This window comes from Schistocerca gregaria, chromosome 3 (assembly GCF_023897955.1).
Source record: "Schistocerca gregaria isolate iqSchGreg1 chromosome 3, iqSchGreg1.2, whole genome shotgun sequence".
NCBI classification, from domain to species: Eukaryota; Metazoa; Arthropoda; class Insecta; order Orthoptera; family Acrididae; genus Schistocerca; species Schistocerca gregaria.
Genome location: NC_064922.1, coordinates 229,065,357 through 229,353,714, shown reverse-complemented (window position 1 = coordinate 229,353,714; position 288,358 = coordinate 229,065,357). Strand labels below are relative to the sequence as shown.

General features: G+C 42.9%; 1 protein-coding gene across 2 annotated transcripts; it reads right to left on the bottom strand.

Moving 5' to 3' along the window:
* Window positions 1–128,717: 128,717 nt before the first annotated feature.
* LOC126354897 (basic salivary proline-rich protein 3-like) lies at window positions 128,718–231,372 on the bottom strand. Of its 2 annotated transcripts, XM_050004955.1 has the most exons (9): window positions 231,244–231,372; window positions 219,648–219,687; window positions 199,975–200,160; window positions 196,666–196,851; window positions 175,453–175,617; window positions 172,089–172,235; window positions 163,600–163,779; window positions 138,651–138,785; window positions 128,718–129,469 (listed from the first exon to the last, which is right to left on the bottom strand). In XM_050004955.1, the coding sequence occupies exons 1-9, from the start codon at window positions 231,304–231,306 to the stop codon at window positions 129,156–129,158; spliced, it is 1,416 nt and encodes a 471-aa protein (XP_049860912.1). In that variant the 5' UTR covers window positions 231,307–231,372; the 3' UTR covers window positions 128,718–129,155. The 2 variants fall into 2 exon arrangements, with proteins under 2 accessions (XP_049860912.1, XP_049860914.1); XM_050004957.1 differs by lacking the exon at window positions 163,600–163,779.
* Between the last annotated feature and the right edge of the window lie 56,986 nt (window positions 231,373–288,358).

The following is a 288,358-nucleotide window of genomic DNA, read 5'->3' as shown; positions in this document are numbered from 1 at the left end:
AATTCCAACATTACCGATTGAGAGCGCCATGAACTTGTAAGTCATTTTCAGCCAGGTGTCCGAGTACTTTTGATCACATAATGAATATCACATCATCAACCATGGATCTTGCCCAGCTGGTGTGGCTTGTCTGCCTCAACAATACAAGATAGCCACTTAGTGGGTGCAACCAAAATGGACGGGTATCTGCGCAAATGCTAGACGAACACGTGGTTCCTGAACATGGCAGGGGCCTACTCAATAGTTGCAGGGACAACAGTCTGGGTGATTAACAGATCTGGTCATACAACATCCGCCAACATGGCATTGTAGTGCCGGTACTGCAAACTGCGGAAGGAAAGGGAGAAAACAGCTATTATCCTTGAGGAGGTAAAAGAAATTGTTCAGATAGTTAATGAAGGTGCAAATTTTATTGTGATGGGTGACTGGAATTCGGTAGCAGGGGAATGAAGAGAAGGAAAAATAGTAGGAGAATATGGAATGGAGAAAAGTAATGAAAGGGGAACCTATCTGGCAGAATTTTGCACAGAGCGTAATTTAATCATCGCTAACAATTGATTTAAGAATCACCTAAGAAGTTTGTATTCGTGGAAGAGAAGTGAGGACACTGAAAGGATTCAGATTTATTACGTAATGGCAAGACAAAACTTCTGGAACAAATTTTTAATTTTAATGTTTTTCCGGGAGCAGATGTAGACGTGACTACACTTTATTAATTACGAATGATAGATTAAAACTAAAGAAATTGTAAAATGTAGGAAATTAAGCAAATGGAATGTGGATAAGTCAAAAGAACTAGATCTGTTAAGAGTCTCAAAGGGAGCACTGGGCCAAGATTGAAGCAAGGGAAAGGAACACTGCAGATGACGAGTAGGTTGCTTTGAGAGGTGAAATAGTGAAGGCAGCAGAGGATCAAATAGGTAAAAAGACGGGACCTACTAGAAATCCTTGGATATTACAGGAAATGTTGAAAGAAAAAAGTACAAAAATGCGGCAAATGAAGCAGGCTATCACATGCCAGGGGAAGAAATTTACAATCACTGGGTTGAACATGCTGTGTGGTTTTCCAAGTGTTTGTTTCTGATATGCATCTGGCACGAGTACACTGTAAAAAATGCCATTTATTAGTAAAAAAAAATCTTGCACCACCATAGAATTGTAAATAGCTGCTTAATGCGATATTTTTTAGGCAGCAAGAGGTATATTAGGGCGTTTAGTAAGCTCGATCAGACATGCATTACTCTAGATACCAAAACTCCTATTTTGGAATGAAATTTAGTGACATATGTTTAGTGAAGTATCAGCTTCTGCGTCTTTTTAATGTCAGGCATAACTTCCAAGCAGAGTCACATCTCATCTGGGCACCTGAATAGAACAGCCGAAGTGAAAATCAGGTGGTGTAAGTCAGCTGTTAGCGTCAGAAATTACAATAGCATGGGGATCACTGTAATATGTGGATGACATCCATATAGGTTTCAGCAGAACTAAAACGTATTTTCAACAAAATAATATGCACACTTCAAATATGGAAGTCACACTGATTATCCTGGTACAAAGATCAAATAAATTTTTTCATGCATGATCCGAAATCTGGAATCATATTTATGATTTATGAGAAGCAGCCTGATATACAAAGAATTACAATTCACAGATTACTAGCATTTAGTCAGGAACACATGTAAGAGTGTGTTTTGTGAGATGGTTACCTAATTGTAAACCTTTATGCATGTCTCTCATGTTCAGAGGATCAGGTAAACAGTATGTTACTGTATCTCACGACAGTACCATTTTATGCACACAGACACATGTGCTTCTCCAGTAGTGGCAAATTGTGACCCATGTGTATTTTGCTACTGCTACAGAACAGTTAAGTTACAACCTAGTGCCACATATGTGTTTTACACCCAAAATCGTTGATAGGGAATGGTTTACATCTGTCGGCCATCAGAGAATGACAGGTTTTAGTGTACAGTATAGCCAATGTAGAAATGGTTATTGAGTAGGTTTTGCTATGGAAAAAAATGTCATGTGATGGAATGGTTTACTTCGCTTCTTGTAACTACTATGAAAAAGACGTTCTACAATAAACATTTTAAATGTTTGCCACATATTTCACAAGACGGATCTGTGACCCTAAAACTCTACACAACAGCCCAGAGTCTGAGTAACTATGTCATCAGCACACTTAAAGATTGTAGGGGGATGTTGTGTAAGGTGGATCGAATTGGGAAGCTGGAACAGGCAGTTGACTAACCTATTAAGTGCAGAAGGAGGCCTGCCCGGTCGTCTGTGCGGTCTAACGCACGGCTTTCCGGAGTGGAAGGGGCGCCTGGTCCCCGGCGGACTTGTTTCGAGGTCCAGTGAGCTGGCCATTCCGTGGATGGTGTTTAGGCGGTTTTCTATCTGCCTTGGAGAATGCGGGCTGAATCCCGTTATTCCGCCTCAGCTACACTGCTGCGCAAACAAGTTCTCCACGTAGGTGTACACCACGATTACTCTACCACGCAAACATTGGGGCTACACTCGTCTGGTGTGAGACGTTTCATGGAGGGGGAAGGGGGGGGGGTCCACTGGGGGCCGAACCGCACAATAACCCTGGGTTCCGTGTGGGGCGGCGGAGGGGGTTTGTGGACCACTGCGACGTCGTTTCTAGGTCCCCGGTTAACATACAATACAAGTACAGAAGGAGAAGAAAGAAACATGACCTCTGAGTTTATCCCTGAGCGTATTGTGCCCCATTCACATTCACTGCCTCACATAAACATTTTTGTGAGGTGAATGTGTAGTCACCCGTTTCCAGGGCGACACGTAATGTTTGTTTTGGAGTAATAGCTTGCATCAAAAAGACACTGAGGCTCATATTTTAATAAATATAAGTCGCTAAATTTCATTCGTAGGTAGTTGTTTTGGAGGTGGAGAGCATCAGTGTATGTACTAAACTGACGCAGGTTGATTGTCATAATACACACTTGTGATTACAGATATCTGATCATATATCACAATCATCAAGAACGTCGCAAATAGTTTGGGGAGTTTGTGGTGTGTATCGCTTTAAGACGCAATCCTCCACAGTATCGTCAAATATAGATATTACTGAATTAAGAATTGTTGCCACCATGAGTGTTATTTTTACACGTCTTTCGAAAAATGACAGTATGTCAAATGGACTTACGCTGTTCCCTATTAAAGAAATTACTCCTTGAGATAAAGTTAATGTGTTATGTGTATGCAAAAGAAACTATGAAATGGAAGAGAGAAGAAAAGCAAAAAATTAAAACTGGAGTACATGTTGAAAACAACTGTTATAAAGAAAATATAGAAACAGCTAATGGAGAAAGAGTAGGCCATTGTGGATGTGCAAACAATGCTTACTTATTACTTTAAACATGATGTATGGAAAAATCGGAATATTAATGGAAAATACAAGATATCAGCATTTACTGTAAACGCCAGTGGAACTTCGCCACACGTTGGTGTACTCAGAGAACTCTGTGGATCGGTGGACGTTTGCAATACTAACAGAAAAAATAATTTTTTATAAACATTTATTTACATCTGGATCCGATTAAAATGTTGATTACATTGCATCAAAATGTGATGAACTGGAAGCAACATACCTAAACGTCAAGAACTCCATGAGGCTGATCACAGATGACGTGGTTGTCTGTAAGAAAAAGATAGTAACATCGTAAGGCTGTGGCGAGTTGCAGAGGATGGATGGTTGGTAGACGGATCTGGACACAGGTAAATATAACGCACTGCATACACACTAATCACCCAAAACATTATGACCGCCAACCTACTATCGACATAAGCCCTCCAGACGATTGCAGCGTCACCTGGAGAGGAAGACTGCTAGCATCAGTGAGCGTGCTGTCCATGTGTAGAATTGGGAAAGCGAGCGATTTATCTGAGTTTGATAGGGTGCAGATTGTGATGCCCCAGAGGCTCGGTGTGAGCACTTCGGAAACTGCACGACCTGTTGGGGAATGGTGTGGTCAGTGTCTTCAACACGTGTCGAACAATGGTGAAACCACGTCCAGATGTCTTTATTAAAGATGTCGGACATCGTACACCTGGCAGAGAGATAAAACAGGACAGTCCGCCAGCTGTGGCGGAACTACTATCAGCGCACGTGTGTCTGAAAGAACAGTGCGTCGCACACTCCTAATGATGGGCCTCCGCAGCCAACGACCCAAGCATAATGTTAATACCACGAGGTCGGCAACTACGATTGAAATGGGAACGTGAACATCGACACTGGACCGTGGGGCAGTGACAGCGATCCATGGGCAGATGAATCCCGGTGATTTCTTCATCATGCCGATGGGAGAGCCCGGATCCATCGTCTTCTCGGGAGAACAGCTCCTTGACACCTGTACTGTGGGACAGAGACAAGCTTGTGGCGGCTCCATTCACGTGGGCATCTATGGGTCCAGTGGAGCTCGTGCAAGTCACCTTGGTGGCGAAGGTTGCAGACCACATACACTCCTCAGTGACGATCATCGTGGAAGAAGTAACAATGTAATCCATAGGAATAACCATCCTGCTTGACTTAAAATAGATTGACTACATATGGAAAAGAAATTCATCTACACTTATTCTATCGATTTTTTGGCGAGAATTACTCGTTACCCTCGGACCTTACACGTAGCTTTAATACGAATAGAATGATTAGCAAGTTGTCTCTCTGAAGTATAGTGTCAAAGCAAAAATACCATTTCTTCTACATGAAAATGCCAATAACACATTAAAGAGAAGTAGTAAGAGGCAATGGAACCCATAACAACATCTGTATGCATGGGGGCCCTTATAAAATCATTAAAATGCTTTTAAGACTGCCTACATATTTTTTCGTCGGCAGTCACTCACTGTGCACGTCTTCAGCTCTGCAGACTTCTTGCCACACAGAGAAATAGCAATATGTTGGACAAGGAATAAACTGTGTATATACCTACCATGGCCTGCTGCTGCCATGTGCGGTTGGAGGGCTTTAATTTTGTTATCAGGTATGGCCACTGCTGGTGAGGCATGTGAGCAGCCACTGACCGACGCTGCATCTCCTCCTTAGGCATGAGGCAGAAGCCGATCTGAGCGCCTCGTGGCAGAAGCAGTGGTGGCTCTGGTATGTAACACAGTGGCAGCTGAACATGCGCCTCCTATTGATACAGGCACGTGCGACATTGGAGACGATTACGTGGGGCTACTCCTTGTATTTTTGGTCCACTGCACTGCAGACCATGCAACATTAACTACATTATTTTAATATTACAGGTATTGGTGACTGGTGAAAACACATCACTAAAATATTGTAATATATCTGTAATTGTTAAATGTTTTTTAGTACAGGAGCCTCATGGACCTATTGTTTATATAATTTCCTGAGGTAATTGTTAAACATTAAAACGTGGGATGTTAGTCTAGTATAAGTGTACCAAGAGTGTATTCGTTTAACTAAGACAGTGTGGTAATTGTTAAACATTAAAAGTCTGGTATTCACAGCGATCTGATTTTGTCTTTGGATGACGATTTTGAAAAGTAGTTGAAACTTGATATTTGAAATACTGAGAGAAAATCAGCAAGGTTTCAGCAAAAATTGCAATAAATTGCCCCAAAACTGTAACAAATCGCCCCTAAACTGCAACAAACTGCCCCAAAGCAGTAAATACCAATGAAAGGTGGTCATACTTTGGAGTGCTTGGAGACAATGCCATTTAGCACAACACTCTGCAGCAGACTGTCAGTGCATTGGGTGGCAAATTACAGTAATTGAGATAATTCAGCCTATAAGACAGTGCCCCTATGAATTTCGTACATTCACTGTAATGTCACAGTGCCTACACAGCCAGGAGACCATTTTTGGTCATAAATTAGAGGAATTCAGGCAATAGGATAAAATCCCATCACCAAACTGACTTAAGACGAGTGATCATTTTTGGGTCGTTAATTATGGCCATTGAGTGAAGGCTAAAAGCATCTGGTCATAAATTGCACTTATGTAAACATAATACAAGAGTCCTAGTGTGTGGTTGGTTTATATTATGCTAAAACATATGGCAGGCATTTTGTTTATTTATGGGTCCCAGCCAAGGAACCTGTTTCCTTGCATCAGGTTCATAAAATTTACTTGTGTAAACGAAACTTAAGAGTGCAAGTGTGTAGTTTGTTTACATCAAGAGACTGGGATGAGTGGGCAGTTAGTTTAAATAAGGAGAACAATTGTCCCATAGTTCCATGATCCGCTCAGTTATACTACTTGTAGCCTCATATTAAAGTTAATTGTGTAAGGTAACCAGTTCAGAGAAGAAGAGAACAAAGGTGATTAAAACGGGTACTACAGAAGAATGCTGAAGATTCGATGGGTAGTTCACACAACTATCGACCAAGTATTGATTAGAATTGGGGAGAAAATAAAGTTGTGGCATAACTTGATTAAAAAGAAATTATCTGTTGATCGGACACAATCTGAGAATCAAGATATCGTCAATTTAGTGTTGGATGGAATTGCAGCGTGGAGGAAGGTGGGAATATTGTGGAGGAGGACCAAGAGGTAGTTATGTGGGGAGGATGAGGCTTGAACAGGATATAGTTACAGAGATAGCTGCTTCAAACCAGGTTTGGACTGAATACCACAACAACAACACAGTTATGTAGGAATAAAGAGAGTAGCACAAGATAGGGAAAAACAGAGGAGAGTATCAGACCAAACTAGCTGTTTGGTTACATTCACTTTTTTATTCACCCACGAGGTACTAATTCAAAATATTCTACTAGAATGATGTATGTAAGACGTTGGCTGAGCGATGGTATAGGAATTAGAAGCGAGGGAAAATAGCTTAATTTTTTTTTGGACTATCCGTTCAATGTTAAAAGTGCTCGAGTTTCCACCTAGATGCACACTCCAGGGTAGGGAGTTCCTGGACGGAGGATGCGTAAATGGTGGAGATGAGAGACAACGAGCCAGGCAATACGGGCTGCTGCTGTCGTGCCAAAAGAAGATTTGATTCAAATTGTGCTCCCTCAATGCTCCGTTGTATATTCATTCTTGACTGATTTACAGCAGGTGACAATTATTGCTGTTAGAATTGAATGATTTCATTTAGAAGCCAGTTGGAAATCAAGGAGCAGCGGCTGTACATAATTTTCCGGAAGATACGCAGAATATTTGTGTTCTGCCATTCATAATTTTTCATTCGTGTGCCTACGTGAAATATATTTTGAATTGAGTGCAGTGCAATTTTCTCTTTTTATTGTCTTGACAAGTGTTGCGCGCAGAGCGGAGAATTGTTTACTCTTCAATTGACAGGAAATACAGTCTATTTATTTAACCGCCCAGAGCGGCGAAATTTATTTGTCGTAGTACCATTAAAACGCAATCAGATCGTATATTTTAAGGCCCCAGTGTGACTTGTGTACTGAAATACTTGCAATATCGTAGTGAGCTGGTTCATCAGAACAAAAAATTGGCGAGGAACGAGTAGGACCCGCATAATGAGGGTTCCGTCGAACTTAATTATGTATATAGACAGTTCATCCATTTCGGTGATAAAGGCTTTCGACCCTTTTTGCCTATTATTGACACTGAGACTGGGAAGAAATCGGTCCCAGGGATTTCAATATTTTCTAGATTGTTTTAATTTCAATAACATAAATGTGACATAAAGTCATGCAGGTGGCAGGCGACCATTATTATGATAATCAGCAGTTCTCCATTCGGGCTGACTGGGTCGCAATAGTAAAACAGCAGGAAAGCAATGACTTTATTGCACAGACTAGTCTGAGAATGTTTGTTTTCACATACAACTTGAGACGCCATATCTACGTTCAGTAATTGCTCCTGGATATCTGATGATGGATAAACCCCGAAACGTGCCATGTGTCTAGTAATGTCATCTTTTGTCATATGTTTGAGTTTTACCATTGTAACCTGGTCAGTCTGAATGCAGAACTATTGATTGTTTTAACTTAAAGTTTGGTGTCGGATAACAAATGACAAAAGAAATATTTTTTTCCCTGTGATATAATTACAAATTAACAATTTTCGAATTTTCCTTTACTTTTACTGTGAAACCTTGCTTCTAGCGAAATTTCATGATTCTAAGTCAACGGGAAGTATCATACAGGTTTTCATGAGGGGGTTAGCGAGTATCAAAATATTTGACAAAATGGCTGTACCTTTTCATTTCACTGATGAAGAAGCTAACGTTTATTACGCCGCAAAGGTACCACATATCTCAGTATGTGACATAAATTCCAACTTCATCCGTCTACACGTTCCTGAGAAAAGGTGGTCTTAACATACAGATGAAGAAAGGACAAGAAACTTTTTCTTTGATACGGTTAGAAATTTACAGTTTTCGGATTTCTTTCCCTGTTATTATACTGTGAAACCTTGTTTCCTGCCGAATTTTATGATTCTAGGCCAACGGAAAGTACCCTATAGGTAGGTAGATATATGACATAAATGATAGTTTGAGTACATTGAATTAGAAACGCCAGTTTTCACACAGCAAAGGGGCTGTGCCTCTTGGTATGTGACACAAATTTCAACTTGATATGTCTAACCACTCAAGTGAAAAAGGGGACCTAACAGACCGACGAACAAACGGAGAGTCATAAACAGAAAGTCATATAAGAAATTTTAGAAAATACAAATTCTTGTGACATAATTACAGACTTACAGTTTTCGGAGTTTTTTCTTCGATTGTTATGGAAACTCTTCCTTTTTGAGAAACTTTGGGATTCTAGGTCAACGGGAAGTAGGCTACAGGTTTTGATGAGTGAATTTGTGAGTATTGAGATATGTGACATGAATCTTTTGATTACTTCAGTGTTTCACGTCGACAAGTGATCATAGACCTCAGTATGTGGTTCCTTACAAAAACTGTTACGGACAGGCAGAAAGACAGACAGATAAATAACAAAGTGATATCATAAGGAATCCGTTTCTACCGAATGAGGTACAGAACTCTAAAAATTGCTAACTTAGTTACAGTAAATTCTGAAAGTGATGACAGGTACTCGTGCAATTAAACTCAGTCATTCAGTACAATGGCAGAACCAACACATAAATCGAAAGACTTAATACAAGAATACATATAAATGTGGTGCACTGGATGATGCCGTCCCCAGACCCTTCTTCCAGTTTATATATTTGCCACGGTAGAACAGCCCCACAACAGTGCCTTCCCCTGATAGTATCTGTTCGATTATTATCTGCGACTCTTCATTGTAAATTAGGCTTGAAGGGGGAAGAGTGACAATAAAGTTTCCTGTTGAAGATAATCACAATCAAAGTGGCCAGCTAATCCAATATTCTGCATCTCTCACAGTACATCCGGAAAATTGATAAACAACCTAAAATAGTCCGTAAAAGATTGAAAAACGCCATTTATTGTCGACCACCGCTTTCTTGACTAATTTTCGCATAGTTACGAGCAATGCTTACAACGAACCTTCTAAAGTGCTGGTTTGGTTTCACATCCTAAGCTTTGCATCATCATCATCATTTAAGACTGATTATGCCTTTCAGCGTTCAGTCTGGAGCATAGCCCCCTTATAAAATTCCTCCATGATCCCCTATTCAGTGCTAACATTAGTGCCTCTTCTGATGTTAAACCTATTACTTCAAAATCATTCTTAACTGAATCCAGGTACCTTCTCCTTGGTCTGCCCCGACTCCTCCTACCCTCTACTGCTGAACCCATGAGTCTCTTGGGTAACCTTGCTTCTCCCATGCGTGTAACATGACCCACCATCTAAGCCTGTTCGCTCTGACTGCTACATCTATAGAGTTCATTCCCAGTTTTTCTTTGAATTCCTCATTGTGGACACCCTCCTGACATTGTTTCCATCTACTAGTACCTGCAATCATCCTAGCTACTTTCATATCCGTAACCTCAGCCTTGTTCATAAGGTAACCTGAATCCACCCAGCTTTCGCTCCCATACAACAAAGTTGGTCGAAAGATTGAACGGTGCACAGATAACTTAGTCTTGGTACTGACTTCCTTCTTGCAGAAGAGAGTAGATCGTAGCTGAGCGCTTACTGCATTAGCTTTGCTACACCTCGCTTCCAGTTCTTTCACTATGTTGCCATCCTGTGATAATATGCATCCTAAGTACTTGAAACTGTCCACCTGTTCTAACTTTGTTCCTCCTGTTTGGCACTCAATCCGTTTATATTTCTTTCCCACTGACATTACTTTCGTTTTGGAGATGCTAATCTTCATACCATAGTCCTTACATTTCTGATCTAGCTCTGAAATATTACTTTGCAAACTTTCAATCGAATCTACCATTACAACTAAGTCATCCGCATATGCAAGACTGCTTATTTTGTGTTACAATCTTTTCTGTTTCCATGTTTAAAGATTGGTGTGATTACTGCTTTTGTCCAGGCTGGTGGAACCTGTCCCGACTCCCAGGCCATTTCAATTATCCTGTGTAGCCATTTAAGACCTGACATTCCACTGTATTTGATGAGTTCCGACTTAATTTCATCCACCCCAGCTGCTTTATTGCACTGCAATCTATTGACCATTTTCTCCACTTCCTCAAATGTGATCCTATTTCCATCATCATTCCTATCCCATTCTACCTCGAAACCTGAAACATTAATGATCGTATTTTCACCTACATTGAGCAACTCTTCAAAATATTCCCTCCATTTGCCCAAGGCAACCACAGGATTCAGCAGCAGTTTTCCTGACCAAAATTCTTGCCTTTCCTTTTTTACCTCCCTTTCGAAGATTGCTAATTACATTCCACAATGGTTTTCCAGCAGGTTGACCCATAGTCTCCAACCTGTTTCCAAAGTCTTCCCAAGATTTCTTCTTGGGTGCTGCAATTATCTGTTTGGCTTTGTTTCTTTCTTCAACATAACTTTATCTGTTTATCTGATTTCTAGTATGTAGCCACTTTTGATACGCCTTCTTTTTCATTTTACAGGCTGCGTTGACTGTGTCATTCCACCAAGCTGTTTGCTTCATCCTACTTTTACACACTACTGTTCCAAGACATTCTTTAGCCACTTCTAGTACTGTGTCCCTGTACCTTGTCCATTCCTTTTCTAGTGACTGTAATTGACTACATTCAACTAACTGGTATCTTTCTGAGATCGCTGTTATGTACTTGTGCCTGATTTCCTTATCCTGAAGTTTCTCCACCCTTATCCTCCTACATATGGACCTGACCTCCTGCACTTTCGGCCTCACAATCCCAATTTCACTGCAGTTTAAATAATGATCAGTGTCATCAAAGAATCCCCTGAATACACGTGTGTCCCTCACAGCCTTCCTGAATTGCTGATCTCTTATTATATAGTCAATGACAGATCTAGTTCCCCTGCCTTCCCAAATACACCGATGAATGTTCTTGTGTTTAAAAGAAAGGTTGTGATTACTAAGCCCATACTGGCACAGAAATCCAAGAGTTGTTTCCCGTTCCTGTTGGCCTCCATATCCTCTCCAAATTTACCCATAACGTTTTCATACCCTTCTGTTCCATTTCCAATCCTGGCATTAAAATCACCCATGAGCAGAACACTGTCCTTGTCCTTTACCCTAACAACTACATCACTGAGTGCCTCATAAAAACTATCCATCTTATCTTGATCTGTCCCTTCACAATGCGAATATACTGACACAATCCTAATTTTCTTGCTAGACACAGTCAAATCTATCCACATCAGTCGTTCGTTTGCATACCTTACTCCAAATACGCTGGGTTCCATTTCTTTCCTGATGTAAAGCCCTACACCCCATTGTGCTATTCCTGCTTTGACTCCTGACAGGTAGACCTTGTATTCTCCCAACTCCTCTTCTTTCTCACCCCTTACCCGAATGTCACTAACAGCTAAAACGTCCAGCCCCATCTTACTTGCAGCCTCTGCCAGCTCTACCTTCTTCCCAGGGTAACCCCCATTGATAGCTCCCCACCTCATTACCATTTGTTTGCCAAGTCGTATCTTAGGAGTCCCTGGTTTGTCAGTTAGAGGTGGGACTCCGTCACCTCCAAAGGTCCGAGGCATTCTACTCTGATTGTTGCCAGCGTCATATTTAAAGTATCGGGGAAGCAGGTTGCTAGCCTTACTTGCCCCGAGTCCCATTGAGTTTTACCCCTGACGGTTGAGGGACTAACCGGTGGATTTGGTAGTCTTTGCCGTATGAGCACAAAGGTGACCACGACTCAGAATATGTCCGAGATGCCCAGTCTTATTCCAAAGTAACTGGTATGCCGACTGTCGGGACCACTTACTAAATAAATACTCATACGTTGCCCGTGGTTCATGAGCTAGGACATGACTACAGGAACCCACACCATAAACCACAAGCTTTGCTCAAAAAAAAAAAAAAAAAAAAAAAAAAAAAAAAAAAAGCATGACAGCATGTCGTCTGTTTCGTATGGAGCTTAGATAGTTAAATATACAGCTTTACTGGTGCCACAAGTAACTGGGTAATAGATTGTCTCCCAAGGTTTTCAGGTCAAAGTTGTACAGTCACTGGAAAATTATAGACCGAGTATTTTGAAATCAGAAACGAATGGTCGGAAATGAATATTTCAGATGGTACTACTCTTGAAGTCGCAACGGAGTGAGGCATGTGATTGTTACGTACAGGATGACCCGAAAGTCCGTTAAACATTTGGAGGTTCAACACGTCAGGGGATAATATAAGTAGAGAGGTGAAAATAATTGATAAATACATTTCAAGAGACACGTGGTTTTATTGAAACCAACAAAGGGGGCAAATGACCAATAGATCACGTTTCAGATGATACAAAGCAATAATTACAACAACTGATTTTTAGCAACGATGATATTCTTTCTTGGCCGCCATTCACTAATAGTGGCCGTAGTCGAGGGAAAATGTTTGGAACATCACTGTACAGAATATCAGTAGGTATGGTGAGAAACTGCCGTCGGATGTTGTCTCCTAGCATTCCTGATAAGAGCGTACTATCGCGGAAGACTTGGGACTTCAGGTACGCCACAACCAATAATTACACGGATTAAGGTCTGCGGACCCGGGAGACGAAGCACGGCGGACGTGGTGTCTCAGAAAACGATCCTCACCAAATGATGTGGGCAAGAGATCTTTCACACGTGTAGCAGTATGGAATGGAGCGCCATTCTGCATGAAAGTCGTACCTTCCTGCAGGTGTTTATCAGCCAAGCTTGGGATGATGTGATCCTGTTACATATCAGTCTACCTCGCACCCTTTACGTGAAACGATTCTCGTGAGGCGTCAATGGCGTGCTGTTGTCCAGTGCCATCTATTGGCCAGGTTTTTCACTCGTTTTAGGTTTCAGTAAAACCTACATCATTCCGTGAGAAATGTTAACGGACTTTGTGGTCACCCGTACTTACGTTTCACAGCTGATAGCCCTTCCACATTACCTTTGGTGGCACTGACTTGTAAATCAACACATAGTCAGTTGTAATGTGTGAAAGATCGATTCTAGCAGTCTTTAAACATCACGATTGCCGGCCGCGGTGGTCTCGCGGTTCTAGGCGCGCAGTCCGGAACCGTGCGACTGCTACGGTCGCAGGTTCGAATCCTGCCTTGGGCATGGAAGTGTGTGATGTCCTTAGGTTAGTTAGGTTTAAGTAGTTCTAAGTTCTAGGGGACTAATGACCACGGCAGTTGAGTCCCATAGTGCTCAGAGCCATTTGAACATCACGATTAATTGCTGAAGATCACTCTCGTACAGACGCTTGCCAACATACACTGAATATACTGTACAGAGCCGTGTAATGTGACGTCGGTGCCATTTGTGACGTTATATATAAAAAAAAATTATATATATTTTTATTTTTAATTTATCAGCGTGAATTTTTCCTTTGTGATAGCATGATTCTTTCTCTCAGGGATATTATCTTTTTTTATCACTTTTACTTAATTGCATGAGTAAATATGAAACGGGTTCTTGAAGGGCCGCTGTTATTCATGTACCAACTTTAGCTTTTGTATGTGCTGACTAAAATATAGTTGCTGTTAACTGATTTGCATGTAATTTTGATAATTTCTATTTACTGATTGCAAAGCAAAGCTCCGCAGAATTTCGATTGTTGTTGTGGAGAGCCAAAATAAAACTTACTGAACTCATGGAATCTATATAATTTAAAAAAATGAACTTTAACGTAAATTAATTATCTGCTGCAATTTTAAAAGGTTCTTACAACGAAATCTCTCGCATTTACATTTACTGTTATCACCTTGAAAACTAAATTAATACTTCGTCGCGTAATGGCCGACCAGAGGCTGCATTGGAAGATGAGTTCTCGTAGCGCAAATTACCGAAAAAATGCTTATTAAAAATACTTAGCCGCTGAGAGCATTTGAGGTTACAACTATTACAAAGAAATTCATTTTTGTGATAATAATAACAAATTTATTTTACCAGAAATACGAATAACTTACATAAAATATGTGTAGCCGCTCAATGGCTGCCTTCCATATAGCGAAACAAAACAAAATACGTCCTTCCTCCTCGGCCGTACAATCGCGTCTCTTTCGATCCTTTTTTATTTTCATAGACATTAAATAAAGATGCTACTCTTAAATTATCGCTGTATATCAGTTGTTTCAATAACATTAACTATATCTTTTACACTGATTATATTCATAAAATACTTTAACTGCGGTTTACAACCGATAAAAATTTCAATATTTATGTGACGTACCGTCACAGTAATCACCTAAAACAAATGAATGTACAGAAAAGAGTTTCGCTGTAGAGTTTACTGTAGTTGGAAGGAATTTAACGTGGCGAATAAAAATACGCAATAAACTGGCCAGTCCAAGCCAAGGTTTGAAAAATTCTTTCGTTCGTGCATCGGAGCTTCCGTGCCATCACGTTAAGCTGCACTCGAGGCCGCCGCTGGATTCCACATACTCTTGGCGATGTGTCATGGTGTGAAACTAGTTACGCCATCCGGATTTAATCGTGAAATTTTGTTGCCAAACCCGAATTAACTCTCTGCCCTGTTATATTGCCAAATCGGTCTAAATAAAGGTCACCAACCACGCTTTGACATGCGAGACAGTGTTAAACGTCTCCCTGTTCAGCGGTCATTAATCAAAAGCCGTGCAGCTATCCAACTACTTTCAGAAATATTCCGAGAAACGGTCACTGGTCTGAAATACGTACAACGTTAACAGTTCAATAGACTGCCCTGAACTGGACACAAGCAACTCTCACTGACAATTTCAATAACAAAACAGGAGAATAGTTGAGCGTCAACAGGGAAAGAATCACACAAAAGGTCATAATTTTTCATGGAATCAAATGAAATTATTGGTAATTATTAACTCCATCTAATTCCATTACTTATATCTGAGACCGTCTACAGTTAGCTAATGGCTCCACACACAGTTCTGAGGCCCCTTTCTGTCAAACGAGTCTATACTGCCTAATCCGTAATACTCGCCAAGAAAAACAGGAAAATGCCTAAGCAGAATTAGACGCCCGCTCACGGGAGCGCACTTTCGAATGCTTTGTCGGCTTAGCGTGTCGGAAAAGTAACGTCGTTGTGTACGAAGAATTACAGACTGCGAAATGCCAGCTAAATTCCGGCCCAGAAGGTCTTCGACTTACCACCTAAACTGCACAATGGCTGATTGCCCCCCACCCCCTCCGTCCCCCCCCCCCCCCCCACCAACCAAAACTGTTTAGCGAGCTACACACCGCCAAATTATTTAACGCTGAGGACTTCTTCATACGCCAAATCACGATAAAAAATGTAGGCAATTTCATTGGCCATTTCCTGCTCCCGATAATATAGCTTCTGCAAGATTATATCAGACAATACAGCTTCTGCAAGATTATAGAGGATTAGTATGAGCCAGCCAGAGTGGCCGTGCGGTTCTGGGCGCTACAGTCTGGAGCCGAGCCATCGCTACGGTCGCAGGTTCGAATCCTGCCTCGGGCATGGATGTTGTGATGTACTTAGGTTAGTTAGGTTTAATTAGTTCTAAGTTCTAGGCGACTAATGACCTCAGAAGTTAAGTCGCATAGTGCTCAGAGCCATTTGAACCATTTTTGATTAGTATGGGCCAGCCGCAAGTATGGGCCAGTTGTTATTTCTCGGGTTTGCCGTAAGACTACGAACGTATGCAGTGCCTGGAATAGATTTTCGAGAACTTGAATGATGTACCTGTTGAGTTTGCGTACCAATTAAAGTTTATTTGCTTATGATCATTTAAGATGGTGACTGATGTAATATTCAGCCAGGATAAGAATAAATATTGTCATAGTATACATATTTAAGTACAAATTGTTTTGTAATAACGAAATCCCGCCCACTCATGCTGCCTTTTGCTTCCACCATGCACACGGTAAGACAAGAAAAACGACATACCACGAAGGAATTATCCAGATGAGGTAGAAATCGGTAGATGTGACGCACATGTACACTCAAACAAATGAATACAAAACTTCCTGGCAGATTAAAACTGTGTGCCCGACCGAGACTCGAACTCGGGATCTTTGCCTTTCGCAGGCAAGTGCTCTATCAACTTTTTTTTCCGATGTGTTTGGTCATTGCGGACGTCGCAAGACATCCTGTTCAAGTTCAGTGGTTGTTTATTACAAAGGGCAACTGACTCTCTGACCGAACACGCTGAGCTACCGTGCCGGCGGTTCAAATGGCTCTGAGCACTATGGGACTTGACTGCTGTGGTCATCAGTCCCCCAGAACCTAGAACCACCCAAACCTAACTAACCCATGGACCTCACACACATCCATGCCCGAGGCAGGATTCGAACCTGCGACCGTAGCAGTCGCGCGGTTCCGGACTGAGCGCCTTAACAGCTAGACCATCGCGGCCGGCAACCAACTGAGCTACCGAAGCACGACTCACGCCCGGTACTCACAGCTTTACTTCTGCCAGTACCTCGTCTCCTACCTTCCAAACTTTACAGAAGCTCTCCTGCGAACCTTGCAGAACTAGCACTAGCACCGAGTTCGAGTCTCGAACCGGCACACAGTTTTAATCTGCCAGGAAGGTACATATCAGCGCACACTCCCCTGCAGAGTGAAAATCTAATTCTGGAAACATCCCCCAGGCCGTGGCTAAGCCATGTCTCCGCAATATCCTTTCTTTCAGGAGTGCTAGTTCTGCAAGGTTCGCAGGAGAGCTTCTGTAAAGTTTGGAAACGAGACGAGGTACTGGCAGAAGTAAAGCTGTGAGTACCGTGCGTGAGTCGTGCTTCGGTAGCTCAGTTGGTAGAGCACTTGCCCGCAAAGGGCAAAGGTCCCGAGTTCGAGTCTCGGTCGGGCACACAGTTTTAATCTGCCAGGAAGTTTCATATCAGCCCACACACCGCTGCAGAGTGAAAATCTCATTCTAAATGAATAAAATTTCAGAAAGATTTGCAGATTTATTCGAGAGACAAATTGTGCAAGTCTGTAACGCATCCGTTCACACCTGGCCCTTGAGCAAGCAAATATTCGGCTTAGCGTTGACAGAGTTGTAGGATGTTCTCCTGATGGATATCGTATAAAATTCTGTCCAATTGTCGGTTTAGGTCTTCAGAATCCCGAGCTGCGTGGAGGATTTGCCCATAACGCTCCAAACCTTGTCAGCTGGAGAGAGATCCGGCGACCTCGCTGGCGAAGGAAGGGTTTGTCAAGCATGAAGCAAAGAAGCAGAAACTCTCCCCAAAGGCAAGCGGGAATTATACTGCGCACATGCAAGTCCAAGATGACTTACCATGAACGGCAACAAAACGGGTCGTTGGTTATCGTCGACGCACCTCTGTGCTCTTAGGGTCCGCGAACGACCACCAAAGGGGTCTTGCTGTGATAAGCAATAGCACCCCACTCACTCCTCGTTGGACATTATGACGGGGGCGAGAATTAGCTTAGTATCTCACAGCTGTCCGGGGCGTCTCCAGGCGAGTCTTCAGCCTGGAGTAGAATTATCTTCAGTGATAAGTACCATTTCCAATTAAGTCCTGACGACCAGCAAAGACGCCGGCCGTGGTGGCCGAGCGGTTCTAGGCGCTTCACTCCGAAACCGCGCGACTGCTACGGTCGCAGGTTCGAATCCTGCCTCGGGCATGGATGTGTGTGATGTCCTTAGGTTAGTTAGGTCTAAGTAGTTCTAAGTTCTAGGGGACTGATGACCTCAAATGTTAAGTCCCATAGTACTCCGAGCCTTTTGAACCATTTTGAACCAGCAAAGACGTGTCTGGAGACCCGGTAGACAGCTGTTGCATTCCAGCCTGACTATCGCCCGCTATAGGGCCCTGTAACTAGGAGTAATGTTTTGAGGCGCTATTTCTTCTTTTAACTTTCTCGATTTTAAACAGTTAATCCTATGTGGTAAGGGTTCCAGACCGCGCAGCAGTACTCTAAAAAGGATAGACAAGTGTAGAGTAGGCAATTCTTTGGTAGATCCGTTACATCTTCTAAGTGTTTTGGAAATCAATCGCTGTCTTCGGTTTGCCGTCCCCACTTCATTTTCAATGTGTTCTTTCCAATTTCAATTGTTCGTAATTGTAATTCCTAGGTATTTAGTTTACGGCCACAAGATTAGACTGATTTATAGTGTAACCAAAGTTTAACGGATTCCTTTTAGCAATCATGTCAATGACCACACACACTTCATTATTTAAGATTGCCAATTCTCGCAACATTTAGATACCTTTTCGAAATCTTTTTGCAATTTGCTTCAATCTTCTGATGACTTTACTAGACCATAAACGACACCATTATCTGCAAACACTCTAAGACGGCTGCTCAGATAGTCTGCTAAATCGTTCATATAGATAAGAAACAGCGGATGGCGTATAACACTACCTTTGGAAAACCCAGAAACCATTACTCGATGACTTTCCGTCAGTTACTACGAACGATGACCTCTCTGACAGGAAATCACGAACCCAGTTATATACAGGGTGTCCAGAAAGGCCTACCTGATTACAAAATTAAATATCTCAGAAACAAAGATCGATAGAGGACCCGGTATGTTTATTGTGAAAGCTGTAAGAAGTTTATGCAGCAGTTTGAAATAATAGTTACAAAAGCTGCTAACAGATGGCGCTGTACGCTGTACAGCTCATATCAGCATACATAAGTGAAATAATCGTATGAAAATAATCTTTGCAAACAATCACATCACAATGTTTTCAAAATGTTCACCATTGGCACTACAGAGGTGGCGCAAACTAAGAATGAAATTCGCCATCACATTTCGTAGTGTCTCAACCGAAATGGATTCACATGCCACAGAGATCGCCGATTCAAGCTAGTCCAGCGTGGCGGGATGCTTCGGGTAGACCATGTCTTTCACTGTGACCCACAAAAATGTCACAGGGAGTCAAATCCGGCGAATATGGAGGCCAATCCATGCCTGCACCAGAAAATTTGGGATATTCCAAAGCAATGACTCGATTCCCGAAGTATCCCTCAAGAAAGCTTAACACTTGTTCGGTCCGTTGTGGTCGGGCTCCATGTTGCATAAACCATTCAGTACCTGGTCGATCCTCTAACGCTTGCTGTGTGGCGACAAACTGTTCCAAAATTGCAATTTAACGTGCACCAGTGACCGTTTCTCGAATGAGAAAAGGGCCTATAATGCCTCTGCTGCATACTGCAGCCCACACAGTAACTTTAGGAGAATAAAGGGGTTTTGCTTCACACCTATATGGCTTTTCGGAACCCCAAAATCGCCAGTTCTGCTTATTCACGTATCCATTCAGGTGGAAGTGTGCTTCATCTGTAAACCAGATGCAGCCAACATCAAATCCTTCACTATCAATCATTGTGAACATCTAATTAACAAAGGCAACCCTTTGTTGCACAGCTCGTACGGGTATGGCCTGGTACGTTTGAATTTTGAGTGGAAACATGTGTAGGCTCTTTCTCAGTATTTTCTGCATGCTGGAACACTTCAAACCAGTCTCAGATGCAATTCTACGGACGGATGATATTGGATTTCGCTGAATAATTCCAGAAACTGTTTCGACATTTTCAGGCGTAACTGCGGTTTGCTTGCGGCCAACATGCCCCACTAGATCATGTTACGCTGCCTGTGCATTGAATGGTTTTCGCATCGGGCTCCTTTTGGAACATTAAATAGTGATTGAAAACTTCGCCTTGTCGCCGTAGGTCTCTCTTCTAACCTGTAGTGCTCTAGCACCAGAAAAACGCGTTGTTCAATGGAGTACATGATTTTAATCTCTTCCTTCGGTACGCTAAACTCCTTTCACGTTTCAATAGTGGAACTGATCGCTCTGGGCTTCGGATCACTATTTATACTAGGCATTACGTATGGCGATTACAGCGCCATCTGTTAGCAGCTTTTGTAACTATTATTTCAAACTGCTGTATAAACTTCTTACAGCTATCACAATGAACATATCGTTTACTGCATTCCTCTATCGATCTTTGTTTTCGAGATATTTAATTTTGAAATCAGGGAGTCCTTTTCTGGACACCCTGTAAATGAGACGAAATTCCACAAGCGTGTAATTTCACTACAAGCTGCCAGTTTGGTACAGCGTCAAAGGCCATTTGGAAATCTAGAAATACGGAAAAAATTTGAAATCCCTTGTCGATAGCACACAACATTTCGTGTGAGTAAAGGGCAAGTTTTGTTTCACAAGATCGATGTTTTCTAAATGACTGTGTGTCACTAGATCGTTCTCTTCGAGGTAATCCATAGAGTTCGAACACAATATATGTCCCAAAATGCTGCTGCATATCGACGTTAATGATATAGGCCTGTAATTTAGTGGATTACTCCTACTACCTTTCTTGAATATTGGTGTGACCTGTTCAACTTTCCAGTCTTTGGGTACGGATCTTTCATCTAGCGAGCGGTTGCATATGACTGTTAGGTACGGAGCTAATGCATCAGCATACTCTGAAAGGAACCTTATTGGTACAAAATCTGGACCACATGATTTAAGTTGCTTCACTACTCCGAGAATCTCTACTTCTACGTTACTCATGTTGGCAGCTGTTCTTGATTCGAATTCTGGAACATTTACTTCGTCTTCTTTAGTGAAGGAATTTCGAATGACTGCGTTTAGTAACTCTGCTTTCGTAGTGCTGTTGCCGATAGTATTTCCATTGCTACCGCGCAGACAAAGCATTGACTGTGTCTTGCCGCTAGCAAAATTTACATACGACCAGAATCTCTTCGGATTTTCTGCCAGGTTTCGGGATGAAGTTTCGCTATGAATCTATTATAAGCATCTCGCTTTGATGTCCACGCTAAGTTTCGAGCTTCTGTAAAAGATCGCCGGTCTTGGACATTTGGCATGGTTTTCTACACTCCTGGAAATGGAAAAAAGAACACATTGACACCGGTGTGTCAGACCCACCATACTTGCTCCGGACACTGCGAGAGGGTTGTACGCAATGATCACACGCACGGCACAGCGGACACACCAGGAACCGCGATGTTGGCCGTCGAATGGCGCTAGCTGCGCAGCATTTGTGCACCGCCGCCGTCAGTGTCAGACAGTTTGCCGTGGCATACGGAGCTCCATCGCAGTCTTTAACACTGGTAGCATGCCGCGACAGCGTGGACGTGAAGCGTATGTGCAGTTGACGGACTTTGAGCGAGGGCGTATAGTGGGCATGCGGGAGGCCGGGTGGACGTACCGCCGAATTGCTCAACACGTGGGGCATGAGGTCTCCACAGTACATCGATGTTGTCGCCAGTGGTCGGCGGAAGGTGCACGTGCCCGTCGACCTGGGACCGGACCGCAGCGACGCACGGATGCACGCAAAGACCGTAGGATCCTACGCAGTGCCGTAGGGGACCGCACCTCCACTTCCCAGCAAATTAGGGACACTGTTGCTCCTGGGGTATCGGCGAGGACCATTCGCAACCGTCTCCATGAAGCTGGGCTACGGTTCCGCACACCGTTAGGCCGTCTTCCGCTCACGCCCCAACATCGTGCAGCCCGCCTCCAGTGGTGTCGCGACAGGTGTGAATGGAGGGACGAATGGAGACGTGTCGTCTTCAGCGATGAGAGTCGCTTCTGCCTTGGTGCCAATGATGGTCGTATACGTGTTTGGCGCCGTGCAGGTGAGCGCCACAATCGGACTGCATACGACCGATGCATACAGGGCCAACACCCGGCATCATGGTGTGGGGAGCGATCTCCTACACTGGCCGTACACCTCTGGCGATCGTCGAGGGGACACTGAATAGTGCACGGTACATCCAAACCGTCATCGAACCCATCGTTCTACCATTCCTAGACCGGCAAGGGAACTTGATGTTCCAACAGGACAATGCACGTCCGCATGTATCCCGTGCCACCCAACGTGCTCTAGAAGGTGTAAGTCAACTACCCTGGCCAGCAAGATCTCCGGATCTGTCCCCCATTGAGCATGTTTGGGACTGGATGAAGCGTCGTTTCACGCGGTCTGCACGTCCAGCACGAACGCTGGTCCAACTGAGGCGCCAGGTGGAAATGGCATGGCAAGCCGTTCCACAGGACTACATCCAGCATCTCTACGATCGTCTCGATGGGAGAATAGCAGCCTGCATTGCTACGAAAGGTGGATATACACTGTACTAGTGCCGACATTGTGCATGCTTTGTTGCCTGTGTCTATGTGCCTGTGGTTCTGTCAGTGTGATCATGTGATGTATCTGACCCCAGGAATGTGTCAATGAAGTTTCCCCTTCCTGGGACAATGAATTCACGTTGTTCTTATTTCATTTTCCAGGAGTGTATTTGTTTCTGCAACAGTGTTCCGTCCTGTTTTGTGGACGAAGGGTGATCACCTCTGTAATTTTTTATTTTATTTGGTATAAATATCTCAGTTGCTATCGAAATTGTTTCTTTGAATTAAAGCTACATCTGGCCTACACCTTCATTGCTAATTTGGAGGGAGTGGCGATTGTCTCTCAGGAAGGCGCCAAGCGATTTTTGTATCTGCTTTTTGAGTAGAAATACTTTTCGTTTAGTTTTGGAGGACTTGGGGGTTACAGTATTCAATCTAGTTACGACAAACCTGCCCTCGCTAATCTGTTTTGATTCTTGTTATTAGCTCAGGATCGTTTGTTGCTAAGAGGTCAAGTGTGTTTTCACATCCTCTTACTATTCTCGTGAGCTCGAAATAATTTTCGGAGAATGCGTTTAGCACAATTTCGGATAATTTTTTATGCGTACCACCGGGTTTAAAGATATATTTCCACCAACGTATCGACGGTAAATTATAGTCACCACCAACTATAATTGTATTAGTCGGGTACGTGTTTGAAATTAAACTCAAGTTTCCCTGAAACTGTCAGAGATTGTATCATCTGAGTTGGGAGGTCAATAATAGGAGCCAATTATTCCGGTTGTCAAGCATGACCTTTGCCCACACTAACTCACAGGAGCTCTCTGCGTCAATTTCACTACAAGTTAAACTACCTGTAACAGCAACATATACGCCACCGCTACCTGTGTTCAGCCTATCTTTCCCAACAATGATAGTTTCTTCGCAAAAATTTCGGCTGAACTTATCTCTGGCTTTAGCCAGCTTTCAGTGCCTATGACGATTTGAGGATCAGTGCTTTCTGTAAGCGCTTGGAGCTCTGGTATTTTCCCAACACAGCTACAACACTTTAAAATTGTTATCCAAGGAACGGTGGATGATATGAACAAGGGACATGTAGAAGAAAGAGACGTTTTATAGACAATGGGAGAGTTGCTGCCGTGATACACACAATCCCCTAAGAAATCTGTAAGACAATGCTCTTGTAAGAATGGTATCTGCGAAAGTAGCGTTTATAGAATTTTGCAGGCTCAGAAACTCAAGCCTTACGTTCCAGGTTTTTTTCAGGTCCTTAACGAGGATTATCCCAATAGGCGAAATGAATTATGTGTGTAGGTCATTAACAGATGTGAAGAAGAGCAACGTCTCCAAGATCTAATTCTTTGGTCGGATGAAGCGACCTTTAAACTTAACGGAACAATTAACCGCCGTAATTGCATGTACTGGGCCAGTGAAAATCTATACGCAACCGAGGAAAGGCGTGTTAATGTACCAGAAGAATCAGTCTGGTGTTGTCTGTTTTCTACAGGATTCACCGAGTCGTACTTCTTTCAAAACATTGTCATAGGTGACGCTTACTTAGAAATGTTTTGTATGATAACTCCTGGTCTTAACGACTTTTTTGTAAATGAAGATACTTTCAACAGGACCAGGTGCCAGCTCACCTTCACATCGATGTGAGGGTGTTTCTCAGTTGTGCATTGCCTGCCAGACAGATAGGACGAAGAGGCAGTATCGAGCTTCCAATTGTGCATTGCCTGCCAGACAGATAGGACGAAGAGGCAGTATCAAGCTTCCACCTCGGTCTCCCAATTTGACTTCTCTATACGCCAATCTGTGAGGTTCTCTCAAGAACACAGTTTACACTGCAAGACGACTAACACTAAAAGATCTTAAAGATCAAACTGATCAAGCGTTTGATGCTTTTCCATTGCGATAGATACTGTTGGCACGTCGCTCTGTTGTTAAGTCGTTGTCGACAGTGTGTTGCGGCAAAAGGAGGACATTTTGAACATTTACCGCCTCCAGTTGGACCGTACGGTACACCCCAGACATTCTCCTGTACTTCTATCTCCTTTAATTACAGAGATATTCAGTTTCACAGAGTGTATACATTTTTTGGGACACCCTGGATGTCTCAGAACAACCTCCACTGCAACAATCACTGTTGCTGTCCTCCCTGTCACCGAAAAGAGAGGCTGTGATAGAAGACGCATGTAAGGGGATGGAATTGGTGCTTGTCAAGTACCATTCATCATTCAGCACGGACCTCTCTTGATGCGACTTCTTCCAGCACTCTAGTGCAGTATATTACCGCTGCTGCTAGAAGCTGCTGGTACTTTGTTGACATGGCTGGCTGTCCCCGGCACTGGACCCGTATCAATGGGCTGCTATACTTCGCCACACGACAGCAGCACTTTTCCGGCCCTAATGAGGCAGAACTCCACAAGTCGCTGCACGTCGATCAGCTCCGCGCTGTTGGAGCGTTTGACTGAGCCGGGACAACACGGGAGATGATGGAGAGCGGGCCGGCACATTTTTCCGTGTTGCGATCGCGCCGGGTAATGGCGGCGATTTGTTGCTGGCGCGGCCTGGCCAGGTGCCTGATGGATGCCGGTCGCCCAGAAAAGATTGCGATCGATCAGCGCCCCGTGATTTATCGCGTCCGGCCGCGGCGTTGATGAATCATAGCTGTGCCTGGCGCGGACACCCCGCCCTGCGCCGGCGTGGCGTGCTTTGCCAACTTGCTGCCTGCCAACAACTGACGCCTCTCCTTCCGCCCGACAGGGCCGGCTTCCGGAGCGCAGAGCGGCATTTGACGGTGGTACGGCGGGCGGTAGGCTGCGCCATTGCCATTTCCAATTTCAATTGTCGAATAGGGACCTGCAGCAGCTGCCTCTGCGGACTTTCGAGGGATATTTTACACTGAGACGACAAAAAGTCATGGGATAGTCATATACCCATATGCATGTGGCGGTAGTATCGCGTACAGAAAGTATAAAAGGGCAATGCACTGGCGCAGCTGTCAATTGTACTCTGTTGATTCATGGGGAAAACGTTTCCGACGTAGTTACTCTGCTGGTCATTAAAATTGCTACACCAGGAAGATGACGTGCTACAGGCGCGAAATTTTTCCGACAGGAAGAAGATGCTGTGATATGCAAATCATTAGCTTTTCAGAGCATTCACACAAGCTTGGCGCAGGTGGCGACACCTACAAAATGCTGACACGAGAAAAGTTTCCAACCGATTTCTCGTACACAAACATCAGTTGACCGGCGTTGCCTGGTGAAACGTTGTTGTGATGCCTCGTGTAAGTTGGAGAAATGCGAACCATCACATTCCCGACTTTGATAAAGGTCGGATTGTAGCCTATCGCGATTGCGGTTTATCGTATCACGACATTGCTGCCCGCGTTCGTCGACATCCAATGACTGTTAGCAGAATATGGAATCGGTGGGTTCAGGAGGGTAATACGGAACGCCGTGCTGCATCCCAACGGCCTCATATCTCTAGCAGTCGAGATGACAGGCATTTTATCCGCATGGCTGTAACGGATGGTGCAGCCACGTCTCGATCCCTGAGTCAACAGATGGGGACGTTTGCAAGACAACAACCATCTGCACGAACAGTTCGACGACGTTTACAGCAGCATACACTATTAGCTCGGAGACCATGGCTGCGGTTGCCCTGGACGGTGCATCACTGGCTGGAGCGCCTGCAATGGTGTAATCAACGACGAACCTGGGCGCACGAATGGCAAAACGTCATTTTTTCGGATGAATTCATGTTCTGTTAACAGCATCATGATGGTCACATCCGTGTTTGGCAACATCGCGGTGAACGCATATTGGAAGCGTGTATTCGTCATCGCCATACTGGCGTATCACCCGGCGTGATGGTATGGGGTGCCATTGGTTACACGTCTCGGTCACCATTCACGGCACTTTGAACAGTGGACGTTACATTTCAGATGTGTTACGACCCGTGGCTCTACCCTTCATTCGATCCCTGCGAAACCCTACATTTCAGCAGGATAATGCATGACCACATGTTGCAGTTCCTGTAGGGGCCTTTCTGGATACAGAAAATGTTCGACTGCTGCCCTGGTCACCACATTCTCCAGATCTCTCAGCAACCGAAAACGTCTGGTCAATGGTGGCCGATCAACTTGCTCATCACAATACCCCACTCACTACTTTGATGAGCTGTGGTTTCTTGTTGAAACTGCATGAGCAGCTGTACACGCCATCCAATCTCTATTTCTCTCAATGCCCAGGCGTATCAAGGCCGTTATTACGGCCTGAGGTGATTGTTCTGCGTACCGATTTCTCAGGATCTATGCACCCAAATTGCTTGAAAATGTAATCACATGTCAGTTCTTGTATAATATATTTGTCCAATGAGTATCCATTTATCATCTGCATTTCTTCTTGGTGTAAGAATTTTAATGGCCAGTAGTGTAGTACATAGGACTGAAATTAACAGACTTTGATCGCGGAATGGTAGTTACAGCTAGAAGCAGGGGACGTTCCACTTCGGAAACCGTTAGGGAATCCAGTATTCCGAGATCCATGTGTCAAGATCGTGCCGAAAATACCAGACTTCAGGCATTACCTCTCACCACGAACAACCGCAGTGTCCCAACGACCTAGCGTAACGAGCGAGAGCACCGCCGTTTGCGTGATTTCTCAGTGATAACAGACAAGCAACACTGCTTGAAATAACCGCAAAATCGGTGTGGGACATACGACGATCGTATCCTTTAGGACAGTGCAGCGTAATCTGTCGTTAATGTACTATGGCAACAAACGATCGACGCGTGTGTTTTTTCTAACGGCACGACAGCTCCTGCAGTGCCTTTCCTTGTTTTGTAATCACAAGAATTGGACCCTAGACGACTGGAAACCGTGGCCGAGACAGACGAGTCTTGGTTTCATATGGTAAGAGCTGATGGTAGAGTTCGAGTGTGGCGCAGGCCCCACGGCGCTGTGGACTCAGTTTGTCAATAAGACACTCAGCAAGCAGGTGCTGGCTCCATAATGGTGTGGGCTGCGTTTACGTGGATTAGACGGGTTCCTTGGTCCAAACTAATCGATCATTGACTGGAAATGGCTACGTTTGGCGACATACAGACCATTTGCAACCATTGCAAAAGATTCTTGATTAGTCCTTCATTTGGATATACGAGAGAGGACTTCCAATTGGGGGGGGGGGGGTGACCATGAGGGAAAAAAATGAATAACCAACGAAGAGATAGCGTTCTACGAGTTAGGTCGTGGAATGTCACAAGTCTGAACTTGGTAGGGATTGTAGAACATCTGAAAATGGAAATGCTAAGGCTCAATCGAAACGCGAGATGGATTTCGCATGACCGATGATTTTGGAATCCATGTTGGTTGACATGGTGGACTTTCCGTTCCACATACCTCATTATGTTTGAAAACGTCTAGATACAGTGGGTGTCAGTGAAGTGAAATGGGAAGAACACAAGGATTTCTGGTCAGACGAGTACAGGGTAATATCTACAGCAGCAGAAAATGGTATAACGGAGTAAGATTCTTTATGTTCTTTATGAACAGGAAGGTAGGATAAAGAATGAGTTACTGTGAACATTTCAGTGATAGAGTTTTTCTTATCAGAATCGACAGCAGATCAACACCGGCAACAATGGTTCAGAATACATGCTGGCATCGCAAGCGGAGGCTAAATAGATAGAGAAAGTACATGAGGATACTGGACAGGTAATTCTGTATGTAAAGGAAGGTGATGATCTAATAACCAAGTATGACTGCAATGCGGTTGTAGGGGTGGGAACAGAAGAATGAGGTACGGGAGAATATGGGCTAGGTAGTATGAACGAGGGACGAGAAAGATTAATATCAGTTACTAATAGCGAATATTCTGTTCAAGAATTTCAAGAGATGGAGAGACCGGAAGATAGGGAAGATTTCAGTTACATTCATCTTCAGGCAGAGATTCCGAAATCAAATAATTGATTGTGAGGCGTACCCAGAAGCAATATATGTCAAGATCAAATTTTAGTTATGCTGGAAGGTAGGCTGAAGATTAAGAGACTAGAGAGGAAGAAACAATTTGCAAAGAAGTGGGATACGGAAGTACTAAGGAAATGAAAAACACCCTTGAAGTTCTCTGAGGCTATAGATACTGTGATAATATGTATCCCAATAATCAGTTCAGTTAAAGAAGAGCGGACATCTCTAAAAAGGGCAATCACAGAAACTGGAAAGCAAACCATAGGTGTAAGGAGGCAATTGCGAAGAAACTATGAATAACAGACGAAATACTTCAGTTGATCGACGAAAGAAAGAAGTACACAAATGTTCATGGAAATTCAGGAATGTAGAATCAGAAGTCACTTAGAAAGGAAATAAATAGAAAGTGCAGAGAAGCTAAGGCAAAATGGCATCATGAAAATGGGAAGAAGGCAGAAAAAAATGATTATTGGAAGGACAGCTATAGCCTACAGAAAAGTCAAAGTAATGTTCGGTGATATTAAAATCCAGGGCGATAACATCAACAACGCAACAGAAAGAGAGAGTAGATACGTGGAAAGAGTACAATGAAGGCCTCTATGAGGGGTAAGACTTGTGTGATGACGTAACAGAAGAAGCGACAGGTATCGGTATAGAAGATAGGGGATCCAGTATTATAATCAGAAATTAAAAGAGCATTGAAAGATATAAGATCAAATAAGGCAGAAACGATGAATAACATTCCATCAGAAGTCCTAAAAACATTGGAGAAAGTGGCAACAAAGCGAATATTCTTGTTTATGAGTAGAGTATATGAGTCTCGTGATATAACATCTGACGTTGGGGAGCCATCATCCACATAATTCCGAAGATTATAGCAGCTGACAAGTGACAAAATTATCGCACAATCAGCTTAACGGCACATATATCCGAGTTCCTGACAAGGACAATATATAGAAGAATGGGAAAAAATTAAGGATGTGTTAAATGACGATCGGTTTGGCTTTGAATAAGAAAGGCTCCAGAGAAGCAGTTATGACGTTGTGGTTGATAATAAAAGCATGACTGAAGAAAATTGGAGACGCTTTCACTGGATTTGTCGACCTGGAGAAAGCTTTCGACAATGTAAAACGGTGCAAGACGTTTGAGATTCTGTGAAAAATAGGGGCCAGCTTTAAGGAAAGGCGGGTAATGTACATTATGCACAATAGAGGGAACAGTAAGAGTAGAAGACCAAAAACGAAGTGCTCGGATTAAAAAGGGTGTAAGATAGGGATGTAGTCTTTCGCCACTATTGTCCAATCTGTACATCGAAGCGATGACGGAAATAAAAGTTCACGAATGGGATTAAAATTCATGGTGGAAGACTATCTATGATAAGATTTGTTGATGACATTGCTATCCTGTTGTGAAAGTGAAGAAGAGTTACATGATCTGCTGAATGGAATGAACAGTCTAATGAGTACAAGGTATGGACTGGGAGTAAATAAAAGAAAGACAAAAGTAATGAGAAGTAGCAGAAATGAGAACCGCAAGAAACTTAACATAACGATTGATGGTCCGAAACAGATGAAGTTAAGCAAGGAGGAGATCAAAAGCAGACTAGCACTGGCAAAAAGGGTGTTCCCGTCGAAGAGAAATATACTACTATCAAACGTAGGTAAACACGGACTGTGGGAAAAACGGAACAGAAGAGGATCGAAGCATTTAAGATATGGTGCTACGGACGAATGTTGAAAATCAGGTGGTCTGATAATGTGAGGAATGAGGAACTTCTGAGCAAAATCAGAGAAAGGGAAAAGTAGAACTGACAAGGAGAACGGACAGGATGATAGGACATTTGTTAAGACACCAGGGATTGACTTCCATGGTACTAGAGGTCATCTAAAGCAAAAAGCAGTAGCTGTTCACAGCTCGCACAAGCGAACAGAAATGAATTTAAAAGCTTATATTACAAGTTTTTAACTAAAAAATTTATCACGTCTTGTTTCATTAGCGTTTACTTTAGCAAAAGTTTCCATTTAGTCGATTCTGTTACTTGCGTTTCGTAACAATGTCCGCTTTGAACCATACTAGTCAACAGCTATCATTTCTCTTTTACTCAGTTTCAATATGGCGTCGAGCGCAATGTTTGACTTCATACAAATCAAAGGTGCCTTTCTATATAATCTCTGTTCTGTGACTCGACCAGTCATTTGTGAGCGGGCAGTGTTAAGCAGTAAACGTGATGGCATAAAGTGTCAACGTTGCTGTGTCACAAATCCCAATGAAGCAGTTTCACTAAATCTAGTGCTCAAGACGTTCCCTGCTATGTCTGAAGAAGCGAAAAGTGCAGAGATTGTTCCGGACACGGTGACACTCGAACAAAAACGACAGCGCGTGGACGTCTGCGGCAATTTGACTGGAATTCAAAATGGTGGACAATTCTTTATTAGAAGAAAACATTATTGGTACGTAGACTTGGTGTTATCTGTATGAATCTACCACAAAACTGATGTGAAAGGCCAACAGTTTGACGTCATAACCGACATTCGAGCCAGTGGAAGGCACGACTTTAACAGAATGCGAAAGAAGGTCTTCGCCGACTACTTCACGTTTTGTACGTTGTCCTCACTTAGGGGAGACATTGTGGAATACTTGAAATATTAAAATCATCGTCTCAAAGTTCCTCTATTCTTTCTAAATCAGTCCCAAAATATTTTGGACTGGTGGGATACGAGTTTCAAATTTCTTGTTAGTCCTATTTTGTATGAATCCCACAAACTTGACCAGTTCTCGAAGATCGGACGCACAAGTTATTTGTAAGCAGTATTTTTTGTAGATTGACTGCATTTTCCCTAGTATCTCTCAGTGAACCCAACGCTGATACCAGCCTTACCCACGACTGAGCCTTCGTGATCATTACTACAAAAAGTCACGGGATACCTTCTAATATGGGGTTGGACCTTCTTTTGTCCGACGTAGTACAGCAAGTCGATGTGAAAGGGACTCCCCTGCAGAAATATTGAGCCAAGCTGCTTCTGCAGCCGTCCAAAATTGTGAAACTGTTACTGGCGCAGGATTTTGTACAGGAACTAACCTCTGTATTATGTCCCATAAATGTTCGATGGAATTCATGTCACGCGATCTGGACGGCCAAATCACTTGTTCGAACTGTCCAAGATGTTCTTCAAACCAGTCGTGAACAATTGTGGCCATCCAACATGACACATAGTGCTCCATAAGAATTCCATCGTAGTTTGGGAACATGAAGCCCACGAATGTGAGAAAATCATGTTCAAGTAGCCGAACATAAACAAGACCAAGCCCTTTCCATGTAAACATAGTCCACACCATTATGGATACACCATCAGTATGCAGAGTTCCTTGTTGACAACCTTAGACCATGCCTTCGTAGGGACTGCGCCAGCTCGAATCCCATCATCAGGTCTTACCAACTGAAACCGGGACTCATCTGACTAACCACGGTTTTCCCGTCGTCCGGAGTCCAACTGATATGGTCCTGATCCCACGGGATGCGGTGCAGGTAATGTGCTGTTAGCAAAGGTGCTCCCGCCGGTCGTTTGCTGCCATAGCCCGTTAACGCCAAATTTCATCGCACTGTCCTGACGAATAGGTTTGTGGCACGTCCCTCTTTGATTTCTGCGATTATGCTTGTCTTTTAGCACCGACAACTCTGCGCAAACGCCCCTGCTCTCTGTCGTTAAGTAAAGGCTGTAGGCCACAGGGTTCTCGACAGATCCGATGCTAGATATTCTGTAGCCCAAGGCGAGAACTGAAAAATGACTTTGGTCTTCCGCGTCCCTCCACCACCATCATCAACCAGCGGCACAAAAATGCAAATCTCCCATTTTACTTTTCAATCAGCAAACTAAGGTGACCAGACGTCCGTATTTTCTGGGGAAAGTTCTCAATTTCCATGCTTTGACCTCTAAAACACAGTGAGGACTACAAATGTCCTTTATTTCTTATTTCTTGTCTTCAATTTTTGAAAATTCCCAAATAATTAAAGTAGGAAGAGTGTACTGAACATAGTAATCGAGAACTGAAGGACAAAAAAAAACAAAAAAAACAAAAAAAAGAGGGACTCAGGCAGGTATCGAGTAAAACAGAAGTAATATCCGGCGTTCCCCAAGGAAGTGTTATAGGCCCTCTATTGTTCCTGATGTATATTAACGACAAAGGAGACAACTTGAGTATACATCTTAGATTGTTTTCTAATGATGCTGTCATTTACCGTCTTGCAAAGTCATCAGATGATCAAAACGACTTGCAAAATGATTTAAATGAGTTATCTGTATGGTGCGAAAAGTGGCAATTGACCCTGAACAAGGAAAGGTGTGGAGTTATTCACATGGGTACTAAAAGAAATCAGCTAAATTTCGTTTACGCGATTAGTCACACAAATCTGAAGGCTGTAAATTCAACTAAATACTTAGGGATTACAATTACAAATAACCTAAATTGGAATGATCACATACATAATATTGAGGGTAGAGCAAACCAAAGACTGCGATTCATTGGCGGAACACTTAGAAGGTGCAACAGGTGTAATAAACAGACTGCTTACACCACGCTTGTCCGCCCTATTCTGGAGGACTGCTGTACGGTCTGAAATCCGAAATAGGGGAGATAGTGTCACAGACATGATACGTGAATTGGAGTGGCAATCATTAAAACAAAGGCATTTTTCGTTGCGACGGGATCTCCTCATGAAATTTCAATCACCAGTTTTCTCCGCCGGTTGGGAAAACATTCTGTTGGCACCCACCTACATAGGGAGAAATAATAACCACGATAAAATAAGAGAAATGAGGGCTCGCACAGAAAAATTTAAGCGCCCGTTCTTCCCGCGCACCGTTCGAGAGTGGAAAGTCGTTGGTTACGTATGGCTAATGACTGTTAGTGAATGTTTCGTATGAATGAAGAGAATAACAAAGGGGCAGATAAAAATTAGCTTTGTGTGACGAACTGTGTGTTGGAAATGACCACATCATTAAGTAAGTACTTGGTGACAATTTTTTGCGACTTTTCTATTTGAAAATACAGCTCAGTTAGTTCTAAAAGCACGTACCTCACTTAGTCGAACGTAGCCATGTATGTATAGTAAAGATCAAGCACATTAACAGTCAATAAAATGCAATATAGGGATACATGCAACACTGTCAATTTTCTTGGCTGAGTTGGACTCTATGGTCGCCCTAGGTCAGCAGACGATTTGTGGAGCTTACTGCGGTAATTGAGCAATGAGTTGGAAGGCACCATATCACCACACTACATTCTTCATAGAGTAAGCTTTCGTATTTTGCTAAAACTGGTACGCCTTCTGCCGATGCGAGGCTTACAGATTTTTCAGGGTATCCACCGGGGTAACAACTGGTGGCGGAATTCCTTTCACTATTTTGCCCATCTGAGCTTGTCCTGCCTTTTTTTATTTTCTTACCAACATCAAATTATTTAGTTTTTCCTTTTTCCTTGAAATTAATTAAATAACAAAACCAACTGCGCTACTGCTAGTTCCAAGCCGTGGACCCAATCCTACAAGAGACGATTGGAGGAGCAGGGGGGAGGAATGACAACCTCGTAAAACAATCTGGATACATCTGATTCCAGATGGCTGCACCCGAACTCCTGCCTAGGGTGACAGGTGAATCCCAGCCCACGGCGTCAGTGGCTGAAGTGGATGCTGAACTAACGATCGGAAGAGCAGAAGAGCCTAAGCGGCGGCTCTCTGAACAAGACCTGTGGCATGACGAGACATTCGAAAGCGGTGGCCTCATAACCACTAGCCCATTCTCGCTGTAAACGTTCTTAGACGATGTCGTATCACTCGCAAGTTTGCCAATTAAAAAAAAAAACGTATGGACACACTGCTAACAAACCTGCATCGAATTAGGGTAAATATTTAGTGTCTCAAACACGTTAAATCTGGCTACTTGGAATGTTGGATGTTAGATTCCTCCCTCATAAAAAAGAACAATGTAGACATCTGAAAGACAAAAATTACCATTGGTCGAAGGCAGATGTAGTTTAGAAGATTACTTGTAATTACGCCGCTGAGCGCCACAGACCACAGGTGTTCGTTCTGACATGAGCTTGCTGATAGAACGCAAGTGGAGAAACCGAATCGAATCATATAACTTAATCAAGTCGAGTTCAAACGAAAATAACCGTTTCTGGTAGAACTATTGAACAAGTGACAAATAAATAAAAAAATCATCATATAAGATGAGCTGCAATATGAAAAACCAATAATTATTATAAACAAAACACGAGAAAAAGATTCTGAAAAACCAGGAACTTCTTGCCTCTCTACATTATTATTATTATTTTACATGTGAATAAGGAAGAAAAGTGAACAAAACAAGGCTTCAAGTGATTGGGACCAGAAACAGGAAGGAATCAGAGACCACAGGGAAACTTAATCAATATCCTGTCGACTGTGAACAAGAAAAAGCGTAGTTGCGAAAATTCCCGACAATGTGGCAACCGCAGCCACTTCCAATGCGCAGTGTCCAGATACTGGTGAAAGACACTGGGATTAGTGTCGCTCCCACCTTCAACAACACAGTGAATGTAGTGACCCAGTAACCAGACGATCATATTAGTTTTCGGCTGAAGAAAAAAGGATACGTCAGGATGATTAAGAAATTCGTCTGAAAAAGCGGATTCACTCACTCAGGAGAAAAAAAACCATGTGTCGACGAGTCCAGAGCCAATTATCCCGTCCACAAGAGACCAGCCTGCGAAATAAGGTATCAATCTCATGACATTCGAACACTGATAAGCCGGACAAAGGCCTATGCGAAAAGAACAGTCGGAATAACCGGCCGGAGACAAGAAAACAAACGAGACGTAATGAAATACGGCGCTTGTGTACATGTTACGACAGTATGTCGGACCAACGATATGGACGACTTCACTTTAATATCGGGAATACCTAACCCTCCGAGCTTGCAGGGCCTGCTACCACTTCATACGGAATCGAAAGATGTGTCGTCGCCACAGAAATTTACCAGGTAATAGTTTGAGTCTGAGGGTCATCATCGCGGGAAGCGGAAATATCTGTGTAATGTAGCGCACTTTACCGAAAATTTTGTTGTCTATGTCCCGCATTTGATGAAGAAGGCTAAGGAGATGGTTTTCGTTTTCAAGAATCGCTCCCTGAACACGAATCGTAACCTATAGTTAGTTAAGCGCCTCCATTTTGATCATATTGCGATCCACTATGACCCCTAAAGTCCTCTGGCGATCGACCACCGTCACCAAAGGAATTACAATTGGTTAAAGTCCCTCTATGGCAAGAATGTAAACTGGTTCAAATGGCTCTAAGCACTTTGGAACTTAACATCTGATGTCATCAGTCCCCTAGACTTAGAACTACTTAAACCTAACTAACTTAAGGACATCACACACATCCATGCCCAAGGCAGGATTCGAACCTGTGACCGTAGCAGGCACGTGGTTCCGGACTGAAGCGCCTAGAATCGCTCGGCCACAGCGGCCGGTGGCAAGAACGTACATTTGCTATCATTAAAGTGGGTACCACCAAAGCGATAAAAAGATTCCAAGGTATCCTTCAGCCAGGAAATGTCATCAATATTTTGTCCTAAAATCATGACGTCATCGGCGTACACACAGACCGAAAATGATTCCGCCAATATAGACCAGCCACATAGTAGCAAGGCAGTGCAGCGAAGGAAGGGTTCCAAGAACAAAACAAAGAGTAACATGTAAAAGGGGCTTCCCAGGGGAGACCCCGTCGGATCGAAAACCGGTGATCGGGAGGGGAGGAAGGTGACAGTTCACAACCAGCGAAAAGATTGGCTAGAACCTGGCATGCGTCGTGAGTAAAACCCAAAGCGATTAACACACTCATTAAAAAACTGTGATGACGCGGTCAAATGCCTTGTGGAGACTGAGGAAAAGGAAGCTACCTCCCCTCCCCCCCTCCCCCCCCCCAAAAAAATAATAGTGGCCACAGCCACCGAAACGGCAGCGAAACATTGGATAGCGGAAGTCAGTATCGTGCGTCCAGGCACATAACTTTGGTGAAGGGCAATAATTCTGTCGAGCAATTTAGAGAGGCTGGTGTTCATAGATGGAAAGACAATTTTGTATTCGAAGGTGAGTAATGAGGAAGTGAGTCAAAATCAGCTCGACCTGTGGTTTACGATGAGGACCGTTAGCTTCCTTGAAAGGAGCAGGAAGTGAGACACCACTTGTCGCTTCATTGACCATCTACGTTATTGCATCACCTGTGAGAGGCCAAAGAGGAACATAATATTCCTTAGAAATACTATCTCTTCAGGTGACTAGTGTGGTGTCACCGCCAGTCACCTCACTTGCTAGGTGGTAGCCTTTAAATCGTCCGCGGTCCGTTAGTATACGTCGGACCCGCGTGTCGCCACTATCAATGATTGCAAACCGAGCGCCGGCAGGTCTAGAGAGACTTCCTAGCACTCGCCCCAGTTGTACAGCCGACTTTGCTAGCGATGGTTCACTGCCTACTTACGTTCTCATTTGCCGAGAAGATAGTTTAGCATAGCCTTCAGCTACGTCATTTGCTACGGATCTAGCAAGGCTCCATTATCTGTTACTATTGATATTGTGAACTATGTACCGTCAAGAGCGACGTTCATCATTAATGGATTAAAGTTAAGTATTCCAACAGCTACGTCCGTTGTTTCTATATTCTAATTTCCTTGTCCTGTTCCAGACCTCACGCCAGCCTGCGTGAGCTAAATCGCGTGCCTTTCGGCCTCCTCTAGTAACACGGTGTTGGCTCTCCTATCGACCACAACAACTAGCGTGGCGGAGACACGGTAGCAATATCATGTATATCATCCTTCAGTGAATGGCTCAAATAAACGGCGTTTTATTCAGGGGGAAGACGAAATCCAGTAAAGACAACAGCCGTAAGGAAAAATGCATTGGACAGGTGTAGCATACCGACAAACCCAGTAGGTGCAAGGAGCGCACCGTGTCATGGACTTCTGTACTAAAACTAAAATTGGAGACTGATAAACTTTCCACCCAATAGTATCTTTGTCGGGGATTTACGAAGTAGGTAAATGACTTCCTCTTTGTACGAAAGCGAAAGTGCCGTAGAACGACCATAGCCAGACGGGGAACAGAGAAGAACGAAAGTGGGATAACAAAAGGTGCATCCTATATCCCTACCATCATCGGAAACATCGAAATCTCGTAATGGAATTCCTTTCCTATAAAACAAGGCAGTGCTGGTTGCCATATTTAAAAAGGTCAAGCACCGAGGAACTGAAAAGTGGTCAAAGAATACTTCTTGTAAAAAAATGACGTTTGTACCAGACTCATATATAAAACGATGCAAAGTGGTGATCCTGAGTTCGACGCCAATTCTGTTCTTATTCAAAGTAAAAAAAAGTGTATGTCTATATAGACAATTGGACCGGCACAAAAACTACGAAATTACAACTCCATCATCTGATAGAGCTATGTACCAATATCCACGGCAGAATTACAAATCTGTCATCTGACGGAGCTATGTACTAATATCCACGGCAGAATTAATGAACGCAGCGGAGTGAAAAGAAATGTAAACTTTTCTCCAATCTTCCAACCGTTTTTTCTTCTTCTATGGTGCGACTCTCACAGGCTGGATATGTTATTTATTGCAGTTCGTCGGGATTGTCGCTACCTCTTGAGGTTGCGTGTGGGCAGAGAGGGCCATGCAGAAAGTCCCTTTCAGACGCAGAGGAAGAGATCTCGTCACCCCACTCGTCAACGGACAGAGTTCGCTTAAGGTGATTTGTTTAGTGACGAGGTGTCCTGCCCTTGTCAATCAATCATGTTATACAATTCATGACATTGTGGCAGGGAGGCCGCGACAGAAGGCGCAGAAGTTGTTTGGGAAGCTGATACAACAGGAGAGGTATCCGACAGAGCGGGGAAGACAAGTGGGACCCTGACACAAGATTTCTTAACATGTATTTGCGACCGGGCAACGTCGACGACGGGAGAAGCGTCAGGTGAATTATCAGTAACGAACCGATTTGGTGCAGAGGCACCCACGGCGTCCTCGACCATCAATTCAGGCCAGAGAAGAGGGTCCTTCAATGGAAGACTATTCGAAGGGTGAGCCAAGGGAAAAGGCTCGTCAGCTGCATCATCTTCTTGTGTTCTGCGGCGGTTGTTTTGAGTAACCAGAGCCGGCATCGCGGAAGTGATGGCCTGAATGTCCCTCCCTTCACCTGGCCAGCGTGGAAAATCACGAGCATTGGCCCTCAAAGTCCACCTTGACCCTCAATAACCTGGGATGGCTCAGTTGCAGGTTCCTCTGGAAGAACATCCACTAAAGTCGCTTTTTTCGCTATTTGTAAGCGGGGCTACAGACCTGTAAGTGGCGCTGAGCGGACCAGCGTTCCATTGGAATATCTCATATATCCTAACAAGCGAGCAGGATGGGCCTCAGAAAACTGTCATCTAGGAGTAGTATTAGTAGTAGCTTCATTCGTCCGTTTACAAGGATATAGGACATGTCAAAGTATTTACAAGTGTAGACCAATTTAAAATAAGCTAATTCTAGTTAGAAGCAATCATTATATTTACTCCTGGTATACAATACTTTTTCTGCAAATAACTTATTGAATAATGTAATGAAACACTGTGCACTCATATCTCAGCATCAGTCACCGCACACGCGATACACACATTGTTTCATAACACTTCACTCACTACACACACGCACACTCACACACACACACACATATATATATATATACACGAACTGGTGGTCTCTGGGCCATTTTCTGTATCGCAGCTTGCCATTTGCTATCCTGAAAAACTGAGTCAGCATCCCTCTATAATGACTGAGATGTTAAGCTCAGAAAGAGGAACAGGTGTCAGTATTGTGCTATGCATAGCTTGGGGATAAGCTTTTCTAGAAAAGAAAAAAAGAAGGAGAAAAACATAGTGCGAAGGTGTTATGTGCAAACCCCTGCTCTGTTTTATCTAAGTAATCGTTCATGTATAAAATGTATTGCATAACAGGTACTGTCTAGCAACCTTTTTAAATAAGTGTAAGTTTGCAATTTCTTTCATCTCTTTTGGTAATTTATTGTATAGTTTTATTCATTGGTAGAAAATGCTTTTTGGAGTTTTATGTTCATTTTTTTCTTGGTAGATGTAAGTTGAGTCTTGTTCAATGGTAATGGACAGAATAGTTTGTGCTGTAATTATCAATGTTATTTTTATATGTACAACTGAATAGTAAATGCATTCACACAGAGCAGTTAAAATCACCAGTGTTTTGAACAGATCTTTACAATGAGCTCGACTGCTATTTCTGGTTATTATTCTTATGGCTCTTTTCTGGAGTTTGAAAATTGTGTCCACATTTTGTGCACATGTTCCCCAAACAAGAATGCCATAGCTAAGAACTGAATGTACATATGGATAATATGTAACTAAAGGACACTTCATTTTACACACGGATGATACGATTCTAAGGGCATAACATACTGATGACATTCTGTTTGCAAGTACCTTTGTGTGTTCACACCACTTTAGCTGAGAATCAATATTCATTCCTAGAAATTTTGCATTTGTTACACAGTCTATAGAGGTGCCATCTACATTTAATTTAACATTGTCATTTTCCCTCTTCAAACTGAAATTCATGGCATTAGTTTTCTTTATGTTTGATGTCACTTTATTGCTTATTAACCAATTATAAACTTCCTTGAGAGTTTCATTTGCTTTCTCTGCAAGGAGTTCTCTTGTTTTCTCAGTGGCTACAATATTACTGTCATCAGCGAAGATAATTTTTTCACGTTGAGTAAAATTTGTTAACATCGAGTATAGATTTAAATGTGTGGATGTCGTTTCTGAAAGTATTTGTATGGAGTGTAGCTGTGTATAGAAGTGAAACGTGGAGGATAATTAGTTTAGACAACAAGAGAATAGAAGCTTTCGAAATGTGGTGCTGCAGAAGAATGCTGAAGATTAGATGGGTAGGTCACATAACTAATGAGGAGGTATTGAATATAATTGGAGAGAAGAGGAGCTTGTGGCACAACTTGACTAGAAGAAGGGATCGGTTGGTACGACATGTCCTGAGACATCAAGGGATCATCAGTTTAGTATTGGAGGGCAGCATGGAGGGTAGAAATCGTAGAGGGAGACCAAGAGATGAATACACTAAGCAGATTCAGAAGGATGTAGGCTGCAGTAGGTACTGGGAGATGAAGAAGCTTGCACAGGATAGCTGCATTAAACCAGTCTCAGGACTGAAGACCACAACAACAACAACATCACTAGTGGGAAAGTCATTGACGTATATCAGGAAAAGTATGGATCCTAATCGCTACCTGGCGGATCCCCTACATTAATGTATTTTGGTTCTGATAAGTATTTTACTAAATGTTTAGATATATTTGAAGTATGTGGTATCTCTTCTCTTTGTAACCTATGTGCTACGTACGATCGAAACCAGAAATTAGCTACCCCTCTCATTCCTAACGCTTCTGCCGGCCGGAGTGGCCGTGCGGTTCTAGGCGCTACAGTCTGGAACCGAGCAACCGCTACGGTCGCAGGTTCGAATCCTGCCTCGGACATCAATGTGTGTGATGTCCTTAGGTTAGTCAGGTTTAATTAGTTCTAATTTCTAGGCGACTGGTGACCTCAGAAGTTAAGTCGCATAGTGCTCAGAGCAATTCGAACCATTTGAACCATTCATAATGCTTCTAATTTATTTAATAGAATCTTGTAGTCGACTGTATCAGAAGCCCTAGAAAGATGCAAAAATATGCCTGTGACACACTCATCTTTGTCAAGAGCATCAAGTACAACTTTTGTGAATTCTGCTAGGACTGACTCCGAATTTTTGCAATTTCGGAACCAAACTGTGATTCGCTTAAAAGATTGTATTTATTCAGGTAATTCATTAATATATCTTTCATAATTGCTTCTACTATTTTTGAGAGTGGTGAGAACAGGGAAATTGGCTGGTGATTTTCTATGTCTTTTGCTTCATCTTTCTTAAGCAAAGGTACAACTCTTGCCTGTTTTGACTGCTCTGGATATGTCCCTGACCTGAAGGATTGATTTACGATATTTGTTAAGAGGCCTTGTATAACCTCTATGCATTGTTTTAGCACACACGTCGGTACTTCTGACTCGAGTGGAAGATCAAAAATCATAACATTTATATAGACTGCATCGGAATTCGCCAAAGAACCATGCTAGTGAAACCTTCACCATGAGTGAAGGGGACCTGAGAACCGTCGCGCAATAATACCCCATCAGCCTGAAGTGGGTCAAGAAATATAACAAAAAACACAAGTAATTCCGCGTCAATTCACGCAGTATGCACATTATCCGTAGTAACGTCAATCTCGTCCACCAACTAGTCGTGTATCTCTAAAGAACCGGGCTGCAGATGCCACGTGGATTTATCAAAACTAAATCTGGCGGTAGCTGTACGAGGCATAGCAGCGGGAAGCATGTTGGATCTCCTGGTGCAAGGAAATACTGTGTCAGGAAGGGTTTACAGAAACACCAGACGCTAGAAAACAAACAGCAATGAAAGGCACACAAGAATTCACTGCTCGGCAACAAAAGAAGACTCGCGGTGCTACTGTAGAAGCGGAACTAAGACGACCTACTCACTTGACGCTCAAAGCGGGGAATGAGCGAGTGAGCTTTGCAAGCACGACTCATATCACTTCTCATAGCTTTACTTATGCCACTAAATCTTCTTCTAACTTCCAGACTTCACAGAAGCTCTCATGTAAACTTGGGGGACTATCATTTCTGGAAGATAGGACATTGAGGAGACATGGCCTAGACACTGCGTATCAGATTATTCGTAGAATGAAATTTAATCTGCTAGGAAGTCTCATACCTGGAGGTGCTACATACCGACGCGAAAGAAAGACTGGGAAACCACAAGAAAGTTCCAGTCTTGTGTGACTAGAGGAGATGAGTTGTGTTCACTATACCTACTGTACTATTCTGTAGCAGATCTCTGTACGTATGGTTCCACGTTTCATCAAGATATATTACTCAGCAGTAATATGTCATGCCAAAGTTACTTTAGATCTAAAATTTTGCGTACTGCTGCAATTAGTAGTCAACATTGCCTTCACTTTTAAATACATTATCTGATCAAAAGCATCCAGACACATAAGTGAGTGTGTTCACACTTTGCCTTTATGATGACTTGAACTCTTCTGGGAAGGATCTCAATGATATGTTTTAATCTCTTTGAAGAAATGGCGGCCCATTCTTCATCAAGAATCGAAACCAGAAAAGATAGTGATGGTGGGTGCGGTAGTCTGAGGCGAAGTCGAAATTTTAACTCATCCAAAAGGTGTTCCACTAGGTTCAGGTTGGGACACTGAGCAGGCCAGTCCATTTCAGGAATGTAACTATCCACAAACCATTGCCTCACAGATTCTGTCTGCTTTATGACATGGTGCGCCTTCATGCTTATACAATTACTCATCGTCTCTGAACTATTCCTCTACCGTACACACTACGCAATGCTGTAAAATGTGTTCGTATCCTTTCACATATAGTATTTTCTTAAACGCAATGGAAATGAGCGTCTGGCGTCATTGGCAGGGAGGCCCCTTACGGGGCCGATCCGGCCGTCTTGGTGCTGGTCTTACATTCGCCACATTGGGCAACCTGCTCGCCGGATGGAGATCAAATGATGATGAAGACAACACAACACTCAGTCTCTGAACGGGGAAAATCCCCGACCCAGTCGGGAATCGAAGCCGGGCCCCTTAGGACGGCAGACCATAACGCTGACCATTCAGTTACCGGGGCGGAGTTAAACACAATAAAGGGACGACACACTGACCATGAAAAATACGCACTTCACTGATCGCGATGTAGATGCTGGTAGGTAATGTTCACCAAGCATTCACCAAATCCAAACCATTCCTTCGAATTGTCGCAGGGTGCAGTGTGATTCAACACTCGTCTCAAGTCGTTGCTCTCTCCACCGTCTCAAGCCTCGCTTAGCACTGACCACAGAAATATGTGGCTTTTGAGAAGCTGCTCGATCACTGTACCTCATTAACTCTCTGCGCACAGTCATCAAGCTATCTGGACTGCTGGTAGCAATTTGAAACTCACATGTGAATCCTTCCAACCATTTCATGCCATTTTTAAAAACCAATCTCCGCAATGCTCAAACGGTCGCTGTGCGCCAGTGCATGAGTTGTGCCTTGTTTAGTTGTGGTTGTCACTTCGCATTTCCACTTCAAAATCACGTTACCAACAGTCGATATCGACAACTTTAAAAGAGCTGAAAGGTACCTGATGGACCTTATAGCTTAGGCGACATTCAGTGACTAGGCCACGTTCGAACTTACTGAGCTCTCCCGACCGACGCATTCTGCTCTTACTGCTTCTGTACTGATAACACTGTACTCTTCACCTCATTTTATACTGGCGGACCCGACTCTCCTGACGTCCAGTGGTCAATCCGCATTATCTTTTTTTTAATTTTAATTTGAATAACCAACTGCCTCAATTACACCGTTTACCTAGAATTTACCTAGGTTTCAGTCGGGATAAGCCAACCTTCTTCATAATAAAAGTAGCTACCGTTTGTCTGTAGTGGACATCGTCAAGCTAAAAGTACAAATCCATAAATTATCGTCAGACTGTAAAAACTTATATGAAACTGTCGCGGCCCCACTTCGCGACCGCCTAAGTTCCAGTACAGCACTCGTGGCTGCCGCATCGCGGTCGCGAAGTGGAACCGAACCAGTTTCAGATAAGTTTTTACAATCTGACGATAATTTATGGATTTGTACTTTTAGCTTGACGATGTCCACTATGGACAAACGGAAGCCACTTTTATTCTGAAGAAGGTCGGCTTATCCCGACTGAAACCTAGGTAAATTCTAGGTAAACGGTGCAACTGAGGCTGTTGGTTATTAAAATTAAAATTAATATTTATATAGTTGCTGACAGGGCCCGCGAAATTTTGAAAATATTTAAATCCGAATTATATAGGTGTTTACAGATACTTTTAAGGTAGTGTACATAGTCCAACATAAAAGCGAAGCATCCATAAGTGGAGGAGGAAACGAAGTGAAACTACATGGGTTGAGAGGGTATATGATGTCAGTTCAGATCGAGTAAAATTTACAGAGAACTCGGCAGTACGAGACCACTTATCACTACCAGGCTGAACCACTTCTGGCTTTGATGCATGCACTGAATCGGTTGGAAAGCTGGTCAACAACGGTTGTAACAGGTTTGTAGTTATATTTTAAGGAAGGTCAGCATTGGCCATAATATTGATGTTTTGTTGATAGGAAAATCAATTTTCAATCACCTAGTGATCATCTTCAGTGCTGTGGTGTACAAATTAAACTCATAGACACTGGTATCTAGTTATCAGTAACCAAAGCTGAGAAGCGATCACAATAACTGTGTGGTTTGCTTTATACTGGCAACTGGACAGAGTCTGCGAGCGACATAGACACTATGGAAAAAGGCCGTGGCTGGAGCTACACGCGATAAGCAGAGCTGGTCCTTATCAAAGATAAAACTTAACTATTAATTGTCGTCTTGTCTAAGATAGAAACACTGTTTAGCTATTCTTTGAGCTACTGTCCCTATGTCGCTAAGTTTCATGGTCACCTCTTTCCTATTAAAATTATCTCTATGTTTATATATCTCAATGGCTACTCTATACAGCTGTGTAAAATTGTTCATCATTGTAGATAAAATTTTTTGTTTCAGGAAACTTCACTTCATGACTTCCCGACTGAAGAGCATGTCTGCTACTTCCGATTTGCCTCCTTTCACTAGTTGGCAAAGACTTCTTCATTGTCGGCCGGGGTGGCCGAGCGGTTCTAGGCGCTACAGTCTGGAACTGCGCGACTGCTACGGTGTCATGCATCTTGCCCACCAAATGGAAGACTTTTGTCATGGCGGACTCTCCCAAGGCTATCAGTAGTTCTGACGAAATGTTGTCTACTCCCGTTCGTTACTGTGTCAAATTATTCTCGCAGTATCAAATCTCCATTTCATCTTCATCTGCTTCCTCTACCACTATGCTGTTATCTCCCTCGTACTGATTGTCTACATATTTCTTCCACTTTTCGCCGGCCGGTGTGGCCGAGCGGTTCTAGGCGCTGCGGTCGCAGGTTTGAATCCTGCCTCCGGCATGGATGCGTGTGATGTCCTTAGGTTAGTTAAGTTTACGTACTAAGTTCTAGGGGACTGATGACCTCAGAAGTTAGGTCCCATAGTGCTCAGAGCCATTTGAACCATTTTTTGAACTTCTTCATTCACCAAAAGAGTGCATATGAGAGTGCCTTAGCATCAAGCAGACACTTCAGAGATCAGAATCAGCAGACATGTGCATGTGTCGACATGCATTGTTCTGTTAGAAAATGGCAACGAGATACTGACACGTGAGCGGTAACATGAGAACACAGGACGTCCGTGAGGAACCCTTGCGCTGTCAGAGTTCCCTCAATCAGCCAGAGCCGTTGCCTGAAATCATACCCGATGGTTCTCCACATCACAACGCCAGAAGTGCTGCCGCAATGTCTACATGACATTGGCAGAGCTGGACCTCTCACTAGATCGCCATCATACTTGCCAACGATGCTCATCCAGGGTAGTGTAGAACCGTGATCATCACTGAACACAATGGAACGCTATTCATCAGATGTTCGTGCTTCCCGATCACTGCATCTCTCCCAACGCAGCCATTTGTGCTGTAGTGCTAATGGTAGGCAACAATTGGGACGGTAATTTCCCAGTAAGGCTGCTGTCTGTCTGTGACCGTTTCTTGGATTCCATTGCTTGTTGTCGGGTGGCAGACACAGATGAGGTTTCAATATCCTTAGTGCGAAGTAATACGATCCTCCTTTCGCGTGGTCAGACGCAGATGGCTGGAACCTTGACAACGAGTACTGCTGTCCTCACGTTCCCTTGTGGTCCAACCTCGGACCACTGTCACATCCGGATGTAGCACAAATCTTTATATCGCGCTATTCGACCAGCTGGACAAATGGAGACTCAAAATTAGGCCCCTGTCAAACACCCTCAGCTTCTGATAACGCTGTTTCACACGAGTATGCATCATCCCCGTATCCTTCACGATGATTACTCAACATCTGACGCTATTCACGCCTTTTATATAGCCTGACAGGCCTGCAGTTAACAGTAATATACTCTGGTGGCGTTTCTGCCGGTCACAGAAGACGGTAACACTAATTATTTACATAATCACCAATTGTGTGACATGTATGAAGTTACACTGACATCCGATTATGACTTCTGGGTGCTTCTTTTCTGTCAGGCAGTGTAAATTGTTGCAAGTTTTGCACTCTTCAACTCCGTAACCCATGTTTCAGTCGAGAGATTGTTGTAAAAATATTTTTAAGTGTAACGATATAATTTTCATCGGCATTCGAAAGTTCTTGAAAAGAGTACCAGAATACAACATTGTTAATATGCAGACAGAAGTGATGAATGGAAATTTGTGTCAAGACTAGGATTTAAACCCGGGCTTCCGGCTCACTACTCCACCCTGGCGCAGTGGTTTTGCAGAACTGCACAGACTACCACGGCACGCGTTCCTCCTCAATGCAAATTTCCATTGAGATCTCAGTCCACTTGGTATTCCCCCTAAACAAGTGGGATGAAGCATAAGTGAGAATTAAGGTTTAGAAGATGTGTGTGCTATGGTAGCCAGTGCAGTTGTGCAAATCCACTGTGCCAAGTGGTTAGGGCATCTGCCTAGTAAGGAGGAGAGCTGTGTTCGAATCCCAGCCTTGGTACAATTTTTCATTCATCGCTTCAGTCTGCATATACAGGGTGAGTCACCTAACGTTACCGCTGGATATATTTCGTAAACCACATCAAATACAGACGAATCGATTCCACAGACCGAACGTGAGGAGAGGGGCTAGTGTAATTGGTTAATACAAAACATATAAAAATGCACGGAAGTATGTTTTTTAACACAAACCTACGTTTTTTTTAAATGGAACTCCGTTAGTTTTGTTAGCACATCTGAACATATAAACAAATACGTAATCAGTGCCGTTTGTTGCATTGTAAAATGTTAATTAAATCCGGAGATATTGTAACCTAAAGTTGACGCTTGAGTACCACTCCTCCGCTGTTAGATCGTGTGTATGGGAGAGTACCGAATTACCTAGGGATCCAAAGGGAACGGTGATGGACCTTACGTACAGAAGAGACTGGAACTGCCCATTACGTCCACATGCTAACACCTTTTTATTGGTCTTTTTCACTGACGCACATGTACATTACCATGAGGAGTGAGGTACACGTACGACGAGCGTTTCATAGGACGCGGAGGGCACATAAATGGCCAGCCCGTTCTCCTGATCTTACACCTCTGGACTTCTTTCTGTGGGGGTACGTTAAAGGAGAATGTGTACCGTGATGTGCCTACAACCCCAGAGGATATCAAACAACGTATTGTGGCAGCCTGCGGCGACATTACACCAGATGTACTGCGGCGTGTACGACATTCATTACGCCAGAGATTGCAATTGTGTGCAACAAATGATGGCCACTACATTGAACATCTACTGACCTGACATGTCGGGACACACTCTATTCCACTCCGTAATTGAAAACGGAAACCACGTGTGTACGTGTACCTCACCCCTTCGGCATAACAGACCTTCATGCCAATGTGACACGCGAGTTGAACAGAATAACAAAGGAGGACTTCTCTTATACACTGAAGCCCTAAAGGAATTGGTATAGGAATGCGTATTCAAATACAGAGATAGGTAAATAGGCAGAATATGGCGTATAACACTGCAACAGCATTTACGTAGCTTATGTAATCAAATACCAAATTTGTCTTATTACGTACTATGCCCCAACAGAACAAATAGTCCTGTCACAGAAAAGCCACGTATAACACCACTACAGTCTGCTACTGCTGTACCATAACCTCGGAGCTGGAGGCAGTTTGCAAAGCAGAATTATTTCGTTAAAGTAATTATGGTATAAAGCAACAGAGCAGAGTTACCCTCTGAGAGGAATTTTGTTACGTTGACCGTGTTGTACCTAACGGAGGTGGCTTATCGGAAATGAAAGTCAGAATTACGTAAATATTTGAACAGTAACAAACAAAATTTTTGCCTATCTGCACTGTTTAACGGATAAAGAAAATGGTCGCCAGCCTAATTAGGCAAGAGCATGATTAACATTCTTGATCAAGAAAATAGTTATTAGCAACTTTTACGGATAAACACAACCTGTATTTTGTCACACGCGAGTGCAATGAACTGTGACACATACATATGTTTACGTTAAGACTGAAACTAACAGCTAGAGCAGCACCAACTATTGGCAAAAATATAACAGATACCGAAACACACCATTACTTTCAGGGCTTGTTCAAACTGAATGGTCTTTATAACATTACTGTTAACATTCACTGCAGGATCTTAAATTGGACATAGGTTAAGCCTCTCTCGGTTAAATACTTTACTATTTAAAATGAGAGTTAATTGGAATCCACTAACAGGTTGCTTCTCAGTATCTTTTGAATAAAGAAATTATGGTTTTCATAAATAGTGGTCTTCCTGTAACTTGTTATCTAGCATTAGCACAATAGACAAACTGTGGATCCTGTTATACTATAAATATGTACTTCCAATACCTAAGAGAGACAACCACTTAGCAATCATGAACATATAATTTTCTACTATTGCAGTTTCCCACTTTTACTACAGTGAAACACAATGTTGACAAAATTGCAAGAAACTGACTCAACTTTTAGAATTTATTACAGGTAGCACTATGATCGTTAACTAAGCAAAACTTTATAAGTTTCAGTTTTAAGAGCTTTTAATCTTTAAGAGAAACTGCAAATTGTCTTTATTACCACAGTCTTCTACTTGCAAGTAAATGATTAAATAGGAGACATTGAAAATCCACAAAACTTTAAATTAGACTGTTTCCATCCCTGGGAGGCTTTCACAAGACTACATTTAGTACCTCCCACAATTTCATTAAACCCACGATAAATCTAAATACTCCCTTCTTACCAAAGATCAAACAACATTATGTAATGTTCTGAGGCTTTCATTTTTTCCACAAACTAGGACACTTGGTAATTATAGTTTAAATAGAGAGGGACCTGAAAGGTGTTGTGATAGGGAAAAATTCAAGGTGGGTACATAAATTCAGTTATAAGTTACCTTATATTTGAGCACAATAACACATCCAATAAGCTGATCCTTCACTGTACACTATTATAGTACTCCTTTACAGTGATTGCGCAATGTGGTGGCAACTGCATGTTGGTAGGTGGATTTGCAGGCAGAATTGCTGGACTCTGGCCCTTCTTGGTGACGATAATGAATGTCTTTTCCAGAATCGTTCCAGCTATTTATCCATCCATCCATCCGAGGCATCGGAACCAACACAACATGCAACTTTTACATGGCAGTGCACAGTTTGGTAGCTCGTCCCCAACTGACTCTCGGTTCCACCTTTTCTACCTAGGCAACCACAATTTGCGCGAGCTACACAGTTCCGTTCCCGAGGGGAACCGCTACACCTTTTACATACAAGATAACTAAGAATCCTAAGTGAGGATCAGCAGTTTACATAACAGCAACCAAACACATTAAATGAAACGGACCATTTGCACATATTGAAATTTCTATAAAAAATTATTTAAACAGAATTACAATTACATACAGTAAGTTTTGTTCCCTCTCAATGGGACAAAGAATTTAAATGACAGATACACTACATAGAATCAAACTATGACATCAAAGTTTTTACAAAGAAAGGAGTATACAATTTTGTGTTGTCTATTCATCAAACATAATTACAGAAGCTCGATGATGTAACATTAAATAAAACAAAAGGCAAAATAAATCAGTAGAGTATTAGAGCCATGGTGTTAGACATGCCCCATGTGTCGTTGAAGTTTCCTGTAAGGGATACTTCAAGGAAACATCTATAACACGTAAGTGGTGTAGGGTACAAAAAAAATTATTCCATCCGACTTCAGTTGGGACAAAAAAATACACATATTACAGACATACAGTATATACACTAAGAAATTTCAAAAATTTATCCCAAAAATATTTTCGAAATAAGACATTTACAGTAATTTTCACTTTCACACTGGTTTAAGGAAACTGATTTTCATCGTTACGCAAGACATATTTAAGCATGTTCATCTCATACACATACAGTTCAAATAACAGGTAAACAAAATAAGCTGCATGTCAGTAGAATAGGTATAGCCTTCAAATAAAATAAAAAAGTAAACACATATACAATAGCACAGAAAATTTTAACTTAATAAAACAGAAATTTGTCTCTCAATATTTTTTTAAAGGAATGTAAATTTCAGTGAGACACAAGAATACTCATGATCACAGTACATTTTGCAAGGTTCAGCGAAATGAAATATTGAAAAATTCAGTTTGCATCCACATTTGTATAAATATTTACACAAAACAACTATGAGGACCTTTTCCAACTTATTCTTTAAACACAAAAGTAACTTTTCAAGGTTTTTGTTTCAAAAATTTAAACCATAAAGCTGCTCTTCATTAAAAGCAGTCCAAAAGTTTGTTGCACATAAACACATTAACATATTCAGAAACTATCTTTAATTATCACTGCTGTCTTTTTAAAGCAGACAGTCCAAAACTTTAAGTTATTCCAGAAAACTTCATCTCGAAAACATCTACAACTATTTGAACAAGATTCGAAATACATTTTATAATACTTTATCACTGCCTTCAGTTAGAATAGTCAGTCTGTAACATATTGGTCAAAAAACCTAGCTTACTTCACTGCTTGCCTCAGCATAAGCAGTCCATGTTACTCATACTGCCCATTATTGGTTTAGCAGTCTTTATATGTAAACATTTAGACACAAAAACACAATTTAGGTTAAGAACACTAAGAGACACATTTTTAAATTAATACACTGCCCCATCCTCTAGGTTAGGCAGTTCATGATCACTCATCAACTCCTTGCCCCCACAATGGCAAGTCCTTTGGCTACTGCTCACATAGCATATTTGGTAGTCCTCAACTTCAGGACCACAGTATTTTTATTCTTTTCTCTTGTTTTGCTGCCCAAAAACATATTTTTTACCAGTTTATTTTCATCATCTCCAAGTTTTTTTCCATCATTATGTCATATTTATTTTTGTACAATTTGCATTAACGGTATAAAACATGAAACCTGAAACTTTGAAACAGTAATTAGACACTGGTAATAATGAACCCTCCTTTACACTGTGACGCCATCAGGTAACATACACATAATTAATCAAGAAAAATTTCAATGACATTTTTAGTATAATGACAATGTTAAGTTGTTATTTCAGTGTCCCAAGTTTGCGGTTTTTCTCCCCACTTTCTTACTCAGTAATATTTCTTTTATTGTCAATATTCAGTATAATTACACATTTAGGTTATCAATTATGTCAAGATGAGAGTAATAACTTTAAATCCTATTGCAAGTGCTTTCTGCCAACCCTTTATGGCATTAGACACATACATCTCACATCTACTTTGCACATATTAGTCAGGTTCATCTCCCCAGTTTCAAACACACATAAAGTTTTTCAACACTATATGTGCCCCCCTTTTTTTAAAAAAAAATACATTTAGTCATATTATGGCATTCATTTACCTTCTTTTTTTTCAGTAACCTATTCTTTTCTCATCTATGCTTTTCCCTTTACTTTTCCATTACATTTTCCCTTTACAATATGCACAATATTTACATTCATATTAGTCATTTTCCACTGTGCCCAATTTAATTATGCATTTAATTGTCTACATCTCTATCACAGGCATCTACTGTCTTACATTATTCCCACACTATTCAGTTTACTCTGATAGAGAAGACGGAAAGACGATAGTAAAAGTTCTGAATGATGAAGAGGAAGGTTGACAGCATGAAAAGAAACGGAAGTAGTGCTGGCAACGACTGAGGTGCCTAGCGCTCGTCAGACACTTGACAATACAAAGAGTGCATGTCCCCTGAGGCTGAACAACACTCATCTGATGACATGTACTTAGTGAAAACATAAGCCCTTTCTGATCTTTAAGTATATTAGAAATTAATTATTATCTTGTGAAGTTCTTCGCACATTCATAAAGTTACTACAATCATCATTATTCATAACATTTTGAGGTTTGTCACCCTACATGGCCCTATCTTAATAATTAGACTGGCAACAATATTCAATTGAAAATAAACAGCTCCTAAGCAAAGTCATACAGTACACTATAATAAATAAACAACCTCCCCCAGGTCTCAGGGTCAACAAAACAGTAATTCACTTTGAGGTAACACTCAGATACAATAATAATAAAGTCATACATTATATTAACAATATATATACATACATCCTGCCCCCAGTCTCTTTATTAACAAGGCAGTCGTTTATGGTTCATAAACAGTGACTTAAAGCTGGTGGCTTTTTATGCCTCCTATTTTCTACATCTTTCACTAACCTATTCAGATCTTGCCAACGTTTTGTTTCATCAGGTGGCTTTTTACGTTTTCGAATTTCAAAGTCTTTAGCAAAGGTACAACTCCTGTGCTGCTATTATTTTATCAGGTGGTTCTTTCTGCTCCGTAATTCACACTCATTTAAAACATTTGTTAAGGCTTTCTCCAGTATAGTATCGTCTGGAAGTTCCTGCAAATTATGCCCCTGTGTTACATTACTGAATAATTCATTCGGTTTTGGCCCAGTTCTACTTTATGTATCTTCCTTTGGAAAAATGTCACTAATTTTCTCATGCCCTCTTTCAGTAAAAGTATTATTCCTGAGAATTCATCTTCACTGGAGTCATCGCTACTCTCTTCCCCACCATCAGATTCACTTAAGTACTCGACTTTTGAACAATAGGGAAAGTTAGTATATTCATTCTTATCTGTATTCATATGCCCTTCACCATCTGAACTGTCACTGACTTCATTTTCGTCATCAGATTCGAGCAGGAAAGCAACTTTTAAACAGTGAGGCCGATTATCTCTAGATGTTTCAGCTACTTTGTTTTTTTGAATTATTTTCTACACAATGCACATAGTTTGGACACTCAGGTACTTCTGTAGTGTCACTTTGAACGATTTCAGCCTTAACTTCATACTTAGCATAATCGTCATATACTTCGATAACCTTCATTTTCCCCTTTGTTATCATTCTCAGGTAATCGTGCGAAATGCTTACTAGACCCTTCTATATTAGAACCACAAAACACCGGTCCCCCCACATCTACGTCTTTTATATCATATACATCAGTAACAGTACAAATATTTTCCTTTTCACTCGCCTTTTCTGGTTCCCTTCCATTCTTTAATGGTGCCTTTTCGCACGATTCCGATATTGAGTAATCTTTATCATATGACATATTAACTTTATCTCCATTTTTACATTCATCTATTACTGAAACCGGCAACGGAAGTGTCCGATCCCGCCTCTTCTGTTTCTCTCTACGGCAGCCATCTTGTTCTGACGTCTGCCATTTGTGTGTGCTGCCAAGTGCAATGTACGGTCCTCCAGCAAGCGCTGTCCGGAGCACATATGGCCACGTGACTTCGCACTGGTAACGCCACTATGTATCACTCCGCGCCCGTCTTCTATAGGCGCGTCTTTAACCTTCCTGTCCTGTAGTTTACGTCTTTCCTTCTCCGATTTATTATTTGACATCTTTTCTTTGGACCCAAAACCGGTTACCGCTTGAATCCGGCCCGTAACACACGCGGTTTTCAGTTTTCCATTTCGTCTCTAGTCTGGAAATTCCGCACCATGTATCCTCTGCCGCGCGTCGCATAATTTCCCCTACCTCTCGCACGACCTCTTTGAATCGTGTTTACACGAAATCTATCGTTTTCAGCCGTTCGTTTTGGTCATTGCTTTCTCGCGAATAATTGTTATTATGGGGACGAGGCTCACGATTTCTTCGCCACTGATCTTCATCCTCTACCCTATCCCAAAACGCAAAAAAACTTCTATGGGCACTCCCAACATATCGTTTAGAATCCTCAGGCAGTTTCTGCCAAAGAACCCAAACATCTCGGCTTCAGTCCTCCTAGCCTTCAGATGTATCAGCTTTCTGTACCATGATTCGCAAAACTCTTTCATGGTTTGCCTACCTCTGATATCATACAACCTGGCCATTAGAAACTCACGCACAACTAGTCTTGTTTCTGTTCTGACCAGTATTCGCCAATAAATTTTTGTTGAAAGCTTTCAAAAGACATATGGTTTGTATTCAGATCCAACCCCCATCTTTTTGCTTCTCCTGTTAATGCACTGATCACAACATTGTTTTTTTCCTGGTCAGAAAAATATTCAGGAAAATTTCTTTCGAAATTCTTTACAAAGTCAAAGGGGGGCATCCGTTATGTCTCTTTGCAGATTCGAATTTTTCTTCGCCCTCTAATATTTTACTGAAAGGCATTCTTTCAGTAAAATGTGGAGGTTCTGTTTGTATTTTTCTTTCCAAGTCATACATTTTTCCTTGGATTTGTGAAGTGTTATGTTCACACTTCTTTTCACAACTAACAGTCTGTTTAGTTATCTTTACTTGTTTCTGTTAGAGATTGTTTAATCTGTGCAAATTCCGCGTTACATTCTGTTTGGATTTCGGATTTAATACTAAATGCCTTTTCGTCTACTTCAGTACGGACTAAGGGTTCTATCTGATCTTGAATTTTAATTACTTCATTGTCAAATATTTTGTTAATGTCATCAATTTGTCCTTGTATATTAGCAACATTGCCATTGATGACAGTAATTTCGCTTTTGAGGCTTTTCATTTAATTACTCAAAATGTTTACTTTTACATCAACCTTCTCAATCTGTTTACTAAGATTCTTGCCTTGCTCTTGCATTTGTTTACTAATATCACTACCTTGTGTTGCAATTAGCTGCCTTTGTGCTGCATTTTGTTGCCCCAAAGCTGCAATCTGCGCCTTGATATTGTCATTTTCTGCTGCATTTTGATGCCTCTGTGCTGCGATTTTTGCCTTCATATTGTCATTTTGTGCAGACAGTATTCTAAGCAAGTCAGTCAGATCTAGTGTCTTTTCGCTTTTAGATTCTACTGCCTTTTTGTGTTCCACTCCTACACCCCTCACTGGTTTTGGTGATTCAAACATATCCCTCAAATCATAAGCATAGCCACTGTCTTCGACAGCATCGCTCATATTGTCTTGCTTAGCATGAGCGACGTTCATAGCTTATATCTGTTTATTGACATCGGCATGGTATCGTACGTAATTTAACTCGCGCATTCTGTTCTCGCGTGTCTAGATTTATTTCTAGTTTCCGGTCCATTTTAGTTATTATGAAATGCTGATAATTTTTTTTTTTTTTCAATTTAAACTGAACTTTCACTAACCGTTCCGTCAAATAATGTACAGGTTCGTGCCGCTGGACGTTTTATGTGCACTCTATGTGTGTAAAATACTAACTACTCTTTTCCGTCTGTAGGTGCAAACTGAACAACGTCCTGTCACGCGGCGCCACGTATAACACTGCAACAGCATTTACGTAGCTTATATAATGAAATACTAACTTTGGCTTATTACGTAATATGCCCAAACAGAACAAATAGTCCTGTCACGGAAAAGCCACGTATAACACTACCGTCTGCTACTGCTGTAACATAACCTCGAAGCTGGAGGCAGTTTGCAAAACAGAATTATTTCGTTAGAGTAATTATGGTACAAAGCAACAGAGCAGTGTTACCCTCTGAGAGGAATTTTGTTACGTTGACCGTGTTGTACCTAATGGAGGTGGCTTATCGGAAATGAAAGTCATAATTACGTAAATATTTGAACAGCAACAAACAAAATTTTTGCCTATCTTCTAACATTCTGAATGGTGTCTGTTCTGAGTCGTGTCTCCCTACCACTTTCGCGCAACGACGCTCTGAGTGTGTTTTTTTTTAGGGAATTGACTAGTTTGAACCTGGGACCTGTTGCTGGTGACGAGACGCCAGACCACACATGAGATGTTCAGAAGAGTTCAGTGAGACTAGCGATGATATAACCAAATACTTAATAATTTCAGCGTCAGCTCCACTGCACTGCCTGTAAAAGAATCTTAATACTAACTAAATTTAGTGGAAGTGATTCAAGGCTTTCCTATTTCTAGTTAGCTAGAATCTTAATACTAACTAAATTTAGTGGAAGGGGTTCAAGGATTTCCTGTTTTTAGTTAGCTGGTAAAATAACGTCGAAAAAGCAGTTATTTACCATTGGAAATTTTATTCTACTCACAAAACATTGTTTATAAATTGCACTATTGATAAAAGGAAATATTTTAATACAGGATGATAAAAACCAACTGCGTTCAACAAAAATGTGAACTAATATTCCCTGAGTGGGGTTCCAAGTTCTACAATGGATCGAAGAATCACCTATGCCATATCACATCTATAATCTAGGTTTAAATTAAGTTTCACAAAAGAGAAAACTATCAAAATGGTCTACAGTGACCCTCAATTATCTTTATTTACATATCTAACTTGTAGTAAATTACAGTGGCTGATGTGGCTTCTCAATAATTACATAACAGAAAAATCATCGCGTTTCAGATTTTTACTTCAAGTGGCAAATGTGAATACCATGAGCTTTAATTGACGATCGACACTAATATTATGCAAAACGGGGGTGTAACAGATGAGACTTCTGCAGTTCTGAGTGAAGCTTTATGCGCTGTTATGCAGCATTGCATGCGTTCATTACCTTGTCGTTGGTTAGGCAGTGTCAGGGGGCGGCGGGCGGCGCAGCTCCATACTGCTCTCTCCTAACTTCTCCTTACTACAATTTACTGAAGTTGGTTTAAAAAAACATATCTGGCTGTGTTTTCATCTGAGCAATCAGGGTCTCAATGTTAACCTTAAGCTCCGCCTATAAAAATTCTGTCTATCCAATGAGAAACGTTATACTTTTCGTGGTGGGGCAATGTTTTTAATGTTTGCAACGTAACAGAGACGCGAAAAAGTCTCACGCTAAAACTTGCAGCTGGTGTGGCCTTTTTAGTGTTTTTGTAAGATCTATACTGTTCTTCTGGAGGGCTCTATCTTTTAAGATGGGCTGGGGGTGGTCCTGGCGATTACTTTTCGTGCTGGGGCAATATTTGTAACGTTTGCAACGTAGCAGAGATGCGAAAAAGTCTCACGCTAAAAGTGGTTTGGCCCTTCTAGTGTTATCGTAAGATCTATACTGTTCTTCTGGAGGGCTCTATATTTTAACATGGGCTGAGGTGTGGTCCTGGTGGTTGGCTGGCTAGATGGGTGTCCGTACCTTATCGTAGGGCCTTCTAGGTTAACAAGGTTCTGCTCTCGGGTTCTGTTCTCGTTTCTCCCCTCGGAACTAGTCTGTTTCGCGGTGGGAAGGTATGACATGCATTTAGGCATTCTTGTGTTAGTCTGTGGTCTTCCATTTGCTCACTTGTTTCTCGTATTACTTTGGTTAATTTAATGTCACGATTTATTCAGAGCTATGTGACATACTGCTGTATTTGCTTATCATGTCAGGGTTTTCAAGGAAGGTGTTGGATTTGCCTGACAGCTTACATATCACCACCCTTCGAACTTAATTGTTGCACTGAAGTTAGGCAATGATTGGATAGTTGTTTAAATCAGTCCAAAATTTTCCTTTATCTAAATTTTGTTGCCTACTGTTCAGCCACGTTATTCTGGTTATATGCTAATTTGAACTAATAATTTATATTTTTATAATCTTCCACATTATTCTCAAAAATAAGTTTATATTGACAAGAGAAGAAATTTTTATGCTATTATTATTATTATTATTAATTTTTTAATTATTTTCTTTCTTTATTTAAGTGTGAAGTTTCTTTTTTAAGAAGTTTGTTATCGAAAGTGAGGAGTCTTTCACATCTATTTCCTTAGAAATGTTTTTTATAAATGTAGTAATTAAGTAAAATTTATTCCTAACACATTTTCTAAATGTCACGTACAAGTAAAATGTTTTTGTTTCTAGAACTCATTACAATATTGTAACACTAACTAATAAGAATTATTTCCAAGAATTGCTTTGACAAGGAAATATACATACACAAGTACTGAGATATTATCCTAACAAAAGGTTCAGATGTTAAAAAAAAAAGAGAAAACATCCAACAAGATAATTTTTTATTCTTTCTTTTTGTAAGGAGAAAATAAGTAAAATATAGTTATTCTTTTATTTTTATGAGGAGAAAATAAGTGGCATATAGTTTTAGTGTTTATTATACCCTACTTTTGTTCTTTATATACTGTCCATTTCAGAACTAATGACTTATTTTTTTCGATAGTCTATTTTTTACTTAAGTCCATAGTCAATGACTGTTATTTTGTAGTTTATTAGCTGTCTGGTGTGCTTGACTTATTTGGTTTTTCATACATTTCTTTTGCACAATTCCTACATCACACAATTTGATTTCACACATTCACACAATCCTATGAATGTTTAAGCATGAGGTTGGCGAATGTTTTCGCATGAAGGTGATGGACTTGACCGAGATGGATGTGGGCAAGTATTTGATGTACAGCTTCGTTCATCGTTCCTTGTTGGGTTTGCAATGGTGTGTTTCTGTTGTGGAGGTCCCATAATGGAATGGCGCTGTGAGTGCAGAATCTTGTGGTTTACTGGCTTTTTATGTGTGAAAGTCATCGTTATGTGTCGCTGAAAGCGGTCGTTTTTCGTTGTGATACTTCGCAGACGACTAGATTACAATAGGATAGGGATTTAGGAAGGTATGTCGTCTATTCTTTACCCATCTTCTTTCTTGGTCTCAATCTTGCGAATCTTCAACTTGTGTTCTTCCTGCTTTTTTCCTGCTTCTTACTTGATTCTTGGTTCTTTTCTGGGCAGGATATGGGAATATTAATTGATAACTAGTCGCTTTGAAGTTCTCCTCTTAGTAACAGTTTGATAAATTGTTTGGACGTGTCATTTTTACTTTGTGGAAGTTTTCTTCCGTTTCTTGCATCAATGTGCTGTTTAATAGCTGTAGTGTGACTTTTACACACATTTTTTTGCCAGTAGTAGCTTGCCCAAGCGGTCTTCTTCGTTGGGCCGTTTTTTGCTCGCTCCGCTGAGTCTGGGGGGGGGGGGGGGGGGGGGGTCATGGGGTTTACAAGCAGTGAAATTCCGGTGTTTGCTTGTCTGTCCCTTCAGCAGTAGATTTACAAGGGCCCTTTGCTGGTCTCACTGTCCTTTCCCTCTTAGCGATGCTTCTTCCTTGTAGGAATCGTGTCTTGCTAATTACGTCCTTTCCTTTCTTGATACTTCTCTGGTTTTTCCCTGGAGTTTTTTTACAATGGTTCTTACAAAAATTTTACTTATATTCATCTAACATATGTCTAGTACCTACATTGCTTTATGCCTTTTTAAAAAGCTTTACAAATTTCGGTGCCCTCTTCATGTTACAATTCTAAGATATTTCGAGTCTTAACTTCTACAAGAATCCTCAAATTCGTTTTTCATTTCTGTGTAGTGTCGTGGTGTATAGCATTTTAGTATTTCATGCTATTAGACTATCTATGCTTAATCCCTTCACCTTAGTCTATGGTACTATTGGTGTTATTTTTGTTTTTGTTTTTATTGAAACTACTTTCTTTTTCCCACCTTCCTCTCCCTTCATTCTTCTTTCTCCTTACGATCTTATCTGCAACATAATCTTGAAATATTGTGCTGATTATTTACCAGTAATAAAATTAATCTTCTAACTTTTTGATTTGGCTCACATGATGAAGTCCTAAGGTTTTGTCTGTTTTTGGGTTGATTAGTTCCACAGCATTATCATGAGTATTTCGGCTAATTATAACAGGTCCTTCGTATGCAGCGTAAAACTTATGTATTTTATGTTTCTGTTTGCTGGAGAGATGGTGTGTTTTTACAAATACTTTCTGGCCTACTGAGAATGTTCTTTTAATTGCTGTTCTATCTCCTCTTTCGTTTCTTTTAATGGCTGCCTTTCTGATGTTGGAGAGTTCTGTTGCTATGACTTGTTTGTGCTGTCTACATGGTACAATAGGAAACCGAAAATTTCTCTGGTTATGTTTCGGGGTCAATATTTTTAAGTACAGTAATTGGAGGTAGTACTGTAGTGCTTTGTGGCATTTCATTTATTACTTCTTGAAAATCTTTAAGGTATATAACCCAAGTGTTGTGTCTTCTGCCTGCATATAATCGGCATAAAGTGCCTATGTCCTTCATAGATCGTGCTGCTGGATTTACGCTAGGTTTGTACTTAGATATGTAGATGGGTTTTATTTTGTGTTGTTTTAACGTGTTCTGCCAGTGCACTGATTTGCATTGTGGTCCATTATCCGAATTTATTCGTTCCACTCGACCTACTTGTCTGAGAAAATCTTGTCTAAATGCTTTACTTATAGTAAGACCTGTTGCTCGTTTTAATGGTGTCAAGGTAACATATTTAGAAGTTAGTTCCAAAACAACAAATATGAAAATATATCCATTTTTTGTGCGTGGGATGGGGCCCCATCAAATCTGTTGCAGCTATTTGTTTTAATTTTTTAGGGATTATTGGAAACATAGGTGGTTTGGTTTGGAAAGTGACATGTTTAGCCCTCATACATTTTTTGGATTTGACTAATAGTGTTCTAATTCGTCTTTCCATATTAGGAAAAAGGCCTTTTTGTTTTATTTTTAAAAAACATTTCTTTGGTCCAAAGTGGCCATTACTTAAATGTGTATACCATATGTACTTATTAATTAGTTCATCTGGGATATAAATTAACCATTCATTCGTTGCAACATTTCGTCTAAAAAATAAAACATTGTTTTTTACGAGGTAGTGCTGTCGAATGTCTGGAAAATCCTTACTTCTACACTTGTGTTTGCTTCCTAGTATTTCGGGATCCTTGTCCTGTTCTTTGCTTATGTTTTTCAATGCTGTCATAATGTAGTTTTCGAAAGGTACTTGTTTCATATAGTACAGTGTAAACTGGTCTTATGCTGGTTCCAAACCTGTGTTATTGGATGCACCCTGTGGACATCGTGATAAAGCATCTGCTAATCCGTTCGCTGGTCCTGGTATGTGTGTAATAGTGAAGTCAAATTCTTGTAGTATTAACATCCATCTGGCTAACTTCTCATCAGTTAGTTTGGCAGATAACAGAAATTCTAATGCTTTGTGGTCAGTGTATACCTTTGTTTTTCTCCCGAATAGGAAGTATCGAAAACGTTGAGAGCCCCATACATTTGCCAATGCTTCCAGCTCCGTGACTGAATAGTTTTTCTCGCTTTTTGTGAGTACACGACTGGCAAATGCAATTGTTCTATATGATCTTAGCCCTGCCTGTTCGTATTCTTGGAATAAAACAGCTCCTACACCTGTTTTCGCTCTATCAATGGCCATACAAAAATTTTGTGTTAGATCAGGATGTGCTAAAATCGGTGCTGTTGTTAGTACGTGTTTCACTTTTAAAAATTTTTCATTGGCTTGTTGATCCCATACCCATGGCGTGTTTTTTCCAGTCAATGCACATAGGCGTGGTGTTGCGAGAGAGTCGATCCAAATACATTTTTTATACAATCCGGTGAGACCTAGAAATCCTCTGAGAGTTTTCTAATTATATGGAGTACAGAATTCTTTGATTGCCGTTAGTTTTTCTGGTACGGGCATTACCCCTTTTTCTGAAATTGTGTGTCCTAGAAATTTGACCTCTCGCCTTCCAAATTTGGATTTTGTTATATTTACTGTGACCCCATGCTCTTTCATGATCTGTAAAAACTGATTTAATGTGTCGTTGTGATGTTCCCAAGAGGGTTCTGCTATAATCACATCATCAACATAACAAGTAATTTCTTGTAAAATTTCAGGACTGAGTACAGTATTAAGTCCCCTAATAAACGCAGCTGATGATATGTTTAAACCAAATGGCTATCGTTTAAATTGGTAACATCTACCGAATACGATAAATGCTGTACATTTTCTTCATTCTGGGGCCAATTCTATTTGCCAGAAACCACTCTGTAAATCAATTAATGAAAATGTCTTAGCACATTGGAAGTTTTGTACCAATTCCTCAAATTTTTCTGGGCGATCTGTCTCAGTGATTATGATTGTGTTGATCTGTCTGGAATCAAGCACTAACCTGCTGCTCCCATCTCGTTTTTGTACAATATGGAGTGGGCTGTTATATGTGGAGGTAGCTGGTTCAATAATATCATCATCTGACATTTTAGATATCTCCTGGAATACTTTATTCCTGTAGCTTAATGGAATTGTATAGGATGGCACTCTAAATGGTTTGTGCTGTTTTACTTCAAACTTGTACTGAAAGTGTTTAATACTGCCAGTCTTAGGTAAAAATACCTTTGCTTTTTCTTGTAAATTACCCTCTAATTCTCTTTTACAGTGTTCCAAAATACCTTGAACTTCTTGCAATTTTTCGTCGATTTCTTTATGGACTTCTAACATGAGTTTAGGCGATTCCCCGTTTTGGGCATACCATTCTAATTCTTCATCCTCTTTATCTCCCATCATTCTTAATTGTTTGTTTATAACTGGTATTTCTTCTAATTGTAGCTTTTGCTCAAAGAGAAGTGTAACATTCCCGAAATGTTACGCTACCTTTCCCCATACCTATTATCGCTCGTCTCTTTTAAAAAAATCTGCACCTATAATCAAATCTACAGTTAGTTTAGGTATAATCACGAAGTTAGCTTCGATCTTTTCACCTTCCACAGCATTGTTTCTAATTGGAACTCTTACTTTAATGTTTTCAGAACTGGCAATTCCTCATTGGCATTACACTGCATGAATAAATTTTCTAAGATCACGGTCAGTTCACTTCGGCTATAAATTACAATATTGACTGGGATATGCTTTACCATGGCCTTCAAAATGGGTTGAATATGAAAGGGTTGGTTTTTTTTTTCTTGCATCAACGATTCCTCCACTGAATCATACATGAGTCTTTTCAGGACTTTCTCCTGTGAATTCGCACTTTCTGTAGGATAAGCTTCGGCTGCTGCTTCTCTCTCTTTTATTTCCTCTTCTCTATTTTTTCCTTCATTTACGCTTTCTTCAACATCCCCTACTTTTTCCTCATCCTCGTCTATCTTCTCCTTCTTCGACGCTACTTCCACATAATCGCATCTAAATGCTCTAATTATCGCTTCATAACTTTCTTCATTATATATGTCGGGTTGTGTGCCCACTAGAAACTTATTTTCAACTTCTGTCGACTACGCATTATCCTCATTGAATTCGCTTTCCCTGGTTTCCATCTCAAATAGCTCTGCAATACCCATTACTTCGTTCTTTCCTCCTACATTCGTTGTGCATGCCTCTGGTAATTCGTCTTCCTCGTCAGTATTCTCCCAATTAATTTCTTCCAAACATGATATTCTTATTTTCCTGTCTTCGTTGTCATCTGGTCCTTGCGGATTTGTTTCTTCCTTCTTCTCTTCTCGTGTTAAGGTATTTACTTCTCTGTTCACGATGCTGCAATTGTCCTGGGTCGGTGCGTCATTCTCTTTGGCATGGGCGCTTAGCTGTCAATTCGAACGTTTATCGGGGTTTGGTGGTCTTACCTCCACCTCTCCTATCTGTATTCGCTTTTCTTGTTCAGCTTGTTGATAGTGGTTTCTTTGTTGATAATTCGTCGGTTTATTGGTTCTCCAGTACCCGTTCCGGTTGTCGTTATTCCCTCTGTAATAGTTGTTGCCGTTCCTGGGTGAATTATGGTTATTGCCATATTCTCTTGGAAATCCATAACCGATTCTTTGTTGAAATCTATTGCCGTTTCTTGGTGCGAAGTTATCACGTGGTTCGTAATTATTGTTTCTTCGTACTGTGTCTTGTGGATTCCACTGCTTTTTGCTTTCGTTTTCACGTGTGTTTCGTCTTTTTCTTGCGTCATCTTCCAATGATATGAACTCTAGTTCCCTTAGAATACCTTTAAATGTTTCGACGTCATTGCCTCTGCGACGTACTAATGATTGCTGGTATTTCAATGGTAACTTCATCGCGCATAATTTAATCAACTCTCCGTCACTGTATGGTATATCTAAGCATTGATTTTTCTTTGCCATTACTTCGAAAAATTTCACGGGACTCTTCTCTCCTGAATTTTCAAAATATGGGTTCTGTAATAATTCGTACTTCACTCTGTTCTATGCTTCGCTGGACCAATACCGTGAGAGAAACTTCTCTCTGAAATCTTCGTACGATCAGCATGTCGCTGCAACATTTTGCATGGTTTCTGGGACTGTTCCTGACATGTGTGCACATATAAAGTCTAATTTGTGTGCTAGCGTCCAGTGTTCTGGTAATCCTATTCGGTATTGATCAATAAAAGTTTGTGGATGTAACGAGTTCCCTTCTCGAAAGTGTTGAAATTTTCTGACTGTGAGGAAATGATCGTTGTCGTACTTCGTCATAGTTCCATATGAAATTCGCGATTCTTCGCACTTTTGTTTCTGATCATTTCTCCCGTCATTCTTCCCGGTTGTGGTAGATCCATTGGATATTGTCCACTGTAACTTTCGCGTACCTTTGCGTAGTATCGTTGGAGTGGTACGCAATAATTTTCTTCCATCGGTTGTGAACGTGTAGCTGAATGCATTGCACTGTACTCTTCGGGACCTGGCTTTCCATTATCACGTATTGGTTCGGTATCTTGTCTGGCTAACCTTGCCGCTTCATCGCACGATCAAGACTGTCTTGAAACATACTTTTGTGGTTCTGCATGTGTTTGTGGTGCCGTTTGTTCATGAAGAATTTCGAAACGTGTTTGTTGCGGTGCAGGCTGTCTGATTTCACGTATGTTATTTTCCGCCTATGATTGGAATCGAAAATGCATGATATCTTCTTTAATTGCTTGTTTTTCCGGTGCTGTTACAGATACGGATGTGGTTGCAGACTCAGTGCTTGTTCGATCCTGTTCACTACGCTCTTCAGTGGATGGCAACAACACTGTTTGCAATTTCCGAAATTCTTGCTTCGTTTGTGCTTCTATTTTGACTATGCGGTTATCATATTTTTTCAGTGATGCTTTTGTGATACGTTTGTGTAGCACACTGTTTTCAACGATTTCATACGCTGTACCTGCTGCTTGTCTAGTAATTACGTTTATCTGTTTCTCTAGTTTCTTGACTTCTCCCTGGGTGTTGTTACGTAATGTTTTGATCTCGTCCTGAGTGTCATTACGCAATATTTGTATGTCCGCTTGTACCTTGTCAATGTCTGTTCTCAATTGATTGTGACCTGTTACTAAGTTTCCTATCACTTCTCGAGATTCTTTTGCCTCGTCTTCAATATGACTTAGGTGTAACTGAATTTTTTGTTTTGTTCTTTAATCGCACGCATTTGTCTCGTGGTTTCTGCAATTTGGTTCGTCGTTTCTGCATTCTGAATCTTAATTTGGTTCGCAATTTCTTTATTTTGTCTTGTGATGGTTTCCGTCATTAATTTTAATAATTCTGCCACATTGATGGGTCCTATTGCGTTTTCTTCCGACGTCCTACGCTCTGTGTTTTCGCCCAAGTGTTGGTTTGCAACCGATTGTATTGAAATGTGCGGTGACTCGTTTCTGCTAGAATTCCTTGTACTCTGTGGTGAGGGAGCTCTGATTACTATTACTTTGGGTTCTATGTATTCAAGACGCAAGTTAAAATCCTCATCGGCTGTCTCTCTACTTTCCTGCTCCTCTGTCGTATGCTGACCTAGGTTTTCTGTGCCTTAGCGTACATTATCCTCGTTATGGTGCGTTATCTGTCATATTTCTCGCGATACTGCATCGTCTGTTGTACTGTCCTCTATTCTCTGTCCATTTTCATGCTGGGCCTCTACCTCAATTTGGTCAAGGTCTCGATCTGCCATTGCTAATCTTTCCGAATCCCTTATTTTCTGTGTTTAAAAGCAATTCACGCGCCCTACTTCGCGCCAACATGCGCTCATACGATCTCACGCGTTTCATAAACTTTTTGTTCACGCGACTTGACACTTATTATACCCAAGACTGATATTCAATTCACTGAATTGTTGAGTCAGAACCAACTTTCAACTATGTATCCGCCACCTGTGCGCTTGCATTGGAGAGAAAACTTAATTCTAACAATATTAAAATTCATAACTTAATTATGCTATTGTCTCTGCTAGAATGTCTCACGTTCTATTGAATACTTTGTTACTATCTATCACTGTAGCTACTGTATTCGACTGTTTATAACTTTCAAAAAAAAATTTCTTACATAAATTTTTCAACAGGATATTTTCTGACCTAGTTAGGCCTGTGGTCGACCTTCAATCGTGGTATTTTACCCTCCTGGCAGGGTCGCCATTCTCTAACATTCTGCATGGTGTCTGTTTGTTCTAAGTCGTGTATCCCTACCACTTTCGCGCAACGACGCTCTGAGCGTGTTTTTTAGGGAATTGACTAGTTTGAACCTGGGACCTGTTGCTGGTAACGAGACGCCATATCACACATGACATGTAGAGTTCAGAAGAGTTCAGTGGGACTAGCAATGATATAACCAAATACTTAATTATTTCAGCATCAGCTCGACTGCACTGCCTGTAAAAGAATCTTAATACTAACTAAATTTAGTGGTAGTGGGTCAAGGCTTTCCTATTTTTAGTTAGCTAGAATCTTAATACTAACTAAATTTAGTGGAAGGGTTTCAAGGCTTTCCTATTTTTAGTTAGCTGGTAAAATAACGTCGAAAAATCAGTTACGTTTACCATTGGAAATTTTATTCTACTCACAAAACATTGTTTATAAATTTCACTATTGATGAAAGGAAATATTTTAATACAGGATGATAAAAACCAACTGTGTTCAACAAAAATGTGAACTAATATCCCCGGAGTCGGGTTCCAAGTTCTACAATGGATCGAAGGATGACCTATGCCATATCGCATCTATAATCTAGGTTTAAATTAAGTTTCACAAAAGAGAAAACTATCAAAATGGTCTACAGTGACTCTCAATTATCTTTAATTACTCATCTAACTTGTCGTAAATTACAGTGGCTGATGTGGCTTTTCAATAATGGTATAACAGAAAAATCATCGCGTTTCAGATTTTAACTTACGTAGCAAATGTGAATACCATGAGCTTTAATTGACGATCGACACTAGTACTATGCAAAACAGGGGTGTAACAGATGAGACTTCTGTAGTTCTGAGTAAAGTTTTATGCGCTCTTATGCAGCATTGCATGCGTTTATTACCTTTTCGTTGGTTAGGCAGTGTCAGGGGCGGCGGGCGGTGCAGCTCCATACAGCTCGCCGTCTCGGAAGCAACTCTGTCTTAACTTCCCCTTACTACAATTTACCGAAGTTGGTTTAGAAAAAAAACGAACTATTTGGCTGTGTTTTCAACTGACCAATCAGTTTCTCAATGTTAACCTTAAGCTCCGCCTACAAAAATTCTGTCTATCCAATGAGAAACGTTATACTTTTCGTGGTAGGGCAATGTTTTTAACGTTTGCAATTAGCAGAGACGCGAAAAAGTCTCACGCTAGAAGTGGTTTGGCCCTTCTAGTGTTATCATAAGATTTATACTGTTCTTCTAGAGGGCACTATCTTTTAACATGGGCTGGGGTGGGGGGTGTTCCTGGCGGTTGGCTGGAACCTTGGGTGTCCGTCCCTGATCGTAGGGCCTTCTATCTTAACACGGTTCTGCTCTCGGCTTCAGTTCTCGTTACTCCCCTCGGAACTGTGTCTGTCTCACGGTGGGAAGGTATGACATGCATTTAGGCATTCTTGTGTTAGTCTGTGGTATTCCATTTGATCACTAATTACTTGTATTACTTTGGTTAATTTAACGTCACGATTTACTCGGAGCTATATGACACACTGCTGTATTTGCTTATCATGTCAGGGTTTTCATGGAAGATGTTGGATTTGCCTGACACCTTACAATCTGCACTGTTTAACGGTTATGGTATCCATAAATAGTGTTCTTCCCGTAACTTGTTATCTAGCATTAGCACAATAGACAAACTGTGGATACTGTTATACTATTAATATGCACTTCCAATACATAAGGAGAGACAACCACTTAGCAATCATCGACATATAATTTTCTACTCGTACTATTGCATTTTCCCACTTTTACTACAGTGAAACACAATGTTGACAAAATTGCAAGAAACTGACTTAACTTTTAGAATTTATTACAGGTAGCACTATGATCGTTAACTAAGCAGAACTTTATAAGTTTCAGTTTTAAGAGCTTTTAATCTTTAAGAGAAACTGCAAATTGTCTTTATTACCACAGTCTTCTACTTGCAAGTAAATGATTAAATAGGAGACTTTGAAAATCCACAAAACTTTAAATTAGACTGTTTCCATTCCTGGGAGGCTTTCAGAAGACTACATTTAGTACCTCCCACAATTTCATTAAACCGTATGGTAAATCTGAATACGCCCTTCTTACCAAAGATCAAACAACATTATGTAATGTTCTGAGGCTTTCATTTTTTCCACAAACTAGGACACTCGGTAAGCATAGTTTAAATGGAGAGTAACCTGAAATGTGTTGTGATCGGGAAAAAATCAAGGTAGGTACATAAATTCAGTTATAAGTTACCTTATATTTGAGCACAATAACACATCCAATAAGCTGATCCTTCACTGTACATTATTATAGTACTCCTTTACAGTGATTGCGCAATGTGGTGGCAACTGCATGTTGGTAGGTGGATTTGCAGGCAGAATTGGTGGACTCTGGCCCTTCTTGGTGACGATAATGAATGTCTTTTCCAGAATCGTTCCAGCTATTTATCCATCCATCCATCCGAGGCATCGGAACCAACACAACATGCAACTTTTACATGGCAGTGCACAGTTTGGTAGCTCGTCCCCAACTGACTCTCGGTTCCACCTTTTCTACCTAGCCAACCACAATTTGCGCGAGCTACACAGTTCCGTTCCCGAGGGGAACCACTACACCTTTTACATACAAGATAACTAAGAATCTTAAGTGAGGATCATCAGTTTACATAACAGCAACCAAACACATTAAATGAAACGGAACATTTGCACATATTGAAATTTCTATAAAAAAATTATTTAAACAGAATTACAATTACATACAGTAAGTTTTGTTCCCTCTAAATGGGACAAAGAATTTAAATGACAGATACTCTACACAGAATAGAACCATGACATCAAAGTTTTTACGAAGAAAGGAGTATACAATTTTGTGTTGTCTATTCAATCAAACATATTTACAGAAGCTCGATGATGTAACATTAAATAAAACAAAAGGCAAAATAAATCAGTAGACTATTAGAGCCATGGTGTTACAGGCGCTGTGGTCGGCAACGCCTATGTAAGACAACAAGTGTCTGGCGCACTTGCTAGATCAGTTATTGCTGCTACAGTGACGGCATATCAAGGTTTAAGTGAGTTTGGATGTGGCGTTACAGTCGGCGCACGAGCGATGGGACACAGCAACTCCGAAGTAGCGATGAAGTGGAGACTTTCCCGTATCACCGTTTCACGAGTGTACCAAAAATATCAGGAATCCGGTGAAATATCTAATCTCCGTCAATCCTGCGGTTCGACAAAGATCGTGCAAGAACGGGACCAACGACGTCTGAAGAGAATTGTTAAACGTGACAGAAGTGCAACCCTACCGCAAATTGTCGTAGATTTCAGTGCTGGGCCGTCAACAAGCGTCAGCGTGCGAACCATTCAACGTAACATCATCGATATGGGCTTTCGACGCCAAGTTTTACGCCAGTCAATACCGACATTGGACTGTTGATGACTTGAAACATGTTGCCTGGTCGGACAAGTCTCGTTTCAAAATGTATCGAGCGGATGGACGTGTGCGGGTATGGAGACAACCTCTTGAATCCATGGACCCTGCGTGCCAGGAGGGGACTGTTCAGGCTGGTGGAGGCTCTGTAATGGTGTGGGACGTGTGCAATTGGAGTGATATGGGACACCTGATACGTCCAGAACGACTCTGACAGGTCACACGTACGTAAGCATTCTGTCTGATCACCTTCATCCATTCATGTCCATTGTGTATTCCGATGGTCTTGTGCAATTCCAGCAAGACAACGTGACACTCGACACGTCCAAAATTGCTACAAAGTGGCTCAAGGAACACTCTTCTAAACACTTCCGCTGGCCACCAAACTCCCCAGACATGAACATTATTCAGCATATCTGGGATGCCTTACAAAATGCTGTTCAGAAGAGATCTCCACCCACTCGTACTCTTAAGGATTTGTGGACAGCCCTTCAGGATTCATGGTGTCAGTTATCTCCAGCACAACTTCAGACATTCCACGTCATGTTGAGGCACTTCCGCGTGCTCGGGTTGCACTACACGACATTAGGCAATTGCACCAGTTTCTTTGACTCTTTAGTGTAGTTTCCCACAGTTATATGAACGTTCTTTGCTTTTCATTCAAGTGGGGGAGGGGGGGGGGGGAGCATAAACACTTTGAAGATGAGGAGCACGATTCAGGGTCAGTTGGTGTGAAACCTACGCCGAAGCGGCTCGTCGGTTGCCAGCTCGCTTCCAATGTTTACAGAAATACAAGTGCAAGCAGAAATATAGAGCTAATGGTCAATACATCTCATCTGTTTACCTGGTCATGCACATACATAATGACAGAAGGCCTTTAAAACTAACAACTCTTTCAATTAAATTATGAAATAAGACTTCAATAGATTCGATTTCACAATTATAAAATTAGCATTTCAAATGGCAGCAACATCTGCATGTGGAATTTAGCTAAATATGAGAAATGAATGAATTATAGTATGATAAATTCCGGTTTCTGCTTTTGGATCCTTGCAGAGTACATGCCATAGGACACTGCGAATACTTGTTGCAGATGTTTCCGTAGTCGTTCAGTAGCTCTGTTGATAACTTAAGCGGCGGAAGAGAATTCTTAAACCTTGTGAGAAGCCCAGATATTTATTTTCCTCACATACAAATGTTATTGTCGCAAAAGAGTGCGGTATACACCCCCTCTATAGCACATTACTGGTAGGAACAGGAATTCAGCAGGCAGTCTCTGACAAGCAGGAAATGATGAATCATCGAACATGGTACGCCAGAGAAAATTTCCGGTCAGTGATGTAATCACCAGAAGAAACCGTTTTTCACAGAGGCATGTCTGATCTCTTTCACGAGCTGTCTGCTCACATAACGACATATTTCTAGCAAAAACATTCTTGTGGACCGAAAATTTTCTTTTGCGTTGCAATAGTGTGCACGAATATGCCTGATCAGTGCCGGTTCTGGAGTGCTAGTGATCTGCATGACACACATGTTTCGCGCCCCAGCGAATAACGGTCCAATATAAGGCGTAATATATATTAATGCCACGGAGGCTTTCTTTACTTTGTCCTATGAAGCTGTCTAAAGAAAAAATACTCTTTTTGGTATAGTTTACGATGTCTTCTCAATAGTGTTGAAAATGTAAATTGTCAAAACTGTGAAAATATGTGATCGCATCTCCAAACTTAAAACTTCGCCTTTCTTGCATCCTTAGTTTCCAAACCAAAAATTATATTCAGGCATTCCGCACATCTCTCCAGCTAATAGTTAAAATTTTTTAATGTATCTGAAAAATATGAAGACTTGCATATTTATATGCTACTAACTCCTTAAAGAGTTCAAGGTCAGAAATAGATTTTTTCAGTTTTTCCTTTTCTTGATAACTAACAGGACAACACACAAGTTTAAGCAACTCTTTAAATTTATCATTGAGTTATTTCTCAGATTTAGCATTTTCTCTGTTGAATTTAGTGCTAGTACAGTAAATACTATGTAAAACTCAATTCTGAACAGTTATTTAGGATTTTTAATGTTGCAAGACTTCAATCAGATGTTAGCTACTTTAGATAGTGGCCTTGTTTTCTTCTTAATCTTATAATTCTTCTGAGTCCTTCCTTTGTCCGTCTACCATCCGTTCTTCTGGCTACAAATCCTGTTTCCCTCCATTACAAAGTCATTACAGTCACCATTACATATATCACTCCAGTTTGTTCCCTTATCTATTTGTACGTTTTCCTGCCTCTTCTAACAATTTTCACCATTTGTCTCTTCGTTTCTTGGTGATCAACCTTTAGTTTTTGATTCGTTTTTCTATAGAAAGTATGTACCTAACTTCCAGAAGTCATAGCTATTGTTGCACAATGATTGCAACTTTCCAGTTCAGGTTCAACAGTAGTCCCTTTTAGGGCACTTTATTTTCGCTCAAGTTTCTTTCCCTTGTTATCCAACAAGCCATTCTCTTCAACTGCCCTAAGATAAAAGCTATTTTCCGTGTATTACTGCAGTCTACATTTGTACTAAAAACAAACAACACAGTGTCATAAAAAGGAGGTAGATCATGGTTTATCAACATTTTTCTTGTCTGGAATCTGAGACAATGAGCAGAGTTGCTCAGGTTCAACAGTAGTCCCTTTTAGGGCACTTTATTTGCGCTCAAGTTTCTTTCCCTTGTTATCCAACAAGCCATTCTTTTCAACTGCCCTAAGATAAAAGCTATTTTCCGTGTATTACTGTAGTCTACATTTGTACTAAAAACAAACAACACAGTGTCATAAAAAGGAGGTAGATCATGGTTTATCAACATTTTTCTTGTCTGGACTCTGAGACAATGAGCAGAGTTGCCTACAACAGCTTTGTTGATACAGAATTAGCTTCCATGAATGGGTTTTCAGCTATAAATTTCGTACTACCCTGGTGAAGCCTAATGAAGGATTTGATAATGACTAGCATATTCGTCGCTATGCTACCGTGGATAGAATCAATGCCTTGCTTCTCAAAAGTAATAGATTTACCACAAGCCAGTGGAAATAAATATCCATCTCTATACGACTTACAAATGGTCTATTGTGATATATACACTTGTAAAACTAGCATAAGGTCGTGTGTAAATAAAATCGATTTTTTCTAGGTAGTTGATGACAGTTTTGGGGATAGTTTATATATTACAGGCAGGAGGCTGTTTGGTCTACAGCTTTTTCTTGCCTTACCTGCCTCCCATCTTCTAACTTACACCATTTACAGTACTGTTCTTGTTCTGTAAATACCTTTCCAATATACTTTTGTATTATTCTGCCTCTACCTTTATTCAATGTTACTAAGACATAGTTATATCTAGGAACCTTTCCTCTTTATACCTCGAATGGCTACATGTTCTTATTTTCGCAGTTAACCTCCTGTGTTTATTAATCTCTTCAATTCCGCTAATAGAAATATCGCAAAACTTTGACAATTTTCTCTTTGTTGTTAGTTACTGTGTCATTCACCATTTTAAATGAAATGATTTCTACACTGCATAAGTTTCTGATCGCTTTGTCTTCTTATTTTAACTGATTCAATTTTTTTTCCTTGTCAAATTTTCATTGTCCGTTCCTCATCCTCTTGAAGACATTTCGATTAGTCTAGTTTAGTCTGACAAAAAAATTCTATCAAGTTTCTTTTTTTGTTTGCTTGAAAATTACATCAACTACGTTTTGAATTTGCCCTGCTTGTACTTCCATTACATATTTTGCTCTTTGCATAAGTACCTTTGTTAAGTAATTACTCCTTTCGTCTATGTCTGTACAACATACATTTTCTAAGATCCGAACTTGATCTCTCCATTGTTAAATAAATTTTCGCAAGCCATATTTCGGAATTCCTATCTGACGAACCTATATATTTCTATTTTTGTACGCATATTTAAGCTGCATGTTATATTTTTAGTAGTTTTTCTTTATTGTGTGACAAACTATAGTCAGTTCAATTTTCTTCTTCTTCTTACTTTATTAGTACTGATTTCGTCTAGTATGGGCTCTGCTATGCACAAAATTTTAATTTTGCTGTCGCTGCAGTCGTCAAGGTAATCCAAGGGAGAAAATCTTGTGCGACACGTCTCTGCCAGTTGTAGAATTATGTTCTGTATGTCTAACTGTTTGTGTATCCTATTTTATGAAGCAGAAAATAGGGACCATCCCAGTGTTTGCCTAAACAAGCGTGGAAAACCACATGAAAACCACACTCAGGCTGGCCACAGCACTTGTCACGGTTGTTAATCTGCTGCGGTGATTCGATCCGGATCTTACTCGCCTACCAGTCCGGCAAGCCAGTGCGCTGTTCGTTAACCTACATGAACAGGTCTAGTCAGTTTCATTTTAGTTTCGTTTATTCCGTGTAATGTCAGTTTACTGTTTGTTCTCCTCTGGGTGAATGTATTAAAGTCGTTTGGACTGTTCTTCTTAGCAACGTCTACTGATGTATGTACTCTGCCGCTCCAAGTTTCCCATTGAGTGGTTAATGTTAGTGTTAAAACGCCTTTTATCATTTCCTAATTTTCTGTACCTCTTCCTGACCTGAATGTGGGGCCACTGGTGCATTCACTTTGATAATTTCTATAGAAAAAAAATCTAGAATTTAACGTAAATTTAACACAGCAGCAAGGACAACAGGTAATCTTTATCGATCAGCCCTACCTTTAATCGATAGGAGAGTATTTAAAGCGTTACAGACCGCGAATTGCTACTACCCTTCATGTAAAACCACGTTCTTCTTTTAAAAAATTGTTACAAAGTTTCGCTGCAACATTGTTCTTTGCTGGTCCGTTTAGCTTTTTTGGTTATTGTTTATAAGAAGACTACTATAAAATCGTCCACCACAAAGGCGAACATGTGGGGACAGAGTTGTTCAACAGGGCGTGTTAACCAACCAGCGAGCTTGTCAATGGCGACTTTATTCTTGATCTGTAAAACTCAGCTACTTCCTTCATTATAACTGCCTCTCATTTCTCTTCACACAGAGAGCAAGCGGCGATTCTGTGAATAGTGCTAGGGGTTACTTCCTGTAGTTTCATGGCCGTATAAAGTACCCCTCGTCCTCACTGCGGTCCAACCTTCTTTCGTTGTAATTTCTCTTGTAGATATGCATGCAATTTAACATAGGAAACCGCAATATAATGAGTTATGTGTTGGCAGTCACTGGTACCAATACACATTTCTCTATACAGTGGGGTTGAATTTGTTGTGATTTAATTTGGCTCTGTCTTAAGCTTTTACGTGAGTTGCAGCACAATTTGGTAAAAACAGTAGTGTAACAACATGCATTAGGCACATGGATTTGCCCAGTGGCTATCGCTGTATGAGTTAAAGGCAGTGTGGACGTGGTTAGGGGTCTTACAGTTTCACTGCTTGCTAGCTTCTCCATTCGGCATTGTTTACATCTTACGATAGCATGATAACCTTAAACGTTGTTTCATGAGGATATGTGCTTGTGTAAATCTACTCGCAATTGCCTCATACCAATCCAAGTGGGGAATTTGTAAGCAGGAGACCACTTTTTGCCAAATTATTGAGTACCCTTCACAAGGAGCTATTGCTGAACTGATCTGTTCAGCAGTGATTTCAAAAGGTAATTCAAACACACGAGTAGTTCTTGAATGAAACAACAGCTCTACTATTATCAGTCACTGTTTATTTGTACCCACAAGACGATTCGAATGTTTAAATCTCCATATGGAAGTTTAAACATTCGAAACGCGTTGTGGATATAAGTGAAAAGCGACTGACACAGTAAACTTGTGGTAAAGCCTAACCTAAAATGTTCGCATTCAGACGAACAGCTCTAATTTCAGATCCGGCATGCATGATAGAAACTTCCTAATGTTGCCATGGTTCGAAATAAACGTAGCCTTAGACATTAACAGAGTTGTGAAACTGGCATGACTGCACTTGTGTATACGTCTAATCGGGAAAACCACTGGCTACTGGACCTAAGTTTATTAACATGGTATGCTTATTTCGTTGCCATCTACTCGCCCCTTTCGTTTATACATGTAACAGTTAAACATCTAGTCTATAGACATTTTTGAATATTTCAAATTTAAATTGCATCCTATTATTTACGTCTTTATTTCATTGTAGCCTTTACCTAAAATTTAAATGCAGACTGCATACATTCTTACTTAGATTATCACATCTGATAAAAAATGCCGCTCGGGATTAGCCGAGCGGTCTAAGGCGCTCCAGTCACGGACTGTGCGGCTGGTCCCAGAGGAGGTTCGAGTTCTCCCTCGGGCATGGGTGTGTGTGTTTGTTCTTAGGATAGTTTAGGTTAAGTAGTGTGTAAGCTTAGGGACTCATGACCTTAGCAGTCAAGTCCCATAAGAGTTCACAGATATTTTTTTTATAAAAAAAATGCGTTACTACGGCTCACATTATTTCCCATTAGCATAGCTATTTCTGCTGTTGCCTGAGTCTACCACACTTACAGTGCCTAAGAAAATCAGTGTACGTGAAAAGACGACGTCGATTTTGATCCTATGACGGCATGTGGTACATAAGGGATAGTAGATGTTCTGATAATGGTTTTAATGTTGTCTACCAACAGACAGCCTAGTGGAATTATTCCAGAATGTCATATCTGGTCCTGCTCTTTAATACGAAAGGTTCACAGCCAAAAGGCTCAGTGTGATGCTAAGGTGTAAAGCAAGCAGGAAATCATGCCTCGGAGACGCACTCTTTTGTTTCCTACAGCCAACTGAGCCAGTCTGAAAGGTGTCAGGTCGTAGCCTTCCAAATGGTGGGATGGTCCATTCAGAGAACTGCCACACATGTTTGACGTGCTGCGTCAGTTCTGCAACGATGCTGGTATCAGTGGTCAGGTGAACATTCTCACTCCTGTAGACAGGATATTGGACATTCATGCAGCACACACGCCCGCCGGGATCGTCTTATTGTAAGGGCAGCAGTGGCAGATCGTACATCTACCACAGCACAGATAAGAGGGCTTGTGAACCCAGACTTGCTAATACGAACCAGTTGTTAGCACTCGGATTACTGGTATAAACACCTCCAGCGTCTTCCACTCACGGTACAGTATCAACGTGCGAGGTTTCACTGGTGTCGTCAAAGGATCACTTGGAATTTGGAACTACAAGCTGTGGTCCTCAGCGATAAAAGCAGATTCTGCCTGCACGCAAGTGATGGACACTTGCAAGTACGGTGTAGACATGGTGAGCTCTGTCTGGTAGAGTGTATTTGTCCATCACACACTGGACCCATCCCAGGCCTTATCATCTGGTGCGCGGTAACTTACAATTCTCGTTGATCTTGGGTGCTTCTGGAGAGGACGCTAACAGGTGCTTGGTATGTGCAGACTGTAGTTAGACCCGTAATTTTGCCGTTCTTGCAACAGGATGGTGATGTGTTGTTCTGACTGGGTAATGCATGCGCACCCACAGCCTGTGAAACTCAACGTGCTCTGCAAGACGTACAGCGAATTCCCCGGCCAACACGATCTCCGAACTTGTCCCAAATCTAGCACGTGTGGGGTGTTATAGGATGAGAAGTGGCTCACCTGACTTGTCAGCCAATAACTATTACAGAACTATGTGAACATGAACAGGACAAGCAGGTGTGGAATGACGTATACTAGGACAGTATTTGCCATCTGTACGATCGACTGGATGCCAGAGCCAGCGTCTACATTGCCGCCCTTGGAGGCTACACTACATTCTAATATATGTGTTTCAGTGTGGGTCGGTCTGGTACTAGAATCTCTTGTGCTATTGATCTGTAAATGTAATCATTTCATATACTCCATATTCACTGTCGCCACACCAGAACTTGAATGCAATGGAAAGCACACTGGACTCGCATTCGGAAGGATGACAGTACAAATCGACGTCTGACCATCCAGACTGAGATTTTCCATTATTACCCTAAATAACTCCAGCCAACGCTGGGATGTTTCCTTTGAAAGGGCACAGCCGATTTTCTTCCCCATCCTTGACACAATCCGAGCTTGTATTCGGTCTCTAATGATCTCGATATCGACGGGACGGTGAACCCCATCTTCTTGAACTGGAAACTTCTAAAAGGGTGTACTAATTATTTTCCAGCAGTGCATGTCAACCATTACTATTGCATGACAACCGTTTCCCTCCCATCAGTCACTTCTGCATACTATAAATAACTGAAATACAGTCCAGAGGCAGAGGCAGAGCAAATGGACACGGTGGCAGCCACATTAGTTGCCTGATACAGAGTAATTTAGTTTAGTTTGTGTCTTTCACGGCCGGCCGGAGTGGCCGTGTAGTTATAGGCGCTACAGTCTGGAACCGAGCGACCGCTACGGTCGCAGGTTCGAAACCTGCCTCGGACATGGATGTGTGTGATATCCTCAGGTTAGTTAGGTTTAATTAGTTACAAGTTCTAGGCGACTAATGACCTCAGAAGCTAAGTCGCATAGTGCTCAGAGCCATTTGTCTTTCACATAATTCTGCGAAAAAGTGAACTATACCTGCATAACCTACTGTGTAGTCTAGTGTTTAGCAAATTACTCTAAGTTTTCATTTTTTTCGTAAATCTTAGAACATATGCTTCTACGAAGCAAATTCCTCGTGTAATTTCCGCCTTGTCGCCACGTCGCGTCTCTGCCATTAAATATAGTGTTAGTACACAGCATACAGATCACATCAGTGCATTGGAGTTGGTGTACTTATTTCCTGCAGTAGCTTTCGGATAAGCAAAGTGTCTAGTAAAAGTATCTGTTGTTACATTCATTTTCACCAGAGAAATTAATATGTTTTAAGAGCTCAGGCTATAATGAGAACGCTGCATAGCAGATTTTAGTGTTTTTTATTGTCGTCGTTATGTTTTGGCTACATTATAAGAGAAATAATTTTTAAATAAAGTTATTACAGTTACTCGCTATTCTGTTCTGTCCTAAAGGCACTACTTTTTAATATAGTTATTCACTTTCAGATAAACTGTATCTTCAAATGATATGTAATTTATGTAAATCGTTCCTCATTGTCTGACGATGACATCATGCAGCAAAAACACGCCTCACCGCACCTATATAACACAATGCTGCCTAGCAAACAGCAACAGTTTCAGCGACTTAGGTTACTGACTGTTCTGGGCATTGTAACTTCATATAATGGGTAACGACTCTTCCATTTTAATAAGTATGAATCACTTTATCTTGAGTCATCGACTTGTTTATGTAACTAGCACGATTCCTATAATTCACAATGCTACTCTGAAGATGAAACAGCTCATTTAAAAAAAAATAACCATTGCTATCTACACTGTATTTCACTACTTTTAATAGACTACAAGCTTATCGATTATCGGAATAGATTTGCGACTGGATTCAACACTTTCTTGCAGACGGAATTAACATGTCGCCCTTAAAGGAACGAAATCGACAGATGTAAACGTAATTTCCGGAGTACTCCAAGGGAGTGTGATAGGACTTTTATTATTTACAATGCTTGTAAAGAATATAGTAGAAAACAGTGGATATTCTTTAAACTGCTCGCAGATGAAGCGGTTGTTTGTAACAAAGTATCAACGTCGGAAGACAGTATCGATTTGCAGAATGACCTGCAGAGGATTCAACAATTGTGTGAGCTCTGACAATCAACCCTGAACGTAAATAAATGTAACATATTGACGACTTTAGAAAAAGAAAGCCACTACTGTGCAACTTCACTATTGTTGAGAAATTTTTGGAAACAGAATCTGCCGTAAAATATCTCCAGAGAGACGGTAAGTGGAATGACAATACAAAAAAAAAAAATAATAATAATTTTACGAAAATCAGATGCAGACTGAGGGTCGTAGGAAGTATTGTAAGGAAACGTAAATCATTTACGAAGTAAGAGGCTCATATAGCGCTTGTGTAACCGACTCTTGAGTATTGTTATCAATAAGGGATCTTTGCCGCGTAATTGATAGAAGAGATAGACCAGATCCAGCGAAGAGCGATGCGTTTCCCCATGGGATCGTTTAGTCGGTGCGAGAACGTTACAGAGATACTCAACGAACTCCACTGGCAGACGTTACGAGAGAACCGTTGTTAGTCATGGAGAAGATTTCTACTGAAATTCAGAGAGAGCACTTTTCAGGAAAAGTCGGACAGCATACTACTTACTCCCATATACTTCTCGGATAACGACCACAACGAAAAAAATCGAGAAATATATACAGGCTTACCGACAATCGTTCCTCCCACGCGCCATTCGCTACTGGAACAGGTTAAGGGGTATCAATGGTACCAGAAGTAGCCTCCGCCAAACATCATTAGGTGGCCTGCGGAGCATGATGTAGAATTAAATGCACAGATTTACATAACTGTAATAGTAACAGTTTTGTCTGACCCATTCGCCAGGCACTCCATTCTCTCCTGTTCGAAGGTGCACCCTGTCGGTTTCTTGGGCGATGCAGAGGAGGTCGTTGTGGTGGGATCTGCCTCTTCCATTGCCTGTCAGCTCCCTGGTTGCAGGGGACGACTCCCCTATTTCGAGGGAGCATCGTTGTTGCGAATGAAGAACGCAGCCAAATGCCGGCCCATGTCACCCCTTTCCTGTTTCCTTGGATGGCAACACACACACGTACGTGGCTATTCTTCCGCTCAGTTGTTGTAGCTATGTTTGTTACAATCAAAACCTGTTTTTAGTTACAACCCGTTCTTACTAGTTAAAACTAGTTTATACTGAGCCACTTCGTCGTCACGCGTTTTGTCTAGTTAAAACTAGTTTTAACTGGTTTCGCTTTTGAGCAGCAGTAAATTCCAGTTGTAACTAAGTCTATTAGTATCAACTAGTTTTAACTAGTAAGAACGCGTTCTAACTAAAGTGGACAGAACTAATTTTCACTAAATTTATTTAGAGGCGAATATTAAAATTAAGGGCAACTACGTGTTTATTAAAATAAAAAAAAACATTTTTGTATTGTGCAATGCAATTGCAATATTGATCATACATCTAAGTCATTAATATTAACTACAGCAATATAAAAATAACCATACACTGAAGAAAGGTTTTAAGGAACATTACAGAGCCACATTAACAGTATTAGTTACGAAAGTGGAAAGAAAATAATCATACAGTAAAGGTATATTAATTACTCATACATTTGACAAAAGTTGCTACAGTCTTAATAAAAGAGAAGCGTAGAAAAAAATTTAACAATTAAATGTTGATTATTTGTTATTGCAAGACGCAACTGTCGTGACATTTTGAGTTACAAAGGTTTCCTTTTTTCGTAAAAAAAGCTCCTTTTTGAAATACATGCCTTCTTACACACACAGCGATCCTACAGCAGACACCTTGGCAGCAGTTCTTAATGATACCTTTGCCTCTGGTACGACTTCGAGCAGCAAGGATTTCTCTTTGGATACGTCGAATTCGCATTTGGAAGAGAACTTTAAATTAGGTTGTTTGAAAGGTGATTAGGTACTTAATACATATTATAAAATACATTACTACGTCCATTTTGTGCAGATGTTGAATTCGCAAGGTCGTTTCTCAGTCTTTCGTCGCAGCCTCCTGTAGTGCAGTGGAAGCGGATTGACTGATAAAGGTGTCGCGTTATCCAAGCCATTCTTGAAATGACGTCGATAGCTTTCTCTAGGATCTGCCAATTCGTCTAGCATTACATCAGGTCTTCCGTGACGATTCAGTTGCTGCTGTGTCAAAGATTTTGGCATACAGCGTACGTCTTGCAGTATCGATAGCATCTTCGTTGACCGAACGCGGCGCGCAGTGTGTTGCCAAATCCAAGCGGAGGACGGCAGTTTTAAATCTCCCACCAGCGCGCTGCCAGGCCGCTGTCTCGAATGAGGGACGCCACCCATACAGGTTACCTGAGGACGCCAAATTCACATGGACTCACTACCTGCGATTCTGGCCGGCGCCTCCTTTAAGCAGTCACACCTGAGCTTCGAGAATGGCTTTATCAGTCAATCTCCTTCCTCTGCACAGCAGGAGGCTGCGACGAAAGACCGAGAGGTGACGCTGTGAATTCAACATCTGCAGTAATGAGCAGACAACAGCCGATGCGCGGTGAACATAACTACAACGCAGCGAGGAAGCGCAGCCGTGTGCCTGTTTCTTGACACCCAAGGAAACTGGGACTCGGCTGACGTGGGCCAGCATGTGGCTGCATTATTCATTGGCAACAACGATGCTCCTACAGAATACGGGAGTTGTGCCCTGCAACTAGGGAGCCGATAGGCAATGGAAGAGGCTAATCCCACCACAACGACCTCTACAGCGTCCAAGAAACCAGCAGGTTGGGCCTTCAATTTGGGGAGGATGGAGTCCCTGTCGAATGGGGCAGACAAAACTGTTACCATTACCGTTATGTCAATGTGTAGATCTAATTCTACATCATACTCAGCAGGCCACCTAATTGCGTATGGCGGAGCATACTTCTGGTACCACTAACTGATCCACTGATCCCCCTACCCTGTTCCAGTAGCGAATGGCTCATGAGAAGAATGATTGTTAGTAAGCCTAAGTGTTGGCTTTTTCTTCTAGAAATTATTCGTTGTGGTCATTACGCAAGAAGTAAGTAATATGTTGTCCGACATTTTCCGGAAAGTACTCCCTCGGAGTTTCAATAGAAATCCTCTCCCTGATGTACAATGCCTCAATTGTAACGTCTGCTAGAGGAGTTTGTTGATTGTCTCTGTAACGCTCTCGCGCCGACTAAACGATCCCACGATGAAACGTGTTGGTCTCTGTGGGATCTTCTCTATCTCTTGTATCAGTTATACATAGTATAGATCCCAGACTGACGAACAACTGATGTCCTACTGAAGAACCGGGCGAATAAGGGCTTTATAAGATTCTTTCTTCGTAGATGGTTTACATTTCCTTAAAATTCTTCCTACGAATCTGGCATCTGCTTTTCGTACAATTTGTTTTATGTGGTCATTCCACTTAACGTCGCTCTGGAGGTGTTTTAGGTAGATACTGTTTCCAGCAGTTTCTCATCATCATTCTATCTGTACAGTAGTGGCTTTCTTTTCCTAGCTGTGCTCAATATATTACATTTCTTCACGTTGAAGGTTAACTGTCAGAGCTTGCACTATCCTTGAATCCTCTGCGGGTCATTCTGAAAATCGATACTATCTCCTGTCGTTGCTACTTTGTTATAGACATTCGCATCATCTGAGACTGCGTAAGTCTTTGAACTAATATCAACACTACTACAAAAGACTGTAGCGAGGAAATTACATTGGCATAGCACAACCCCGCTAAGCATTTCTAAGTTTCAGTTACTTATCTGATTGTTCCAGCATTCGAGACTATTTGTTTCTATCAAGAAGATTACTCTCTTTATACAGGTCGGTGATAAACAATTCGAGCAAAAGTGTAGGGTAGGAAGACAGCATCGAACACAGTACTTTGAGTATAGGATCTGGGGGTCGCACTCGCATATTTTCGGTGCTGCAGGAATGTAATTGAAATCTCACATACGGAGGACTTTACTCAAAATGTAATGTAATTAACAGGTAACATATAAGTAAACAAAATGTTTGGACTAATCAATCGTCGCGAAGAGACTACTTATCGTACTTAGCTCATGCACCATACAGTAGTTCTTTAGAGCACTAAACACTCATGTGTCTATTTTCATGTTTGAATATGTCCTAAAAAGGTCAAAGTAGATGATAAATGAATATACTCTTGTACACAGGCTTGGCACCCTTTAATTAACGTAAGAACATCTTAGAAAACGTCCAAACTGACCCCCATTTCTCCTCTGTTATAGCACCGTAAATAATCAACTGCGACAGCTAGTTCCTATACATAAATTCCTTAGTTTGATGCTGTCTTTCTGTCCTACACTTTTGGCAAATTGTTTTTCCGCACCCTGCAAATGTCTCAACACCAAAAAGGTCCTTACACCACTTCATTGTTATTTATATCTCAATTATTAAGTGTAGATATTGTAAATACACTTGCTAATGTGTTATCCTTTTGTATATGTTTGATTGCCTTTATTGGCCACATCAGTTACCGACCCATCACATTCCCAGATAGTATGTTGTGGGCTTCCTTCTTCACCACAGACACATTCGGAGGTTTCTCCTCGTCCAATTCTATGCCACCAGGTGCCGTAAGACCCAAGATCTTTCCAGTCGTGTGTCAAGTCCATTTAGGGATTCAGGTTCCTTATTCTTAGCCTCTCTCTCATGCTTGGGAGGAAACACAGATGTGTCTCTCTGATTGAGCAGTGTTCCTCGTGTCTGCCTGATGTGAAATATCTCAGTGTGAAATTGCTGGTTGCTGTGGCCCGCATTCCTATTAAATTCTTCACTTCATGATGTCCTTATTTCTTGACTAACGCATCGCCGATTTATCTTCGTACCTGCAGATCAAATGGACATACTGCAGGTTTTACTTGCGACGCCTCAACTGACACAGTACCGAATGCTCCCACTGAAAGAGGAAGTATACCACTTTGCACCCTGTTAACTACCAGTGCCTTTATTATGAGCAGAAGTCTATACAAAGCACAAGAACAGTATCCCATCATCGTAACTACCATAACGTTGTAATTATTATTGTTTTAATTGGTAGATTTTAATCATAAGTGGCTACGCCAATAATTCCTTTCATTAAATTCCTGCTTCATTCTTTCAACATGTGCACTCTAATTCTGTCGCTAAACAAAAGCACGCATAGACATCTGGTGACGGATTTTCTGTTTATTGACCTGTTGATTAATTTCATGGGCAGCTCTTTTGAAAGATTTCCTTTTTTATCACACTGATGTGATTTCCTAAGTCTATATCTAAGGACCCCTTCCGGTCCTAGACTTGTAAGACCTTATCTAACATAAAAACATTCGTGTTACTGCGTCCAAGTGAGAAAGCCAAAAGTCCGCAGTCACCTCTTAATGTTGTTGTGGTCTTCAGTCCTGAGACTGTTTTGATTCAGCTTTCCATGCTACTCTATCTTGTGCAAGCCTCTTCATCTCCCAGTATCTACTGCAGCCTACATCCTTCTCAATCTGCTTAGTGTATTCATCTCTTGGTCTCCCTCTACGATTTTTAACCTCCACACTGCCCTCCAGTACTAAACTGGTGATCCCATGATGCCTTAGAACATGTCATACCAAACAATTCCTTCTTCTAGTCAAGTTTTGCCACAAGTTCCTCTTCTCTCCAGTTCTATTCAATACCTCTTCATTAGTTATGTGATAAACCCATCTAATCTTAAGCATTCTTCTGTAGCACCACATTTCGAAAGCTTCTATTCTCTTCTTGTCCAAACTATTTATCGTCCATGTTTCACTTCCATACATGGCTACACTCCATACAAATACTTTCAGAAACGACTTCCTGACACTTTAATCAATACTGGATGTTAACAAATTTCTCTTCATCAGAAGCGCTTTCCTTGCCATTGCCAGTATACATTTTATATCCTGTCTACTTCGACCATCGTCAGTTATTTTGCTCCCCAAATAGCAAAACTCCTTTACTACTTTAAGTGTCTCATTTCCTAATCTAATTCCCTCAGCATCACCCGACTTTATTCGACTACATTCCATTATCCTCGTTTTGCTTTTGTTGATGCCAATCTTATACCCTCCTTTCAAGACTTGTCCGTTCCGTTCAACTGCTCTTCCAAGTCCTTCACTGTCTCTGACAGAATTGCAATGTCGTCGGCGAACCTCAAGTTTTTATTTCTTCTCCATGGATTTTAATACCTACTCCCAACTTTTCTTTCGTTTCCTTTACTGCTTGCTCAATATACAGATTGAATAGCAACGGGGAGAGGCTACAACCCTGTCTCACTCCCTTCCCAACCACTGCTACCCTTTCATACCCCTCTACTCTTATAACTGCCATCTGCTTTCTGTACAAATTGTAAATAGCCTTTCGCTCCCTATATTTTACCCCTGCCACCTTTGGAATTTGAAAGAGAGCATTCCAGTCAACATGTCAAAAGCTTTCTCTAAGTCTGCAAATGCTAGAAACGTAGGTTTGCCTTTCCTTAATCTTTCTTCTAAAATAAGTCGTAGGGTCAGTATTGCCTCACGTGTTCCAACATTTCTACGGAATCCAAACTAATATTTCCCCAGGGTCAGCTTCTACCAGTTTTTCCATTCGTCTGTAAAGAATTCGCGTTAGTATTTTGCAGCTGTGACTTATTAAACTAATAGTTCGGTAATTTTCACATCTGTCAACACCTGTTTTCTTTGGGATTGGAATTATTATATTCTTCTTGAAGTCTGAGGGAATTTCTTCTGTCTCATACATCTTGCTGACCAGATGGTAGAGTTTTGTCAGGACTGGCTCTCCCAAGGGTGTCAGTAGTGCTAATGGAATGTTGTCTACTCCCGGGGCCTTGTTTCGACTCAGGTCTTTCAGTGGTCTGTCAAACTCTTAACGCAGTATCATATCTCCCATTTCATCTTCATCTACCTCCTTTTCCATTTCCATAAAATTGCCCTCAAGAACATTGCCCCTGCATAGACCGTCTATATACTCCTTCCACCTTTCTGCTATCCCTTCTTTGTTTAAAACTGTGTTTCCATCTGAGTTCTTGATATTCATGTAAGTGGTTCTCTTTTCTCCTAAGGTCTCTTTAATTTTCCTGTAGGCAGTATCTATCTTACCCCTAGTGAGATAAGCCTCTACATCCTTACATTTGTCCTCTAGCCGTCCCAGCTTAGCTATTTTGCACTTCCTGTCGATCTCATTTTTGAGATGTTTGTATTCCTTTTTGCCTGCTTCACTTGCTGCATTTTTGCATTTTCTCCTTTCATCAATTAAATTCAGTATCTCTTCTATTACCCAAGGATTTCTATTAGCCCTCGTCTTTTTACCTACTTGATCCTCTGCTGCCTTCACTGTTTCATCCCTCAAAGCTACCCATTCTTCTTCTACTCTATTTCTTTCCCCAATTCCTGTCAATTGTTCCCTTATGCTCTCCCTGAAACTCTGTACAACCTCTGGTTCTTTCAGTTTATCCAGGTCCCATTTCCTTAAATTCCCACTTTTTTGCAGTATCTTAATATGCAACGGATATGGCGTGCGCGTCCTCCTCGGAGTAACTGTAATCGATCGCCGGACATCCGTCTGGACAACCGTCGTCGCGCCGTCGTCTAGAATCCCCAAGAACCGTAGTAGAGGCAGTGAATGATGAGCAGCCCTCCCATGTCGTGGTGCACAGCTAGTGACTGAACTTCCTAAAAATAAAAATAAACCTCCTCCTATGTCAGAAGATCACGTGTTAATGGAAATTGAATCCTGATAACAATGTCACTAGTGTGGTAGTTCCCCTACTCTATCTCAAAGAAAGAAATGTCCTTGATCCCAAGCGATAATGTTCGGAATAAAATTTAGATCTCTCAACATAATTACGCTTGGGAGAACGCCCACTTCGAAGGGTCTTGACTAAAAATCTCCTGGAAGAACTACTTTTAACATTACAAAATACGTTATTGGGAGACTAATGTACTGAATGGAAAAAATATCAACACCAAAATATAATTAATGTATAGTAATGTAATTTCGGGACAACGGCATTGCCAGTGGATACACCGGTTTCCGCCAGATCACCGAAGTTAAGCGCTGTCGGGCGCGCCGGTACTTGGATGGGTGACCATCTTGGCCGCCATGTGCTGTTGACATTTTTCGGGGTTCACTCAGCCTCGTTGAAGCCAAATGTTGAGCTACTCGACCTAATAGTAGCGGCTCCGGTCAAAGAAAACCATCGTAACGACCGGGAGAGTTGTGTGCTGACCACACGCCCCTCCTATCCGCGTCCTCACCTGAGGATGACACGGCGGTCGGATGGTCTCGATGAGCCATTTGTGGCCTGATGACGGAGTGAATTAATGTAATTTCGGGAATACATTTGTCTACATAATAAACTGAAGTGATTAACATTGCAAATGTGAAATCCCGGTACGTTGATAACCGATGTAGTCAGCAAAAAGTTGAATGCAAGCATGCAAACGTGCATACATTGTGTTGTACAGATGCCAGATGTCAGTTTGTGGGATGGAGTTCCGTACCTGTTGCTCTTAGTCGGTCAGTACAGGGTCGGTTAATGCTGGTTGTGGATTACACTGGAGCTGACGTCCGATGAAGTCCCATATGTGCTCGATTGGAGACAAATCTGGTGATCTAGAGGGCGACATAAAAAACTCTACGCCGAACCCGATGATCTTCCCTGTCGGTAGTGCAACCTGGCGGTCCGGAACTCGGTTTTCTTGCGACCATACATTCTCGTGACCACCGCTGCCAGGAATCATGTACAGTGACTCCATTCCTGCCAAATATTTCTGAAATATTGTAGAAGGAAAATTAAGCTTCTCGTAGTCCTGTTACACGACCTCGTTCTAACTCTGTGAGGTGTCGATAGTGGTATCTTTGTCGACTTAAAGTCATTCATGACCGACGTGAGCTCACCGCGTCCGTTTCCAAAGATAACTAACGCTCACGACCGTTACAATGTGTATTTAAAGACAACGTGATTTTCATCCTCGTAGTTGCGCTACTAGCGCCACTATTGTGCGACTGGCGCGAAATTTGAATGTACATCGTCTTTCAAATGTAGAAACACGCCTACCAACTTTCATTTACGTCGCACAACTCATTGGTGTGATTTTTTCCCGTCGGTATAAGTATCTCACGCCACCGATGCGCAAAACATCTTCACAAACAAATGAACTAAAAGCTGAAATTGCAAAGAATATAAAGAACTCACCTAGCTCGTAAGGATTCATTGTGAGTTTTCGCTTCAAAATTTTATATCACGCTAAAGAAAGCGTAAGCACATTTTTCACATCACATCCTCCACACTTCGTAAACTATACACCTACTTAGCCTTGTTGTTTTCTCTAACATTCTGAATACAAAGCAGTAAAATTAACGGTTCTACGCAGGCGCAGCCAAAGTTCTCCAGCCCAGTTTGAAAGCAAAACAAGGACCGATTATTATTTATTTATTTTTACTATACAGTCTCGTATTTCTTTCTTCAGAACATAACTGCTCGTTGTGTAGGTTGCCACATCGTATTTTGTGCCCGTTCTTCACGGCCTCCGCCACATACACATTTGTTTTCTTGGTCTCAGTATCTGTTATGCGATGCTGAGTAACGGTTCAGATATTTGTCAGATAGTGAGATCAAACATATAGTAACAAACAGATGAATGAAAGTAATTTCACCGCTTGATCACATTTTTCAATCTTTGGTTTTGAATTCGCATTTCAGGGCGAGTAATTTTGAATTAGAATTTCGGGGCGCGTAAAGAAGCGGATAGAACTAGTTTGTTACAATATGTGGTTCTTCAAGCTCAATGAATAATTTAACTCCTTAGCGTCACTGACGCAATACTTGAAGGGCTATAGTAGCTATAACCTTCTAGGTTACTTCAGGAGTTTCCTTATACAAGAATCATCACGTCGTCCAATTACACCATTACTTCTCTGACCGCTTCGTTGTCCTGCAGCCTTCATAGTATTGGGTTAGGTAGCCCGTTCCACTAGCCGTGCTCAATTAAATAATACACTGAGGTGACAAAGTTCATGGGATGCCTTTAACATTGTGTCGGACCTCCTTTTCCCGGCGTAATGCAACCGTGGTCTAGGGGTATTAGTAATCCAAACATCCTCGGTCCAGGGTTCGAATCCCGCCACTGCTTCAAATTTTGATTAGTAATCAGCATTGGCGGGCGAAGGCTTCCGGCATGTGAAATCACCCTCGATCTACCAACAAACTTGTCAAAGAAGGGCGGAGGAGCGGACAGAGGATCTGGGCACTCTCTAGGGGTGGGAAACTGCCCCTAAAGGCGGAAGAATCAGCAGTGATCAACGGCATTAGGATGCAGAAGACAATGGAAACCACTGCAATGAAGACGGTAACGTGTATCCACAGGACCTGTGGCCTGTAATTCTAAAGTGTCATGATGATCTCTCCATTGGCAAAAGATTCCAGAACAGTCCCCCATTCGCATCACCGGGAGGGGACTGACAAGGGGGAGGTGACCATGAGAAGAAGACTGCGTAATCAACAGAAGGATAACGTTCTACGAATCGGGAAGTGGAATGTCAGAAGCTTGCACGTGGTAGGGAAACAAGAAAATCTGAGAAGGGAAATACAAAGTCTCAATCTAGATACAGTAGGGTTCAGTGAAATGGACTGGACAGAAGACAAGGATTACTGGTCAGATGAGTATAGGGCAACATCAACAGCAGCAGAAAATAATATAATGGAAGTAGCATTCGTTATGAGTAGGAAGGTAGGGCAGTGAGTCTGTTACTGCGAACAGTTCAGTGATAGGGTTGTTCTTACCAGAATCGACAGCTAACGAACACCAACAACGATCTTTCAGGTATGTGTGCCGACGTCGCAAGCTGAAGAGATAGAGAAAGTATGTAAGTGTATAGAAAGGGTAATATAGTACGTAAAGGGAGACGAAAAACTAATAGTAATGGGAGACTGGGATGCAGTTGTAGCAGAAGGAGCTGAAAGAAGGCTTACTGGAGAATACGGGCTTGGGACAAGAAATAAGAGAGGGAAAATACTAACTAAGTTCTGTAACAAGTTTCAGCTAGTAATAACGAATACCATCTTCACGAATCACAAGAGGAGGATGTATACTTGGAAAAGGCCGGATGATACGGGAAGATTACAGTTAGATTACATCACAGTCAGACAGATGTTCCGAAATCAGATACTGAATTGTACGACGCAGCCAGCAGCAGATATAGACTCAGATCAAAATATAGTAGTGATGAAGAGTAGGCTGAAGTTTAAGACATTAGTCAATAAGAATCAATACGCAAGGACGTGGGACACACAAGCACTGAGAAACGGCGAGATACGCCTAAAGTTCTCTAAGGCTATAGATACAGCAGTAAGGAATAGCTCAGATGGCAGTACAGTCTATGAGGAATGGACGTCTCTAAAAAGGGGCATGACAGAAGTTGAAAAGAAAAAGACAGGTACGAAGAAGGTACTGGGAAGAAACCACGGGTAACAGAATAAATACTTCAGTTGATCGAGTAAAGGAGGAAGTACAAGAATGTTTCAGGAAACTCAGGAAGACAGAAATACAAGTCTCTGAGAAATGAAATAAAAAGGAAGTGCTGGGCAGCTAAGACGAGATGGCTGCATGAAAAATGTGAAGAAATCGAAAAAGAAATGATTGTCGGAAGGACAGATTCAGCATACAGAAAAGTCAAAACAACTTTAAGTGACATTAACAGTAAGGATGATAACATGAAGAGTGCAACGGTAATGCCACTGCTAAATGCACAGGAGAGAATGGGTAGGTGAGAAGAATACATTGAAAGCCTCTATGAGGGGGAAAATTTGTATGATCTGATAGAAGAGGAAGAGTAACGCTTTAGAAGAGATAGGGAATCAAGTATTAGAGTCAGAATTTAAAAGAACTTTGGATTACTTAAAATCAAATAAGGTAGAAGGGATAGATAACATTCACTCAGAATTTCTAAAATCGTTAGGGGAAGTGGCTACAAAAGGACTATTCACGTTGGTGTGTAGAATGTATGAGTGGAACATTACTGAAGCCTGATGACAATACACGTTGTAGAATATATGAGTCCGGCGACGTACCGTCTGACTTTCGGAAAAATATCATCCACATAATTTCGAAGACTGAAAGAGCTGACAACTGAGAATTATCGCACAATCAGCTTAACAGCTCATACATCCAAGTTGCTGACAAGAATAATATAGAGAAGAATGGAAAAGAAAATTGAGGATGTGTTACATGACGATCAGTTTAGCTTCAGAAAAGGTAAAGGCACGAGAATGACAATTCTGACGTTGCGGTTGATAATGCAAACAAGGCCAAAGAAAAATCAGGACATGTTCATATGATTTCTCAACCTGGAAAACGCCTTCGACAATATAAAATTCTGAGAAAACTAGGGGTAAAATGTAGGGAGAGAGGGAATAATAAGAGTAGACGACCAAGAACGAATTGGTCCGATTAAAAAGGGTATAAGACAGGGTTATAGTCTTTCCCACATACTGTTCAATCTGTACATCGAAGAAGCAACGATGGAAATAAAAGAAAGGTTCAGGAGCGGAATTAAGATTCAAGGTGTAATCAATGATATGATTCGCTGATGACATTGCTATCCTGAGTGAAAGTGAAGAAGAATTACATGTTCTGCTGAGTGGAATGAACAATCTTATGAGTACATGATATGGATTGAGAGGAAATCGAAGAAAGACAAAAGGATTGAAAAGTTGCGGAAATGAGAATAGCGAGAAACTTAACATCAGGACTGATGGTCACGAAGTAGATGAAGTTACGGAATTCAGCTACGTATGACGGACGAACCAAGGAGGAGATCAGAAGCAGACTAGCGATGGCAAAAAGGGCATTCCTAGCCAAGAGAAGTCTACTAATATCAAACGTAGGCGTTAATCTGAGGAAGAAATTTCTGAGAAAGTACACCTGGAGTACAGCATTGCATGGTAGTGAAAAACGGACTGTGGGAAAGCCGGAACAGAAGAGAATCGAAGAATTTGATACGTGGTGCTACAAACGAATGTTGAAAATTTGATGGACTGGTCAGGCAAGGAATGAGGAGGTTCTAGATGGAATCGAAGAGGTAAGGAATATGTGGAAAACACTGATAAGGAGAAGGGACAGGATGACAGGACATTTGTTAAGACGCGAGGGAATGACTTCCATGGTACTAGAGGGAACTGTAGAGGGCGAAAACTGTAGAGGAAGACGGAGAGTGGGATATATGCAGCAAATAATTGAGGGCGAAGTTTGCAAGTGCTGCTCTGACCTGAAGACGTTGACACAAGAGAGGAATACGTGGTGGGCGGCATAACGGCATCAAACCAGTCAGAAGACCTTTGACTCAAAAAATAATAATAAAAAAGCATGACGTGGCATGGACTCAACAAGTCGTTGAGTGTGAACTGCAGAAATATTGAGACATGTTGCCTCTATAGCCGTCCATATTTCAGAAAGTGTTGACGGTGCAGGGACTGACCTCTCGATTATGTCCCACAGATGTTCGATGGGATTCATGTCGGGCGATCTGGGTAGCCAAACCATTCGGTCAAATTTTCCAGAATGTTCTTCAAACTAATTACGAACAATTTCGGCCCAGTGAATTGTTATCCATAAAAATTCCGTCCTTGTTTAGGAACATGACATCCATGAATGACCACAAATGGTCTGTAAGTTGCCAAAAGTTCAGAGGACCCAGTCCATTCCATGTAAACACAGCCCACACCATTATGGAGCCACCACCAGCTTGCACACAATGCCTTGTTGACAACGTGGGCCCATGGCTTTTGGGGGTGGAGAGGGTGTCCGCGCCACACTCGAAGTCTAACATGAGATTTACCCAACTGAAATCAGGACTCATCTGAGCAATCCATGGTTTACCGGTCGACTAGGATGCAACAGATATGGTCACGAGGCCAGGAGAGGCGCTGCATGCGATGTTCGCACTATGCTAACGGATACTTTCCACATTGATTTCTGCGGCTGTTTTTCGCAGTGTTGCTTGTCTTTTAGCACTGACAACTCTACCCAGTTCCTGTCGGTCGTTATTCAAAGGCCATCGGTCACTCCGTTGTCCGTGGTGAGTGGTATTTTCGGCTCGCTCTTGACACTGTGGATCTCAGAACATGGAATTTCCCAACGATTTCCGAAATGGTATGTCCCATGTGTCTAGCTCCAACTACAATACCGCTTTCTACGTCTGTGGACGTAGTCAAGGTCGGAAACCTCTTCGCTTGAATTACCTGAGTACAAATAACAGCTCCGCCAGCACACTGCCCTTTTTATCTTGTGTATGCGATACCCCATCTCTATATTGTGCAGATCACTGTCCCATGACTTACGTCATCTCAGTGTATTGTCATCAGGCGTCAGCAAGGTATATCGGTACACAGATGTGAAATTTGTTTTGCATGAATGAAACGAGCACGCCGATGTCGTCATTTCCGGGAGGAAAGGCTACGCGCAGCTGTTGAGTGTGGGGGAGCTCCCACATGGCGGGTGTTAGCGGGTAGCTGCTGGGGCGCCGTGTTATGATTGCATTAGCAGTTTCCGCGTGAACTGCACATCGCACGCCGCCGTTCTCACGGCTGTCGGCAGCAGGGGTACGCCCTGTCCGCGAAGCCTCGCACCGCACACCACTGTGAGGAAGGCAACTCGCGGGACACGAGCATCAACGACAGAGGTCGTGGGGATCATGGCCACCCTTCCAGAGAACTTCTCAAGAAAAGCATTTATATTTTTGCGTATATTAATTTCCGGATTTATCGACTAACAATCGGCGACTAAGGTACGAGGGTAATCCCGAAAGTAAGGTCTCCTATTTTTTCATAAGTACATAGACCTGTTTATTTCTACAGTGGTTTACATCAGTTTACAGCTTGAACATTTAGCTATTTTTCGACATAATCACCATTTTTGTCTACGCATTTTTGTAGACGCTGTGGCAGTTTTTGTATGCCCATGGCATACTAGCTCGCCGCCATGCTGTTCAGAAAGTTATGAACCTCTTCTTTCATCTCGTCGTCGGAGCTGAATCACTTTCTGGCCAAATGTTCTTTTTTTTATTTTTATTTTTTTTTAACCTAGGAAACAGGTGATAGTTACTGGGCGCCAAGTCAGGACTATAGGGTGGGTGGGTGATTATGTTCCACTGAAACTGTTGCAGGGGAGCAACAGATGGCCGACCGATGTGGGGGCGAGCGTTGTCATGGAGAATGTGTACGCCCTTGCTCAACATTTCTCCGGTTCTGAATTGCCCGTTTTAGTTTTTTCAGAGTCTCACAGTACCTGTTTGCGTTAACTGTGGTCCCAGTGGGCATAAAGTCGACCAACAATACCCCTTTCCGATCCCAAAAACGGTTGTCATGACTTTACCGGCAGACTGTTTGTTTGAATTTCCGCTGCTTTGGCGAAGAAGGATGCCGCCACTGGCGTGATTGTTACATGGTCTCAGGTGCAAAGTGGTATGCCCACGTTTCGCCACCCATGACAGTTGAGTCCAGGAAGTTGTCCTGTTCGGCTGCAAGGCGGTGAAGAAATGCGCGGGAAGAATCAACTAGTTGCAGCATGTGGTCGTCAGTCAGCATGCGTGGCACTCATCTTGTGCACACATTCCGGTAGTTGAATGTTTCAGTTAAAATTATGTGAGCGCTGCTTCGGGAAACCTCAGGAACCAAAGTGCAGAGATCATCCAGAGTGATCCGCCGATCTTCACGCATGCTTTGCTCAACACTGTCTCTGACAAACTGAAGGTCTCCCGCTCCTTTGATCGTCGTGAATTTCGGTCCGACCAGCTGCAAACTCTCTACACCACTTACGAACATTTTTTAAATCCATGCGCGACTCAACATACAATTCCCTGAATTGGCGATAGATTTCAATCAGCGCAGTGCCCTTTGCGTTCAAAAACAGAATAAATGCGCGCGATTCGCATTTGGCGTTAACATCCAACAGGAGCTTCATTTTCAACGGCTGCCAAGCAAAGACTGAGCGCCTCAGTGCGGCGTGCGCATGTTTACAAACAGAGCGTGAACCAATCTTCATAACAGTGTGACCATCTGACACACAAACAGAGTTCTGTACTTATAAAAAAGTAGGAGACCTTACTTTTGGGATTACCCTGGTACATGCATCACCGCAGTATGTTGCCGAGGTATGTTGCTATTATGACTACTCCTGTACCCATCGGAAGGTCACCTTGTTATTGTTTGTAAACGCACTAGACATAAGCACTATCTATGGATAGAACACCTCACTCGATTGGATTACAGCATTGCAGTCGAAAGTAAAGCATCAGTAGGTACTCTTTAGGGATGTCTGTGGAACAGGGTGTGAGAAACCCCCACTCGTACTAAACCTCCAGAAATGTCTCAGTTTAGTCAGTGAATCCGTAGATGATGGCGTAAGGGGTGTACGCTATAACTGATGACGCTTTCCCACCCAGGTCTGGCGATAATTAAGCCAGTGCCACCTTTAATTGACTTAGTGAGCCGCCGCAGTAGGAATTCTTCGTACCTGTTATGTGGAGACGCTCTCGTAGTTTTATGTCCCCTTGGAGACCCGTAGCAGTGCTGTTGGATTCTGAAAGTGCAGTGCTACTGCCTATGTATTACGCAATGTAGCTGGAAGAAGAGTTCTTTTTAATAATTTTTGCACAGGATGCGATGATGGAGCGTTTATTTAAGAAACACCATAAAATAGACTTGTTCACACTGATTATAAGCTAACTATTAACGGTATGAGAGCATGGTCCATCGCTTGACTAAATCGAAAGGCATTGTATCGAGGACTGCCGACTATGGCGCACGGTCTGCAACTGGACGGTACAGTCGATATCGTTCATATAAGTTAGTATGTCTTAGGTTATGCCAAAGCTATTCATTTGTTTCTTAATATCAACATTTCCTGGCACTGTAAAATGACTGAAAGATAATATTTATGACCCATAGACTCCTCCTAATCACTGAATGGCAAAAGGGCAAATATTAATAGCAATTACTTGATTCGCGCCAGAAAAAATGAACTATCCCTATGTGTCTCTCGAGGCCTACGAGAAAGACAGACCGCGGCGCGTACGTCACAAACGTAGTCCTGCACTCCCTCTCTCGCTCAAATCAGCAGACAAACTACTTTTCTACACCTGTTAACTCGTAAATAGTTGTGTCCGTACAGACGAAAACTGAATCTTCTACTGGAATCCGCTATTACGGAATCTTTCTGTTACTATTCCTATAAGATGGGAAGTCCATGGTTCTACTTATAATTTGTTACGGCTGTACTGGCGTGCAATAAAATAAAATCGTGCTAAAATGATTATCAGTTGCATAAGGCAACTGTTAAGTAGAAGAGACTAAATGCTATAAACACGCCGTTACACCATTTATATCGAGTACCGATCTTAAATTAAATTTTGTTGTAGTACTGTTAATCAGTAAGACTACATAATAGCAGATTCCAGTGGAAGATGCAATTCTTGTTAGTACTTACACTCCCAGCTGCAAGTTAACAGGTTTAGAAACGCATTTTGTCTGCTGAGCTGAGCGAGCGAGTTCAGGACTACTTTCGTGACGTACGCGCCGCGGCCTGTCTTTCTCGTGGGCCTCGGTATCTCTTTGCTGACGTCACGAGCGATTTATGCATCGGCATCTCATCCCACTGGCTCGGAAAGCGCCAGACGTACAACCGCCTCTACTAGGCAGCGTGGGAACCTACCACTCGCTTCATACTGCAGCACTGATACATTCACTTCAGTCAAATAGAAAAACTGGAAATAAAGTAAAATAGGCTCTTATTTGCAAACAAAGGGTACATTACAAGGAGAGTGTGAACATCCATCACGTCGTGAAGGACATTCACGACCCATGATCGACTCTGCATTATCGCGTTACATACAGAAGGTTTGTCAGCCACGGAAGCTGCTCGATGTGTAAGAGTGATGTGTAGATATGGAATCAGTTGGAGATGACAAGTAGTGCTGAGTAACACAAAGGCCGTCCATGTTAGGCATGTACACAGTCTGAACGATATCTACGACTATTGAGTCAAAGGATCTGTGGGTTGAGTGCTCCAGAAATGTATTCAGGCTCAAAGGATGTTCAAATGACTCTGAGCACTATGGGACTTAAGATCTATGGTCATCAGTCCCCTATAACTTAGAACGACTTAAACCTAACTAACCTAAGGACATCACACAACACCCAGTCACCACGAGGCAGTGAAAATCGCTGACTCCGCCGGGAATCGAACCCGGGAACCCGGGCGCGGGAAGCGAGAACGCTACCGCATGAATACGAGCTGCGGACAAGGTTAAAAGAGGCTAGAGGACGTCATGTGTCGTATCAAACTGTTTGGAGACGATTGCTTGATGCGCATCTCCATTCGTGTCAACCGTGGAGAGCACCACATCGTACTCCACGATTACAATGATCTCCGTTACAGATGGGCAAGAAAAAATGCAGAACTGATGCCCTAGGATTGGCGTCAGATTGTGTATAAGAACGAAGTTCAGAGCTGTTTGTACCCCAATACTCGCAGACAACGTGTATGGAGACAACATGGTAATGTCGAACACTTCCAGCACTGTGTCCCACATGTGCAACAAGGTGGTGGAATGTTGTTCTAGGATGGGACTGCATGGAGCCCCAGTATACGTCCTGTGGTAGTTGGGGGATATCTCGCTGCTCTGTGCTATAGTGACGAGGTTCTGCAACCAGGAGTGGCACATTTTGGTGACGACTTCATCTCGACTGATAACTCACGTGCTCATAGTGCTGTTTCCACGAACATGTTCCCTCATCAAGCTAGGATCATCAGAATCATCAGGAGAGCTGGTTTTAGACGCATACAATGACCACGTACTCTGCGCGACATTAGGTAGATTCGCTACTGAAGGGCGAGAAAACTTGTACCATTGTTCTCATTGGTGATAAGACACGACAATTTTAAGCTAGCGTCCAAGGAAGATGAAGATCCGCCATGTTCGGACTTTGCACAGAAGAGCTTTGAAAGAATGCTCTTGGGAAAGAGACGATTTTTTACTTACACATTTTTTTGGTGACTGGGACACATTACAAATGAATATGTACACATGACTCAAAAACAATGTTTGATTCCTGCGTCATGAATTTCGAAATAGAGGCATGATGCAAAACTTTTGGTCGTGTGTGTAGCATGAAAGTTAAGAGTCTCGAAAATGGCAAGGCATTTTAGAAATTTCAAGCAATGTTTAACTCAGGAAGTTGTCTGCCCACGTAAATCGGCCAGCGGCCCGAGCGCCTGCAGTGAACATCCGAGCCAGGAATAGGGCGCCTTTCATAGGCTGTTATAAACCTCAAATCCAATACAGTGCTTGAGTCGTCAGACAGAAATATAAAATCAAAGTAAGTTGAGATAGGTGGGAGAGAAAAGAAAAGACTTTTCACTGAGGAGGGGAAAAAAACGGAACGACTCGCAACGCGAACGTTAATGGAAACAACTGAAATTAACGGCAATCTCCACATTTTAACTCTCACATGTCCATCGCCTGCAGACTTCTGTTCGCAATCACTGTCCCAAGAGAAAAATTGACAATGTTGGGCCCTGGGCGCATACGTCGATTTTGTATTGTGTGAATTACGGCGTTGCCAAAGTTGTGAGATTTCGCTGCTATTACACGTCTTAAAGTAACTGCATGTCATCACTTGTACATCTCAAATTTCCGGCGAATTCTTTTAAAATGCTGTATTTCTTCTAATTGCAATTTCTTGGAAATTATGCTAAAGCAATGTTCTAAGCGCTGATATACACAAATATTATTATTGTATCAAAATCTGTTATATAGTTTATTGTAATTAAATAATTTACTACTATACCAAAATATTTTATATTTTTACTGACATTATTAGTACCGTCCTCAGCATATGTGGAACGTTACAAGTGGATGTGTCGCTAAGTCATATTTAGGTGAAGGGGGGTGGGGGGGGAGGGGGAGGAGAGATAGTGACAAACTTTATCCAAGAGAACCGAATATGGGATCCATACGTGCTTTGTGACACATGGATATTGCAAGGTGATTGATGCGAACCGACACTTCTTGTCTCGCTTCATGTTTAAAGGTACGTAATTAATGCTGACCGTTCGTACAGTGTATTTTAAGAGAAAACACAAGTATGTCAAGAAGTAGGCCACTCTGAGCGAAAATGTTTTTAAAATGTTTTCTCTGCTCCCTGTCGTTTCTTAGATGCAGTTATTTGTAAATGTCACAAACGGGTGGGGCTCACGCGAAAGTAGTTCCAAAGATCTTAACTGTACCATGGTTTGGGACCACAGTCATGTGACACTTTTTGAATGAAAGTTCCGCCATTTGACTTTATAGATTGTTCTGTCGCTAATCCTGATTTTGGCCTTTGGCTCTGTGCTACAGTACCACAGTAAAACAAGGGGTGCCAGTACTGTCACCATGCGGGAGTTGTTATTAAAATTCAGATTTCTTGAAGCGATATTTTGATGGTTTCCTGAGAGTTTTAAACATTGTTTCTAAATTTACTATTTGTTACAAAACAGAACCTACAATAACGTGCACATTTGAACTACAACATACCGGTACTGAATAAGGTAAAAATCTTAAAATCTTTTAACTTACAGCTTATGTAACTATCCAAACCTTTCAAACTATTCCGTTGTATATGCCTCCTCCCTCTCTCTTTCCTTGTTGTTGCTCTCCAAAAAAAGTGTCTCTTCACGAAGAAGTCGAGACTCCACGTACTTTGAAGGATGAAAACGAGTTAGTGGTGGGCTACTCCACATCAGAAAAAAAATAAAGAAGTAGTTTTTGTTAACAAAGAGGCATTGCTGTCATAATGGTCAGATTCATCTTCACTATGTGACACTGGAACTTTCTTGATGATAGTTGTCAATGGAAAATAATTTGTTGGATACTTTGCTTTGTTTTCACAATTTCCAACTAAATGCTTTAATCATATAGTGTTTGTTCAAAATTTCTATCGTTCCACACCTCAAAATCTGCGGTTTCGATTTTTTTTTCTGCATAGGTACAGGTGCTGAATACTGGTGCGTATCGTCAAAAACCAAGCAAATAAACAGGCAATAGAGGTGTACGAAACTGTGCTATCAAAAATGGATACTTCCGCAAACCAGCGCAAAATTATTCCATAATTATCAGTGCCTAGAGAATAAAAGAATCAAAAACGTGCTAGCAAACGGCATTTTCTGATGTACATGAAAAAGTAATGAGAAATTTCCTTCACTTATGATGTTTTAATTCAATAGGGAGAAACGAGTCTGGTGAAGAAAATAAAAGAAGCAGAAATTTTTTGTAGATGTAACGAAGGAACAAAAATACTCTCAGAAATCTTTCAAGGTGCTTTTCGCTTGTATTGGCAAAGCATCATCATCAGTTATATGTACAAGCCCGCACACGCTTTTATCATAAATATATCTCTGCGAGAAGCTACTCTTGTATCACCACAATAAAATAAAAACAGTAAATAGTAGAGGGAGTAAGAATGAGAACAGTGTCGTATTTAAGTTTACAAAACACTGAGAAGTTTTATTAATCTTTTCATAACTACGAGGGTCGTTCAGTAAGTAATCAACCACATTTTTTACTCAGAACATATTTATTGTTAAAAAGACAGAATTTGGTGACAATACACGTCAATATGTGTCGTCCAAGCCCTATTTTTCTACGTAGTCTCCATAACGTTCTATGGCCATAGGCCAACGTTGTGGAAGAGCATGTATTCCCTGCTGGTAAAAGCTCTTGTCCTGTAGGCGTAACTATGTTTCCACTGCATGACTGACACTCTCGTCATCTGTGTGTTCCTCGTAGAGAATCTTTAAGCGGTCCTAACAGTTGGAAGTCCGAGGGTGCCAGGTCTGGACTGTAGGGTGGATGAGGCAATGACGTCCAACCCAATTTGGCGATGTGTTTCCGGGTTCTCAGACTTGTGTTTGAGCGTGTATTGTCGTGTTGGAGCAAGATTTCTGCTGGATTCTTGTCCGATCGAACCCGTCGGAAAGAGTTCTTGAGTTTATTCAGAGGCCTCAAGTATGCCTCTGAATTGAAAGTTGACCCTTTTGGCATCACATCCACGAGAATGACTCCATCACAATCCCAGAAGACTGTCACCATGACTTTTTCAACAGAGGGGGTTTTCTCGAATTTCTTCTTTTGTGGTGAATGAGGAAGATGCCACTCCATGGACTGCGTTTTTGTTTCCGGTGCAAAGCGGTGCACCCAGCTTGCGTCCCCCGTAACAATCTGTGACAGGAAGGCCTCTTCATCGGTCTCAAAACGCTCCAACAATTCAGATGAAATGGCCTTTCTTTGAATCTTGTGGTCTGCTGTGAGCATTCGTAGAACCCATCGTGTGCACCTATTTGAATATCCGAGAGTCTCAATCATTGCAGACGCACTTCCAATGCTGACCGACAACTATAGAGCCAATTGCCGAGTTGCGATGCGACAGTCGGCACTGATAATAGTATTCGCACGATTCAGTATATCTGGAGCAATGGCTGTGACAGGACATCCCGAGCGTGGCTCATCAAGGAACTCTGTTTCTGCATTTCCTGAGGCTGCATCTTTCTTTAGCCGTCTCCCTACTATAACTGCAGCATCGCCATAAACTGCATACAAACGTTTATGGATGTTCGCCACGGTTTCTTTTTCTGCACACGGGAATTCAATAGCAGTACGCTGCCTATAACGGGAATCGTATGTAGACTCCATTTTGATGCTGTACTGCGGCTCTGCCATCTGCCAGAACGATTCGAAACTTCGCCGGCACACAGAACAAACATCAAATGTGAAACACCATCAAGGACGTTTGTCTATATTAACAACCTTTTTAAAAAATGGGGGGGGGGGGTATTACTTATTGAAAGGCCCTCGAAAATTTAGCTGCCAAATCTTTCACAAAAAAATGACAAACACAAATCAGCAAAGGGATGATGTTTGATTAGCAAAGCATACATCCGGGTGGAAGCTATGCAGACTCCCCTGAATTAATCCCTTTTTCAACGCAGTCTGACTGTTTACATGAATCCTCCGGCAGGCCCAACTCTATTCAAATGGGATCAACTACGACCAAGTATATCACTAACTATGGCTCACCTGAGAACAGGGAGCTTCGAATATCATTTAACATCCCGACGCCGGTGGAGCAGTACTTTACCCTTTCAGGCGGCAATAGGAAACGGCGCGATGTGGGTGAAGAGCGGTAGCTGCAGCAGCTGTAATGTTCTGATGTCTCCACGAAAATATGCAGACAGCACGGTCTTGCGTCCTGATTATCAGAACGTAGGGGAACTTCCCTATCAGAGCCCTGAAATCCTTGCACATTTCAGTGTGATGTGCACTAGTTTGCTGGTCTCGCCAAACTAATTTGACTCACAGGCGCGACTGTGCATGCTAGAATTGTCAAACGTCAGACGGCCGACTCAGTACGAATAAATTCACCCTCATGACACACGATATGTCCGAGATAATACGCAGCTCCAGTGTCGGTACAGTTGGATACTGCTACAGGGTCTTAGTCTGCCACAAGATGCAGACCACAAGTCTCACCCACCAGAAAAAGAGCTGAGGTTCTCCACCAGGGGTGGATTGAAGACGAAGTCCTAGAGCCGGCCGATGAGTGATTCTAGGCGCTTCAGTCTGGAACCACGCTGCTGCTACGGTCGCACGTCCGAATCCTGCCTCAGGCATCGATGTATGTGATGTCCTTAGGTTAGTTAGGTTTAAGTAATTCTAAGTCTAGGGGACTGATGACCTCAGATGTTAATTACCATAGTTCTTAAAGTCATTTGAATCATTTGAAGTCCTCGAGAAATGGTACAGGACCCGAATTAGCAAACTGAAACTGGCCCCATACTCACAAATCAGTCGAACTATCCTCTACTTGTTGAATCTCTCCTCTTGACTGTTCTGTTGGCCTGATAGCCAATCCACTGGTGTTCCTACGCTGGGGGATCAATCCCTGCTTTGCATATCTTGAGAGGAGCCAATCAGTGACTCCAAATCTCTCCTGGCGGAAAAAAAGATTTTAGACTAGGGAGGCGCCTTGCTCATTGTAATCACGGCCACGTTTTGGCAAAAACCGTCTACCTACATGGAACCACAATCCTTCATTTATGGAGTGATTTAATCTTTCTGGGTCAACCATTCCCAGTTAGTGAAAGAAGGCTTAGCTTCCAAAACAGTTGTGCCCCTGATGTATATGTTTTTACCACTCAATAGAAGAACCTGGAGACTTCCTGGCATTGGGGTCGATTACTGTCCTACCTCCACTAGACATTTATGACAGCTGCATTGAAAGGGAACAGTACTGCCTGACAAAGAAAAGATGTACAACAACATACTTTGTTGTTCTTGTCAGAACAGAGTTTTTTTTTGGAATTACACCTTCTTATTTAATACATTGAAGCCGGGTACCAATGTAGGAAAGAAGGGCAATTTGTATTTTTAATTATTCAGATCTGCAATTCCTTAAAATAGATCTCTGAATCCAGTTTGGTAATGTTTGTGAATTGAATGAACGGTTGGTCGTCTACTGACCACAGATAGTGAAGGTAGATTCTATAATCACCTTTGAGACTGTTCTCTGGTCACCTTTGGCCGAACCAAAGAAAGGAAGTATACCAGACCACCAGAGGTCCTGGAATGTGGCTGGTCAATACGGTGGCAACGTCCTCCCCCACTTCTGTGGAAGCGCAGGATGACCGGATGAACGGCCATGTTTCAGCACTCTGTTGTTGGTTCCTGAGATGTGAAGACGTGTTCTATGTGCGCGCCAGAAAAACTAATTTAAATGAAGTTGGTATGCATGTGAAATATTTAGGAGTAGATGAACGAATAATTTCTCTTCTCAGAAACTTTTGGTGGGAGGTTCATATAAATTGTTTGGAAAAAGATAGGCAGGAAAAAAAATCATGAGAAACATAGGATTCTTTGGAAGTGACAAAGCGACCACGTGTTGTAATTATAAGACGAAATACTATCGTGTATTAAGATGAAATACTTGCGTGTGTAAATCTAAGTTGAAGAAAGTTAAGATTTCCGTGTGCAGAACCTGAATTAGAGACAAGCACTTCCACGTGGTGAGTACAGTGTGAGTTTCAACCTGACTATGAGACAGTAAAGAAGAGTTAGAAATGCTTGTCCTAGCGTTCAGTTGAGGATCCGTGTGTGAGATAAATAAGATACCAAAACTTCCATTATGACATACATTCGTGTGACGACAGTCTGATATTCAGATACTCTGTGAGTGAATTAAGATGAGACAGCCATCTACCCGGCAACTCCATGTGGGTTGCATTGCACAGGGAGATGTGCATAAATCATCCAGAGTTTGTGGTAGGAAAATTATTACGTGGGTTAGTGAAGTGTGAATCTGGGGTGACTGTTGTTTGATGTGGGAAAGCACAACGAGTAGAAAACCAAACATTTTGTTTTTAGAGATGTGTTTTATACTGTCAGTGTGATTTATTATGTGTATTTAATCTGTGTGATTTGCATGAGACAGTAGCGAATTTAGTAGGTCAAGCATGATTTTTCCTACTACAGCACGAAAGTCATTAAATTCGTTATGTTGCTAATGAATGACATTACTAGATGGTGGGATAGAATGTAGTAGCAAAAGATTCCTTACCAATCCAGAAAGTGCACAGTAGCAATAGACAGAAACATTACGAGACCGCAGAATAGTAAAATGCTTATGTCATATCATACCCATTGGGTGGAGAATCACTTGTTTAACTACTATTCTTAAGTGTAATGCTAGGAATTTTTTCAACATTAGCGTGAAAGAATTTATTGTAATAAAAGAGGAGATATATGAGACAAATAGTGGTCTTGATTTCTGAGTTGTAGGTAGCGATTTTGTTGAGGTATTTCAATATAACCTACATTTTCTTGCTGGGATGTCTAAGCTTTGGATAAAATGCATACCACAGGAAGGAAGTGTCCTTGCCAGGTTGGAGTGAGTCCATCAGAAACGTGCACTAGCTTCTAGTCAGATGCGTTATCCACCCCGTTGCATTAAAAAGTAAGGACGAGAATAAATCATAGCTTAACTGATAGGCACTGGGGCTCATATTTCAAGCATAGTTGCAGTGGGTATTATTATCATGAAAATATTGCTGATGCACTCACTTGGCAGGCCACTCATCTAGTAGGCCTGATTACTAGATGCCACAGAATGGGGTAGGAACCTCTCACCATCACAGCATCTAACATGACAATGCACCAAGTTTTTTGACCTTCCCACCATTTGGAGGAAACTTCAGTTTACAGTACTCTCTTAAATGGCTTTCTCCACTGACTTTCAGCTTTCTGGCCATGTTTCATGATGTACTGGCGCCTGGCCCAGGTAAAATGTTTTGTGAATCAGTGCCCTTCTGTCCAATCTTCCCTCTGCAGGTAAGAACCACTGAACACTGTTTCTCAGAATCATTCACATCGCCAGGTCGTTATGCTCAGCCTTTATAGTCTCCAATTCACCTCGTTCCCTGACGTCAGTCACCTCCACTATGGTCCCCTGAGTACAAGCTCTCTACAGATTACTCATGCAATTACAAGAACATTCTGCCCACAATTTACTCATGTAGAAAAATTAATTAACCACACATAGGAAATGTGGTACTGGAGAACACCGGGATCATGTCGTGAAATTTGAATATTAATCTGACTGATGATGTCGTTTAAGTGAGAGAACCGCGTACCACGTTCTAACGTGTGAATCTGGGTTCTTTCGGTTTATTCCCTCAAACCACCTTCCACTTCTTTACGAGGTGGCTTACTTAGAATTTGCAGCCACTCTTCATTACTCGATAGCCGGCTGCTGGAAACACTCTTGACTTCTTCTCCGTCGAATAACGCTAGATACATGAATTATTAGACACTTTCCACATATGAAATAAGTATACAAACTTTGCTTTTCGGCAATTAACGATGTATTTGACTTTCATACACAATAAAACTCTCAATTTCAACATAATACACTCCTGGAAATGGAAAAAAGAACACATTGACACCGGTGTGTCAGACCCACCATACTTGCTCCGGACACTGCGAGAGGGCTGTACAAGCAATGATCACACGCACGGCACAGCGGACACACGAGGAACAGCGGTGTTGGCCGTCGAATGGCGCTAGCTGCGCAGCATTTGTGCACCGCCGCCGTCAGTGTCAGCCAGTTTGCCGTGGCATACGGAGCTCCATCGCAGTCTTTAACACTGGTAGCATGCCGCGACAGCGTGGACGTGAACCGTACGTGCAGTTGACGGACTTTGAGCGAGGGCGTATAGTGGGCATGCGGGAGGCCGGGTGGACGTACCGCCGAATTGCTCAACACGTGGGGCGTGAGGTCTCCACAGTACATCGATGTTGTCGCCAGTGGTCGGCGGAAGGTGCACGTGCCCGTCGACCTGGGACCGGACCGCAGTGACGCACGGATGCATGCCAAGACCGTAGGATCCTACGCAGTGCCGTAGGGGACCGCACCGCCACTTCCCAGCAAATTAGGGACACTGTTGCTCCTGGGGTATCGGCGAGGAACATTCGCAACCGTCTCCATAAAGCTTGGGTACGGTCCCGCACACCTTTAGGCCGTCTTCCGCTCACGCCCCAACATCGTGCAACCCGCCTCCAGTGGTGTCGCGACAGGCGTGAATGGAGGGACGAATGGAGACGTGTCGTCTTCAGCGATGAGAGTCGCTTCTGCCTTGGTGCCAATGATGGTCGTATGCGTGTTTGGCGCCGTGCAGGTGAGCGTCACAATCAAGACTGCAGACGACCGAGGCACACAGGGCCAACACCCGGCATCATGGTGTGGGGAGCGATCTCCTACACTGGCCGTACACCTCTGGTGATCGTCGAGGGGACACTGAATAGTGCACGGTACATCCAAACCGTCATCGAACCCATCGTTCTACCATTCCTAGACCGGCAAGGGAACTTGCTGTTCCAACAGGACAATGCACGTCCGCATGTATCCCGTGCCACCCAACGTGCTCTAGAAGGTGTAAGTCAACTACCCTGGCCAGCAAGATCTCCGGATCTGTCCCCCATTGAGCATGTTTGGGACTGGATGAAGCGTCGTCTCACGCGGTCTGCACGTCCAGCACGAACGCTGGTCCAACTGAGGCGCCAGGTGGAAATGGCATGGCAAGCCGTTCCACAGGACTACATCCAGCATCTCTACGATCGTCTCCATGGGAGAATAGCAGCTTGCATTGCTGCGAAAGGTGGATATACACTGTACTAGTGCCGACATTGTGCATGCTCTGTTGCCTGTGTGTATGTGCCTGTGGTTCTGTCAGTGTGATCATGTGATGTATCTGACCCCAGGAATGTGTCAATAAAGGTTCCCCTTCCTGGGACAATGAATTCACGGTGTTCTTATTTCAATTTCCAGGAGTGTATATAACTTCCGGTAAGTCCCTCGTACAGTCGAACGTCGTAAACAAATTAAATAACAGTTAAAAGAAAGTTGGCTTTGATACCATAATTTTTCTTGACATAAATCAGAAAATAAGTCTTGCCTATAGCAGGGTTACGTCAACATTCTTCAAGAGCTCTTTTTCTTTGTTTTAATAGCTACAGTCAATGACCCAATATGCACAGAGCTGCATATAAACTCCATGGTAAGGAACCTCCATGAGTAATGAAGCTTACACACTCACTAAAACATCTATGGATTGCCCTACAGGTATTTGTCGGTGCCGTTCGTCCGCCGCGTCTATTTTCTTCCCGCGACTGATTTTATAGCTGCACACACAAACATGCGACGCACAGTGGGTAGGAATGTACCATCCCTCACTCGTATCCAGAATATCGTTTGTTCGAGACAGTAGAAGGCTGAGTGGTTCTAGAATTTACACAGAAGTTCTCGAATCTCTACAACCTCTTATACTATAATCATTATGAGAAGATGATAACTTTCATCCCTTTGGTTTTTATGGACTCAGTGACAGTTTAGCTTAGGGATGGCATTTTCAAGATATTACGTGTAGTGTTCCTTGTTCCACATTCTCATCACAGCTGCTTCTTCTTTATGTTATCGAAACAGGTAATCGAATTACTCTGTCCTCATTCACTTGTCTCAATGTTTTCACGGCTTCATAAGTCTTATTTTTCAGTTTGTGCACAAGATTGCCTTGCACAGTTTGGTTTTATGATCTGAAACTGAATTATTTGCAGCTTTGTGGATGTTCGCTTTTCGCAATCGCTGTTATGTTTCTTTATTCATTTGTGTTCCTAAGTGTTAGAGCCAATGAAAACAATCTAAAGAAAACCTATTTTTAAGTCTATAATACTAAAAATAATTTTACTTGAACGTAATGGCATCAGCATATGTGATGCTAAAGAAGTAAATCGCTTATGGTGAATGAGCTTTACAGTTTGCAGTACATTTAAGACAGAAAAAAGGAAATAGCTACAACAAGCTACTAAAGGGGAGAGCCACCCGAATAGCTCCTTCTGCTCTTTATTTATGACATTGAAGTTGCATTCAATGCATGATTATTATTCCTAATTACGTGCTAGACTCAAGCCATAGTTACATAAACGCAAATAAAACCCGTTGACCTATACTTTAGATAATTCGACTCCCATTCTATATGGTGCCAGTTGGCACTGCTATGTGTAGGAAGTGTAAGCTCCCCAAGTAGGCGTACTAGTCAGCCGAAGGAACACATCAGCCATGCAAGCGTATCCTTCCTGTCAGTGGTCGAATGGAGACGTGGCAACATTGTACTACGCACTTGGGAACATTGGGACCATTGACATATATCATGGAGTGATTCAGAATTATCCTGCGAAACTCATTCGAAATTTTCTTGTCATTTCCGATAAATGATCTGAATAATTTTCACTTAATTGTAATAATCACCAATTTATGATTTGATACCAGGATGGTCATTCCGCACAGAATCTTATATTTTTTTGCTATGAGTTATCTTTGTTATCACTTACTATGGCAATGACAGAATACTGTTGAGTATACAAGGTTGCTAGCTATGTGGTAATGTGGCTGCTTTGTGAAACATTAGCTCTTGGTTCTAATCTCACTGGTGACCTAGACAATTTGTCAGTCTTTTATGTCTGCTCTTTCCGATCTACAAACTCCCAGATCGAAAATCAGTAAGGAAATCTTAACTTCTCCATCTTAAGTCTTCTTGCAACCTTGATTAAGAATCGACTAGATCTAAAAGTGAAAAATTTAAGAAATTATGAGATTGCACCCATCCTAAAACTTATTTTCTTCTGCTAATACTGGCATAACCTTTAGTTTTTTATAAATGCATGTGTGGCACTGAATTATTACTTAACTGAATTTCTTTTGGGATTATTCTCACTGCCATTTTTAAATATTTTTTGTGATCATTCAGAAAAGTTTCTCGGGTAAAACATAGTACCTTACGTAGATACAGGCCATGTAACTGTTAAAACTACGTAATATCTTATTAATGCAAGAATTTTGGGCAGGGTTGTATGGGATACTATTTGTTTTATTCGTGTTGACTTTTGCTGTAAGGTTATCATGGTAAGTTGTAATTCATTTGTACCAAATCAGAGCTTATTTTGATATCACTTCTTAGTGGTTTATCGAATGTAAGAAAAAAAAGGTAAATTAATCATCAATAATGTACTGTCTCACATTAAGTAAAACAATCTGATGACGCTCAGGCAGTTTATATAGAAAGCTACTGGTTCAGAGCTAAAGATGTAAATCCAAGAGTAATATGCATTTTCGTCCGAAAAGAAATTTTCTTGATGGCTGTTGGATAAAGAGCAAAAACGTTTGACATTCAAGGGCCAATATTATAAGAATAAGCGCTATTGATATGGCTTTTCAGCCAAGGTCCTGGATAGGTTCTTTTATGACTTCAGCAAAGTACAGATGGCAGATAGCGTACAATAACAATCCTTGATGCAGTTTCCTTCTTATGTGGCAATTGCTATTGTTAGCAGCAAATGCGCTTGGGATGCAATTAAACAGCACCTTCTTTATGCCACCAGACGCACAACATTACATTTTGTGGACTCACACTGGCCTCTCCTTCAGATATTTTTTTATTAGGACCAACTAATATTTTCTTTTTATGGAGCTACCAGGACTTTCCTCAAATTCTTATCTGGTCATCCTGGTTTAAAATTTTCCATTATTCTCTTAGGTCGATTAAGGGAAATGCTAGAATATTTCCTTTTAAAGACACGTTCGATTTCTTTCCCGACCCTCCGCTTCGTCTGCAACGACAACGTCGCTTTCTTTTCCCGCAAGGTTGCCCACTGAACACAAATGTCCCACATAAAAGGTTAAATGGCCTTAGGTAATCAGCTAATCGCAATTGCCAATAATCAGTTGGAAAACAGTGGTAGACCTAAAAACAGCCTTCATCAAAGCTTGTTGGTCTTTTAGAAATGTGGCAAATAGTTCACGCCGAAACGATCCTCCTCGAAAAACGAAAAACATGTTCTGACACGATTTCTTTGATGCCATAAATCCTTACCCGTCGCCAATGATTGCAACTGCCTACGCTACCTGCAACCCTCTGTTAAAGCCAAAGAGAACGAAATACACAAATTTTATTTTTTGGGATTCCGTGCTTAATCTATAAAACCGGAACGCTTATAACATCACATTTTTGTCCGTCTTTCTGTCTATCTGTTTGTCCATCTGTGAAGTATCCTTTATCTCTTGAAAAATTTGGTCTATCAAATTCCAATTTATGTGGCATACTAAGGTCAATGGTCCATTGGCGGAGTAAAAATTTTAAGCTTCTCAGTCCATGCAATCGAAAGATACGGCCATTTATGTCAAATATTTTCATAAACGAAAACTCACTCATGAAAACCTTTAGGGTACTTTCCGATGACGTAGAATCCTGAAATTTGACAAGAAGCAAATTTTAACAGTAAAGGAAAAAATCCAAAAACTGTAAATGTGTAGTTATACCACACTACAGTGTTTTGTCATTTGTTATTGGATCGTCTGTCTGTCCCTATGGCTCTTAAGACTCCAGTTTTCGGGAACGATTAGACATGTCAAATTAAAAATTGTGTCATATTCTGAGGATTATAGCTCCATGGTGGAATAAAAATTTTAAGCTTCTCAGTCAATCAGTGCCAAGATAAGGCCATTTATGTAAAATATTTTTAAGACGCAAACAACTCATTAAAACCTTGACGTAGGATCGTGAAATTTGGGAAGAACGGTACAGGTAAAGGAAGAGAAACAGAAATGATACCACACGAAATAAATTTCTTTTGTCATTTGTTTAAAACGTTGTCGAAAATCTTGCAATTCCTGGGACCAATTTCTTGCCAGTATCAATGTTGATAACAGGCGAAAATCGATGAGATTCTCGATTCTCGGAATGGATGAATTGTCTATATACACTATTGGCCATTAACACTGCTACAACAAGAAGAAATGCAGACGATAAACGGATATTCATTAGACAAGTATATTATACTAGAACTGACATGTGATTACATTTTCGCTTAATTTGCGTGCATAGATCCTGAGAAATCAGTGCCCAGAACCACCACCTCTGGCCGTAATAACGGCCTTGATACGCCTGGGCATTGAATCAAACAGAGTTTGGATGGCGTGTACAGGCACAACTAACCATGCACCTTCAACACGATACCACAGTTCATCAAAAGCAGTGACTGGCGTATTGTGACGAGCCAGTTGCTCGGTCACCATTGACCAGACGTTTTCAAGTGGTGAGAGGTCTGGAGAATGTGCTGGCCAGGGCAGCAGTCGAAAATTTTCTGTATCCAGAAAGGTCCGTACAGGAATTGCAACAAGCGGTCGTGCATTATCCTGCTGAAATGAAATGTAGGGTTTCTCAGGTATCGAATGAAAGGTAGAGCCACTGGTCGTAACACATCTGAAATGTAACGTCCACTGTTCAAAGTGCCGTCAATGCGAACAAGAGGTGACCGAGACGTGTAACCACCCCATACCATCACTCTGGGCGATACGTCAGTATGGCGACGACGAATACACGCTTCCAATGTGCGTTCACCACGAGGTCGCCAAACACGGATGCGACCATAATGATTCTGTGAATAGAACCTGGATTCATCCAAAAAAAAATGACGTATTGCCACTCCAGCACCCAAGTTCGTTGTTGAGTACATCGTTGCAGGCTCTCCTGTCAGTGATGCAGCGTCAAGGGTAACCGCAGCCATGGTCTCCGAGCTGATAGTCCATACTGCTGCAAACGTCGTCGAACTGTTCGTGCAGATGGTTGTTGTCTTGCAAACGTCCCCATCGATTCAGAGAACGAGACATGGCTGCACGATCCGTTACAGTCATGCGGATAAGATGCCTGTCATCTCGGCTGCTAGTGATACGAGGCCGTTGGAATTCAGCACGGCGTTCCGCATTAGCCTCCTGAACTCACCGAGTCCATATTCTGCTAACAGTCATTGGATCTCGACCAACGCGAGCAGCAATGTCGCGATACGATAAACCGCAAACGCAACAGGCTACAATCCGACCTTTATCAAAGTCGGAAACGTGCTGGTACACATTTCGCCTCCTTACAGGAGGTATCACAACAACGTTTCACCAGGCAACGCCGGCCAACTGCTATTTGTGTATGAGAAATCGGTTGGAGTCTTTCCTCATGTCAGCACGTTGTAGGTGTCGCCACCGGCGCCAACCTCGTGTGAATACTCTGAAAAGCTAATCATTTGCATATCACAGCATCTTCTTCCTGCCGGTTGAATTTCGCATCTGTAGCACGTCATCTTCGTGGTGTAGCAATTTTAATGGCCAGTAGTGTATGACAACACCAAAGCAGTTCACATGGAAAGCAGCACTTCCTGCAGAAATTCGTGCATCCTACCGTGCTGTCAGCTCGCGCAGATGGCCGTTATCTATTTCTGTGATTACAAATTCAGGTCGAAAGTACGCACTTAGTAGCCAGGGCAGCTGTTGAAAAGCGATACAGATAAACAAGGCAACTGATGATCTGGAAAGGCTGTAATCCACTCCCCGGGCGCTAGCCATTTGTGTATTACACCAGCCTGATAGAATCGTTCGTAACTTGGTATTCTTAAAGTTTGGATTCGATTCTCAGTTTAGAAAACTATTTTTAACGAGCACGAACACAACCTCTTTGTCTCTAGCACTGGCAATTAAACGACATGTGGCTGTGCTGTGGTTCCAGATCCACCTGTGGAGAGCGGGTGTAAGTTGGACCATGACAGAGGTGAAAGTCGCGACAAGCAGTGTAAGGTAACGGCGCACTTACTTTTTAACGTGCTAGAACCTGAGGTGTTGTAAACCTGGGCTTTCAATCAGATCTCTTCTTTCATAGTATTTGACCCCTTCATGATGATACAATTCCATCGTTTCGTCAAGACCTCCACGAAAGGCACTCGTCTGGTTTCGAATCCTGGTCAGGCGCAAAAATTTTGACCTTGAAACTTCCAGATGTAGCGTGTGGAAACCAAACTACGGTTGAAAATGAAATGCGTTTTTTAACTTCTCTTGATGAGTTGTCAGCAATAGCGATTGTTGCACGTTTTGACTCCCAGTCAGACACAGAACTTTCAACATGTCATGTCAGTTTCAAACAAGCCACTCCGAGCTACTGGCGAAAAAAAAAAAATCCATAGCTATCATCTGGTCGTGTGTAGTCAGTGATATTGCGGTGCTCGATTTCCAGTTGACACACAACTTTAAGTCACGCTACTCCCAGTTTAGTCATGTGCACATCTCGGTACTGGCAAAATAAACCTATATTTAATGTCTATTTGTGGCTAGAGAACGACAGAGATAGGCTCCGGTTTTGAATTTTGGCGAGGCAAAACTTCTCGTCTCTTCATTTCAGTTTCGGTCATTTTCACTGCTGACGAAAAAAATCGATTAAAAAAATGGTATGGTTAGTAAGCTATCCTATTAAATGCTGGGTTCGAATTCGTGTCAAACACAGATTTTACGTTTAAACAACTGACACATTCCAATATGTGGATAAAAACATGTTTCAGTTCTTTCGTGGTCAGTTAACTCAGAAAGTAATTGGTTGACAGGACTCCCAGGACCTGGTCCAATACAAAAATTTTCGTCCTGTAATAGCAAGGTGAAAACTACTTTTTGAAACGTCATTTATTGCGATAAATTGGAGTTTAAAAGCCCTAAAACTGTGTCATCTCTAATAAGGTGTTACCTGATATTTACGTTACGTCTTATTAATTTGCGTCTGATGTTCAAATACACTTCTGGAAATTGAAATAAGAACACCGTGAATTCATTGTCCCAGGAAGGGGAAACTTTATTGACACATTCCTGGGGTCAGATACATCACATGATCACACTGACAGAACCACAGGCACATAGACACAGGCAACAGACCATGCACAATGTCGCCACTAGTACAGTGTATATCCACCTTTCGCAGCAATGCAGGCTGCTATTCTCCCATGGAGACGATCGTAGAGATGCTGGATGAAGTCCTGTGGAACGGCTTGCCATGCCATTTCCACCTGGCGCCTCAGTTGGACCAGCGTTCGCGCTGGACGTGCAGACCGCGTGAGACGACGCTTCATCCAGTCCCAAACAAGCTCAATGGGGGACAGATCCGGAGATCTTGCTCGCCAGGGTAGTTGACTTACACCTTCTAGAGCACGTTGGGTGGCACGGGATACATGCGGACGTGCATTGTCCTGTTGGAACAGCAAGTTCCCTTGCCGGTCTAGGAATGGTAGAACGATGGGTTCGATGACGGTTTGGATGTACCGTGCACTATTCAGTGTCCCCTCGACGATCACCAGAGGTGTACGGCCAGTGTAGGAGATCGCTCCCCACACCATGATGCCGGGTGCTGGCCCTGTGTGCCTCGGTCGTATGCAGTCCTGATTGTGGCGCTCACCTGCACAGCGCCAAACACGCATACGACCATCATTGGCACCAAGGCAGAAGCGACTCTCATCGCTGAAGACGACACGTCTCCATTCGTCCCTCCATTCATGCCTGTCGCGACACCACTGGAGGCGGGCTGCACGATGTTGGGGCGTGAGCGGAAGACGGCCTAACGGTGTGCGGGACCGTAGCCCAGCTTCATGGAGACGGTTGCGAATGGTCCTCGCCTATACCCCAGGAGCAACAGTGTCCCTAATTTGCTGGGAAGTGGCGGTGCGGTCCCCTACGGCACTGCGTAGTATCCTACGGTCTTGGCGTGCATCCGTGCGTCGCTGCGGTCCGGTCCCAGGACGACGGGCACGTGCACCTTCCGCCGACCACTGGCGACAACATCGATGTACTGTGAAGACCTCACGCCCCACGTGTTGAGCAATTCGGTGGTACGTCCACCCGGCCTCCCGCATGCCCACTATACGCCCTCGCTCAAAGTCCGTCAACTGCACATACGGTTCACGTCCACGCTGTCGCGGCATGCTACCAGTGTTAAAGACTGCGATGGAGCTCCCTATGCCACGGCAAACTGACTGACACTGACGGCGGTGGTGCACAAATGCTGCGCAGCTAGCGCCATTCGACGGCCAACAGCGCGGTTCCTGGTGTGTCCGCTGTGCCGTGGGTGTGATCATTGCTTGTACAGCCCTCTCGCAGTGTCCGGAGCAAATATGGTGGGTCTGACACACCGGTGTCAATGTGTTTTCTTTTTTCCATTTCCAGGAGTGTATGTGTGAAATCTTATGGGACTTAACTGCTAAGGTCATCAGTGTCTAAGCTTACACACTACTTAACCTAAATTATCTTAATGACAAACAGACACACCCATGCCCGAGGGAGGACTCGAACCTCCACCGGGACCAGCCGCACAGTCCATTACTGCAGAGCCCAGACCGTTCGGATAATCCCGCGCGGCAATTTGCACCTGAATTGATTGCCATGCAGAGCAGTGTTCTCTAGTCGATTCTTGTAGTAACCGTTTAGTATAAACAAATGACTGTACCAAAAAGAGATCAGCGGACCTGTAAGAATGTTAGATTTTGTGGTTAGCATACAAATCAGGCGGAACGCAACCCAGGTCATTCGGAAACATTTGAGCATTATAGCACATACATATACAGTGGGGTCGAATTATCTGTTTTGGAATTATATTTACTGTATCCACTCTAAATGTGAGTAAAGGTATGTCGGGATTAGAGAACCCACGTGACACACCAGTTCACCATCTGTTCTTAGGTTTTTGTTTCGCTGGTCGACAAAATGGCTCTGAGCACTATGAGACTTAACTTCTAAGGTCATCAGTCCCCCAGAACTTAGAACTACTTAAACCTAACTAACCTAATGACATCACACACACCCATGCCTGAGGCAGGATTCGAACCTGCTACCGTAGCGGTCGCGCGGTTCCCGACTGTTGCGCCTAGAACCTCTCGGCCACCAGGGCCGGCTCGCTGGTCGACAGGTTGACCTGTGGTATCCAGTTAAGTAAGTAAGGTCTTTCTCTGGTTTCAGGACTTCAGAAATTGAAATTAAGATGGCATCTCCCCATGAACTTGATTATAGTCCTGTTTCTGAGATTCGGTTGACCAGAGGGGGTTGAACACCTGCACTGATTTAAGTCGATAACTTAGAAATGTATACAGATAAATACAATGAATTATTCGTCCATCAGCGAGATGACTACATTTGCAAGGAGTTGATGAAAATCTTTATCACAACTCAAATGACATGTTCCTCTGATTTTTTTTTTTTTTTTTTTTTTTTTTTTTTTTTTTTTTTTTTTACAGTTGACAGCTTCTTTAACCCTTCCCTTCAATTCCCCTCTCACGCTGTTCAATAAAACGAAACCTCCTCTCATTTTTTACTCCATCCATACCTTTCACCTCCTTTTCAAAGCTTACAACGGCGCTATGGCATTTCCCGTACTCTCCTCCGTGCTCACGTTCTACTGAACGCTCTTCCACACCACCGCAGTTTTACGTTCGCAGCACAACGCACACACCGCCGTTGCTTTTGAAAATTATGTGTCCCGCTGTAATTCTAATGAGGGGAAAATATTGCGCCGAAAATTTCGTCTCGATTTCTGGCTCTTCAAACAAAGCGAGCAGATCCCGTGTTTTCCCACAGCGCATGCCGCCGCCAATGCAGACAGATTTCCAATTCGTTACAAGCTCTGCTTTTTGCTCTCATTACATTCGCGTCCGACTGTTACATGCCTCTCTTGTCATCAACCGGGCTTTCAGAGAAATAAATCACCCGTTACTGTTATGGATATGAAGAGTTTTTCCATTTGTCAAAAAAATATTAAGTGCTGCACGGTTGTGGTTTCTGAAGCCGCGAACCTGGCGATCACTGCATCGAAAATCGTGAGAGAACTATTGGCAGGAAAGGCAGTACCCATGCTGCATACGTTTTAAACGCCGATGGCGGCTTCGAATGTAAATAATTTATACACATGTAGGAGGAGACAAAGGAGTCGCAAACGCATTGAGCTTACGGACGTGTCGGTGCGATAAGACCAAATATAATTACAAACGCGAGAAATGAAAATCCATTTTATGGCAATCTAACAACTCCATCTGTTACGTATTTCAAGTGGAAGAGTATTATGAATTTTATGACGCGAGTCCGTGCATGGAATGCCAATTCGTAAATTATTCGGGCACACCACTGCAACGGTACATAAAGTAAAGCAAAAATGACGCAATGAAAATCAACACGCTCCTCGTTCGAGTGACGGCAGGAATAATCGTTACGCTAATTTTACATATGAAAGAGCTGTATAAACAGTCACTGTTGCCGTGCACCGTAAGGGGATTGAGAAAGATCTTCTTTTACATTGGACAAGAAACCTACATTCCACCATACTCTTTAAAAATAATTTGCTCATAGAACACTGTAAATATAAACTCCACAAAATAATTGTGAATTGTTGTTTAAGCGTGTTTGTTAAGTGTCTTAATGGAAAGGTTGATCACCAATAGAACTACAGCAGGTAATCATATTTCCAGAAATACTAAACGGAAAAGTTTGCAAAATGTTCCTTACATGTCCCAACACATTCAATGATTTTATTTCTTTTGCACTATTACTACTAGCCCTGTTACTACTACTACTAAAATGGTTCAAATGGCTCTGAGCACTATGGGACGTAACTGCTGTGGTCATCAGTCCCCTAGACTCAGAACTACTTAAACCGAACTAGCCTAAAGACATCACACAAACCATGCCCGAGGCAGGATTCGAACGGTTCCAGTTTGTAGCGCCTAGAACCCCTCGGCCACTCAGGCTGGCACTACTACTACTACTACTACTACTACTACTTTTAATAATAATAATTATCATAATAATAACAATAAATTAAAATTCTACTTACCTATTATTTATATTACTTTGTGTTAACGACATAGAGGAGCGAATACTATCAAGGCGACGTATATTTTTTTTGCATTTAGAATGTTGATTACTCACATATCGAATTTCATCCACTACATTTCCACAAAGTTCTACGTTGGAGGATGTCCTTGAGTGGTGTAAATGTCTGAAAGCCGTTTCGTGTAGTGATCTACTTGCAAATTTTTGCCTGTTTGTCAATTTTATTCGTTTAATCTCAGGTACTTTACAATTTATTTAACTCGTTTCCAGCCTCAACATTCCAAAGTCTGTATCACCTTCTGAAATTAGTTTAAGTCACCACCTTGAAATGTATTTTGCTGTCTATTTAGCCTAACGATTACACTCACCGGCATGGCACACAATAACAACTCAAGCTGTATTCCATCATTTCGGTTTCTGAAGCAGTAGTATCTCAAAGTATACATATTTTATGCCGCCCAGTAGTAACCTTTCTAGAACGGCACATGAGGAGCACCCGGTTTACCCATAATCATTTCACCAGCAGCAAAACACTGTAATTAATAATATATCAACGTAAATTCATGTAGCGTTAGTAAACTTCTCTCATTCTTGTATATCATACGATGAGATGGTATTTCAAACACTATAATACACTATCATAGAAAGCCAAATATAACTTTATCTACTAGTGTTTCTTCGTGTCCATTTTAAATGTCATCCATTTTATAACGGTCAGATCCTTTTGTTAATTGTAAGAGTTTAGAGGAATGTTATTGAGGCTGTTTAGCGTGTATCTGATTGCAGTTTGTTCGTAACACTGTGGGTGGTTTGAGATTATAATTATCACTGTGTCTGTTGATGTAGCAATTCCGTATATTTCAAAGGTGTAGTTGTGACAGTCTTTTCTTACACTTTTGTTTAGAAAGTTGGGTGTGTTTTCTTGTTCCTCTCCTGCTGTAATAGATGTGTTTGAGTATATGTGCTAACACACAAACAAATATTGTACTTTCTTCAAGAGTAGCGCCGCTGATTGTTGCCAGGTACATTTTAGACGATATGAAATCCATGACACACATCAAAAAATATTTCAGATAAAAAAGAGTTAACTTATGAGATTACTTTTAATGATAATAATGTCGTACAATTATTCCCTACAGTTTCTAGCAGATTTTTAAAAAAATCTATCGTTCGCTATCCAGTTTGTGTTTAAAATTTGTCTAGAGTGCATGTTATCTGAAATAAATTGCACGAACGATTTCTTAGTAAGGTGTTTGTGCATCAGTTACGGAAATGACTTATCGATTACTGTACTCCCAAAGTATCACATACAATGTGGTAATTTATCACTAGTTAGTATTTGAAAATGTGTGTTTGAATATCTAATGAGATTGTGACAAAATATCTACATGATGCAGCTATTGTAAACTCTCTTTAAATAGATGACACGTACTCTGTAAATAGTGCAGATGTTGTTGTATTGGGCTAACCTATTAATGAATCATTATAGATATCAAGCATGCAGTTCGGCTGATTGGTCGTAGTATACATAAGGAGGGGAAGTGATGCAACCATACCCGCTCAGTTGTATGTAAGAGCAAATCCAGGTTTCAGATCGTCGACAGTTGACGAGGTAATTGTAATCTATTTACGAAAGAAGAATCTGTATGCGAAACATTCGCACATAATGCACAAGGAAACTCAAAATGGATGACATCCGTATCTGGTTGTACTAACAGTGACATAGAATGTAAGAAGGCCTTGCGAAAGGTTTATTTGACTCACGGAGAGCATAGCTGGAATACTGATCAAACTGGGATCACAGAGGAACGTAGACATCGAACGAGAAAATATCACATACGTCAAACAATTGGGAATTGCACAATCTAGATTCAATGTCTGCCAACGGTCTTGCCGCAGAGGTAACACCGGTTCCCGTCAGATCTCCGAAGTTAAGCGCTGTCGTGCTGGGCTGGCATTTGGATGCGCGGCCATCCGGTCTGCCAAGCGGAATTGGCAAGCGGGGTGCACTCAGTCCTTGTGAGGAGCTAGTTGACTGAGAAGTATCGGCTCCGGTCTCGTAAACCTACAAACGGTCGGGAGAGCGGTGTGCTGACCACATGACCCTCCATATCCGCATCCAGTGACGCCTGAGGCTGAGGATGATACGGCGGCCGACTGGTCCTCTTGGGCCATCATAGTCTGTTAGGGAGTAGTTTAGCTTTTTGGATTCGATGTGTGCGCTACGTGAAGTGCCTGTCCGATTCTGTAGTCGATCGACTGGACAGTGGTATCGATGTGTCTGAAGAGGGAGCTATGCAGTGTGTTTCAGGAGGGACATTGGACTTTTTAGAAGGTGGTAGTCTAGATTTATTCGAATAAAACATTCCATGTAACATGTGTCCAATACTTTGTTTGCAGAGACAGAATTTAACTCAAACAAATACACTAGAAAAGTGTTAAGCAAAGGTAAATGATTAAGTGCAAACTTTATTTTCATAAACTGCACCTCCGACTTCAATTCACTTTCGAATTCTCTTGACAACACAAAGTGTAGCTCCTCAGAGGTCGTCGTACTGTTATTTCCTGAGGGCAGCACTATTCGTAAATCAGAACGTTTAATTCATCTCCTTTTTTTACTTTCTTTTTTTTTTAGATTTCGCTTTTCAAACACCCCCGCAAATAAAAGTCCAAACTCGTACCGTTTGCAAACCTTGGCAACCAAGAGATGTAACAACTTCTACCGATTTAAGTTCAAGGGAATGTTAGGTTTCGTAGATGTGCCACATGACGTACAGATAACTCGTCGTGCTGGAAGAACATGTAATTTCTAAGACTTTCCCGGAGATTTGTTGACATCTCGTAAAATCGGGTGTACTGCCGGTGGTCCGCTTCTTCCCAACACTGGTTTCGACGTCGTAACTCGGCGTCTTCATCAGGTGTTCCCTGAGACTGAGGGAACACCTGATGAATAGTCTCAAGGAACGCCTGATGAAGACGCCGAGTTACGACGTCGAAACCAGTGTTGGGAAGACGCGGACCACCGGCAGTACACCCGATTTCACGAGCTGGAAGAACATACTCACCGTTTTAGCCAAAGGAACCTTTCCCGATAATAATGGAAGCTCGTTTTTAAGACAGTCTAGATAACGATGCCCTGTAAGACGATGTGGTAACGCGATAGTCCAGGTCAACTGATTGTATATCATACTATACCACAGACTTACAAGGAAGCGATCTTGAAAACTTGCCTAGACAATGAGATGTGGGTTTTTGTCCAACCATTAATGTGAGTTATGGGTGAAAGTGGCTTCGCCACTAAACAGCACTGATTTTCAATTAACCAGTGACAACATTCCTATATTATATGAGGTTTCGGGATTGCAGCCGGACCATTTTGTCTTCTTCCTACAATATTTCGACTGGCAGCCGTTCAGGCGTCTTCAGGTGAGTATCCGCCTGTGCAGACTGCTAGTTCACGGTATCTGCTTTATGGAGACGCATGCGCATTGGCAGCCGTCACAGGAGCGTTCTCTATCGAAATCAGCGCCCTCTGCATATACTGTTCCATCTGTGCCGATCGGGCGCATGAGTAAAGCTGAAACTACATGTTTGTCAGAAAGCGTGCTCGCGGCGCTAAAAAGACACGTCAGATAAGGAGCTGTTCAAGTCCAGGGCGTTCCTTCCATATGTCGGCAACCTTTCGTCTAAAGTAGGCAGGATCCTAAGGAAACATAAGTAATCTTCCGAACACCGGCGAAAATTAGTGCTCATCTTGGTTCAGTAAAGGACGATCTGGGACTGCGGAAGGCCGGAATTAACTAAATATCTTGCCAGTGTGGCAAAGTTTACATACGTCATAAGATACGCACAGTCCATGAAAGGTGCGTTGAACATGAGCGCCACACTCGCATTTCGCAGCCTATTAAGTCGGCCGTAGCTGAGCATTATACTACCACAGGACACTCTATGGATTATTCTGCCACAGAAATCTTTACCCCGGCAAGAGCCTTTTGGGATTCAGTAATTAAACCATATGTAGAAATACGTCTAGCACAAGATCTTACAAATCGTGACGCCGGCTTTCAACTGGACAAGGATTTCGACCCGGTGATCTCTTTAATTTCTTCTCAGAGAAGACATTTTATTCATAATAGCAAATTTAGCTACGTCAGTCGTATGCGCCTCCGTGCTAGTTTTTGATGTAAAGCTGATGCCGTTTACTAGCAGTCTCCAGTTTCACATACTCACCTGAAGATGCCTGAACGGCCGCCAGCCGAAATACACTCCTGGAAATTGAAATAAGAACACCGTGAATTCATTGTTCCAGGAAGGGAAACTTTATTGACACATTCCTGGGGTCAGATACATCACATGATCACACTGACAGAACCACAGGCACATAGACAGAGCATGCACAATGTCGCCACTAGTACAGTGTATATCCACCTTTCGCAGCAATGCAGGCTGCTATACTCCCATGGAGACGATCGTAGAGATGCTGGATGTGGTCCTGTGGAACGGCTTGCCATGCCATTTCCACCTGGCGCCTCAGTTGGACCAGCGTTCGTGCTGGACGTGCAGACCGCGTGAGACGACACTTCATCCAGTCCCAAACATGCTCAATGGGGGACAGATCCGGAGAGCTTGCTGGCCAGGGTAGTTGACTTACACCTTCTAGAGCACGTTGGGTGGCACGGGATACATGCGGATGTGCATTGTCCTGTTGGAACAGCAAGTTCCCTTACCGGTCTAGGAATGGTAGAACGATGGGTTCGATGACGGTTTGGATGTACCGTGCACTATTCAGTGTCCCCTCGACGATCACCAGAGGTGTACGGCCAGTGTAGGAGATCGCTCCCCACACCATGATGCCGGGTGTTGGCCCTGTGTGCCTTGGTCGTATACAGTCCTGATTGTGGTGCTCACCTGCACGGCGCCATACACGCATACGACCATCATTGGCACCAAGGCAGAAGCGACTCTCATCGCTGAAGACGACACGTCTCCATTCGTCCCTCCATTCATGCCTGTCGCGAAACCACTGGAGGCGTGCTGCACGATGTTGGGGCGTGAGCGGAAGACAGCATAACGGTGTGCGGGACCGTAGCCCAGCTTCATGGAGACGGTTGCGAATGGTCTCTGCCGATACCCCAGGAGCAACAGTGTCCCTAATTTGCTGGGAAGTGGCGGTGCGGTCCCCTACGGCACTGCGTAGGATCCTACGGTCTTGGCGTTCATCCGTGCATCACTGCTGTCCGGTCCCAGGTCGACGGGCACATGCACCTTCCACCGACCACTGGCGACAACATCGATGTACTGTGGAGACCTCACGCCCCACGTGTTGAGCAATTCGGCGGTACGTCCACCCGGCCTCCCGCATGCCCACTATACGCCCTCGCTCAAAGTCCGTCATCTGCACATACGGTTCACGTCCACGCTGTCGCGGCATGCTACCAGTGTTAAAGACTGCGATGGAGCTCCGTATGCCACGGCAAACTGGCTGACACTGACGGCGGCGGTGCACAAATGCTGCGCAGCTAGCGCCATTCGACGGCCAACACCGGGGTTCCTGGTATGTCCGTTGTGCCGTGCGTGTCATCATTGCTTGTACAGCCCTCTCAAAATGTCCGGAGCAAGTATGGTGGGTCTGACACACCGGTGTCAATGTGTTCTTTTTTCCATTTCCAGGAGTGTATTATGGCTAGAAGTCAACATGATCCGGCTGCAATCTCGAAACCTCGTAGAATATTCGTAACACCGGTGTAAACTTCAAGAATCACGATAAAATTCCTATCGTGTACATTAATCTCCTTTCCAAAGGTGTTAAATCTGCAATAAATGATAAGCATAAAGTGTAGAAATTATGCGGGTGAGTTTTGAAGGAGTACATTCTACCAGTTAAATGTCTTCTCCCTCATCCACAATCTTTTCTCTTTCGGATATCATATGATTGCTGGACTTTTTTGCATCTCACAAGCAGTTTAGCGAAAACACGAGTAAACGGTCTTGAATTTGGTATTTGTTGTTAGGATATTATCTACCATATTCCTCACAAGCAGCAGTAAAATTTTGTTAATTATATGGCAAATTAGTGCCAATTAAATTGTAATATTGTGCAAAACGTAGCAAGCCCTGCTGCTGCGAGCCTATTACAAGATGTCTCGGTTGAAAATTACTGCGTCGCAATCCATCCGGAGCCAGTATGTTCGTTTGCTACTGGCTGAGTGAAGCCGTACCTCATAAGAAAGCGAGGATTTTCCTAATCCCTGATTGTCCAAAAGGTATGAGGCAGCAGCTCCACTGCCATTGTTAAAAGTTGGGTGCGAGTTGTTGTCGAGAACAGACACGTATGTGACGGACGTACCTAATCAGTTTCATTCGCGAGTGTAAGGTTTCGTTAATATGTAGTGCACATACACCGCTTCACTGCTCAGAATGTTTATGAGTAAGTGTTGTTAAGCTTTATTGGATTTGTGTGGCAGCGATTTAGACGAGTGGCAGATTCTGTTTTGACATGGTAACGGGGCTGTGGCAACACTTACATCCCAGAATTAAGAGGTGAGTAATGTTTTGTCAGGTGGAATTATTCGAGTCGTCAAGAATGTAATGTAATACAATAAGAATGACTGATCAGATATTAGAAAGGGACCTTTGGCCCTGCACTTAGCAGGATAATTAAGTCTGTAGGTTAAAAAAAATGAAGAGTGGAAACGGAAAAAGTTGTGTCAAATCCGACAATTTGTCACGAGGGTTACATAAAAGTCAATGTACATTACACGTAACTGATATCTATCCTCACAGAGTTGTGCTGCGGTAAACCTAAGTACCTATAAGAACGTTTTTAGAAGTTGATTCTTTTCAAGAAGAAAACAGCAGTCAGCACTGTTAATAATACTATTCACTTAACACGTAGTGCCATTAGCGGCTTCGAACTGACAGATTCATCTTCATCTTCAGACGCGTGTTTACGTTTATATTACATTTATTGTTGTTCACATTAGTTGCTGGGAAAGAAACAGCCAACAAAAGCAAATGTGGTGTAAACGTGAATAGCCGTCTGAAGATGAACGTATTGGTTCGAAACCGGTAACGGCACTATTTGTTAAAGGAAATACTGTTACTAACTACGGCAGATTTTTTTCACATATATCAACTTATATTATCAACACAGACACACTCTCAGAAATCTCAGTTTTTGACCAAAAAACCAGGAAGTATTTTTCCCCAAATGAAACTCAAAGGTTCCAGAGACATTTATCATGTATACAGGGTGGTCAATTGATCGTGGCCGGGCCAAATATCTCACTAAATAAGCGTCAAACGATAAAACTACAAAGAACGCATCTTGTCTAGCTTGAAGGGGAAAACCAGATGGCGCTATGGTTGGCCCGCTAGTTGGCGCTGCCACGGATATCAACAGCGGTTTTCTTTTTTTTTATCATAGGAATTGCTATTTTTATTACATAGTCCGGTAAAGAAATATGAATGTTTTAGTTGGACCACTTTTTTCGCTTTGTGATACATGGCGCTGTAATATTCACAAACATATGGCCCACACTTTTAGATGATCAGTTGGTAATAGGTAGGTTTTTTAAATTAAAATGCAGAACGTAGGCACGTTTGAACATTTTATTTCGGTTGTTCCAATGTGATACATGTAACTTTGTGAACGTATCATTTCTGAGAACGCATGCTGTTACAGCGTTATTACCTGTAAATACCACATTAATGCAATAAATGCTCTAAATTATGTCCATAAACCTCAATGCATTTGGCAATACGTGTAATGAGATTCCTCTCAACAGCGAGTAGTTCGCATTCCGTAATGTTCGCATATGCACTGACAATGCTCTGACGCCTGTTATCAGGCGTTGTCGGTGGATCATGATAGCAAATATCCTTCAATTTTCACCACAGAAACAAATCCGGGGACGTCAGATCCGTTGAACGTGCGGGCCATGGTATGGTGCTTCCACGACCAGTCCACCTGTCATGAAATATGCTATTTAATATCTTTTCAACCGCAAGCCAGCTGTGTGTCGGACATCCATCATGTCGGACGTACATAGCCATTCTGTCATGCAGTGAAACATCTTGTAGTAACATCGGTAGAACATTGCGGAGGAAATCAGCATACATCGCACCATTTAGATTGCCAACTATAAAATGGGGGCCAATTATCCTTCCTCCCATGATGCCGCACCATACATTAACCCGCCAAGGTCGCTGATGTTCCACTTGTCGCAGCCATCGTGGATTTTCCGTTGCCCAATCGTGCATATTATGCCGGTTTACGTTACCGCTCTTGGTGAATGACGCTTCGTCGCTAAATGGTACGCGTGCAATACATGTGTCATCGTACCGTAATTTCTATTGTGCCCAGTGGCAGAATTGTACACGACGTTCAAAGTCGTCCCCATTCAATTCTTGGTGCATAGAAATATGGTACGGGTGCAATCGATGCTGATGTAGCATTCTCAACACCGACGTTTATGAGATTCCCGATTCTCGCGCAATTTGTCTGCTATTGATGTGCGGATTAGCCACGACAGCAGCTAAAACACCTACTTGGGCATCATCATTTGTTGCAGGTCGTGGTTGACGTTTCACATGTGGCTGAACACTTCCTGTTTCCTTAAATAACGTAAATATATGACGAACGGTCCGGACACTTGGATGATGTCGTCCAGGATACCGAGCAGCATACATAGCACACGCCCGTTGGGCATTTTGATCACAATAGCCATACATCAACACGATATCGACCCTTTCCGCAATTGATAAAAGGTCCATTTTAACACGGGTAATGTATCACGAAGCAAATACCGTCCGCACTGGCGGAATGTTAGATGATACCACGTACTTATACGTTAGTGACTATTACAGCGCCATCTGCCACAAAGCGAAAAAAGTGGTCCAACTAAAAGATTCATATTTCTCTTCGTACTACAGGAATATGTAATAAAAATGAGGGTTCCTATTTTTAAAAACGCTGTTGATATCCGGTTGACCTATGGCAGCACCATCTAGGGGGCCAACCATAGCGCCATCTGGTTTCCCTCTTCAAGCTAGACAAGTTTCGTTCTTTGTAGTTTTTTCTTTCGATGCTTATTTCGTGAGATATTTGGTCCGGTCATGATCAATGCACCATCCTGTATATGCAGACTGAATTAGCGGATGAAAATTTGTACTAAAACTGGGATTTAAAGCCATATCTCAGGAACCATATAGTTTCGTTTGATTAAGACGCCCATGTCTGGGGTTTAGACAAGTCTTCCCGTTTCGTTCCCTGGTGAGATGCTATTTCAGTAGAGTTGGTGACACTCTGCGATGCTGTTGGAGCTTAGGAGGAATACCAAGTGGGCTGAGGAGCGTAAGTGAATTTGGGCTGAGGAGGGAGGCATGTTAGGGTAGTCGAGGCAGTTGTGAAAAGCCGCTATGCCGGGGTGACGGTATGCCAAGTGAGCAGGAGACCCAGGTTGAGATCTCGGGACTGGTACAAATATTCATTCCTCATTTTAATCTGCAGATATGTATCAAGTCTGCTTTTGCTCCAAGTGACATAAGTACTGAGGCACTACGTTTTATTTGACATAATGCATGCACAGAAATACAGCATTAGGTTTGTACCTATAGACAACAAAAACCACATGTCAAATATTTTAAATTATGAAACTCCACAGAAAAACACAGCTTGACACATAGACGATGCGTCATGTACTAAACTCATTTTCACAGATTTTCTGCATGGCTTGGCACCTAGGGTCAAGTTCAGGGACATGCAACAGAGTACCGAGAACACAACAGCTCTGAAAATACGTTTCGTGATAAAAACGGCGCTTCCAATGTTTTCGTTGCCCACCCTTCAAATGAATGAATAATTAGGAAATTGCAGCACGATCACGACGCTGATAGAAAATAAAAGTAATAAACAACAAAGAATTTTGGAGTTCAGTGCATGTGGGATGGTTTATTTGGCAAGTGTGTACACATCATTGGCGGCGGTCAGCCCCTGTTCCTGCCGCGGCGCCTGGAGTACCTCTCCACCGTCTCTGTGTCGGTGTCCGTGGTGGTGGAGTTGGTGCCGGAGTCTGACGGGGGGCGGCGGCGGCCGCAGCCCCTGGGGGGCGGGCCCCTGCCGTGGGGGCCGCCCATCGGAGGCGGTCGGCCGCGCCGGGGAGGACCGCGGGAGCTGGAGTCGTCTTCGTCCTCGTCGTCTTCGTCGTCGTCGTCGTCGTCGTCAGCGCTGTCCTCGCTGCTGCTGCTGTCCGAAGTCGAGTCCCGCCGCTGTCGCATCGCGTGCGCTGCGTCTTCGTCCTCTGCAACCAACGTAAAGGCGTCCGTGACGTCACAGGTACATACGCCCTTCTCATCTCACTAGGGAAGGAGACTACCCATTAATGACAAGCAAAAAAAATAGTGCAAATGGTTCTGAGCACTATGGGACTTAACAGCTGTGGTCATCAGTCCCCTAGAACTTAGAACTACTTCAACCTAACTAACCTAACGACATCACACACGTCCATGACCGAGGCAGGATTCGAACCTGCGACCGTAGCAGTCGCGCGGTTTCGGACTGAGAGCCTAGAACCGCTTGGTCACCACGGCCGGCCAATGACAAGCAATACGAAGGAGGGAAGGAAAACGACACTCTTTAAATTTCTTATTAAAGTCGTTGATCACAATATCAATTCTTCAGACGATGACCGGTTTCAGTCCGTAATGACCACCCTCAGATCTTTTTTACACCATGTCCTAAAGTGATAAGGCCATAATGGCATCGTCAAAACATATAAATATAATCAGCACAACATTTATATGTTCTGACGATGCCAGTATGGCCTTATTACCTGAGGACATGGTGTAAAAAAGATCTGAGGAGGTCATTACGGACTGAAACCGGTCATCGTCTAAAGAACTGATATTGTGATCAAAGACTGGAATAAAAAACATTTGACAGTATTGGATCACTGTTTGTATACGCGGGCATGTCGCAGTTGGTGAAACGACACTCTTTATTTAATACAGTGTCTTACTTAACAATTCGTCAAAACATACACTCCTGGAAATGGAAAAAAGAACACATTGACACCGGTGTCTCAGACCCACCATACTTGCTCCGGACACTGCGAGAGGGCTGTACAAGAAATGATCACACGCACGACACAGCGGACACACCAGGAACCGCGGTGTTGGCCGTCGAATGGCGCTAGCTGCGCATCATTTGTGCACCGCCGCCGTCAGTGTAGCCAGTTTGCCGTGGCATACGGAGCTCCATCGCAGTCTTTAACACTGGTAGCATGCCGCGACAGCGTGGACGTGAACCGTATGTGCAGTTGACGGACTTTGAGCGAGGGCGTATAGTGGGCATGCGGGAGGCCTGGTGGACGTACCGCCGAATTGCTCAACACGTGGGCCGTGAGGTCTCCACAGTACATCGATGTTGTCGCCAGTGGTCGGCGGAAGGTGCACGTGCCCGTCGACCAGGGACCGGACAGCAGCAAAGCACGGATGCACGCCAAGACCGTAGGATCCTACGCAGTGCCGTAGGGGACCGCACCGCCACTTCCCAGCAAATTAGGGACATTGTTGCTCCTGGGGTATCGGCGAGGACCATTCGCAACCGTCTCTATGAAGCTGGGCTACGGTCCCTCACACCGTTAGGCCGTCTTCCGCTCACGCCCCAACATCGTGCAGCCCGCCTTCAGTGGTGTCGCGACAGGCGTGAATGGAGGGACGAATGGAGACGTGTCGTCTTCAGCGATGAGAGTCGCTTCTGCCTTGGTGCCAATGATGGTCGTATGCGTGGTTGGCGCCGTGCAGGTGAGCGCCACAATCAGGACTGCATACGACCAAGGCACACAGGGCCAACACCCGGCATCATGGTGTGGGGAGCGATCTCCTACACTGGCCGTACACCTCTGGTGATCTTCGAGGGGACACTGAATAGTGCACGGTACATCCAAACCGTCATCGAACCCATCGTTCTACCATTCCTAGGCCGGCAAGGGAACTTGCTGTTCCAACAGGACAATGCACGTCCGCATGTATCCCGTGCCACCCAACGTGCCCTAGAAGGTGTAAGTCAACTACCCTGGCCAGCAAGATCTCCGGATCTGTCCCCCATTGAGCATGTTTGGGACTGGATGAAGCGTCGTCTCACGCGGTGTGCACGTCCAGCACGAACGCTGGTCCAACTGAGGCGCCAGGTGGAAATGGCATGGCAAGCCGTTCCACAGGACTACATCCAGCATCTCTACGATCGTCTCCATGGGAGAATAGCAGCCTGCATTGCTGCGAAAGGTGGATATACACTGTACTAGTGCCGACATTGTGCATGCTCTGTTGCCTGTGTCTATGTGCCTGTGGTTCTGTCAGTGTGATCATGTGATGTATCTGACCCCAGGAATGTGTCAAAGTTTCCCCTTCCTGGGACAATGAATTCACGGTGTTCTTATTTCAATTTCCAGGGGTGTATAAATATAATCAGCACAGCATTTATATGTTCTGACGATGCCAGTATGGCCTTATTACTTTAGGACATGGTGTAAAAAAGATCTGAGGATGGTCATTACGGACTGAAACCGGTAATCGTCTAAAGAACTGATATTGTGATCAAAGACTGGAATAAAAAACATTTGACAGTATTGGATCACTGTTTGTATACGCGGCCATGTCGCAGTTGGTGAAACGACACCCTTTATTTAATACAGTGTCTTACTTAACAATTCCACAGCGCGCGTTAGCCTCGCGATCAGAGGCGCCTTGTCACGGTTCGCTCGGCTCCCACCCGTCAGAGGTTCGAGTCTCCCCTCGGGCATGGGTGTGTGTGTGTGTCGTTCTTGTCGTAAGTTAGTTTAACTTAGATTATGTAGTGTGTAAGCCTAGGAACCGATGATTTTAGCAGTTTGGTCCCATAGGAACGTACCACAAATTTCCAAATAGTTAACAATTTCATTCAAAAAATTTTGCCGTTAGGAAGATACCAGTCGACGGTTTCCTCGATTAACAGAGAGAAACCTGACTCCGGGATCGCTAGGTCTGTGCTGAAGTGCTCGACTTCAGATTTTTCGGATACTGGTGGTGGAAGAAAATTGCGTCGTCAATAATTTCACAGAACATTTCTCGTGGAGACAATCAGCGGTCTATCTAAAATACTTTAAGAATGGATTAAAAAGAATGTTGACCAGAACGAGGTGTCTGTTTGAATGGTAAATGGTTTCAGCCAGAGACTGACCATCTTCAGACCATTTATTCATTGATGGGAAGTAGTGTTGGTGAACGGTGTAGGTGATGTCGTTCCACGAGCGTAAGCGAGTAGTTGACGTTCGTGGATCCACGAACGTCAGCTTTTCGCTGACGTTCGTGGAGCCACAACACCTACTCCGTTCACCGACACCACTTGCCATCAATGAATAAATGGTCTGAAGGTGGCCAATTTGTGAACGAAACCGTTTACCATTCAAACAAATATCTCGTTCCGGTCAAGACTGTTTTTCAATCTATTCCGTGTTTATACGAAGACAGTAACTCGAAAGGACAGTTTCTGTAGATGACCGTGCAGCTTTTCCCTGGAATAAATGATGACTAACTGACAACCTGAGCTGCCGACAGGTGTTGTTGATATACCTCGATGTGGACAGCTGAAAATGTGTGCCCCTCCCGGGACACGAACCCGGGATCTCCTGCTTACATGGCAGACGCTCTATCCATCTGAGCCACCGAGGACACAGATGAATAGCGCGACTGCAGGGACTTTTCCCTTGCACGCTTCCCGTGAAACTCACATTACCAACTGTCCACAATTCTACATATGTATTGTACCTTTGCCCACCCACTCATTACTCGCGCACGCTTTGGCGATTCCCGTAAGAGGCAACGATCATCTTGTAGACACCTGTTGAAGGAGTCATGCCTTCTGCTTCACAGTATATTTACTCCCTCATAAAGGTTCTTGTATACAATCCATTACAGTTCAAAAGAAACAACGACATGCATAATTACAATACCAGAAGAAAAAAGACAAATATTACTCCACATTAAGCCTCTAAAAATGGTTCAAATGGCTCTGAGCACTATGGGACTTAACATCTATGGTCACCAGTCCCTTAGAACTTAGAACTACGTAAACCTAACTAACCTAAGGACATCACGCAACACCCAGTCATCACGAGACAGAGTAAATCGCTGACCCCGCCGGGAATCGAACCCGGGAACCCGGGCGCGGGTAGCGAGAACGCTACCGCACGACCACGAGATGCGGGCACGACAGCCTCGCCTGCCTTTTATTCCTTATTGTTCTTTCATCCTTTGTCCCTCTCAACGCACAGGGCAGGCTGGCAACGGTGAAAAATGCCGCTCTTGAGCCAGAAGCGTTTATGTCAAGGCTTTTCGGAAAGTAAGGTCCTATCGATCGCGAAGTGAAACCCACTGCGAAAATCAAAAACGTGTTATTTGCAAAAGTTAGCTACACCTTCCAGCTACCCTCTACATAGTTTAAGATCCGATTTAGACAACTATCATAGCGTTGTACCAAATTTCCAATGCCTCGTCATAGAAAGCAGCCGGCTGTGCTTTCAGCCAGTTCTCTACAATGGTGTACAGCTCGTTGTCCGTGCCAAAATGTTTTCCTCATAGCCATCGGGTCATGTGAGTAGAGATTAAACTCGGGGAGGGGGGGGGGGGACGAATTATGCGCTGTATTGTGGATAATCAAACACTTCCCGCAGAAAAAGCTGTAGGAACGTCTTCATTGCCCCTGCAGAGTGAGGCCGGAATTGGCACAAAGAAGGAAACGCATGACAAGTACGTTATATGGGCTGCATGACATCAGGTGAAATCTCTCACCAGGCTCTTATAGTTTGCGAAAGACACTATTTTCTAGGCATCTGAACGTGATCACGGAGCGCTCAGAACTGAAAAGAGCGACTTTATGTGATCTATAGGCACACTAGAGACACTGCCCAACACATCTGTGCAAAGCTTCACAGGATTTTCACTATGGTTTCTATGTCGCGCTGGGTCGTACCTTTCTTTCCGAATAGCTTTCATATTACGAAACAGATAAAATGTTTACATAGTTACTTAAAATTATTAATGTGTTGACTGAATATTGACACCTTTAAAAAATAGTTTTAAAAGTGTGAAACTCTTCAGTGCACTACAACAAAGAAGAACTTCTTCTTTTTCCTGGGCTTATTATGGATTGGGCACTGCTATTAGTAGAGGTTGGCCATATGTGCAATCAGTCGCCACTGCTTCCATGATTTCAGAGGATCTTGAAGATAGACGGTTATTATTTGGACAAAGTTCAAAACCATGGTACAATATGCATCAAATGAGTATGTGCCAAGCAAGATCGTAAGAGAGGGAAGAAAGCCACCATGGTACAACAACCGAGTTAGAAAGCTGGTACGGAAGCAAAGGGAACTTCATGTAAACATAAACATAGCCAAAGCCCTGCAGACAAGCAAAAATTACACGAAGCGAAATGTAGTGTGAAGAGTGCTATGCGAGAGGCGTTCAATGAATTCGAAAGTAAAGTCTATGTACTGACTTGGCAGAAAATCATAAGAAATTTTGGTCTTATGTCACTAGCGGTAGGTGGATCAAAACAAAATATCCAGCAACTCTGTGACCTAAATGGTACTGAAACAGAGCATGACAGACTAAAGGCCGAAATACTAAATGTCTTTTTCCAAAGCTGTTTCACAGAGGAAGACTGCACTGTAGTTCCTTCTCTAGATTGTCACCCACATGACAAAATGGAAATGGTAGGTATCGGAATAGATGACAGACGTATAGAAAAACAATTCAAATCACTCAAAAGAGGAAAGGTCGCTGGACCTGATGGGATACCAGTTCGATTTTACACAGAGTACGCGAAGGAACTTGCCCCCCTTCTTGCAGCGGTGTATCGTAGGTCTCTACAAGAGTGTAGCGTTCCAAAAGATCGGAAAAGGGCACAGGTCATCCCCGTTTTCAAGAAGGGACGTCAAACAGACTTGCCGAACGTGTTTCGAAAGAGACGATCGTGTGAAACCCAGGTCGCGCTATTCGTCCACGAGACTCAAAGGGCCATAGAGACGGGTTCCCAGGTTGATGCCGTGTTTCTTAACTTCCGCAAGGCGTTTGATACAGTTCCCCACAGTCATTTAATAAACAAAGTAAGACCACATGGACTATTAGAGAAATTGTGTGATTGGATTGAAGAGTTCCTAGATAACACAACGCAGCAAGTGGTTGTCAATGGAGAGAAGTCTTCCGAAGTAAGAGTGATTTCAGGTGTGCCGCAGGGGAGTGTCGTAGGACCGTTGCTATTCACAATATATATAAATGACCTTGTGGATATCATCGGAAGTTCACTGAGGCTATTTTCGGACTATGCTGTAGTATATCGAGAGGTTGTAACAATGTAAAATGGTACTGAAATGCAGGAGGATCTGCAACGAATTGACGCATGGTGCAGGGAATGGCAATTGAATCTCATTGGTGACAAGCGTAATGTGCTTCGAATACGTAGAAAGAAATATTCTTTGTCATTTAACTACAATGTAGCAGGTCAGCAACTGGAAGCAGTTAATTCCATAAATTATCTGGGAGTTGGCATTAGGAGTGATTTAAAATGGAATGACCATATAAAATTAATCGTCGGTAAAGCAGATGCCAGACTGAGTTTCATTGGAAGAATTCTAAGGAAATGCAGTCCGAAAAGAAAGGAAGTAGGTTACAGTACACTTGTACGCCACTGCTTGAATACTGCTTAGCAGTGTGGGATCCGTATCAGATAGGGTTGATAGAAGAGATAGAGAAGATCCAACGGAGAGCAGCGCGCTTCCTTACAGGATCATTTATCAATCGCGAAAACGTTACGGAGATGATAGATAAACTCCAGTGGAAGACTCTGCAAGAGAAACGCTCAGTAGCTCTGTACGGGCTTTTGTTGAAATTTCGAGAACATGCCTTCACCGAGGATTCAAGCAGTATATTGCTCCCTCCTACGTATATCTCGCGAAGAGACCATGAGGATAAAATCAGAGAGATCAGAGCCCACACAGAGGCATACTGACAATCTTTCTGTCACGAACAATACGAGACTGGAAGAGAAGAGAGAACCGATAGAGTTACCAAGGTACCCTCCGTCACACACCGCCAGATGGCTTGCGGAGTATGGACGTAGATGTAGATTATCCTTGATAGCTTCTAGATTCAGCTTTAGGTAAAGAATACAAAGATATTCTTCAGCCTCGTAAGTATCGTCCTGTAGGGATCACGAAAACGATATTATACTAACAAAGCAGGTCCAGAAGCATTTAAGCAGTAAGTCTTCCAGCACTCCATGCAGTACTGGAAGAGGAACGAGCTATAACATGTGGTACCATGCTATGTACTCCGCCGCGCACTTCAGTGGTTTCCACAGCCCACATACAGATACTGCGGTCCAATAAGCGCCGTAAAATGCAGCCACAGTTACATTATGTGTCGAAAATTGTTTCCAGGTGCCTCAACACATGCGTGTACGCGCCGTAGAATGTTATTCCTCATACGCTCACATCGGCCACGCTGCACCCGGACAGTGTCAATGGCTGAATGAATACGCTGCTCCAGTGTCTCCACATCTGCAATGGGCTCTGCATCCACGATGCTTTTGGGATGACCCTTTAAATAAAAGTCGCACGTGTTGAGATCCTGTGAACGAGCAGCCCATTCAACTGGACCCCCTCGCCAAATCCATCGGCCAGGGGAGACACGATTGAGATGCGTCTGGACGTTAACGGCGAAGTGGGGTGGAGCACCATCATACAGCACTCACATAACCTATAGAATCATCAATGGCACTTCTTCCAGTAGAGTAGGCAAGAAACGCTGATAGTTCCGGCCTCTTAGGCGACGTGGAAGGAAGTCTGGCCCCAAAACACGGTCGCCAGTTATCCTGGCCCACACATTCCTGCTGCACAGTTGCTAATAATAAGCTGTCACCATACCATGTGTTCTGCGTACTACCCAACATTTGAAGATACCACTCGGAGTAAATATGGCCACAGCTGTGAATAGGATTGATGACACAAACCCCGGAATCGTGGTTGCCTGGTGAAGAAAACAGTGACAAAACTGCTCCCGATGTGGAAAGTCTATCGCTAGTAAGCTCTGCACACGCTGCAAGTGATAAAGGCAGTAAAAACTGTCATGGAGAATGATCCACACCGTCGTCTAACATACCCTGCACTGGCGGGCCAACTGCCTGGATCTGACATGGCGGTCCCCTTCCACTGTGCTAATCATATATTCCTCCATGTCGGGTGTCCGATCATTTCGGGTACGTCTTTCACAGCTTCCTGTTCCCTGAAACGACCCTGTCTCAGACAAACTGCGAAAGACTGTCACAAACACTGAATGCTCTGGTTGTTGTCGGCGGTGATAGACATCCTCATATGACGTTGCTGCGATTTACCTTTCCGTAATTAAACACCATGTCGGCAAGCTCTCGATTCGAATATGGAACCTTTGTGTACAGCGCTATATCACATTCACTACCAGTTGAGTCAGCAAGAGAAGTGAATTTGACACAGTGTTACCAATTACTAACGGCAGGAGAGAGGGGTAGGGCATGCATATGAGGAACAGTACCACCTTTAGGAGGAAACCATGCATACAGTAACTGTGGCTCCATGATGCAGCGCTTACTAGACCGCAGTTCCTGTAACGAAGTATGAATAAATGATCTCCAGCATGGAAGCCATGCATCTCAGGACATAAGTTCATAAGACCTTTTTTGTTGCGTATCCTGTCATCGATCAATTCCTAGACATGGCACTCGGTGGAAAAAAAATATGACACTTACAGTGAAATCCAGCTGTAACCTTACTATTAATATAATGCCCTTCTATCCTTTGACTTAATAAGAAACATTCGTATAGTAACCTTCTACAGACATGGATAGATAAATGAAAAAATAAATTAAATAAATAAAAACCATAATCGGATTTCATGCCACCAGTCGGGCTGAGCTCATCGCGCACTTTGACGGTCGTTTTCTCATAAACGGTAGAGTATCTACGGATAAACCGTGATGCAAGTTCGCTAATTTTGGCTTCTCTTTCAATGTATGACGTTTCTGGTAAACCAGGTTATGGACTTGTCGTGTTCTCGTCGTGAGACAAGAAAGTCGATCGTGTAAAATGGGATTTAGAAATAACCACGAACGTTGGTCAACGGTTGACGCAAGGAGTTGAAAGTTAAATGTTACTTTCAGTCGCTATTGTGACTTTTAGTTGCGACTTGTCACTGAAATCACAGTCAGACTCGATAGCGTGACACAAGGTTCTTTGAAAGAAGTGCCAAGTTGGTCCAGCAGATTGCACATGGATTAGTTGCTCCTTGCTTCTTGTGACTTCTAGTTGTGACTGAGAACACCAGATACAGTAATTTTGTTACTGTGAAAACTGTGAGTTGTAACTGATATGTGATTTCTTGAGAGGCGGTGCTGGTGGTGGGACTGACCTGCTGGGCGGTGCAGCTGGCCGCCGCCCCTGCCGGGTGGAGGCCCCTTGGGAGGTCTCGAGTGGTTGCTGGCCCGTCTCTCCCTCGCCAGCACTTCGCTCTGCTCCGGCTGTTCCCAGTCCTCGGCCTCTGCTCCTGCGAGATACACACCACACTACGAATTACAATTTCTTCATTGTTGAATACCTAGTACTCACTAAATCATTGTGACTGGAGTCGTAAAACTACTGCAGGCTACTGGCGACTATAGGAAGTATGATTAGAGGACAGTAGCTTTCCCAGTAGCCTTCCTCAGTTCAGATAGTAACCGCGTTACCTGTACGTTCGGCGTGTTGCATATCTATCGGGCGTTAGCTCATTTCGATCGCTTTATTTGCATGTTTGCATGTGTGATCAGTGTCTTCCTAATTCCCCCTAGAAATCGGAAGCGGTGACCGACTAGACAGTGGTTGAGGATACATAAAGGGCGGCGTAATATCCAGAACATTTTTGTTCTACATAGATATATTTATGTTTGTTACTTAAAAATAAACAGTAGTTACAGCAAAATTGAAATTGCCATTGTTTGATTAAGGTTTTATTCGAAAATTTTTGATCTGTAATGTAAAATACAGAGATGTTGTAGCAAAAATGAAAATAAGCAATTCAGATTTATCAAAAATGATAGAAAATGTAATTTTTGGAGGAAAGAGGTGAAATTAAAAAAAAAAAACAAATGCAAATAAGAACCCTATAAAATACTGGAACTGCAATACTTGTATGAAACACGTTTCTGTTATTCCTACATAATTTTTGCACTGCCTTTGCTTATAATAAAGAACCTCCCATTGAATGCAAAAAATTACAATAATTATATATATATATATATATATATATATATATATATATATATATATATATCTTTTTATGTTTATACTTATAAACTGTACTTGCATCAAAAGTAATTGCTTTGGTTACATAAAAGTGCAGAAGTTATGCGATCAGCTAATTTTTTATTACTCACAAAATGCAATTTGTATTTTGTAAGGTTGTAAAATACGCAATGGACTGAGACGGAGAGATGTGAGGTTTGTAACAGGACATCCTCCTCTAGCATTACTTCTGCTCAAATTAACTGTCGATACCAGTATTGGTTCAAATGGCTCTGAGCACTATGGGACTTAACATCTGAGGTCATCAGTCCCCAAGAACTTAGAACTAGTTAAACCTAACTAACCTAAGAACATCTCACACATTCATGCCCGAGGCAGGATTCGAACATGCGACCGTAGTGGTCGCGCGGATCCAGACTGTAGCGCCTAGAACGATATTATTTTTCGAGTTTTGGACAGGTCAATATTATCTCAACTGCTGTTAGGAAAACTTTCATGTGATTTTATACACATTATGTTATATTTCAAGCTAAAATTTATGAAAAGGAATTACTTTATTTTCGATTTATAGTCGATAAATATTATTTTAAACGAACAGTTAAATTTGTTTTTTCGTTTTTTAGAGAAATTTGAAAATATGAAATATTGAGCACTTAAAATTTCTATTATTAATTACGCAGTACAGTACTGGCTACTATATTTATTTATGGAGTCATTTATGAAATAACAATCGAAAGTAATAGTGTAATAGAAACTAACAGAAATTCATTTGTCACGAAAAATTGTAAATCCTTTGGGATATTGTTATTTCCGCTGAGTGAGAGAGTAATAAGCATGCGTCTATCGATATTGGATGTATTCATGTATTCTGTTCTAGCAATGTAATTTCGGCTTTGTTAATGTGAAAAGTCAAGAGACTATATGCTATACTAAAATTTGACAAAAAATATTTACATAACAACAAAAATTCGGCAACAAAATCTTCAAATTTATTTTGATCAGTCCATGAGGACCTAAAATGTCACATTTTCAGCTTCAATAATCAGACTCCTAGACAAGAACGGGAGCCAAAATCGCATGAAAAGCAGCGTGAACTAGAAAGTTTATTGTAATTTTCGCTCCTCTCAAATTTTTCATAGAAGACTTTGCCTATCGTGGACAACAGCTGCAAGTAGGAACAAGGGGGTAGATTACAGGTAGCAATTACGTGAACAAACAAACAAAAAGCAAAGAAAAGTCATCGGCCCATTGATTGTCTCAGCTAAATTTATTGGTGTTTCATCCCCTACCAATGCTACCATTGTTACCGGTAATGTTACAGTTCACTACGCCATTCATGAACTGTACCAAAACTACGAAACAGTGGTTTTGATAGAGCGCACCTCTAATCGTGACACATGCCGTATGTAGCCTGTTCTTCAGTATGGGGGTAGACACCTGAGCATTTAGATACGTCAAGTATCAGTTCCTCATAGCAGCGGGTAATGATCAGTACTATTCTCGTCAGGAGAAAGAAAACTGGCATTCTACGGATCGGAGTGTGGAATGTCAGATCCCTTAATCGGGCAGGTAGGTTAGAAAATTTAAAAAGGGAAATGGATAGGTTAAAGATAGATATAGTGAGAATTAGTGACGTTCGGTGGCAGGAGGAACAACACTTTTCGTCAGGTGAATACAGGGTTATAAATTCTAAATCAAATAGGGGTAATGGAGGAGTAGGCTAAATAATGAATAAAAAATAGGAGTGTGGGTAAGCTACTACAAACAGCATAGTGAAAGCATTATTGTGGCCAAAACAGACATGAAGCCTATGCCTACTACAGCAATACTAGCTTTGCAGATGACGAAGAAATTGAAGAAATGTATGATGAGAGAAAAGAAATTATTCAGGTAGTGAAGGGAGACGAAAATTTAATACTCATGGGTGACTGGAATTCGGTAGTAGGAAAAGGGAGAGAAGGAAACGTAGTAGGTGAATATGGATTGGGGCTAAGAAATGAAAGAGGAAGCCGCCTGGTAGAATTTCGCACAGAACACAACTTAATCATAGCTAACACTTGGTTTAAGAATCATGGAAGAAGGTTGTAAACATGGAAGAACCCTGGAGGTACTAGAAGGTTTCAGATAGATTATATAATGGTAAGACAGAGATTTAGGAACCAGATTTTAAATTGTAAGACATTTCCAGGGGCAGATGTGGACTCTGACCACAATCTATTGGTTATGAACTGTAGATTAAAACTGAAGAATCTGCAAAAAGGTTTGAATTTAAGGAGATCGGACCTGGATAAACTGAGGTTGTACAGAGTTTCAGGGAGAATATAAGGGAACAATTGACAGCAATGAGGAAAAGAAATACAGTAGAAGAAGACTGGGTAGCTTTGCGGAATTAAATAGTGAAGGCAGCAGAGGATCAAGTAGGTAAAAATACGATGGCTAGTAGAAATCTTTGGGTAAGAGAAGAGACACTGAATCTAATTGATGAAAGGAGAAAATACAAAAATGCAGTAAGTCAAGCATGTAAAAAAGAATACAAACGTCTCAAAAATGAGATAGACAGGAATTGCAAAGTGGCTAAGCAGGGATGGCTTATATAATGAGTGGTAAGATAGGTACTGCCTACAGGAAAATTAAAGAGACCTTTGGAGAAAAGAGAACCACTTGCATGAATATCAAGAGCTCAGATGGAAACCCAGTTCTAAGCAAAGAAGGGAAAGCAGAAAGGTGGAAGGAGTATGTAGAGGATCTATAAAGGGGCTATGTTCTTGAGGACAATATTATGGAAATGGAAGAGGAGATAGATGATGATGAAATGGAAGATACGATATTGCGTGAAGAGTTTGACAGAGCACTGAAAGACCTGAGTCGAAACAAGGCCCTGGGAGTAGACAACATTCCATTAGAACTACTGACAGCCTTGGGAGAGCCAGTCATGACAAAACTCTTCCACCTGGTGTGCAAGTTGTATGAGGCAGGCGAAATTTCCTCAGACTTCAAGAAGAATATAATAATTCCAATCCCCAAGCAGACGTTAAAAGATGTGAAAATTACCGAACAATCAGTTTAATAAGTCTCGGATGCAAAATACTAACGCGAATTCTTTACAGACGAATGGAAAAACTGGTAGAAGCCGACCTCACGGAAGATCAATTTGGATTCCGTAGAAATGTTGGAACACGTGAGGCAATAATGTCTCTACGACTTATCTTAGAAGCTAGATTAAGAAAAGTCAAACCCACGTTTCCCGCATTTTTAGATTTAGAGAAAGCTTTTGACAATGTTGACTAGAATACTCTCTTTCAAATTCTGAAGGTGGAAGGGGTAAAATACAGGGAGCGAAAGGCTATTTACAATTTGTACAGAAACCAGATGGCAGTTATAAGAGTCGAGGGACATGAAAGGGAAGCAGTGGTTGGGAAGGGAGTGAGACAGGGTTGTAGCCTCTCCCCGATGCTATTCATTCTGTATATTGAACAAGCAGTAAAGGAAGCAACAGAAAAGTTCGCAGTAGGTATTAAAATCCATGGAGCAGAAATAAAAACTTTAAGGTTCGCCGATGACATTGTAATTCTGTCAGAGACAGCAAAGGACTTGGAAGAGCAGTCGAACGGAATATGACAGTGTCTTGAAAGGAGAGTATAAGATGAACATCAACAAAAGCAAAACGAGGATAATGGAATGTAGTCGAATTAAGTCGGGTGATGCTGAGGGAATTAGATTAGGAAATGAGACACCTAAAGTTGTAAAGGAGTTTTGCTATTTGGGGAGCAAAATAACTGATGATGGTCGAAGTAGAGAGAATATAAAATGTAGACTGGCAATGGCAAGGAAAGCGTTTCTGAAGAAGAGAAATTTGTTGACATCGAGTATTGAGTTAAGAGTCAGGAAGTCGTTTCTGAAAGTATTTGTAGGGATTGTAGCCATGTATGGAAGTGAAACATGGACGATAAATAGTTTAGACAAGAAGAGAATAGAAGTTTTCGAAATGAGGTGCTACAGAAGAATGCTGAAGATTAGATGGGTGGATCACATAACTAATGAGGAGGTATTGTGTAGAATTGGGGAGAAGAGGAGTTTGTGGCACAACTTGTCTAGAAGAAGGGATCGGTTGGTAGGACATGTTCAAGGGATGACAAATTCAGCACGATGGCAGCGTGGAGTGTAAAAATCGTAGTGGGAGACCAAGAGATGAATACACTGAGCAGTTTCAGAAGGATGTAGGGTGCAGTAGGTAGTGGGATATGAAGAAGCATGCACAGGATAGAGTAGCATGGAGAGCTGCATCAAACCAGTCTCAGGACTGAAGACCACAACAACAACAACAACATCTATTCTTCATACAAAGGGTGTTTAAAGAACAAATGTCTCATGTTCCTATAGGATATAGTATCGATCAATACTAGAAGACGAATTCCTATAATGGTATATCCGGAAACCAGTACCTGTTGAGATCTGGGTCAATCTATCCTCTCATTCGCATGTGTGTTATGCATAAGGAGACACTATACTCAGTGCCGCAAGTGGTCACCACGCGTCCAGACACATCCTCCAGCCCTTCGTCACATTGAATAACGCACTCTTTCAAATACATCTGGCTGCATTCAGACTGCGTCACATGCGTTGGACGCACGATCCTGTAACGTCTGCACATTGTTGCTGTGTTGGGCAAACGTCAATACCCTTAAATGTACCCCTAGCCAGAAATCCAACTGATTTAGGTACGGCGAATGAGTACACCATGGCACCGGATCTCCTCGATCAAACCATCCCCCATGAAATGTTGCGGCGCAGTACTGCCGAATGATTCACAGAAAATTAGGTAGTTCGTTGTGATGCACAACATTGTCTATCTGAATGGGTAATATTCTCTAAAAGCGCTCGTAATTCATCACAAAGATATCGCTGATGCACAGAACCTGTTAATCTGTTTGGTAAAGTGTATAGTCATCTGAGTCAATAGCCGGAAATTCCTGCCCATACAGTTTCACTGATGTCACCACCATGACTGCACGAGGATTTGCATCTGCTAACATGTAAGTATTGTGGGAACTTACAACTCCATCACATATGAATTCTGGATTATCTGTAAATAAAATGCAGGCTGTGAAATGCGGATCTTCAACGGCCCATAATTGAGCAGGTATTGGTGTCTAGACATATCATTATAGAAAGTGTCTTTAGCACCAAATGGTTCAAATGGCTGTAAGCACTATGGGACGTAACATCTGAGGTCATCAGTCACCTGGACCTAGGACTAATTAAACCTAACTAACCTAAGGACATCACACACATCCATGTCCAAGGCAGTATTCGAACGTGCGACCGTAGCAGTCGCGCGGTTCCGGACTAAAGCGCCTAGAACCGCTCGACCGCTGCGGCCTGCTCTAGCTCACCCCTTAAATTTTGACGCTGACGTATCTCATTCGGTGTTGCTAGGACAGGGGTGGCAATGTCTGTGCGCCGTGAATGCTATCAGGTCCACGGAAAGAAGTTGCCCTTGCCATCCGTCAAACTCGACCTCGCTGCCTGAAAGACGATCTCAGGGCAGTTCTTGGGTTTTAGATAGTCAACGCCATGTAGCGCTAGTGCATGACGTTTTCAGACATGAGTCCCTGACCTCCATTTCTCTACGAGTGCACACTCTACAGTACATCGAATTTTGTCGGAATCATTTTGTTACACCCTGTAGACTACACAGCACACAGAGATGGTAGCAAACAGAATGTCATACTGCAAATATGCCGTTTGAGTCTTCTCGTTAGATTCTAACAGCCAATGTATTTCAGTGTCTTTCCTATGTCTTCTAGCCTGTTCTGATCTACACTCAGTTCTAGGTAAGGAATGCTTTCTGGGGAATAAATTTAGAAATTATAAATGTAGTTTTTAAATTTGCAAAAAAAGGATCATAAGAATAACAGTCAAAAATAGTTGCCGGGTTCATTGTAAAGATGTGTTCAGCACAATGGGAAATTTAATTACACCACCCAACTACAGTTACCAATCACTTACGTACAAAGAGAAAGAAAAAAAAAGATTGATAATGCATGTAACAACAGTTCTATTCAAGATCGTGGAACACAGTATTTTCTATCAAGGAATGAAATTGTACAATATATTTCCTAAAGAGGTTAAAGAAATTACTCAGACAAGTTCACTTTAAAATGACAATTAAAAAGGATATGTCAATCAATACAGTTTCATAAAAAATGTAAATGATAAAAAAATCACCTGTATCATTGCACAACACACCAGCACGCCTATGCACTATTGCTTATTTCAAGCAAATTTTAATCCAAATCTCTGCAATGAATAATACTATTTACTAACATTCTATCCTCTTTTTGATCTCGTTAACTCTGTTGCCGACTGTTTTCCAAACATGCAAATGGTAAGCTGCGCTACGCAAAATGGAAACCAAACATCACTGACGTGGTCCTGACGTCAGCTGAAGGTGCTGCACTTGACTAATGTTGAGAAATAACAGAAAAGTTTAGCGTTTGCTTTTTACATTGAGATATAATTTATTTGCAACAATATAGAACAAAAACAAAGGAGCTTTGATCTCCAGGGTTAAATCCTATGGGATTTCACTGTTGTTAACAAATTGCCACAGCATTCCGGAGGATGGAAGCAATAGTCACCATTCGGTCATCTTGATTTACGTCTTTCCTGGTGTTGCTAACTTACTTCAGAAAAATGCTAGCAAGGTTCTCAATATAAGACCACTGCTAAGTGTTCCATCCCTCTCAAAACAAACTTGTAAATACGTAAAAGCTTCTATAAATGAATTGCAATTTTTGCTGTTAATCTTTCATCTGACGGCATGGCCGTGCGGGATTACCCGAGCGGTCTGAGGCGCTGCAGTCATGGAGGAGGAGGAGATTAGTTTTTAACGTCCCGTCGACAACGAGGTCATTAGAGACGGAGCACAAGCTCGGATTATGGAAGGAAATCGGCCGTGCCCGTTCTAAGGAACCACCCCGGCATTTGCCTGAAGCGATTTAGGGAAATCACGGAAAACCTAAATCAGGATGGCCGAACGCGGGATTGAACCGTCTTCCTCCCGAATTCGAGTCCACTGAGCTAACCACTGCGCCTCCTCGCTCGGTGGTGCTGCAGTCATGGACTGTGCAGCTGGTCCCGGCGGAGGTTCGAGTCCTCCTTCGGGCATTCGGGCATGGGTGTGTGTATTTGTCCTTAGGATAATTTAGGTTAAGAAGTGTATAAGCTTAGGGACTGATTACCTTTGCAGTTAAGTCCCATAAGATTTCACTCACATTTGAACATTTTGATCTAACGGCATGTCCAACAGTACTACAAAAGTGATCTACTGCTACTATACTACTGTTACTACCGCCAGCACTATATCCATTGATGCTGCTACAAGACAGAAATGAGTGTCACACACAATGCGAAGTGCAGTAAAATGACGACTACGAGATTTCCAACTTGTCCAGTCTCATAACTGAGAAGCTTTACTCTCTACAAGCAGCTCGATATCCGTTATTCCCGAATAGTGAATACGGTGTTTAATTTATAACTGGCCTCCACAACGTGGCACCTGTATTGGTTCGTGATCAAGGGGAGTAACTCTTTGGACACACAATCAGTCTAAGGTAGGAGCAAAAATAGGCCGGAGTCGCACTTACAATTCCGCACTAAGAATTTCCTTGCGGCTGCGCTGGTACGTGTTCGCTGAAAGTTACGTTATTGTCTTTTCACAAAAAGTTGTTACGAAGTGAGTTATGATTTTTAAGGTAAGATAGTATACTCTATATTTCACATAAAGACCTTTGCATGAGTATTTTATGTACACAGAGTGTACTAGAAATGACTTTCAGCCATCCATCTCTAAGTAATTTCGACTTGTAACGAACGTCAAAGACCGACTACTATAACAGCAACGTAATATAGCTTTATCGCCATTCTGCGCTTCGACGCTTCTAGCTGAAAAGCATACCTCGTCTCGACCTTCGAGCTCGAACGGTCTCAGCCAAATTTATACGAGCACGGATTTTAACGTTACTCCATTTGTTACTCCATGCGTCAGCAAAACATCATAAAAAAAGGTCTCAAATAGACTAGCCGATATCATATTTAACATGATAAGCCTTCATGCTAAAAATAAATGTATATAGTTTTACAGTCTTCCCGCCTCCATTGCTGTATCACTGTAACCTGACACCGTTGTTTAACTTGTTCACATCGTAAATTGAACCAATGCAGAATGTGTCTAAATTTACCACCATATTCACGGACATTCCGTTCGCTAGCACGTAACTCGTTATCGGTTTTCGTGATCTACTGAAATTTATTGGCTCGTTCGCTGCTGTTCGTACACATTAATACTAACAACTGTTACGTAAGCAACCCGCCGTATACGTATCTCAGCTATATGTTAGAACACTGGCAGCGTTCTGACCCGTAGCTCCTGTATAGACACGACGGGATGGTAGACAGTTATACAGATCGACTGTGATTGAAACTGGTCGTATCGTAATAAATGCGAAATTGAGACGAAACAATAAATGACAAATACATTTATTAAAATAATGAATCCTTACAAAACTTTGGGTGCTGAATTCGATACTGAAATACGTTTATGATTACCGAACTCAGTTTTCATGAGACTTCCTTCCCTCTTTACTAGTTATCGAAGTCTTTGAAAAGCTTCATGTTGGTAATTCGTCTGTGGCTTAACATAAATTATGCAGGTATGTTTGTCGAAAATAAACGCAACACTTACATGAAACTACCACACGTAACCCTCACTTCACATTCCTACCTCCAGGAAATGAAGGTTGAAACGTTTGGCTTTCTGTAGGACATACGTCTGAGTGAACGATGCAATGCGCCATTGGCCTAAGCTACGATAACAGATTTCTATAAAAAGGGTGTTGAATGCTATATCTGGTGTAGGGGAAGCGACTCTGATTAGTAATCAAAACGTCATCGGTATCTCGTTGTAAAGCTGCCACCGCTTAAATTTTGATTAATAATCAGCATTGGCGGCCGAAGACTTCCGGCATAAGAAGTCACCCTCATCCTGCCAACGGCCTTGGCGAAGAGAGCGGAGGAGCGGACAGCTGTTCAGGGCACTCTGTTGTCCTTGGGATGGGAAACTGCCCCCAAGGGCGGAAGCATCAGCAATGATCAACGGCATGAGGATGCAGAAAGCAACGGAAACCACTGCGTTAAAGACACATAACGTGTATCCGCAGGACATGTGGCCTCTAATTGAAAAGTGTCATGATGATCTCTCCAGTGGCAAAAGATTCCGGAGTAGTCCCCCATTCGGATTCCCGGGAACGGACTGCCACGGGAGATGTGACCACGAGAAAAAGACTCTGAATAACCACCGAAAGGATAACGTTCGACGAGTCTGGGCGTGATGTCATAGTTTGAACACGGTAGGGAAGGCAGACAATCTGGAAAGGGAAATTCTAGGGCTCAGTCGAGATATAGTAGGGGTCAGTGAAGGGAAATGGAAAGAAGACAAGGATTTGTGATTACAAGGAGTACAGGTAATATCAACAGCAGCAGAAAATGTATCAATGCCCTTCGTCAAATATGAGGAGTCTAGGAATCCTACCTGCTTGGATCACTAGGCAACAACTCAAGGAAATCATATTAATGAGTTTTATTACAAAAAAGTAAATGACAAAACGTAACTTTGAATGTTACACAGATGTGACGCAAGCAAAGGGCGACAAGCAAAGTAATCCATGTTCTTCAGTACAAACAATCCTAATACAAGCGCAGTAACAAGCTTTGGCGCTTCTATTCAAGTCGCTGGTCTTGAGGCTGCTGTTCTACTGGTGCGCGACCATTCGGGAATGGCGCTTTGGCGCTTATGTCTCCTTCATATAGAGGCCGCTGCTGTCGCTTCGTCTTCCTGGACATGGGTCGATCAGCGTGCGATTGGCTGCCGTCTTCTCTATCATTCCCGACTGGCGTGCGGGGGCTTGACTTTACGCCGTAACAAACGGGAGTAGGACTCGTAATGAATAGGAAGGTAGGGCAGAGGATGCGTTACTGTGAACAGTTCAGTGATAGGGTGGTTCTTATCAGGATCGACAAAAAACCAGCACCGACAACGATAGTGAGCCATGCACGGCTCGTGTTCATGCCATTAATTCATTGTCATCTTCTATTACCGTACTGCCGCCTCGTTTTCTTATTCCATATACTGGCGTCACCAACTTCCTACCTTACTTGCCCGTGAGTGGCAGCAGCAGCGCGTATCGATAAGTGCACTGTCGTACCATCGCTGGAGCGACCGACAGTATTTCCGGGTCGTCTTGTGTCTGGCAGTCAGTTGGAGACGTACCAGCAGTGCAGTCGGCACGCAGCAGCAGTGAAGTCGGGGACGGAGCGCCGGTGAGGCGCCGACAGCCAGTGCTCGCCGACCGCTGGAGACACACATGAACAGTCCGACGGAGGCAGATTGGAGCGGGACGACCGTTGGTTGGTCGTTCGGTTGGTCGTCTCATCGGCCGACGTATATTTGGTCCTTTCACCGTTTCCAGGCCTGGGTAGTTGGTCGGTTGGCGTGGAACGTGTCTGGTTGGGCCCGCTGGCGGCGTCCACGCCCAGTAGGAGTGTGAGGGGTTGTTCCCATTTGCTAAGAGGTCCATGGCTCACCGATCCCGGACACGAAAGTTGAGTCTTTACTTAATCTACCATCCAGCCACAATTGTTTACATTGTGTCGTTAGAATTCCCGCGAGCAACGACTGCAGAGTAGCGCAGTGGAAGTGTGCTGGGCCCGTAACCCAGAGGTCCATTTATCGTAACCACGCTCTGCTACCAGTGATATCCCCTGCTATACCCGCAAGACAGGACAGGTAGTTTAATATGTGGAAAGGGGCCAAAATGAGTGAAGTTCAGTTATACATGGCGATTTCGCGAACTGAAGATGAAGAGAGTTAGTTAGTTAGTTAGTTACGTGTTCCATTGATCAATAGCACGGAAAAACCGTTATGATGTGGAACGTGTCAAATGCACAAGAAATGCGCACAGGAAACAAGTGGTTTTTTTTCATGTATGAGGATATTGACGGGGTAACGCAATGTAAAGGGAGATGAAAATCTAATAATGAGGGGGCACTGGAATGCAGTTGTTGGAGAATGAGTAGCAGGAAAAATTACTGGAGAATATGGGCTAGGGTCAAGGAACGAGAGAGGAGGAAGACCAATTGAGTTCTGTAATAAATTTAAGCTAGTTTCTGTTCTGTAACAAGTTGCAGCTAGTAACAGCGAATACTCTGTTCAAGAATCACAAGAGGACGGAGTATACTTGGAAAAGGATGGGTGATATTGGAAGATTTCAGTTAGATTACATAATAGTCAGACAAAGTTTCCGATATCAGATACTGGATTCTAAGGTGTACCCAGGAGCAGACATAGATTCAGGTTACAGTGTAGTAGTGATGAAGAGTGGGTTGAAGTTTAAGATATTAGTCAGGAATAATCCACTTGAATTTCTCTAAGGCTATAAATGTGGCAATAGGGAATAGCTCAGTAGACGGCACAGTTGAAGAGGAATGGACATCTTTGTAAAGGGCAATCACAGAAGCTGGAAAGTAAAACGTAGTTACAAAGAAGATAACTGCGAAGAAATCATGGCTAACAGAAAACATACTTCAGCTGATCGATGAAAGAAGACAGTAGAAAAGTGTTCAACGAAATGCAGGAATACAGAAATACAAGTCGCTGAGGAATGAAATAAATAGGAAGTGCAGGGGAGCATTACAAACAGTATTGTAAGGTGCTTAAAAATGTTATCAGCGAGTCAAAAAGTATGTGGTATGCAAATAGAATAGCTAATTCACAGGGTAAAATTAAAGCCATAGGTCAGTTGTGAAGGAAGTGTCTGGTCATCAGCACAAGGTTGATGATATAAAGTCAGTTCGCAGTAATAATATTTCTGTTACTGATAAATCAGATATATGTACAGTATTTAACAACCATTTTCTGAGCATTGCTGGTGAATTAATTAAAAATTTAGTTTCTACAGGAAATCATATAAATTTCTTAGCCAATGCCTTTCCGAGATTCACGTCCGAAATACTCCTCTGTGATACAGACAAGAGGGAGATTGAGTCAATAATCAAATCACTGAAGAATAAGGACTCTCATGGTTATGATGGCGCGTCTAGCAGAATATTAAAGTACTATGCTGCACATGTTAGCCCTGTATTTAGCCATATTTGTAATTTTTCCATTAGGAATGGTCAGTTTCCTGAGCGATTAAAATACTCAGTAGTAAAGCCGCTTTATAAAAATGGTGAAAGGGATTATGTAGATGATTTTAGACCTATTTCTATACCATCAGTGATTGCAAAAGTTACTGAAAAGGCTTTGTATGTAAGGTTAATTGATTATTTTATATCACACGATTTGCTATCAATGTACAGTACGGCTTTAGAAGTCGTTTGACAACTGAAAATGCTATATTCTCTTTTCTCTGTCAGGTACTGGATGGGCTAAACAAAAAGTTTCGAACGCTTGGCGTATTTTTTGATTTAACAAAGTGTCGATCTCACAATATTGCTCCAGAAGTTGGACAATTACGGAATAAGGGGAGTAGCTCACAATTGGTTCACCTCTTACTTGAACAACAGGCAGCAAAAGGTCATTATTCACAATGTTGATAACGGCTGTGATGTGGGATCTGAGTGGGGTACTGTCAAGTGGGGGGGGGGGGGGGGGGGGTGCCCCAGGGATCAGTGTTGGGGCCGCTCCTGTTCCTTATTTATATAAATGATATGCCCTCTAGTATTATGGGTAACTCTAAAATATTTCTGTTTGCTGATGACACTATCTTGGTAGTAAAGGATGTTGTGTGCAACATTGACTCGGTTTCAAGTAGTGCAGTGCATGACCTCAGTTCATGGCTTGTAGAGAATAAACTAACGTTAAATCACAGTACGACTCAGTTTTTACAGTTTCTAACACACAATTCAACAAAACCTGACGTTTTAATCTCACAAAACGGGCATATGATTAGTGAAACTGAACAGTTCAGATTCCTACGTGTTCAGATAGATAGTAAGCTGTCGTGGAAAGCCCACGTTCAGGATCTTGTTCAAAGACTTCATACTGCCATTTTCACTATTCGAACGGTATCGAAAGTGAGTGATATTTCGACACGTAAATTAGTCTACTTTGCTTATTTTCATTCACTTATGTCGTATGGTGTTATGTTTTGGGGTAACTCTACCCATTCTAGAAGGATATTTTTTGCTCAGAAACGGGCGGTTCGGGCAATAAGTGGTGTGAGTTCACGAACCTCTTGTCGACCTCTGTTCACGAGTCTGGGTATTTTGACAGTGGCCTCTCAATATGTATATTCCTTATTGTCGTTTCTTGTTACCAATATTAGTTTATTTCCAACAATAAGCAACTTTCACTAGGTTAATACTCGGCAGAAATCAAACCTCCATTTGGATCGGACTTCCTTAACTCTTGTGCAAAAAGGTGTGCAGTATACTGCTGCATCCATTTTCAATAAGCTGCCACTCGAATTAAAAAATCTTAGCAGTAATCCACGCGCTTTCAAATCGAAACTGAAGAGTTTCCTCATGGGTCACTCATTCTATTCTGTCGAGAAGTTCCTTTTAAAAATTAAGCTGATTCTCATTGTGTTGCTGATAGCGTTTGCTTAAACTTATGGACTGATTTTCTTTCAGGTTCATGAACATTTATTTTTATCTGTTATTACTTTTATATTGTAAGTTCTTGTACTGACACGTTCCATGACCTTGGAGATTTGCTCCTCAATTTGGTCGTACGGAACTTGACATGTAAATAAAATTAAAAAAAATGGTAGCGAAACCTGTACTGTAGGAAAACCGTAACAGAAGAGAATCTAAGCATTTGAGATGCGGTGCTGCAGACGAGTGGTGAAAATTAGATGGACTGATACGGTTACGAATGAGGAGGTTCTGTGTGGAATCGGAGAGAAAAGGAATATGTGGTAAAGACTGAGAAGAAAAGGGCAGGATGATAGGACATCTGTTAAGACATCAGCGAATGACTTCCATGATACTAGAGGGAGCTGTAGAGAGAAGCCGGCCGAAGTGGCCGAGCGGTTCTAGGCACTGCAGTCTGGAACCGTGCGACCGCTACGGTCGCAGGTTCGAATCCTGCCTCGGGCATGGATGTGTGTGGTGTCTTTAGGTTAGTTAGGTTTAAGTAGTTCCAAGTTCTAGGGGACTGATGAACTCAGAAGTTAAGTCCCATAGTGCTCAGAGCCATTTGAACCATTTTTGTAGACAGAGATTGGAAGACATGCAACAAATAATTGATGGCGTAGGTTGGAAGTGCTACTCTGAGATGAAGATGTCGGCACAGGAGAGGAATTCATGGCCAGTCGCATCAGATCAGTCAGAAGGCTGATCACTAAAAAAACAGGTCTGAACAGTGCAATGCACGTTCCCTATTCTAAACATGAAATAGTGGTTGTTATGTTTGGCCACAGCGCACAATGAGAATAACAGATTAGATACGAAGGCTATATTTGTTTTCTTTTGTGAGTCACGTAAGCATGCGAAAACGGTGGGATGATTAAGGGATTCCGAAATAAAAGTAAAGACTAAGTACAACATATTTTTTTTATTTTTCTCCTCTGAATGAACGGAACTCACATAAAAATTGAGAGATATCAAAGCTGTCCAAGAACTCAATGGAAATTAGAGAGCCGGCCGCGGTGGCCGTGCGGTTATGGCGCTGCAGTCCGGAACCGCGGGATTGCTACGGTCGCAGGTTCGAATCCTGCCTCGGACATGGGTGTGTGATGTCCTTAGGTTAGTTAGGTTAGAGTAGTTCTAAGTTCTAGGGGACTTATGACCTAAGATGTTGAGTCCCATAGTGCTCAGAGCCATTTGAACCATTTGAAATTTGAGAAATTTACGATTACCCTGTGAGGAGGGGAGGGGGAGGAGGATTAGGGGGGGGGGGGTTCCAAATTTTATGGAAGACTACACACAGAAAACGAAACAAAATTTGCACATCGGTGAAGCTCGCAAATTCAACGAGACGATAACCGGTAAAATTTTTCAACTAGATAAAATAAGTTGCTGGCAGAAAAATCAGACTGCAAGCTGCTTAGAATGTATATTGTGGTACGGAAATTGTGACACGCTTCTTCGAAATCTGCTAGCAAGGGCCGATCACCACTAGACTTCGACCGGAAGACGAAATCCCACGAAATTTAGTTTAGAAGGCTGAACTGCACACTTCAAAAAAAAAAAAAAAAAAAAGTGGAAAGGGTGACTCTACGTTGTTACCAATGCGAAGAACAAGGATATCGCTAACTTCACATAAAAACAGGGGAACGCAGCAGAAGCTTCCCACATTAGATATACAAAACGCACCTTAACAAACAATATGTTAGTACCGTCATGTAGCATTGTCCCACCAATTGATCGGCCTCTTGGCGCCAACTAACTGCAGTGGTGGGGGCGACTGATTCAGTTGGATACCCCAAAAATTTGGAGCAAAAGCAATCAACTTTCACACGCTATATGGGCTTCCATGGTACTAGAGGGAGCTGCAGAAGGTAAACACTGTAGAGGTGTAGAGGAATACGGAGAGATGAATACATCCAGCAAATTGATGACGTAGGTTGCAAGTTCTAATCTGAGATGAAGAGGTTAGCGCAGGAGAGGAATTCGTGGCGGGCCGCATCAAACCAGTCAGAAGACAGATGACCAAAAAAAAAAAGGCGGCGTACATCACGCTGTCTTCTGATGTCCGTACAGGAATGGCTAAATATCACGCTCAAATAGTCTCTGGGCGCAGCGGTGGCGGCTTGGCGGTCCTTGCCGACAGCTAGTGCCGGTGCCGTCTGTCTGAAGAAAAAACTCAGACCGGACCGCTGCTCCAGTTCTGTGAAAAGTGCTCAGCTCCCTGGGGACGCTCATCACTCGTGCTGAGACTGGCCACATTCCAGCGACAAGCATGAGCTTGAGGCCACCCCGGTAGCCCCTTCCCAGCGAGAACATAACGCTGAACATTCCTCCCTAGCAAACATGCCCATTTCTCTCAATATGTTAACAGCAAAATAGTGGCATAAAATGAAAAGAATATTGCATAACTATATGTGACAGTCGTGTCAGAAGGTGATTTGTCAGCACTTCTGACGAGTCATCTCAGGACACGTAGAATGGAGTTGTGTTTCTTGCCACTTGCATATCAGCACTGACGGTTCAGACAATTATTGGAAATGATTGCTTGTGATCCTAAATTCGTGGAGATTTGCGGTTTGGTTTTGCGTTAATTCAGAAGGATAAATGCTTCGTACATCCGATCATAGTGCAAATTTCGCGGAGAATGGACCCTGAAATCAAATAATAGGGAACTTAATCTTGTTGTTAAGTTGTACTGCGAACTTTATTTTGGGTGTAAGCTTGGCGACCAGCACTGCGTGTGCTGTCCATTATGTTACATACTCATGATGGGCAGGTTAAAAAGATCACATCACAGGTCCATTCCTGTTCTCTTGGTTTGGTGGGAACCAGCGGACCACACTGCGGAATGCAAGATTTATGTGACAAAAATGTACAGCATCGCCTCGAAATCAAGGAAAACTCTGCCGTATCCTAATTTACTGTCCGCTATAGGGTCTTATGTCACAGTGAAGACTTGTCGAAGGGTCTTATGTCACAGTGAAGACTTGTCGATACCAGTAGCTGGTAACAATGTGACAGTGGATGAAGAAGAATACAGTGACTAACGCGCAAAAGACAGCGAAGAAAACAAAAATGTCGACCCTAGATTTCCAGTCCACTGTGAATCAAATGAGTCATACTTTTTGCCTCAGATTTATCTCAATGTTCTTGTTTATGGTTCAAATTCGTCGGTGCAACAGGCTGAGCTTTTAGCTTCATGATTAAAAAGATGGAATCTTCTTCATTGCAGTACCAAAATTTCATCATTAAAAAAATTGGAATCCTCTTCCTTGCCGTACCAAAGTGAGTGTCATGCTTTTTTGCTCAACATTTCTGAAAGGAAGGCGATTCGAGACACCATTTTAGTGTAAATGAGTAGCAATTCTTAACAGATTCCAGTCAACTTAGTCTGAAATTTTCCTCCTTTCCGAGTCTTTATCCAGTTTATCTGAAGGAGCCACTTGGAAACTTTAAACTGCTACTCACACTTATCCGGTATGAGACACGCAAGAGGCGTACATCTGTATATATGGGTGTAACAGCAAATTTCTCTGCTTGCAGCTCGGTTGCGCGAGGTACTGCTGAGTTCTATTAGGAATGGGACAGCAGTGAACAGTGGTTGTCAGGGATCGATGAATCAAAAATAAAGGAAGGAATATTTGCCTGACCAAAACTTGGATTTCTGATGAACATTTCCTTGATTTTATAATTGCATGGGCTTCCGCGGCCAGAGACAGTCGACATAAAAGTTTTCTGGGTATGGTACAGTCATAATGTACACTATAAAAATACTGCTGCTGGAAAAAAAACCAACGTTTCGACCACGGTTGCAGCGAACTTCTGCAGGGTCTACCATCAACTGTGGCCGAAACATTGGTTTCTTTCTCCAGCAGCCATAGTTTTATACATTATCACGCGGTACCACACCCAGAAAACTTTTATATCGATTTCCTTGATTTGTTGATTGATGTAAGGCCTGTGTGTCGTTGACAAGTGTTTACAAGAGATTTGTACACAGCCATAGGGCCACTATTTGACGCAGTACTGCACAAGAACTACAGAGATCATAGCACCTTACGGCATGCAACGTGTCATTTCTTGAATAATCATTTGTACTTCTTTCCGAGTTACATTGGCTCCACAAATGGCGAACGTAAAGACCTGTTCCACCATACATTTCTGACATGGAAAAGCGTTGTCAAGGCAGCGTTTTCTGTCTGCCGCTGGTCCTTACAAGGCAATGTTCCTGAGGCAAAGTACCGCAGGAAACATGGTGGACCTCCATAAAGTGAGTTATACACGTCGTCCCACTCTAAGACCATCGCGCAGTAAGAGCGGCGCATTGTAAGACGAGAGTAAATGTTCCAGGTTTCCAGCAGACGCAGCTATGCTGCGGTATGAATAACAGGTGCATCACAGCTTGAGGGTAAGTTGCAGGGCAACCGGAAATGTATTCCAAAGATGAATTACGCGCCACAGAACGATTCTTGTGAGCATATGTCTACGATTGTTCTCAGATTCATAACGAAATTCCGGCGGTATATGGACCAAATGCAACGTTTCGCAGAGTCAGAGTGAAATGGTGCCAGCTATTAGACCAAGACCGCAGAGACATTTTTGATGCTGACCCGACATAGTGTTCAGATCTTGCATAATGGTATTTCAGTCTTTTCTGTAAACTGAAAGAACATCTGGGAGAAAATGAAGGGGACGTTCACACAGCAGTTCTCAAAAATGGTTCAAATGGCTCTGAGCACTATGGGACTTAACGTCGGAGGTGATCAGTCCCCTAGAACTTAGAACTACTTAAACCTAACCAACATAAGGACATCACACACATCCATTCCAGAGGCAAGATTCGAACCTGAGACCGTAGCGGTCGCGCGGTTCCAGACTGTAGCTCCTAGAACCGCTCGGCCACCTCGGCCGGTCACAACAGTTCTCGAATCACTCCGTCACAAAGTAGTGGATTTCTGTCAACGAGAAATTGAACGATTGGTAGTATTTTACAACCATTGTTTACAGAGAAAAGGTGACCAGATTCAAAAATAGTGTCATGTGTCTGTCTCACTTTATTATTAGGTATTATCCTTGCTTTTCTATACTCTTGCATTGCCCGTTTCATCGATTCAGTATGTATTGGCTGATTTCTTTACGTTTGCATTTAGAAGGCTTCTTGCGAAATAGTGGCTTTTTGCGACATATGTACAGTTTGGTCCCAGTGCCCCTATCACTGTAATTTTATGCAACCCACTGGCCTTCAAAAAGCACGCGCGATACTTTCATATGCTCTCATTTGCTACAAGCGAGTCCTGCAGAAAAAATTAAGAGTGTCGTTTTGTAGGAAATTTAATTTAGTGGAATTTTGTACTGGGATACGTTTCCGGAGGAGGTCGCGGTTTTCGAGTTATTCAGGAAAAATGTACAAGAGTGATCTTCAAATGGACATCAACCCCACACTCAACCCTCACCAATTAGGATTTCTAGCACGTTGTTCGTGGCGTTCCCCCCTACCACAGTGCAAAGATTTCCGTCTACACCAACTAATCCCGCTATTCCACCTTTTTTGGTCTCTGTTGACAGGGCTCTTATGCTATCAGCATCGTCGCTTATTCCATTACGTTATTAGTTTAAACGTGCCTGTGAAGTTAAATATAGAAATCGATTTCTGTAATCGTTTCGCTAAAATCAATTACATTGATTGTCCGATCCGAACTTAAATGTTACAAGCACAGCAATATCGCGAGCAGAAGGCCTGGCGGAACAACGATGTGATTGTTTATTTTATGCTGTTAAAATTCACAAAATTGTTAAGTAAAAGGTACAATAATGACAGTTTCACAATACGTAAGTGCTCGAGTAAGCCGGCGGCGTGTCATGACCGGTCGAATGTGGGAAATAATCTGTGACGTCGCAAATTTTATGCAAGGGTAGGAGGGAGTGCCGTGGGCAATATACTAGAACTCCTGTGGGCTCTGTGAGAGTGTAGGTGCGTTTGAAGGGCACGTTTGTGCGGTTTTCTTGAACAACTCAAAAACTACGGCCTTTGCAGAAAATCTACCCCAGCACAAAATTTAACTAAATTAAATTTCCTATAATAAGGTTCTGTTCATTTTTTCTGTGAGACGAATAGTTTGCGCGTAGTAAGTGAGAGAATATGAAAATCTCGCACTTGGATTTTGAAGACCAGATATAACATTGCGGACTGCATAAAGCAACATCGGTGGGGGAGCTGAATGACTATGCATAATACGTAGTGCTACTTGTAAGTACCTCCGAGGATTCGGAAGACGACTCCACAAAAGCAACTGGATATATAGAAAACGAACACATATCAATAAATAGAGCATCTGTACTAGTTTTTAATTCAAATCACAGTTCCTAAATAGTGTCAGCCTTGTGAAATAGCAAACGTCAGTACATGCATACAATTCATTGAAGCTGCTGATATGAAGTGCTTGGGAAGACGCAACAGAAGACTGTCTTGGAAATCTGTTCAATGGTTTGCCTACCAGGAGGTGTGGACTAATTTGATGTGACAATACAGAGTGCATAATGTATGTCTACACGTTCTGACGCGCCTGACCCTTAGTGTAAATACACCACCGAGCCTATTAAGAATATAAATTTGGAGAAACGGCGATCCAATATACAAAATATGAGATAATCTATAAGTATTAACGAAGTGTTTGCGAAAAATAAATAGGACACATTTGTCTCAATGTAACCATAATGAATGCATGTAGAGTACAGCGTCATGTTTACGCTGATGAGCTGATGAGAACAATGAGACAGAGTAAGGAGGAGGCGAAACGAGGATCAGTAAACAGTCTACTCCTCTGTAATAGGACCAAGAGCGAGTTTGGCTACACCATGCGTCTAGCAACACTAACCCATGGCAAAGGTGCATGGACGTCATGTGACCAGATGCAATCCTGTGGCCGACCAAGCTGTAGTGATTAAACGTTCTAGCATCATCATCAGTTGAGCTACACTCCTGGAAATGCAAAAAAGAACACATTGACTCCGGTGTGTGAGACCCACCATACTTACTCCGGACACTGCGAGAGGGCTGTACAAGCAATGATCACTCGCACGGCACAGCGGACACACCAGGAACCGCGGTGTTGGCCGTCTAATGGCGCTAGCTGCGCAGCATTTGTGCACCGCCGCCGTCAGTGTCAGCCAGTTTGCCGTGGCATACGGAGCTCCATCGCAGTCTTTAACACTGGTAGCATGCCGCGACAGCGTGGACGTGAACCGTATGTGCAGTTGACGGACTTTGAGCGAGGGCGTATAGTGGGCATGCGGGAGGCCGGATGGACGTACCGCCGAATTGCTCAACACGTGGGGCGTGAGGTCTCCACAGTACATCGATGTTGCCGCCAGTGGTCGGCGGAAGGTGCACGTGCCCGTCGACCTGGGACCGGACCGCAGCGACGCACGGATGCACGCCAAGACCGTAGGATCCTACGCAGTGCCGTATGGGACCGCACCGCCACTTCCCAGCAAATTAGGGACACTGTTGCTCCTGGGGTATCGGCGAGGACCATTCGCAACCGTCTCCATGAAGCTGGGCTACGGTCCCGCACACCGTTAGGCCGTCTTCCGCTCACGCCCCAACATCGTGCAGCCCGCCTCCAGTGGTGTCGCGACAGGCGTGAATGGAGGGACGAATGGAGACGTGTCGTCTTCAGCGATGAGAGTCGCTTCTGCCTTGGTGCCAATGATAGACGTATGCGTGTTTGGCGCCGTGCAGGTGAGCGCCACAATCAGGACTGCATACGACCGAGGCACACAGGGCCAACACCCGGCATCATGGTGTGGGGAGCGATCTCCTACACTGGCCGTACACCACTGGTGATCGTCGAGGGGACACTGAATAGTGCACGGTACATCCAAACCGTCATCGAACCCATCGTTCTACCATTCCTAGACCGGCAAGGGAACTTGCTGTTCCAACAGGACAATGCACGTCCGCATGTATCCCGTGGCACCCAACGTGCTCTAGAAGGTGTAAGTCAACTACCCTGGCCAGTAAGATCTCCGGATCTGTCCCCCATTGAGAATGTTTAGGACTGGATGAAGCGTCGTCTCACGCGGTCTGCACGTCCAGCACGAACGCTGGTCCAACTGAGGCGCCAGGTGGAAATGGCATGGCAAGCCGTTCCACAGGACTACATCCAGCATCTCTACGATCGTCTCCATGGGAGAATAGCAGCCTGCATTGCTGCGAAAGGTGGATATACACTGTACTAGTGCCGACATTGTGCATGCTCTGTTGCCTGTGTGTATGTGCCTGTGGTTCTGTCAGTGTGATCATGTGATGTATCTGACCCCAGGAATGTGTCAATAAAGTTTCCCCTTCCTGGGACAATGAATTCACGGTGTTCTTATTTCAATTTCCAGGAGTGTATTTACACTGAGGGGCCAAAGGAACTGCTAGGCATGCCTAATATCGTGTAGGGACCCGGCGAGCTCGCAGAAGTGCCGTGGACTCGACTAATGTCTGAAGTAGTGCTGGAGAGAATTGACACCAGGAATCCTGCAGGGCTGTCCATAAATCCGTAAGGGTACGAGCCGGTGGAGACCTCTTCTGAACAGCACGTTGGAAAGCATTCCAGACATGTTCAATAATATTCATGTCGGGGGAGTTCGGTGCCCAGCGGAAGTGTTTAAGCTCAGAAGAATGTTCCTGGAGCCACTCTGTAGCAGTTCTAGATTTGTGGGGTGTCATACTGTCCTGCTGGAATTTCCCAAGTCTGTCGGAATGCACAGAGGACATGAATGGTTGCAGGTGGTCAAACAGGATGCTTACGTACATGTCACCTGTCAGTCGTATCTAGACGTATCAGGGGTCTCATATCACTTTCACTGCACACACCTCACACAATTACATAGCCTCCACCAGCTTGAACTGTCCCCTGTTGACATTCAGGGCCCATGGATTCATGAGATTTTCTCCGTACCCGTACACGTCCATCCACTCGATACAATTTGAAACGAGACTCGTCCGCCAAGGCACTATGTTTCCAGTCATCAACAGACCAATTTTGGGTATACGAGGGGGCCTTCGGCTCTGAAACGCCTTTCGATGATGTTTCGTTGAATAGTTCGCACGCTGACACTTGTAGATGGCCCAGCAATGAATTTTGCAGAAGTTTGGGGATGGGTCGCACTTTCATCCCTTTGAACGATTCTCTTCAGTCGTCGTTAGTCAAGTTTTTGCAGGATCGTTTTTCGGTCGCAGCGATGTCGGAGATTTGATGTTTTACCAGATTCCTGATATTTACGGTACTCTCGTGAAATCGTCATATGGGAGAGTCCCCACTTCATCGTTACCTCGAAAATGCAGTTTTCCATCTCTCGGGCGCCGACTATAACACCACATTCAAACTTACATACATCTTGATAACCTGCGATTGTGGCAGCAGTAACCGATCTAAGAACTGCTACAGACACTTCTTGTCATATATAGGCGTTGTCGACTGTAGCGCCGTATTCTGCTTGTTTACATAACTCTGTATTCTCTGTATTTGAATACTTATACCTATACCAGTTTCTTTGCTGCTTCAGTGTATTAACGCCTCGAGCAACATGGTACTCGTGTGTGTTACGTACCGTAGCTACAGAAGAATTTTACTACTGTGCTTTTATTTTGTTAAACACGATTTTCAGTATGGGCAGGTAGCAGCTATCCTCGACGAATCACAAACCTACCTACAGACAAATATATCCTTTCTCCATGCTTGCTAAACGCTTCAGAGTGCATCTACACTTCAAGGAATGTGATGTCATTCTCTCAGATTATTTTGTGGTAACGATGTGCTAAAACAAGGTAGCTCTTACACTAGCAGCAACTTACACTTTTAGCTGAGTGGCCTGGTCCTACACTGAAACTTAGCACTGAATATAGTGTGTGTACAGGCTCCCAAAAACAGCCTAACCATTCAGCCATCCTGTTCACTGAGGGTGTCAACCCATACCCACACCCCTGTGTTTGGCAGATGAGTTCACAGTAGGGCCTGTATTTTGGATGTGTCAGTTCCATCATTAAGTGCCTACCTGCTCACTTGATAGCCCACACTCCACCCATATAAGCACTCTCCAGCATATACACACAGTCGGATGGGCTGTGGCTAAGGTTGGCGAGCAACTCACTCAACCCTTGGTGGACCCTACCTGCCTCTACTGACAGAGTGTGGACTGGCAGGTGGTTGTCATGGTAAGTAGGTAGGTGCCAGTGGAACTGACGCACCCAAACCATAGACCTGACAGCATGCCCATCAGCCACACACAGGCAAGTGGATTGAGACTAACCCCCTTAATGGCAGGTTGGTGGACCAGTCATCCTGTGTGTGGAGGCCTGTTCCTTAGCTTTTTCCCAGTTTTCTTCGACCCACCTGGTGCCTGTTGGTCGAGCTGCCTGCGGCCTCTGCTGGGTGGGGGTCCCTTGGGACGTCCTGAATGGTTGCCAGGTGGAGGCCCCTTGGGAGGTCGTGAGTGGTTGCTGGCCCGCTTCTCCCTCAGTACTGCCACTGTCTGCCATGTGTTTTTCCACTGGCCATCATCATCCACAGCCTCTGTGCATAACAGGTACCATGCACCACTGTAGAACTTTAGTGTGTCTTTCAACAAAATTGTAACATAACAACAACATAGGTCTAGCACAGCTACTGCCAGCACAAGCTGTAACTATAACAGTTTATTTAGCATACAATGAAGAAAATTCTAGATGACTACTTAGAACAAATATATTTCTACACAGATACACACCATACCCCATGGGTTTATAACCCTATGTCTGGAATCCAATCAAAAGGAACTGTAGGCAACTTGTGGAGGTAATTCATTGTCACTATGAATGGTTTGAAGGACATTCAAATATTACATGATGTACAGTTTACTTCTCTTTGACGTAGTCACATTGAGTAGGAAACTTCAGTCCCTATTGTTGTGGTAATGCTCCTCATCTGCCCTGGTCCTGTTTAGATTCAACATGCACCAATGTGGGGGATAGATGAAACCTCCTCACCGCTCTCAGGGAGTTTTCTCCCGCCATTGATTGTTGCATGTTTAAATATCTTCGGTAGACTGACTTTTGTGCGGCATAATAGTTTTTAACCAGTCGGAAAGACAAATAATGCCTTTCAATTTTCCATGCGAAAACTCCTAAGGCTTTCTACGTAAAATAAACGTTATTAACACTGTATGCCTTTGCCCTGGAAGAATTTGACAGGTTCCGTTAATGAAGAGCTTTCTGAGGAAACTGTAAATGCGCATGCAGTGGTGGTTCGAAAGCTGGCGGTGGAAGACAAAATCTTGCTTGATAATCCTCAACATAGTCCTCCGATTTGTCTAATTTTATCACGCTATTTCGCAAAGCAACACATATGCCGGCTGATCTATGTTTAGCCGCGCGGTCTCAGGCGCCTTGCCACGGTCCGCACCCCTTCCCCAGACGGATCTTCGAGTCCTCCCTCACGCATAGGTGTGTGTGTTGTCCATAGCGTAAGTTAGTTTAAGTTAAATTAAGTAGTGTGTAATCCTAGGGACCGATGACCTCAGCAGTTGGGTCCCATAGCAATTTACCACAAATTTCTAAATTTTTTGATCTATGTTTAATCTCAGTTACTTGTAATGAGGCACTCGAAATTCTGAAAGCATTGTAATACCTGATGAGCCACGGCTTTCTTGTAACAACCCCGTCTGGAAGTCGCTGAGCACCTCTGTAACGGCCACGCTCTGGACCAAACGGTAGCGCAACAAATGGGGCAATTCTTTTTTTCCCTTTTTTCACTCTTCTCTTTAAATTCGCTATTGCTATTTGACGAAAGCCCTAGACAGAGACAACGACTCAAGAATACTATACGCGAGTATTTTGTTAGTGAATCTATTTACGAACGTTAAATTAAATTTATTTTAAGTTGAGGATCAGATACCGAGTTTTGCAAAAAGCGATGCTCATTAGTAGCACAATCTATCGGTTTACGTGTTCCGGTTTTCCTATTGTATAATTTTGCACTGCGTTCCTTACACAAATCAGTGAAGACATAACAGCAAATTATTACATAACAGTGGGAGACTTCGGTAAGCATCCACATCTACATCTATACAGATATTCCGCAAGTTACCGCACGGATGGTGGTGGAGGGTCACCGTACGGCGCGTGGCTGAGGGTACCTTGTACCACTACTAGTCATTTCCTTTCCAGTTCCACTCACAAATAGAGTGAAGGGAAAGCGACTGACTAAATGCTTCTCTATGAACCCTAATTTCTCGAAGCTTATCTTTGTGGTCATTACGCGCAGTGTATTTTGGCGGCAGCAGAATCGCCCGGCAGTCACCTTCAAATGTCGGTTCTCTAAACGTTCGCTACAGAGTTTCACGAAAAGAACGTCATCTTCGTTCCAGGGATTCCCATTCGAGTTCCCGAAGTATCTCCGCAACACTTACTTGTTGCTCGAACCTACCGGTAACAAATCTGGCAGCCGGCTGTGAATTGCTTCGCCCTGTCCGCCAAATAATTTATGTACCTAGAGAACAACAGCAGTCCTATCAAACTTCTCTGGGGCACTCCTGAAGATGTCCTTGTTTCCCGTCGAGTACAACATACTGGGATCTATTACATAAGAAGTCTTTTAGCCACTCATATATCTGTGAACGAATTTCATAATCTTGTACCTTCGTTAACAGCCTGCAATGGGGCACCGTGTCCAATTCTTTCCGAAAATCTAGAAATATGAAATCTGCCTGTTGCCCTTCATCCATAGTTCCCAGTATATCATGTCAGAAAAGGGCAAGCCGAGTTTCGCACGAGGGATGATTTCGCGGACATGAGCTGCTTAACTTCAAGGAAGTTTATTATTTCTGAGAATGTGTTCAAGGATTCTGCAACAAACAGAAGTTAGGAGTATTGGTCTGTAGTTTTGCGGGTCCCTTCTTTTACCCTTCTTATATAGTGGAGACATCTGCGCTTTTTCCAGTCGCTTAGGTCTTTGTGTCGGACGAGAGATTCACGAGAAATGTAGGCTGGGTAATGGGCTAATGCCGTAGAGTGCTCTTCTCATTGGGACTCCATCCGGACCTGGTGATATATTTGCTTTCAAATCTTTCAGTAGTTTCTTTACTCCAGGGATGCTTACTGCTATGTCGTCCATACGAGAGTCTGTTCGATGGTCAAATGACATTATGTTTGTACAGTTCTCATTAGTGAACGATGTCTTGAACGTGAAATTTAAAACTTCGGCTTTCTTTTTGTTATCTTCAACTGCCAAACCAGGCTGGTCAACAAGAGACTGAATGGAAGCCTTAGACCCAATTATCGAGTTTACATGCGACCAGTCTTGGAAACTACACATCCTGTAATGTGATTTTTGTTCAGTGTTTCGTATAGATAAATACGCAATGTTTGTTAACAGCTGCCTTGGGTAATCACTGTGGCACTGTTCGTAAAAATAATGAAAAAGAAGTATCATACAGCGACAACACAGTTTTATTTAGTATGACTGTTTACTATCGGATAAATAAACTTTATACAAGAATACAATGGCAGCCAGGCACATTTCCTTGTGCCTTTCTGTTAGCTCTTATGTGTTTTGCTTTCTCTATGTTTTAATTTCTTGATTATCTCTCTCCCCTCCTAATATGTTTTAGTGCACGTAAGAGTGCATCTGAGATAGAGTGACTGTTTGGTCATTTCGGATGCATACATGTGCAACAACTTTAGTTCATCTCTACATACGTTTGTTTTAATAACTGTAAGGGCGCTGATGACATCCCCGTTGGGCGACCATTAGATCCAATCACACGCACAAACACAATATTGTTGGAGTGTTCGTGGAAGACAGAATTCATTTCACAGTCCAGATGATACGCATCCCACGTATTAAGTAGGTTCAGTGTTACGTTATTGACTATAATAATTACACAAAAGTCTACACGTCGTACATCATCAGCTGCTTTCGACCGTGGTGGATATTATCAAAGTCATTAGTATGTGCAGATGTACCAGGAATGCGCACCTAATGTCAAACTTCAAATGCATCTGCATGAAAATATATGAGAAGTCATCACATATTGTGAGATTAATTTAGTCCAGACACTACACTCCCGAAGTCAGTCAATGAAAACGAACTTACAGATGTTAGGTGGCACTGGAATAACAAAACATTGGCTACAATTACCAACATTTTACAGGATATGAATCCCATTTGAAAGAAGTTATTAGGTGCATAATATCAGGAAAAATGTTTGGCATATGAAGGTGCATATTCTCTAACATGTGTAGGGTCTTTTAAGTCTATAAAAAAATGTTCTCAAAGAAACTCGTGTTGTAAAAGATAGGAACTTAATCTTAAGGACTTTCCTAGATTAAAGGTGAACAGCTGAGAAGGCCGAAGAAAAAAACGCGAGCGATGAAGGTGTAATTACAAGAAAACCAGATTCGTACTAATTTGCCGGTGACAAGAATGATGGCTTTTACTTTTAAATGGGAAACAATGGTTAGCGTAATTAGACGCTTTCTAGAAAGATGGAACTGAAGCAATCTACATTAGCGAACAAAAAAAAAATTTGGATTTGGATGATACACAGACTCACAGATCAACCATTGTAATGGCACTAGCGCATTAACTGAGGTTTTAAATAGATACCCACCCAAGCCATTCCGCAAGCTCTCTTCTAGCTTATAAGGCGGTATAAATAAGAAACCCATTACAAATCATCCAGAGATATGCTTAAACTACACTCCTGGAAATTGAAATAAGAACACCGTGAATTCATTGTCCCAGGAAGGGGAAACTTTATTGACACATTCCTGGTGTCAGATACATCACATGATCACAGTGACAGAACCACAGGCACATAGACACAGGCAACAGAGCATGCACAATGTCGGCACTAGTACAGTGTATATCCACCTTTCGCAGCAATGCAGGCTGCTATTCTCCCATGGAGACGATCGTAGAGATGCTGGATGTAGTCCTGTGGAACGGCTTGCCATGCCATTTCCACCTGGCGCCTCAGTTGGACCAGCGTTCGTGCTGGACGTGCAGACCGCGTGAGATGACGCTTCATCCAGTCCCAAACATGCTCAATGGGGGACAGATCCGGAGATCTTGCTGGCCAGGGTAGTTGACTTACACCTTCTAGAGCACGTTGAGTGGCACGGGATACATGTGGACGTGCATTGTCCTGTTGGAACAGCAAGTTCCCTTGCCGGTCTAGGAATGGTAGAACGATGGCTTCGATGACGGTTTGGATGTACCGTGCACTATTCAGTGTCCCCTCGACGATCACCAGAGGTGTACGGCCAGTGTAGGAGATCGCTCCCCACACCAAGATGTCGGGTGTGGGCCCTGTGTGCCTCGGTCGTATGCAGTCCTGATTGTGGCGCTCACCTGCATGGCGCCAAACACGCATACGACCATCATTGGCACCAAGGCAGAAGCGACTCTCATCGCTGAAGACGACACGTCTCCATTCGTCCCTCCATTCACGCCTGTCGCGACACCACTGGAGGCGGGCTGCACGATGTTGGGGCGTGAGCGGAAGACGGCCTAACGGTGTGAGGGACCGTAGCCCAGCTTCATGGAGACGGTTGCGAATGGTCCTCGCCGATACCCCAGGAGCAACAGTGTCCCTTATTTGCTGGGAAGTGGCGGTGCGGTCCCCTACGGCACTGCGTAGGATCCTCGGTCTTGGCGTGCATCCGTGCGTCGCTGCGGTCCGGTCCCAGGTCGACGGGCACGTGCACCTTCCGCCGACCACTGGCGACAACATCGATGTACTGTGGAGACCTCACGCCCCACGTGTTGAGCAATTCGGCGGTACGTCCACCCGGCCTCCCGCATGCCCACTATACGCCCTCGCTCAAAGTCCGTCAACTGCACATACGGTTCACGTCCACGCTGTCGCGGCATGCTACCAGTGTTAAAGACTGCGATGGAGCTCCGTATGCCACGGCAAACTGGCTGACACTGATGGCGGCGGTGCACAAATGCTGCGCAGCTAGCGCCATTCGACGGCCAACACCGCGGTTCCTGGTGTGTCCGCTGTGCCGTGCGTGTGATCATTGCTTGTACAGCCCTCTCGCAGTGTCCGGAGCAAGTATGGTGGGTCTGACACACCGGTGTCAATGTGCTCTTTTTTCCATTTCCAGGAGTGTATTTTGAAGTAAGAACACGTCATCAATACACACATTCGTTAATATTCGTCGTATTTCTGATGTTCTTAATAAGTTCATGCCCAACAAGATCACTCTTGCGGTAACACTGAAATCTTAGAACCAATTTTTTAACAATTGTCTTAACAACACGGCACAATGCGTGAGCTTGACTCGCTGGTGTTACGGAATTCGGCGCACATGGACTTAAAGCGACCAGTTATGTGGCACGGGTTGGTCGGCTGACGTGTTGCTCGGCAGTAACATACTAATAGAATACGTCTTCTTCAGTCTTTCATCGAATTCTTCTCCTCTCCGAACCTCTTCATCTCTGAAACCTACGTCCTCTATTTTCTGGATGTATGCCAGCCTCTGTCCACAGATTTTCCCCTCTATAGCGCTCTCTAGTAAATGGAAATTATTCGCTGATCTCTTAACAGATGTCCTATCACCCTGTCTCTTCTCCTTCTTGTGTTTTCCGTATGTCCCTTTCCTCGTAGATTCTGCAGTGAACCTCCTCACGCCTTATCTTATCAGTCCACCTGATTTTCAGCATTCGTCTGTAGCACCACATCTGAAAGACTTCGATTCTCTTCTGTTCCGGTTTTACTACAGTCCATGTCTCCATAACATACAATGTTGTCCTCCAGACTTAACGTCTCAGAAATTTCTTCCTCTATTTAAGACCTAGCAGTTTTCTCTTGGCCAGAAATGCCCTTCTTTGCCAATTTGTCAATGCTAGTCTGCTTCTGATGTCTTCCTTGCTCCGTCCATCATGGGTTATCGCTGTTGCCATTTCTGCCACTTCTCATCACTTTCGTCTTCCTTCGATATACTCTCGGTCCTTATTGTGTACTCGTCAGATTGTTTATTTCATTCAGCAGATCCTGTAATTCTTCTTCACATTCACGGAGAATAGCAATGTCATCAGCGACTCGTATTTATGGATGTCCATCTTACTACATGGACGAGGGACTTCAGCTGATGGTATATATGAGGAAAAGTACCACCACAGCTCTGTACTGAGAATGTCTTTATTCTATCACGCAACTAGTTTCGGCTGCACATTATCGCCATCTTGAGGCCCTATCGTTGCCAAAAGAGTACTTGATTTCCATGGCGCATTTGCTGTGGAATCTTTAATACTAGTACACGCTGGTTAGCTTTCATCCGCAGTCTATACTCGACTCCTGATGAAAGCTAGCAAACGTGTGCTAGTAACACGAATCCCACAGTAAATGCGTCAAGGAAATAAAATACATTTTTAGCAGTGGTGGGGCCTGAGGATGGCTGCAATGTGAAGCCGAAACTAACCGTGCGATAGAATAAAGACGATGACTTTTAAAAGTGAGTACGTAACACTACTACCGCTCAGTAAATACGTAGTATACCCTGCTGCCACGGAACGCAATCTTCAGGATGTTGAGTCTTTCCCGGAATATATTCTTTGAAACATGACTCTTCTAATGAACAAGTGCTTACATTTTAGAGCATATGTTTAGTGGACTTCTTTTTCTTGTTTTGGTCCATACCACCACTTCCCGAAATATGGAAATCAAAGACCATGCAGTAGAAGAGTTTTGTTTCACAATATCGAAGATAAGGAATTGCTCAAAATGACTTAGAAGTTCGTGGCGCCCTCCATCGGTAATGCTGGAATTCAATAAGGTGTTGGCCACACTTATCCTTGATGACAGCTTCCACTCTTGCAGGCATACGTTCAGTCAGGTGCTTGAAGGTTTCTTGGGGAATGGCAGCCCATTCTTTAAGGAGTGCTGCGATGAGGAGAGGTATCGATGTCGGTAGGTGAGGTCTGGCGTCCCAAAACATCTCAAAAGTATTCTGTACGATTCAGGTCAGGACTCTGTGCAAACCAGCCCATTACAGGGATGTTATTGTCGTGTAAGCACTTCGCCACAGGCCGTGCATCATGAACAGGTGTTCGGTCGTGTTGAAAGATGCAATCGCCATCCCCGAATTGCTCTACAACAGTCGGAAGCAAGAAGGTGCTTAAAACATCAATGTACGCCTGTGCTGTGATAGTGCCACGCAAAACAACAAGGGGTGTAAGACCCCTCCATGAGAAAACACGACCACACCATAACACCACCGCCTCCGAATGTTTCTGTTGGCACTACACACGCTGGCAGATGATGTTCACTGGGCCTTTGTCGTACCCACACCCTGTCGTCGGATTGCCACATTTTGTACCGTGGCTCATTTGGCATTTACTGGCGTGACGTGTGGCTTATAAGCAGCCGCTCGACCAGGAAATCCAAATTTTCCCGCCTGTCATAGTGCTTGTAGTGGATCCTGATGCAGTTTGGAATTCGTGAATTCCTGTGTGATGGTCTAGACAGATGTCTGCCTATTACACGCTACGACCCTCTTCAACTGTCGGCGGTCTCTGTCAGTCAACACACGAGGTCGGCCTGTACGGTTTTGAGCTGCACCTGTCCACGCACTTTAACTTCACTATCGCATGGGAAACAGTGTACCTAGGGATTTCGTGTACAGACATATGACGCAAGTGACACCCAATCACCTGACCACGTTTGAAGTCCGTGACTTCCGCGGAGCACCCGATTCTCCTCTCTCACGATGTCTAATGACTACTGAGGTCACTGACATGGATTACGTATGTTTTTTTTGGGGGGGGGGGGGGGGTGTTCGGATACTTTTGATCACAGTGGATAGATGTCTAGTGTACGTAGCGTTGCGTCCTACCTAGCTCCTCCTGCTCCAGTTGCCTGCGGCCCCTAGCGGGTGGAGGTCCTCTGGGAGGACCTGAATGGTTGCTGGCGCGCCGCTCCCTCTCTAAGGCTGTTGGCTGCTGTGCATCGTCCCACCAGCCGACTCCACCATCTGCAGCAGCTGCAGGAAACATATTCCAGGCGTCATTGTAACATCTCAGCGTCTAAATAACTTCTGCATAACATGTTATCAGCTAATTGAAAAGGCATAATAAATAACAGGAATTTAAATCCAGGGAGAAGAAATGAACACTTTAATATTTGTAGCTCCTCAGAAAGGAATTTAGGCTCCGGGTGAGAAGCGAAAACGTTAAGAGTTGTAATTCGACAAAGACCGAAAGGTCGTGGAAGTTCAGTTGAACGAAATAGACCGTACCTCGCAAAGAGGTATTAAGCTGAGCACGCATAAAAGTTAAGCAAGGGTAATTGAATTCAATGAAATTACGTCAGAATATTCTAAAGGAAGTAGAGTTTGAAATGATGCACAAGAAGTAGTAGCGGGCAGAAAAATATCTGACGATGTGCGTGGAGCGTTTGTGGAAAAGAAAAGTGTTAAAAATTCCTTTCTGAAAGTATTTGTCTGGAATGCAGCTATGTACGGAAGACAAACGTGGACGATAAACAGTTGAGACCAAGAGAAAACTGAAGCTTTCGTCATGTGGTGCTACTGGAGAATGCCAGAGATTAGACGTGTAGATCAGATAGCTAATGAATCGAACTGGGGAGAAAAGAAATGTGTTGCACAATTTCTAAAAGAAGAGATCGGATGATAGGATAAATCCTGAGGCATCTCTAAGTCGTTAATTTGGTACTGGAAGTAACTGTGGGACACATACCAGTAAGGAATTACAGAAAGACTGGGAGAACATACCCACTTGTTGTAATGAATCGGAGCTGTCCTTAAATGTGGACAAACGTAAGATAATGCCTATTACAAAGAGAAAAAACATGACAGTATCAGATTACAAGATTAGCGGTAAACATTTTGACCATGTGATGTCATGTAAGTAGTTAGGGGTACTTCTAAGATGTGATATTAAACGTAAAATCAGTATTAGGGAAGACGAACTAAAGATTTAGATTTATTGCGAGGGTTCTGGGTAAGTGAGACGTATCCGTACAGAAACTACGTACAGGACACTAAAGCGACCAGCTCTAGAGTACTGTTCCAGTCTTTGTAATCCTTATAAAGTAGACATCAGAACAGACATATGGTCATAATGCGTAAGTATAGGTCACAACGAACTTTAACAAAAATGCGCGGGTACCTAAATGAGTTATCTCTGGAACAAAGACGACCTAGGTGTAGCGAAACACTGTAGGGTAAATTTATGGAACCTGTGATCGAAGAAGACTATGCGATCATTCTTCTGCTATCGTATGTCACACATAAGTATAGTGCGGAAAGGGTAACACATATTCCTATGCTTGGTCCAGAACGTCTTTCCCCGTCACCCTCCCAAGTCCCGCAATCAGGCATCCACCGACATAAAACACATGCTACATGCCACTCAAAAAAGTGCAGAGTTTATGACACTCCCACCGGTATCCCTCGCAGTCTACGTAGAATCATCACTTCATTCTTCTGTGTGAATACCTTAACCAAAATCAATAAACCAGCTTTTCGTTTTTTACCCAACGGGACTTACCCCCATTCTTTTAATTGCACATTCATTTTTAGCGGCATTTGAAAATCAAAATCACTCATTTGGCTGAAAAGCGGGAAATTGCAACTGCTGACAGCCCAACATCCGTCGTTGTGCGGGAGGAGGCCGAATTGACAAACAATAAAAAAAAGTCCATCTAGTGTGCCCCTTCGAAAAGATAGGTGCGATGTAACAACAGGGCATATCGAGCTCTCTGTGTTTTTACCTTCACTTGAAAGAGAAGGGCCACAGTGGTCTTAGACCTACTCATCATCATCCATCATAAGCCCCGACAGATCATCTCTGTTTGAGATTGCCTGCCTAACCTACCATCCTCAAAATAATTTTTATTTTTGTACAGATTCAGAACTATGTTTTCTTTATGTCTAAAAATAAAACCACAGAAATTATTATAGCTGTTACGGTCGTCTGTAGAAGGTAAAAATGTATTTCATGAAGTACCATCGTGTTCGCAGACAAAAATTTCCACAAAGTGTTTCACAAGTGCTGTGAAATTTTGAAGGTGTCACAGGGACAATAAACTGGATTCTTCTCCCCTACGGTTTACTCGCACATTGGTATGATCTATGAGCACATCCCATTTCAGTAGTCCGCAGCTCGTGGTCGTGCGGTAGCGTTCTCGCTTCCCATGCCCGGGTTCCCGGGTTCCATTCCCGGCGGGGTCAGGGATTTTCTCTGCCTCGTGATGACTGAGTGTTGTGTGATGTCGTTAGGTTAGTTAGGTTTAAGTAGTTCTAAGTTCTAGGGCACTGATGACCATAGATGTTAAGTCCCATAGTGCTCAGAGCCGTTTTTTGAACCATTTCAGTAAGAGCAATTTTTAAGCAATATGAAACTGTCAAGTAAATTCCGTTTCTCTTTACTGAACAATCTTCCTTACAGTTTAATTCAATGGGCCACGTGCCTCTGCTGCCCAATCAAATAAAGCCTTCTTTTCTGAATAATAAACAGTTTTAATTCATTTTTGTCGTCCCGGAACAGATTTCCAAGTCAGATTGAATAAAATAGCCACCACATTTGTAGTGTGCTGCTTTCTGAAACGGTTCGTCACACTCACAGCACATTGATGTTAACAAACTGAAAGAAGAGTTAATAGTGAAGAATACTACGGATAAAACAGTCAGTTAAGTAATGAGCGTATGCCATTGGTGGCCGGGAGACCCCTCGCGAGGTCTTTCTTTAACGCCACTACGGCGACTTTCCAGTGAATGAAGATGAAAGACACACAACTCCCAGTCATCTCGTGGCTGAGAAAATACCTGACCACGCCAGGAATCGAACCCGGGACCCCGTGCGCGAGAAGCGAGAACGCTACCGCAAGACCACGAGCCGCTCACGTCACGTAAGCAATGAAATAAAAACAGTGTAACGTAATTTAAGATGGTATGGCGTTCAGTAGAAAAGCTTTATCAAAGAACGATATATGCTTTTGAGAAACGTCCAGATTCGAGTATGAGAGAGAGGGCTGTTGGAAATAGAAGATAAAAATGCGTTATGCAGTTTGATTACAATCTGTCAGCCGAGATGTAATTTTTTTTATTTTTTCCTTGATTTGTAGGAACGCTATGTATTCCCTGACTGTCGCAACGCGGCTAACAATGCCTTGGTGCACCTGCTGCTGGTACGCCTCTCACATCCGCAGCCTCCGTATATCAAGTCGCAGGCACTCACCACTCTCGAGGTCTCCAGTAGCCCTGCGCCCTCGTTTGGGGGGCGGGCCTCTTCGTGGCGCCGAATGGTTGCTGGAACGACGGTTCCTGCCACCTGCCATCTCCAGGACGTGAGGTGACGCCGCTGCCTCGTCATCACCACTGCTGCGCTTCTCTCTGGCAGAACCTATATATCATCAAAATTCACAGTAAGTTTCAGATTCTATAGAACTGGAACTCAGTGAGGGACTGTCTCACTTATGTCCTTAACAAGTCATTATTTACGGTCGTTTTGATATACTCTGCATACGAAAGTTGGTTACTTCTGTTAAGCTGTCGCGAAGTAGCTGCATCCAGTCCACCTTTTGTGGCGATGTACTGAATGTTTATTTAGTTCCATATAGGTTATTTATGTTACGGCAGCGACAAATGGGACACAACTTTCAAAAGAACGACTCTCTTTCTCTCTCTCTGCCTTATCACGCGTATATATATATATATATATATATATATATATATATATATATATATATATATATATATATATATATATATATATGTGTGTGTGTGTGTGTGTGTGTGTGTGTGTGCTATTTATACAGAATTATGTGTACAGAAAGTACGAAAACATGTGCCCAAACATTGGTCTTTAAAACAAGAATCCTCCTTATCACCTTGTGCAATCCACAGTTTGCCAGCCAACTTGTTTTAAAGTCTGCGATATGATAACACTATGAGTTGAATTTAAGGTTGGTTCACGTCAGACAAACGTTCTTGACAGCTTTATGTTGTATGTGAGTAAAGTTTTGGATACGATCCCCATCAGCTCAGTAAATACACAATTTAAGTAAATAATTTACACGGTAATTTTATTTACCCTACTGGCCATTAAAATTGCTACACCAAGAAGAAATGCAAATAATAAACGGGTATTCATTGGACAAATACATTATACTAGAACTGAGATTACATTTTCACGCAATTTAGGGGCATAGATCCTGACAAATCAAAACCCAGAAAAACCACCTCTGGCCGTAATAACGGCCTTGAAACGCCTGGGCATTGAGACAAACAGAGATTGGATGGCTTGTACAGGTACAGCTGCAAATGCAGCTTCAAAACGATACCACAGTTCATCAAGATAGTGACTGGCGTATTGTGACGAGCCAGGTGCACGGCCACCATGGACCAGACGTTTTCAGTAGGTGAGAGATCTGGAGAATGTGCTGGCCAGGGCAGCAGTCGAAAATTTTCTGTATCCACAAAGGCCCGTACAGGACCTCTACATGCGGCCGTGCATTATCCTGCTGAAATGTAGGGTTTCACAGGGATCGAATGAAGGGTACTACCACGGGTCGTAACAGATCTCAAATGTAACGTCCACTTTTCAAAGTTCCGTCAATGCGAACAACAGGTGACCGAGACGTGTAACCAAAGGCACCCCATACCATCACGCCGGATGATACGCCAGTATGGCGATGACGAATACAGTCTTCCAATGTGCGTTCACCGCGATGTCGCCAAACACGGATGCGACCATCATGATGCTGTAAACAGAACCTGGATTCATCCGAAAAAATGACGTTTTGCCATTGTTCGTTGAGTCACCATCGCAAGCGCTTCTGTCTGTGATGCAGCGTCAAGGGTAACCGATGATATGGTCTCCGAGTTGATAGTCCATGCTGCTGCAAATTTCGTCGAACTGTTCGTGCAGATGGTTATTGTCTTACAAACGTCCCCATCTGTTGACTCAGTGATCGAGACGTGGCTGCACGATCCGTTACAGCCATGCGGATAAGATGCCTGTCATCTCGATTGATAGTGATACGAGGCCGTTGTGATCCAGCACGGAGTTCCGTGTTGCCCTCCTGAATCCACCGATTCCATATTCTGCTAATAGTCATTGGATCTCGACCAACGCGAGCAGCAATGTCGGGATACGATAAACTGCAATCGCCATACGCTGCGATCCGACCTTTATCAAAGTCGGAAACGTGATGTTACACATTTCTCCTCCTTACGCGAGGCATCATAACAACGTTTTACCAGGCAACGCCGGTCAACTGCTGTTTGTGTATGAGAAATCGATTGGAAACTTTCTTCATGTCAGCACATTATAGGTGTCGCCACCGCCGCCAATCTTGTGTAAATGCTCCGAAAAGCTAATCATATGCATGCGTTTCGCGTCTGTAGCACGTCATCTTCGTGGTGTAACAATTTAAATGCCCAGTAGTGTAATACCACATAAATGGCTCTGAGCACTATGGAACTTAACATCTTAGGTCATCAGTCCCCTAGAACGTAGATCTACTTAAACCTAACTAACCTAAGAACATCACACAACACCCAGCCATCACGAGTCAGAGAAAATCCCTGACCCCGCCGGTAATCGAACCCGGGAACCCGGGCGTGGGAAGCGAGAACGCTACCGCACGACCACGAGATGCGGGCTAATACCACATAAGGGTTGACCGTTATTAAACTTAAACGTACTCTCCATATTCGAAACTTATACACCTATAATGAATACAAAGCACATTACAATTACAGTCACATCGTTAGTATTGATTTGAAAACTTTTGCATTGGTATACAACTGGTGAAATACGTTCGCTTTTTTGTTAACAACACATGATTAATATCCCTGATCCATACAAATTTGAACACTTTTATACGTGACAGCACAGAAGGTAGACATGGCTCTTTAGGAGAGCGATCGTAAAAAAGAAAATGATTTCTTTTTGGTTCCTGTAGTGAACAGATTTATTGATTTTTATGGTTTAATATGGGGTATTGCGGTAGAAAACAGGTTAATCGTACTCTTACTGGTATTTTAATGTAACATGTGTTTTATTATACATGAATGCATACCCTGCAGCATTACCACACTGCAAAAGAGTGAAACAACAGGGAAATAAACTACGATAAAAATGTGCCAACAGTGAAAACTAAAAATCACATTCACCAGGGGCTTTTCCTTTTTATTGACAGAGCATCACCAGTAGTTTGACGTCACGCTTAATATCGACGACCGCAGGAACTGCTATCGACTTTCATTACCGTTTAATACGGGCCTCTCACAAGACTTCATGTACACGTATTATAGATTTATAGAAACACGTCATTCTTGGAATGATTTCTTATAATTATTGCTATAATTAAACGTCACATAGAGATTTATCGACGGTTAGCCCGTTCATATGCGAGTGCTCTTCAGATGTGAAGTGTTATCGTCATTAATTTACAAATTAAGTATGAAACACGACAGTATTATAATTTGCATCATGTCGTTCAAAGGTAACATCGAACATTTTTCAAAAATCCGTCACCTTTATCTTTAAATGTCAGGAGAAAAGAGAACCACTTGTATGAATATCAAGAGCTCAGATGGAAACCCAGTTCTAAGCAAAGAAGGGAAAGCAGGAAGGTGGAAGGAGTATGTAGAGGGTCTATACAAAGGCGATATTCCTGAGGACAACATTATGGAGATGGAAGAGGATGGAGATGAAGATAAAATGGGCGATATGATACTGCGTGAAGAGTTTGACAGAGTACTGAAAGACCTAAGTCGAAACAAAGCACCGGAAGTAGACAACATTCCATCAGAACTACTGATAGCCTTGGGAGAGCCAGCCCTGACAAAACTCTACCATCTGGTGAGCAAGATGTATAAGACAGGCGAAATGCCCTCAGACTTCAAAAAGAATATAACAGTTCCAATCCCGAAGAACGCAAGTGTTGACAGATGTGAAAATTACCGAACTATCAGTTTAATAAGCCACGGCTGCAAAATACTAACGCGAATTCTTTACAGACGAATGGAAAAACTGGTAGAAGTCGACCTCGGGGAAGATCGGTTTGGATTCCGTAGAAATGTTGGAACACGTGAGGCAATACTGACCCTACGTCTTATCTTAGAAAATAGATTAAGGAAAAGGCAAACCTACGTTTCTAGCATTTGTAGACTTAGAGAAAGCTTTTGACAATGTTGACTGGAATACTCTGTTTCAAATTCTGAAGGGGGCAGGGGTAAAACACAGGGATCGAAAGGCTATTTACAATTTGTGCAGAAACCAGATGGCAGTTATAAGTGCCGAGGGACACGAAATGGAAGCAGTGGTTGGGAAGGGAGTGAGACAGGAATGTAGCCTCTCCCCGATGTTATTCAATCTGTATATTGAGCAAGGAACCAAAATAAAAATATGGAGTAGGAATTAAAATCCATGGAGAAGAAACTAAAACTTTGAGGTTCGCCGATGACATTGTAATTCTGTCAGAGACAGCAAAGGCCCTGCAAGAGCAGCTGAATGGAATGGACCATGTCTTGAAAGGAGGATATAAGATGAACATCAACAAAAGCAAATCGAAGATAATGGAAAGTAGTCGAAATAAGTCGGGTGATGCTGAGGGAATTAGATTAGGAAATGATACACTTAAAGCAGTAAAGGAGTTTTGCTATTTGGGGAGCAAAATAACTGATGATGGTCGAAGTAAAGAGGATATAAAATGTAGACGCAATGGCAAGGAAAGCGATTCTGAAGAAGAGAAATTCGTTAACATCTAGATTTAAGCGTCAGGAAGTCGTTTCTGAAAGTATTTGTATGGGTTGTAGCCCTGCATGGAAGTGAAACGTGGACGATAAATAGTTTAGACAAAAAGAGAATTGAAGCTTTCGAAATGTGGTGCTACAGAAGAATGCTGAAGGTTAGTTGGGTAGATCACATAACTACTGAGGAGGTAGTGAATAGAATTGAAGGGAAATTTGTGGCACAACTTGACTTGAAGAAGGCATCGGTTGGTAGGACATATTCTGAGGCATCAAGGGATCAACAATTTAGTATTGGAGGGCAGCGCAGGGAGTAAAAATTGTAGAGGGAGACCATGAGATGAATACACAAAACAGATTCAGAAGGATGTAGGTTGCAGTAGATACTGGGAGATGAAGAAGTTTCCACAGGATAGAGTAGCGTGGAGAGTTGCATCAAACCAGTCTCTGGACTGAAGACCACAACAACAACAATGCATCAGTGACATAAGCCTTCAAGGAATTCTCTGATAACCACATCAAGAAGAAAACGTCAAACGAGTAAATGTTAGTGTAATAGGTAACGTCGTTGTTTCTGGAGTTGAAAGATATAAGTTTATATCTCGCCGCATGTTCATGTCAGTGTTGCTGACACATAATGCGACCTCCTTATGAACCTAATATATGTTGTGCAATATTAGATGTTACTTGGATTTTACTCTGATTAGGCATGAACCTTAAGACGACACTTTTAATTGCTGCTAGTGAAACGAATATGTGTAACATTCATATCTTTCCTTGTTGAAAATATTTCGCTGTTTATTTCCGAGTTTCTGGTTATTTCTCAGAGAGTGGTTAGGCATGAACTTAAGCTTAAATTGCTACGAGTGAAACGAAGAACAAAATCATTCATAATCTCTCTTGTCACAAAGTTGATAATCGTTCGGGCTGCCGTCAATATTGCGTGTAACGTCAAATTGACGTCACGTATGCGGGAAGTGCTGTGAAACGAGTGTTACCCATCAGTAGTGGAATCTAATTTGCACTGTAATTATTCACTCGTTCAACTGTCTTTCTGCGGCTTTTGAGTCTTTTTTTTTGTCATTCTGAAAAATTTCCTGACAGAGATTGTTTTTATGATTTGACACTGTATGTTATTCGTTGTTATTGAAATTTCTTTGTGGATGTTCGCGATTTGTAATAGCTGTTACGTTGTCTTTCTAATTTGTGTTAGTATATATTACAAATGGTGCCAGTGCAATATTTCACAAGGAAAGCTGTTTCCAAATAAATAATATTAAATTATAGATATTTACTCATAATGTTAATAGTGACTTCTGGCTCCAATAAAGCGATTCGCTTCCGGTGAATGAGTATCGTCGCTAGTCAGCAGTTTGTATAAGACAGCTATGACAGCAACTAGAGGAGATCCGCCGAAATAATTTCCCCTGCTCTTTATTTATGATGTACGAATTGCAGTCGGTGCATCTGAATGTTACTCGTAACTACACTTTAGACCTAAATGGTAGTTACAGAGATGCGAGTAAAACTTACTGGTTACTACTAGGTATTTCTACTCCCAGGCAATGCGTTGGCAGCCGGCGCAAGACTCCCCAGTGAAGAAAACGCATCAGCTGAGCAAACGTATTCTGCCTGTCGCTAGTCTAATCGTGAATCGGCAACATTTTATAAAACGTTTGGCAACTGTGTGGCTGTAGATTTACTTCCTGGTGTGGTTCTTAATTATCCTGATAAATCCACTCGATGTATTTTTTTCTATTGCATTAAATATTATGAATGATTCTCACTTAAGGGATGACGCAGATGTAGCAAAAATTCATGTTTTTCTCGCCCGGAACCTTGTTCGTTCAGTAACTGTAGCTTACTTTGCAGCATAGGTTCTGAATTATCCTTCTTAGCCATTACTGTGACAACAAGGCAGTGATGTCTGTTACAGTTGTATGCCAGCATAGCGATAAAATGTTCACCTGTGTTAGTTTCTATCTCTAAGCACAATGGAGACAACACTTTTACCTATTATGTAAAGACGCACTAGCACACAGATCGACAATCAGTAAAGATATCTTAGGACAACTTTTCCGCCATAGGTTTTGTCGCTACTTGATTCTGTGCGCTGTAGACCTAAAGGTGAAGAACCTGCAGAATTGTACATTGCTTAATGCCAGCATTTTCTGCTTATGTCAGCTGCATTAACTCGTCACACTGAATGGTTCTGCAAGTGGATTTCGTTATGTATCTACCAATACTGCTACATTTGCATATTTTCGTGGTAGTCCTCTCTGTAACGCTTCTTCATTATGGGTGTGGACTGAAAGTATGGCTCTGAGCACTATGGGACTTAACATCTATGGTCATCAGTCCCCTAGAACTTCGAATTACTTAAACCTAACTAACCTAAGGACAACACACAACACCCAGCCATCACGAGGTAGAGAAAATCCCTGACCCCGCCGGGAATCGAACCCGGGAACCCGGACGAGGGAAGCGAGAACGCTACCGCACGACCACGAGATGCGGGCTGGACAGAAAGTAGACATAGATAATTTCGAAGGCAAAAGTCCATATTATCCTTCTAATTCGTGAATGTTTGGGATATTTTGTTTAGCTAAAAAAAGGATTCTTTCGTAACGTTCTACGATAAGTTGTAATTAATTTGTATTTTAACAGTGCGTGCTAAATAGCGTTTTTTCGATAATTTATGAACACAACACGTAAACTTATGGGAAAATTAATCAGCAGCAATATATTATTCGACATTGTCTAAAACTGTCTGACATTGAACGTATAGTTTTTCACTTTAGCCCTGTAGACAATATCTTGGTAGCACTTCGTCTTCGTCCATGTTATGTTGTATCAGAGACGGTAAACCTGTGCACTTCAACATAACGGCGTGATTTGGGCCCTCGCGAATTCTGTAACCCACTGCATGATTTTAAAGGTGCACAGCAACAGAAGTGAATGCATAACGCTACATGTGCTCGAAAAAGTGAAGGACGAGTTTTACTATCGTTTGGACTCTTATTGTGCATCTGGTGGAATTATATGAACTACCTTAAGGTTGTACATTCACTTATGTAAAAAATATTCCTTTGTAAAATCAGAAGGTTGTTTTGAAAATACGAACTCTGTAAGTTAAAATTTACCCAACGTTTCTGTCTACATTCATGGAAAACACTTGTAGTATCGTAAAACCTGGTAAATCTGGTTCGAAACGGTTTCTACAACTGAAATTTAAAAAAAAATGTCTTTTTAATGAATTCGAGTCAGTAAGAGAAAACATGCCCGAATATTTAACCTACTAACGTCAGAGGCCACTCTTCATTTCGTATATTCGCAGCTCACGCTTCCTTTCGAGATAAACGACTACCAAGCACCATAGCGTAATGTGTGAGTGATGACCTGGCTCCACAGACTTGCCTTCGCTTAGTCCTCATTAACATGGCTCAGGCTCGCTGATGTTTAGCCGGCAATACATATTCCCTGCTCGCCATTTTCGCTCAATAGAGACAAATGATGCCGTACATCATGTGACTCCCTCAACAGAACAGAGATAGACAAAAAGTTGATAAGCTCTTACTGTCATGTAAATGTGTAAATGGCGAGCGAGTGAGGGAAGAATATGATGAGATCGATGGGAAACCACGACGTGTAGCAATAAAGTTTCAATTAACACCTCTAAAAAAAATCAAGTTGCCTGTATGAAACTTGGTGTTAATCCTACTCAGCATGGTTATTCGACAATGACATACATTTTTCGCAACGACAGTTAACTTGGATGACACCTTGGTTGTAGAAGTATGCATTTTGGGTGTTCAGGGAAAGGCCTACCTTGAAAATCAGCTCATCTTCATTTTGGAAGTTTCATTACTGGTCCGTAAAGGCGAGTGAAACGTGTTCGTTCTCTTGGTAACAATCAACAGTAGCGGACTGCAAAAAAGAGACGGTCGACTGCGTACACAAAGCGAAAACTGATGTACGTTTACGACTTCAAGAGTGTTTTACGTCATTTGACTGCAGTCCTGAATTCACGTACTACGAAAATGTGATATACCGCAGGAAAGTGCACTACAGGCCATAAAAATTGCTACACCAAGAAGAAACACAGATGAGAAACGAGTATTCATAGGACAAATATACACTCCTGGAAATTGAAATAAGAACACCGTGAATTCATTGTCCCAGGAAGGGGAAACTTTATTGACACATTCCTGGGGTCAGATACATCACATGATCACACTGACAGAACCACAGGCACATACACACAGGCAACAGAGCATGCACAATGTCGGCACTAGTACAGTGTATATCCACCTTTCGCAGCAATGCAGGCTGCTATTCTCCCATGGAGACGATCGTAGAGATGTTGGATGTAGTCCTGTGGAACGGCTTGCCATGCGCCTCAGTTGGACCAGCGTTCGTGCTGGACGTGCAGACCGCGTGAGACGACGCTTCATCCAGTCCCAAACATGCTCAATGGGGGACAGATCCGGAGATCTTGCTGGCCAGGGTAGTTGACTTACACCTTCTAGAGCACGTTGGGTGGCACGGGATACATGCGGACGTGCATTGTCCTGTTGGAACAGCAAGTTCCCTTGCCGGTCTAGGAATGGTAGAACGATGGGTTCGATGACGGTTTGGATGTACCGTGCACTATTCAGTGTCCTGTCGACGATCACCAGAGGTGTACGGCCAGTGTAGGAGATCGCTCCCCACACCATGATGCCGGGTGTTGGCCCTGTGTGCCTCGGTAGTATGCAGTCCTGGTTGTGGCGCTCACCTGCACGGCGCCAAACAAGCATACTACCATCATTGGCACCAAGGCATAAGCGACTCTCATCGCTGAAGACGACACTCCATTCGTCGCTCCATTCACGCCTGTCGCGACACCACTGGAGGCGGGCTACACGATGTTGGGGCGTGAGCGGAAGACGGCCTAACGGTGTGCGGGACCGTAGCCCAGCTTCATGGAGACGGTTGCGAATGGTCCTCGCCGATACCCCAGGAGCAACAGTGTCGCTAATTTGCTGGGAAGTGGCGGTGCGGTCCCCTACGGCACTGCGTAGGATCCTACGGTCTTGGCGTGCATCTGTGCGTCGCTGCGGTCCGGTCCCAGGTCGACGGGTACGTGCACCTTCCGCCAACCACTGGCGACAACATCGATGTACTGTGGAGACCTCACGCCCCAATTCGGCGGTACGTCCACCCGGCCTCTCGCATGCCCACTATACGCCCTCGCTCAAAGTCCGTCAACTGCACATACGGTTCACGTCCACGCTGTCGCGGCATGCTACCAGTGTTAAAGACTGCGATGGAGCTCCGTATGCCACGGCAAACTGGCTGACACTGACGGCGGCGGTGCACAAATGCTGCGCAGCTAGCGCCATTCGACGGCCAACACCGCGGTTCCTGGTGTGTCCGCTGTGCCGTGCGTGTGATCATTGTTTGTACAGCCCTCTCGCAGTGTCCGGAGCAAGTATGGTGGGTCTGACACACCGGTGTCAATGTGTTCTTTTTTCCATTTCCAGGAGTGTATTATACTAAAACTGACATTTTGGGTACATAGATCCTGAGAAATCGGTACCCACAACAACTACCTCTGGCCGTAATAACGGCCTTGATACGCCTAGGCATTGGGTCAAACAGAGCTTGGATGGCGTGTACATTTTCCCATGCAGCTTCAACACGATACCACAGTTCATCAAGCGTAGTGACTGGCTTATTGTGACGAGCCAATTGCTCAGCCGCCATTGACCAGACGTACTCAGTTGGTGAGGGATCTGGAGAATGTGCTGGCCATGGCACCAGTCAAACATTTTCTGTATCCAGAAAGGCCCGTACAGGACCTGCAACATGCGGTCGTGCATTATCCTGCCGAAATGTAGGATTTCACAGGGATCGAATGAAGGGTACTACCACGAGTCGTAACACATCTGAAATGTAACGTCCACTGTTCAAAGTACCGTCAATGCGAAAAAGACGTGACCGAAACGTGTAACCAATGGCACCCCACAGCATCACGAAAGTATGACGATGACGAATGCACTCTTCCAATGTGCATTCACCGCGATGTCGCCAAACACGGATGCGACCATCATGATGCTGTAAACAGAACCTGGATTCATCCAAAAAAAAAAATGACGTTTTGCCATTCTTCGTTGAGTACACCATCGCAAGCGCTCCTGTCTGTGATGCAGCGTCAAGGGTAACCGCGGCCATGGTCTCCGATCTGATAGTCCATGCTGCTGCAAACGTCGTCGAACTGTTCGTGCAGACGGTTGTTGTCTTGCAAACGTCCCCATCTGTTGACTCAGGGAGCGAGACATGGCTGCACGATCCGTTACAGCCATGTGGATAAGATGGCTGTCATCTCGACTGCTAGTGATACGATGCCGTTGGGATACAGCACGGCGTTCCGTATTACCCTTCTGAACCCAACGATTCCATATTCTGCTAACAGTCATTGGCTCTCGACCAACGCGAGCAGAAATGTCGCGATACGATAAACCGCAATCGCGATAGGCTACAGTCCGACCATTGTCAAAGTCGGAAACGTGATGGTACGAATTTCTCCTCCTTACAGGAGGCATCACAACAACGTTTCACCAGGCAACGCCGGTGAACTGCTGTTTGTGTCTGAGAAACTGCTGTTTCTTTCCTCATGTGAGCACGTTGTAGGTGTCGCCACCGGCGCCAACCTTGTGTGAATGGTCTGGAAAGCTAAGCAGTTGCATATCACAGCATCTTCTTCCCGTCGGTAAATTTCGCGTCTGTAGCACGTCATCTTCGCGGTGTAGCATTTTAATGGCCAGTAGTGTATCAAAACTTTGTACATTTGTTGTAGTGAATAGTTATGTGCGACATTTAACGATGAACAAAAGAAACTTAATTTTTCGCGCGATGTTTTCCTGCATGAGGAGCAACAATATTTCACACTGAAAAAGCTGTTATCGAACTTTATCTTTCAAAACAGCTCTGTGTAACCTGATTAGGAAGCGTGCTGTCACAGCCACACAACGTTTATTATATGTAGCCGTCCCTGTGGCTATTGTCAAGCAGGTTATGTTACAAGGACAACCCGCTCATTGTGCATAGTCTTACCACTCTCTGGTTTTGTGTTTCACAGGTTTCAGTGTTCTTCACGAGACACACGGAACCTACTAAATAATGCTCGCACGATCTCCGCAACTTGTGACCGGGCGTTGTCCTATTAAAATGTGGCTTGTGGAGCTGCGTGCAGGAGGTGTAGTAACTCGGGCTCTAAAATCTCCCTGACCTAAGGTTGCCGTTCAGATTATCCTGAGTAAGGAGGAGGGGAGATTGTGTACTATAGCCAATGGTTTCCCAAGCCATCATATTTGGCTTTTGTCAACAATGCAGTGCTCCAACGTCGAGCAAACACTGATACGAAGCTTTTCTGTTGGTTACGACCATTCGGACAAGATGGCGGTCATCCTGTGTGATGGTCACAGCGTGTGTTCCAGTACCCGCTCGTTGCTCTGTAGGGCCCTCTTCTATCCACCGATTTCACACATACAGCACTGTCGTAGCAGCGTACCATGTAAGAGCCGCAATGTCATGTACCGACAAACCAGTTTCCCGAAGTCCAGTCATTATAGCACGTTAGAACTTACACCCTGATATTGCACTCCTTGATATCATCAAACCGACACATTCTTGTATGTTTCCCCTTCGTCTGACGATTCTGCATCTACTAACGGGGGCACATTCCCAAGTGTTAATAAACAGTCTTGAAACTGGGTGGGTGTGTAAAGGGGACAAAATGAAGTATTTCTTGATTTTTTTGTTGCTAATTGCTCTTTTAAGGGGTGAAACACATCCCTAAAAGTATCCTGGCATATTAGGTTTGGAGGGAATATCACCGAAACGATGGTATATAAAAAATTTCTCTCATTTAAAAGTTGATATGTAATTCACCTTCTTGAAAACTGTATAACGGAATCTCGTAATAATTTGAAATTTTGTAAATGACGCCCCTCCCCGCTATTAATTAATATTAAAAAAATTAAAAATTTTGTTACAACAGAAATTAAAGAAGCTTTCAAGCTATATACATGCATGTGTAATAAAGCAAGTTTCTGAAAGACTATTTTGGGAAAATAAGCTGTATACAATGTAGTGTCAGAGTATTTTCAACGAACCTAATTAAAATTTCTAAACATTCATTATTAGTCTAGCTATTTATTGTACATATATTTGGTTTATGTTCTAAGTTATTGACGTCTTATTCTTTTTTAATTTATCATTTCAAATATGTGTATTTTGGCAATCGAAAATAATAAGTAACTCATTATTATGGTATAAAATAATCACAAAAAGGATAATCTGTAGATATATGCTTAAAACATAACGTTGTCTTACACCTTCCACATAGAAATAATGAAATTTTTTCACATAATATACATAATGTAGAAGACAATACAAAACAAAATTCAGCTGGATTTTAAATTGTCGCAGGTAATCCTCGAAGAATCCCAAACTGTATCACGCGTATTTCAGTACAATAGTAAGCCGTGGAGAAGAGAATTGATGTACTAATGATTGCAGATTATTTATATTCTTTCTCAATTAGAGATTGACACCAAAATCATCCAACGCAACTAGATCTGAAATTCTGAAATTCTTCTCACAAAGTTGTTCTAACATCTAAAGCTGTATACGTATACGTACCATGTCTGTACCTGCGTCGTCAAGACCTTTGGCATCACCAGATGAACATGTTTCTTTTCCTTGCGAGCGGTGGTCAAAACTGTGTTTTCACACTGAAAAACCGTCATTTCATAGTTTTAGGAGAAACTAATGACACTTTTTGACGGAGAATTTGAGTATCTCTTTTTGAAGCCCTAATGTCCTCGTGACAACACGGACATCTGATAAACATCTGACCGGTTCAAAATATATTTGAAACATGTTTACTTTCCCAGTGAGCGAAAAAAATGTGTATTATTGTTAGATTCTTATCGCTACCAGTGTGGAAGAACAGTATATAGCATCGTTCCTGAGGATAAGGGACTTGTTTATGTGGTGATCCCAAAGGACTCGACGGCAAAGGTACAGCCATGAGATGTATTCGTCTTTCGATGTTGTGAGAACTCTGAGAGAAGATTTTCATATCTAGCTCTGTTGAATGAGCTAGGAGTCGACCTCCACTTAAGAAACAATATAATTAAGCTGCAGTCACTAGTGTATCATCAGTTCTTTTCGCCATGTCTTAGCAGCATACTGAAATATGTCTGATACAAATCAACATATTTAGTGGATCACACACGACAATTTAACATCCTGCTTACATTTTTTTTATTCGTTGTGTTCTCCGTCATGCACATTACGTGAGCAAATTTCGTTCATTTAATGTGTTAGGTGTTATAAATGGTTATGTTTTAAGCAGTAATTTACAGATTATTATTATAATGATGATTTTGTATCATGATGACGAGTTATTATATTCAATAACAAAATACATGTATGTGACCGACCGAGGTGGCGCAGTGGCTAGCACGCTGGACTCGCATTCGGGAGGACGACGGTTCAATCCTGCGTCAGGCCATTCTGATTTAGGTTTTCCGTGATTTCCCTAAATCGCTCAAGGCAAATGGCAGGATGGTTCTTTTGAAAGGGCATGGCCGACTACCTTCACCGTCCTTCCGTATTCCAATGAGACCGATGACCTCGCAGTCTGGTCTCTTCCCCCAAACAACCCTAGCTCACACACGTATGTGAAACGGTAAACTAAAAACAAATGAATAAAACGCAAAATGACAATTTAAATATAAAAAAATGAGTATAAGAAACAAGACTACTAAAGAATGTATGGATATTTTAATTAGGTATTTTGCAAATACTCTCACAGCACATTGTGTACAGCTTCTTTTAAGGAAATAGTACTGCAGCAAACAGCTTTATTACTCATGGGTGTGTGTAGCTTCAAAGCTTCTTTAATTTATGTTTTAACAAAATTTTCCATTTTTCAAAACTATTTAATGGTGGTAAGGTGGTTTACAAAATTTGAAATTATTACAGAATTCCATTATACAGTTTTCGAGAACGTTAATTAGATATCAGTTTTTTGTATCAGAACCATTTTTTATATGTCATTGTTCCAAAGATATTCTCTCCAAACCTACAATGGCAAATTAACACTGAGAAGTGAAATTGGGCACACACAAAAAAAAAGAAATATATATTTCACTATTTTGCCTCTTCTGCACACCCGCCATGTTTCATCAAGATTGATTATTGACACTTGGAAATCCTGTTCCGTCACACGAAAGAAAGCGTTGTTTGGTCTATGTCTACACCGCCTCTCTGCAATTTTAATGACTTATTATGGTTCCACTGTTCTACACATTTCCCGATTTTTTAAGTATTCCGACAGTTCCTTCTGGATGTTGAGTTTTCGCAAACAGTAGCGTAGTTAACCCCATAACTGCGGAAGCCCTCCATAATTTGGAAGGTATATTACCTCGACAGAATAATCTAATAGTTGCCAGTTCTCATTCTTAGAGGAAGATTATATTAACTGTATTCAAAGAGATATTAGCTACTTCTGTACGTTGCAACTCTCCACTATTTGTCAAAAATGGCTCTGAGCACTATGGGACTCAACTGCTGTGGTCATCAGTCCCCTAGAACTTAGAACTACTTAAACCTAACTAACCTAAGGACATCACACACATCCAGGCCCGAGGCAGGATTCGAACCTGCGACCGTAGCAGTCGCACGGTTCCGGACTGCGCGCCTAGAACCGCGAGACCACCGCGGCCGGCACTATTTGTCGCTGCAGATATCATCCAGTGCATTTCGAATGCCATGCAGTTCAGATTCCCATCCTACCATCCAGGTTTAGGTTTTCCATGCTTTCCCTAAACTGCTTCAAGTAAATCCTGGGATGATCCCTTCTGCAATCTGAGCGTCGTCGCCGACAGGACGTGTAACCTTAATTTTTCAGTCGTTATCGAACAATATGGCTCAAATGTGGCGCAGTGCCACGACACATAAATGATACGTTTGTTTTTAATTGTGCGAACACACAGAGTGACAAATAACGAATCCAAAAGTGCGATTTGGATAAATTTTTTCATCTATCTCAATTTATTGATGAGGTAGATAATTGTTTTTCCTAGTATAAATTGTTATAACCTGTTGTAACCTTGACCGGATTAGGGTGGCCGAGAATGTGCGGGGGGACCAAACAGAGAGCAGCCCGCGAACAAACAAAGGGATGGAAAGGACGGACACGAAACAACGACGGACGATCGAGAGAGACCTCATGACGACAACACGCAAGAAGCAATGGAGTGGCAGAGACAGCCAAACGAATCCAATATGTCCATTAGTAATGAAAACAATGAATGGTAAACACACTGTCTGTTGTTAAAGCGATATGTCAAGACTCACGCAAGAATTAGGCTAGCTGGCTGAGTTTTTTTTCTTTATTGTGATTTCATTCCCCCGCCCCATATGGGCAGGGGAGGGCTGCCAGCGGCACAGTCCGCCGCTCTCCAGCCGAGTGACATGACAACTAAAATAAGAATAAAATGTTACATACATAAGGCGATAAAAAAGGGGAACATAAAACAAAGTAAAGGGAGAAAATTGAGGTAAAAGTAGACTGACATGGAGACGTTCATGGGGGACAGTTAAAAAAGTCATCATAAAGTTTAAAAAAACACAGTTGGCGATTCTTAAAACACAGAGAAGACACTGAATGCACATGCATGGGTTAAAAGTCGGCCACAGTATTAAAAACACTCCAGAACAACACACTTAAAACCCACTTGGAGAACACATGGTGAAGTATAAAACAGTCAGGTGGTACCTGCTGAGGGAGAGGTTGGAGAGGATGCAGAAGGAGGGGAGATCATGGGGCAGCAGAGGAGGCGGCGAGATGAAGTGATTAGGGGTGTTAGCAGGGAGGGAAGGTGCCCAAAGCAAAAGGCACAGGATGTGGGAGGGGAGGATCAAAGTTGGTAGGAGGGGTAGATGGAGGGGAGGAGGACATCATCAGGGAGAGGGAGCTGGCGGAACCCACCTTCGGAGAGGGTAAGGAGGGTGGAGACCGGGTGGGACGTGGGAATAAAGGTGCGGCAGTGGGCGGGGGTGGGAGAGGATGGGCGAGACAAGCGGGTGAGGTGGATCGAGTTTATGGGAGGTGTACAGGATCCATATCCTTTCAAGGAAAACGAGGAGGTGGGGGAATTAGATCATACAGGATCCGTGTGGGGGAGGGGAGACAGATGCGATAGGCAAGGCGGAGAGCATGGTGTTCAAGGATTTGAAGGGATTTATAAAAGGTAGGGGGTGGAGATACAGGCCAGATGGGCGTAACAAAGGATGGGACCGATGAGGGATTTATAGGTGTGGAGTATGGTGGAGGGGTCCAGACCCCACATACGGCCGAAAAGGAGCTTGAGGAGTCGGGAGCATGCCTTGGCTTGGATTGTCAGGAGATGGGGGGTCCAGGAGAGGCGACGGTCGAGGGTGACACCAAGGTACTTAAGGGTGGGGGTGAGGGCGATAGGATGGCAATAGATTGTGAGATAGAAATAAAGGAGGCAGAAGGAAGGGGTGGTTTAGCCTACAATGATCGCCTAGGTTTTGGAGGGATTGACCTTGAGCAACCACTGGTTGCACCAAGCGGTGAACTGGTCAAGATGGGTTGGAGAAGGTGTTGGGAGCGGTGCAGGGTGGGGGCAAGGACAAGGAAGGCGGTTTCATCGGCAAACTGGAGAAGGTGGAAGGGGGGTAGCGGCGGTGGCATGTCCACTGAATTTAAAAGGTACAGAAGGGGGGAGAGGACGGAGCCTTGGGGCACACCAGCGGAGGGAAAAAAGGTGTAGGAATCCGTGGTATGGATGGTGACGTAGGAAGGACGGTGGGAGAGAAAGGAGCCAATCAGATGAACGTAGTTAATGGGAAGGGCGAAGGTTTGGAGCTTGAAAAGAAGACCAGAATGCCATACGCGGTCATAAGCACGTTCGAGGTCCAACGAGAGGAAGATTGCAGAGCGCCGGGAATTAAGTTGTTCGGAAAGGAGATGTGAAGGAGGTCGTCGGAAGAGAAGGACAGCCGAAAGCCACACTGGGTAATGGGAAGGAGGCGATGCTGGCGGAGATGATGGTGGATGCGGCGGGTGAGGATAGATTCCAGGACCTTGCTGAAGACCGAGGTAAGGCTGATGGGACGATTGGAGGAGACGGCGGACGACGGTTTACCAGGTTTAAGGAACATCAGGATACGGGAGTTTTTCCACAGGTCTGGGTAGTAACCGGTGGAGCTGGCTGAATGGGAGGCAGGCGCTTAAATACTCTATCAGGGGCGCCGCTATTGGCCGCTGGAACCACGTGTTCCACTGTGGAGCCCTCACACTAAATTCGGGCCTGGGGGCGCACGCCGCCACAGCTTACGGTCTGTGGGTCTTCGACGTGCCTGACGTCTGGCGCGGATTGAAATTCCGAGGCGCGTGGTACTAGATAAATAGTACATTTGACTTCCAATCAGAAAGATTGATATAAATCAAGAAAAACAATCCTAGTTATATCTACAAGAGCTTTTATTAGATTTATTATCCCAATAATAGTTATAATCCTCGCTACAGCATTATCAAAAATGTTAATCAATGACCGAGAAAAAAGATCACAATTTGAATGTGGAGTCGACCCAAAAAGATCAGCATGAATACCAATTCTTTCGAATCGCTGTAATTTTTCAAATCTTTGCTGTAGAAATTGCATTAATTCTGCCAGTTGTTTTTTAAAAACATCTGCAAGACGTTTTGGTAGAAAACATGGAGCAGCCAATCACCAACAGTATAAATCCACATATTTGTCTCAAAGTATAATGGTAGACAGATGTTTAGGGCGACTTATGTTCCTGTTTCCGTTAGAGAAACGCACTCTAAAAACCTACAAAAATAATTTCTCGTACACTAAACGTAAGTGAAGACGACGGGGACCTTTTGGAATCTTGTAGAGATGCGTTCGATGATATGAATACCTGAATCCCGCCCTGCTCCCTTCCCTCCACTATCAACACCCTCACTAACGACCAGCCCCTAGCCACCTGTACTACCACTGCTTACATTCAATAGTATCTGGGTGCCCACTTCACATTGAACAACGTACTTTTGGCGTATTTTTGAAGTTGTTATTGTTAAGTTGCGATATGCAACATCTTTTATAACGAAATTTCAACGTGTGAAATGGTGGGCCAGTCTACCTTTTACAGAATGTAGTTATATGACTATAATCCTTCGCGCCCACTAACTTATCTAGTAGTCTTTGTTGCCACATGAATGTCCCATTCGGTATTCTGCTACAATTGGAATGATCTGGACGATCCAGTTAACACCAAACATACACGATATTATGTACATCCAGGAGCATCGAGATGAATTTCCCCACTTGGAACATTTCTACAGCCGCCGATCCATACATGTGCCAATGTTTACACCACGCCATCGGCAACTACGACTAAAATGTTTAAGTTACCATCGGAATTGGACGTTGAGGCATTGTCAGAGTGCTGCCTGGTATGATGAATCCCGAAGTCTTGTTCATCATGCTGATGGGAGGGTATGGATCCGTCGTCTTCCAGGGAACATTTGTACTGCGGAACGAAGACGAGCTGGCGGTCTCTCCATTAAGCCTGGGTAACACTCACGTGGGCAGTGAGTGCCGTGGGTCAAGTATAGTTTGACCCATGATGGCCAAGGAGTATCGCACACCCCTTCATGGCGATCATGTTCCCCGACGGCAGTAGTACTTCTCAACAAGATAATGCGCCATGTCGCCAGGCCAGAAGAGTGCTAGAGTGGTTCCAGTTAACAACATGCCATTGACGTTCCTATTGCTCCCTCTACACTTAGGATCTCCACATCACACTTGTTTGGTAGCAGACAATACTTTCCCATCCAGAGGGGGCCCTGCTTATCATGAAGCGCACGCTGCAAGCTGTGTTGTGCAGTGGAAGAGACGTGGAGGTACGTGTATGGATTTTTGTTTTATTTAAGCAATATTCCTCCTACATAAGATACACTGATCAGCCAGAACATTATGACCACCTACGTAATAGCCGGTATGTCTACCTTTGACACGGATAACAGTGGGGACGCCACAAACACAGTGCCGATTTCCAATTGACGTGCTGTCCATCAACGCGCCAGGTCTGAATCCGATCGAACACTTCTGGGATGTGAGTAAGGTGCAATCAAAGCTCATCGGCCCTCGCCCTGGAATTTACCGGAATAAGGTGACTTGTCTGTGCAACTGTGGTGCCAACTGCCTCCAGCAACCTACCAAGGCCTCATCGTTTCCATGCCACGACTCGTCGCCGCTGTCATCCGAGCCAAAAGTGGACATACCGACTGTTAGGTAAGTGGTCATAATGTTCTGGCTGATCAGTGTACCTTGTGTAAAAAGATTAAATAAAAGAAAAATGTACTCATCTATCTCTACTTCACTTCCACTGCACAACGTATGTTGCAGCGTGCCCTTCATGTTAAGCAGGACCCTTCTGGAGAACGAAGTGTTACCTGCTACCAAATAAGAATGACGTGGAGGTACTAGATGTAGGGGGAGCAATGGGAACGTCAATAGTATACATGACAACTGACAGCACCGCCTTCACATCTGCAAATATCGTGTTACATCTACGTCTACAGTCCGCGAGCCACCGTGTGTTGTGTGGAGGGTGGTACTTACTGTATCACTGTTTCGGCCCCTCTTTTCTGGTCCAGTCGCAAATGGTGCGCGGAAACAACGATTGCTGGTAAGCCTCCGAATGAGTTTCTAGTTCTATATTTTATCTATCACACCTATCTGGTGAGGCTCCCCACTGGCGAGCAACACTCAGTTACGAGGCTTTTGTAAACTATCTCCTTCACGAGTGGACTGCACTTTCTGAGCATTCTTCCAACGAAACTCTGTCTGGCATCTGGCACTCCTGCCATTAATTTTATGTGGTCATTCCACTACAAAAATATCCGTGTCTTTATATGCAGGTACTTAGCAGATGTGACTGTTTACAGTGACTTTTCGACACTCGCGCAATTGTACTATAACGGGTGTTCATAAGCAACACAGTAGATTTATTTATGTTGCCGGCTAAATGCAAATCCTCGCACCAAGCGTCGATCAACTGATGGTCTTTATGCATTTCGTTACAATTTTATGGAGTAGCGAGTTCGTCGTATACAACAGTATCATCCACGAACAGCTCATTGATCCTCTGCTAGGTCTTTAGGAGTGTTCAGTGCACTGTGTGTCCAGCCACACTTGTACTCTTCTCAGTATTAAAGTCTGATATTAGTTCCGCCACAGTTCGCCTCCTCTCCTGTTTTAGCAGTCTGCCCAACATACGACGTCCGGAAACTGTAACGAGGCCATCCATCCCAGCACTCCTCGCACACCCGACAAGTCGTACGGTTTCCGAATTCCTCTTGCCGAGCCTCTGGGACATTACAATCTGCCCTTGGTCAAACTCAGATAGATCGTGCATCTTCCCCATTCTAAATATGGAGCATGCTCATTGATACTGCATGCACCATGCCTGTGCCTGACTAGGAGTCATTCCTCTCCAGGTAACGCAACTATCGCCAGACTGGTTTATATCGATAGTGGACCGGTATTCATAATTTTCTGACTGGTCACTGTATCTCAGAATGGGTACTTACCAGAATTGATGTATTCTAGTGGGGCTGCTGTGGTTGTTTCAGTAGTAAAGCTATGTCCGTTCCTCTTCCCCCTTCCGTGGGCGTAGCCGTCTGGGGGAGCCATGGGGCGGCCGTTGGCGTCCTTGGGAGGCTCCGGGGGTGAAGAGCTGTTACTGCTGCGGCGATGCCTCAGGAGCTGAGCCCAGCCTGCAACCAAGGGACTCCCGGTAGTTCGTCATACAGCAGCAGGACAAGTGCTTATAATGAAAAAATCAATTAGATTTGAATTTTCTGAGCCAGCTATGGAGAGATAATGAAAACAAAAAATGAATCCGAGCACACACTTGAGTGAAAACACTTACAGCCACCATGAGAAATACAAGGGGGAGGTACAGGTAGCCACGCCAATCATGATAGATGGACGAGGGAAGGTCTTGGCTGAATTAATTCCAGGAGAGAAGAACAGATCAAGACTACTATTTAATGGTGGATACATAATGTTAGACACCAAGAGCGAGCGAAATGAATGTAGGCCTACATAGTTCAAAACGGTAATGGATGTTACACTGTCCTCTAAAAATTTTAAAAAAATTGGCAACTGCCTGAAGGAGAGAGGAAAACTAAATGATACTTCAAAGATTGAGTGGATATGTGATGTTATTTCAGTGATGAGAAAATCGATTACATTTACAAAGAACTTGGAAGGTTGAGGCCACTTGTCAGTGAGGCTTTGCACATCTTCTGGTCTTGGTGCACTGTCTAAGTTGGGAAGGGCATCACAAAACCGTTGTCCTCTCCTGGGACAAGCTGGCCCACATTTGTAACTGGTCCTTGATATAGGGCGGAGTTGATATCCGAATTGGTACCGCACATGTTCATGCTGGCCACAGCAGTATCTCAAAATCCGTATACAGCTCCTCGAAGCATATGCCATAAGTTGAACACCATGTCCTGTTGAAAAATGGCAGCGTGATACTGCCACATAGGAAGTAACACTTGAGAAAGTAGGATTTTTACGTACCGCTCTGTCATCAGAGTTCCCTCAATCATTTCCAGCTGTCACATGGAATCCTACCCGATGACTGCCCGCACTGTGATGCCAGAACTAACATCGCTGTGGCACTCTAGAACGTTGGAAGTATAGGAACTCTCTCCTAGGCTCCGACATACCCGCCGACGACGGTCATCCGAAGTAGAGCAGAAGTGTGATTCATCGTTAATCACAATGCAGCCATTCACCACCAGACTATGCTTCCCCGTCATGGCACGATTCTGAACACAGTCGTTTCTGTTGTGTTAACGGGAACCTGCGCATCGGTCGGAATTTCCCTTCTCCGGCTACTGGCAGTGTCCAGTGAATGGAGCAGGGTGTTCATTACTGGTTGTGGGATGGCAGCTACACATGTGTTAAAGACACAGTATATTTCAGTTTAAAAGCAAAGATAGTTCTAAGTTTTTAAAATGAATTTAAATAAATGCGGAGACCCTCGCTTGTTGCGGACGATCAGAACGATAACCTCGCGTATGCCAGCCCTAACGTTCCATACAGTCAAACACTGAGCCAATGTCACATACGGATGTATGAATTGCACTATTTACCCAGCCAATCAAACGGAAATCCACAATGAGTTCCTTTTCAAATTTGGTCATGTGTTGATAACGTTGGTTTGCACGAGTACGTAACAGCATCTCCGTGTCCTTTACAGTTTTCACTCAACATCTAAAGGCTTTAGCACCCTTTATGTACCCTACCAGGCCCAATAACAACTGAAATACAAACAACAATAACTCAGTCTGGTGGCATTTCTACCTGTTACAGAAAACTGCAACGCTAATTAGTTACATTTATGTCCGTAATGTGTACGTGTATGAAGTTACATTCACATACGACTACATGTTCTGTGTGCTACAGTTTTTTTGTCATTCAGTGAAGTATTCTTCAAAACGTGTTTATCAAGTAATGATTATCAAAAAGCTACGTTCTTGATATAGACTGTAGAACAACATGATATCATGAATCAACACTCGCGTTCAGAAAAAAACAAACCACCTTGAACAACTAGAGATACAACGTTCATATTCACAGAACATGTACGATAGTATGTTCTGCAGAAATGATTAGCGTTTCAGTCACCACGGTTCAGCATGTATTCTGTTGCCTAGTAGGCACAGAGTCCGCAATGGGCCCTGATAACTCGTCACATGCGTGATAGCATCTACGCATATAAGCGTGAGTGGCGTCCTGTGGTATAGCCATCCATGCTGCAGTCACCTGGTCTCAAAGTTCATCTGTGGTGGTTGGCATTGGGTCACAGTGCTACAACCGTCGTTTCACCATATCCCACACATTTTACACTGAGACATGTCTAGTACTCTGACGAGCCAGGGCACCTCTGACACAAAGAAGCCACGTGTTCGTGCAGCAACACGTGGTCGTGCATTGCCTTGCTGAGAAATGGCGTCTGAAGTGTTGTGCAGGAAGTGTATGCCTGCGGGTCGCAGGATATCGTTCACGTAAGTCACCTCGTCACAGTCCCTGGACATGCTCCAACTGTGATTTGTGGCTGTACGCAATAGCATCCCACACCAAAAGGCCTTGGGGTGGCACTGTGTGTCTTGTGCGAATGCAGTCACTTTGATGTCACTCCTCCTCTCTGCAGCGAAACAAAATGCAGCCATCGTTTTCAAACAGACGGAGCGTGGATTCGTACAAAAACCCTATCTGATGCCATTCCTGACCCCAGAGATACCGTTTCCGTCTAGCGTGTTTCTGAACATCCGTCAAACTTAGGTATAGAAATGGGCAACGCCTTGTAAACCATGCGTGGGTCTTCAGCTGCAGAGGCCCGTCGTTTAGGGTGTCCGGTGCACTGTGTGTTTAGCCACAACTGTAAACTGCCCAGCATTAAAGTCTGATGTTGTTCTACCACGGTTCGCCACCTGTCCAACATACGACGTCCGACATCCATAATGAGGGGTGGCCCCTGAACCACAGGACGCCTGGACGTAGTTTCACCTTGGTTTCGCCACGTGTTGATGACACTGACCATAGCACTCCTCAAATACCCGACAGGTCATGCAGCTTCCAAAATGCTCGAACCGAGCCTCCGGGCCATCTGCCCTCTCGTCAAACTCAGAAACATGGCCATCCCCACCCCCATTTTCCACACAGACAGCACGCTGACTGTTACTACATTCACCGTGCGTGTGTCTGAGTAGGAATCATTCGTCTCCAGGTGACGCTACTATTGCCTGGACGGGTCCATATCGATCGTAGGTGGGTGGTCATAATGTTTTGGATCATCAATGTACACTATAATGCGTACTTACCTGAACTGATGTATTCTAGTGGGGCTGCTGTGGTTGTGTCAATATTAAAGCTGTGTGCGTCCCTCTTCCCCCTTCCGTGGGCGTAGCCGTCTGGGGGAGGCATGGGGCGGCCGTTGGCGTCCTTGGGAGGCTCCGGGGGTGAAGAGCTGTTACTGCTGCGGCGATGCCTCAGGAGCTGCGCCCAGCCTGTAACCGTCGGACTCCCCGTAGTTCGTCACACAGCACCGGGACATGTCTTGTAATGCAAAAATCATTCAGATTTGAATGTTGCTGCGCCAGCTGTGGAGAGATGTTGAGAATTACTGGGACCCATGAAAACAAAAAATGAATCCGAGCACACACTTGAGCGCAAACAGTTACAGCCACCATGAGAGTGAAATATAAGGGGGGGGGGGGGGGGGGGGGGGGTACAGGTAGCCACTCCAATCAACCGGCCGGAGTGGCCGAGCGGCTCTAGTCGCCACAGTCTGGAACCGCAAGACCGCTACGGTCGCAGGTTCGAATCCTGCCTCGGGCATGGATGTGTGTGATGTCCTTAGGTTAGTTAGGTTTAAGTAGTTCTAAGTTCTAGGGGACTGATGACCTCAAGTTAAGTCTCATAGTGCTCAGAGCCATTTGAACCACTCCAATCATGACAGATGGACGAGGGAAGGTCTTGGCTGAAGTAATTCCAAGAGGGATTGAAGCTGCCTTTTATGTAATGTGCGATTTTGAAGACTTAATAATTCTCAACAGACTGTCGTAAAAGGTAGCACATATGAAATAATTAATGTAATGAAATTTCGGGAATGTAAATGTCTAGACAACATATTCAAGTGATTAACAGAGCAAGTGAGCCGTGTGCGGCTCGCGTTGATGCCGTTCATAGGTTGGCATATTGTAATAGCGATAGTGGCGTCTCGTTTTCTTAGTGTGTTTACTGGCGCCACTACGTTTGCTATCCTTGACTGTCCGTGAGTGGCAGCAGCAGCGCTTATCGATAGCGCGTACTGCAGTATCAGCTTTGGAACGGCCTCTAGTATTTCCAGGTCGTCGTATGTCGACGGAACAGCAGTGAGGTCCGGACAGCAAGGACTCGCCCGACAGCTGGCGACACACACGCGCTGTCCGACGGAACGATGTGGTCGTGAGAGTGCACGACAACGTCAAAGACCGTATTCAGCGAGTTTTAGTTGAATGGACCGCGATATTCGAGTAGTGCAACTTTCACTTGTGTGTGTGTGTGTGTGTGTGTGTGTGTGTGTGTGTGTGTCCGCTCATTGAGGTGTCTTCATGGCAATAAGAAGTCGAATATTTATACTGGGATCTTTCTCGTGGCTTACTTGAGTGGGGACGACAGTTGGTTGGTCGTTCGGTCGGTCGTCGCAGCGGACGACGTGCAGCGCGAGGGTAAAGCCGGGGCCGCTGGCGACGTGTTGCCACTGCTGGATTGAGAAGGGGTAGCTGCGAGAGCGACGACTTCGTTGCACACCGAACCCTGGACCTTTCAGTTAGGTAAAGAGTTAACTGCTAATGCAACCACGACTATTCTGATATCTCGCCTTGGTCGGCGGGCTGTTGCTCCCAGGGCCGCTGATCCTGGCGGCAATGAGTGAAGTGTTTCGAGGTACTGAAATATTGCAGCCGTCATTCCCTATTTGTTATTCATCATTGAATGTAGTATTATTCTTATTAGTGAAGTGCAACCAGCGGTATTTTCTGCCTTGTGGCCTCCAAAGCCCCAGTTCCCGGCCCTGGAGGTTAGTGCACTTTTCCGGCAGTGTACCTTTCCTCGTCTTGTTGATGCTGTCCGACACGGCGTGTAGCTCGACAGCCTCTTGTATTGTACTGTGCATATTTTTTGGGAGGTCTACCTTGGTTCTAGTGTTTCCTTCGGCCTTGGGTGTTTTCTCAAGACATAGTGCTGTCTGTCTCTTCCCTCTTGCCAAAAAATATTCCATCGTTGTACCGGTGATCGGACGTTAGGCGGATTGTTTAGTCGGTCGGTCGGCGCTTTAGCTGCTCCTAGTTTGAGTTGACGTCCTGTTATGTTTGAGTACAACTCTTGGAAGCCAGTCTCACCTTATGTTTGAGTTACCTACCCAGACCGACCCTTGGAACACTTGCTGAGAACCGCTTCTCCTGATTCCTAAGACTGTGATGTCTGTTTTAAGGATATTTGTAATTTTCTAATTATTTTTGGTGTGGCCTGCCTTCAGCCGGACAATAATTTCACTTCTTTCGTGATAAGGTCTTCAGATATGTTACAGTAAGTTTTAAAAGCAAGGTATTTATTTTAAATGTGCTATTTGGAACTGTTCTTCTGACTTCTTATTCAGGCCTCCAGCCGTTTGTGATTTGAAGTTGCGTGTGGTCTTTAGCCGAGCAATAAATAATTTCACTCGTTACATATTAAGGCCTTCAGCTGTGTTACAAAAACTTTTTTTAAAAGCAAACTTGTTTTAAAAGCAATGTATTTGTTGAAATGTGTGGTATTTGGAATTGTTCCTCTCATTCAGGCCTTCAACCTTTTGTTACATGAAGTTGTGTGTGGCCTTCAATAATTTCATTTCTTTCATAATAAGGCCTTCAGTCGTGTTAGAGTGAGACTTTTTAAAGCAAACTTGTTTTAAAATCAAAGTATTTGTTGAGATATGAGCTATTGGGAATTGTTTTCCTGACTTCTAATTCAGGCCTTCAGCCTTCAGCCGAGTAATAATTTAACTTCTTATTTAATAAGGCCCTCAGCAATGTTACAGTTTGTTTTAATATGAAGTAATTATCTTAAAATGTGCTATTTGAAAAATTTGGTATACCTGCTAAACAGCAAAGAATTTCTTCAGAAATTTCGTATCACTTCTATCTCGGTCACAGATAATTAAAGGAGATATTTAAGTACTTAATTGTCAAGTACACTGTGGGAGATTAAAATACCAACACCAGAAAGATAGAAAATATTAAAGTTTTACTAGTTGTGCGTGTATGGTCTATTAGGAAGAATTGTAGATAATTTGGGAGTGTACAGCGTGTGAAATCTAGATCGCAGAACTGTCACTACTGGCAGAAACAACAACTCTAGGGTGGCTGGAAGTCGGGTCTAACTGAACTCGGATGGCACAGATACGTCATTACATGTTGGTTTAACTCTATTCCAAGTTCATCAGTCATAATAAATGACGAGTCGTGGCATGCACGTCTGTCTGCAGCTTATGGCCAGACAAAAACATAACGCAACACGTAGGAATTATCTGAATGGGACGCAAATCAATAGAGATGATACAGATGTATAAACAAACAAAAGATTACAATGCCCAAAAAATTGGATGATTTATTCAAGAGAAAGAGAGTCTCAAATTGAGCAAGTCAATCACCTGTTGGTTCACCTCTGCCCCACGTGTAAGCAGTTATTTAGCTTGGCACTGATTGACATAATTGTTGGATAATACCCTAACTGATATCATGCCATATTAGTAGAATTATTTCGTAGGTTCTGGATCAATAGCTCAATTACACAAAAAATAAAAAATCGCTTGTGACTGCATCACTCATTATTTTCTTATTTTTTATAAAATTGACCTAGTTACCCAGAAGCTACCAGATGATTCTACTTTCCCTTTAAACCTAATAATAATATAATATAATTTAATAATATAATAATAACTATAATAAAAATCGTTTATTTTACATACATTCCCCATAGGTGAATGTAATGTAATTAAATAAATTAGATACTTTCTGCTTTAGCAGCCATAAGATTATATAGGTGAAGTAAATCTGATTTCAGGGCCTAAATTTTTAGACTCTGGTTTTAAAAAAAATCTAAATCAGATACACAAGAAAATTACTTTATTTTCAGATACTTCTTGAATGTAAGTAAATTAATTAGAAAAATAATGTTTTTAAAGATTTCACATTTCTGCACTCTATATCATGAAATTCATTATTTCTATTTTTAAGTTTCTTCATTCCTTTATATTTCGCTTTCATTTGTCCTTTTTTAATTACTTGAAGTTCCCAAGGACCATATATGTAAGAAAATCACTTCACTTTACTTTCAACCACCTAGTTTCAACTACTTTTCGAAAATAATTAAAATTTTTCTTTTTATTAACAATTGTACATCTTTGCTTCTAACTACTTTGCAAGTCTAATAATTTTTTTCCTCTATAAATGGAAGCTGAAAATGAAATGTCCACCACAAACAAAAAGAAGTTTTCCTTAACAGAACTTTTAGGAAATAAAGTAAAACCAACTAATGAAAGATTTGGCTTATGGTTACTTACAGAAAATTGAAATAATAATAATCTTGTTATGAACATCGGAGATATAATATACACAAATGAAGAAAAAAATTAGAAGAATTTAAACCCATTACAGAACCATTTTGCGATAATATAACGATAATTAAAATAACAGATTTTATAGATTGCAAAAGAGAAATGATAAATGGAAATTTTCTTGTACAGAAGGAAGCATGTGGTGGTTTTAATAGTATTTTAAGATCTAGATTTTCTAAATTTAATTTAGCAAGACATGGAGGTAAAGCAAAGATTCCGAATTTACTAGATTCTAATAGACAAATAATTAAAGGTACTAAACAAAGTCGAAACAAAGACACAAACATTATAGAACGAAAGTATAAAATCCTGTTGTTATTCCTTACAAAATAGGATTAGCAGATGTTAAACTAAATACATATTTAAGAAAGTTACCAGATATTTTAGAAGAACTTAAATAGGAACATTTAGACATAACACAGGATTTTTGCAGGAAATTTTAACAAAGAAGAAATGATTGAATACTTAACAAATAATTTTAATTTTAGAACGCAAGGAGAATATAAAGAAAATTCTAATGCAATAGTTATTTTTAAAATTTGAAAATATACCAGATTGTTATTGTTCTAATTATTGGTTGGAAGAAGAAATAAAAATAAAAATGTAGATCTAAATTACAAGATTAAAGTTAAACCAGATAAAATTAAAACAACACAAACTAAGAATAAAGAAAGACTTGTGGTTGTTGTTTGATCTATATTTATCTAAACCCGGTAAATTGCCGGGTCTAACTTATTATGAAAAAAGAACTATATTTGTAAACAATTAGTAAATGAAAGAAGACAGAAACGGTAAAATTATACATCTATTTTTTAATAATAAAATGCATTATGAAGATACAAGAGAAAAATTAAATAATTTGTTAGATGAAGAATACCAAATAGAATTTTAAGATTTAGTTTCACTTAAAAATGGTTGTGTAAAAATCACAGTTTACAACAAACAAAAAGATGCTTTTGTAGAATTAAAAGATTTAAATAAGCAAAGTAGAAACAAATATATAAACAAGATTCTTAAAGCAATTAAAAAACGTTATTTGGAAGAAAACGATTTGGATACTAACGAAGAAAGCAAAGAAGAAGATAGCTATAAATATTATGAAGACGATTTTCCATATAAAGAAGTAGTAAAAGAACACAATGGTGGACAAATTTACAGAAGAAGGTTTTAGATTATTATATATTTTACAATATGTTTATGTAGCACTGTTTTAGTGCTACCAAAATTTTTATTTATTTTACTATAGTTTAGGTAGTGCTAAAAGAAATATAAATTAATTAAACTTAGAACAAACAGCAATTAAATTTGAAATGACAGTAAAACAAATAAATGTTAAACAAACTTTAAACTAATTTTTGAGGTCATGTTTTGTGAGAGCAAAATATTAGCGAAATTTGCTTTACCTTCTGAATAAATTAATTAAACTTGGAACAAAGATAAATTAATGAAACTTGGAACAAATATCAATTAAATTCGAAATATACTGTAAAACAACCAAATGTTAAACAAACTTTAAACTAATTTTGTGTGTTAAGCTAAACCATAAAATTAACATAAAATAAACATTAAAACGTATGTTAACATATGTTAACATAAATATAAAATAAATATAAGACACATACGTTAATGTAGGTTAATGTATGTTAACGTATGTTAATATAAAAAACGTGTGCAAACATGAAGTGTAAAGATGTAGAATGGTAACAAGGTTTGTTTTATTTAAAATGCTGAAAGAGTTTATACATAAATAATTCAGAAGCATTATTTTTCGGCACTACCTCTTTGTTCTCAAACATGCATGGGTTATCACAAAAAAAAAGAATAAAAAATTTTCAGTATTGTATTGTTACAAAACGAAACATTAACAGTGTGAATAAAGTTGTGACTAAAGAGGTACTGAGGACATTTATGGAGAAATAAAATTAACGAATTATCATACCGTACGAAGAGACTTTGTATGATATGATCAATCATATCGTCTTGCCAAGGTCATTTAGCAGAACTAAAAGATTTAGGTATGACACACGAAGGAATATACCAAACAGCTCGTTACAAGAACCAGGTGGTTATAATTAAACTGCTGTAATTGTTCCATTCTAATGTGTTAATGCGGAACCTATATCAACTGTAAAAGAAAAATTGTTTCCAATTTTGGTTACCAGGTGCAAGTCTGGCGTTGAATGCAAGAAAGACGTACAGAAATGTTTCCATATGTAATGGACCAGGAATGGGATGTTAAGCAGAAAAGGTCAGACAAGTGGGAAAGGCATAATGTTTTATTATTAACTGCAGCTTAGACAATTTGTTCAATATTATCACCAGAAAAGTCGACGAGAGGCTGCAACCGCAAAGTGACGTCATCACCAGTTGCTTTGCTGCAGTTCCAGTGGAATGTCAGCAATGTTCCAGTATACTGGCCTTCAGATCAGGTGGGAACCGAACGCATCTGTGGTAACTGTGTTCTTTCAGTTATGCCCCAAGCCAAAAGTCAGGTGGATTCAGATCAGATGATCCTGTAGGACATGCATCTGAGAAACCTCGTGGAAAATTGCATTAAGCAGATCGTTCACTGGACGATTTTGTATGAAAAGAGTGTTTCCACACAGTTGTGCATTTCCACAGCAGGAATCACATACTGTACAAGAAGGTCTCGGTAACGTACATACACCACGGTACACTTGACAGGCTTTCTGGGTGTACTCTCTTCATAGAATAGCGGACCGACAGTAAAGGTGCTTGTGAATCCACACCTCAGTCACATACGGCGAGTGCAATGGCTCTAAGTGCACAACACGCGATTTTGTTGTACCCCAGTTTTCGAAGTTATGTGTTTTCACTGCATCCTGTAGTGTAAAATGTGCCTCGTTGCTTCATAGAATATTGCCCGGCTACATATCATCAACCATGATCCGTGCCAGAAAGCGAAGAGAAAATTCATGATGTTACTGAGGATCATGATGTACCCGCCAGGGTAGCCGAGAACGCTAACGCGCTGCTTCCTGGACTCGGGTAGGCGCGCCTGCCCCAGATCGAATCCGCCCGGCGGATTAACGACGAAGGCCTGGATGTGGTTTTTAGGCGGTTTTCCACATCCTGTTATGTGAATACAGGGCTGGTCCCCACGTCCCGCCTCAGTTACACGACTCTCAGACATTTGAAACACTATTCCACGATTTACACTAGATGCAGACATATGCGGTGCACTAATTCTGTCCCGGGAGGGGGGTATCCAGCCACCCTTTAATATTAACCATGCCAACTCTGCACTTAACCCTGCTGCACCTGCGCACGATGCGGGATACAGGCGGTAGCGAAAGAAGAAGACTGAGGATCATGATGTTTCAGTTGTTGTACCACCTCGATTTTATTTTAAAACAGCTCGCAAAATTTTCCGTATTTTTGACCGTGGGATGGACAGTGCACTAGTAGTAGCACTCCCCGGTGAAGGCGCTGCATTGTCAGTTATAGCAACAGTAACCTCGTCAATAACTTCCACTGGGGTAGGACGTCTACCTCTTTCAGGTGCCACAACAAACACACCCGTGTTTCGAATTTCGTTATTATCTCCTTTAAACCACTTAATGACATCTGCCCTCTCCTCTGGCTTTTTAGTCGGCGTTACTCTTTCAGTGTAGCGCTGTAATTGCTGCTGTGCAGATAAAACAATCTCACTAAAAGCGTATGGTCTCTCTTCTAGATATCCTTACAGTTCATTCACGTTATGGCTTTTCAAATGACAGCGTGGGTGTCATACAAAGAGGGTACACAGCTAGATTTCCACCCGGTTGCCGAAATTGGAACTAATTTTTGTCCAGTGTAAATAGGTTACGCATTTGCAAATCTACCAATTTTTGCTCCCATACAGTAATTACAACCCATGCTTGTCCTCCGTGAGTAACTACAATTACAACTTCCCGGTAATACCCAAATACGATCAAGTGTATTGGCACAATAGTACAAACACTAGAAATAATTGTTTGTAAACAGAGCACACACATAAGCTTAACCTGGAGTTCTGGGATTTCACTTATTAACCAACGTCCATCCATAAAAATTCTGACCATCCTTGAAACTAGATACATTAAAAGTTTTTCTAAAAAACAGTCATTTAAAAAACAAAATCAACATACAACATGTGTTGTACTCAATTTAAAGTACAGATTCCTATGACTGTACTCACCTATAGTCAGACAAAGGACACGTAACTCAACAAATTACGTCAGAGCAAACGTAACTTCCGTCAGTCGTTGAAATGCCGTCACTCACAACACACGTGGTGGAAATATGCGGCAAATGAGTCCCAGCGAGTAGTCACAACAACACGGAAATGGTGGCTTCACCATTTCCGTTTCATGAAGGTCGGCGTCCTTGAGCGACCTCAAGCACCTAACACATCATGATTACTATCTTGCATAGTGTCATTAGTCCTCTGGTAATTTCGTAGACCATTAAAGTTATATCCTAACTGCGACAGAGAAATTGCCCGTATCTACTCGCGGACCAGATCCTGAAGAACCATGTCTATTTACAGGCGCCTATGCTGCAAACTCACAAGAACGGCATATACTCGTAACGCATTTATTTTGGTAAGAGTATTTCAACAATGTATTGCAGCAATGTTTAGTACAGGTTATGGCAGGTTACATTAAGTCATGTTAGGTATAAAATAAGCAAAACACAACAAAAGGCATACCTTAAGAGCTTTGAACACCACCTCATCTTTGTGAACACTTTTTCTTCTTGGATTCTGTGAGACAAAACTCTTCTACTGCAAGCTCTTGGATTTTCATATTTTGAAATGTGGTTGTATGGACGTAAACAAGAAAAAAGCTAGTATACGTAGCTCTAAAGTGCATACCTTAAGAGCTTCCGCTGAACAGGTCTTCATAGCTCTTAAAATATGCATTTTATAGCCCTTGTTTAGTAGACAATTCTTTCTTCTTTTGGTCCACACTACATCCTTTCAAAATACGGAAAGCAATGAGCTAGTTTGTTTCACAGTATCGAAGAAGAAAAAGTGTTCACAAAGTTTAAGGTATTTATTATTTGCTTCAAATGATCGTTCGTGCCACCTCCTTGAAAATTGACCATCCCTCTACAACAGCGGATCATTATTATGATACAATGTGTTTCAATGAGGTACCTTTCAGTTACTCACGCGACTTGGAGGAAAAGAGTGGTCTTTTAAGAGAGAAGACAATGAAATTCAATATGAATCTCTTAATCATTTAAACTAAAGAATTCCTTACAACAGCAGCTTAAAGACTTCACACGGATCTAATCATACATCAATCCGTCAAAAGTATTCACTAAAGCTATCTTTACCATTTTAAAATCTTACATTTTTGCGGCGAGTCGTCAAACACGTCACTCCCTGTTTCATCCAGGCTATGTAGTTGATTATTTCTGATTTTTCGGTAGCTGGACGTACCTTAACCTACATTAGATCACTGCCTAATCAGCGTATCATGTCTGAGTATACTAGAATAAAATATTCATTTTTCTTTTGTTTGAATTTTTGGGGAGGCTTCGAATATTCACAAATTCAGTTCGAGCCTGGCGTTGACTCTACCAATAAACATTACACTCTTCACGCGTGTATGTGTGTGTGTGGGGGGGGGGGGGGGGGGGGGGGGGGAGGGAATTGGCCGTTGTGTTCTGCGGCAAGGTCGACGCTGTCAGTCCTCTAGTACAGTTAACTATCCTGAAAAGTCTTCTGCGAGACGGTCAGGTGTGAGAAAATTGGTTCGAATGGCTTTGAGCACTACGGGACTTAACTTCTGAGGTCATCAGTCCCCTAGAACTTAGAACTACTTAAAACTAACTAACTTAAGGACATCACACACATCCATGCCCGAGGCAGGATTCGAACCTGCGACCGTAGCAGTCGCGCGATTCCAGACTGTAGCGCCTACAACCACTTAGCCACCGCGACCGGCTAGGTGTGAAAAAATAAATAAATAAAAAACTAAAAACTTCAACCTTAAGATCTGTGGCGAGCCTGTAGAATGGATGGTCGGTGAATCGGAAAAACCTATCGGGCATTTTCCACGACCTAGTCTAAGCTCACCGCACAAAATGTGGAGTACAGTCCATCAATGACTGGACGTTCGGACAGAAGCCCCCTTGGAAGTTATAGATCATCGTCCAGGGCTGACTTAAACAGGAAACGCCGTTTAGTGAATTTTTGGAAGTAAACAGACGGTTGTTGTAAATTGCATTTGCTATGTGCTGGGAAGTTTTCCTTCGATAATTAGCACTTAACCATTGAGGGCAGTTTTTTGCTTCATATTACAAACTTTGTTGCAGACTGAATCATTCAACTAGTCACAAAATTAAGTGAACTCATTTGTGTGACTTTGTTACTAATTTGTTGGAGTGTTGTAGAACCACCGTTCTCCAATCCTATTATCTGACACTGGCCCATAGCTGAGTAACCGTGGCAGGGAGAAATAGTTTTAGCGGTGTACTGCACCAGAAGCCGTTTCACGAACTCACAAACTCGGCCTACCGTAACTACAGTGGCAACTCGGCACAGCAGTAGCGACGAGGCCTTTACAAAACTGGCTACCATTAATATAGCACACTGGTCAGTTTGGAATGCCGTTGATAGTGTGGAACTCGTACCAAACGATAATGTGATTCTCCACTGCTGATGTGAATCGTGGCAGTGACAGAGTGATAGGATTGAGACATCGTGTCCATGACCGTTCCGTAACACGGCCTAAGAACAGTGGATGTAAAAACATCCCAGTTGACGGAAACAAGTGTGACGCTTGTCATTGTCAATGAAATAAACGAACAGCTGTGTAACTTAAGATGTTATTCTATTTTTACTTTGAAGGTTACCAGTTTCAGCATTTCACTATTCCATCTTCAGGTCCCGTATGCATCACTCCAAATAAACGAAAATATCATATAGAAACATAAATCTCTGGATGTCGTGAATTCAATCGTTGCACTAGCGCTTCACTCGACGAGTTGATAGCAAAAAAGCACACCTGCAGTCCAAGGAGCAATTTCATTGACATTGACAAGTACCTAACCAGCCGATATCCCCTGTCCATGATGGACCAACAGAGTTTGAGTGTCACGCTTTGTCAGTGACAGTGGCAATGAGAGCGCTGTCAGTGAATCCAGATTCTCAACCAGTTTCCGAGCAAACATTGCGAACAGTGGATATTTTGAGTACAGTATCTCGCAAGGGGCCACTGCTCATTGAGGCACATAAATCTGAACATCTACAGTGGGGCAAACAACACCGAAACTGGACAGTATCTGACTGGAGACCTGTAATGTGTTCCTACTACTCGCAATTTCGTCTCTTTCCAAATGATGCAAAGGCATCGATGCACCAGTGATCCAACGAGACTTTTAACCTGCAGTATGGAGCGGGTGTAATTCAATCCGGCGGTGGTTCTGCAATGTTTGTGTGTGTTTCTCCTACCATGACTTGCGCCCATTGATTCAGGTTATTGTGAACATGAACCAGGATGTTTATTTCCACTTTCTCGGTGACCTAGTGTCGTCCCTTGTCCCACAACTACACAATCAGTATTATGTATACACATCCGTCTTTGGGGTGTACAACAATCGTGTCCCTGGTTTGAAGAACAGTCAGACATCCAATCACAAATCAACTGGACTGATAAACCAGAATCTTAATCCAGAAGAAAATGGTCGGGACTGTTTGGAACAGCGAGTATAAACGTCGCAGTAATTCTGTAAATGTACGAGATCCAGTCATTAATGAGCGGCTTCGGCTGAATGTGGGATACCTGAAGAACTATGTGGACTCTATTACTCGACCAGCTGACACCACTACTCGTTGTATTGTTTGATTTGCTTATTAGCTTAGTATACACATAAGGGGCTCTGTCTGAATATACATTCTCAAGATTCTCGCAAGGTGCAGATGGAACCATCAAACTCTTGGCCCGTGTCTAACGGCCTCCAGAGAGTCTTTTTGAGCCCCATAGGACGTAGGGCGCAGGTACATGATTCCTGCGAACGCCGCCGTAGCAGAGCTAAAAACAAGGCGGTCGACTGGGGAGGGGGCAGTCAGGCAATCAGTTACAGCCAGTGGAACCAGCAACATCTGCAGGGAGGCAGTGATGTCACTGCACTGGGAGCAGTAGACAAGACTGCGGGGCGCATGCAGTGGCCGTAATGGTGCGCTGGTGCTGACGGTGTTGTGGAGAGTTGCTGCACGGAGACGAACGAGCAATCTGTGGGCAAAGCTGGAAGCCAGGGCCTCGAGTAATTAATGCGCTTGGGTATCGTCAGCCGGACGTCACTATGGTCTGCATGGGAAGTGGGCGCTGTGTGGGCACAACAGTCTGATGCAGCAGTTGGTGTCTTTTTGCCAGCAGCCTGAGGAACAGTGATCCAATTGGAGGTAGCGATAGTGGCTTTTGCTGGTCAAGAGGAGCGCTACCTCTGTGGTTTAGCAGCTGACGGTTCCCTACTGGTGGTTTTGTGGTTTATGCAGTGCACAGGCGGTGTACTGGGTATTTGTGCTAATGGCAGCACTGTGCATAGAAGTCTGTGGATGTCGAGTAACAAGTTGTGATTGTTTCTTGATGGCACGCAGGAGTGCGGGTGTGTATGCTGTGAGCAAGACTACTTCTAATTGTTAACTACACGCTTTGTGTGTGCTTAATTGCATTAATCTCAGGGTTTTGTTTAACTACGACGCGAGCGTGATTGCTGAGAATCCATTTTGGTTATTGTTCTATGTGAGCAGTAACCAGTTGTTTTTATTATTGTGCATGAATTAATAAAAATATATGCATAAGTAGTTTGATGTGAGTTCAGTGTAGCTTGTTTTGGTGGCTGTCTGGTGACGGTAGCAATAGTAGAAGACTAATGTTATGGTCGTGTGCTCCTTTCGTCGCATGAAGGATAACCAGGTGATATTTCAGTTCCACTTACGTGTTGGTCAACTTTTCATGAAGGATGGGTGTTATGATGCCAGTCATTAGGCATCGTAATGATGTGATGTCGTTCACTGGCGTTCAGTAAACTTAGTACTCGGTGTAATCCCAAAGGAAGAAATCCAGTGGTTCTATGCTGGGTGATTGTGGAGGCCAATTGATGCGACCACCAAGCCCAATGCATCTTCCCCGAAATGTTGTATCCAAGCAGGTACGACCCTTTAGCCCCCAAATGAGGTGTGTGTGTATGTACATAATAACTATAATATGTTACCTGCACGTCAATTTAAAAGATATAAGTCTACGTGTCATATTTTCTGCCTTATTCATGTCTGTAATCAGGGAAAGGCTTCTGGGATACCCTGTACTTTGACATCGACTGAAATAATTGTAAAATTTAGCCCCACATCTGCACAACTCCCACCTCGAACTCCACTCCACCTAACTGCTACATGGTACCCCAATTGTATTTAAAATAAGGGGAATGTCCTATGTATTTTGGAAAATGCAAGACTCGGATTCTTTAGACCGATAATAACACAAAAACACAATAACTTCCGAAACTGCTTCGGATATAAAAACACCTATTGGACAGGCGACATCTCAACTCATCTGCAAATCGACTGGGCTAAGACTTGCAGGTGCAACAGAAAACAGATTATTATCTCTAAACCAGTCGACACCTCCAGACAACCCACAAATTATGCTGGGATTTCGCAAACATGACATCTTCCCCACTGGTAAATGAAGGATAAGCGGCAGAATATCGCTTATGGCGAAAGCACCTCCAAGGAGAAGCTTAACACAGTAAACTAGGGGCTACGGGAATTCATACCGAAGTCTTATGGCCATACAATTCTAGTACTTCCAGAAGAGTCCAATTACTCTGCAGGAAGTATGGTCTGCGATATCTGCTTGGGGAAACCCTCCATCCCCCAAAGTACCATCCTGACTCATTCGTCACCAGAGACAGATCTTTTCCATGACAGAATAAAACAGGTACAGAGATTAACAAATTTGACGAGTAAATGACTACAGTGGAAAAATCAACGAGTTAGAATTCTTGTGAAGCAGCTGGGAGTCTCACCATTGGTGGCGTGCTTGTAGTGCTGTCTCCAAGAGGATCGTTTCAAAGACACTTATGTACTATGCTAACGGATGATAAGTACTATGTAAAGAACACCTACAGCGGGGAAAGGGTTAAAATTCATGTCACCATATTTATTAGAACTAAATATAATTCAGCTGTCCCTGGATTTTATGCAACCCATAACGCCTTCAAATATCAGATACCAGAGTTTCATACTCTCTTGCAAGCTACGTACAAACTATCAGTCCTACATAAAAAATGAACAGGACCGTTTTGTAGGAAATTTAATGCAGTTAAATTTCGTTCTGGGATGCGTAGCTTTAGAATGATTCAAGATGTGACCTTCAATTCCGTTTTTCTAGAATAACTCGCAAACTTTGGCCCCCAGCGAAAACGAATCCAAACATAACATTTCGGTACATAAAATTTCCTAATTCTTTTCTGTAGGACAAATAGTTTGCATGTAGCAAGTGACAGAATATGAAAATCTCACATGCGATTTTCGAAGCCATTGTGGGCTGATTAACACCCATATGTAGGGACAGCTGAACCACACTGTCTAGTACAGCAATGAAGTAAGTAAAAATATTTTGAACCTCCCCTTTTTAAAATTCTTATTGATGTATAGTTATTCAAAAACATTATAGCCGTTTGTAATCACAATCTTCACTTTGAATTGTTCTAATTGAGTGAGATTTTCACTCTGCTGTGGAGTGTGCGCTGAAATGAAACTTCCTGGCGGATTAAAATTGTGTGCGGGACCGAGCCTCGAACTCAAGACCTCTGCCTGTGGCGGACGGGGGCTCTACCGTCTGAGTTTCCCAAGCACGACTCACGGTCCCTCCTAATTGCTTTACTTCTGCCAGTACATCGCCGCCTAACTTTCAAACTTCACAGAAGCTCTCCTGCGAAACTAGCACTACTGTAAGAAAGGATATTGCGGAGACATGGCTTAGCCGCAGCCTAGGGGGTGTTTGCAGAATGAGATTTTCACTCTGCAGCGCAGTATGCGCTGCCAGGAAGTTTCATATCAGAACACACTCCTCTGCAGAGTGAAAATATCGTTCTGGAAACATCCCCCAGGCTGTGGCTTCCAGCAGTGCTAGTTCTGCAAGGTTCGCAGGAGAGCTTCTGTGAAGTTTGGAAGGTAGAAGACGAGGTACTGGCGGAAGTAAAGCTGTGGGGACGGGGCATGATCTCGTGCTTGGGTAGCTTAGATAGTAGAGCACTTGCCCGCCAAAAGCAAAGGTGCCGAGTTCGAATCTCGGTCTGGTACATAGTTTTCATCTGTCCTGTACGTTCCCCCTCCACGGCCACGAACGTTAAGAACGATGCTACTCCATAACAAAAGACCGATTTACTGTCTGGTACAAGTCCGTCCACTCCAGAGCGAGATCGACGAGGCACTGAACAAGACAAGGGGGCTTATTATTGACTGTCTACAGCAAACGCCAATTGTCAGCTGGCGGATACTGATGGCACAGGATCCCCAGACACCTGCCGTGAGGTTGCCGTCGGTATAGAAAGAACAAATCTGGCCACTATGCATAGAAATACATTACATGATTGTGAAAATATGGGGTTCAGGCTGCTGTACAGTTTTTATCATTATTTTAGCTCACATGATTACTCGTGGGAAAGGTTCCCACAGCCGAACATTATGGTCTGATAATATAATTGCTTACAAATTTCAAACTACACTGAAGGATGCTGATCTAGCACTTGTGAAAACGAACATACTTCACAAAAACTAGTATGAAATGTCATAAATTACTGTAATCGACACTATCTACTTCCAAGAATGAACTACTTGTCTGTTCAGTGTGTTCTCACACTGACTCGTAAAGCAAAATTAAGGAGGTGGTTGTTTTAGTATGCGATCAAATCCCATTAATTACTTTTAAATGATCCAGAAATTCATCTAGTCACAAACACATGCAAGATGATCTCGCGAAGTCAATCATGACATTTTAAGCCGCTAAGTTCCAAAATATAAAGCTCCTCAACTTAGCAAAATTCCAACGCTCGAACAGTCCTCAAATTTTTCTATTCCCCACTGCTGCATCTCCGTAGTGACTCGTGGAAAATCAGCGAGCATCCATCACCAAAGTGACCGCAAATTTCTCTAAGTCTCCACTGGAACAATGAAACAGTCGCTTGCAAAATGTAATCGCGAACACTCACGTTGACAAATTACTGATTGTGGTTCACTGGAGTCCAAAATCACAAGCAAAAGACCTCGAGTGCAGCTGCGCCGGTTGAAAAATGGGTCTCATTCAGAACAACACAACAATTAAATTCGGAACTTTGTGGATCAATCATTTAGCGATCTTATAAATCTAGTTTCAGTAGTTCAATTACTGCAGTAAAAAACGGTATTTAATAGCCACATCTTAACATATTAAACAATAAAAAGAAGCTGAAGAACTAATGTCCGGTATAATTTGGCCTAAAGCGTCTCTATATTCTTGTTTTGAGGATGTCATCGGACCTTTCATTTGCTGCACCACATTTCAATTAAAATTGATTTTATTTGTTGCCACTTCAAGTAACAAGTCATAGTACGAATAAATACATGTTTCAGCGAAGTATCTGGGATATAGGAAGATACGGATTATGTAGCATAACACGGTACTAGCATTATATGTGGCTTGCTGCGTTGTTGAATTCTGGCTTAATTATCTTAACAAGTTACATCATAGCTTCATTCACCATTCGTCTGTACACTGCAGACTTCGTACTGGTTAGCAAACAGACGGTAATATTTCTGTTTGGTAAACGATAGCGTATACACGAAAACCGCGTATCGTTTATCTGCAAAATAGCGCCGTAACTAAACATTATCACAGTGGAGTTCATTCTGGTCTGTGTGTAAAATTTTACTGATATCAGAGCTGTTATTCTGTTTATTCTACTTCCAGATGCTCTCACAGTAATATGTCCGCAAACGTGACAACGTTCTCTTGCTATTATGGTATATTTAACTGGAACTGCAGTGGCCTGTGGCCTGAAATCCTTCCAGAGTGAAACACACCCGAGTCAAAAGTTAAATTCTTCATTTATTTCCTGCTTATTTTTTCAGAAATAATTACAGAAATCTTCTTTGCGTGTTAACCCGTTGCAGTAATAACACCGTCTTCGAACAGTATCTACGTACCGTGTATTTTTCTCCATATATGTGAGCTGTCATATGAACGGGGTAGTCAAATAAAAATGAGAAAGATGAAAAAACGTAAGTAAACTGTTTATTATATCAAAAATGATGGCAATAACTGTTAACACTTTTATCCCACTGGGAGGCAAGGCGTTCAATGCCTCCATGGAAAAATGTTAGCGGTAACCTACGGAATCACGACTGTACCCAGATAAACGCAAATCAACGTCCACGAATGTCTTTCTTCAGGGCTCCCAAAATACGGAAACCACATGGGGAGAGGTAGGGTTTGTATGGCGGATGTGTGAGGGCTTCCCAGCGAAACTTCTGCAGCGTGGTGGAGATAATCTTAGCAACATGTGGGTGAGTACGCTAACATCTTCCATCCAGTCCCGATCTCGTCTTTGTACTGCAGTTCCTACTACAAAGAGCCTTAGATTATCGCTTTTCGTCCAGAGTACGAGGCTACATCTTTAATGCCCCATGAGCTCAAGCTGTCTTGCATACCAAAATACACTCCTGTAAATGGAAAAAAGAACACATTGACACCGGTGTGCCAGACCCACCATACTTGCTCCGGACACTGCGAGAGGGCTTACAAGCAATGATCACACGCACGGCACAGCGGACACACCAGGAATCGCGTGTTGGCCGTCGAATGGCGCTAGCTGCGCAGCATTTGTGCACCGCCGCCGTCAGTGTCAGCCAGTTTGCCGTGGCATACGGAGCTCCATCGCAGTCTTTAACACTGGTAGCATGCCGCAACAGCGTGGACGTGAACCGTATGTGCAGTTGACGGACTTTGAGCGAGGGCGTATAGTGGGCATGCGGGAGGCCGGGTGGACGTACCGCCGAATTGCTCAACACGTGGGGCGTGAGGTCTCCACAGTACATCGATGTTGTCGCCAGTGGTCGGCGGAAGGTGAACGTGCCCGTCGACCTGGGACCGGACCGCAGCGACTCACGGATGCACGCCAAGACCGTAGGATCCTACACAGTGCCGTAGGGGACCGCACCGCCACCTCCCAACAAATTAGGGACACTGGTGCTCCTGGGGTATCGGCGAGGACCATTCACAACCGTCTCCATGAAGCTGGGCTACGGTCCCGCACACCGTTAGGCCGTCTTCCGCTCACGCCCCAACATCGTTCAGCCCGCCTCCAGTGGTGTCGCGACAGGCGTGAATGGAGGGACGAATGGAGACGTGTCGTCTTCAGCGATGAGAGTCGCTTCTGCCTTGGTGCCAATGATGGTCGTATGCGTGTTTGGCGCCGTGCAGGTGAGCGCCACAATCAGGACTGCATACGACCGAGGCACACAGGGCCAACACCCGGCATCATGGTGTGGGGAGCGATCTCCTACACTGGCCGTACACCTCTGGTGATCGTCGAGGGGACACTGAATAGTGCACGGTACATCCAAACCGTCATCGAACCCATCGTTCTACCATTCCTAGACCGGCAAGGGAACTTGCTGTTCCAACAGGACAATGCACGTCCGCATGTATCCCGTACCACTCAACGTGCTCTTGAAGGTGTAAGTCAACTACGGTGGCCAGCAAGATCTCCGGCTCTGTCCCCCATTGAGCATGTTTGGGACTGGATGAAGCGTCGTTTCACGCGGTCTGCACGTCCAGCGCGAACGCTGGTCCAACTGAGGCGCCAGATGGAAATGGCTTGGCAAGCCGTTCCACAGGACTACATCCAGCATCTCTACGATCGGTTCCATGGGAGAATAGCAGCCTGCATTGCTGCGAGAGGTGGATATAAACTGTACTAGTGCCGACATTGTGCATGCTCTGTTGCCTGTGTCTATGTGCCTGTGGTTCTGTCAGTGTGATCATGTGATGTATCTGACCCCAGGAATGTGTCGATAAAGTTTCCCCTTCCTGTGACAATGAATTCACGGTGTTCTTACTTCAATTTCCAGGAGTGTAGTTTTATTAATGGATAGTCCATTGTGCAAACAACTAGTGTCAATGATAATTCACTTAGCATACTATGATATTCCGGAACTAGTTCAACATGAATTTACATACGGTGAAAACGCCATCTCGAGCTACAGGTAAGACAGAACAGAACTTCTGTACTGTAGCAGCTGACCTAAGCGTCAGTTCTCAAAACAGTGTTACAGTAAGGTACACTCACGTACTGCGTCATGGGTGCTACTCAACTCACCTGCATCCTGGGGTACAGCTAAGCCTAATCCCACGGTCACCTGAAAAAGAAAGTAATACATAACTACGAAGTCTTTCAGTAACGGATGAGTTATATGAAATGTTCTCGGTGCACTAGTTGTTTTAACCCTGTGGCGCCCAGTGTCCACTAAAGGGGATAGCTGTTAATCGTCGCTTCTTTGGCGTTCTCAATCAGTCATCAGGCTGTAGAGGCACACAGTCCACACTACAGTAGGACCTCCCTGCTGGTGTCATGCCATGCATGCATTTGAAAATGCCGGACAAGTGACCATTAAAATCTGACCGTTGCAGTGAAGACGTTACACCATAGAGTTAATTCTCTATAAAATTACGAGCCAGAAACAATATCCAACATTTTCTTCGTCATAAAACCTACTAAATGTAAAAGAAATGTCTTAATCACACACATTACCTTCAAATGTGATGGAATTTGTGAAAGACGAAAACCTAATGTCGGCATCTATTGTCGTAACTGGTTTACATACGAAAATCTAAACCGATTTTGCCAGCCCCGTCAAATATCGGTTTTCTACACACGTGGTCTGTTCAGTCAGTGCGGTTACTGTTTCTCTTCAATGACATATGTGTGAGTGTGAGGGGTGGGGGGGGGGGGGAGGGGGGTTGTGGTGAAGACTTCTCGCTCAATCTATTTCTAATATTTGTTCTTGTCCTATTCTGTACAAAAATTCACTCCGTCAAGATTAGTCGAAATTTTTAAAGGCGACTATAAACCTGACACCCGAAACATATTGCAAACGGCACAGCGTTTACAAGGGAGCAAATATTGATTGAAGAAGTTCCAGAGTAGATTTTGGAGACTTTAAGTGACAGCCAGAAGCGGTATTCCGAAATCGGTTTACGGAAACCGGATTTGGGAAATCCATGTAAACGTAGTAACAGATGTACCAGATGTGGTAGCGATTACTGCGAGCAGAGATTACATTGGCACCAATTATGTCTTCCACGGCGTTATTGTTTCCATCGCAATGTGTAATTCGTGACATACTCATATGCAATTTATCACAGTCATATTTGTGTAATTCCGTCACTTCGATAGTCACCCTTGCTTTCGTGTCGATGTACGTCGAAAACTCAGATTTTTATAGAGAACTAGCTGTTCCCAGCCACGCATTGCTGTAGCTCCGTCTGGTTAGAATGAAAAGAAGCAAAAATGTCAAACGCACACGTTTCTAATACGTATGGAAATTAGATATATGTCCTAGTCTCACACCCTCCCTTCTCCTGCGCATTTTTCTCTATCTGTTCTTCATTCCCCCTATCAGTCCATCACCTTCTCCCCCTTCTGTCCGTCTGTCCATCTCCCCCCCCCCTCTCTCTCTCTCTCTCTCTCTCTCTCTCTCTCTCTCTCTCTCTCTCTCTCCTGCTTATATTCTCCTCCTCTCTCCATCCCCTCCTGCCCCTCTCACCCCCCTTTCTCGTTCATCATCTTCTGCCCACTTTCTCCGTCCATCTTGTCCTTTCCACTCTCTAGCTCGTCCCACTGCCACTCTTCGTCCATCTCGTCCTTTCCACTTTCTGTGTACAATTCCTCCCATCCCTTTTCCATCTCCTCTTCGCCCCTGTCTGACCTTGAGCCTCGTTTATTGTTACTGAAAATCAGATTCTGTTGCAGTATCCAAATCATAAACCGATAATCCATAAATACAACTTTCATATTTGCTAAGGAAGTTTCACAAATATATACACATCAAAAAAGTTTTGTATCACCTCAGTTCCAAGAGTTTCGAAACCTGTATAGTAAATTGGAATGGATATCAACATAAACCCATTTTATTGCTCATGAAAACCACACATTGCATGTTGTACCACCATACAGTGGGCATACTATCCACAAGATCATCAAGGCACTGTTGGTCCACACTGTCCCACTCCTCAACGGCGATTCGGCATAGATCCCTCAGAGTGGTCGGTGGGTCACGTCGTCCAGAAACAGTCCTTTCCAATCTATCCCAGACATGTTCGATACGGTTCATGTCTGGAGAACATGCTGTCCACTTTAGTCAAGTGTTGTCATTATCCTGAAGGAAATCAATCACAAGACGTGCACGATGGGGGCGCGAATTGCCGTCCATGAAGATAAATGCCTTGCAATATGCTAACGATTTGTTCGCACTACCGGTCGCAGGTTGGCATTCACTTATCGTACAGCCGTTACGGCGTCTTCCATGACTACCAGCGGGGTACGTCGGCCACACATAATGCCACCCCAAAAAAACAAGGAACCTCCACCTTGCGGCACTCGCTGGACAATGCGTCTGGGGCGTTCAGCCTGACAGGGTTGCCTCCAAACATGTCTCCGACGATTGTCTCGTTGTAGGTATATGCGACACTCATCGGTGAAGAGAATGTGATGCCAATCCTGAACTGTCCATTCAGCATGTTGCTGGGCCCATCTGCACCACGCTGCATGGTGTCGTAGTTGCAAAGATGGACCTCGCCATGGACGTCGAGGGTGAAGTTGCGCATCATGCAGCCTACTGCGCACTGTTTGAGTCGTAACACGATGTCCTGTAGCTGCACGAAAAGCATCATTCAACACGATGGCGTTGCTGTCAGGGTTTCTCCTAGCCATTATCCATAGGTAGTGTTCATCCACTCCAGTAGTAGCCCTTGGGCGGCCTGAGCGAGGCACGTCATTGACAGTTCTTGTCTCTTTGTATCTCCTCCATGTCCGAACAACATCGCTTTGGTTCACTCCGAGACGCCTGGACACTTCTCTTGTTGAGAGCCCTTCGTGGCACACAGTAACAATGCGGTTGCGATCGAACCGCTGTATTAACGGTCTAGGCACGACTGAACTACAGACAGCACGAGCCGTGTACCTCCTTCCTGGTGGAATGACTGGAATTGATCGGCTGCCGGACCACCTCCGCACTGCTCATGCATGGTTACATCTTTGGGCGGGTTTAGTAACAACACTGAACAGTCAAAGGGACTGTGTCTGTGGTACAGTATCCAAAGTCAACATCTATTTTCAGGAGTTTTGGGAACTGGGGTGATGCAGAGCATTGAGCGAGTCCATCCGAAAGTTCAACAGGGTGCCCGTAAAAATTTGAAGTAAATCGATCAAAAGCTTTTCTAGATTTTGGGTAGTAATGTTTCCCTTTAATATATTAAATATTTATTTATACATCATGTATATACATATTTAATAACTAGGTACATAAAAATACACCCGTATTCGATTTTCAAAGCAATCGGCGAAGATTTAAGTTTCTGAACACACGAGCATTTAGGTTTTTTATGTTGAAGAGGCTATGAGCACTAACGTGTCAGCTGAACCTACAGTATATGATGTAAGGATTAAACTATTATTACGTAAATTACGATCCACGACATTATCAGCTCTCATAAACATGGAACTATAACCACCATCGCATATGTTTTCGATATATTAAAGTGAAATGGCCTGAAATCCACAAGAACAAACACGAAAGCTGACTGTGTCGTTACGAAGGATCGCACTGCGCAGAGAGCTACCAACTGAAAAGCCAGGGACGATGCAAACCGCTTACGATATTGGTACACATAGCAGACAATGACATATTTGAGAATATGACTGCTGACGCTAATATGAGAACGAGAGACAGGATCTGAAATTGACCGATGGTCGAATGACGTAGTGGCACGCTTCACACGGATGGAGGTGCTATGGAAAACCATTGACAGATAACAGTGAGGCCACGATCAGACACTAATGAGAAAGATGTTGCTGCTCCTTATGTCCATAGAGTGTGTTTCAGGTAGGTGATACTCGTAACTTCACAAGGGAGCCAGCAACGTGCGTACGGCTTATGATAGGACGAAGTAGGGTGTCCATGAATATTTTCCTGCTTGCATTCAGTAAACAACTTCATGAAAACACGCATGTAGTGAGTAGACTGTGAATTACGTTGGGAAGATAGTGCCATATCCTGGGGTCCAGGTTGCGACGTCTTGTTACAAGTACTATCTTCAGGAAGCCATGGCACAGTTCTGCTCTGCGCGGCGAATAGAAAATAGGTTTAATAACTCCAACTGCTGTAAAAATCTCGTAAAACTCCAAAATTCGCGAACGATTTAGCATGTCAAATATCTGTTCTCAGTTTTACGTAGGACTGGGGTTTCGTTAACTTTTAATTTTTTAAATTAATGAACTTTATCTTTCAGGTAACTTTCAAACTAAGCGCTGATGAAAACAGATTAGTACTATATTAAATCATGTTATATATTTGTTATTATTCTCATTAAATTCATTAGCTATGTAGCATGTTATAACTAGTGATGACAACAAGTTATATTTGTTACGGGAGGCCCCCTTTCCGTAGAACAATCATCAGCACCTGCTGTATGAAGCAGACTCGGCTACGCAGACGTAGGTATCTATAGACCGCGCACCCCCCCCACCCCCCCCACCCCCTGTCTCTGCCGTGCTGAGGTTTGAAATCAGCCCCTGAGTCACGTGACGGAGAGCAAACAGGCGAGTTCCTAACATCACGTTCTGTGCGAAGTAGAGCTGACATTTACGATTTTGCTCATTTGTAGATAAAATCAGGTACTGATTTTAACAGCTGAACGACCTGTGTTAGTATTACTCATGTAGTAGTACAATTAGCGCAACTTGTGCAAAATTTCCAACATTAATACGATAGTTATCGTATTTACGTTTGCGCATGTGTAACGATAAGAAACATTTTAAACGTTGTACTGAAAGATTTTTATGTTGCAAGCAACAGAATTACGGTTCTTCGTTGAATTCCAGTATTTGTATCAACGCGAGCCAATTAGTTCGATGCTACCACAGGAGTAAAAAAGGAAACATCGGTTTGGCAGAAAGCATTTAGTCTTTGACAGCTCCTCAAAAATACCTTTTAAATACTTTATTATGCTTTTATAAGAAATGAGATACGTCTCTGTTCCATAAAGCCCCGTTTTTTACAAAAATAAGCGATTATGTTCTATGAGTTTCACTGAGTCCAGTACAGACAGCGAAACAATGTTAATATAAATATTAATATAATGTATTAGAAAATGAGTATTGAGTTTGACATTAACATCCTGTCGTCCAAAATTTTTGTCATCCATCAAGCTTTGGACGTGAGGAGGAAGGTTTATTTATATATCATTCATCAAGGTCTTTTTTGTTTTCTTTTTTTTTCTTTTTTTTATTCATGCGAAGCACGTGCATGGCGATAACAGTCACGGCCGGCAATGGCGGTGCTCAGCCGCTGCTAGAGCACAGGATATTATTTGTTTTTTACTGTCCCTGTAAATACAAGTCGGTAAAGCGAATACCTCACTAGAAAAATTCTGGACCGCCACGGCGAAAGGGCACATAAAATTCCCTTTTTAAAAATTCATTTTGTTTGCAGTGGGTAACAAACTGACACTTTAGTTGGCATTCGGTGGCACATGAAAGACGTGATCAGCAATATCTGTTTGGGGTGACTCCACCTACACATTGCAAAAATTGAACTGCAAGTATCTGCTGAAACACCAGAAAAGATGAGCCTGACGACTCCAAAGAGGGAGACCCCTTATACAGGGTGAATCAGTTGCCCCTACCCGTGGGTTTTATGAAACTTGCAACGCCTTAAAAAACGACGTTCCCCATTTTCATATTCTCTCACTCGGTATGCGCAAACTTTCTGTCGTGCAGAAAGAATGAACAGGACCTTTGTGTAGGAAATTTTATGTACTTAAATTTTGTACTGGGACGCGCTATTGCTGGAGGCCACAGAATTTGAGTCACTGAATAAAATTACATTTAAAGTCATTTTTGTTGGTTTTTATTGAATAATTCGACAACTACGGCCTCTAGCGAAAATGTACTCCACCACAAAATTTATCCACATTAAAGTTCCTACAAAAACGTCCAGTTTTTTTTTCTGCAGGACTAACAGTTGGCATATAGCAACCGAGAGAACATGGTCTTTGAAAGCGTTGCAGGCTCCATAAAACTCATAGGTAGGGGCAGCTGAATCACCCTGTAAATAGGATATTACAAAAAGTACTCTATATTTTCAGAGGAAACAAAAGAAACATTCAGAGTAGGAATTAAAATTAATGGAGAAGAAATAAAAACTTTGAGGTTTTCCGATGACATCGTAATTCTGTCAGAGACAGCAAAGGACTTAGAAGAGCAGTTGAACGAAATGGGCTTTGTCTTGAAAAGGAGGCTATAAGATGAACATTAACAAAAGCAAAACGAGGTTAATGGATTGTAGTCTAATTGCATCGGGGATGCTGAGGGAACTAGATTAGAAAATGAGACATTTACAGTAGTAGATGAGTTTTGCTGTTTGGGGAGCAAAATAACTGATGATGGTCGAAGAGGATATAAACTGTAGACGCAATGGCAAGGAAATCGTTTCTGAAGGAAATAAATTTGTTAACTTCGAGTATAGATTTAAGTGTCAGGAAGTCGTTTCTGAAAGTATTTGTATGAAGTGTAGTCATGTATGGAAGTGAAACATAGACAATAAATAGTACAGACAAGAAGAGAATAGAGGCTTTCGAAATGTGGTGCTACAGAAGAATGCTGAAGATCAGATGGGAGATCACATAAGTAATGAGGAGGTACTGAATAGAACTGGGGAGAAGAGAAATTTGTGGCACAACTGGACTAGAAGAAGGGGTCGGTCGATAGGACAAGTTCTGATGCATCAAGGGATCACCAATTTAGAATTGGAGGGCAGCGTGGACGGTAAAAATCGTAGAGGGAGACCAAGAGATGAATACACTAAACAGATTCAGAAGGATGTAGGTTGCAGTAGGTACTGGGAGATGAAGAAGCTTGCACAGGATAGAGTAGCATGGAGAGCTGCATCATCTACATCTACTTTTACATACGTACTCCGCAATCCACAATACGGTGCGTGGCGGAGGGTACCTCGTACCACAATTAGCATCTTCTCTCCCTGTTCCACTCCCAGATTGAACTAGGAAAAAATGACTGCGTATATGCCTCTGTACGAGCCCTAATCTCTCAATATCTTATCTTTGCTGTCTTTCCGCGAAATATGAGTTGGCGGCAGTAAAATTGTACTGCAGTCAGCCTCAAATGCTGGTTCTCTAAATTTCCTCAGTAGCGATTCTCGAAAAGAACGCCTCCTTTCCTCCAGAGACTCCCACCCGAGTTCCTGATGCATTTCCGTAACACTCGCGTGATGATCAAACCTACCAGTAACAAATCTAGCAGCCCACTTTTGAATTGCTTCTATGTCCTTCCTCAATCCGACCTGATAGGGATCCCAAACGCTCGAGCAGTACTCAAGATTAGGTCGTATTCGTGTTTTATAAGCGGTCTCTTTTACAGATGAACCACATCTTTCCAAAATTCTACCAATGAACCGAAGACGACTATCCGCCTGCCATTACATGATTGTCCACTTTATATCGGTATGAAATGTTTAGCCCAAATATTGAATCGACGTGACTGTGTCTAGCGCCATACTACTAATGGAGCATTCAAACGTTACGGTATTCTTTTTCCTATTCATCTGCATTAATTTACATTTATCTATATTTAGAGTTAGTTGCCATTCTTTACACCAATCACAAATCCTGTCCAAGTCATCTTGTATCCTCCTACAGTCACTCAACGACAACACCTTCCCGTACACCACAGCATCATCAGCAAACAGCCGCACATTACTATCCACCTTATCCAAAAGATTATTTATGTAGATAGAAAACAACAGCGGACCTACCACTCTTCCCTGCAGCACTCCAGATGATACCCTCACCGATGAACACCCACCATCGGGGACAACGTGCTGGGTTCTATTACTTAAGAAGTCTTCCAGCCACTCACATATTTGGGAACCAATCCCATACGCTCGTATCTTAGTTAGGAGTCTGCAGTGGAACACCGAGTCAAACGCTTTCCGGAAGTCAAGGAATATGGCATCCGTCTGATACCCTTCATCTATGGTGCACAAGACATCATGTGAAAAAAGGGAGAGTTGCGTTTCGCAGGAGCGATGCTTTCTAAAGCCGTGCTGATGCATAAACAGCAACTTCTCTGTCTCAAGGAAATTCATTATATTCGAACTGAGAATATGTTCGGGAATCCTGCAACAAACCTATGTTAAGGATATTGGTCTGTAACTTTGGGAATCCGTCCTTCTACCCCTTTTATATACAGGCGTCACCTGCGGTTTTTCCAGTCGCTCGGGACTTTACGTTGGGCAAGAGATTCGCGATAAATGCAAGCTAAGTAAGGAGCCAATGCAGTAGAACACTCTCTGTAAAACCGAATTGGAATCCCATCAGGACCTGGCGATTTATTTATTTTAAACCCATTCAGGTGCTTCACAACCCCAGGGATGTCTATCGCTATGTCCTCCATACGAGAATCTGTACGAGACTCAAACGGGGGTATGTTTGTACGATCCTCCTGCGTGAAAGATTTCTCAAATGCTAAATTTAAAATTTCAGATTTCGTTTTGCTGTCCTTCGTTGCCAGGCCAGACTGATCAGTGAGTGACTGGATGGAAGCCTTCACCCGCTTACCGATTTTACGGAAGACCAGAATTTCCCTGCGTTTTCAGCAAGATCTTTTGCTAAGGTATGACGGTGGTAGTGGTTGTATGCTTCGCGCATCGCTCTTTTTACAGCAGCACGAATCTCTACTAATTTTTGCCTGTCCTCATTCTCCCGATCTTTCTTGTACCGTGAGTGCAACTGTCTTTGCTTCTTGAGCAGTCTCCGAATTGCGCTATTAAACCACTGTGGGTATTTTCCGTCCGTAACCCACTTTTTCGGCACATACTTCTCCAATGCGTGATTTATAATGTGTTTAAAATTTGCCCATAAGTCTTCCACGTCCATAGTACAGGAAGTAAATGAAGTCGATTCATTTACTAAGTGGGATGCTAAAACTGCTTATCTGCTCTTTCTAGTAAGAATACTCTCCTAGCCTTCTTGACCGACTTTTTAACTTTCGTAACCATAGTCGTAATGACAATCCCTGTCTCAACACTGACACCGTCGATGAGGTCTGGTCTGTTCGTGGCTACCGGATCTAAAATATTTCCGTTACATGTTGGCTGCCGATTTAGCTGCTAAAGACAGTTTTCGGATAATGTGTTGAAAAGTAATTCACACCACAGCTTGTCTGTACCACCTGTAATGAATCCATAGATATCCCAGTCTATACTAGGTAGGTTGAAGTCGCCTCCGACTAATATTGCATGATCTGGGTACTTCTGCGATACATAGTGCAGACTCCCTTTGAATGATTCTAAAACTGTCACGGTGGAACCTGGTGACACCCAAAAATTAACTTTATTTCTCGTAGCCCTGTTAAACGTGTCCCGATAACTTCACAATCACACACTACTTCGACCTCAGTATACACAATATTTTTGTCAACTGCAATGAAGACACCACCTCCTACGGTGTCTAATCTGTCTTTCCGATACACGTCCCAACCCTCGCTAAATGTTTCAGAACTTCCTATCTCAGGGTTCAGCCAGGTCTCAGTCCCGAGAATAATTTGAGCGCCACACGCTTCCTGGAGGGCAGTAAATTCAGGAACTTTATCCGAACACTCTGAAAATTTACTGTTAATATCTTGATAGCTGAAGTGTCTTTACACTGAGCGCGTCCTGATTTCCCTGCCTGCACGTCGACTGTTGAGTGTTCATCAGGACACTTCGTACTACTGCCTAGCCTAAAAAAAAACCATGTGCTCTCCCCAAGTACTCTGCTACCTTAGTGTAGTGAACCTCTGATCTATCTAGGGGTGTCCTACAACTCCCCACCCAATAGCGCAAGTCTAGAAATCTGCAGCCAAGACCGTCACGGATTAGACGAAGCCTCTGGTTGAGACACCCCCCCCCCCCCCCTCGGCTCCAAAAAAAAGGACCCCGATCCACTCTGGGAACGATGCTGCAAATAGAGAGCTCTGCTTGCACCCCGCCAGTCTCTGGAGTGAAGACCACCACAACAACAACATTTTCAGATATGACAGTGTGCACTAAAACAAAACAAAAATGTCCAGTATATATGGCCCTAAAATGCATATCATACGAGCTATTGGCACTTGCTCAACTTTACTACCTTGAAACACATGTTCTACTCAACAAGCGCACAAAACCCCAGATAAGCGTTTTAGAGGCCATGTTTACTGAGCTTTTTTCATTGTGTATCTTCATATTTTGTCGGCGCAAAGACTATCCCACAAAATTTCGGGCGTGCAGTCGCATATATTAGACATCTTCTTCTAACATTTCGGCTCAATACCGTCCAGCCATCTTCAGAGTGAGCTCACTCTATTCCGCCGAATTATTAGAAGAAGTCGAATTTATGCGGCTGCACGCCCGAAATTTTATGGAACTTTTTTCATTGTTTTGTTTTTATTTATTTATTTAAATGTCAAGTTCCGTAGGACCAAATTGAGGAGCAAATCTCCAAGGTCATGGAACGTGTCAGTACATGAATTTACAACATAAAAAGTAATAAAAGATAAAAATAAATGTTCATGAACCTGAAAGCAAACGCTATCAGCAACACAATGAGAATCAGCTTAATTTTTCAAGGAACTCCTCGACAGAATAGAAGGAGTGGCCAAAGAGGAAACTCTTCAGTTTCGATTTGAAAGCGCGTGGATTACTGCTAAGATTTTTTAATTCGAGTGGCAGTTTATTGAAAATGGATGCAGCAGTATACTGCACACCTTTTTGCACAAGAGTTAAGGAAGTCCGATCCAAATGGAGGCTTGATTTCTGCCGAGTATTAACCTAGTGAAAGCTGCTTATTGTTGGAAATAAACTAATATTGGTAACAAGAAACGACAATAAGGAATATACATATTGAGAGGCCACTGTCAAAATACCCAGACTCGTGAACAGAGGTCGACATGAGGTTCGTGAACTCACACCACTTATTGCCCGAATTACTAACGACTTCAACAAACTGAAAACTCTCTAAAACACAGCGAGCGAACGATTACAAAAGTTTATTAAGTCGTCATTTTGTCACAAACGGCACGCAACACCGCTGAAATCTATTAAATTTAATAACTGAATTACAGAGCACAAATAAGTTTGTCAGTACTCAGCTTATAATCGCTACAGCTGCAGTGCACGCCGCAAAATGTAAACACACTACTGAGGCGCGAAGCTTAGACGAACGACGAAAGCAGACTCCATTCTACTACCTCTCAAACTACAGAAGTTTCTTTCTTAACACGATCATATTTATCATTCGACTCATATTATTTAGACACTGATAAATACTGGCAAATAGAAGACCATCCGCACCCATTTGGTAAAGCTATCACTCCTTAATTTGAGCGTGCAAATTCACTGAGTTAATCTGAAATAACTTCACCTGCGGAACGGAATATTACTTTCCGTCACATATGTTTCAGTGTGACCAAACGCCGCGCAAGATTTTGCTGAAAATACTGCAGCTACGTTCACATGAACTGAACAGCTCTAGTCAGCTGATCGAGATGTTGGTTTCAACATAATGACGTCACGCGTGGTCTGTATTATCTACGGTCTAATCCCGGTAAGATTGACGCGGTGGGCGTGGAGGCGAGCGGAGGATGTGGACCCACTCACCAGGCAGACTGCGACGGCAGCCGCCAGCCAGAGCGGGGGCGGGCTGTGTCGGACTGTTCCCATGGTGAGCGCTGCACCTGCTGTGGCTGCTGCGGTGTGGCTCCAGACAGGCTTTTATACCCTTCCGGCGGAAACTTGGTGGCCCGGGTATCATTTTTATTGCGCTTTTTTTTGCTGCTGACCTGGCCGTCCAGCGGCTGACAGCAGAGGTCACAGAGCGCCACGCACTGTGCACTCACAACAGAGTGTCAAATTTTCGCATAACACAGTTTGTCATTATCACTAGCAGGAAAGTTAATGACAGAGTTTTACGGCAAGCGCCCGCAAATCTGATCCAGATGTTTCCACACATCCTCTGTGCTAAGAGCTATTCCTGTAGCATATGTAATAGCTGGACACACAGAAAATGACATACCTCGGGTAAGTGTTCACTCTTGTCATCAGCATATACGCCAACGACCATGCGCAGACCCCAAATACAAGAGATTTCGGAAATCTCTCAAATCGAATATGAAAATAACATTTAAAGTAGTAGATGAGTTCTGCTATTTGGGGAGCAAAATAACTGAAGGTGGTCAAAGTAGAGAGAATATAAAATGCGGACTAACTATGGCAAGTAAAGCTTTTCTGAAGATGTGTTCATGGTTCCGCGTAGTCAGCCCGTACACAACTTTCTCACTAGATCGCGCCCCACTAAGCACAACAGCGCAGACGCAGCGCTCGTTCATCTCCGCACTACGAGATGGCGCTGTCTTAGAGACGGACCAAATTCTGCTTCCGCCGATCCGCGTATTAATATGTAACGCAGCCAATGAGATTGCTGCTAACGCAGAACCTTTTCTCCTCGCGGATCACACTCGCGCACAGATACCAGAACGTGTGAGGTGTTATAACGAGTGTACAGACCTCCAATTAGTCAGTCTGCATTAGTCTGCAGTTGTCTGCATTAGTCTGTACCGGTCTATAGTCAAGTTTCAGTCTGCGCCTAATAAGATTCCCATATTCTTGCACATAGCCATGAAGAGAAATGAATAGACACTTTGTCAAGTATCAGTGATATGAGAGAATAAGATGAACGTACCAAGACCAAAGGAACTTCAGATTGTCAATTGTAAATAACATCCAAAACCAAGTTAAGTAATTTTTATGCTTGTTATTATTTTATAAATGTGTGTGAAAATTAATCAAGTTCTGTTTAAAGTTGGTCACCGTCAATCTGCTACTCTAAGCGTGCCAGTGGCGTTTCTATCGTCTGACCTAACGGCAGAAGATAAACACGCCACGATAATACCACGAGACATATTGCTGACACTCGCCTACTTCGTTAGAGCGACAAGTCAAATAATCTGATGGTGTGTGTATCGAAGGTCTTACAGTACGCACACCACAGAAGAAGAGAAGTTTGTTAATATCTAGTATAGATTTTAAGTGTCAGGAAGTCTTCCATGACTGAAAGTATTTGTATGGAAGTGAAACATGTACGATGAATAGTGTAGACAAGATGAGAATAGAAGTTTTCGAAATGTGGTTGCTACAGAAGGACGCTCAAGATTAAATAGCTGTATCATATAACTAATGAGGACGTACTAAACAGAACTGCAGAGAAGAGGAATTTGTGGGGCAACTTGACTAGAAGAAAGAATCGGTTTGTAGGACACGTTCTGAGGCATCAAGGGATCAACATTTTAATATTGGAGGGAAACGTGGAGGCTAAAAATCGTAGAGGGAGACCAAGAGATGAATACGTTAATCAGATTCAGAAGGATGTAAGTTGCAGTAGTTACTCGGAGGGGAAGAAGCTTGCACAGGATAGAGTAGCATGGAGAGCTGCATCCAATTACTCTTTGGACCGAAGATCACAAGAACAACAATACCGGCGCATTTTCCATAACGCGCATTACCAAGGGATTGCAGTTACTTTATACCCAGCCAAAAAGTAATTCAGTAATTGTAATTGACTTATATTAACAACTTACTTTTAAAAAAGGCACTGACATATTAGCTGTGTCCAGGACAAGAAAATATCTTTTAGCACAGTCTTACCAATATCAATACACTTTTAATAATATGTACTGTCAAGGGTGGGGGGGATATACTTTTGCCTACCTCAAAAAAATTTCAACAAGTGCAAATTTCGTTATCTGTTCGTGACTTTTACTCACAACATACTTTTCGAAAAAATGTTGATGTGTAAATAAGGTACTGAATTTCAAAATAATGAATATGGGGTTCACTAGACCAAGTGACATCTACTAGTCTACTGAACTTAAATTTATGGGTTAAGTATCACTGACAAATGTAAAACATTTATGGAATCCGGAAGAAGAATTCATTAAAAAGAATAATCACTTTTTATTCAGAATTTTAAAATATGAAGTAACTGACTAAATTACAGTATTTTCAAAAGTTAGTCATATAGCACTCTCCCATGGCAATGAGAGGATTAATAAGCTAAAATAAGGTAGACACTTTTCTCGACAAGCATCGTGGCTCCGTGGTAGAAAGCTTGCTTCCCACAAGGGGCCATACGTTCGATTCATTGCTGATGCAAATTTTTATACAAAGATGTATGTTCTACGAGCATTTCCGTTAAACGTGCAATATGTGGGGTTGGTAGCATTCGAGTCTGGTAATTGCTCGATCGAGTCTCACTTCGGTTATAATTTTTTTAGAATGAGATTTTCACTCTTTAGCAGAGTGTGCGCTGATACGAAACTTCCTGCCAGACTAAAACTGTGTGCCGGACCGAGACTCGAACTCGGTCGGGCACACAGTTTTAATCTGCCAGGAAGTTTCATATCAGCGCACATTCCGCTGCAGAGTGAAAATCTCATTCTGGAAACATCCCGCCGGCTGTGGCTAAGCCATGTCTCTGCAGCATCCTTTCTTTCAAGAGTGCTAGTTCTGCAAGATTCGCAGGAGAGCTTATGTAAAGTTTGGAAGGTAGGAGACCAGGTACTGGCAGAAGAAAAGCTGTGAGGAGGGGGCGTGGATCGTGCGTGGGTAGCTCAGATGGTAGAGCACTTGCCCGTGTAAAGCAAAGATCCCGAGTTAGAGTCTCTGTCCGGCAAACAGTTTTAATCTGCCAGGAAGTTTCATATTTTTTTTTAGTTTTCTCCGTTCAGTTCAAATATCTACCTCATTTAAATGTAAAATTCATCAAATATAAGCTAATGAACGCTTCTAATTGTCATCTTTATGAGCAATGTACGTCTCCTTATTTATAATTAGACTGACGGAAAGAAATCGCAATATTAAGAAGAATCTGTGCCACATAAACGAAAGTTGATAGGCGTGTTTCTACATCTAAAACATGAAGATTATTAAAATTTGGTGCCAGCTGCTTAAGAGTAGCGCTAGTAGAACATGCAAATCAGGTTTGTCTAAATGCAAATTGTGACGGTCGGGAGCGGTAGTTATCTTTGAGAATGGACAAGGTGAGTTGATGTTAATCAAGAACGCCTTTAAGGGGAGAAAGACACCATTATGAACACCTCACTCAGTTTGAACGAGGTCGTATAGCAGAGCGACGACTAACTGAATATTCCTTCTGAGATATTGCAGAGAGGCTAGCCGGAATGTAGACACTGAACAAGATTGCTGGCAGCGGCGGTCACGACAACATACGGTCGCAAGAAGACGGGACTCGGGATGCCCAAGCGTCACTACTGAGAGAGAACACCATCATGTCCGGTGTCTGGCCCCGGCTCATCGAGAGCGTCTGCAGCAGCAATTTAAGCAGCAGTTGGCACCACAGTGACAACGAACCGGTGCAAATCGCTTACTTCAAGAACAGCTTCGATTCAGACGCCCTGCAGCGTGCATTCCACTGGCCCCTAAGCACCGCCTTTTGCAACTTCAGGGGTATCAAGCGAGAGCTCATTTGAGGCCACGGTGAGGTCTGTTGTGTTTGGTGATAAACTGGTTCTGTCTCGGTACCAAAGATGGCCGTTTGTTGCTTAGAAACAGGCCAGCTGAGGGCCTGCAACCAAACTGTGTGCTAAACACACTGGACCTACACCTTGACTTATGGTGCGACTTCGTATGACGGCAGGAGCACTCTCGTGGTACTCCTGCGCATGATTCGACCTTTTGTGCTGCCATTTATGAACGACATTCCAGGGCTGTATTCCAAAAGAATAAAGTTCGCATACATATTGGTTCTGTAACCTAACATGTTCTACAGAATGTCGACATGTTGCCCTGTCCCACGCGATCACCAGATCGGTCTCCAATCGAGCACATACGAGGGGCGTTTGGAAAGTCCGTGCAAAGTCCGAGAGATGGCACCACCGGTGCGTATCGAGGTCATGTTTAGTTAGTAGCATCTTTGGAAAGAACTCACACCAAGCTTCAGCCATATTGTTCTATTTCTTTGTGGTTCAAATGGCTCTGAGCACTATGGGACTCAACTGCTGTGGTCATTAGTCCCCTAGAACTTAGAACTACTTAAACCTAACTAACCTAAGGACATCACACACATCCATGCCCGAGGCAGGATTCGAACCTGCGGCCGTAGCAGTCGCAAGGTTCCAGACTGCGCGCCTAGAACCGCGAAACCACCGCGGCCGGCATTTCTTTGTGTTTGGCATTCCTGTGAATCAAGGAAGTCGAGTGACTGTCAAAATATGGACGAAGAATTTCGTGTGGTGATTAAACATTACTTTATGAAAGGCAAAACGCCTCAAAAGACTAAATAGAAGCTTGATAGACATTACACTGACTCTGCACCATCGATTAGAACAGTTTATTAAAAATTTTCGGAGTGGCCATATGGGCACAAGTGATGCTGAACGTTCTGGACGCCCTTTGGAGGTTTCGACTCAAAAAATCATTCATAAAACCCATGATATGGTGATGGTTGATAGAAGATTTACGGTGTGTGAAATTGCTAGGCTGTGGGCATCTCGAATGAATGGGTACATAACATTTTGCATAAATATTTCGACATGAGAAAGCTATCCGCAAGATGGGTTCAGCGATTGCTCACGCTTGACCAAAAGCAAAATCGCTTGAAGTGTTGCAAGGAATGTTTGCAGCTGTTCAGGAAGAATCCGCAGGACTTCAAGCGTCGTTTCGTCACTGGATGAAACATGGATACATTACCATACCCCTGAGACCAAACAATAATCTAAACAATGGGTTACCAAGGGAGAATCTCCACCAAAAAGGGGAAGACCAGTCCTTCGCCTGTAAAGGTTATGGGTACTGTGTTTTGGGATTCGCAAGGGATAATCCTCATCGACTACCTGTAAAAGTGTAAAACTATTACAGGTGCATATTATTCATCGTTATTGGACAGTTTGAAAACCGAGCTGCTAGAAAAACGCCTGCGTTTGGACAGCGGAAAAGGCATTTTCCATCTCGACAATGCACCAGAACACACCTCAGCAGTTGTGGTCGCCAAATGAAAAGAAATAGATTTCCAGTTCGTTTCACATCCCCCCTATTCTCCAGACTTGGCTCCCTCGGACTACTATTTGTTCCCCAATTTGAAGAAGTGGCTGGCGGGACAAAGATTTTATTCAAACGAGGAGGTGATTGCAGCAACTAGTAGCTATTTTGCAGACTTGGACACTTCCTATTATTAAAAGGGATCAACAAATTAGAACAGCGTTGAACGAAGTGTATAAGTCTAAAAGGAGACTATGTCGAAAAATAAATAGGATTACCCCAAACACGTTAGTATTTATTTTTGCACAGACTTTTCAAACGCCCCCCGTATGGGACATGGTAGGTCGACAACTCCAGCATCATCCACAACCAACTTTAATCGTCCGTGTGTTGCCCGACTAAGTGCAACCACCATGGACTCCCCCCACAAACAGACTCCCGGCACCTGTACAACACAATGCATGCACGTTTGCATGCTTTCATTCAACATTATGGCGGTTAGACTGGTTATTAATGCACCAGAATTTTACATTTGCAATGGCATACGTCGTGTTTACATTTTCTTATGATCATGCAATGTTAATCAGTTAAATATGTTACCTAGACAAATGTATTACAGAAACTTCTTTACTCTACATTAATTATTATTTGGTGTTGTAATTATTTTTCGTCAGTGTACACATCACACACGTAGCTCCACTCTTCGTTGCAAACACGTTTATAATTACTGATCTTTTACAAAAAATTGTCAACTGAGTTTGTTAATATTTTTAAAAAATTGCAATTTTTTTCCTTCTTTAAGCACTTCACGCTTCTCACAATTGCTAGGTCAACATGGACCTTCATTTAAAAATTTGATTCCATCAGGAACTGAACTGGTGCCCCCCACGAGTCATGTATGCAGTCTACCGCATAGCACATTGCTTATCGAAAATAGTAGCCACTGTTTTGTGTATTAAAAATGGCCGGGAAACTTCAAACTCGATTTTGTCGAGAATTTTTTAGAGTAGCATTGAACAGAAATGGCTGATTGATATCTTTCTGAACTTTATGTACCATAAATATAAAAAAAATACAAAAATCCGACTGGCATATGGCCTCCTTGCAAGAGTGGAAATTTAGAAGCCCGGCGTGCTAGATGCATTCTGTAGGAACGTGGAGGCGTGACGCTAGTGACAAACATTGACCAAAACTGAACATGCGGACTGCCACATAAAGACAAAGCCAATAACAAATGGTTTAGACCTGTCTATTGAAGCGGCAGATGCCTTTACTCGACAGACGGGAGGTAAGGTAGTTATTGAGGGTTGCGTTGGCTACAACCCTGTGTAGTGGAATCTAGGCAAGATGTAAAGCAGCAGCAGCATCAACGTACATACTCTGCAAGCCACCTTACTGTACATGGTGGAGGGTACCTTGTACCATTAGTACTCACTGCCTTTCCCCTTCCACTCGAAAATGAATGCAAGGAAAAACGATTTTGTATGCCTGTGTACGAGTGCAGCTTATCTTGTCTTCGATGTCATTACGAGAAATGCACATTGGTGGCAGTAGAATCCTTCTATTAGCCACGAATGGCAGTTCTCTAAATTTTCTCAGTAGTAACAAGTGCAAACTTCGCCTTCAGGGGAACAGAGACCGCTAGGAATCAAAAATGTAGAGCAGTCACAAGTGGCATGCAAATATCCTCTATTGACGTGTTTCACTCGACCAGCACGAGCACTTTCGGAAATTACGTAGCCAAGAGCCACATATAACATAAGTATATCAGACTGTATATAGCGCCAGCGACATATATAAAATAAGGAAAAATACATGCGAGTCGCGGTTGCACTAATATTTTAATTTCGGAATAGTGTCTCGCGGAAATAACGCCTTTCCTCCAAGGATACCCACCTGAGGTCGCGGAGCACTCCGTGATAGTCGTGTGTTGGTAAGATTATTTTTTGTCATCAGTCGTATGAGTGGTTTGATGCGACCCGCCACGAATTCCTTTCTTGTGTTAACCTCTTCATCTCAGAGTAGCACTTGCAACCTACGTCGTCAATTATTTGCTGCCCTGTAAAACACCCTCTAGTACCACGGAAGTCATTACCTCATGTCTTAGCAGATGTCCTATCATCCAGTTCCTTCTACTTAGTGTTTTCCACAATATCCTTTCCTCTCCGATTCTGCGTAGAACCTCATTCCTTACCTTATCAGTTCACCTAAGTTTCAACATTCGTCTGTAGCACCATATCTCAAACGCTTCTACTCTCTTCTGTTCCGGTTTTCCCACAGTCCATGTTTCACTGCCATACAATGCTGTATTCCAGACGTACATTCTCAGAAATTTCTTCCTCAAATTAACGCCGATATTTGATATTAGTAGACTTCTCTCGGAAAGGAATGCCCCTTTTGCCATTGCTAGTGTGCTTTTGATGTCTTCTTTGCGCCGTCCGTCACTGGTTATTTTACTGCCTAGGTAGCAGGATTTCCTAACTTCATCTACTTCGTGACCATCAATCCTGATGTTAACTTTTTCGCTGCTCTCATTTCTACTACTCATTAACACCGCCTTTCTTCGATTTACTCTCAACTCTGCACTCAGACTGTTCATTCCGTTCAGCAAATCATGTAATTCTCCATTTTCAGACAGGATAGCAACGTCATCAGCGAATCGTATCACTGATATCCTCTCACACTGAATTTTAATTCCACTCCTGAGCCTTTTATTTCCGTCATTGCTTCCTCGATATACAGATTGAACAGTAGGGACGAAAGGCTACATCCTTGTCTAACGCACTTTTTAATATGAGTGCTTCGTTCTTTGTCGTCCATCTTATTATTCCCTCTTTGGCTGTTGTACATATTGTATATGACCCGTCCCTCCCTATAGGTTACCTTACACCTATTATTCTCATAATTTCGAACATCTTACATCATTTTACACTGTCTAACGCTTTTTTCCAGGTCGACAAATCATATGAATGTCTTGATTTTTCTGTAGTCTTGCTTCCATTCTTAACCGCAACTTCAAAATTGCCTCTCTCGTGCATTTACTTTTCTGAAGCCAAGCTTATCGTCATCTAGCGCATCCTCATTTTTCTTTCCATTCTTCTGTATATTATTCTTGTATCCATGAAATTTTTGAAAACATTATCAGCGATCTTGTATTAATATAATTAAAAGCGGTCTTTATTGCAATTTTCTTTTAATCGGAGTGATCGGTTTAAAACCTTAAGGATCATCTTCAGACTCCAGAACGGCAGTTGGACTTGCATGGGGCAAGGTGCGTCGACCCACGGCGCTGAACATACTGCGCCAACAGTTGAAGTGAGTCGTGCGTGGGTAGCTTAGTCGATAGAGCAGTTGTGTGCGAGCTCGCAGCTCGTGGTCGGGCGGCCAATACTGCTCTTCGGTCTCAGATTCTCTTCTAGCTTACATATCGCAGGCAGCGCGAGAGCAATACATCGAAATTACATCAGCTCGAGTGCGCTGGCAACAAAATCTTTAATTATGGACCTCTTACATAACCCCTACACTTGGGGGGGGGGGGGGAGGGGGGGACGCAAAAATTTGACAGCGATGGAGAGTCAATTGGACTTGCCATGAGCAACAAAATTTTCTATAATCTATTTATTTTACTAAGGCTACAATCACAGAGTGTATACATAATTGATAAGTGCAGAACATACACTCCTGGAAATGGAAAAAAAGAACACATTGACACCGGTGTGTCAGACCCACCATACTTGCTCCGGACAGTGCGAGAGGGCTGTACAAGCAATGATCACACGCACGGCACAGCGGACACACCAGGAACCACGGTGTTGGCCGTCGAATGGCGCTAGCTGCGCAGCATTTGTGCACCGCCGCCGTCAGTGTCAGCCAGTTTGCCGTGGCATACGGAGCTCCATCGCAGTCTTTAACACTGGTAGCATGCCGCGACAGCGTGGACGTGAACCGTATGTGCAGTTGACGGACTTTGAGCGAGGGCGTATAGTGGGCACGCGGGAGGCCGGGTGGACGTACCGCCGCATTGCTCAACACGTGGGGCGTGAGGTCTCCACAGTACATCGATGTTGTCGCCAGTGGTCGGCGGAAGGTGCACGTGCCCGTCGACCTGGGACCGGACCGCAGCGACGCACGGATGCACGCCAAGACGGTAGGATCCTACACAGTGCCGTAGGGGACCGCACCACCACTACCCAGCAAATTAGGGACACTGTTGCTCCTGGGGTATCGGCGAGGACCATTCGCAACCGTCTCCATGAAGCTGGGCTACGGTCCCGCACACCGTTAGGCCGTCTTCCGCTCACGCCCCAACATCGTGCAGCCCGCCTCCAGTGGTGTCGCGACAGGCGTGAATGGAGGGACGAATGGAGACGTGTCGTCTTCAGCGATGAGAGTCGCTTCTGCCTTGGTGCCAATGATGGTCGTATGCGTGTTTGGCGCCGTGCAGGTGAGCGCCACAATCAGGACTGCATACGACCGAGGCACACAGGGCCAACACCCGACATCATGGTGTGGGGAGCCATCTCCTACACTGGCCGTACACCTCTGGTGATAGTCGAGGGGACACTGAATAGTGCACGGTACATCCAATCCGTCATCGAACCCATCGTTCTACCATTCCTAGACCGGCAAGGGAACTTGCTGTTCCAACAGGACAACGCACGTCCGCATGTATCCCGTGCCACCCAACGTGCTCTTGAAGGTGTAAGTCAACTACCCTGGCCAGCAAGATCTCCGGATCTGTCCCCCATTGAGCATGTTTGGGACTGGATGAAGCGTCGTCTCACGCGGTCTGCACGTCCAGCACGAACGCTGGTCCAACTGAGGCGCCAGGTGGAAATGGCATGGCAAGCCGTTCCACAGGACTACATCCAGCATCTCTACAATCGTCTCCATGGGAGAATAGCAGCCTGCATTGCTGCGAAAGGTGGATATACACTGTACTAGTGCCGACATTGTGCATGGTCTGTTGCCTGTGTCTATGTGCCTGTGGTTCTGTCAGTGTGATCATGTGATGTATCTGACCCCAGGAATGTGTCAATAAAGTTTCCCCTTCCTGGGACAATGAATTCACGGTGTTCTTATTTCAATTTCCAGGAGTGTATTAAGAAATTAGAGTGCACATGCACTGAGTACAAAACGTTCAGAAATGAAGTATATACGCAATGAGTACAAAATATATTAACAAATGACAAAGTGCACACGCACTGTAAAGGTCTTTAGCATACTTACATGAACTGAATACATTAACAAATGAAATAAAGTGCACACGCACTATAAAAGTTTTTATCATTTTACAAGAATTTAAATGCACTGTATAAGCCTTTACTATTTTACAGGAACTAGGAAAGGAATGGGAAGGATTGCATAATGGTTGTAGCACAGTAGGTTGCACGTAGCTGCACTGAAAGTCCATATCTTTCTACAGAAGCACAACACCAAGTGAGAATCTGAAGTTCTCTTCCCTGAAGTATTTATCAGTGTGGCCAAGACACTGAAATGTTGTATTAATATTCAATGTTATTTTAGTAGTACATTAGGTACACCAAACAGTGGGACCATAATAACATCTCCATCGTTCAAGGTGGTGGACAGCTTGTTATGTCAACACCATTTTCTTGTAGAATCCATACTCTTACAGCAACGTAAAATTAGTGCAAAAACCAATATAGTGCTCCATGATCATGAGGAGGGACAGGATAAACGGATTTGCAATAATTGCTGGTAATTAGGTCAGAAGGTGAATGATACATTAAGTCTTATGCTCGTCATCATAAAATTACACTAGTGTATCAACCGATATGAACAATTATTGGCACTCATTGGCTAGTTACTAAAGATGAAGTAAGTATTGAGTACTACAAAACACTATTCATAACTCATCTGATTGAATCAGTGGCATTCATTGGCCAGTTACAAAGTATTCATATAGTGTTATAAAACATTATTCAGTGTCATTCACAAGTCATCATTTCAAACAGGATCTATTGAGTGTAGGATCAAGCTACTGGTGTTTATATATGATATGTAAGTGACATAAGATATATTTAGAATGTAAGACATTGGAACTATTACTCATGGTAGGTAGTACAATAATACATAGACATAATGGAATCAATACACAGAAAATTTGCATTATCTTTAGGACTAAAAATATATCTTAAACTGGTAGCATTATTTAGTTGTATACTGGTAATAGTTGGGACTTGTGATAATTTTTTTTTCTTTTTTTGCTAGCAATGCATTGTACTGTGATCGATAATTAATTGCTGGGGCATGAAAATATTGGCTTTTGACTTATTGCTGGAAATAAGGATTATTAACGTCATTCGTCATGAGTCAGCTGTAGCAAGGTTATGAAACAAGTACAGTATATGTGATCACATTCATAAATGATAGACACAACTGCGTAAAAAATGCAAGTACTAGAACAGGTTCAATAACTAACTACTTCTAGCATATTATGTCACGAAAAGCTTCTCCTGGAAATAATACAAAAGGGATTATTGAGCTGAAAGAAGAAATGCATATTATGCTGAAAAAACTTTGAATTAACAGGTAATGAAATGTGTACTTAATAAGTATGTACTCTAGCTGTCTTTTCCAAAACATTCAGTCATACTATGCGACATAAGACACTGTCAAAAGGAACTGCAACAAATACTTAAATAACTACATAGCATTTCTTAACTAACAGTAAATATATAAACGTAATCATTATCATCATCATCATCTGCAAAGAAAAACTTCATTATTCATATTAGCATATTCTTCATATAACTATTCATCATTTATAATCATCTGCAAAAAAATAATTTCATTATGCATATTCATATTACCATTTACTTCATACAACTATTCATTATCATTCATTACTTCATATAGTACAGAGTTTCTTACTTCTAGCATATTTCATCACTAAAATTAACATCTGTAGTTCTGTCTGACCGTCTGCATCAATCGCCTTGTATTCTGAAAGAAAAATAATTTGTCAAGACTGCTATTATACGATGTGTACAGTATTCTGGTTAATGCTTGTTATTTCTGATCCATTTACTCTTCATGACAATATATTGCATTTTGTTTCCTTCATTCTGATAGTAAAATTTCCATTTCATAGTAAACCACTGTGGTTGTTTAATTCATTTCTTTTACACGGTATTGCTTTCTGAAAAATGATGAAAATGGATTAATATCTTGCATTTAATTCATATACCCATTAAATAAATACTTGTTTCTAGTAAAATAATTAAGCATACAGCATAGCATGACAAAACATTAGGTCAAAACAGTTTTCAAGTGCAAAAAATGTACACAGTAACATAATGTAGCAAAAATGTAAAATAGTCAAGATGTTGAGATATCATAATGCAAAATGTCAATGTCAATTGGTGTTTGTTACATCTTAAACATTTCGTAGCGCATACAGACAAAAATTCTACTTTCGATGGGGAAACAATCATACATACACAAAATCGAAAATGTGCACTGTCTGATGTATAACGACAAGAAAAGCGACCTGCTAACCTTACCTTGCCGGGCACTTGCCAGGAAAAAAATATGATAATCATCAGTAAGTGTTCATATCAATAACCGGAAAAGGCATTAAAATGTGATAAATCATAAAGTATGTTCATTCAATAAGGGGTTTAATATTGGAGACATGGTGATTGCCTTTGCTTTTTCTGGTTCTCAAAGTTTCAACATGTACCACATTGGGATGAGGAATGCTGCGAATTCTGTATGGACCTGCGTATAGAAGTTCAAATTTACTGTATCTACTCTTTCCTCTGTTGGATAAATAGTGTGTGAGTACTAATATCTTCTGTCCAACGTGAAAGTCACGGCGTGTACAAACCTGTTTTTGCTGTCTTCTCCGGCGCTCTGCGGCACGTTTGATGTTGTTGAGCGCAATCTCAATTATTTCATGGTGGCGTAGTCTACGAGATGTAGGAAAGGATACTAATTCTTTAATTTTGTTAGGTGGTTCAACATTTTTCAATATAACAGCCGGAGATAGCATAGTGGATTCATTTGGTATGGAGTTAATTACATCCTGGAATGAGAGTATGTGAGTATCCCAATCAATATGTCTTATGGCAGTACAGTCTACACAGTTTACCAATTTCTTTCACCAGTCGTTCACAAGGGTTCGAAGAAGCGTGATACTTTGATATATAGATCGGAGAAATGTCTAGCTCGTAACATACGTGTCCACATCGCAGATAGAAATTGTGGTTCATTGTCGGAAATTATTTTCAATACATGCCCTACATGAAATAAATGTTTTACAAATGCATTCGAAAATAGATTTAGCAGTAGCTTTGCGCAATGGAGTGAAGGTAACAAAATCCAAGTGAGTTCAACAGCGACAAAGATATAGCAAAAACCTCTATTAGTTCTGGGAATCGGTCCAAAAATGTCTACAGCGACCATGTGTCTCAATTTAACAGGTACAATGGGATGTAACGGTGGAATATGTGAAATCGTGTCTGATTTAGCTTTCTGGCAGATTTTACATGACGCTAAAACTCGTCGAATACGTTTCTCCATGTTGGCAAAATAACAGTTCTGTCTCAGTATAAGAAAACATTTTCTGGCTCCATAATGTGCGTAACTTAAATGAGTACACCAAATTAATTTGTTAACAAGCTCGTCAGGAATACATAATAACCAGTTGTTGCTGTCAGGGTGAGAGCGGCGGAACAGAATGTTATTGCGTACCGTGTAATGGTTTCTAATGGTAACGTTATTCTTATCTTGCCAAAGGTGTTTAATTTCTTTCCATACGTTGTCTTTACTCTGCTCTTGTGCTATGTCTCGTAATGACGATGAAATTTTCAAATGCGACATGTTGAATATACATGAAGCTAGAATTTGCTTGGCAGAAGTTGGTTGCGATGTCTTGCTGATTGTTGCAGAGAGAACGGGATAGTGCGTCTGCTACAATATTTTGTGTACCGGGAATGTGAACAATTGTAAAATTAAATTCCTGTAAATAAAGTTTCCATCTGCTTAATCTGTTGTGTAAATTTAGCGGAAAGTAAAAACTGGATAGCTCTGTGGTCTGTGTAAACGGTACTATGTCTTCCATAAAGGAAATGCCTAAATCGGGTAAATGCCCATACAACACAATGTTTCAAGTTCTGTAACAGAATAATTGCGTTCAGCAGGTGACAAAATGCGACTTGCAAAGGCGATGTTTTTGATTACTGTAGTACCGTCTTCAATTTCCTGAAAAATGTGTACGCCTAAAGCTGTGTTAGAACAGTCGGTGGCAATGGAAAAATTTCTAGTGAGATCTGGGTGTGATAAAAGTGGTGCGTTCAACAAGGCATGTTTCAGATTAGCAAATTCAGACTGCGCTTTGCTATCGCAGGACCGAATAGTGTTTTTACCCGTCAGTTGGCATAATCTACTGGTTCAGGATTGTATGATAATCCGTTTGTCTGTGTCTGCCGGGAATCCAAGTCAAGTACACTCTGTAAATTACCTAAATTATACTGGCTGTGTGAGTGTGGGAAATGTTTGGAGAGTGGCGTATGCTGTGTCGTGTTACAGGCTGAGACATTCATCTCCGTCACTTCTTGCTGTAAAGACGACACTTTTCTACGCAATGTATTATTGCACGAACCAATCTCACTGATTGTCTGCTGTAAATTTTGGAATTCGGGTGTTTGATTAAACCAATCTGGTGAAGTATCGTCTGATTTGATGTCAGTGTTATTTTCGATAAGATCAATACGACTGCCCAATTCATCAAATTTTTCAGTCATTGCTTTTACCTGATCGTTATTTTTAGTGTCACAAACATTAATTTGTTTTTGATTTTACGGGTAATTTTGTTCAATTTCTTAACGTCTGCTTTAATGGCATCGGGATCCTGTATTAATTCTAATTGTTCAAGTCTGTTGGTCACTGTCTGAAAGTCTACTGTGTGTGTGTGTTTTTGTTTTAAGATCGGAGATTATCATCATGTAATTCGGTGTTCAACTGTTTAATAGTATTTATTTCGTCTGATACTGTAGCAATGTTATTGTCTACGTATGTTTTTGCTTTCGTAAATAATTTACGCTTATCTTCCTGTCTCTGTGCAGTAATTGTTTCCATGACTTGTTTCTTTACTTTGTTCTGTTCCTGTATGAATTTACGGTAACGCGTTTCACTGTTTTGTAGGTGGTGATTAAAACGTTCGTCAATTTGGCTGTTGTTCGAATTTCGTGTCTTCTTTCGCATCCAGTGTGCGTGAAAGTTCTGATGACATTAATTTGAACTCGTCGCGTAACTGTGTTGCGTTTGCAGAACAGTGTTTAGCGACTACAATAATTTCATCTCTAAGCAATTTAGTTGTGGCTGCATATGTATTAGTTAATTCTTGTGCAACGGATCTAATTTCTTCACTACTATTCTTAGCACAAGCCTTAATTTCCTCACGTAATTGTTCTTTAGTATCATGAAATTGCACAGCAACCGCATTAATCTGTTCACTAAGCTGTTTGAAATTGTTTTTTTCGTTCGACTGTTTGGAATTGTCTAGTTTTTCATTAAGTTGTAGCAATATAGCCATAACTTGATCCATGCCAAAGGTAGCGACTATTTTCTATGATGTGTGATGGTGTGTCTGCATGTGACACGTTTTGAATAACCATCTGGTCATCGCCTGATTCACGAAAATGTTCGCCAATCTGATGTGCACTGTTGGTCACTACATCGGAATCAAATAAATCTGACGTGCTTTGTGTATGTTGTTAACCTTCATTAGAGACAATTATCTGTTCGCTACGTAAATTTTGCAAATCAGGCGTGTCAAACTGGACAGCGCTCATCGTAACGGAAAGTGCCGCGTCATCAATTGTCGTTAAATTTACATTGGACACAATTGAATTTGTTTGCTCATCATTTAGATTAGAATCATTACTGGTGGTCGGTACGCACTGATTGTAACTTGAGGATTATCAAGACACTGACTGTCGCTAGTATTATCAGTCAAATTATTAAAGTCGGCTTTTTCACCCATTACGACTCGCGATGTATTGTTAGCAGTTTTTCGCAGCATTTTTACAACTCAAAGTTAAGCACAAAATCAAACAGACAAATCAAAAATGGAACAAATACAGTTACAACAAAGAGCAATAAATTGCCGATGACCTGTGAAAGAAAAAGTGACAAATTAGTAAATGCGTTGCGCCAGATGCAAACTACTTTTAATATTAAATAAATAAGAGCAGATATATAGCTGACTACTTCTCAGAAATTCACAAAAATTCGATCATGGCCGGTTGTCGCCAAGTGTAACCTCTCCACAAAATAAAATAATATAACCTTCCCACAAAATAAAATAATATGAGTAATATTCTCATTTAGTGTAACCTCAAAACAAAAATTCCTAAACCTCTCAACAGTAAAAGATATAATTATGTCGTTCACATTCAGTATAACCTACCAACAGGAAAATTGCGTAACGTATCAATAACAACATGTGACTAATCTCTCAAAAAAAAAATTGGGTCACTTATAACCTTCCAATAATTGACAGTCAATTTAACCTGGTAAATTCTGAACGTCAGCAATGCTGCGTCACGGCCCTGATACATCATTCTGAATAAACTGAAAAATCTTACCTTAATTAGATCGCCGGATAGCGCGTATATATATCTGCTCCTATAAGAAATTTTCCTGGCGCAGCTAAGTGCAATGCTGGCCGATAGATTCGTCTTATATAAAAGGAAAGAACTGATTTTTCTTTTCAATAATCGGGATTGCCAAGGATTAGAGAAATTAGTGAATTCTTTCAATTGAGATGAATGTCAGAAGTTACTTTTTATGAGAAAGATTATTATTAACAGATTTTATTTAAAAACATTTACATGGGACTTGATGTAACAATACTACATATGCGCGAGGCTGCTTTTACCTTATCCTATAACGCTCAGGCTCCGCCATCGCTCCATACCACCGGCCCAGCCAACACGATACACCATACCAGACTGGTCGCTAGCAACAACTTACTCCTACTGACACACAGTTCTTACTGCAGTCAGTACTGCTCTTTGGTCTCAGATTCTCTTCTAGCTTACATATCGCAGGCAGCGCGTGAGCAATACATCGAAATTACACCAGCTCGAGTGCGCTAGCAACAAATTCTTTAATTATGGACCTCTTACAACGGGTTGAGGGGATGTGTAATGTTATTTCAGTGATTATAATACCATGTCACATTTGCTAATCACTACAACGTTGACGTCCACGGAAGACAACCACTTGTCTCTAAGACAATGACAATGGTTAACATAACAGACATGGGAGCAGCGCAGATAAATAACATACAAAAGCAGTAATGGCGCGAACACTAAAGGTCCTATTGGTATGCAACGAGAGAGAGGTAATGGGGAAATTTTTATGTGAAGGTCAAATGGCTTTCCATAGAGGAAGATCGACAACAGACGAAGAAATTGTGACGAAATAGATCATTGAAAAATAAGCAGAAAATAATTGAGAGATACACTTATCATTTGTTGATTTGGGAAAAGCCTTAGACACAGCTAACAGAGAAAACAGTGAAGCATAACGAAGAAAAGAAGGTACACTTTCCATTTAATAATCAGCTTAAGAAGGACATATGCAAACACGACATTCATGTTAGAGGTAAAGAGATAGATGGCAGTACCCTTCACCACTAACAGGTGCGTCGGAGAAAGGTGTAGCATTTTACTCACGCGTTTTAAGCTAATTATACCTTGTTGCCGTCTCTTCAATGTTAAGCTAACGGATTCTATTTCAATTGCTTTTTTATGTCTCCTACTGCGCTGTGCCAGCTCAAGCCTGCGTATTTCTTCAGTTCTTTACGCTATTGTTGGAGTGACCTGCCTTGTGTTCTTCGTCTTTCTCTGGGGTCCACTCAAGTACTGCCTTGGTCGATCTTCCGTCAGTTTTTCATACGACATGCCTTGCTCGTTTCAATTTCAGAGTCTTTACCATTTCCACATTCCGGACGCCTGTTATTGCTTTTATGTCTTCGCTTCCTTTCTGATCCTTCTTAGTTAGACCTAGGAATAACCTTTCCGAAGATCCCTAAGCTGTTCGATGTTTTCTGTTGAAGTACTCGTTTAAAATGCAAACTTCACAGCCGTATGTTAGTACGAGAAGAACACACCGTTCGAAAACAACATTTTAAAAATTTATTAACACATTGGGTTTAAAAGGGGTTGCGTTTCTTCAATAAGCCGTCCAACCCAGTTTCATTCGGAAGAAAATTTGAGGTTTTAAGTCACTTTGTATACCAATTAACTGTTCCAGATAAACCTATTCGTTAACACTTTTTTCTAGTTGCTGTTCAGTATTATTTGATTTTCAGTGCATAATATTTATTTTTGACAGATTTATCTTAAAGCTCACTTTTTCTGAACTAGCTGATAAATCCTTTACAGAGGGTATAGTCTTTTTAACATAATTTGATTTAAACTAATATATCGTCTACCAGTCTCAAGTTAGTCCTTTCCCGTTTGTCCTAGTTCCCGTTATTACCGAATAAATTTGGACACAGGTTTCTCAAGTACAGCTATAAACAGTTTTAGAGATATGGGAGCACCCTGCTTTAGTCCTCTTCTAATGGCAAATTCCTTGTGTGAAACCATCGATGTATCACAAATGTTTCATAAAATGTTTGTGTACTTTGTTCTTGCATCTTGTTCAGCCAGTACCTATTAACTGCAGTATGGCTGCCACAATCAGAACATACGAAAGCTGTGCGTAGCTGTATTTCATGTTCATTAGCTCGACTAGTTACTTCACGCTCGGTATGTGTATACGGTCAACTTTACTATTACCACTGTAGAATCCAGTTAGTTCTGTGGCTTGTGCGTTCTCCATTAATGCGACTTGTCAAGACTTAAACAAAAACATTGAAGGTTGCAGTGAGTAACTGATGGCAGAGTAATTCTTCAGATCATGAATACTTCCTTTCTTGTGTAGAAGCATTATCTCTGTTTGACTCCAAAAGGTCGGGATGCTCCCTGTTTGAATTTCAAGCACTAAAGATTTTAGCTACATGTTTTTCTGTAGGAAGCACACTGTGCTCGTGTGGGAGCGATCTAGATGCTTGTAAAACAATTAAGATCCGATGATGCCGTCTTTAGTTTCGTCGAAACCGGTAATCATGGAATAAAAAGAATTCCTGCGATCTTGGTTACCATTTTATTGTTTTACATGTTTTTCTGTTTCCTCACCAATAAGCTTAAGTGTTTCAGTCGTCCGACAATCATGGCCGCCTGCCTGTCGGAATTTACTTTCTATGTAAACTATCCGAAGACTGCAATATCATTACAACCCCAAAGGAAACTAAAACAATGGCATTAATAGGAGGGGATCTCTTAAGATCAAAAATAGTGGTGAACAATATAGTAGTAGAATACAGTACTAGAGCAGCTGAAGTATTTCGATTGTCTGGTATCTGATATCACAATCAGTGTGATAGAGATACAGACAAAGTAGTAAAATTTTGAAACATATGTGGAACAATAAATAGGGACTTTGGAAACAACAGAGAAGAAACTAATACGAATAATGCTTTTTAAAGTAATGATCGTCGCCACAGTATTCTACGGAAGTGAGTCTTGGGTCATTTACAAACGAACAAAAAGTAAGATATAGGCAGCTGAAATGAGATCTATTAGTGCTGTGAAAGGCTGACTAGACACATTAAGAAACAACGATATCAATGAAATGCCTGGGCTAGCAGAACAGAGCGGATTAGGTTGTGGAAAGGGGATAGAATAAGTTTCAGTCAGTTGCACTCAATGTACAAACTACACTCCTGGAAATGGAAAAAAGAACACATTGACACCGGTGTGTCAGACCCACCATACTTGCTCCGGACACTGCGAGAGGGCTGTACAAGCAATGATCACACACACGGCACAGCGGACACACCAGGAACCGCGGTGTTGGCCGTCGAATGGCGCTAGCTGCGCAGCATTTGTGCACCGCCGCCGTCAGTGTCAGCCAGTTTGCCGTGGCATACGGAGCTCCATCGCAGTCTTTAACACTGGTAGCATGCCGCGACAGCGTGGACGTGAACCGTATGTGCAGTTGACGGACTTTGAGCGAGGGCGTATAGTGGGCATGCGGGAGGTCGGGTGGACGTACCGCCGAATTGCTCAACACGTGGGGCGTGAGGTCTCCACAGTACATCGATGTTGTCGCCAGTGGTCGGCGGAAGGGGCACGTGCCCGTCGACCTGGGACCGGACCGCAGCGACGCACGGATGCACGCCAAGACCGTAGGATCCTACGCAGTGCCGTAGGGGACCGCACCTCCACTTCCCAGCAAATTAAGGACACTGTTGCTCCTGGGGTATCGGCGAGGACCATTCGCAACCGTCTCCATGAAGCTGGGCTACGGTCCCGCACACCGTTAGGCCGTCTTCCGCTCACGCCCCAACATCGTGCAGCCCGCCTCCCGTGGTGTCGCGACAGGCGTCAATGGAGGGACGAATGGAGACGTGTCGTCTTCAGCGATGAGAGTCGCTTCTGCCTTGGTGCCAATGATGGTCGTATGCGTGTTTGGCGCCGTGCAGGTGAGCGCCACAATCAGGACTGCATACGACCGAGGCACACAGGGCCAACACCCGGCATCATGGTGTGGGGAGCGATCTCCTACACTGGCCGTGCACCTCTGGTGATCGTCGAGGGGACACTGAATAGTGCACGGTACATCCAAACCGTCATCGAACCATCGTTCTACCATTCCTAGACCGGCAAGGGAACTTGCTGTTCCAACAGGACAATGCACGTCCGCATGTATCCCGTGCCACCCAACGTGCTCTAGAAGGTGTAAGTCAACTACCCTGGCCAGCAAGATCTCCGGATCTGTCCCCCAATGAGCATGTTTGGGACTGGATGAAGCGTCGTCTCACGCGGTCTGCACGTCCAGCACGAACGCTGGCCCAACTGAGGCGACAGGTGGAAATGGCACGGCAAGCCGTTCCACAGGACTACATCCAGCATCTCTACGATATTCTCCATGGGAGAATAGCAGCCTGCATTGCTGCGAAAGGTGGATATACACTGTACTAGTGCCGACATTGTGCATGCTCTGTTGCCTGTGTCTATGTGCCTGTGGTTCTGTCAGTGTAATCATGTGATGTATCTGACCTCAGGAATGTGTCAATAAAGTTTCCCCTTCCTGGGACAATGAATTCACGGTGTTCTTATTTTAACTTCCAGGAGTGTATATTTATCAACACACAATAATACAAGGAAGCAAAACACTCAAAATTTTAATCGACTTGCTATGGTTAACCTTAGATTGACTGAAGTCCGCACTCAGTATCCAAGACACAAGGCCTAAGCAATAAATTGAAATACAGGTTCTTCTGGATGTTTCACCCAAGAATATTTTCTAGATTTTCAATCTAAACAGGCTGAAGGTCTTAGCAATTTAATTTTAATGGAACTTGGCTGGTGGCCGCATATTAAGCAATAAGAAGAGTTTCAATAAAAAAGCAGAAGGCCTTATCTTAAAACATTTCATGCAAAATTTGGCTGTAGGCCCCATACAAAGCATAACAATCTTATGCCGTAAGGGCAAGAAAAGAACATTAATTTAAGAGATATTAATACCCGGCTGAAGGCCACACATCAACAAAATATGTTTAACGGCTTAACGCCTAGAAAAAGAGCTTTAGTTTAAAAGGCAGAAGGCCTTATCCTTAAAACAACTAATGTAAAATTCGGCTGAAGGCCCCATATAAAAGCATAACAATCTCATGCCTTAAGGGCAAGACGAGAACATTAATTTAAGAGATACTGATACTCGGCTGAAGGCCTCATATCAACCAAATAACTAAAACCCAGACAGGGAAATTACTATGTAACACAAAAGGAACAGCTCTCAGAAGTTTCCAAGGGTCGGCCTGGGATTGTAACACTAACGCCCGTTTAGATGAGACAGGCAGCCTGTCCAACGACTTCTTAATCTGAAGGCAATCCAACCTACAGACAGACGACCGACCAATCAACAAAATCAGTTCCACTCCACGCAGCCAGCAAAACGACCACAAGATTTCAATACAACGACACACAGAATATTGGCGCCCACAACGACCACCAACACCTCAGCTGTCGAACTACACGCCGCTCTGGACAGCAACAACACGACGAGGAAGACACACTGCCGAAAATTACGTCAACGACCATGGCAAGTAACCGGAACGTCAACGGCCACAAGGCAGAAGATACTGCTGGTCAACTTCAATAACAGGGAATAAATTAAGTTAAACTCCACAGAAGACGGCTGGAATCTTAGCCGACTTGAATACACACACTTGTTGCTCACGGGAATGTCCAAACAGCAACAACCACGATCAAATGAAGAAATATGAACAGTTGAGGCTCGATAGTAGGTTAAGTGAGAACTCAACTTTCATGTCCTAGATCGGTGGGAGGCGAATTTCGTAGCACTTCCAAGCAGCACCTCACACTCCAACCACGCGTACACACCTCCAGTGGCCACGGCCAGAGCACGCGCGACGGAGACTTCCTTACTGCTCCAAGCCAACTGACCGACTGGTCACACACTCCACAGCCGGAAACTATATCCGCCACACCAAAGATAGTACAGCAGTACTATATCGATACACGCTGCTGCTGCCACTCACAGAGAGGACAGCAACATTATCGCGATAACCGCAGAAGACATTAAACTACAGGACTGGAACCAAGGTTTAACCCAAAACAAGCACGACTCAAGACAGCCACTGCTTAATCAGGGAGACATTAAACATATTTAACGTAAGCGATAGAACTAAATACAATAGAAGAAAATCGAGCTAACGTGTCGACAGAATAAATAACAGCAGACTACCTCATAGAGTCAGAAATTATTACAGTCCGGTAGACCGAAGAAATCTGGTGTTATCAAGGAAGAGACGGATATCACAACAAGTAAAGGCCTTATAATTGAAGCACAGAAGAAGAAACGAAATTACTTGCCCATCAGTATCCCAATATTAGTCGAAAACATTGATCCATTCACGAAGTAAAAGGAGTGCTTGATCTCACTCCACCCGTCCTTTATACTTCTCTGTACTTATAAAGAATCTGAGTGCCGTTTCTTGTCGCAAGGGAGGAATTTTATTAATCTAGACGTAACTAAAATATAGTGAACCCAGCTTCACGACAAACGATGGTATGTTGCAGTACTATTCTTCTGTTAGAGGGGCACATGCAAATCGTGTCTCGTGCGGAATAGAAACATCCAGGTGATGCGAGTCTGACCCATCTCTTACTGTCTTTCATTCTCTGTATTCGGATAAACTGAATTTCAGAAGTTAAACGACGACGAGAAACGACCAACTTCACTTCCTCTGTTCCAATATTATAACCAATGGTCAGCAATCCTAAACTACCAATCGATCCATTCCTCATTACCTTCTCTTCGGTGATCCCTCACCAAATGTCACACATTACCAATGTCCAATGCGACTCTCTCTCTCTCTCTCTCTCTCTCTCTCTCTCTCTCTCTCTCTCTCTCTCTCTCTGTGTGTGTGTGTGTGTGTGTGTGTGTGTGTGAGTGTGTGTGTGAGTCCAAAATATCGTTCTTTAAATATTTTGAAGCTGTGCTAACCTGATTCCAATATGTTCATCTTAGCAGGTTTTCCCATAGACGTCTCTTGTCGCGTATTCTTCCTGATACCATACTATTTCGTATTCGTACTTTTCTGCACCTGAAAATCTAATCTTCTCTCACACTACTAATCAATATCCAGTACTCGCCATCCTTAAGCCCGATTTGGACGGTCTCCAGTCGCAGCTCCTATAGTTTAAAATACACTCCTGGAAATTGAAATAAGAACACCGTGAATTCATTTCTGGATGTAGTCCTGTGGAACGGCTTGCCATGCCATTTCCACCTGGCGCCTCAGTTGGACCAGCGTTCGTGCTGGACGTGCAGACCGCGTGAGACGACGCTTTATCCAGTCCCAAACATGCTCAATGGGGGACAGATCCGGAGATATTGCTGGCCAGGGTAGTTGACTTACACCTTCTAGAGCACGTTGGGTGGCACGGGATACATGCGGACGTGCATTGTCCTGTTGGAACAGCAAGTTCCCTTGCCGGTCTAGGAATGGTAGAACGATGGTTCGATGACGGTTTGGATGTACCGTGCACTATTCAGTGTCCCCTCGACGATCACCAGAGGTGTACGGCCAGTGTAGGAGATCGCTCCCCACACCATGATGCCGGGTGTTGGCCCTGTGTGCCTCGGTCGTATGTGGTCCTGATTGTGGCGCTCACCTGCACGGCGCCAAACACGCATGTGACCATCATTGGCACCAAGGCAGAAGCGACTCTCATCGCTGAAGACGACACGTCTCCATTCGTCCCTCCATTCACGCCTGTCGCGACACCACTGGAGGCGGGCTGCACGATGTTGGGGAGTGACCGGAAGACGGCCTAACGGTGTGCGGGACCGTAGCCCAGCTTCATGGAGACGGTTGCGAATGGTCCTCGCCGATACCCCAGGAGCAACAGTGTCTCTAATTTGCTGGGAAGTGGCGGTGCGGTCCCCTACGGCACTGCGTAGGATCCTACGGTCTTGGCGTGCATCCGTGCGTCGCTGCAGCCCGGTCCCAAGTCGACGGGCACGTGCCCCTTCCGCCGACCACTGGCGACAACATCGATGTACTGTGGAGACCTCACGCCCCACGTGTTGAGCAATTCGGCGGTACGTCCACCCGGCCTCCCGCATGCCCACTATACGCCCTCGCTCAAAGTCCGTCAAATGCACATACGGTTCACGTCCACGCTGTCGCGGCATGCTACCAGTGTTAAAGACTGCGATGGAGCTCCGTATGCCACGGCAAACTGGCTGACACTGACGGCGGCGGTGCACAAATGCTGCGCAGCTAGCGCCATGCGACGGCCAACACGCGGTTCCTGGTGTGTCCGCTGTGCCGTGCGTGTGATCATTGCTTGTACAGCCCTCTCGCAGTGTCCGGAGCAAGTATGGTGGGTCTGACACACCGGTGTCAATGTGTTCTTTTTTCCATTTCCAGGAGTGTATTACCGACTTTCAACACTCAAACTCCATGTAACTGTCGGTTGTCTTATAAAGTTTACTTCGAACTTTCGTTTTTCTTCTACTTCATTAGTCTCTAGACTACATAGGTTAACACTCACGTTCACAAATATTGATTAATCGCTAAAACGGTTTCGAGTGGTTTACCCATCTGCTTTGAAACTGTCACTACATTGTTTCACGTTCTTACATGAAACTGTTTTCGCATATTATTACCAAGCCTCAGTGATATATTGTATCGGATCATGAAGATTGATGGCTTTAGACTGGTATGAAATTATATGTCCTAATACCTCATCCCAGGCATGCTGTATGGGTGAAATATCGGAGGAACAGGCAGTCACGCGACTCATTCATACAGTTCTCAAGGCGTTTGTGGTGTGGATTGCACTGTGGAATCTTGTCTGATCTTCTGTGTATGTAACTTGGTGCCTTGGCGTGACGACAGTGTTTCTTATTCTTGCCATATACTAGCGCGCATTTAGCCTCTCTGCAACCGATAGCTGCCCACACCACGATTCTCGAGTTGGACAGTATGGGTCTAGAGAATCGCTACTTCCTGAGGCCTTTCACCAGGTCGTCTACGGAGACAATGGAGTGAATTTGACCGCCAAGAACACATGCGAGCCTCGTCTTCGAACACATCAAAATGCCAGCCAATATCCCAGTCGAGATCTCAACCTAATTTCCAGTAAACGGCTCCCGATGGCTCGTGCTGACACACTGGTCAGTTGTTGTCATCCAACTATTCATAACAGCTAGTCGAACAATCCTGCAATCTTCTCGCAGTGCAGTCTCTCTAGATTCCAAATCGTCACCACTCGTTTCGCGGTCACTGCATTATCAGTTTGGTAGCTTTCGCTCAAGATGTTCATGGCGTTTCCGTCAGTTCATATTCTTGCATGACTGAAATTACCAACAACTCTAAAACTAGGAAATACCGATTGATGTTGATAATCAGAGTCACTTTTCGATTCACTTTACTACATTCTGGATGTGTGTGTGCGGAAGCAGTGAACTGAACAGATAAGTACTCGAAAAACTGACGTCAGATCGTAATAATCAGAGACTTAATGATCAGCACAATCTCGTTCACTGATAAACAGTGTATCTTCCTCCCGATCAGAGAATTTATAGACGCATAAAACCGTCTGCTTCCACAATTCGATAACTTTGCTACCTGGAGCAGTTCAGTGAGTGGAAAAAGAGGAAGGTTGACGCTTAAAGTCTCGTAAACATCTGTGTCTACATATAAACCTACATCATACTCCGTCAACCACCTAACGGAGAGTCGTTGAAGGTACTCCTGCGAACACTTGTAAGTAGGCTGTTTACGTTTTATGTTGGTAACGCCACGTAGCGCTCTGTATGAAAATCACTGACTGCTGTGTGCAGTATGTGGCTGGTTGGCATTGTTGCAATATTCGCTATTGTAATGTTGGGCAGTTGGATGTGAACAGCGCGTAGAGCTGCGCAGTTGGAAGTGAGCCGCCAGCAGTGGTGGGTGTGGGAAGAGAGATGGCAGAGTTTTGAGAGCGGACGATCTGGACATGTGTCCGTCAGAAAAGTGAAATTTGTAAGACTGTATGTCATGAACTGATATATATATATATATATATATATATATATATATATATATATATATGACTTTTGAACACTATTAAGGTAAAAACATTGTTTGTACTCTGTCAAAATCCTTCATTTGCTAACTATGCCTATAAGTAGATATTGCCTTCAGTAGATAGGATCTTTTATTTAGCTGGAAGTATTGGTGCTTGCTGTATTGCAGTTGTTAGAGTAACGGAGATTTTTGTGAGGTAAGTGATTCATGAAAGGTATAGGTTATTGTTGGTCAAGGCCATTCTTTTGTAGGGATTACTGAAAGTCAGATTGCGTAGCGCTAAAGATATTGTGTGTCAGTTTAGTGTTGATCAGAATAAGTAAAGAGAGAAATATCTGAGTATTTTCAGTTTTGCTCAGCTGTTTGAAAATCAAATAACGTAGAGGTTTACCAGCACAGTAGTACATAATTTTCTAAGGGGACGTTTCACACTAACTGATTCCCCCTTCTCTGTTCCACTCGCAAATATCGCGTGGGAAGAATAATTGTTTCTAAGCCTCTGTATTAACTCTAATTTCTCGAATTCTCTCGTCATTGCCATTTCGCGAGGTGTATGTAGGTGGAAGTTGTATGTTGACCGACCTTTCACGGAAAGGTCTGTCTCGAAAATTTCAGTTGTAAACCTCTCCGTGATGCACGATGTGTCTCTTTAACGTGTGCCACTAGGATTTGTTGAACATCTCGGTAACGCTCTCGCGCTGACCAAACCAGTACGGATCCCAGACCATTGAACAATAATCAACAATCGGTCGAACAAGCGCCTCATAAGCTACTTCCTTCGTGGATGAGCTACATTTCCTTAAGATTCTTTTTATGCATGATTCTTTCTATACATCTCAGTCTGGCAGTTACTTTTTCTACTATTTAATATTGTCATTCCACTTAACATTCTTCTCTATAGTTACTCCTAGATAGTTTACGGCAGATACTCTTTCCAGTAGATTTTCATTAATAGTGCAGTTGAACAGTAGTGTATTTCTTTTCCGATGTATACGAAATATGTTACATTTATTTTCGTTCAGCGTCAACTGCCAGAACCTGCACGATTAACCAATCCTGTGCATGGTATTATGCAAAGCGATCCTCTCTTTTGGTGTTGCTACTTTCCTATAGACAACTTCATCATCTGTAAACAGTCTTAATGAGCTTCCGACGCTTTCCACTGTACACATTGTTAGTAGTAACGGTCGTATAAAACTACCTCGGGGTACTCCAGAAATTACATCTATCTATTTTGTTCCGTTAAGAGCGACGTATAATCAACTGCGATTTTTTAAATAGGAACCCCCATTGTTATTACATATTCGTGTAGTACGTAAAGAAATATGAATGTTTTATGTGGACCACTTTCTTCGCTTTGCGATAGATGACGCTGTAATAGTCACAAACGTAAAAGTACGTGGTATCACGTAACATTCCGCCAGTGCGGACGGTATTTGCTTCGTGATACATTACCCGTGTTAAAATGGACCGTTTACCAATTGCGGAAAAGGTCGATATCATGTTGATGTATGGCTATTGTGGTCAAAATGCCCAACGGGCGTGTGCTATGTATGCTGCTCGGTATCCTGGACGACATCATCCAAGTGTCCGGACCGTTCGCCGGATAGTTACGTTATTTAAGGAAACAGGAAGTGTTCAGCCACTTGTGAAACGTCAACAACGACCTGCAACAAATGATGATGCCCAAGTAGGTGTTTTAGCTGCTGTAGTGGCTAATCTGCACATCAGTGGCAGATAAATTGCGCGAGAATCGGGAATCTCAAATACTTCAGTGTTGAGAATGCTACAACATCGATTGCACCCGTACCATATTTCTATGCACCAGGAATTGTGTGGCGACGACTTTGAACGTCGTGTACAGTTCTGCCACTGGGCACAAGAGAAATAACGGGACGATGACAGATTTTTTGCACGTGTTCTATTTAGCGACGAAGTGTCATTCACCAACAGCGGTAACGTAAACCGGCATAATATGCACTATTGGGCAACGGAAAATTCACGATGGCTGCGACAAATGGAACATCAGCGACCTTGGCGGGTTAATGCATGGTGCGGCATTATGGGAGGAAAGATAACTGCCCCCCATTTTATCGATGGCAATCTAAATGGTGTAATGTATGCTGATTTACTATGTAATGTTCTACCGATGTTAGTACAAATGTTTCATAGCATGACAGAATGGCGATCTACTTCCAACATGATGGGTTTCCGGCACATAGCTCGCGTGCGGTTGATGCGGTATTGAATAGCATATTGCATGACAAGTGGATTGGTCGTCGAAGCACCATACCATGGCCCGCACGTTCACCGGATCTGACGTCCCGGGATTTCTTTCTGTGGGGAAAGGTGAAGGATATTTGCTATAGTGATCCACCGACAACGCCTTTTAAAATGCGTCAGCGTATTGTCAATGCATGTGCGAACATTACGGAAGGCGAACTACTCGCTGTTGAGGGGAATGTCATTACACGTATTGCCAAATGCATTGAGGTTGACGGACATCATTTTGAGCATTTATTGTATTAATGTGGTATTTATAGGTAATCACGCTGCAACAGCATGCGTTCTCAGAAATAATAAGTTCACAAAGGTACATGTATCATATTGGAACAACCGAAATAAAATGTTCAAACATACCTACGTTCTGTATTTTAATTTTAAAAACCTACATGTTACCAACCGTTCGTCTACAATTGTGAGCCACATGTTTGTGACTATTATAGCACCATCTATCACAAAGCGAAAAAAAGGGTCCAACTAAAACATTCATATTTCTGTAAGTACTACACGATTATGTAATAAAAATGGGGGTTCCTATGTAAAAAACGCAGTTGACGTTTGACCTATGGCAGAGCCATATAGCGGGCCAACCATAGCGCCATCTAGTTTCTCCCTTCAAGCTAGAAAAGTTTCTTCCTTTGTGCTTCTTTCGTTTGACGCTTATTTCGTGAGATATGAGGTCCGGTGACTATCAATGGACTACCCTGTATGTTGCTTTTTATAGCGGAAATTTGCATTCTCCAAAAACGTCACAATACGTGAACATTAAACATGTTCCATAAATCTGCAGCAGACTGACGTCGATGGTATAGGCCTAAAATTATGTGTATGTGCCCTACGACCCTTCTTGGAATTGGGAACGATCTGCGCTTTTCTTCGAACCGCCAGGTACCCTCCGCCGATCTACGGTAAACTGCTGACAGAAAGAAAGCAGTTTCTGTCGCATAATCTTTATAGAATCTTACCGGTGTCTCATCTAGTCGTTATGCCTTTCCGCTACTAAGCGATTGTAGCCGATTTTCTATTTCGCAATTTGTTATCTCAACAATTCCCATTTGTATGATGATTGAGGACTATCTGCTCCCACTATTCGATTACATTTGCACGGTAGAGGAGATCGTGTGAGTAGGAAGGCATTCGAAATTTCGTAAACATCGAGATGGTTAGGAATGGACCACGAGCGAAGCTGAATGTGGCCTCTGGAGGAGATGTGACATGATATTCTTAACGAACCACCTCGGAATTCACATATAGAGCTAAGGAAAAAAATTAAATCCTTACCAACTGGAGCTTTCCTTGTTCTTCCAAATCCGAATATACACTGATGAACCAAAACATTATGACCATTTATTTAATAGCGTGTTGGTCCACTTTTCAAACACAGTACAGCAGAGATTCTGCTGGGATGGATTTTACAAGTGCTTCATAGGCTTTCTGAAGTATGTATCACTACATGTCTTCTCATAGGTCACTAAATTCCCGCAAATTAACGGACTCTTCTTTGTAGGCACGCAGCTGGCGCCAGACATGTATTCCATCAGGGAAGTTTCTGGCCAAGACATAAATGTGAGTTTACTATCATGCTCCTCAAATCACTGCAACACAAGTCTGGTCTTGTGTCGCTGGGAGTTATCTTGCTGAAAGATGTCATCGCCGTCGGAGAAGACTTCAACCGTGCAGGGATGCAGGTGTCCCGCAATAATGTTCACGTAGTTCCCTGCTGACATGGATTCTTCGAGTGCCGCCATAAACCCCATAGAAACCCAATTCCGTGTACCTCATAGCACAATTCTTCTCTCAACGGCACTGTGGTACAGTGCACGTTCCAAGCAGCCATTCGTCTGGACGACGGCGTTTAAGGTCCCAACCTCAACTTGGTGCAAAAAGAAACGCGATAGACTGATCAACGTTGAAAAGTCAGTGTTGCTGTGTCCCCAGAAATCATGGCTGACGATGTCGTTGGGCGAACACAGGAACACGTAGGGATCGTGTGATGTGGAGCTCCGTATTCAATAATAGTTTTGAACAGTGAGCTCCGAACCACTTGTGCCTGTACCAGTATCTTACTCTGACGTCAGATCTGATACACATCACTACATATCCTAGATTAGACAGTGGAAGACCCTCCGACCTCTACGTTTTGTAATGAGATGTGCATTCCAGCAGCACACGGCCTCTGCGTTATTCTACCATTCTCCAACCTATTTTCATAGATGCTCGCGACATTATTACACCAACAGGTGACCAACTTCGCCGTTTCAGAGATTCTCGTTTCTAGCCTTAGCGACACAACTATGTGGCCTTTGTCAAAACCACTTAGAACAGTGGATTTCTGCATTTGCGGCCTGTATCTTCTCTATAGTGACTGCTCATTCGTCTCTCTTCCACTTACTTTCTTTCCTTGCTTCATCACGTGCCTGCAACGCCACTAGGAGGCATTCAACGTCGCGATGGGCAGTCGTCATAATGTTTTGTACTGTGTATTTTATAAAACACTGGGCCTATTGATTAGTGTTCATCCTTGGCCGTTGAACCATTATAAAATTGTAGAGACAGAGTATTGGACACGAACAACCGATTTCGTTGGCTATAAATCCTCGGATGTATTTCACAAACAACGAGCGTGCGAACCCATCAGACTCTAATCGTCCACAGTAACCAGAAGACAGTAAATGCCGGCGCCCATCTACCTTAGGTTACGGAAGGCGTTTGATACAGTTCCGCACCATCGCTTAATGAACAAAATAGAAAGGTACTGAATACCAGATCGGCTTTAGGATTAGATTGAAGGGTTCCTAGCAAATAGGACAGAGGTGTCATTCTGAAAGTAGAGAAAACTTCAGATGTAAGAGTAACTTCGGACGCACCCCAACATAGTATTATACGATCATTAGTGTTCATGCGTTATGTACACATGGTGATTCAGCTGACACTACCGATGTCGTTTTATACGACACGCAATGTTACATCTGACTTCCAAAAGCTATATACACGAGATCTTAATATTATCTCGCTCGCTACGCACAAACTGTAAGTCCTACAGAAAAAAAGGAACAGGATATTTTTGTAGAAGATTTAATGTTATAAAAATTTTCACTGGGATACGTTTGCGTTACAGGCCGTAGTTTTCTAGTTTTTCAAGAAAGACATACAAATGTGACCTTCAAACATACCCCTACTCCCACGCTCAGCCCCCTCCAGTCAGGATTTCTAGTTTGATGTTTACGGGGCTCCCTCCTACCACTGTACAAAAATTTGATACTATACTAGTTATTTTCCAGATGCAACTGCTTTTGGTCATTGTTGACTGCCCTTATTACGCCACCGACTTAATCGAGCACGTAAAAATGGTAAACTGACATTTTCGTAAATTTTAAATAACAATATTGTCAATTTTAACACCATACAATAAGCAGTTACGTCGTTGTATTCCCGAGGTCTGCATACCAGACTACTGTCTTTTAAGGTTAGGTCTGGACTGAATTGCCAATATGATTAGTTTTAGTGTAACGTGCAAAAAAAGGCAGTTCTCTTTCATTATCCTCACAGGAACATTTGAATTTGTAATGTTAATGAAATAGCCGACAATATTAGAGGTGTAATAGCCTAATCAATCTAGACCAAAAAAGGTCGAATATGGGGACTAGCTCGTGTAGTAGGAAATTTTTGAACAGTTAAGAAGTGCTATGAACGACATACTTGAAATCCTGAACAACATACTTTAAATGCTGATTGTAGACTCATGAGTTTGGCGGTGGAGACAAGTTTGAAGGTCCCTTATGCACGCTTCTCTTAAATAATTCGAAAACTGTGGCGTTCAGTGTAAATGTATCTCAGTACAAAATTTAACTAAGTTAAATTTCATAAAATGGGTCGTGTTAATTTTTGCTGTAGGACTATAAGTTTGTGCATAATGAACGAGAGAATATAAAAATTTTCCACTTGGTATTTGAAGCTCAGATACAACATTGTGGATTGTATATAAGACATCGACAAGGTCAACTGAGTTACCCTGTGTGAGTGTAATGCAGAGTGCACGTATGTATGTGCATATGCCCAGGATCTCCTTCTATATCCCTGCACCGATCTCACCTAAATTTGGCACAGAAGAGAAAGTCTCATAATTATCAGCACTGTGGGGTTTATACCCTCCCAGCTCAAACAGAAGTGGAGATACAGGCAAGAACATGTATTTGAGAGCCTCTGGCGTACAGCCTGCCCTGCATAATAATCTTCTTGGTGAAAATAGTATTGGCTGCCAAATCAACCTGCTTTGGAGGGCAGCCTGCATATCACAGGCAAGGAAAAGTTCTCCAGGCCCCAACATGTAGGCTGCCCTGCAGGACAGCCATGCTGTGTTGGACGAGTTTCAGCCTGCTATATCGACCTGTGTTGCATGGCGACCCATGCTTCAGGGGCGAATATATAAATGATCTTCAAGGCAGTGACATGTAGCTTGCCCTGCATTACAAGCGTGTTGTAGATGTAGTATTCGCCTGCTTTATTAAACTGGATTGCAGGGGCTACATGTATCAATGGCTGGGGACAGGTTGAGATGAATGGAGGAGAAGGTGGACAGAGTGAAGGTGAGAGAGTGAGAGGAGACGAGGGGGAGATGTTTGAGGCAAATGGAAGGTGTAGAGGGTCAGTGGGCAAGTCGAAAAGAAGGAGAAGGAGGCAGAGGTGGAAAGAAAGTGAGAAGGAGGATATGGTCAAAGGAAGGGGAAAGGAAATATGGCCAGAGGGGTGGAGGGAAATGGACAAAGAGAGAGGTAGGAGCAGATGAAGAGACAGAGGTAGTGGGGAGGCAAGCTGAAGAGACTGACAGCATTCCATTTTCTTCAACACAGTTTTAATGCTATATTCTAACAAGATGAAACCCGAATACATATTAACTGTAATACTGATATACTGATTTCTTCTTCGCCACTCAGCAGATTCCTTTTTTTTATTTTGTCAGATTCTCTATTTTCGTGCATGCTAACATTTTCGACTGCATTGAGTACCTCTACAAACTGTTTATTCAATCCCACGATCACATAGAATCATTAGTACTAAAATTCGGAACGTTTTGCAGTAAGAAACCTATAGCTGGAAATGTGAAATCAAGTTTCTATAGCAATAGGAAGTGTCTGACATTCTGCCACTTGGCTATCTACCCTTCCACCCGTTACCGCTATTTTATTTCTGCACATGGAAGAATGTAAATACATCTGTATAGTGTTCTAAACGAGTCACAGGGGTGTACAGGAAGTTGTTTACTTAGTGCTTATTGTCCTTAATTTCAACCCTTTCTTTCACATGTGCAATACTGTAAAGAGGCAGTTCGTCAACGTGAGCCAGGATACTAATCCCTGTAGTTAAGTTCTGTCTTCTCCATGGGGGGGGTAATTACAAGTCCGAAGAACTTGCTCCTGGCGATGTTTGTTATGGTGAAGCTAGCGGGAATGGTAGTGGAGCTCACCAGTTCCACGCAGGAAGCATCCCATTATTCACTAATGTTCGTCGTCGAGGTAGATAGGAAGCGTTTCGGCTGATACACCTCGACTAGGTGCAAGATGAACAAGAAACCCTCAATTTAAAGAAGATGTCGTGGAACACATGGCTGCCAATCCAAATCAATCACACGCGCAACTGCTCGTGGAGTGGCAGTGCACCTAGATCACCTGTTTGGCAGGTTTTGCACGGTGCACACCTACATCCATCACGTGATGAACTGGTTCCAACTATGAGACAGACCGATTCTGAAACATGGCTAAAATTCTCACAGTGCTGTAGTTCTCCATTTTCCAGATCTTTTACTGTTTACTAGTAGACAGTTTTTAAAAGGGAGCTTATTTTTAACTGCAACTACAGCTACCAATAGCCTGTTGCAAATCGACACACTGTCCATATGAGAAGTTACCAGGTGAGATTTTCAGTAAATATCTCGGCTGGAATTCTTGGAGGAAACATTATAGGACCACACATCTTATTACATCGTTTGAATGGTTCATGGTATTTGACCTTTCTGGAGAACGCCTTACCTGATGTTCTATAGATATCCCCATTTAAATTGCGCGCTAGTTTGTAGTTTCAGCACGATAGAGCTCCAGCACACTTTCGTGCTGGACCAGGTCTTATCTCACACAAAACTTTAGGCAGAGATTTCTTGGCCAGTTTGCTCTGCTGACTCCTCATCCCTCTTACCTTTTTCCTCTGAAGTTATGTAAAGTCCAATATGTACTCAACATTAATAGCAACAAGTATCTGAGCTCAATAAGCGCATCTCATCAGAAGGAAGCGTGAAATCTTCCAGAGAATCAGACGAAACGTGGTACGTTGTTGCCCACTGTATGGGTCAAAAATGGGCAATTGATCCTAAATAACGAAACGTGTGAGGTCATCCACATGACTCCTGGAATCTGTTAAACTTCGGTTATACGATAAATCAGTCAAATCTAAAGGCCATAAATTCAAGTAAATACCTAGGAATAACAATTACGAACAACTTAAATTGGAAGCAACACATAGAGAATGTTCTGGGTAGGACTAACCAGACTGTGTTTTGTTGGCAGGGCACTTAGAAAAGGTAACAGAGATACTAAAGAGATTGCCACCACTACACTTGTCCGTCTTCCTTTAGAGTATTGTTACGCGGTTTGAGATCCATACCAGATAGAATTGACGGAGTACATCGAAAAAGTTTAAAGAAGGGTAGCACATTTTGTGTTCTCGCGTAATAGGGGAGAGAGTGTCACAGGATTTGGGACAGATATCATTAAAAGAAAGGCGTTTTTCGTTCCGGCGGAAACTTCTTCCGAAATTTCAGTCACCAACTTTCTCCTCCGAATGCGAAAATATTTTTTTTGACGCCGATCTACATAGGAAGAAACGATCATCATAATAAATTAAGGTAAATCAGAACTCGCACGGAAATTTATTGGTGTTCGTTTCTTCACTTCTTACGATAGTGGAATAATAGAGAATTATTGTGAAGGTGGTTCAATGAACCCTCGCCAGGCTTTAAATGTAATTTGCACAGTATCCATGTAGATGCATGTAGCTGTAGAAATTGGTGGTCGTGACGCTGTGAACATTTGCTCAAAAGTAGTGAACCCACAGATTCATTTTACAGTATTTAACAGTGCTCTACTGTTAAGAAAAGTTTTCCAACTACAGCATCCTGGCATTTCATTTAGACTGTTGAATGCCTAGAAAATGTGTAGTGCTGTAGAAACTATATTTACAGTTATAAAGTCTGTATTACAAAATGTTGCAGATTTCATCCTTTCCCAAATTTTAAAAAACACGAGTCTATAACACTATATATATATATATATATATATATATATATATATATATATATATATATATATATATATATATATATATATATATATATTGGTGTGTGTGTGTGTGTGTGTGTATGTGTGTACGAGCGCGCGGGAATCCTCCCGGCTGATTAAGACAAGGGACGGTATCATTCTGACCCAACGTCAATCTAGTATCAATGGGAATTTCGTTATTGCAATGTTTCAAAAAAATGAGAAAACTCCATAAATGCGCTACCGTTTTCGAATTACAATGTACGTCATTTGAGCCTGTAGTTTGTAATTTTAGTGAAGTCCGGTCATTAATATTTTCATGCAAGGCTAAAGTTTTTTTTTCCATTATCTGTAATAGCTGCATGGTCTGGCATCATAAAGCTTACCATTTTCCAGTTCCGACCTCTGACTATGATAATTCCGACATCCCGACGAGAAAAAGAGATTATGGCACTAATGATAAACTTACGCCATATCACTGAATTTACGAGCAAAATGTTTTCTTTTTCTTGTCGGCTATGTGATGTAGTCCTCCTTTGTCCATAATTTAATTTCCAAACACTTAACCTTTAAAGGACGTACTGTCACACTAAAAGGGGAAACATTACGATGGCGACTCAGTTACAGGACGAGCGTCCGATGTACATTTTCCTATAACATTTTATAGTCATTACATCGTTGCGTACTTTTCTGTGTCTGTTTCATATATCACGAAAACAACGAACAATGGACTATACTGATGTATAATTCACGAAGGATTTTGTAATTCTAAAAAGCAAATAATACAAAGAGAATTACAAGTTACTTACAAGTTCAGACCAATTTTTCAAAAAAAAAAAAAAAAAATGTCGACAGTGATCTACATCACGAGTTACCACAACACCGTTCATTCTCCTACGTCTAGGCGTATAGTAGATTCCGTTAAACAAATCTCATCATTCACTGCCCAGTTTTATTTAGTGTTTGGTTATTTTAAAGTTGTTGTAGTAATTACTTTTAACAACAGTGAAGCTGGGTTGCACAAGTGCCTGATTTTTACTCCGCATGTGCACAGTACTGCGCGCCGATACTCGCTTGTTTCGGAATACTTATGTTGTCTTTCTGGAAAGTTCATTTTAACACTATTGTTATTTAGGTGCCGATATCAAAACAAAAATACGTAACTTTACGCACGTAAATTCTGTGACCTTGTGTTATGGTAAAAATAGGGAAGCTCACGAAAATGGAAACAGAAACACACGGAGATACAGGATCAAATGCCAGTGATATTGAATTTGCTGATGCAGCCATTGAAAACATTGAAGCCTCAGCTCGCGAAATTGAATTGAACGCCGAGGACGAGGAATTTAATCCAACCACCAACCCCATACAAGATCCAATTGCCGATACGGAACTACGATAAAAACAAGTTTTGAACAAATTTCAGTACAACGAAAGTTAAGAGACCATGACCAACGAGCAGACTAATAAGCTTGTTAACTTACGTGACAAATGTATGATAACATCAACGTATAAAGTCGTCTGAAATGTCCACTAAGCAGAATGAACTGTCCTCTAAACAGACTCTATTTGTCGGCGTATCAGCATGCCTTGACGATTGAAAGTACAGGACTAAAAACTGCATACCAGGGAATTCCTGATGCGCTACGGCAACTGAATGACAAACAAGACCAAATAAAAGAATCTGTTCGTAAAATAAATGAAATAATTGATAATTTTTCATCTGAAAGGGAAGTTAAAATTAGGGAAAATATGACACACAAAGAGAAAATTTTCCCTCAAATTCTTCATAATGGATTTACAATAAAGGCACACAAATAAATGAAGAGCTAGAAATAAGAGTTGTAATAAAATCTGCCTTTGAAGTCTTGTCCTAGAAAGGAACTTCAGAGGAAATATTTAAGGCAGCATTGAACCAAATTAAAATTGCCTTGAGTAAAGATTTTCTAGAGTGCCGAGACAGCGTCACTTCTCAAATTACCAGCATACAACAGGAACTGTCTGTTGCTGACCAGATAGCACATGACACAGCGCCGTCTCCTGCTAGGATCAGTGGCGAAAATATTAGTTCCGCACTATATGAGGGAATATACAGAAATGTAGATCATACAGGTATGTCACTTAACTGTATGTCCTACAAGGTGGGGGCAGCTCCTCCATTATCATCGTCCGATTAGATGAGAGCTTAGTAAAATACAGTATCAGGTTTTTAAAGCTGGCAAAAAATATTAACCCTGTTGTGGTTATTAAATTATAGCGCTTGATTAAGGTCTGATCGCGGTAGCTGAATAGTCAGTGTGACGGACTGTCAATCCTCTGGGCCCGGGTTCGACTGCATGTGGCCGGATTGATGTCAAAGTAAAAAACTGGCACCCAGTAAACGGCCTGCCCGACGGGGGTCCCTATCCATACGATTAACTTAAAATAAAGTCAGCCAAATTTTTATACGAAGAGACGAAATGTTGATGGTTAAAGAATTTTCGAATTGAAACTTACATGTTATGAAAGGATGTCGTTTCAGGGTAAAGGTTCTTGGAGATCTACAAAAACACATTTTCCTTGGCACTATTTGGTATAATTAAGTTTCAATTAATGACATATTTCCGATAAAAGCCTTCTGATGTGATGAAAAGTATCCGGGCTCCTAACTGAAAATGACTTACAAGTTCATGGCGTCCTCCGTCGGTAATGCGGGAATTCAATACGGTGTTGGCTCACCAGCTTGATGACAGTTTCCACTCTCACAGTCGTACGTTCAATCAGGTACTGGAAGGTTTCTTGGGGAACGGCATCCCATTCTTCAAGCAGTGCTGCACTGAGGAGAGGTATCGATGTCGGTCAGCCAGGTTTGGCACAAAGTTGGCATTCCAACACATTCCAAAGGTGTTCTATAGGATTCAGGACAGGACTCTGTGCAGGCCAGTCCATTAGAGGGATGTTATTGTCGTGTAACCACTCCGCCACAGGCCGTCTGTTATGAACAGGTGCTCGATCGTGTTGAAAGATGCTCTTCAGCAGTGGGAAGCAAGAAGGTGCTTAAAACATCAATGTAGGCCTGTGATGTGATAGTGCTAAGCAAAACAACAAGGGGTGCAAGCCCCCTCCATGAAAGACACGACCACACCATAACGCCACCGCCTCCGAATTTTACTATTAGCACTACCGGGCATTCGCCATACCCACACCCTGCAATCCGATCGCCACATTGGGTACCATGATTCGTCACTCCATACAACATTTTTCCACTGTTCAATCGTCCAATGATTATACTCCTTACACCAAGTGAGGCGTCGTTTGGCATTTACTGGCATGATGTATGGCTTACGAGCAGCTGCTCGACTATTAAATTCAAGCTTTCTCACCTCCCGCCTGTCATAGTTGTCATAGTACTTGCAGTGGATCCTGATGCAGTTTGGAATTCCTGTGTGATGTTCTGGACAGATGTCTGCCTATTACACATTACGACCCTCTGCAGCTGTCGGCGGTCTCTGTCAGTCATCATGAAGTCACCACCCAGTCCGTGAAAGTTCTGGTCATTTCCTTGTAATGTCTTTCCTTAGTGTTTTGACATCTTTGCACGCTGTGTGATTCTTCAGTGGATACATTAGTGAAGAACAGATGCCGTACAGGAACAGAGAATTCAGACATTAATTTATTCTACATCTAATATCAAATAGCAAAAATAAAACATAACTTTGTTGCTGAATTTACAGCGTCAGTTGCTATCAGCAGATTTGAATGTAGAAGTATATACAGACATAAAATATTTATAAATCTGCCACTCTTCAATACAATGTCTATAAAAAAGATGTCGAATCCTGGCCACTATCAGAGTCTGTAAATAGTATTCAGCAGGTACACAAAAAAGGGGCTCTGTGCGTGAATGTTTGGACTTACGTACACCCACCGCTAGAGCTAGAAATAGAGGATGCTTGCACGTCATTGGCAGCTGCGTAATTGTTCATGGCAGCGCCCTCGTGGTTCGATGTTGGTTCTAGGAAACGCGGCAGCATACCAGTGTCGTGTGTATTAGAAAGTGCGACCGTCCGGATAGCGGCCGATAACCACACCTATTCCCGCCCGCCGGCACGGTAGCTCAGCGTGTTCGGTCAGAGGGTTAGCAACTCTCTGTAATAAAAAAAAGTGAGTTAATAGATCAACAACAAACTTAAAAGGGTGTCTTACGACGTCCGCCCCGATCAGATTCAACGAACCAAAACGAACAAAAAGGGAAAAAAAAACAGCCGGCACGGTAGCTCAGCGTGTTCGGTCAGAGGGTTAGGTGCCCTCTGTAATAAAAAAACTGAGTTAATCGATCAATAAAGAACTTAAACGGATGTATTACGACGTCCGCCCCGAGCAGATGAAGCGAACAAGCAACGAACGAAAGTGAACAAAATGAGTTAAAAAAAAAGAAAAACTTGGGAGATACGAGTGCAGGTCTGTGCCGTGGATAGCGATGAGGCTGGTTTCTTGGCTGGGGGAGTACAGACCAACCCACATACCGACATTGTGTCTTGCGAGAGCCAGAGAAACTCCCCCGGAAAACCAGGCGCAGGACGTATCTGATGGCATAGGTAGGAGCATGGAGGGTGCTGCAGAGGTTGCCGGCGACTAGGCGGCGGTGACCGCGTCGATGTCCGTCTGAGAGGCGACCTGCGTCGCCGCAGGTGAGCCGTCGAAGATTTCAGTCGGTGAGATGGCCGTGGGTGGAAGCATTTGCTCGGTAAGCTGCGTAGAATTCTGCGTGGCGGCGGAAGGACGTGGTTGCATCACGGCGGTCGGACGTCATGTAGTGAAGAAATCTGAAACAGTTTTATCTACGGCAGGATCGGGTTATTCACGGAACCGTAGCCGATTCTGGTGACGTTGATATGCACCTCCACTGCCGCGAATAACATACTGAGCACTGCAAGCTGATCTGAGAACAACCCCGGACTTCCATAAATGTGGCTTGTTACACACTCGATATTGAACCCTGGCCTGTGTGAAATTTCGTGGTCAAGTCTGAAGCTGGAGCAGAGTGGTAAGGACGAAGAAAATGCAGCAGGGTTTGATGACACCTCCCATGCAAACGTTCTGCTGACGAAATGCCAGGAGCAGGCAAAGTACAGCAAGAAGCCAGAAACACCAGTAAGGCACTTTCATGTGAGTATGAAGCTCGAAGGTTTGACATTTGTGTCTTGAAAGTTCCAACGAAACGTTCGACGTCGCCGATTCAAATGGCTCTGAGCACAATGGTACTTAACATCTGAGGTCATCAGTCCCCTTGAACTTAGAACTACTTAAACCTAACTAACCTAAGGACATCACACACATCCATGCCCGAGGCAGGATTCGAACCTGCGACCGTAGCAGTCAAACAGTTCCGGACTGAAGCGCCCAGAACCGCTCGGTCACAGCGGCCGGCTCGCCGATAGACTGTGGCGATAATGGTATTATACCGACATGCTGTATTCCATTGTGTTTGCAAAATTGTGGAAATTTCTTGGGCGAAATAGGTAGTCCATTATCAGAAGCAATTGTTTGTGGCCAAGCGAGATCCTTGATAGTGCTGGCGGAACCTGCTCAGTGCACTGAGATAACAAAAGGGTATTTACTGTCGGCATCGACGATAAACAAGCAACGTTTTTACCAAAAGGGGCCAGCAAAGCCTACATGGAGGCATTGCGATGGAGTATCACAATGTGGCCAAGAGAAAAATTCCTGCAGCGGAGTGGCCTGGTGGTCCATGCATGCGCAACAGTGTGTCATCACACATTCTATTTTCTTATCTAAACAAAGCCACGTACAGTGTTGGCAGATAAGCTACTTAGTGCGAACTGTTCCCAAATGAGCTGTTGCAACGAAGCAGGATTAGCTCTCTGCTCTAATCATTAACGGTGAAGGAGAATCACACCATTCAGAAGAGACAAACTGTTGCGGTGCACAAAGTACCTTTGCACTAAGGGATCGGGAATACATTTCTGACAGTGCAGTCAACCTTTGCGAATATAGCCTCTTAACTATCGTAGAGAATGGTGATGCATCATGACTTGTGCGATCGACCGAAAATCAATACGGAAAGAATCCAGTGGCTGCAAATCAGAAGAAACAATATGTAAACAAGCCGCTTCCGGTGAGTCAACTGCTGTATCTGAGCAGACAGGTAAACGAGACAATGAGTCGGCGTTTGCGCATTGCGCCGTCGGGCGACACACAATTTGATACCGATATTTTGACAATAATAGTGACCAACATTGAAGCTTTTGCGGAAACGTGTTTCGTCGGATGAAACACTGCAGTCAAAGGCTTATGGTCCGAGACCAGGAAAAATTATTTAACATACAGGTAATGATGAAATTTGGTGACACCATATACAAGGTGAGTCGCGTAAGGCGTAACACCCCCATTATTCCGTTGGTGATTGCACGTATCGACAAGCGGTGGTCGTCGAATCATAGCTGACTGTGGGGTACATACTTTGGTACACGCACAATAATCACAACGTTTATATTGACCGAGATAATGAGGCAAGTACATGTTTTTTAAAAGGGACGCTATACTTTTTTACCACCATTCGAACGCTCTGGAAAAGACGCGTAAAGTGATGTAACGCATGTTTCTATTGTGATTCAAACTTCGCTTAAAAGACTCTGTCAAATATTGTTCGATTGAAGGTCGAGGCGGTCGGAAGCGGCTGCAGGCTGTAAACACACCTCGCGCGACCCGCAGGCCGAGTTGCCGTGCGCTATGCAGCATGCACGGCCTACTCTACGTAGGTAAATCCTCATCCGCCCTCTTTTAGGCAAAGTTTGAATCACAATAGCAACATGCATTACATCACTATATGCGTCTTTTCCAGAGCGTTCGAATGATGGTAAAAACGTATAGCGTCCCATCTAAGAAACATGTACTTGTCCCATTATCTCGGTCAATATGATCGTTGTGATTATTGTACATATACCAACGTATGTGCCCCATAGACCGCTGTGATTCGCCGAAAACCGCATGCCGATACGTGCAATCGCCCCCGGAATAAAGGGGTGTTACGTCTTACGCGAATAACCCTGAATTATAGCCAGGACAGCCTTCTCCAGCTGACTTTAATTAGTCTGAGCACTGTTCAAAGTTTTCTTATGCATCTAGGCTAAGCAACGTGATAGAAGCTCCGATATCTAGTTAAAAAGCACCGACTGGTTACAAATTTGCAGCATAATCGACAGTTTGTAGTGTGTTATCTGAATACAGTTTACCATTCCATGTTGTGAAAAACTGTTCTCTGTTTCCATCTGCGCACTATAGCATTTTTGTGAATTTCGAGATTAGGAGAGCCTGGTGGAAGTGTGTGGCGCTCGCATTAAATGACTGTATGTGAGTTTCTGCGTCTGCGCTTGTCGGATTTTTGAACAGGAGGAGGAGCAGTATCTGAACATGAAATGACACTTATTCCCCTCCTTTCCTGCTTTGCACTCTTCTCGCATGAAACGGAGTAGGGCTTTCCAGTCTTTCGAAACCACACCGGTTTTGTGTGTACCCTGAGATGACAAGCGTTCAGCTTGTCTGAAAAAGCAGTTCTTTCGATTGTGGGTGACAAAGCATTTCACACACACGACTTCGCTACGCGTGAAGCTGGGACAGAGTAATTAGCGTTGAGCCGGCGCGGCAAACGCTGTATGCAATGTGTCCGGCCTTGTAAACACCGTGCTGATTTGTGAGTGGTGGGGCCAGGGGTGTGGCTGGGGACGGGTTGTTTGTCACAAGAGAAGCAATAGCTGGTAGGCAGAAATCTTGCTCGGCTAATTCTTGAACTTCAAGTGCACCGATAACTTTGATCACTACGCTGAGGTAGGGTTGCGATGCTTTAGAATTTCGGCCCTCTCGGATCTGACAGATTCTGAATAATTGTATCGTGAAGCATTTCATCTTGATAAGTTGCGCCACAGAAACAACTGGATTTACAAAATATTTGGAGATCTGTGGTAAGTTCTATGGGACCGAAATGCTGAGGACATCAGTCCCGAGGCTTACACATTACTTACTCTAACTTAAACTAACTTACGCTAAGGACAACACTCACATACCCATACCCGGGGAAGGACTCAAACCTCCGACAAGGAGAAATGCGCGGACCGTGGCAAGACGGCGGCTACCCCGCGCGGCTTCAATTTACAGTCATGCCCTGCAATGCCGCAATCCATTCTTTATTAAATTGATCACTACGACGTTGTGTGCGGAAAAATTTATACGGTGCAGCAGCAACGTCTATCTGACTCTCACAAAATTCGTGTAATCTTGCAATTATGACATCGTAGGGCTGGATTTTGGGCTCACTGAGGGGGAAATGATTTCAATAGGAGTTTTAGGTGTACCCTCCTACGCATGAAAAGAAAAATGCACGACGTGATTCACCTGTGATTTTGTAGGTGTCGAAATGTTGATGCAGTGTTATACATTCTTTCCATGTTTCCTTTGTCTCATCGAACTGTCAGAAGGGCCGATGGGGTGACAACTGAATTCTTTCTTTAGCTTCTGACCCCATTTGTTGCTGGGCTGCTTGTGCTTGTACATTGCAAAGAAAACTGCTAACAGCATTTCTGTTATTTGTTGACCCTGAAACTGAACAGCAGATGTGCACAGCACTTATATGTTGGTCTCCCTAGTTTGCCATGATTCCATAAATATCTCAAGTATTTCAGCGTATGTATTTCAACATGATATACTCACACACAAAAAAGAGAATTGAATAGAAAAAAATAGCGTCCCGCTCTGATGTCCAAAGCTCCTTGTTGAACTTGCTTATCCTCTTCGCCAGTTTGTTAGGACTTCCTTGCCCACTGCATGTTCGTTAGTGGATGCAGGAGCAAGGAACAAATGCCGTTCATGAACAGAGAATTCAGATACTGATTTACTCTACATGTGATATAAAATAGTAAATATAATACATAACATCGTTGTTGTGTTTGCAGCATCAGTTACTAACAGTAGATTTGAATGTAGAAATATATACAGAAACAAATGATTTATAAATCTGTCACTCTTCAGTACAATGCCTAGTCAGAAGACGTCGAGTCCTGGCCAGTACGAAAGTCTGCAAATGTTATTCATCTGGCAAACAAAAAGGGGCTTAGTGCATGCTGCTAGACCTCCGGAGAGACGATGCACCCATCTCATAGGCAACGGCGCAATCGTTCGTGGCAGAGCCTTCGTAATGCGGTGGCGGTTGTAGGAAGCGTGGCGTCGTAACTGGCGGAGCGAGTATTTGAAAGTGCGACCGAACGAATAGCGGGTGATACCGCACTCAGTTTAGTCACTACTGACATGTAGTACGCTGCTGTAACAGTAGTGTGAGGAAGAACTGTGATCACCATAACTTTCCCCACCGACGAAACATCTTTCGTGCTATTTGGTGACAGAGAACCTGGCAATTTCCTTACTGTGCAGGCTCGTTTTCCTCTAGGATCATAACGGTGCAGCCATGACTCACCATCGGTGATGATAGATTCCAGAAACACATTTCCTCCATCAGCCAGGAGACGCACCATTCCGTTTCCACAGCCTATTGTTCGGGAGTCAACAGACGTGGCACCCAACGGGCAGAAACACGGGTCGTATGGAGATGAACATCACAATCGTGAAGACATTGCCATATTAAATTATCAACGCTTCACTGAGGTTACGTAATGTTATCCGCCGATACTCACTCACTCACCCACTATAATGACGGGCCTGCCTTGGCCCGAGGTGTAGGAGTTTAAGCTGGTTGAGCTGTTCCTCCTGAAATCCTCTCTGTTGAGAAAGTTCGCGTTTTGGATTGGCCTTTGGTTTCTGTGGATGTAGGAATTTATCTGCCGGGTGATTCCGGCGGCTTCTTGTTCTTCTTCTTCTTCTTCTTCTTCTTCTTCTTGCTGCTTCCTGGCTGCCCTAATTCTTCAGACGGGAGAAGTCCACTGGGGGCGTCTGTTATTGAACGTACAGGACTGCTTGGTCAGTCATGTACCACCAGTCTTCGTCGGTGAAGATCAGGTGCTTGTTGATCAGCTCCAGATCTGCACGCCTGACGAGTTCCCTCCCGTTAAGCTTCTGGTTCAAGGGTTCGCACCCCCAGTGGAAAGGATAAGGTTTATGAGGTAGGGGAGGAATGTCGTCTACTGTGAAAGGGTAAGGATGATCATGGTGGGGGTAGCTACTGTCGCTCAGGGAATCTGCGATCTTGGTGAGCACCTCCCTCACACAGTTTTTGTTGGTGAGGGGGATGCACTCGAACGGCTCGTCTTCTTCTTCTCCCTCCTTTTCCATCAGCACTTCCTGCGTCGTCTGCGTATCCGCAGAGACAGGAGTGACGACTGCTTCCGAGGGGGCCGTCTCCTTGTCGGCGGTTTTCCCCGACTGCACGACCACCTCCCTAGCAACCTGCGTTGCCGCGTCGGCCAGGGAGATGGTCGTTTGTGTTGCCGCGTCTACCCCGGTACTGGTGGGGGTCGGTGCCACGTCCGGCGTCGTGTGTGACGCGAGGTACAAGGCGACCCTCAGTTGGGTCACCTCCCGACGCAGGGCCGCACTCTCCTCCGCCATGGCGGATTTGAGCGCGGTGATTGCGTCCTCGTTGTTGGAAGGCGTCTACGTCGTCTTTGCGGCGCAGCCCGCTTCCCCCACTAAGGCAGGAGGGCGAGGTGTCCACCTTTTCTTCTTCTTGTGCCACCTCTTCGTGTGTGGTGACCAAATTCCGCTGCTTCCACGTCTTCAGATAGCTGCTGCTGCGCGCGTTTGCGACGTGCGAGCCACCGCAATTTACACACACCGCTGAAGTACCTCTTGGTTTGGTGCAGTTCCGTGTGTCGTGCGGTTGTCCGCACTTAACACAAGCAACCACGCCGTCGCATTCCCTGGCTATATGTTCCAGCTTTTGGCACTTGTAGCACTGTAATTGTGCCACGGGCATCCGCTTCTCTTCTTGTTGCCGCAACCGTCGCTCCCGACTGCGTTTAGCAGGAGCTCAACAGCAGCAGCAATCTTGCCTCCTCCTCCATTCCTACTTCTCGGCATGGCGTTGGCTAGCGGCGTTGGCGTGCGCGAGCGACGGTAACGAAGTGAGCCGCAGCGGGACGAGCAGCGGAGTGCCGCCGATCCTCATGGTCAATCGCAGCAGATGTGTTGATGTTGACTTACGTCACACCAGAAGGCAAATTAACAGTCCTAACGTGCTTAGCACATTCAAGTTGGCTTTCTTTCAATTCCTTGAACCACCTAAACACTGTTTCACGCGATAGTGCATTTTCATCATAAGCTTGCTGCAGCTTTTCGTAAGTTTCTGTGGCTGTATGGTTTAGTTTAAGCGAACACTGAGGTTTATTGCATCTAATTGTTCCTCTCGCGCCGTCTGCATTGTTTGGTATGCGAAATGCAAAGAGCTTCTACAAAATAGAGCAATACTACCACCCTACCAATACGAGAATGCTGTCGCCTATGTATATTATACATAAAAACGCGTTCTTTTCAAATATTTTGGAATAGGATGGTTATAACTAAAACTTTCGCTACTTGAGCCAGTGTAGACAGAAAACTATTTACAGTATGGGCACACAGCTTTTTAGGAACGATATTCAGACGGTGTGCTGCAGGATTTGCGTTGTTACTAGAGTTAGCGCCGACTTGCCATTAGGCGCCGGTACTGGTGCGGCGCCGTAGGGCTGAAACACAAGCATCACTGTGCATTACAGTTGTAAACAGTCAACTTGGGCGTCAACAAGGTCAGCAGGGCTTTAGTCGTAAGGCTGCTTTATCAAAACAACAGCAATGGTGCTGCTATTCTTCGCAAGTATCGACGCATTGGAGAAATGCGGAGAGGTCCTGTTATCGTACCAAGAGTGAAGAACGTGATTGGGAAGTTCGGATTAAGTGACTATTTGGGAATTTCTGGTGCGAGAAACTGCGCTAAAAATTGTTGAAGAAGTTAGTGAGTTTCCGAGGGCATTCGGCAATGCTTGACAATAACAGGGGAAAGGAATCCAGTAGAAGACAAGTGAGTACTTTCGAGAGATGAAATAGTAAAGGTAGCAAAATATAAAATAGGTAAGAAGACGAAGCCTAGTAGAAATCATTGCATAACAAAGGAGATACTGAGTTTAACTGAAGAAAGGAGAAAATACAAAAATGCAGCAAATAAAGTACGCGAAAGGAAACACAAACATCTAAAAAATGAGTAAAAAATGGCTAAGAAGGAATGACTAGAGGAAAAATGTGAATATTTAGAAGCACATATCACTAGTGGAAATATACATATCAGCTACAAGAAAATTAAGGAAGTTTTTCGAGAAAAGAGAAGCAACTATATGAATATCAAGAGCTCAGATGGGAAACCAGTTCTGAGAAAAGAAGTGAAAGCTGAAAGGTGGAAGAATAATTAATGCAGCGATACTGGATAGAATTTTGGTAAACTTAAATTTATGGCACAATTTGTCGAAGCGAAGGGATCGGACACATCCTGGGACGTCAAGAAGTCATCAGTTTTGTAATGTACGGAAATATGTATGTGTGTGTGTGTGTGTGTGTGTGTGTGTGATTCAAATTTTGGCTTGAGACATACGTGTGCCTACAGTAAGCAGGTTCATACGGATATCGGTTGCAGTTGTTTAGATTTGTAATTTCCCATATGAACCGTATTTCTATGCGTCAGTATTAAACATGTGTAAACAGTGTTTGAACATTTTTCGCGGATGAAAATCCGTAATTGTCTTCAGCATACCTATTAGGACCAAAATAAATTGCTTATAGAATTTTTGACTAACATTCGTTTTTCCGTGTATGCAGAGCGCCGCTGCGTCGGAACTGTGCACTGAATATTTTCATTAATTTAGATCACCACCACTATCAGATTTTATCGACGTTACTTCGTCACCACCCAAATTCTCAGATCTGCGAGTAAAAGCGGTCTAAAGTAAAGAACGTTTTAGCAACTGGAGCCGGTATTCATTAATTGAGTTTTTCTTAAATTTCTAACTCTAAATATTGGGTCTACAACTATGCTTCCTCGGCTTTTTTTTCTCAAGGCTTTTTCTCAAGGCTTTATTGTTAAAAACTTACCAGAAATTTACTATCCAAAGTGTTGGTCATCGCCGGCCACTGCTTTCATGTTTCGGTCACCATACGAATCCCACGGTGGAAGAACTGGACGTCTTTTGAGAGCAATGAATAGATCCAATTTTGCATTGGTTCGTATGACCGCAGGTGGTGGTCAGCCAGGCCGTGTGCCACTGATCGTAAGAGGTGGGGGCAGTGTCTGGAGAGTATGGCAGCGGGGTAGGGCTTAGCATTCCATCGTTTGTAAGCATGTTTTGTCGGTTTTTTGCGGCACAGGGTGGAGCGCTGTCAAGCTGCAAAATCACTTTTTCGTGTCTATCGCTGTAATGTGGACGTTTGTTTTTCAGTGCTCGGTTCGAACGTATCAGTTGCTTTCGCTAATGATCTGTGATCGTTTCCTTCGGTTTCAGTAGCTTCAAAAACTTTTTCTATTCCACTGCCATGACTGTCATCGAAGTCAAAATCAACGTTCTTGAAGCTTTGGAACCATTCCCTAGACGTTCCTACACTGAAAAGTGCTTCACCATATGTCTTACTCAGCTTCAGCCGCTGGTTCCTTCGTGTTAAGGCAGACAACTAAAACAACTCGCAAATGACGAGAAACTGGCACGTAAGACGACATATTCAGTCGAGAAGAACTTTATGACCCAATTGCAAAGCGACCAACGTTTTGATGTTACGTTTATCAACGCTTATCCTTACCACATGAGACGTAGGACCTACCACCAACATCACCACCTCCCGCTACTGGTACCTGCTGCAAAATGGCAAAAGTGAAGTTGTAGACCTCCTAGTTGTAGAAAATGTTGCAACCAATAAGTTGTCACTTATCATTGCTGTTATATTTCACCAGTACCAGATTAGTGAAGTAAGTTAATTTGTTTCTTAAATGAAGCTTTGTTAATTTATTTTACACTTTACTGTATTGAGAACACGTTCATTTTCATCCTTATATTATACACTTTCTAGTTATATATGGTCCTCAGCTCGTAGTCCCGTTGTAGCGTTCTCGCAAACCCGAGCGCGGGGTCCCGGGTTCGATTCCCTGCGGGATTATGGATTTTTACCTGTCCCGAGAAGATTGGGTGTTGTTGTGTCGTCTTCATCATCATCATTCATCTCCATTGCGGTCGGAGGAAGGCAATGGCAAACCACCTCCACAAGGACCTTGCCTAGAACGGCTGTGCGGGTCTCTCGCGTCGTTCCCCTACACTCTATCAAGGAGTATGGGACTTCATCATCATCAGCTATATATGTATACTGATATTGCGTCAGAATTTCAAAATAAAATGCCTGTAATTTGAAGTGAGTGTTTGTTAAGGCTAGTACGAAATGGAGAAACGCTAAAATGATTTAATTAGCGTCCCTTCGTCCGTATTAGCCTGAGTTATCGCATAATGATTTCTTTTGGTTTCCTTACGTCGCGTAAGGAATACGCAGACGGCAACGTTCATAAGCTCTAGAGGTTGTTACATCTGTCCAAAACATGCATTTTTGCTGTGGCAACATATGAATACTTTTTTTTTCAGAATTGACTGGAACACCTGCAAAAGTGTATAAATTTTGAAGGTGGACATCTCGAGAAGCAATAAGAGCGCTTGTACTAAATAATTTTTTCTTTCTCTGTTTTTTGTAAAAATGTAAGTAAAAACAGAATATTTTTACACATCAACAAAAGTTTTGCATCACCCTTGTTACCAAAACTCCTGAAGATAGACGTTGACTGTCGATAATGCATCACAGACACAGTCCCTTTGACTGTTCAGAGATGTAAACAACCATGCATGAGCAGTGCCTATTAGACGGAGGGGGTCCGACAGCCGATCAGTTCCGGTCATTCCACCAGGAAGAGGGTACACGCCATGCCTAGATGGTCAATACCACGGTTTGATCGCGTCCGCATTATTACTTTGTGCCAGGAAGCGCTCTCGACAAGGGAAGTGTCCAGGCGTCTCGGAGTGAACCAAAGTGATGTTGTTCGGACGTGGAGGAGATACAGAGAGACATCAACTGTGGATGACATGCCTCGCTCAGGCCGCCCAAGGGTTACTACTGCAGTGCACGACCGCTACCAACAGATTATGGCTCGGAGGAACGCAGACAGCATCGCCATCATGTTGAATAACGCTTTTCGTACAGACACAGGACGTCGTGTTACGACTCAAACTGTCCGCAACAGGCTGCATGATGCGTAACTTCACTCCCGACGTCCATGGTGAGGTACATCTTTGCAACCACAACACCATGCAGCGCGGTACAGATGGGCCCAACAACATGCCGAATGGACCGCTCAGGATTGGCATCACGTCCTCTTCGCTGGTGAGTGTCGCGTATGCCTTCAACCAGACAATCGTCGGAGACGTGTTTGGAGAAAACCCGGTCAGGCTGAACACGCTAAACACACTGCCCAGCGAGTGCAGCAAGGTGGAGGTTACCTGCTGTTCTGGGGTGGCATTACCTGGGGCCGACGGACACCGCTGGTTGTCATGGAAGACGCCGTACGGCTGTACGATACCTGAATGCTTTCCTTCGTCCGATAGTGCAATCATATCGGCAGCATATTGGCGAGGCATTTGTCTTCATGGACGACAATTCGCACACCTATCGTGCACATCTTGTGAATGACTTCCTGCAGGATAACGACATCGCTCGGCTAGAGTGGCCAGCATATTCTCCAGACGTGAACCCCATCGAACATGCCTGGGATTCATCGAAAAGGGTTGTTTCTGGACGACGTGGCATAATAACCAATCTGAGGGATCGCCGTTGTGGAGTGGAACAATCTGGACCAGCAGTGCCTTGATGAACTTGTGGATAGCATGCCACGTCGAATAATGGCATGCATCAACGCAAGGGGACGTGCTGCGGGGTATTAGAGGTACCGGTGTGTACAGCAATTTGGACCACCACCTCTGAAGGTCTCGCTGTACGAGGGGCGCTTGAGAAGTCCGGGCAAAGTCCGAGAGGTGGCACCACCGGAGCGTATTGGGGTCATGTTTAGTTAGTATCATCTTTGGAAAGAACGCACACCAAGTTTACCTTCGGTTAGAACAGTTTATAAATGGTTTCAAAATTTTCGGAGTGGCCATATAGGCACAAGTGATGTTGAACGTTCTGGACGCCCTGTGGAGGTTACGACTCCAGAAATCATTGACAAAATCCGTGATATGGTGATGAATAACAGGAGAGTTAAGGTGCGTGAGATTCCTAGTGCTGTGGGCATTTCGAATGAATGGGTACATAATACACTCCTGGAAATTGAAATAAGAACACCGTGAATTCATTGTCCCAGGAAGGGGAAACTTTATTGACACATTCCTGGGGTCAGATACATCACATGATCACACTGACAGAACCACAGGCACATAGACACAGGCAACAGAGCATGCACAATGTCGGCACTAGTACAGTGTATATCCACCTTTCGCAGCAATGCAGGCTGCTATTCTCCCATGGAGACGATCGTAGAGATGATGGATGTAGTCCTGTGGAACGGCTTGCCATGCCATTTCCACCTGGCGCCTCAGTTCGACCAGCGTTCGTGCTGGACGTGCAGACCGCGTGAGACGATGCTTCATCCGGTCCCAAACATGCTCAATAGGGGACAGATCCGGAGATCTTGCTGGTCAGGGTAGTTGACTTACACCTTCTAGAGCACGTTGGGTGGCATGGGATACATGCGGACGTGCATTGTCCTGTTGGAACAGCAAGTTCCCTTACCGGTCTAGGAATGGTAGAACGATGGGTTCGATGACGGTTTGGATGTACCGTGCACTATTCAGTGTCCCCTCGACGATCACCAGAGGTGTACGGCCAGTGTAGGAGATCGCTCCCCACACCATGATGCCGGGTGTTGGCCCTGTGTGCCTCGGTCCTATGCAGTCCTGATTGTGGCGCTCACCTGCACGGTGCCAAACACGCATACGACCTTCATGTTGGGGCGTGAGTGGAAGACGGCCTAACGGTGTGCGGGACCGTAGCCCAGCTTCATGGAGACGGTTGCGAATGGTCCTCGCCGATACCCCAGGAGCAACAGTGTCCCTAATTTGCTGGGAAGTGGCGGTGCGGTCCCCTACGGCACTGCGTAGGATCCTACGGTCTTGGCGTGCATCCGTGCGTCGCTGCGGTCCGGTCCCAGGTCGACGGGCACGTGTACCTTCCGCCGACCACTGGCGACAACATCGATGTACTGTGGAGACCTCACGCCCCACGTGTTGAGCAATTCGGCGGTACGTCCACCCGGCCTCCCGCATGCCCACTATACGCCCTCGCTCAAAGTCCGTCAACTGCACATACGGTTCACGTCCACGCTGTCGCGGCATGCTATCAGTATTAAACACTGCGATGGAGCTCCGTATGCCACGGCAAACTGGCTGACACTGACGGCGGCGGTGCACAAATGCTGCGCAGATAGCGGCATTCGACGGCCAACACCGCGGTTCCTGGTGTGTCCGCTGTGCCGTGCGTGTGATCATTGCTTGTACAGCCCTCTCGCAGTGTCCGGAGCAAGTTAGGTGGGTCTGACACACCGGTGTCAATGTGTTCTTTTTTCCATTTCCAGGAGTGTACTTTGCATAAACATTTGGACATGACAAAACTATTCGCAAGATGGGTTCCGCGATTGGTCACGCTTGATCAAAAACGGAATCGTGTGAAGTGTTGCAAGGATGGTTTGCAGCTGTTGAGGAAGAATACGCAGGACCTTAAGCGTCGTTTCGTCACTTTTGATTAAACATGGATACATTACTACAAACATTACTACAAACAACTATGTAAACAATGGGTTACCAAAGGAAAACCTGCACCAAAGAAGGCGAAGACCAGTCTTTCAAATGGTTCAAATGGCTCTGAGCACTATGGGACTCAACTGCTGTGGTCATTAGTCCCCTATAACTTAGAACTACTTAAACCTAACTAACCTAAGGACATCACACACATCCATGCCCGAGGCAGGATTCGAACCTGCGACCGTAGGAGTCGCACGGTTCCGGACTGCGCGCCTAGAACCGCGAGACCACCGCGGCCGGCACCTGTCTTTCGGCCACAAAGGTTACAGCGAATGTCTTTTGGGATTCGCAAGGGATAATCATCATCGACTATCTGGAAGAGGGTAAAACTATTACAGGTGCATATTATTCACGTTATTGGACGGTTTGAAAACCTAGCTGCTAGGAAAACGCCGGCGATTGGCCCGCAAAAAAGTCATTTTCCATCACAACAATGAACCAGCACACACCTCAGCAGTTGTGGTCGCAAGTTTAATTGAAATAGGTTTCCAACTCGTTTCACCCCTCCCCCTCCCCTCCCCCTATTCTTCAGACTTGGCTCCCTCGGACTTCCTCAATTTGAAGAAATGGCTGGCGGGAGAAAGATTCTGTTCAAACTTGGACAATTCCTATTATTCGGAAGGCATCAACAAGTTAGAACAGCGTTTGACGAGGTGTCGAAAAGTATAAGAGGTTTACCCCAAACACATAAGTAGTTTTTATTTTTGCACTGACTTTTCAAACGCCCCTCGTATGGTGGTAGAACATGTGTGGTTTTCATGAGGAATACAAAGGGCGAAAATGGCGTTTCTGTTGATCTGTATTGCAATTCTCTACACAGGATCCGTAACTCTCGGAACCGAGGTGACACAAAACTTTTTTTGATTTGTGTATTTCTGCGACGATCATTATTGTTATTATTGTCATTATTACTCTGCTGTCACTATCAATGGCAGCAGTGGCATTAGTACAAGTAGGGCTCTACTACTATTATTAATTTTCATAGTTCCTAGTAAGTATTTTAATTCAGATGGTCACTATAGACATTCTAATCATTTTAATACTATTTGTCATATTAAAATGTTATTTATTAGATATTTATTTAAAAAGGTCCTGTGTGTGTTAAACCCTGGTCCATTGTAAGAGAGGCTCTGAAGGGCCTTATCAGAAAAGGTTAAATAAATAAATGAAATAAGAAACGGTCCTGGTGTAGCTGTAGCTGTAGAGGTGGGCATCCCACTGGGAGGCGGACACTGGTGTTACCAGCTCCGAGTCCGGCGTTCTGGAGAAGTGCGGAAATAATTTAACGCCGTCCGCGGCGGTGGACACACAGCAGGGGAAGTTATTAGTCACTTGGCTCGCGCGCAGGTGACAGGAAGGCGCGAGTTGTGTGTGCGGACCACCCATTGTGCTCTTTGTACGGACAATAAAAGCGGCAGCGCTTCCTCCGACACCCCCGCCCCCCTCCTCGCCAGCGGTCGCCACGTGCCGCGCCTGTTATCCTCCCCGTTTGGGGGACCTCTCTAATTCTGTACGCTGGGACTGCCCAATCCGTGTGGGGGTACACGGAACCTCTCGAAAATCTCATCTCCGACGAGCTCCATACTTCGGTTTGTATCTACACTACTGGTCATTAAAGTTGCCACGAAGATGACGTGCTACAGACTCTAAATTTAACCGACAGGAAGAAGATGCCGTGATATGCGAATGATTAGCTTTTCAGAGCATTCACACGAGGTTGGCGCCGGTGGCGACACATACAACGTGCTGACATTAGGAAATTTTCCAACCGATTTCTCATGCACAAACAGCAGTTGACAGGCAGTGCCTGGTGAAACGTTGTTGTGATGCCTCGTGTAAGGAAGAGAAATGCGTACCATCTCGTTTCCGACTTTGACAAAGTCCGGATTGTAGCCTATCGTGATTGCGGTTTATCTTATCGCGACATTCATGCTCGCGTTCGTCGGGATCCAATGACTGTTAGCAGAATATGAAATCGGTGGGTTCAGGAGGGTAATACGGAACGCCGTGCTAGATCCCAACAGCCTAGTACCACTAACAGTCGAGATGACAGGCATCTTATCCGCATGGCTGTAACGGATCGTGTAGCCACGTCTCTATCCCTGAGTCAACGTTTGCAAGACAACAACCGTCTGCACGAACAGGTCGACGACGTTTGCAGCAGCATGGACTATCAGCTCGGAGACCATGGCTGCGGTTATCCTTGACGCTGCATCACACACAGGAGCGCCTGCGATAGTGTACTCAACGACGAACCTGTGCGCACGAATAGAAAAACGTCATTTTTTTCGGATGAATCCAGGTTCTATTTACAGCATCATGTTGGTCGCATCCGTGTTTGGCGACATCACGGTGAACACACATTGGAAGCGTGTATTCGTCATCGCCATAGTGGCGATAACCTGGCGTGATGGTATGGGGTGCCATAGATTACACATCTCGGTCACCTCTTGTTCGCATGACGGCACTTTGAACAGTGGACGTTACATTTCAGATTAGTTACGACCCGTGACTCTACCCTTCATTCGATCCCTGCGAAACCCTACATTTCAGCAGGAAATTACACGATCGCATGTTGCAGGTCCTCT

What these genes read in the sequence shown, in the direction of transcription:
- LOC126354897 (XM_050004955.1), bottom strand. Translation starts at nt 231,306, where the DNA reads ATGGGAACAGTCCGACACAGCCCGCCCCCGCTCTGGCTGGCGGCTGCC. An exon ending in AGCTGTACCCCAGGATGCAG is followed by an intron (nt 200,161 to 219,647) that starts GTGAGTTGAGTA and finishes CGACGGTTACAG; the next exon opens with GCTGGGCGCAGCTCCTGAGG. An exon ending in CCAGCTGCACCGCCCAGCAG is followed by an intron (nt 129,470 to 138,650) that starts GTCAGTCCCACC and finishes CGTTGGTTGCAG; the next exon opens with AGGACGAAGACGCAGCGCAC.